The following is a 266,461-nucleotide window of genomic DNA, read 5'->3' on the forward strand; positions in this document are numbered from 1 at the left end:
AGGGAATATTTAGTAAAAACTGTGGAAATCACCCTGTTATGAACTGAGTTGTGTCCCCCTAAAATTCATATGTCAAGGTCCTAATTTCCAGTCCCTTAGAATGTGCCTGTATTTGGAGATAGGAACTTTGAGGGAGTAATTAAGGTTACATGGTGGGGAGTCCTAACCCAACATAACTTGACTGGCATCCTTATTGGAAGAGGAAGAGATACCAGGGATGCAGAGACAAAGCCAGGTGAGAAAGCTGCTGTCTGCAAGCCCAAGAGGGAGGCCGTAGGAGAAACCAAACCAGCGCATATCCTTGTCTTGAACTTCTACCATCCAGAGTCATGAGAGGATAGATTTCTGTTGTTTCAGTCACCCAGTCTGTGATATGTTGTTATGGCAGCTCTTACAGACTAATGCAAACCCAATTGCCCAGTTAATAGAGGAGTGGGGAAGTAAATTATGGTGCGTCTTATCATGGAAAAGATATGCCCATGCAAGTTCAAGATTTTGACTCATGAGGAGCTTCACTGAACATACTTTCTTTGACTTGGAGGAATTCCAGTGCATTTACAAGGACTAATGCAGAGCTTCAGGAGCAGCCACTGGTCCACAGTGGCCTGGTTGGTACAGGCTGCAGTTAAATTTGCTACTTTATTGCAGTGACAATCTCAGGCATCACTCATATTGCTTCCCTTGTTCTCCTTTGTCTGTTTTTTGGGGAGTTTTTTTTTTTTCATGGCTCTGAGAATTAAACATATGTTTTGTTTCTGAACTCTTGCAGTAATTACTGTATACCATCAATTTAAATAGTAATTATCTTTTCCATTTATGAAACTTCACCCTATGAATTTTTTTTAGGAACAATTAGTCTTATAATGAAAGGGAGGACTATTCCATGCAAATATTAAAAAGAATAAGGTAGAAAAAAATGAGCTAAAGCTGTAAATACTGACATGAAAAGCTGTGGGAAAATGTATGCAGGATTGTGAACCTAGTTTTGCTTTTTTAATAGAACCATTTGTTAGTGAATGCTTAGGGAAAAAATTTGGAACTATATGAGGCAAACTTTAAAAGTATTGTAAAAATTCTGCAACTTAAAGATCTGAGTTCTGTCAAGCAAATCCTGTTGGTGACTTCCTATAGCAGGGAAACTGTGGTCCATGGTAATATGCTGATGGCTAGTAAATGACCAAGAGTCTCAGCTCCTCACGCTGGAACTCCCATGCTTACTGTCCGTGATACGTGACTGAGGGTGGCCTCTGGGGTCAATCACATAGTAAATACTAAATAAAGCTTAATGTTCATCTCATTTTAAAATAAGCACAAGTATAAATCCTAATATTCTCTCCCCTTGCCCCAGTGCACCACCTTGTGTAACCTACATATGCTGCTTAAGAGATAAAGTGAAAGTGTTAGTCACTAAGTCATGTTCAACTCTGTGCAATTCCATGGACCATAGCCTGCCAGACTCCTCTGTCCATGGAATTCTCCAGGCAAGAATACTGAGGTGGGTTGCCATTCCCTTCTCCAGGGTATCTTCCCATCCCAGGGATTGAACCCAGGTTTCCTGCTTTGCAGGCAGATTCTTTACCAGCTGAGACTACAGGGAAACTCTCCATGTTTTTCTAACTATACAGATGGTGATTCTTTAGAACACCATGGTGATGCAGTTAGAACGCAATTTTGTGTATATAGCATCCACTATGTATGATTCAGAGAACACAGCTGTTCTTAGAAAAGAGGCAGTTAGTGGGTATTTATTTTCTTCCTTGAAGAAGATGGACTTCAATGCACTCTCAGAAGGCTTCACACTGGCTTTCTGACATCACTGGCCTTCTCTAAGCCACTGATTAGTATGGTTCCTTGAAGGAAATAGTGTCCAGGAAGGCCATTCAACTGAGTGATATGTGGCAGACTTTGAAATAAAGGTCATTTATTTCACAAAAAGTCATTTTGTGTGATTTAGTATGATTCCTTCTTGAAGATCTGTTTTATAAAACTTGAATTTAATACAAGAATTATATAACTATTCCCTCATAATACATTGAAATATTGGTTTTCAGGCTTTTAACTACTTCTGTTGGAGATGGAGAAAGAAGCTTAAGCTAAATGCTAACTGCTGTTACCAAGTGAAGAGATGAAAGTTGCACATTGCCAAATTGATTGTTTGGATTTTTGAGAAATTGTTTATCAAAATGAAATTCACAGAACTTTAAGCAAAAAGTGTACAAGTAATCAAAATGGCAGTGAACTTGGGAAAGTTAACGAATCAATAGAACAATCTTTATTGAAATTTTCTGTGCTAGGATCGGTGGAGGAAGCACAATAATGCTGGCTGCCTTTTATCATGACATTTATTGTGCTGTGTGACAGGCTGAGCCAGATCAAAGAGTGAATTATTTGCACAGGTGCCCAAAGCACTGATGCGTAAGCATCACTAAAACATCAAGGGGACAAATGGGAGCATGGTGTCAGTTACTTGTGAAATTCACGCAGGATTCTTTCAGAGTTTGAAAGTTGTTAAGTGGTCCCACTCCCACTGATACACACAGCATGAGGTGGACGTGAGGGGGCTTTAGACCAAATTGGAAGGGAACTTTCAAGCCAGGATTACTGAAGGTAAAGAAGGAGCCAGCCATGTGGGAACCGAGAGAAGAGTGTTCCAGGCAGAGGGAAAGTGAAGTAAAAGTGTGAGTTGCTCAGTCTTGTCCAACTCTTTGCAGCCCCACGGACTGTAGACTGTCAGTTTCCTCTGTCCATGGAATTCTCCAGGTAAGAATACTGGAATGACTTGCCATTCCTTTCTACAGGGGATCTTTCTGGCCCATGGATTTTAGCTGGGTCTCCTCGACTGTGGGCAGATTCTTTACCATCTGAACCACCAGGCAGGTAGGTCCAAGCAGAGGGACAGTGAGTGAAAACACTCTGGTCCCAGGGTTTCAGGAGGGAGAAAGGAGGCTGCCATGCCTGAAGCACAGAGAGCCTGAGAAGGAGGTGTCAGTGGGGTTGGGAGGTGGTCCGGAACCTTGGGAAAGAATGTTAACATTATTTCAGCTATGATAGAAACACACTGAAATGTTCAACAGGGGTCTGGCATGAGCTGACTTATCTGGAGAAAGGCTCCTGGAAGACAAGAATGGAGAGAAAGTAGATAAGTAGCATTATCCAGTGAAAGATGATGAAGGCAAGAGGTAGGAATGGTGGGATGAAGGGAAATGATGATGTTTCTAGTTAGCACTGATGAGGTTTGCTGAAGAGAAGAGAAAGATTGAATAGGACTCCTAGGATTTGTCCACCTGGGTGACTGCTGGATGAGTGGCCATTTACTGCTCTGTGGCAGAGCTGGGAAGACAGAGCTGTGAGCAGTGTCAAGGGTTCTGTATGGAATGTGTGAAGTATGAGGCATCTATTAAACATCCAGGTGACCAAGTCAAGTAAGCAGTTGGGTATCCAAACCTCCAGGGGCAACTCGGGGAGGAGGCCAGAGCTGAAGACAGGCATCTGTGACTCAGCTTACAGATGCATTAAAAACTACAGGCCAGAACTACCTCCCTGGTGGTGCAGTGGATAAGAATCTGCCTGCCAATGCAGGAGACACAGGTTCTGTCCCTGATCCGGAAAGATTTCACATGCCGTGGATTTCACTAAGCCAGTGTACCACAACCATTGCATCCAAACTCTAGAGCACTCAAGCTGCAACTACTGAGCTCGCATGCCACAAAACTACTTAAGCTTGTGACCGTAGAGCCTGTGCCCCGAAACAAGCGAAGACATCACAATGAGAAGCTTGCCCACTGCAACTAGAGGAAGCCCTCATACAGCAACAAAGACCCAGTTCAGCCAAAAATAAATAAATATTTTTTATAAAGTTAAAAAGCCACAGAGCAGAATGAGATCCTCCAGGGAGAGAGGGAAATGTAGGCAGGGAAAGGGTAGCATATTGGATACCTTCTTACCTGAGGGGCTCATCTTCCAGCATCATGTGTTTTTGCCTTTCCATACTGTTCATGGTGTTCTTTCAGTAAAATGCTGGAGTGGTTTGCCATTCTCTCCTTCAGTGGACCATGTTTTGTCAGAACTCTCCACTATGACCCATCCATCTTGGGTGGCCCTGCATGGCATGACTCATAGCTTCATTGGGTTACACAAGCCCCTTCTCCATGACATGGCTGTGATTCATGAAGGGGCAGTCTCGCCATTCCCCTAATTCCTGGAGCTCAAAGTTGTCCTTGATCCCATTTTATTTACCCCTCATTAAATAGCTCTCCCTAACTGGGCAGTTTCCAGATTGCAGCTTCCACTATCTCTCTTTCTTGAGCCATCCTCCATGCAGCAGGGCTTTGTCTAAAATATAAATCTGAATATTCCTTCCCCTTAAAGCAATCAAGTGAAATATCCTAATGATTATCACTAGGGAACCAGTTAAATAAATACTGGTACACCCACAGAATGGAATACTTGCAGACATACCCAAAAATGATAATGAGAACACTCTATCAGTGCTGATACAAATGATTGCCAGGACGGGAAATGAAGAGAGCACACTGTGGATGTTAAGCCACCATTTGTAAGGGTGAGGGGACAGTATGCATGTATGTGTGTGATTGTACATGCCTGTGATAACTTGCAGAGATATTAAACAAACACAAGAAATCAGCTCCTAAATAGCTTCCATGGAGGTGATCTGGTCAGATGGGGTGTAGGGCTTGGGGAGATAGCTTATCTTTTGGTAACTTCTGCATTTTGAATCAAATGATCATATTACTTGTTTAGCAATAAACCAATTAAGATGTCCACATGAGTTGAATAATTAACTCTCTCATCTCACTTAGAAAATCTAGTCTCACTGAAACCGTTGGATATAATTTTGGGGGTCTCTAAAGAGCTCTGGCACTGCAGTCCTTTATGTCTCAGCACAGAAAGGCTCCAGCAAGAGGCAAATTGATAGTGAGAAGTGATTTATTAGAATAGGACCCTTGTGAGATTTACAAGTTGGACAGGTGAAAGGATGCCACACCCCAAGAACTTTTTGGGTTACAGTGGTATAATCAGAGGAAAAGTGGGGAAGGGAGATGTCACGCTTCCATCATCAACTCCTCCTCCAGGTTGGGCAAGAGAGTTTCCTTCTCCTTACATGGTCAAGCTAGGTCCACAAATTATTGTTTTTTATGTGTAAGGAGAGCATGTTCTAGGGATCATTAACTTACTGAGTCACTAAACAGGATATGGGTCATACCATCATTGTTTTATTATTTGGGGGCATGTCCCATGCTTCTGTTGCATAGTTTTGTTGCTTAGCAAGTCTGCTTGGTTTTGTGGTTAAGCAAACCTCTTTTCTTGAGTAATCATTAACTTACAGGGGTCTGCCATTTCAACTTACAATTCCCTAATGGGATTAACCATTTAATCACCTACTTGGTCGCTTCGCTCTGTCCCTCTCATCCTCATCCTTCTCTGCAAAGCGTCATAATGAGACCTGCTCCAACTCTGCTCTTATCTTCCAGCACTTTCTTACCAAGTTCCAGTCACTCTGCCTCTTCTTGAACCTCAGCAGGACAAGACAGTCCTTCCCTGGGTTTTTGCTGTTACTAATTCTGATACCTGGACCTCCCATATCCTGCTTAGTGAGCTCAGTAAGTTAATGATCCCTAGAACATGCTCTCCTTACACATAAAAAACAATAATTTGTGGACCTAGCTTGACCATGTAGGGAGAAGGAAACTCTCTTGCCCAACCTGGAGGAGGAGTTGATGATGGAAGCGTGACATCTCCCTTCCCCACTTTTCCTCTGATTATACCACTGTAACCCAAAAAGTTCTTTCACCTGGCATCCTTTCACCTGTCCAACTTGTAAATCTCACAAGTGTCCCATATAGTGTCCCAATAGTCCCCCACAGCCCACTTCCTGTGGTCTCTATTCAGAAGTCACTTGCTCAGAGATGTCTTCCCTGACCTCAGCTTAAATTTGCTAACCCTCACCTCACATTACTGAAAATCCACCTTCTACTGTCTTCACAGCAATTAGCACCATCCAAATTAATTTATTTACTTGCTATTGTCCATCTCCCCGGCTGTTTTATTACTGATGTCTGTAACAGCGCCCAGATCATACTAAATAAATATCTGTTAATTAATTAATTAATGCCTTTCTATGTTGGCTACAACCTCCTGACAACCATAACATTTATAATAGCGCTTGTCATGTTTCCTTACAGAGACAGCAGACTAGAGTTCTAATCTCAGCCTCTCTTCTTTGCTCTGAGAACTGGAGCATGTGCCCAGGACACAAGCTCATGAGGTCTGTGAAGATTAAATGACATCTGAGAAGTAAGTCCTAGTTCTGACAGGTATCCCTCAGTGGAGCCTCGGGGCACCCAGGAGCAAATGAAATAGGAGAGACGAAGAGACGCTTACTCCTTGGAAGAAAAGCTATGACCAACCTAGACAGTATATTCAAAAGCAGAGACATTACTTTGCCGACTAAGGTCCATCTAGTCAAGGCTACGGTTTCTCCTGTGGTCATGTATGGATGTGAGAGTTGGACTGTGAAGAAGGCTGAGCGCCGAAGAATTGATGCGTTTGAACTGTGGTGTTGGAGAAGACTCTTGAGGGTCACTTGGACTGCAAGGAGATCCAACCAGTCCATTCTGGAGGAGATCAACCCTGGGATTACTTTGGAGGGAATGATGCTGAAGCTGAAGCTCCAGTACTTTGGACACCTAATGCAAAGAGTTGACTCATTGGAAAAGACTCTGGTGCTGGGAGGGATTGGGGGCAGGAGGAGAAGGGGACGACCCAGGATGAGATGGCTGGATGGCATCACGGACTTGATGGATGTGAGTCTGAGTGAACTCTGGGAGATGGTGATGGACAGGGAGGCCTGGCGTGCTGTGATTCATGGGGTCGCAAAGAGTCAGACATGACTGAGCGACTGAACTGAACTGAACTGAACTGAGACCCCACAGGCTGGGGAGTGACCCGCCCCAGACCAAGTAACCTAGGCAGCAGGAGGTCTCCTGTCCGAGGTCTCTGGATCCAGGCTCAGCTTCTGAGCACCGTCGGCCTTTCTTTGTATTGTTCTGCTGGAGTCCAGGTCCCTCCCCTGGGAATGGAGTCTGTGCTTACAATCAACCACCACCATAATTTCCCTCTTTTCAGGGAATTGGTCGTTTGTCTTTTGGTTTTCTTCTCATGAATGGTTGATATGTTTTGGCCCAGAAAACAGTACATAGAGTTTCTAAACAACATCATCAAATTAAATGCGGTGACACACTGATTTAGGGCAGCCGTTCATCTCATCGTTTTCTTAAAAGCAATGAAACGGTTGATCAGTTTCATCTCCGCATATTTATTTGTTATAACCAAGAGAAACACCAACATTTAAAGCCAGAGAATTGAGCCTGCCTTCTAATCTAAGTGCTGAAATTCAAAGTCATTTTCCAGACATTGCGTTCATATTTTATTTTCTCAATTTAGACCACAGGAACAAGGGCTGGATTTGTAATGACCTAGAGGAAGTAGTGAATCTCTGGAATTTGACAACAGATGTCACCCGTGTCATGTTGCTCACGGAGCCATTGGCGATACCTAATATTTCAGCCCTCATATATTTTCTTTGGCATAATAAAATTTTTTTGTGAGAATGCAGGGGCTTATATACAAAAATCTCTGCCTCCTTGTGCCATCACATCTCACCTTGTTTACCCCTACTATGATCTTAGAAAGTCACAAACGTCTTATCTTATAGGTGGGAACCCGAAGTTCAGAGGAGCATGGTATTGCCCAAGGTCATGCAGAGAGGGACCCATGCCTGTCTGTCTCCAAAACTGTGGTCTTTCTGCATCATCTTTGGTTGAAGTCCCCAAAGTGTAGCAGCCCTGGAAAGTACCTAACTTGCAGCAGTCCTTCTGGGCCAATTAGTACTACTCAGATTAGAAAAGTCAGACTGAAGCCAATCAATAGAGGCAGAGTGGGCTGAAATGCAGAATTTAAATGAGCAAAATGAAGACCCAGAAGCTCCGGAAGCAGAATCCCAGTAGGCTCTTAGTTTGCAGCTCTCTCTGCTAAGTCACTGACACATGAAAAGCCTTAGAGTGTACGTCCTGTTTTCCTTTTCTGCCTCCTCTCTGTGAAGCAGCAATCAGCTTTGTCATTCATTCTTCAGGAAGCCACTCAGGGTGCGCCAGGGAGAAGGCAATTGAGAACTTAAGATGTTTGTTTCTTGCAAAATTTTGGGGACAAAGAAGCTGTTTGGGGCTCTTTGATTCATGTTCTCCCTTCAATACAGAATGATCTTGCCGCCAAAGCAGCAAGGCTGTAGGGGGCAGAGATGGAGGACGGTGAGCACGGGGGCCATCCTTGGTTTGGGAGTAGGGGACAAGGGGCACAAACATTTCTTAGTCCCTGCTGTGGGCTAAAGCCCTGAACATGTGGTCCTACCTAATCCCAACAACCCTGCTAAGCAGCTATAACCCTCCTCCTCCCACTTTACAGATGGAAACTGTGGCTTGACCGTTACAAGTTTTAGCCAGGAGCCAGATCCTGGACTCAGAACAAGTCCCTTGAAATTCTCGTCTCTTCAAATTCCCATTCTTGGTGTTCCTGGTACCAGGCCTCTCCCCCAGACCCTTCACTACGGTGGATCATCAGAGATGTGACTTCCTCACCTGAGTTCTGGTCTGGGCTGTGGCAGGGTTGGCTGGGCAGGATGGACAGGCCACTTCCTTCCTATGTGCCTCAATTTCTTATGATAAAGCTAGGATGACTCGTCATAACAGTCTCAAATCAGATCATTCAGCACTGCTGCTGGAGTTTGGGCTGGGAGTCAGCGCCGGTGCTGGGTTCTAGGGGTATCTTATACCTGGGCATAGGGATGGCTAGTGGAGGCAGGTTTTGATTTTGGGTGGCCTTGGCCTGCAGTGCCTTAAAGCAGTATTTCAGTTGTCCGGGCCAGGGACCGAAGTCAGGCTGCAGTAGTGAGGCTGATGAATCCTAGCCACTAGACTAAAGGGCCAGTAACAAGACCCTGGCCCGTTGTTGTAGTTGTCCAGTTACTCAAGCATGTCTGACTCTCTGCAACCCCATAGACTGCAGCATGCCAGGCTTTGCTGTCCTTCACCATCTCCTAGAGCTTGCTCAAACTCAAGTCCATTGAGTCGGTGATGCCATCCAACCATCTCGACCTCTGTCATACCCTTCTCCTGCCTTCATCTTCCCAGCATCAGAATCTTTTCCAATGAGTCAGTTCTTCATATCAGGTGGCCAAAGTGTTGGAGCTTCAGCTTCAGGATCAGTCCTTCCAATGAATATTCAGGACTAATTTCCTATACGATTGACTGGTTTGATCTCCTTGCAGTCCAAGGGACACCTAAGAGTCTTCTCCAACACCACAGTTCAAAAGCATCAATTCTTCAGCACTCAGCCTTCTTTATGGTCCAACTCTCACATCCATACATGACTAATGTTAAAACCATAGCTCTGACTAGACAGACCTCTGTTGGCAAGTAATGTCTCTGCTTTTTAATATGCTATCTAGGTTGGTCATCGCTTTTCTTCCAAGTAGTAAGTGTCTTTTAATTTTATGGCTGCAGTCACCATCTGCAGTGATTTTGAAACCCAAGAAAATAGTCTCTCACTGTTTCCATTGTTTCCCTATCTATTTGCCATGAAGTAATGGGACCAGGTGCCATGATCTTCATTTTTTGAATATTGAGTTTTAAACCAGTTTTTTCACTCTCCCCTTTCACCTTCACCAAGAGGCTCTCTAGTTCCTTTTCACTTTCTGCTGTAGGGCTGGTGTCATCTGCATATCTGAGATTATTGATATTTCTCCCGGCACTCTTGATGCCAGCTTGTGCTTCATCCAGCCCAACATTTCACATGCTGTACTCTGCACAGAAATTAAATAAGCAGGGTGACAATATACAGCCTTGGCGTACTCCTTTCCCAGTTTGGAACCAGTCCTTTGTTCCATGTAAGGTCCTAACTGTTGCTTCTTGACCTGCATACAGGTTTCTCAGGAGGCAGGTGAGGTGGTCTGGTATTCCCGTCTCTTTAAGTATTTTCCGGTTTGTTACGATCCACACAGTCAAAGGCTTTAGCATAGTCAATGAAGCAGAAGTAGATGCTTTTCTGGAATTTTCTAGCTTTTTCTATGATCCAACAGATGTTGGCAATTTGATCTCTGATTCCTCTGACTGTTCTAAACCCAGCTTGAACATTTGGAAGTCCTCAGTTCACATACTGTTGAAGCCTAGGCTGGAGAATTTTAAGCATTACTTTGCTAGCATGTGAGATGAGTGCAATTGTGCAGTACTTTGAACATTCTTTGACATTACCTTTCTTTGGGATTGGAATGAAAACTGACCTTTTCCAGTCCTGTGGCCCCTGCTGAATTTTCCAAATTTGCTGGCATATTGAGTGTAGCACTTTCACAGCATCATCTTTTAGGATTTGAAATAGGTCAGCTGGAATTCCATCACCTCCACTGGCTTTGTTTGAAGTGATTCTTCCTAAGGCCCACTTGACTTCTCACTCCTTGATGTCTGGCTCTAGGTGAGTGATTACACCACTGTGATCACATTGGTGCATTAGCTTTGTAGAAATGAATTTTCACAAAGAGATGGAAAGTGGTGAAACAAGTAAAGTGTTTATTAGGAGGAGAAAAGATCACAAACAGACTCACATGGACAGGTTCAGAGAGTTGCGCCCTCGTGGTAGTTTCAATCACTAATAAGGTAGTTCTTCTAGGTTTCCTCTGGCCAATCACCTTGCTTTGCCTGGCTCTGAGTCCACATTTGGTTTTTCTCAGGGTCCTCCCCTTAGTCAGACGGATTCCAGCAGTGAGGCCTATGGGGAGGCTGACATCACCTACTATGGGGGTGGCACTCCTCCCTTTTTATGCATGTGTAGTTGGAACGGTCTCTTTGATCTGGAGAATGAGAAATATGTGATCTCTTTGTCTCTTATCTAGGCAGGGCTCCATTCTTCCTCACTCCTGCTACTATCTTCATCTTTGAGTATCTGTCCACAAGGCACAGACCCCAGCTGCTCGGCCTGGGGTCCATCTATTTCTTGCCTCAGTTTAGTGATCTCTAAAGCACCATAGGAGAAAAAGTCAATATTAAGTGACTATTGCTCTTTATTGAAATATGGAGAAGTTTCCTTTTCTTAGAGCAGCCTGAGACTAGGCTGAAAATTTTCAAATAGAGCATCAAGAAAACTAAAGAAACATACACCCTCCAAAAGCATGGGGAAAGAGAGAGATTTCAGGTCTCACTTTCTAAAGCTCTTTGAGACTGGTGGATGACTAGGTAGAGGAAGAGTCAGTGAAGGCAGGAGGAAGAGCGCTTCTCCCCCCAGTCCCACGTGTGGCTTTCAAGCAGAGCTTTGCTGCCGCCCACTCTCTGCGAGACTGCCTTCCCTCCTGCGGTGAGGACTTCCGCCTGTGTATGGTTTCATTCATTCATTCATTCTCTTATATCCAGCACTTGGCATTAATGGTTTACACTCTCAAACAACTTGAAAAGGATAAGTATAGTTCAAACATGAAAAAACATGCTTTTTCTTAAGAAGGCACTTATAATGGGAGTATTATATGTATAAAATTTCTGTGTAGTCCTGTTTCCTCTATGAAATCAGTTTTGCCCTTACCCATCCCAGCTCCCCACCTGGGTCCTTACAGAAGGATACCTGTAACCCTGGGCTGAAAGAAGGAAGAGAAAGAACAGGGCCATGATGACAGATGGGAACCCAGGGAGGAGCAAACTCGTTGGCATCTGGGTGCGTCCGAGGCCAGTTCTGACTGTGCTGACAAGGGGCCTGGTCTGGTGAAAGCTTGGTCAGAAGTCAGTCTTCTGGAGGAGTCAGCAAAGCCAGGAGTCCCCACAGAAAGTCGCAGAGCACTCCTGGCGTGTCAGGCCCAGGCTGAAGGCTCCATGTGTTGGTCACGGCAGTCTGCTGGCAGCAGCCTTTGTACCACTTTGATATACGAGGTTCCTGGGGTCCCAGGGAAGTGCCTTGCTCAAGGCCACTCCACAACAGATGCCTCAGTTGGATTCAGACCCAGGCTTCACTGATTCAAGCTCTTGTTCTCAAGCCGTGCTGTGCATCAGAATTACCCAGCAGAGAAAAAGTCACCCAGAGGTGCTGGTAAAAACTGCAGAATCCAGAGCCTCACTCACCCCCTCAGATTATGATCCAAGAATTATGAGACAAAGAAGGAATGCTCCTTTAACAAGTACCCAGGTGATTCTGTTAAGAACTGTCCAGAGCACCTTGGATACAAATTAGAAGGGTTTAACTGTTTGAACATTCACCAGAATGGCCCCAGAATAGCTAGTCAGTCGGTCGGTTCCGTCGCTTAGTCGTGTCCGACTCTTTGCTACCCCATGAATTGCAGCATGCCAGGCCTCCCTGTCTATCACCAACTCCCGGAGTTCACTCAGACTCATATCCATTGAGTCAGTGATGCCATCCAGCCATCCCATCCTCTGTCATCCCCTTCTCCTGTCCTTAATTCCTCCCAGCATCAGAGTCTTTTCCAATGAGTCAACTCTTCGCATGAGGTGGCCAAAGTACTGGAGTTTCAGCTTTAGCAAAATTCCTTCCAAAGAAATCCCAGGGCTGATCTCCTTCAGAATGGACTGGTTGGCTAGAGCTAAGATTAACTCAAAATTTACTATGCATCAGGCACTGCTCTGAAGGCAGATTAACTCACTGAATCCTCCTAGCAAATCCATGAAGAGGAAGCTATCTTTATCTCCACATCACATTATATTATATTATATTATAATAATATTGTAAATAAATAATATTAAATTATTCTATTATAAGTGAGGCAAAAGAACAATAGAAACTGAGGCTAGGGAGGACCTCTCTGACAAGTTAAAAATGAGGAAATTGAGGTCAATGCCACAGAACTTTTGATAGGCAAGCCTGAGTCTGGCCATCTGGGACCAGGTCTCTGAATTTCCATGCTAAACAGCCTCCTGAAACACGTACTGAAAAGGCCCACAAGGGAGCTACCAGCAATTCCTCGGATGCTGGCTGGGGAGAGGGCAGTCAGGGAGAATTCTGGGCAGACACACAAGGCAGGACTCCCAAGTGCAGAAGCAGACCCACAGAGAAGTCAGGAGAGGGCGCTGTGGACTGAGATAATATAATTTGCAAAAGACCTGGGCAGGCAGAGGGGTGTCCTCCGCGGGTCATGAACACGTGAATGAGTGTAGAAGGGAGCGACCACCAGTGGGGATGGAGGAAAGCCTGCTGATCTGAAACTCTGGGGGTGGGGCCCGGCCCCCTATGCTTCCGCACATGCTCACTTGACCACAAGGTGTTCTGAGCCAGAGCATCTGGAGAGGCTTCTTCCTCGGGGCCTCATAGTTTCTGGGGATTTCTCTTAGTCTCCTGGCTGGCTTCTCCAGTTCACGCCACACACATAATCACGAGGTTGGCACAGGAAGGTGGAGAAGGAGGAAGGCTGGATTCAGAAAGTGCTTCCATTTTGTAAACAATGATTCTGAAGCCAGAAGCACTTCCGCAGCAAGGTACCCTAAGTGAACGTGGCAGCAGGGACCTGCTTGACTCACCCAAGGGTACTGGCGAGTGGGCACAAGTGGCCTCTTTAGCAGACTCATTTCCCGCTCCGTCGTCTACCAGTGGGGGCTTCCAGCAGGTCCTCAAACAGGTTAAGCTCAGTGACAACTGTTTGTAGCTGTCAGCCTCCTCCGCATGATGTACTGGGGTGTGACCCCCAGCACCCTGTGCCATCCTTGCCCAGTCCCCAGACTCACGGCTCCAGCCGTATGGGCCTCCTGCCCCTTGGCGGATGAGGGGAGGCTGCTCCTCACTCAGGATCGTGACCCCTGCCCTTCCCTCTGCCTAGAATGCGTTTCTCTAGGCTCCGTCACTTTCTACAAGTCTCTGTTTTGGTGCCGCCTCATCACAGAGGCCTCCTTAGCCACTCTAGCAAAAGTGGCCATCCATTCCCCACTTGATTCCACTTGCCCTGTTTTGGTTTTCTCCCACTAGACAGTGTTTGACTATTTATTTATTATATACCACGCACCTCAACCAGAATATTAGTTCCATGAAAGCAAAGATTTTTTTGTCTACCACTAAAACCCCAGCTGTTAGAACAATACGAAGTACACAAGGACTAAATAAATCTTTGTTGGATGAACAAAAAAAACTGTATGAGGTCTTTGTGATATCCTTGGCTAAGGTAAGCAGCTGCACTGGGCAGTATAGACACGACTCTGGGATTCTTGCCTTTGAGCCAAGGATGAGCCCTGTGCTACAGTCTAGGTCAGGGGCACCTGTTAATTATTCATTCATTTGTTAATATTTCAGAATACATAAGTAAGGCCTTGCTAAGTACAAAGCTCTAAGGTAGATGCTAGCAATACTGATTACCAAATGCAAGCAGTGCCTTGACATCCTAGAACTTACAATTCAAATACTATGAAATAATCACACAAATAAAATATAAATGTGCTTCAAGGAGCGGTAACCTGGTACCCCAAATCCCTCTAAGGGAAGGACTTGATCTATTCTAGGTTCCTGGGGAGAGCTTCCCTGGGGAAGCATAGGATGAGCAGAAGTTAGGAGGTAGAGAGGAGGAAAGATGATGGGGAGAACATTCTAGACAGTGGGAGTAGCATGGGCAAAGGCCCTGTGGCAAGAAGGGAAGTCTGGTGAGTGTGAGGGAACAGAAGGAGCCCAGGGTTCCTGGAGCAGAGAGAATGATGAAGAGGTGGCCTGGGAGTGCCTGGGGTGGGGTGGGGGTTTAGAGATGCAATAAGGGATTTTGCTTTGATCTTAAGAGTGATGTAGACCCACCAACACATTTTAAACTGGGTAAGAGGGTGTAGATGAGCAGAATAAGCAGATTTCTTGTTTGTTTGGTTTTTTTTTAAAGATCTCTCTGGCAATTCACTTGAATATGTATATTGAACTCAAAATGCTATATGTATATAAGTGGTGGGTAAGAACTGTGGGACTGGGCACTTGGGTTCAGATCCCAGAATTATCACTCATTACTTGTGTATGCTTGGGAAAATTACTCAGTCTCTCTGCCTCAGTTCTGTTATGTGTAAGATGGGGATACTAGTAAGTACTTACTTCATAGGGCTGTTGTGAAGATTAAATTAGCTAAAACATATAACAAGTGTATACTTCACAATATGCATTTATAATACTAGTTATTGGTATCTCCATGGAACAGATTAAAATCTGCTATGTCTCTGTCAGACATCCCAGCAGCCACGGCTTCCCAGGTGGTGCTAGTGGTAAAGAAGCCACCAGCCAATGCAGGAGGCACAGGAGACACTAGTTTGATCCCTGGGTCAGGAAGATCCCCTGGAGTAGGGAAGGGCGACCCACACCAGTATTCTTGCCCAGAAAATTCTACAGACAGAGGAAGCTGGCGGGCTACTGTCCATGGTGTCTGGAACTATAATCCAGGCAACCTCAAAGAGTTGAACAGTACTGAATCACTGAGCACCACACAAAACACAGAAAGAGTGTGTCCTTCATAATATGCATTTATAATACTAGTTATTATTATTGACCCCATCAAACAGATGAAAAACTGCAGCACAAAGAAGTTATACCATATATTCAAGGTTGTTCAGCAAAGTGACAGAAACATAATTCAAATTCTGTCTAACCCCCCACATTATCAGACATCCCAGCAGCCAAGATAAATAGGACTGGCTGGATTTTACTGAAATATTCCGGCAAAGTCACTAACCAAATAAACAAGAAAACAAGTCTGGGGAAAGTTAGGGCAATATATCTAGAGTTGCTATATTATCTAAAATTGTGGTCACTGCCTCCTGTACAATGTCACAAACCTCTGTCCATAGTTCTTCAGGTATTCTGTCTACCCTCTGAATCTATTCATCCCCTCCACTGTATAATCATAAGGGATTTGATTTAGGTCATACCTGAATGGCCTCATGGTTTCCCCTACATTCTTTGATTTAGACCTGAATTTTGCGATAAACAGCTCATGAAATGAGCTCCAGGTCTTATTTTTGCTGACTGTACAGAGCTTCTCCATCTTCAGCGGCAAATGATACCACTCTAATGGCAGAAAGTGAAGAGGAATGAAAGAGCCTCTTGATGTGGGTGCAAGAGGAGAATGAAAAAACTCACTTGAAATTCAACATTCAAAAAACTAAGATCATAGCATCTGGTCCCATCAATTTGTGGCAAATAGAAGGGGAAAAAGTGGAAGCAGTGACAGATTTTGTTTTCTTGGGCTCCAAAATCACTGAGGATGATAACTGCAGTCATGAAATTAAAAGATGCTTGCTCTTTGGAAGGGAAGCTATGACTAACCCATATAGCATATTAAAAAGCTGGCAAAGGTCTGTATAGTCAGAGCTATGATATTTTCCAGTAGTCATGTATGGATGTGAGAAGGGGACCATAAAGAAGGCTGAGCACCAAAGAACTGATGCCTTCAAATTGTGGTGCTGGAGAAGACTCTTGCGAGTCCCTTGGGCTGGAAGGAGATCAAATCAGTCAACCCTAAAGGAAATCAACCCTGAATATTTATTGGAAGGACTGATGCTGAAGCTGAAGCTCCAATACTTTGGCCACCTGATGCAAAGAGCCAACTTATTGGAAAAGACCCGGATGCTGGGAAAGACTAATGGGAAAAGGAGCAACAGAGCATGAGATGGTTAGACAGCAGCACTGACTTAACGGACATGAACTTGAGCAAATTCTGGGAGATAGTGAAGGACAGGGAAGACTGGCGTGCTGCAGTCGATGAGGTCACAAAGAGTCAGACACAACCTAGCAACTGAAAAACAGCAATAAGTATCTAAAATGTCCAGTTTTCAAAAAAATTAAAACTAATGCAAAGAAGCAAAAAGTATGACCAATCAAGAAGAGAAGTAGGAAACAGAAACTGCATTTGAGAGGATCCAAACAAAGAGTTCATAGCAGCTGTAATAAACATGCTCAAAGAACTAAAGGAGACCATGCTTTCAGAAATGAAGGATTAGGTTAAGGCTCATTGGCAGAAGTTAGAGTAAAAGCTGGGAACCTAACAGAGGAAGAGAAATTCTTAAAACCAGACAAAAGAGCATGAAAATTGTGGGCTGCTGAGAGAATAAGCCAACTGCTCTCAACAACTATCTGCCTTCTTCACATTCACTTCAGTTCAGTCACTCAGATGTGTCCGACTCTTTGCCACCCCGTGGACTGCAGCACGCCAGGTTTTCCTGTCCATCACCAACTCCCAAATCTTGCTCAAACTCATGTCCATCGAGTCGGTGATGCCATCCAACCATCTTGACCTCTGTCGTCCCCTTCTCCTCCTGCCTTCGGTCTTTTCCAATGAGTCAGTTCTCTGCATCAGGTGGCCAAAGAATTGAAGCTTCAGCTTCAGCATCAGTCCTTCCAATGAACATTCAAAACTGATTTCCTTTAGGATTGACTGGTTTGATCTCTTTGCAGTTCAAGGGTCTCTCAAGAGTCTTCTCCAATACCACAGTTCAAATGCATTACATGGCTCTTTTCATAAACAGGTATTCTTTCCAACAGTTATCATTTTTTTAAGTCTAAATATGTTTGGTGTTGTCTCAGAAGACAAGAAAACATAATATATTTTAGATGGATTTCATCACTTAATGTGTAAGACTTAACTAGGAAGTTCACATAGGCAATAGATATCTTTTCTAAGTGCTTCTATCTAAATGAGGAATGCTGGTTGTATTTTCCATGCCAGTATTAAAGATGTGTACTATAATAGGAAAATGTGAATTTCCCTAAGTGCATGCCTACTCCTGTTAATCTTACTATTTAATACATTAGATACAATCAACATTAAAAGTACATACATAAATCCATCAAGAACATTTTGCTGTTTCAAATGAAAGCTTTGCTCCCAATTCTCAAGATGTGGAAAGCACTTAATGTGCCCCAATATTTTGATAACCAAGCTCTCTAGGAGTTTCCTCACTTGGCTGCTGGATTTTGAGCAAAAACATCCAAAAAAAAAAAAAAGGGTTGTTTAAAAACAAGACAACTTTCTTTCACCACTGCCTGTTTTTACATGCAACAGTCGTAGGAGAAGGGTCTCCTTATAAACAATAAAAAATGAGATCTGAGATATATTTGATATTAAAAATAAACATTGAAGTTGTAATTTAATAACAGCTCCAGATAAATATGTTTTGGTTTTATTTAAAAAAGAAAAAGGAAGGTATAATGATAATGTCTCTTCAAACAGAGCATATCAATTAAGAGATAAAAATTATTTTAAAAAAAGACAAATGGAAATTCTAGAGTTTAAAATACAATAACTGAATTGAAAAAACCTACTAGCGGGACTCAGCAGTATATCTGTGCTTGCAGAAAAAAAATAATTAGTGAATTTGAATATAGATTGATAGAGACTATACAGTGAAGAACAAACAGAAAACAATAAATAAAAATGAAGAGTTGCTCAGAGATATATGAAACACCACCAAGTCTACGAGTGTACACATAATGGGAGTTCTAGAAGGATAAGAGAGATAAAAAGGGGACACAAAGCCAAAAGAATATCTAAAGAAAGAGTCGCCAGAAACTTTCCAAATTTGTTTTTTTTTTTAATGTGTAAAAATATCAGTAAATTCCAAATAAGGTAAACTCAAAAAGATCTACATTAGACACACCATAATCAAACTGTTGGACGATGAAGACAAGGAATCTTGAAAGCAGCAACAAAAAAGCAATTCATCACTTATATGGAAACTTCAATAACATAAATAGTTGATTTTTCATCAGAAACTGTGAAGTTCAGAAAGCAGTGGGATGACATATTTAAAGTGTTGGGGGTTAAAAAGAGAATTCTGTATCAAGTAAAACTATATTTGTACATGACATAATTTTGTATAAAGAAAATCCTAAGAAACCCATTAAATCAATTACAACGAATGAATGATTTTGGCAACTTTTAAAGATACAAAGTATATAAATCAATTGTATTTCTATATAGGCTAGCAATGAACAATATGAGATAAAATTAATAAAACAATTTCATTTACAATAATATCAAATGGAGAAATACTTAGAAGCAAATTTTACAAGACTTTTGCTTTAAATTCTTAAATAAATGCAAGAATATTTCATGTTGCTGAACTAGAAGACTTAATATTATTAAGAAGGAAACAATCCTCGACTGATCTATAGAATCAGTATGTGTGTGTGCTAAGTAAGCACACACATACAATCCCTATCAAATCCAAGTTATCTGTCTTCCAGAAATTGACAAGGTGATGTTAAAATACATATGGGGTCTCAGAGGATGCCAAAGAGCAAAAAAAAAAAAAAAAAAAAACCTTCAAGAAAAACAAAGCTGAGGATTTGTGCTTCCTAAAATCAAAATTTACTTCAAAGCCACAGTGATCTAGACAGGGCAGTACTGACATAGGATAGACAGGTCAAAATTGAGAAGTCAGAAATAAACTCTGACACTGATTATCAATTGATTTTCAACAGTGGTCCCAAGATAACTTAACAGGGAAAGAAGAGTCTTTTCCACAAATGGTGCTGAGACAAGTGGGTAGCCTCATGCAAAGGAAAGAAATTGGACCTCTACCTTACATCATCTACCAAAATTAATTCGAAAGTAATAATAGACTTAAATGTAAGAGTTAAGAGTATAAAACTCAGAGAAAAAAAACAGGAGTAAATCTTCATGACTTAAAGTTGGGCAACATCTTCTTATACATAACATCAAAAATGTTTGGTAGAGGAAAAAAAGATAAATAGGATTTCACTAAAATTAACAAATTTTGTGCTATATGACATCATCAAGAAAGTGGAAAAGACAATACAAGGAATGAGAGAAAGTATTTGCAAATCGCATATATATAATAAAAAGGACTTGTATCCAGAATATATTATAAAGAACTCTTCCACTCAGAAATAAAAGATAAATAACCCAATTTTAAAATGGGCTAAAGATATGAATGAACAAACATTTCTCTAAAGAAGATAAACAAATAGCCACTATCACATCATTCACATTAGGAAACTAGCAAGGAGGTGGTGAAATTGTTACTCTCATATATTGGCAGTTTGAATGTAAAATGTGCTCTCACACTGCAAAGCAGTCAAGCAGCTCCTCAAAAGATTAAACAAAGTTGCCATATGGCCCATATATATAGTTATATATCCAAGAGAGATTAAAACATGTCCTCACACACACAAAAATTGTGCACAAATGTTCACAGCAGCATTATTCATAGTAGTCAAAAGCCAAATGTCCATCACCTAATAAACGGATTTTTTAAATGTAATACAGCTGTATAATGCGATAAAACTCAGCGATAAAAAGGAGTGAGATATTTATGCAGGTCCTAACATGTATGAGCCTTTAAAACATGCTAACTTAAGCCAGTCACCAAAGACCACATACTCTATGATTCCATTTATACAGTGTCCAGAATAGGCAAATCTATAGAGACAGAAAGTAATTTAATGGTTGGTTAGAGCTGAGGAGGTTGAGAGGAAACGAAGAGTGATATGAAGAAATGAAGAGTGCTAATGGGTAAAGGGTTTATATTTTTGATGGTAAAAGGTCCCAAATTATTTGAGGGGATGGTTGCACAATGCTGTGAATATATTTAAAACCACTGAATTTAAACGAACTAATTGTATGGTACCTGAATTATATCTCAAGCTGTTAAAAAAGAAGTTTCATCTTTGCCATATTTAGAGTCAGCTTGCTTTCAGGTAGCTTCTTAATCATCACAAAATGACTGCCACGGCTCCAGGCATCACATTTTCATGGGACAATATCTAGAAGATAATAAAAATGTGTGTGTATGTCTGTGGGAGTTGGGGGCGGGGGGTGGTATTCTTTCTCATGCTTTCTTTCAAGATCTGGGAAACCATTCCCAGAAACACTCCGGCAGACTTCCTCTCACAATCCATTGGCACAAACTGGATCTCAGGTTCACCATTAAAATAAAGAGACTACCACTTCTCCACTCAAAACTCTTTAAGTGTTTCCCCTCAGAGAGTCAAAGTCCTTATGATGGTCCAAAATATTCTGGAGGATATCCTGCTCCTCTCCCAGTCTTTACTGCTCTACTACTGCCTCTCTAGAAATTATGGAATTTTAGCTCACCCACTCAATGCTCAGGCCTGATGAGCGGCCTGCTTAGACCTCAGCCCAATCTTTGCAAGTCCGTCTGTACCCTCTGCTCTGAAACAGGGGTTTGCCTCTGGCAAGCCATGTTTCCTAAGCAGCTAAGAGTCTTTTAACCCCAAGAAGTTTTAGCATTGTTAATAGAAAGAATGACGTAAACTATACTCATAGTTTGAATATATATTTTTGTGTGTTTGCTTTAGGAAAATTTATGTATATTTGATATTTTTTAAAATACTTATAATGTTTAAAGTTATTTGGCATATTGGAGTATATAAGAGATCACTTTATGATTCCAATTAAAAATGTAATTGAGTAATTGATTTAGATTTATGATATTACATTAAATAGTATGTGATTTTATTAAGTTTGTAAACTGATTTGAAATATATAAGAAGACTTAAAAGTCACCATATTGCAAGTGTTACTTAAATATTTCAAAGTTTTTATTTATTAAACAAGCAATTAAAGTACTCAAAAATAAAATCAACTATATTAAATTTAATAGTGCAGCTTGATATATTTCTTAATTGCAAAGGCCCCCTGAAATTGATTATTCTAGATCTAGATGTAGAATAAAGATTTATGAGATTTATGAACTTTACAGTTTAGAGAACTAGGTTTTTAATTGCTAAGCTCAATGTGTTTAATGTTAAATGTAAAGTTAATGTAATCAAAAATAGTCTTTTCTGTTTATAAAAGTCATCCTCAGGGAGCCCACACTGATATTTTTGGGAGCAGGCACATGACCCACCAGAGCCAATGATGTGTAAGAAAATGCTTGCTAGAATTTCTGGAAAGGTGAAGCTGTTTTCCTCTCCTTTCAACAAGGGGTACCAGGATATATCTTCTCTCTTTCTTCAGTTAATAGTATAGACGATGTGAAATATGGAACAATGGGACCATAGTGTACACAGAAGAATCTATTTTGTGATGGGGCAAATGTGGAGCCAGAGGAAAAAGCTAAGCAACAAAGCACTTTGAGATCAAAAGAAATTAGGCCTTTGGTGAATTCATTTGAACTACTAGATCAACACTTACCTGAATCCACACTAGACTCTTTGGTTACATGGTCCTGTAAATCCCCTTTTCAGTCAAAGACAGATTCAGTTGGATTTCCTGAAGGTGCCCTAACAGTAAAATAAGTCAGTATAATCTTGTGTATTGAGCCTGGATTTGGATTCAAGTATGCATTCTTTGGAAGGACTGATGCTGAAGCTGAAGCTCCCATACTTTAGCCACCTCATGCGAAGAGCTGACTCATTGGAAAAGACTCTGATGTTGGGAGGGATTGGGGACAGGAGGAGAAGGGGATGACAGAGGATGAGATGGCTGGATGGTATCACCGACTCAATGGACGTGAGTTTGAGTGAACTCCGGGAGTTGGTGATGGATAGGGAGGCCTGGTGTGCTGCAATTCATGGGGTCACAAAGAATCTGACACGACTGAGCAACTGAACTGACTGAACTGAACTGATGCGTGCAAGCTAAGGCGCTTCAGTCGTATCCAACTCTTTGCAACCCTATGGACTGTAGCCCACCAGGCTCCTCTGTCCATGAGATTCTCCAGCAAGAATACTGGAATGGATTGCCATGCCTTCCTCCAGGGGATCTTCCCGATCCAGGGATTGAACCTGGGTCTCCTGCATTGGTGCACGGGTTCTTTACCACTAGCACCACCTGGGAAGCTGACTCAAGTAGATCTGGGTTCAAACCCTGACATATCATCCACAGACAATACTTTTCTGAGTTTCAGTCACCTTTTGAAAAGCTGCAGTAACCCCTCTACCTACACACTAAAGGTTTCCAGCATAGTGCCTCTCAAACACTGCAGGTGACTAGGAAGTATGCTCATTTAACACGTTGTATTTGCTGGGGACCAATGCGGAGCCTCTGCATCTTTTCTTCCTTTCCCTTTTGTTTTTGTATGCTCATATCATATGTACCTCCAACAGTAATTGTGCAGTTGGACTGAATCTCTTCCTCCCGCCGGCTGGATACAGTTGCTGCGCTTCCCAGGACTCTAACACATTTCATTCCTTCACCAAAACTCCAGAGATCCCTTTGTTTTATTTTGTAATTATTTGTGTCCTTGCTTTATTAACTCCACTACACTCAAGAGTATCTTGCTGACAAGCAGCCTGGGAGCTGGTATGCAGGAGGTACTTAATAAGTACTTCATGAATAAATCAATTAGTTTATACCCAAACAGAGTCCTTAAAACTCTCATCCTGTCTGCTTTCTCATAAATAAAATAGTGACAATAGCTGCCTATTCTTGGTTGATTTTTCCTGCCCATGAGTGCCTGCTCCTGTTCCTGCAAGCTAAAAGTGACACGCCCTTTCCCAGCTCTTCTGTTTAATCATGTCTTTCTCCAGTGGGATCCTGATGCTGTCGATGATGAAGGGACTAAAACCATAGCAAGTGAACAGCTGATATGGCAGCATCCATCACTGGCTTCATTTTGCTGCCTTGGCTTTGCTTGTGGATGAGTTTGAGATACACTATTAACTTTGATGCTTCACTGGAGGGCTGTTCTGTGCCTTCAGTAATGAGATTTGGCAGTTCTCTTCTGTTCTCACTGGAGCTGGAGCTGTGCCTTTTGGTTCCAGGCATCTGATTAAATTGTCCCCTGAATTTGTCTTTAATTCTCAAACATGAGTAAAAACCAGTCATTTGGGGAACAGTTTCCTTCAGCCACCTCTGTACCTTTAGAAATGTGTTTAGTACAAGAAACAGAAAATCTGACTCCAGAGGCTATAATACAACAGAGGTTTGTTTTTCTAATATAATGAGACCACAGATAGGTGGCTGTCACTTTTGGTTCAGTAGCTCAACTACGTCAGGACACCTGCTTTTGTGATTCTCTTCACCTTCCCCTCATAGTAACAAGATGGCTGCCACTACATCAACCAGCATGTCTATGTTTAAGGCAGAAAAAGAAAGCAAAAGCTTTCAGTTAGTTCAGTTCAGTCACTCAGTCGTGTCCAACTCTTTGCAACCCCATGAATCACAGCACGCCAGGCCTCCCTGTCCATCACCAACTCCCGGAGTTCACTCAGACTCACGTCCATCGAGTCAGTGATGCCATGCAGCCATCTCATCCTCTGTCGTCCCCTTCTCCTCCTGCCCCCAATCCCTCCCAGCATCAGAGTCTTTGCCAATGAGTCAACTCTTCGCATGAGGTGGCCAAAGTACTGGAGTTTCAGCTTTAGCATCATTCCTTCCAAAGAAATCCCAGGGCTGATCTTCAGAATGGACTGGTTGGATCTCCTTGCAGTCCAAGGGGCTCTCAAGAGTCTTATCCAACACCACAGTTCAAAAGCATCAATTCTTCGGTGCTCAGCTTTCTTCACAGTCCAACTCTCACATCCATACATGACCACAGGAAAAACCATAGCCTTGACTAGATGGACCTTAGTCAGCAAAGTAATGTCTCTGCTTTTGAATATACTATGTAGGTTGGTCATAACTTTTCTTCCAAGGAGTAAGCGTCTTTAAATTTCATGGCTGCAGTCACCATCTGCAGTGATTTTGGAGCCCCCCAAAATAAAGTCTGACACTGTTTCCACTGTTTCCCCATCTATTTCCCATGAAGTGATGGGACCGGATGCCATGATCTTTGTTTTCTGAATGTTGAGCTTTAAGCCAACTTTTTCACTCTCCTCTTTCACTTTCATCAAGAGGCTTTTTAGTTCTTCTTCACTTTCTGCCATAAGGGTGGTGTCATCTGCATATCTGAGGTTATTGATATTTCTCCTGGCAATCTTGATTCCAGCTTGTGCTTCTTCCAGCCCAATGTTTCTCATGATGTACTCTGCATAGAAGTTAAATAAGCAGGGTGACAATATACAGCCTTGACGTACTCCTTTTCCTATTTGGAACCAGTCTGTTGTTTCATATCCAGTTCTAACTGTTGCTTTCTGACCTGGATACAGATTTCTCAAGAGGCAGGTCAGATGGTCTGGTAGATTAGTGATCACACCATCATGATTATCTGGGTCGTAAAGATCTTTTTTGTACAGTTCTTCTGTGTATGCTTGCCCCCTCTTCTTAATATCTTCTGCTTCTGTTAGGTCCATACCATTTCTGTCCTTTATCAAGCCCATCTTTGCATGAAATGTTCCCTTGGTATCTCTAATTTTCTTGAAGAGATCTCTAGTCTTTCCCATTCTGTTCTTTTCCTCTATTTCTTTGCATTGATCAATGAAGAAGGCTTTCTTACCTCTTCTTGCTATCCTCTGGAACTCTACATTCAGATGCTTATATCTTTCCTTTTCTCCTTTGCTTTTCACTTCTCTTCTTTTCACAGCTATTTGTAAGGCCTCCCCAGACAGCCATTTTGCTTTTTTGCATTTCTTTTCCATGGGGATGGTCTTGATCCCTGTTTCCTGTACAGTGTCACGAACCTCATTCCATAGTTCATCAGGCACTCAATCTATCAGATCTAGGCCCTTAAATCTATTTCTCACTTCCACTGTATAATCATAAGGGATTTGATTTAGGTCATAAGAACCCTCAAATCCACACTACACTCAAGTCAGCAGAATTTTGCTTAGGTCTCATTCACCAGCGGAGAAGGCAATGGCACCCCACTCCAGTACTCTTGCCTGGAAAATCCCATGGACAGAGGAGCCTGGTCGGCTGCAGTCCATGGGGTCACTAAGAGTGACTGAGCGACTTTACTTTCACTATTCACTTTCATGCATTGGAGAAGGAAATGGCAACCACTCCAGTACTCTTGCTTGGAGAATCCCAGGGACAGGGGAGCCTGTTGGGCTGCCATCTATGGGGTCACACAGAATCAGACACGACTGAAGTGACTTAGCAGCAGCAGCAGCATTCACCAGAATTGGGATGTGAAGCCACCCTTAACTGGGAAAGTGGGGAACAGGACTGTTGCAATTGGCTTAGACCATTTGTGATCCAAGCCATGGGTCTGGATACAGTCTTCCTTGGTGTGGTTACCTCAGCCTTCAGATGCTACTGCTGTTGTATTTGGGGGATGGTGCTGGTGGTTGCAATTTTTAATGCTTTTGTCGAAATCCTGTATTAGCTGGGCCTCCCTCCCTCTTGAGATATTAATAAAATCAGCTGGCAACCTTGGCTCTGAGCCCTGTTTCAGATTTCCTTATGGTATCTGTGAATTTCCAGGGTAAGGCAGGAATATGGTTGACGCCCTCAATGTCAATTTCAGCTTTGGATTCTTGCTTCCCGAAGCATTATCTCTGTTTCACTCTGGGTCCCTTCAAATGTTTCCATAACTTCTCCAACCTGTGTACCACCACCACCATCCCTGGCCAAAGAAAAGAAAACCAATCCACACAAAGCCTCTGTCGAAAATAGCAGACCTTAATAAACAGCAGGGGTCATGAGGAGGTGTGCATGGTGCACGGGACACCATTCCACAAGCAACACCCCATCCGTGGCATCCAACATTGTTCTCCAAAGCTACCTGGCCTCCCATCACCAAGAGTTCCTGCAGGTCCTTTGCCCTCTGCAGTCCAGGCCCAAGTATCTCTGTAGGGAATCCCCTCCCCTCCTCTGCTTTCTTTTCTCTCCTTTCCTGCCCCTTCCTGGGGAAAAGTACACATCTCAAGCTGGGCAGTTTGACTTTTCCTCATTGGTGTCCTGACCCTGACAACACCTAAGCCCTCACTTTCTATCCTTGGTGATTTCCTGAGGTATTTTTCACCTTCCTGCTCCCCACCAGAGAAATTCTAATGCCAAATATGAATACGATTTTATTTTGTTACATGCTCAGTGTTACATGGGGATCAGGAGAGACCAGATCAGAGCACACTGGTTTGAAGCTATTTTGTTCTGACCATCTTAAGAAAGGAGTGGCTTACCCTAATCCACATCACTCACTCCTTTCTTTGCTGATATTTATGGCAAAGCTTAGCTAATCGTAAAGGCTTACCATGCCCCTTTTGTCAAAATGTTCCTTATGAATATACCTATTCAGGATGAGATTATAGAGGGTTTTCATCTTCTTTTTGCTTATATGCAATGAGCTTGAATAAATAAGCACACTAATTTGTGTGTATCTACACCCACACACACACATATATTTCAAAATATAGTTCTCCTCTCTCTGCTAATGTCCTCATGCCATTCTATTCTAACCAGCTGAACTAAGGAAGAGGATGAGGGTGGTTTGGGGGCCCACAGGTCTTTGAGTTCCAACCCTCAATCTTAGAGAGTCCAGTGACAGCAGTTAGGACTCTTGGCTATAAATAACAGCGACCCTGCCCCTCTCCAGCGTAGCTTAAGGGAAAAGAATTGCAGAGATATAGACCTTTCTCCTGGAGCTCCCAAGGCACAGATTTGGGTTCCAGCCCTTCAAGAAACTTTGTCCCCATGTTACTTAACGTGTCTCTGCTATACGTGTTCTCTGCCATGGCCGTCAAGAACCATAATGTTTTTAGAGCTCCTCCATTCAAGACATCGGTCCAAACTAAACTCTCGGTCCCAAATCTCTATTTCCAAAAAAGAGATTGGTTCATCCAGGATCAAGAGTCTACCCTTGGTCCGATCAGTTATGGGGGTTGGCTGGGTCACACTGCTTAAACATGAGAGCCTGGGTCCTATCCTATGGTTTGGGTGACCAGTTTCCAGAGAAAGTTAGTCAAGGTATTCTCTGAAGTGTCCTCTGTACTTGAGAAACACAAAGCCTCTCGTCTTCCCCATCTCCAGCACATCAGATATTTTAACTTCTATAGTTTTGGATGGACAGAGGTGGGACTTTTCATCTCCACCTAAGGAGCCAACCTGGCCACAGAGATGCTTCTGGTGTGTGCCCTTACCCCTCTCCACCTCATCAACATCTAAGCAGCTGACTTAGCTCCAGCCCAAGCTTGTGAAAACCATCCCCACATCTCCCAGTTCTAAGGAGAGCAAAGTTTATTCATCCGTGGTGGGCACAGGGGATTGGCTTGATTATAATCAAAACTTGCTAACAAATTTAACAACTTGGATGGCATGAACAAATTCCAGAATGAACAAAAACAGCAAGACTGACACTAGGCAAAACAGAAGCTATGAGTAGCTCCATAGCTGCTACAGACATTGAGTCTGTCACCGCAGAGCTTCCCACAGAGAGTACGATGCCTCAAGTAGCTTCTCTGGTGAATTCTAAAAATATTCAGCTGAGCCTGCTTCCAGCGTGATTTTCTCTATTGCAGTGAATGGAAAACGAGGAATGCATTTCTCAGACTCCTGTGCAGCTAGGGGCTTGGGTATAATTTCATCTGACCAATCAGATGCATTTTAAATGTAGAACTGAATGAGGTGGGAAGGGGAGAAGGACACAGGCATTTACTTTGCCCATGTGGATCACAGCAAAGGAAATGTGGTTCTGGAGTCAGGAAGCAGAGTTCCTCACTTCTGTGGGCAGCTTCCGCATTGTGGTAGGGACAGTTACTCGCTTGGTGGCCCAGTTCTGCAGTGTGACTCTAGGAGTCATTTCTGGAGGGTAAGCTTAGAGGTCGATTCTTCAGTCCTTACAACGATTCTGTAAGCCACTCACTGCTCTGGGGTAGATTCCTTTCTATACACGTTGTGCGTATATGTTAAGTCACTTCAATCGTGTCTGACTCTTTGCTATCCTATGGACTGTAGTCCACCAGGCTCCTCGGTCCATGGGATTCTCCAGGCGAGAATGCTGGAGTGGGTTGCCATTCCCTTTTCCAGGGGATCTTCCTGACCCAGGGACTGAACCTGTGTCTCTTATATCTCCTGCATTGGCAGGCAGGTTTTTTACCACTAGCACCACCTGGTTTAGTAAGAGCAATTCTATACCCTGAAACTGAACAATACATAATCTTTCAGATTCAGACTCTGGAGTTGCCTCCTCCAGGAAGCTTTCCTGGATTACTCATGGAGCCCCTTCTCATCCGAGCTCCTGCAGCCTTGCCCACCTGGGCTTTTCGTCTGTATTTGCTAGCTGCCTTATACTGTGAGCTTACTTTTCTGAGACTGAGCTCCCTGAGGGTGGGACCTGCTGCCACATGGGTGGCAACATTTATCATGGTGCTTGTGTCCCTTTGCAAATGACGAGTGAAACGAATATAAGACCAAGCTCTAATGAGGTGCCTGGGAACCATGGGGGCTTTTAGTAAGATTTTTGTCCCGGGAAAAAAGAACATGTAGAGAAAATGGTCCTTTTTGGATCCATCCCTTTGCTCCTGCCTTGACTTGGGTTTTACGCAGCTGTTTTGTAACCATGAGAGTAATGACAAACTGAGGACAAAAAACCAACACAGAAACAAAACCAGAAACAAAACCAAAACAAAACCCCTCAAATGTGGCTCGAAACAACGATCATTTGCTTGTGGGTCAAAATGTGGGCTGGGCTCAGCAGGGATGGCTTGTGTGTTGCCTGGGATCATCTTTATGACCAGGGCCTCCACTGGGATTGCTGAGTCTCTCACCATGAAGTGGAGGGTAGTCCAAGCTTGTTCACATGGCAGCAGCATTTTAAGAGGATGAGAAGGAAGGCTCAAGGTCCCCTGGGGCCTAGGCTTAGAACTCTCACACCCTCACTTTCATTGTATTCTATGGATCAAAGACAGGCTGGTCCAGACTTAGGAGCTGCGAAAACCCTCCAACTCTTCACAGGGTCATTTGCAATTGACTGGAACAGACAAGGATGATTGGACAGAAAGACAGAACAGGTCTGGTCAGAGACGATGCCTGTGAGCTGCTCACCAGTGTAGAACTGCCTTCTTCAGACTTGTCTATATGATATAGGGAGATTTCCTTTTTGGGGGGATGGGGGAGGGATTTCCTTTTTTTTTTAAAAAAGGAGTTTTTTCTTGCAGCCAAAGGAACCTGCAGCTTATATATTAGAGGGAAGAAGAATATATACTCATTGGACCGCTGGGAGATGAAATGAGGTCTGTATGCATGTAAGGCACTTGGCAGGTAAGCATGCAGTATGAGTTAGAAGGTATTGCAATTAAAAACCATTCTGTGTACATCCTAAACACAAGCCATTCCCATTATGGGCTTTTATTAGCAGCCACGAAAGGGGAAACACATACACTGAGCCTAGGCCCCATAGGCCAGTTACTAGGAGTCAGTATGGCTATCAGCTGCCAGCTACTTGAGAGCTGGTGTCCCATGCTGCTGCCGCTACTAAGTCACTTCAGTCGTGTCCGACTCTGTGTGACCCCATAGATGGCAGCCCACCAGGCTCCCCCATCCCTGGGATTCTCCAGGCAAGAACATTGGAGTGGGTTGCCATTTCCTTCTCCAATGCATGAAAGTGAAAAGTCAAAGTTAAGTCACTCAGTCGTGTCTGACTCTTAGTGACCCCATGGACTGCAGCCTACCAAGCTCCTCCGTCCATGGGATTTTCCAGGCAAGAGTATTGGAGTGGGGTGCCATTGCCTTCTCCGGGTGTCCCAGGGAGAATCTAAAATCAAGGATACTGATAACTTCAGGCTCACAGAAAGGGGTTAGGGTTGGGGGAAATCATTAAATTTTTCAGATGGGGAATCTGAAGTCCAGGGTAAAGAAGTGACACAGCCAAAGCCACAGAACCCAAACCTCCAGACTCCAGCCCAGGGTTGTCTTCCTGGAAACAGTGCGGTTTTCCCCACCAAGACCGGAAATTTACCCTGAGGGTAAAGTGAAAGTGAAAGTCTCTCAGTTGTGTCCAACTCGTTGTGACCCCATATACTGTAGCCAGCCAGGCTCCTCTGTCCACGGGATTCCCCAGGCAAGAATACTGGAGTGGGTTGCCATTCCCTTCTCCAGGGGATCTTCCCAATCTAGGGACTGAACCCAGGTCTCCCACATTGGGGGTGGATTCTTTACCATCTGAGCCACCAGGGAAGTCCCGAGGGTGAAACAGCCACTAAAGCTCCAGCTGCAAGTGAAAGTGTTCCCCAGGAATTGTGACTGGGCAGTGACCCCAAAGCTTGAAGAGCCGGGGAAATGTTCTGTTTCTTGACCTGAATTAAATCTATGGTAAAATTTTGTGAAATTCACCGAGTTTGAGATGCGCAGGCATGACCCATGTTTATTTGTTTTTAAATCTGTATAAAAATAAAAACCACTTCTCCCAGATCTCATCCTCACCAGAGGCTCACAGAAGGTGGATAAAACCTGGTATGATGGACAAGGCACTGGGTCATGGCTCAGGCACTGAGGCTCCAGACTAGCTTGTCACTTTGTCTTAACCTGCCTCAGGGTCCACTGCCCTCTTTCTGAAAGAGGGAGAGTCATACTTTTGTTGAATCCATAAGATTGCACTGGGGCAAATGAGATCATGGGTGTGAACAAACCTTGAAGACAATGGAATATATGAGTTATGTACTTTCCACGCAAGGCTCACAGCTCTCCTTTCTTGAACTATTGTGAGGAGGGTGGGAGGTGGGGGGACTCCGTGGAGACTGCCCTGCAGGCACACCGGCCTCAGTCTCACTCCCTTGCAGCCTATTAGGACGTTGCAACACCGCCAGGGGGTGGGCGGGTGCCTCCTCCCCGTCCTTTCATTGGCAGTTCCTCTCAGAGGGCGGGAGACAGCCAACCAAAGGGCTCTCCAGGCCAGCGGGCAGTGCGGGGATTGTCAGAAGCCGAATTAAAAGTCTTTAGCAATTTAGGGCCTCATCTCTCATGCCATTGGTGCCTATGAAATTGTAATATATGGTCCAAATTAAGGGCTAAAAAGAAAAGCACCATTGCACTGGGGAAGGGAAAGGGAGGAGAGGTCGCCAGCTGGAGCTGAGGCTGAGGGCGGGCTGATGGTGTGGAGGGTTCAGTTCAAGATACAGTGGGTTCTGTAGCCCCTCTCCAAATGCACACCCCACCCCCTTACTCTGCTCCACTCACCCATGTCTCACCGATGACACGTTTACTTATCTCTGTCACTGCTGATTGCGTGTCCAGCCTGCCCATTTCCCTCACTGCTCTCCCAGCCAGCTCCCTGCCAGTGGCTGTAACACCGGAGACTTAGCCTGAAGAACACCTCCAACAGGAGCAGCTCAGCCTGCGCCCAGTCCAGGCCAGGGGATCCTAGTGATGCTCGAGTATGGGAGGTGAAGGACCAGTCCCCCCATTGTCCTTGCCCCTCGGGTGGGAGACTGCTTCCCAGAGTCCTGTTGGAGGTGAGCCCCTGTGCCGCAGTCACCTGCTGTTTTGCTTCCTTGTGTGGCTTCTCTCCCTTTCCTGTTTCATTTGCCTGGTCCCCTCCAGGTGCTTTCTGTCCCTCACAAACATCCCATTAGGACTCAGCTCCTAGCTCAGGGTCTGCTCTTGCCTGGACCGACCTAAGACAGTATGTATCTTAAATGCTAGAATGCAAACTCTAACAGAGCAAGGGTCTCTTTGACTTAGGAATTCAGTTCCCGTACCTAGAATCATGCCTGACACATCAGAGGCTCTGCCAAAATATTTGTTGAACAGATTGTTTATACATTGAATGACATTCAACAGATCTTTAAGGAGTGCCTACTCTGCCAAGCTCGGCACCAGGCATCTGGGACATTCTGGGAGCAAGATAGATGCAAATCCTGCCCCCTGTGCTCACAGTCTAGTGGGAAGAGAAAAAGAGAGTCACTACGAGTGGTCATTACCAAGACGGGACACGCAGAGGGCTGCGGGGTACAGAGGAGACACCAAGTGGAGACATTGGGGTTCCAGCCTGCAGCAGAATGGGCTTCAGGGATCTGCAGTATGTACAATCACACGGGGCCACAAACATGGTTTAATGCTTTGCTGTTGCATCTTGAAATTCTGAATATATGTTGAACAGGAACCCCCATGTTTTCATTTTGCATCAGGCCCAGGACTCATCAGAAAAGACCCTGATGCTGGGAAAGACTTAGGGCAGGAGGGGAAGATGATGACAGAGGATGAGATGGTTGGATGGCACCACTGACTCAATGGACATGGGTTTGAGCAAGCTCTGGGAGAAGGTGAAGGACAGGGGAACCTGCAGTGCTGCAGTCCATGGGGTCATAGTCAACACAACTGAGCAACTGAACGATAGGAAATGACATATGCAGTACTTGCTAGTGCGGGATCCACCCTGAGACCTGAGAGGGTGCACGGAGAGTGGGGGTGAAGGGGGACTGCAAAGGTCATGTTCCAGGCTCAGAGGTGAGAGGGAGCCCAGAACATTCTGGAAACTTTAGTCCAGCTGGTGTATAGAGGGCACAGGGGTGCCAGAGAAGGTGGTGGGAGCCAGATGAGAAAGGCCATGTGGGTGTTCCATGCTCAGGGGCATAGACTTTATCCAGAGGTGTTCACTGTGGGTCAGGAGGGCTTGGGGGCAGGACCAGAGGCAGAGAGCCCAGCTGGAGCTGCTTCCAAGGATCCGGGCCAGAGAGACAAGGAGAACATGGCAGATTTGATGATGTTAAGGAGGTGGAAGCCAGTTCTCAGTGATGGATTGGATATGGAAGGAGAAACTGTGCCAGTGTGTGTTTACCCAAAACCTTCAAAGTGAGAGTCCCTGGGGAGTGGCTCCCACGGGCCCGGGCAATGCGCCCTTCAGTTGCTGGTTTGTGACACATCACAGCTCAAGCAGGGTAGAGAGCCGGGGGGAGGCCCTGAGTGGGGAGACTTGGCTCTGGCCTCTCCTCCCAGCTCTAACACAGGCTCCAAATGAGCTCTCTGCCTGGAACTTTAATATGTTAAAAATGACTGTGGTGCTGCCTTTGCCTCCCAGCACCTGATGCTGCTGAAGCCACAGACTCCCTGGGGAGAGGAAGAGAGAGGAACTGATGATGTGAGGGGCCTGGCTTGATACCAAGATCAGTGGCTTGAGTCCCTAAGATTAGTGAATTCTGAAACACAGAATATCAAAGCCAGAAGGAAGGTTAGCCATAATCTCATCCAAACTCCTTTCCATTAAATAGATGGGGAAACAGACCCTGCAGAGAAGAAACGAATTGCTCAAGGTCACAAGGGAAGGATGGAGTGTCCCAGGCTCCTGACTGCCCTCTGGTGCTCATACCATCATCTGTGTTGCCTCCCTGACCCATGACCCCTGCCCCACCCAGAGGATCTGAGAGCCACAAAGCTCCAGTCACAGAATGCCTCAAGATACATTTGGTTTCATGGAACAGAAAGCTTAACTCAAAATGCTTTAAAGAGTGGTTCTCAAAGTGTGGTCCTCAGACCAGCTGCCATCAGCATCACTGGGAACTTGTTAGAAATGCAAAGGTTTGGCTTTGCCCACTGAATCAGAAATGCTAGGGGTGGGGTCCAGCCATCTATGATCTAACTGCGATGTTAGTGCTGCTCAAGTGTGAGAACCTAAAGCAGTAAAAATGTTTGTTAACTCAAAGCTGGACACCCAGGGCTGGTTACTTCCGTAGCTTGATGCCCATCACTGCACGGGCCTGTCTTCAGATTTGGCCCCTCCCGGTTGCTTGGTGGCTGCCTCCACTGACAGCTTCATAACGAAAACATCAGGAAGAGCAGAGACCATATTCTCTGGACACACACCCTCCCCGCTTTATTTTTTGCCATGCCATAGGGCTTATGGGATCTCAGTTCCCCAAACAGTGATTGAACTCCAGCCACAGGAATGAAAACTCAGAGTCCTAACCACTACACCACCAGGACACTCCCTGGACATCTGTTTTAATTAATAAGAAAACCTATCCTTACCCCTCCACACATACACACACACACACACACACACACACACACACACACTTGCCCCTGCCAGACGTTCTCTCACATCTCATGGGCCAGAAGTGCAGCACGCTCTTCTCACACCGTCACTGATCAAGAAAACAGAACTCTTATGATTGGTTAGGGGTAATCGCCAGCTACAGAAAAGAAATATAATAAAAAGCACAGATTCTCTGGCTCCTCCACCCTCCAAATCCTGGCTCTGCCGTTTACTCATTTTATGACCTTGGTCAAGTTACTTAACCTGTTTCTCAGTTTCCTCATCTGCAAAATGGGTATAACAATAACCCCATCTCATAGAATTCTTAGGAAGACTAAGTGAATTCATAATTTAAAAAGCACATAAGACAATTGGCTATACAAGAGTTTGTTAAATAAATGTACAGATAGTTCTTTATTCTGATTTTTACTTATCATATTTTTAAATAACTATTAAGGCTTAAGAATCATTCAGTAATAGTACGACTTATTCATTCTCTTTTTTGTTTGTTTGTTGGCAGGCTATTTCATTATATGCGCGTGCATATAAGGTTATTTTAATTTCATTGCTGTTACAAATAGAGCTGCAATAGATGACTTTGTGAATATGTTGTTTTATGTATGGGTGAGGATACACACTGGACAACATCCTAGGAATAAAATTGCTGGGTTGAAGGATTACTGTATTTGTAATTTTGATGGATCCTGTGACATGACCCTCCTCAGCAGTTATGCCAGTTTACTCTCCCAGCAGCAGCATATGAGGGGCTCCTTCCACCCGGTCTCGCTGCCACAGTTAGCACCTCTCAAGTCCTCCCCCTCTTCACAGCAATCCACATGGCTTGCTGCTCTCACTTGCCCAGAAGAGGTGAGCTGACTCGCCTGCAGGTGCTCAGTGAGCGCGGATGAGAGTGAGATGAGGACCGGTGCAGCCCTTCACGGTTTCCAGAGCACTTCCCTCCTGTGGCAGGTGGTCCCTTGGTGCCAACTCCCAGTGTGACTTCACGCCCAGCAGCCAGCACCATGTCTTTCAGAGGACAGCCCTTAGCCAGCACTTATGGAGAGGGAAGTGCCTGGAGAAGTACGTCCTCCGCCGAGGAACTTACTTCCTCCGATCACTGATGAGTACAGGAGAATAAATACTCCAGCTCCCTTGCTCTCCAAATGCACCAGCTCTGAGATGCCACCAGTAGTATCTCCAGATCTTTGTTGCAGGATCGATCCAAAGTGGACTTTGAGATAACATGCCCTTGTTTGGCTGCTGTCCATCCTCTCTCTTGACTTCCCATCCTCTTTCCTAGGAATGCTCCACGGTCATCATCCTATATCATATCACCTTCTTTTATATGGAGTCTTTACTGTCTCTGGAATCCTTGTCTCAGGGTCACCAGCCATAGTTTCCTTCATGCTTCCTTGTCATTGTACCCATTATACACAGGAGAGAACAGATTGGCGAAGGGACCAGCTGGAAGTTACAGAGCTACCAGGGTGTCCAGGCAGGGACGAGTGCCCAGGACTTCTAACTCCTCATCCACATTCCTTCAAAGGAAGGAGGGAAACTCCAGCCCCAGGTGAGAAATGAAATTTGTCCCTTCCTCTTTTCTTACCTCCCGAGAACAGTGGATCTTCTACAAACACCTGACTGTGTGTGGCTCTCCCCACATGGCGTGTCTGGGTCTCTGAGCTCTGCCTCATCTTGTCTCCCACATGATTCTGCTGCCTGATACTAAAATCAGCTCACCATTTCAGGTTGGTCATATCCTGAATGCTGAGTTTGACTATAATTGCAGCAGGCAGACCATAATACATTTATTTAACATACCTTGAATTAGGACCTCTTGCATATATTTGCATGCTATTTGCATCTATTTGATTGGATTGGAAAAAAATCAACAGATGTAGCTCTTGAGTCAGGTAAGCTGGAAAGGGGCTGCGCCTGGAGCTGCACTAATCAGGGGCTGAGCAGACCCTCACCTCTGCTCTCCCCACAAGGCTACCTTGGCAGGAGCTGGAGCTCTATCCTGAGTCTCTTCTCGTCCCAGGACTCACCATGCCTAAGACCAGGGTGATGCCCTTCTGAGCTCAAATCCCCATCCTACACGTCACTCCAGACCATGCTTCATGAAGGCCAACATCACCTCCATCTTGTCGCTGCTGATTCCCACAGACTGTTGGATGAATGCATGAAGGAACAAATGGACACACGTGGTCCGGTCTGTTCTTTAGATCCTGTCCCTTCCTTGCTTGAAATCTTGTGGGGGCTTCATATGAACACAGGATGAAACCCAGTGTTTCATTCTGGCATTCAAAGCCTTTCACAACTGATTCCAAGCGTATGAAGTATAAACACTGCTTACATCCTTACTATGCGAGGCCTGTGACAATGATCCTGGAACTGGGCTTGGAGAGGAGAAGAGGTGAGCTGCCTTGTCTTTTTCCCACTTCTCTCCTCCTTCCTTCTGCACAGCTGGTTAGAACATCTTAAGGTTCAGGCCCAGGGTCAAAAGCTTGAAAGTCCAGAGGGAAAGTCCAGAATGATAGCGAGATCCCATCTGGAAGAAGGCTGGCAGGAGTCCCAGGGATCTGCATGTGAGCCTCTAGTGGGCGCCGTGAACCTGGCTCCACTTCCCAGATTGGGCCAGGAGGGGGCGGCAGTGTCCCTGGTTACAGGTACAAAAACCACCCCTAGCTTCTGAGTATGATGCAGCTGGGAACATCTGAATATGTGAGCCAGGCGTGGATGAGTGCATGTGTTTGCAAGCGTGGAAGATGGTCCAAGCATGTGACTGAGTGCCCTGACTGAGAATATGTTTCATGAGTGCATTTATTCATTCAACTCTGTCGCTCATTCACAAGTGTTTATTAAGTGTCCACTCCTCCCCAAGCCCTGCTCAGATGTCTAGGACACAGCAGTGAGCACAATGAATGTGGTCCCTGCCCTTATGAAGCCAGAGCTGGGCAGAGAGGAGACAAGGAAAGAAGCAGGCCAACAAATCAATGATGTCACAGGGTGGGAAAGATAACCTCAGGCCAAGTGGGCATAGAGCACCTCTCCAAGGAAGTGACATTGGAGCTGAAACTAGAAGGACCAGAAGGAATCAGCCAAGCAAAGAAGTGGGAGATCGTCCCTGGCAGGAGGAGTGAAGAGGGCAAAGGGTTGACAGTGTCTGTAGAAATCTGAGCTTGAAGAGGTTGAACTTTATTCTAAGGAAAGGCCTCGGACTTTTTAAACTGGGGGTGATGTGATGTTGATTTACAGTTTTAAAAACTCTCTGATTCTTGAGTAGAAAATGGTTGAAAACTGGACAGGTAGACAGTGAGGAACCTCCTGCAAGGATTCAGGCATGAGCGGACAGGGGCTGCACCCTCGTGTGACTGTGGAGCTGGGGGGTCTAACGTGGATCCCACATTGTGGAGGCCACCTGACGGTGGGCGAGAAGAGAAAGCAAGGGCATCCCTGGGCTCTGGGCCTGAACGGCTGGGCTTCTAAGTGGGAGCAGCTGTGCCAGGGGCTGCTTTGCATTTTGCACGCGTGCATGCTTAGTCACTCAACTGTGTCCAACCCTTTGCAACCCCATGGACTGTGGCCACCAGACTCCTCAGTCCACAAAATTCTCCAGGCAAGAATACTGGAGTAGGTTTCTATTTCCTTCTCCAGGGACTCTTCTGACCTAGGGATCAAACCCGCATCTCCTGCATAGCAGGCACTGAGCTATCGGGGAAGCCCACTTTGTATTTTAAAGGCCTGTTTCTGCCTGCAGCCTCTGTGTCTGGCTCCCTGGCCTGTCTGACCAGCTCAGACCCCCTGGGGCCAGTCCCTCCTGCCTCCTCTGCTCCACCCATCCCTGCCCTCCAGGCTTACCCAGGCTCCGGGACACAGCATTCCACTTGGATCCTGTGTGGAGGGACCTGCCAGCTCCAGGCAGATCCCTCCCCTCCTTGCTATGCTTTATTACCCACACACTCCATCCACTGGGGGCAGGTCGGGGTGGGGCGTCAGCTCAGAATAGGCTTTGGAAACAGAGAGAGTCTCCCAGGAGTCTTGCTCCAAGGCCCCATGGAGAGCCACTCACCTAGTCTCAGCCCACCCCCAGGAGTGAAGACACCTTTTCCGGGACTGGAGCCCAGCCTCCAAGTTACTCATCGAATGCCTACAGGAGAGAGCTGAGTGGTCTCTGCCAGGCCCTGCCAAACTGCACATTCAGGTACACAAGAAGATTGCTGTTTTAAGTCATTGCTTAAAATGTGTAGTTTGTCACACAGCAAACAGGTATTCAGATACCTGAATAAATAACCTGGAATCCCAGCCCTGCCCACTAGCTGTGTGGGCTTGGGCAAAAGCCTAAACTTTCTTGAGTCTCAGTTTTTGACTGAAAATAAGGACACTCATTATGAGGTAGCCCCAGGAGAAATCCTTATAATACCCAGAGGGATCATAACACCTCACGTGATCCTCATCACATGACAATTCACATGACCCTCAGATACCTCACATGATCCTCATCACATGACACCTCACCTGACCCCCATCACAGGACACCTCACGTGACCCTTGTCACGTGACACCTCACGTGACCCTCAGATACCTCATGTGACCCTCAGATACCTCACATGACCCCCATAGCATGACACCTCACGTGACCCTCATAGCAAGACACCCCATGTGCCCCTCATCACATGACACCCCACGTGACCCTCATAGCATGACACCCCACGTGCCCCTCATCACACAACACTTCACGTGACCCTCATCTGTGGAGGGTCACACAGACAGTAAGCAGAGATGAGGACGCCTGGCCTGAGGCCCGTGCCGCCTGTACTGCTGGGTTTCTGTGCCACACCCTGAAGCAACCCCTAGAGACCCAAGCTGGGCTGGCCACTGAAGGAGTGAGGTGGTGTCTGAAGAAGGGTCAGCACCCAGAGACTCAGCAGCTCTAGGTCTGTGACCTCAGTGTGTCCATGGAGGGGCCTACCTGCTGGGGCCACTGCTCAGGTGCCACATAGGCCCCTCCCACTCCAGGTAGGCTAGGGCCTTGACCCACTTGACCTCAGGAGCCTTCACTTACGCTGCAGTAATGCTGGGCCTTACATCACCAGGGTTTGGGAGGTATGAGGCCCACAGTTCAGTTCAGTTGCTCAGTTGTGTCTGACTCCCTACGACCCCATGGACTGCAGCACGCCAGGCTTTCCTGTCCATCACCAACTCTCAGAACCTATTCAAACTCATGTCCATCGCTTCAGTGATACCATCCAACCATCTCATCCTCTGTCATCCCCTTCTCTTGCCTTCATTCTTTCCCAGCATCAGGGTCTTTTCCAATGAATCTGTTCTTCACATCAGGTGGCCAAAGTATTGTAGTTTCAGCTTCAACATCAGTCCTTCCAATGAATATTCAGGACTGATTTCCTTTAGAATTGACTGGTTGTATCTCCTTGCAATCCAAGGGACTCTCAAGAGTCTTCTGCAACACCACAGTTCAAAAGCATCAATTCTTCGGCGCTCAGCTTTCTTCACAGTCCAAATCCCACATCCATATATGACTACTGGAAAAACCATAGCTTTGACCAGACGGACCTTTGTTGGTAAAGTAATGCCTCTGCTTTTTAATATGCTGTCTAGCTAGGTTGGTCATAGCTTTTCTTCCAAGGAGCAAGCATCTTTTAATTTCATGGCTGTAGTCACCATCTACAGTGATTTTGGAGCCCCCCAAAATAAAGTCTGTCACTGTTTCCATTGTTTCCCCATCTATTTGCCATGAAGTGATGGGACCGGATGACATGATCTTAGTTTTCTGAATGTTGAGTTTTAAGCCAACTTATTCACTCTCCTCTTTCACTTTCATCAGGAGGCTCTTTAGTTCTTCACTTTCTGCCATAAGGGTTGTGTCATCTGTGTATCTGAGGTATTTCTCCCAGCAACCTTGATTCCAGCTTGTTCTTCATCCAGCCCAGCGTTTTGCATGTACTCTGCATATAAGTTAAATAAGCAGGGTAACAATATACAGCCTTGATGTACTCCTTTCCCAATTTGGAACCAGTCTGTTGTTCCATGTCCGGTTCTAACTTGCTTCTTGACCTGCATTAGGCCCACCGTCACTCCCCATCTTCCTCCTCTCCCACGAAACCCAGTCTGAAACCTCCCCATGACCTCTGACCCCTCTGTCCTCTGTCTCCTCAGGTCACAGTCATGACGGGGGGACGGGGAGATGCTGCCTGCCGACCCACCACAAGCTCCCAGGTGGCACCCTCGGCCAGCTGTTTGTTTCCTCACCTGTGCGGAGAGGATGACAATCCCCATTTGCTGGTTCTCATCAGGATTTAGGATGATAATAACAACAGGAGCATCTGTGTGCTTCTATGAGGGCCACACGCAAAGGCCCAGCAGCTAGAAGCTTTGCTGCCAAGCCTCCACAGACACTCCACCTGCCCTCTCCAGCGCCCAGCAGGTCTGGTCTGGGCTGGTGATGTGGACCACCACCGGAACCCGTGGCCACCCACGGTGTGTGAAGGTGCCTGTTGCCAGGCAACAGGCCTCAGCTCAGGTTCTGTGTCGCGGGGTCAGCCACCCCTTGACTGACCTGCTATTTCTGGGCTGTGGGGCTGTCAGTGGACTGCTAGATCTCTCCTCTGTTGAGCTTGGGAGGGAGGAGACGGAAAGCTGTACTCTGGGGACTCCTTAAGTTGCCATGCCTCTTGAGAGGCAAACTCAGGTAGGAGTGCTGGAGAATAAGGAATCTCATCACATTTGGGGCCCACCAAAGAGAAGGAGCTCGCCAAGATACAGAGCAAGTCAGTGGTGGAGCATGGGTTCTAGAACCTAGAGCTATCTCCTAACTTCCATCCCCACTGGAGAGATGATGTAGGTGGTTCAGAGAGGTCAAGTGACCAACCCAAGATCACACAGCAAGTAAGGAGCACAGCAAGGATTCCTGCCGCCCTCATCTGTTCCAAGACATCATTTATGTACCTTGTGGTTTGCGGCTTGGACTTCTTGGCACCTCAGGTGTCTGCAGAAGTGTCTTGGGGCCTCAGGGTGAGGGGGAGGTGACAGAGAAGCTGACTCATGTCGAACTCCTCTCCCACTTTCATCTATTTTTTGGGGTGTTGCAAGCAATGCAGGAAGGCTAAAATTTTTTGAAAAATTGCTGACTGATTCAGCACCTTAATCACATCGATGTGAAGACCAAGGCTTACAGAGGGGAAGGGGACTTCATGGAGCACAGCAGGAGCCAGGGTTACTGAGCCCTCAGCCAGGGGCTTCCTAGGGGCCGGGGACAGGAAATGACACGGATGGAGTACAAAGGGTCTTTGTATACACCAAGCAGCAGCTAATAAGGCACTCAATACTCTCTTTACACCAGTACACAAGTATTTTCTTTCACCCCATCACATTACCTAAGCAGCCTTTGTCCATTTCTTTCCCATTCACCTTGGTATTTGGAGTCCTCAGGAGTCATCCTGTTATCAGTCAACTCACTTATTCAGGTACAACCTCTCCACCACCAGAAGGCGGGCCCTGGGGGCAGGGACAAGGCCCACCTCGCTGTGCAGTGCTTGGTTCAGTTACCAGAAATGGTGAAGTCAAGTCCTTGCAACACCTCAAGCGGGACATTTGTCATTTTTGGTCACCCAGTATCCTTCCCAGCAGAACCTCAATTTCCTTTGGAGGAATTACCTTCCCCTGCCCTGTGTAGAGTCCTAGTGATTTGACAAGTCATGGAAGATCATTGCTGAATTCTCCCCTCCCACTGCAGAATATAATTATAAAAATGGCAACTAGCACTTGCTGAGTGCTTTCTGAATGTCAGGTCCTATTCTAATTGGTTTGCACATATCACTTCATTTCATGTTTGCAGTAAACCCAGTACACAGAGGCAGCTCCCAGCATATTTACACAGGGCCAAAGCGAGCTCAAAGAGTAACTTGCTCGGACACAGCAGACTGGGGAATGAACTGAGACAGGCTTGCTCCAGAGGCTTCTTGCTTTCTCGCTTCCCTGTGTGTGTCTTTCCCTCAGGTCCTGCTTCTTACCTGCTTCACGGTACAGCCAAAGTTGGATACATGACCATGTGCAGGGCCTTTAACTCTTTGCGTCCCGGTATGCAAGCATGACGGCTTTGGTGAAACGGTCCCTTCTATAGGCGGGGCCCTGACAGTCTGGTTCCTGCCTGATTCCAAACCCGGCTCTTCAGCCTTCACTTCAACTCTGTGATCCCCAATAATCTCCCAATATGCTCACTTTTAACCCAAGCACCGAAACACTTAACAGATTCAAGACCAAGAGGAGATCTATCAGTTAGCTGTTGCTGTGGAACAAAACAGTCCCCGAATTGAGTAGATTAAACAAGCATTTATTTCTCACAATCCTGTGGGTCTACTGGAGAGTTCTGATCTGAACCAGCTCCTTGGGGCTCATTGGTCTAGAATGGCCTCCATCACCAGTCCAGCCATTGACAGGCTGGTTGGTCTGGGGCTTCGGCTGGTCTGGCCAGGTTCTGTCTCCTCCAGTGGGCTAGCTCAGGCTCTTCACAGGGTGGTCTCAGAGTCTCAAAGAGAGAGAAGCTTCTGCTTGTGTTGTGTTTGCAATTGTTCTGCTGGCCATAGCAAGTCACATGGTGAGCATGGACAGAGGGAGGGGCACCGTGTTTCCATTCTCAGCGTCCACTGCCGGCGAGGATTGTTAGCAGTGGTGATCACCATTGTCCAGAGGAGGAAACCAAGGCACAGAGCAGCAGAGGGACGCTCAGCCGCCCTGGGAACCAGCAAAGCAAGGATTTCTCAGCCTCCTGGAATCTCTCCCTTAGATCCTCTGGTTAAAGCAGGGCCTGCTTTTTTCTCTCTGATGTGAAATAAGCTGATACAATAATCCTTCTTGCAATAAAGAAAAGCTACAGTGAGACATTTGTTGTGCAAAATTAGTGAGTCCCATTTCCTGTATGGAGAGCTGACCTGGAATAATTGCCTTTATGCACAGAAAAATAAGAAAGGGACCTGAGATCGCTTTCCAGGGCCCAGAAAGGTCACTTTGCTTAAAAAATCAATTACCTATTCCCACTTCAGAGAAAACACTTCACACATGCATTTTACATTCTAAATAGAACCCAGTGCTCCCGGCTGAAATCTACCTGAAAATTCTTTTCAGGGACTGAGTGGTCAGACAGAGGTCCCCAATTACCTTGGCTATTGATGTTTCAGGTGGTGGGATGCAGTGGTCCCCTCGACAATTAACTACTTTTTCTACCCAGATGAAAACCCCAAAGTGTAAAATAAGCCTTTGGATTTGGTTCCCCTCTGTCTGCCTGGTTGGCTGCCCCTTCCCTCTCCCCTCCGCACACACTTACTGGTCCTCTGGGTCTGCATGAGCTCTGCTGTCAGACAGATGCAAGTCTGATCCCTGTTCTGCCTCTAATTGTTTGAAATTGGCTAATGACTTAACAGCTCTTGACCATGGTTTTCTCTCCTGTAAAATGGGCACTGCTGCTGCTGCTGCTGCTGCTGCTAAGTCACATCAGTCGTGTCCGACTCTTAGTGACCCCATGGACCGTGATCCCTGTTCTGCCTCTAATTGTTTGAAATTGGCTAATGACTTAACAGCTCTTGACCATGGTTTTCTCTCCTGTAAAATGGGCACTGCTGCTGCTGCTGCTGCTAAGTCACATCAGTCGTGTCCGACTCTTAGTGACCCCATGGACCGTAGCCCACCAGGCTCCTCCATCCATGGGATTCTCCAGGCAAGATTACTGGAGTGGGTTGCCATTGCCTTCTCCAAAATGGGCACAATAAGAGCAAAACTCAGAGTCAGGGACAACAGCGTCGTAAGGGGTCTTCCAAGTGGCAGTACCCTGTACAGAGGCAAAGAGAAAGGAGCAATATTAGTTAAGCACCCTCTGTTGCCTCAGCCTCCCTGACTGTTGTTGAGGCTAGGTTTAGGCTCTGGAGCAGAACTGCTTGAGTTCAAATCCCTCACCAGCTGGCAGATTTTAGGCAAGTCATTTCAATCTTTGCTTTCATTTTCTTATCTGTACAGTAGTGGTGCCTGCCTTAAACAGCAGATGTGTGGGGCAGCAAGTCAGCTAATACCTGGCAAGTGCTGAGGCAGAGACTGGCTCCTCGCCCTGAGGGTGGGAAGAGGAGGGGCAGGAGAGGGCGTTGGCTCTACTGCAGCACCAGCCTCCCACCTACCCAGACACCCCATTCAGAGCCTGGGCACTTGCTGCTCCCCTCCCCAGCCACTCACCCGGCTCGCCCCTCACTCCAGCCGGGCCTCTGCTCAACGATCACCTCTGCACGGAACCTGTCCTGCTGCCCTGACCCCTCCACCTCATTGTTCTGATTGCTCTCCTTCCCAGCACTCACTCCTGCTGCCTGCTTGTGTTTGTTCATTTATATCTGTCTCCCTGAGCTGGGCTCTAAGAGCCAAGAAGGCAGATGAGGGTGGGATGCACAGATGACTCTGGTCCCCAGCTGCTGACCTTAGCCTGGTTTGGAGTGGCCCCTCCATGATCATGACCCTCACTCGCTGACTCTGAGAGGGAGCCTGGCCCTTGACGTGTGTGCATGGTGCTATGAGGCCAGTCACCACTACCATTCCCTAGTAGCAGAAGAGGATGACAAGGCTAGCCTGGGTCACACTGTGGGCAATAGAAGCCTGTGCTTGGGCTGTGCCTCACCCAGCAGCTCAGGCTGTGAGCCCCAGTGCAGGAAAGGTCAGTGGGCAGACAGGCAGAGTCTCAAGTGAGGCCTGCAGCCCAGAAGTATGTGGGCAGGGGTTATAGGCGACCTCTCAGCATCCCCACTGCCCAGGTTGGGCGAGGCCCTGGACATACCAGTGCCCCAGTTCCTCCCATGCCCCGGGTGTCTGTGCAGCCTCCCTTCAGGGCCAGTGGGCACAGTGAATGGGCGGTGGGGCCTGTCGAGGCGATTAGGGAGCACAAAGCTGAAGGGTTGGCAGCTCGGGATGTGGCTGGGGAAGCTTCTCCAGGCAAATGCATAACAAAGGCCCTGCCTGCCCCTCTCGCTCTGCCTGGTGCCAGATTATGTAATGTGTTGATGCCGCAGTGTTGGCACCCACCCAACCCTCTGAGAATTCTGCCTACACCCAGGAGATGGGTCTCAGGAGGGTACCCAGCTGGCCCAACAGGCATGGACACATTCGCACACACACGCCACTGTCCAAAGGGAAGCAGGGACTGGCTTTGGCATCAGTGACTCCAGAAGTCTTTATTGAGCACATGCTCTGTCGCAGGCACCCTTCTAAGTGCTGAGAATACAGCAGTGACGGGACAGACAAACTGACTGCCCTGGGGACGTGGCATTATGGTGGGAGAGATGGGCAAAAACAGGACAGATGGCAGGTGAGGTGGTGAGAAGTGCTCCGGAGAAAGACAAGACAAAGCCAGATGGGAGGGGAGCGGAGGGAGGGCCCTGGGAGCTGGCCCAGAGTGGAGAGGGGAGACATTTCCAGAGAGAAACCGTGCAAAGCCCTGAGGGGGCGTGGCCCTGCTGTGTGTGCTCAAAACCACCCAGAGGCTGGTGGGACTGGAGCAGTGTGAGTGAGGCCAGGAGGAGAAGAGACTGGCAGTGTGGGGATGGTGGTAGACCCAGGGCCTGTGTGCCACGGTAGGACCTGAGCTGGCATGCAGGGTTTCTGAGGGCGAGCTGGGCTGTAGGCACACGATTTCCCAACTACGAGAACTGGTGGCCTGGCATCTCTTGAGGCCATGGCCGGGGCCGGAGACGACATCCTCAGCCACTGGGCTGCTTCTCCACACCTGCCCCCTTCCTGAGACCTACCCGTGCTTTATTCTGAGCTCCACAGGGGATGAGGGGCTCCAGGAGTACAGGGGCAGCAAGAGGAGCTGAGCAGGAAGTGACAAGTACCCTGCCACCAGTGGCCCAGGCCGGACAGGCCAGGTGGGGCTATGGCTGAGAAGAGAAAGAATCGCCAGGGACTCCTGGTGCTCAGAGGTCTGTGCCCTAAGCTGGCTCGCCCAGCTGGAAAGACCCCTCTGGGCCAGCTACCCCTAACCTGCCCATTCTCCTTCAACTTTTAACTCTAGCTTCAACTTTACACTGACAGAAAAGAAACATGCTACAAACACCCATATGCCCTTCAGCTAAACTCACCAGTTGTTAGTATTTGCCGCAATGCACACACTCTCTCTCCACCTCCCCTCTTTGCTTCCCTTCCTTCTTCCTTCTCTCCTTGAAGGGGGCTGAGGACAACTAGGATGGAGGTACATAGAAGGAGCTATCATACCATTTCACCTCTAAATACTTCGGTGTATACCCATGTATGGCCCAGAAACAAGGGCATTCTTCTGTACAACCAAAACACCAAACACCAAAATAACCAAAATATTTCATGTTCTTACAACACATTGACACCATCCATTGTTAACAATAAAATCAGCATGTATAATAACTTCATACAGCCCAATTCTGAATTCCCCAAATGTCTTGATAATATCCTTTATAGCTGTTTTATTTGGACTTTTTTTCAATCCTAGATTCCATCAAGATTAGGAACATCACTTGCTTGTTTAACTCCTTTAGCGCCTGACCTAGAACGGATCCTGTCCACTTCAACTCCCACGCTGCCTATTTTTTCTTTCATGACGTTGATAGTTTTAAAGAGACAGCCCAGTTGTCACGTTGAATGTCTCTCCATTTGAGTGCATCTGATTGTTTCCTCGTGATTAGATTCGGGTGGAACATTTTGGGCAATAACACTACAGAGGTGAGGTCGTGTCCTCCCCAGCATGTTATGTAAGGATAGAGTCACGCCAGTTGTCCTGTCAACAGTGATGTTAAATGTAGATCTCTGCACTTTAAACTTAATTTTCCACTTTGTAAACAATTAATCTGGGTAATGGATGATGATATTTGATACTGTGAATCTCCTGTGCAAATTTTCCCCAAATTTTCACCCAATGATTTCAGCAGCTATCGATATCTTGCCTGAATAAATTATTGCACTGGTGGCTGCAACATGGGAATTTTCCTATATTGGAGTATAATTGCTTTACAGTGTTAATTTCTGCTGTACAACTAAGTGAATCAGCTAGATATATACATATATCCCCTCTCTCGGACTTCCCTCCACCCTGATCATCCTGTCCATGTAAGTCAGCACAAAGCACTGAGCTGAGCTATTGCTCTTTGTGCATTTTTCTGTAAAGAAAAGTTTTCCTCTCCTTCTTCTCCTCTCCCTCTTTTCAAACAACATTTTGTAGTATTACCCCACATTTATGGATCCTTTTATTATTACTACTGTTCAATGTATTAAAAATCCAATACCATCATTGTTCTTTTCGATGTTCAAATTGTTCCAAGTTTGACCTGCGGGAGTCCCTTCAAGCTGACTCTTATATCCCCCAACTTCTTTAAATAGCAATTTTATTGAGGCATAGTTGACACAGAGTAAATTGTACATATTCAAAATGTGCAATTTAATAATTGCTGATGTATGTACACAGCCATGAAACCATGTTTATAGTCAAGATAGAGAGTGCATACACCACTCCCAAAGCCACCTGCTGCAGCCCCATTTTCATTTCATAGCCGTCCCTCCAGCCCTCCACCATCCCCAGGCAACCACTGATCCTGCTTTCAATTCCTACTGCTGAGTTTGCATTATCTAGAGCTTTATAGATCCTTTGGGTAATAGAAAAAGCAAGAGAGTCCCAGAAAAACATCTACTTCTGCTTTATTGATTACGCCAAAGCCTTTGACTGTGGATCACAACAAACTGCGGAAAATTCTGAAAGAGATGGGAATACCAGACCACCTTATTTGCCTCCTGGGGAAGCTGTACATAGGTCAAGAAGCAACAGTTAGAACTGGACAAGGAACAATGGACTGGTTCCAAACTGGGGAAGGAGTAAGTCAAGGCTGTATATGGTCATTATGTATATTTAACTTATATGCAGAGTACATCATGTGAAATGCAGGTCTGGATGAAGCACAAGCTGGAGTTAAGATTGCCGGGAGAAACATCAATAACCTCAGATAAGCAGATGACACCACCCTTATGGCAGAAAGCGAAGAACTAAAGAGCCTCTTGATGAAGGTGAAAGGGGAGATGAAAAAGCTGGCTGAAAGCTCAACATTCAAAAAATGAAGATCATGGCATCCGATCCCATCACTTCATGGGAAATAGATGGGGAAACAGTGGAAACTGTCAAACTTTATATTTTGGGGCTCCAAAATCACTGCAGATGGTGATTGCAGCCATGAAATTAAAGATGCTTACTCCTTGGAAGGAAAGTTATGACCAACCGAGACAACATTTTAAAAAGCAGAGATAATACTTTGCCAACAAATGTCCATCTAATCAAGGCTATGGTTTTTCCAGTGGTCATGTATGGATGTGAGAGTTGGACTATGAAGAAAGCTGAGCTCCAAAGAATTGATGCTTTTGAACTGTGGTGTTGGAGAAGACTCTTGAGAGTCCCTTGGACTGCAAGGAGATCCCAGTCCATCCTAAAGGAGATCAGTGCTGGGTGTTCATTGGAGGGACTGATGCTGAAGCTGAAACTCTAATACTTTGGCCACTTCATGTGAAGAGTTGACTCATTGGAAAAGACTCTGATGCTGGGAGGGATTGGGGGCAGGAGGAGAAGGGGATGACAGAGGATGAGATGGCTGGATGGCATCACTGACTCGACAGACATGATTTTGAGTGAACTCTGGGAGTTGGTGATGAACAGGGAGGCCTGGCGCGCTGTGATTCATGGGGTCGCAAAGAGTCGGACATGACTGAGTGACTGAACTGAACTGAACTGAAAATCAGTGTAGATGGTGACTGCAGCCATGAAATTAAAAGACTCTTGCTCCTTGGAAGAAAAGCTCTGACAAACCTAGACAGCATATTAAAAAGCAGAGACATTACTTTGCCAACAAATGTCCATCTAGTCAAAGCTTTGGTTTTTCCAGTAGTCATGTACGAATGTGAGACTTGGACCATAAAGAAAGCTGAGGGCTGAAGAACTGATGCTTTTGAACTGTGGTGTTGAGAAGACTGTTGAGAGTCCCTTGGACTGCAAAGAGATCCAACCAGTCCATCCTAAAGGAGATCAGCCCTGGGTGTTCATTGGAAGGACTGATGTTGAAGCTGAAACTCCAAAACTTTGGCCACCTGATGCAAAGAACCGACTCATTGGAAAAGACCCTGATGCTGGGAAAGATTGAAGGCAGGAGGAGAAGGGGACAACAGAGGATGAGATGGTTGGCTGGTATCACTGACTCGATGGACATGAGTTTGAGCAAGCTCCGGGAGAAGGTGAAGGACAGGGAAAACTGGCATGTTGCAGTCCGTGGGGCTGCAAAGAGTCAGCCACGATTGAGAGACTGAACTGAACTGAGAGCTTTATATATGAGAAATAAAATACTGCCTCTGTATCAGAAAACAAAGAATGTTGCAGCCATTGAGACATCACATTACAGCTGCCCAAGTGGTGAGCCCTGAGGGAACTCAGAATGGAGACAAACAGGGGCTGCCCACTGCCACGCCAGTCTGGCAGTCAGCCATAGGGGCCACCCCTAGTGGTGCACCCAGAGGAAACTCAGGATGACAGCCCCAGACAGCTGAGATGAAAGTGAAAGTCGCTCAGTCATGTCCGACTCTTTGCGACCCCATGGACAATACAGTCCATGGAATTCTCCAGGCCAGAATACTGGAGTAAGTAGCCTTTCCCTTCTCCAGGGGATCTTCTCAACCCGGGGGCTGAACCCAGGTCTCCCACTTTGCAGGCAGATTCTTTACCAGCTAAGCCACGAGGGATACTGGAGTGGGTAGCCTAACCCTTCTCCAGGGGATCTTTCTGACCCAGGAATCAACCCAGGGTCTCCTGAATTGCAGGCGGATTCTTTACCAACTGAGGTGTCAGGGAAGAGCTGAGGTGTGTGTCAAAGGAGTGATTTCAGCGAGCCCAGGCTCTTGTATCTACTCATACATAAAAAAGCACTACATCCCTTAACTTGAGATGTCTGTTTTTCTCTTATTAAACAGTAATTCTTTGATGTTCCTGCTACCTGGTCTTTTGTTGAAAAAGCTTCTGTATCTCCCAACTCCTCACCTAGCCTCTCCGGAACAGTTTTCTCACTGTTATCTGAGATGCTGGGTCCTGGGCTTAAGTCTTCAGAAAGTCTGCCAAATAAAATATAACTCTCATCTTTTAGGTTGTGTATTTTTTCAATCCATGTTATATAGAAAATCACTCTTTTGAATGACTTTAAAAAAAAAAGTCTGGTTGTTTTTATGTCTAGTTCCTTTTACTCAGCATGGTACTAGGAGATTCATCCATGTTATTGTGTGTATTGAATTCATTCGTTTTTGTTGCTGAGTAGAACCCCATTGCATGGATATATCAAAATTTGCTTATCTGTAAGTTGATAATGTTGATGGGGATTTGGGTTATTTCCAGTTTGTGGCTATTACAAATAAAACGTTTATGAACATTCACTTATGTCTGTCTTCGTACAGACATGTATTTCTTCTTCTCTTGGGTAAATATCCAGGAGTGGAATAGCTTAATCTTATAGGAGGTTTATGTTTAATTCTTAAGTAACTATCAAAAGCATTTCCAAGGAGGTGATACCATTTTCCCTTCCTTTCAGCAGTGTATACGACTTCCAGTTCCTCCGCATACCCACCGAGATGGCTATGGTCAGGCTTTAATTTTAGCCACTGTGTTAGATGTGTAGTGATTATCTCATTGGACTTTTATTAATGACAAGTGATGTTGTGTATCTTTTCATGTGCTATTTGTCACTTATTTTCTCTTGTTAAATGTCTTTTCAAATCTCTGGCCAATTTTTTATTAGACTGTTCGCTTTCTTATTGTTCAGTTTTGAGAGTTCTTGAAATATTCCAGATACCAGTCCTTTATTAAATATATGCTTTGTAAAAATTTTCTCCCCAGTCTGTTTTGTCTTCTTTCTCTTGTGTCTCTTAAAATGCAGAAGTTTTATCTTTTGATATAGTTCAATTCATCCATTTGGTCTTTTATGAATTGCACTTTTGGAGGCATTTTTTTTTAATTGGAGGATAATTGCTTTACAATATTGTGTTGGCTCTTGCCGTACAATAACCCAAATCAGCCATAAATATACTTATACCCCTCCCTCTTGAGCCTCCCTCCGACCCCTCCATTCCACCCCTCTAGGTCATCGCAGCACGCAGGCTGAGCTCCCTGCATCATACAGCAACTTTCCACTAGCTTTCTATTTTACACATGGCAGTGTGTAGGTTTCAATGCTACTTTCCCAGTTCATCTCACTCTCTACTTTCCCCTCTGGGTCCGTACGTCCATGGACTTGTAGCAGTCGGCCGCAGCAGCCACCCCCAGTCTCTATTCCTGCCCTGCAAATAGGTTCATCAGTACCATTTTTCTAGATTCCGTATATAGTTGGTGGCATGTCTTTTAAGAGATATTTCCCTAGCCTACCGTAGATCACAAAGATATTCCTGTTTTCTACCAGAATTTTTATCATTTCATATTTCACCTTTAAGGTTATGATTTATTTCGAGTTAAATTTTGTGCATAGTGTGAGGAATACATTGAAGTTTTTTTTTAAATTTGTTTTTGGTGTTTATCCAGTTCTTCCAGCACCATTTGTTTAAAAGGCTATCCTTTCTCCATGGCACTGACTGCATAACTTTGTCAGAAATCAGTTGTTCAAATATGTGTGGGTTTATGTTTGGACTCTATTCTGTTAATACTTATCTACATGTCTATTTTTTTGCCAGTACCATACTGTTCTGATTACTGCAGCTTCATAATAATTCGTGAAATCACAGTGTTAGCCTTCTAACTTTGTTTTTTGTCAACTCTCTTTAGACCATTTTATGTCTTTCCATATGAATTTTAAAATCAGCTTGTCAGTTTCTATAGAAAATTCTGCTGGGATTTTTAGTGGAATTGCCTTGAATCTATAAATCAATGTGGGGCAAATTGCCATCTTAATATTGAGTGCGTGACCCATGTACCAACCAATACAGTTGAGTCTCTTTATTCCCAGTAGTTATTGTCTATACAATCTCCATGAACACTAAATTGGTGAATCTGAGCCATTGCTCCCAGGGGAAATACAGGGTTAGGTCCTGTGAGTGTCTAATCACATTTTTGTCAACTGATCAATAAGTAAACTTGCTGTATGTGTGTTTCTGTTAAAAGATGTCTTTTGTCATATCTTCTGATGATTTATTAACAATGAATTCACAGCCAGCATTATAACTCAGGCCTGAATGAAGTTTATCTGACATAACAAGTTTTTGCAAAAAGGCACCTCCCAGACTTCTTGCACAGAAAAGCACCAGACAGCCTTTCCCCACTACGCTTGGGGGATTATTTTAAAATTACCAACAAAAAGTACAAATGGGAAAACATAGCTTCATATAGGCTGTGAAAAGGACAGTTGCTGAGGGTCTGCAACAAGAAGGCAGAGCGTCACCTTGTTGACCTCAGCTGGGAACATGCGTGTCATGCAGTCCTGGGCAGCCTGCAAATCTGCAGCAGCACTGGCCCCACTGACGTGGAGTCACAAATGAACTTACAGAACATGCGAATCCGCAAATGTAGAATCTACACATACAGAAAAGCAGCCTATATCTCTCCACTTGTAGATCTTCTTTCATTTCTTTCGGCAATGTTTTCTAGAGTTCACTGTACAAGTCTTTCTTGTCATTCATATTTTTTGATGATGCTGTAGATGGCATACTTTTCTATTTCAATTTTCAATTATTCATTGCTAGTATACAGAAATGCAATTGATTGTTGTATATTGACCTTGTATCCTGGAACTTTGCTAAACTCAATTTTAGATTCCATTGGATTTTCTATATACATGTCACATGCTAATTAAGAGTTTTACTTCTTTCTAATCTTATGCCTTTTTTTTTTTTTAAGTCTTAAAGAACCTCTTTGCACTGACTAAAAACTCCAGCACAGTGTTGAATGGTAAGAGTGGATATCTTTTCTTGTTCTGGTCTTAGGGGGAAAGCATTCTGTCCTTTACCATTAAGAATGATGTTAGTGGTAGTTTTTTCATAAATTCCCAAGGAAGGACAAACTTGGATGGTGTTTAGACAGTGCTGGAAAAGGTGTAGTTCAGTCACCAGAGAGCAGAGAAGTTTGATGGTTTAGCCAGCTGGAGCTGGTCTGAAATTCCTGGGCAAGTCATAGGCATCGCTCCAGAGTGGATACACGTGGGGGAAGGGAAAAGTCAAGTTGCTGGGTCGTGTCTGACTCTTTGTGACCCCACGGCCTATACAGTCCATGGAATTCTCCAGGCCAGAATACTGGAGTGCGTAGCCTTTCCCTCCTCCAGGGGATCGTCCCAACTCAGGAATCGAACCCCGGTCTCTGTATTGCAGGCAGATTCTTTACCAGCTGAGCCACCAGGGAAGCCCAAGAAGACTGGAGTGGGTAAAAGCCTATCCCTTCTCCCGCAGATCTTCCTGACCCAGGATTTGAATGGGGTGGACATCAGGCCTTTAGCCAACAGTATCATGGGCCACGGGAGACTGGGCACCAGCAGGGCAGATGGCCTTCGGACCACCTGGGCTGTACATAGGCTTGTGGAGGGGCCACTACTGGGTCTGTAAAATCCAGGCCAGAGGCAAATGTGCACAGACCATGAAGGGGCCGTGGTTTCAAGAGGGCTCTGGACAGGTTATCGATGGGCCGAGGCTGCAGTCACATGCGGACCACGTTCTGTGCCCTCGGCTGGAGTTGGAATTCACCTCCTGCCCTGAGCTGGGAATGGCAGGAAGACTTTCCCTCCTGCCATGTCCCTGCAGAGTCTTCTACTGAGAGCTTAAATTCACGGTAACCTTAAAAGAGGAGTACTTAAAGGAATTCTGTTGCTTACCATAGAGCACATACTGAAGGAACATTTAGAACCGAGAGGCAATTGATTAATACCTGACAAAGGTGGTCAGAGCTCACTGTTTTAACCACTCCCCGAAGCTGGCTGGGGAGGGTGTGTGACGGTCTCAAGAATAGGGTTGGGTGGAGAGAAATGGTCATAGAAACTGCCCTGGGAATTGAGTCTGGAGTCCTGAGAAAAGGAAACTGGCAAGGCTCTGAGGTGAAGGCAACTAGCTCTGCTCCACAGCGTCCACCGCTGATCACATTTTGTCCTCAGATTACTGCTTATCTGATAACCTAGGAAAACAGAGGATTACTTTTGTGTTGGAATTGGGTGACCTTGTCCCCTGGGTCCTGTCCACAGGCCTGACTGCCTGCCCAGAACTATGAGACACAGACGTGGACAGGCTGCATCCCACCTGGGTCTGGGGCCAACCCTAAGTCTCTTAGCCCCTTGGATCCATCTTGCCTGGACCAAAGTTCTCAGAATATGTGCTCTGTGCACCCCTCCCCTGACCCCACACCTCTGCCTAGCCACCGTCAGGACGGTCACCGTGGTGCACAGTTGGAGGCACAGGAACATCCCTGTGATGAGGGAATCAGGTTGAGATGGATTTCATCTTTGAATCTGCAGTGCCCAGCAGAGTGGCTGTTCAATGAATGATCTGATCTAGGCAGCAGGAAGAAAGCTAAGCAGGTGTTGAGGCGCTTCACGACCCACTCAAGAGATCCCAGTGCTTCTTATTCAGTGTTCAAAGCGCTTTATTTGTATTAATTCATTGAACTCTCAGAATAATCTTGCGATGGTGTTTATTATATTCTCTAACTTAAAGGTGACGACAATGGAGCTCAGAGAGGTTAAGTAAGTTGCCCAGGATCACACAGGAAGTGGCAGACCTGGGACTCTACCCAGAAAGTGTATTTCAGACCCCATTCTTAATTATCATAAAATACTGCCTCTTCAGCCATTTCTTCTCTATCCTCAGTCCCAGAATAGCAGTGGATACGTAACTATTGACTAAATACCCAGCACTGGGTAGTTCCCCTGATTACACCACACAGGTGGCCACTCTCCCAGCTCTGAATAAGGTGCCCTGTATCTCTTCTGGCTAATTTGTTTTTTCTTTTCTTTTTGAGCCCAGATCTGCAGCACTGTTATTAATAATGATAGTGTGTGTGTGTGTGTTTGTGTGTGTGTTAGTCGCTCAGTCGGTCTGACTCTTTGCAACCCCATGGACTGTAACCCACCAGGCTCCCCTGTCTGTGGAATTCTCCAGGTAAGAATACTGGAGTGGGTTGCCATTTCCTTCTCCAGAAGATCTTCCCCATCCTGGGACTGAACCCATGTCTCTTATGTCTCCTGCACTGCAGGTGAATTCTTTACCATCTGAGCCACCAGGGAAGCCCAATAATGATAATACCTTACCTTTATTAGATGAGCCAGAGGCATCCTCAGTACTTGCCTACCCAGGACCCAGTATTCCCTCAACCTTAGTGACAGGTCCACTGCCTGCCTCTTGTCCCAGCCTCCTTGGCAGCAGATGTGGCCCTGTGCTAAGTTGCCAAGTCAGTGAGATGTAAGTCGTGACGTGGGACTTCAGGGAAGCCTCCAGAGAAGGAAGGGCGAGCTCTTTTCCTCCCTCCCTCTTTGCTATCTCTTGGGATGAGGAGACAATGCCTGAAGCTCCAGCCAGCTTCCTGGACTGGAAAGTGACCTTAAAGATGAACCTGACTGGGAAGCTACTTGTGGAAGGTGTTGCAGCAGGAAGTCAACAGGAGATGGGAACCCTAATGACTTCATATCATCAGCACCATAGCCCTGGACTGCACATCCCCCGTTGTTTGTTTCAGCTGCCTGGGGTCTCCTGTTTAGGCAGCCATACTGAAACCTCTGAGACACAGGTGCAGCTGTCACCTCCAGTTACACATGGGGAAATTGAGTCCTTAAGGAGGCAGAGCCAGCTGGTTTGAACTAGCCGGTCTCATGGCAGGGCCTGTGTGCGGCCCCAAGAACTACAGGTGCCTCCCAGCAGAACGCTAAATGCTCATCAAACTGGGTAAACACTAGCTGGAGGGCGGTGGGACTTTGCCAACATGGGGAGCAGGAATTTGATGGCTTTGGCAGTGGCTTTGGTCTGCTGGCGGGGGGTGGGGGGAACTGTTCTCTGTGTTCTCACCACATTTGAGTTGTCTGAGCTGGGGGCCTGCAGCATTTTGGCAGGGTACCCAGACCATGGTTATTAAATTCCTCATATTCTGATCTGCCCTCAAGGAACCAGTACACCAAGCAGAAGCAATTATTGGAGTCTTTTGCAAGAGGGAAGTGATTCTGGCCCCATGTGAAACAGGATGGGATGGCTAAAGTCCCTGGACACGGAATTAGGATCTAAGAGCTGCAAAGATACTCTTGTTTAGCATCTCTCAAAGTGGGCTTCAAAGCATTTTCCCAGAACACTGGTGTCAGGAGATGTTATCGGCATTCGATGTGGAAGCACTGATGATCTGCGAAGCTTGAGAAACAGGACTTCTCAGAGCCTTTACGGTGCATTAGGACATGGAGGGGAGCATTGCTTACTGGCATTTGAACTTTGAGCCCCCTCCCTTTTTCTTGAGAAGTACCTTAGAGGATGTTTCTCCTCTTTAAAAAATATTATCAATATATATTATTTATGGCTAATTTACTGCATGCCAGGCACTATACTACAGAGTATACATGCACTATCATTAATCCTCAGAAAAATCTATGAAGTGGGTAATGATACTATTGCCATTTTACAGATGAGAAAACAGAGGCTCAGAGAATGATACATCATGGTCACAAGACTGTCAGCGCTAAAGTGATTATCCTAATGTTTCTGTTTGGCCCCAGAATCCACCATACTATTCAACCCAGAGAGGAGAGAATTGGCCACATCCTGCTGCTGGCAAGAGGCCACGCTGGATGTGGGTGCAGGTTTCTGGACTCCTGTTCCAATTGTATTTCATACTTTTCTAGATTCGAGAACATATGTTCATCGCCCTGCACTCTCCTTTTCTCCTCCACACCCAGAGCTGCAGCCAACAGACCAGCTAGCGATGAAGCAGAGCCTCTGGGCCTGGTTCTCCCCCATCACCCTACATGACCTCTCACTCACCCTTGTGGACATAACACGTGACCCAGGGACACAAGTCTGAGCTGGACCCATCAGTTCCAGGCCATGCAGTCTGCCGCATGTCCAGCTGTAGACTGCTCTGGATATGCGGTTTTACATTTTTAAATAGTTGAAGAAAAATAATATTTTGTGACACTGTAGTGGAAATCATGTGAAATCCAAATTTCAGTGTCCATGACCAAAGTCTGACTGATTCAGAGGCACACTCACCTGATTACATACTGTGTGTGGCTGCTTGTGCAGGAAGATGGTGAAGCTGAGTGGCAGTGATAGGGCCCAGGGCCTGCAAAGCCTAAAGTATTTACCTCTTGGCCTTTGACAGAAAAAGCTTAAGATTAAATTAGTATCATCATCCACAACAGGTGATTCCTTCTCAAATAGCCTTTTTTCCCCCTACTTCTCAGGCCCTGGTGGGAATGGGTAGACTGTGACCAAACCTCAGGAGGAGACAGGAGTTGCAGGCCAAGCCACAAGGGTGGCCAGGCTCAGGAGCCTTGGTTCATGTGCCGGGGCCTGCCGTACCCTGCAGGCCCCTGAGCAGGTTCCTCCCATGGGGCCATGTTCCTGCAGGTACAATGTGCCCTCATCCATCTACTTCATAAACATGTGCATGCTAAGTTGCTTCTGTCATGTCCCACTCTTTCTGACCCCATGGACTGTGTAGCCCACCAGGCTCCTCTGTCTATGGGTTCTCCAGGCAAGAATACTGGAGTGGGTTGCCATGCCCTCCTCCAGGGGATCTTCCTGACCCAGGGTTCGAACTTACGTCTCTTATGTCTCTTGCGTTGGGGTTACCACTAGTGCCACTTGGGAAGCCTAATAAACATGTAGTGAACACCAACTATGGGCCGTGTTGGGTCCTGTTTAATGTATTTATATACATTCACACACACGCTTGTAATATTATACATGTGTGTAACACATAAAACTTTCTGCTAGTGGTTAAGTTCTATAAGGAAAAAGCAAGCAGGTTAAAGGGCTTGAGATAGTGATGGGGTTTTTCTTTAGATAAGGGGACCAGGAGAGCTCTCTCAAGGGCATGAGCAGAGACCTAACTAGAGCAATGAAGCGATGCCTTCCAGGCAGCAGGAATAGCAAGTTAAAGGCCTTTAAATGGAAATGTCCTGTGTGTGCTTCTAGGAGAGCAGTGAGGCTGAGATGGCTAGACAGGAGAGCCTGAGGGGTGCTGGTAGCAAAAGGGTCTAGGGAGGATGATGGAGAAGGGCCTGACAGGCCAAGGAGAGGGTCTGGGTGATCTCATGAGTGCAGTGGGAGCTCAGAGGGTTTATGCCATGGCCTATTTTGATGATTTAAAGGGAAATCTGCCGTGCAAAGGCTGGATCAAGCAGTGGGTCTCAATGCCACAATCTCTCCTTTGGGTCCTCAGGGTGGGATATGATGCACAGACCTCCTGGGTAGCAGGAAGATGCTGCAACTCTCCAAGATGAAAGGCTAACAAAGGCTGGGTGCTCTGCCCGCTGCAGCCTGTCAGGGCACTGCGGGCTGGGGACTGCAGTGTGGCCTGGAGAGACCTGTGGGCTTGGGTCAGACCACAGGTTGGACCAAGTGTGGCATCAGGCCTTACCTCGTCCAGCATGTCTCCACCACAGCCACTCCATAGCCCCAGAATGTCCATCTGTCTCAGGCCAGGCATGCCACGACGCACCTGTCTTTTCTGAGTCCTTCCTCCCCTGGATGTGAGGCTCCTGGCCCACAGGCCCCACTTGGTTCACAAGCAACAAGCTGGTGGCTGGAGCATCTATTTACCGAATGACTGAGCCAGAGGCTGGAGCTGGAGGGACATGTGGAAGCAAGGCGGAAGGGGGTGGGTGGCGCGGGCGTGGACGTGCGGCCTCCTTCATGGGTGAAGGGCACCCAGATCCACCCCTCCAGAGACCCCATGTCCTAGCGGTGTGCCCAGGTTCAGCACTCACACCCACACCCGACACAGTGAGCCTCTCAAAGCCCCTCCACTTTGATCCTAGTTCTAATGAACCCACAGTGCCTGGGAGACGGGTGGAGAAAGAAATGCTCTGGAGTGACCACCATGAAAACTTTCAGGCTTGCCAACTCTCACATGAAGGGGATGTTTACTACTTTGCAGATGACAAAGTCAAGTCAGAAAGGTGATCTGCCTCAGGGTCAAGGAGCCAACAAACAGCAGAGCCAGTTAGTGTTCTCTGAACTCTGGCCCCCATGCCTGCTGGAGCAGTGACTGGGTAGGAATCTAAAGTAGCTATTCACTATTCTCCCTTGTCCGCCATTAGCGGTATAGGGGTGTAGACATCTCTGAACACCCAAGATGACTGCAAAACAGACAGTAACAAGTGTGGGAAAGGAAGTGGAGAAAGTGAAACCCTCTGATATCACTGGTGGGAATGTAAAATGGTGCACCTTCTTTTTTAAAAAATTGATTTAGTGTTGTGTTAGCATATCCTTTTGGAGAAGTTAGGCAGATCCTCAAAAACCATGCTGTTACCATTGGATGCAGTCTACCGCCAGATGTGTATGTGCCCGAGTATTAAAAACACAGGTCCATGTAAAAAACTTGTACACGAATCTTCATTGTATCATTATGTGTAATAGCCAAGATACTGGAAACAATCCAAACGTCAACCAATTGGTGAGTGGATAGATAAAATCTAAAATGTGGTATTTCCATATAATGGAATACTATGGAGCAATAAAGAGGAAGGAAACCCCGGTATATGCAAATAACAGGGATGAGCCTTGAAAACATTATAAAGTGAAACAAGCCAGACACAAGAGGCCACCTAATATGTGATCCCATTTATATGGAATATCCAGAGAGGCAAATCCACGGACACAAAGGCAGATTGGTGGTTGCCTAGGGCTGGAGGGTGTGTGTGTGTGTGGTGGTGGTGTGGGGGGTGGGGGTGGGCAGTGTGAGGAGTGTGCTTGTAAAGGATGACAGCAGGTGGGTATGGGTTTCTTCTTATACTAAAAACCACAGCCATGTACCCTTCAAAAGGGTGAATTATCTCAGTTATTTAAAACAAAAACAAAAACAGAACGCTTGAGGGTTCTTCTTCAAGCTCCAGGGTAAGCACAGAAGTGTCCTTTGCTAGAAGCTTCATCCCCAGCAGCTGCTGGACACCAAGGCTTGGGCCTGGAATGCAGCCCACTCACTTTCAGATTAGGCGGGGAGCCTGGGTCTTATCTCTTCCTCTAAACCCACATTCCAGAGTCCTGACTCTGTCCTGCAGCTCTGTGACTCCTGGGCTTACCAGATCTCCTCAGGAAAAGTCTCAGTCGTGGGTCCCATGTCAAACACCAATTCTTTTCAGATTTTTAAGCTTTACAGACACTGCAGTACCAGGAGTCAGGGTCCGGAGTTCAACAGACTCCCAGAGAATCCCAACTCTGTCTCTTTGGGAAAAGGAAACTATAGAACCATTTTTTGAGAGCCTTCTAAATGCCAGGCCCAGGACTATGTTCTTACGGAGCCCTCAGCTGCTCTGAAGGTAGTTTATCCACTGTCACTGAAGAGGAAGGGACACGCAGCCCGGCTGACACCTGTCCCAGCCAACACGTGGCATGTGGCTTTTCCTGTTCACCAAGCATTCAGCCCGCAGCCTGGATTTCTCTGGGCTTTAGTTTTCTCAACAGAGGGGCACACACACCATGCTGGTAACCAAGCACCTGACTTTTAATGCCAGTCCTCACTCTTTGTGGAACGGCTCTTTGCGCCAGGCAGAAGGCGATGGGCTGTATGCTCATTCTTCCCTTCCCCAGAACTGCCAAGGCCAACCAATGCTCTCCACATAGGGGTGCTACCCCCACAGGGCTGTTCTGCCCTGCTCCTCTGAGTGGCCAGCTCCCAGCTGAGCTTTCCAAGAAAGTCCTCGTCCCCTTGCAGCCAGGGTTGGGAGACTCCTCTCATTTCGACACTAAAAGTTCCTAGGGGCAGAACTTGCGGAATCACAGAGCTGGGGCTGCAAGGAAGGGCCTCTTGATGTCTGGGCAACTGGCAAAGCCTCGGACCCCTGGGGAGAGAACAGCAAGCCTGGTGTGGCTTCTGGGCCCAAGTGTGGAGTGGGAGGAGGACCACTCAAGGCCACCAGGCATTTTCTCACCAAGCAGCCGAGCATCCTTTTCTCTTGCCGCTCACCCACCAGGACCCACACAAGCTCCTCTGCACAGGAGATGACAAAACCACAAAGCACGCCTTTTCAAATCACATATGGCTTCTTTGACCCCATCAAATAACTTTATTCACACAAACGTCCCTTAATTTACAAAGCCTCAGTCATTCATACACATTAGGGGGATCCACAGTGTTCAAGGAACTTAAATATAATGTATCATACCAACCCAAGTAAACCAAGTACAAAAAATATTCATATATAAAGTTGTTCACACGTAGGTCCTAGATTACCAGCTTCTGTGCAAAAAAAAAAAAAAAGAAAGAAAACAAAGAAAATAGATTAACTAGTCTTTGAAACTAACCTTGTGCCTGGGTTAAAACCTCCCTTGCACCCAAGCTGGCCCCACATGAATGTAAATCACTCCAACATCCTCCCTGCTCTGATGGAAAGAGGCACCTGGAGAACAAAGGCTTCTTTAAAATGTCCCTAAATGGACTCCCTTCCTCCTGAAGGCTCTCAGGGAAAAAGATGCAGGGGTCTCCTTCCTGTTTACCTCCCAACCTTAGGGACTCCGGGAGCCACTGGCAGTGGACTCAGCCCTCGACTATGCGTGCTGACATTAGCCAACCTCATGACACATCCTGGTGCTCCACTTCCAGTGCCTTCTCTCCAGATGGCTTGGCCATTGAAGCCTGGCAGGGCAGGATCGGAAATGGCCCACACTGTCCCTAAGGCTGCGCCTCAGCCCCAAGCCAGGGGTCTGGAGCCTGGAGCCACACAACTCAGCTCAAGTCACCAGATCTTGGAGACTCCAGCAGCTGGGCCCCCTGCCCAGGCCCAGGATGGGGAAGGGCAAGAACCTAAAAACCCCACTGAGAGGCACAGCCCAGACAGGCAGGGAGAGGTCGGCACAGAGGAGCAAAGGTGGGCGTGCACTTGGTGGGCAGGTCTGGGAGCCTGGGCAGCAGGAGCAGAGAGTTAGGGGGTGGAGGCCTGATCCTACCTCTCCAAGCTTCCTGAGGATAACCTGAGGCTGAAACCCAGATATCCATCCAAGTTAGAGCTGTCTTCTAAAAAGGTAAACAGCAACAGCAGAAACAGAAAGATTCCCACAATGTCTGCTCTTTTCCTTTTTTTAGAAAAGGACTCAAGCGAAAAAAAAAAAAAATCTTATTGCTCCAAACACTGGTTTTCTAGGAGATAACTGATATGTTAGAGATCTTGGAGGAAGGGAATGAGAGGCGGGGAATGAAGGCTGTGAGGAAGGTGGCAAGTGGTCTTAGCACCGCAGGGTCAGGGGCAGAGGGGTTGTGGGGCCTGTGCCCCGGCCCGGCCCCCTGCCTTCATTCGCTCTGGGGTCACCATGGGCAGTGCCACAAAGGAGGCCAGGAGCCGTACAGAGAGTCAAATCTCCACCCAGCAACGGGCACGTTTCTCCTCCAGCTGTAAACAGGTTATTTCTTAAGTAAACATTGAATACACTCCCTCAGAAAAACAACCATGGGGGCACGAATCACAGCGGGTTAGGGGAAAGAATTCCGCTTTTGACCCAGTGCCTCTGGATGAGAAGAGGCTAAGGTCCGTGGCCTTAGTCCCCGTGCCCAGGAGGGGGTCAGATGGAGCTGGCCTTGAAGGCCTAGAAGAAAGAGACACGCATCCTCCTGGCTGGAGGGAAGAGGCGGGGACCTGCTGGGGAGGAGGGCAGAGCGCACACCCATCTGCAGCACAGCTCTGCCCTTGGCGAAGCTGCCAGTGGTGCCCTGTGGTGGGTGGGGGACACATGGCTGGCTACAGCTTTGAAGGGATGGGGAGGTCGCGGGGAAGCCATCCTCCCATGTGGCTATCTGTGTGTGGGAGTGAGTTTAAGGGACAGATGGACACGGATAGGGAGACAGAAGCCATGTACTAAGCCAGACGGCTTGGCGGAGAGGGCAATGGAATAAGGCACTATGATCTGTCTTGTCGATTCCTCTCACTGAGGGAGAATGACGCTCAGATCCTCCCTCCAAAGACTCGCCTTTCCACCAATCCCAGGAGAATAACTGACTGTTATTTTAAGGACTGGAGATTTCTACAACTTGCACAGGACTAATAAATTGGTGGTGCTGAGATGATGTGCCCCAGGGCAGCTGCCAAGCCCGAGACCCAGGTGAAAAGGCAGGAAGAGACAGGTGGCTGACCCCAGTGAAAAGAGATGCAGAGTGGCGGAGGGACGGGCAGCTACCCAGGGAGAGCCAGCCTTGACTTCGGGCTGCCTTCCACTGGCTGCTGGGTGCCCGAGGCAGATGAAGTGGAGAGCGGGGGAGGGGGAAAGACAGGCACTTGGGGCTAACAAGCTGGGCCTCAGGAGCTAGGGAAGGAGGTCCTGCCACCAAGCGAGGATGGGCTGGGAGTCCTGCAAGACAAAGGTACGTGGACGCTGCTACCTGACCGAGGCCACCCACCTCACCCAAAAGGAATGGCCACCTGGGACCTTACTCAGAGCTAAGACACCTGGGGAGGGCAGAAGGGAAAGATAAGCAAAAGGTAAATATCCGGTTAGACTTGAACCCTCACTAGGATTTCAGAGTGCGGGCTATGGCCAGGGAGAGGTGGGGGTGCCGAGTCTAGGGACTGCTTCCCCATGTGCTCGTGGACAGACAGCTGCCCCCAAGGGAGGGCAGGGAGGTGGGGCGGAGAAGGGGCACTGACTGCAACTAGGGGATGCGCTCTTCCAGCTGCAGCTCAGCATATCCCCAGGGCAGTGAGGGGCCTGGTCACCACCTGCCTCCTTGCCGGATCCTGCTAACCACAGCCAGCCAGCCATCTGCCCAGGAGGAGGAAGAAGCCTTGAGAAAAGGCGGAAAGAGTGTGAGCAAACATACTGCTGAGTTTGCAGATCTGGGCTGATGCTGTGCTGGTCTCTTCCAAACGCCCAGGGTGGAAGGACTGTGGCTCTGGGGGGAAGCCCCCCTTGGTCACATACCAACTTAAAATGCCCTCCAACATCTCCACCTATCCATTCTACGCTGGTTTAGAGAAAACAACAACAAAGATAAACACAAAAGAAGAATTCCTTTTCCCTTCCTCGCCTTGCTGTTCTGGGGTGAGAAGCCTGTGGAGCAGCTGAAGGGGCTTCTGGGTACGGGGCAAGAGGAACAGCTCTCCTCCTGGCAAGGGGAGAGGACACGCCTCTTCAAAAGACATGCCTCTTCCAAAGCCTCTTCAAGAGGGAGGCTGCGAGAGCGTCGACGGAGAGCAGAAGATAGGCTAGAGACAGACACTGGAGGTGGGGTCGGAAGTCACGGCCACCAAGCCCACAGACACCTGATGGCTGTGGTCCACCCGCTCAGCCAGGTCCATCCTTTCCCATCAGACACATTTACACGGAGGGCGGGCACCTAACAGGAAGTCTCTGCGGGGAGGGAGACGACGCTTGGTATTGTCACCATATACGACAGCACGGGCCTGGCTCACAGGGCACCCGCTGCACTGTGAGGAGGTAACAGCCAGTTTAGGACACCCTGTTCTTACGGCAATGCTCACAACTGGGTCGCAGGGGGCTCTGACACCCTGGGCATCTGGCGGCCACATCGGGGTAGATGATGATCCTGGAGGCAGGAGGTGGTAGGTGCTGACTTCAGAGGAGTGACAGATGCCCGCTGAAGACCCTGCTGTATCCTAGGCAGAGGTTTGGCACGACATTTTTTCCCAGGGAATCATCGTCTGGGAGGAAGATCACTGACAGAAAGGTAGGCTTGTAGAGCTGGGGTGGGCTGGCAGCTCAGTTACCGGGGAGTAAGCGATGGTCACCTTCTGGCCCTCCCCCGTCAGAACCCCCTGGTTATGAAGGGCAGTAGTAAGTCCTGGTGTGACTCTGGATTTCCAACCGCTTAAAGAAGACAAACTCCAAAGAGGGATCTTCTTTCTTGAGTTCTCCTGGCCAAGCTCGGGTCTTCCCCTCCTAGGTGGTTCTTAGCCTCTGATCATCTCCAAGGCCCAAGGGCCAACCAGGAGCAGCCCACCAGGGGGTCCAGCAGTTCCTGCACCTGGTGGGGAGGCGGCACAGAGGCCTCCTTCTGTCCTTATGCCCCCTGATCCAGGAGAGGTCCCCAAATTCTCCACGGAGGGGTAGGCCTTCTCTGGGGAAGTGAGGTGTTATAAGCAGAACTAAGAGATGGGTAAAAGAAAGAAGACAGGGAAAATAAAGGACAAAAACAAAATACCTCCCTAACCCCTTATAAAAATTAAAAGTGAAATTTATACATATGCTTTGTCCATATTGAGTTTCTTTAAAGAAAGTGGTGCCTGTCCACAGCATAACTTCCTGCTCTTCTGAAGTCTTAATCGTTTAAATAAAAAAAAAAAGGGGGGGGGGGACAAAAAAATAAAGCAAAAGTAAGAGGAGGGGGAAAACCCAAATGAAAGCTTCACATTGCTGGAGACCCGGCTGTCAGGAGATCACCAACCGGCCAAGCCACCACCTGTGCCCTCTGCTGAATTCTGTGCGAGACACGATGAGACTGTGGGTCCCGAGGGTCAACCTGAAAGACAGAAGGCAGGGAAGAGTGGACGTGGGTCAGTAGGTGTGGGTGCCCTCCAAGCTCCAGATGCCTCCCTAGGTGCCAACACCCAACCCAGATGAATTCAGGAGCTGTGCAGGGGCGGGGTGCAGGAGTTGGTTTCACTCTCGGGAGTGAATCCAGCCGCACTACAGCCACCCGGTCCCGGACACACTACCCCCACCTTTCCAGATCAGCTGTGATGCAGGCTAAGCATCACACGTCGGGTCGCCTCACTGCCTGAGGGGCAGGCTCCGGCTGGAAATCCACATGTGAGGCCCTGGCTACAAATTTGAGTCCCTCTCTCCTGGCTTCCCCACCCTGTCCAGAGAAGATGAACAGCATCCTAGTCATCTGTCCCCGAACCGTGGCAGCCAAGATCCCTCATCCCCCCCACCCCCTCCTTCCCTCTGTGACTAATCAGGCTGCCCTGAACGTTCACAGCAACCCTCTCATCCCATTTCAGAGACAAGAAAAGTGAGGCTCAGGGCTCTGAGAACCTGCACTAGGCTACCCGCCCGGGTCATAAGGAAGGCCAGAGTCCCACAGGCAGCGGCAGTGTTCGTCTCCCAGCCACCCGCTAGGCCCTATGCTCAGGACACTGCAGTGCTTAGGAAGGAGGCTGGAGCCAGAACTGCAGCCCAGTCCACAGGCTCTGCCACTTAACTGTGAGCAAATCTGAGTCGTCTGGTTCTTTGGTCTGGTCACTGTACCACATCACAGGTTATTACAAGATCCAAATAAACTAATACATGGAAAGCTTACAACAGTGCCTAGCCGTACTATTACTAGCTAGCTGGGAATGGCAAGACCAGTGGCCTATGCTTCAGGAACCTGTTCTAGGGGAGGCCTAGAATACAACAACCTGCAGAGACTATCTCTGGGCGATCCCCACCCTGCCCAGTGCTACTTTCCCAGTCTGAGCCTGAAAAGAGCTAAGCATAGCCTAAGCCTGGCAGGCGGGCCACCCAGGTCAGTAGTGTTCCGTGGCAACCCATGGTCTCATCAGTTTTAAGTGCCCATTTGAACGACCGAATCAGACCAGCCTTACCCAGGGTGCTTGACTCCTCCACTGGCTTCAAGGCTCCATGAGCTGCTGCAGTCTGACAACACGACGTGCCATCCCAGCCCCACCACCTCCCCCCATTACCTGACATCTGTACACTCAGAGCACACTGTAATCCTCAGGTCCCGGGGAGATGCCTGGCTAGTCCTCACTGGAGGCGGCAGGATATGGTGATATTGGACAATTTACTTCTCCAGGTCGGCCTTCCTTTCCTCTTCTGTGAAATGGGGGCTCTTTTTGAGGTTTGAGTGGAGTAACGACTGTGAAGTACCTGGCCTATGGCAGGACCCGACTCCTTGACGAGCCCATCCTCTCCCGGCCATTTGCCCCCAACCAGAAATTACGAATGTGTCAGGCTTAAGAGGCCATGGCCCTCGGCCACTGAACCATCCTTACTGCCTCCAGCCAGGCGAACCACGTCAAGGACACGCATGCCACTGGAAGAGTATGACAAAGCCTTCTAGAAAGCAATTTGGCAACGTTTTCAGAGCTTCAAATGTATTTAGACCCTATAATTCCACTTCTGGAAATCAAGTTTAACTGAATATACTAAATATGAAAAAGCCTTTATGAATAAAGATGTCCACAGAAGCAGTATTTAAATTGAAGCAATAACCACAAATCCAAAAATGAGAGATTGAAGCAAACGATCCATCTATGCAATGACACATTACAGAGGAAATGAGAAAACTGTGTGGCATTCTAAACAAAGCGTGGCAGAAGCATTTCCATGGGTTAAGTGGGAAGAAAAAGGCTATGAAGTTCTATAATGCACAGTGTGATCACAGCTACGTAAAAGACAAAAACTCCAAGGATAAGAAATCTGGCAAGAAAACACATTAAAATACACCGAAAAGCACTTGTCATGGGTGGATTTTCCTCTTCCTCCTCTCTCCCTCTGTATTTTTGGTACTGAGTACACATCACACTGTCACACTGTACTTTTTAGTGGGAAAAAACCATGTCCTTGGATGAATAAGAAAGATCCCTGGGAAAGGTCCCTAGAGTAGTGAGGGATCCCGGAGCCCAGACCCAGGCTCTTCTCTGAGCTCCTCCACACACCGTGGATGGTGGAGAACCTTCCACACCTGCAGATGAGAGACCAGACTGTGGGACACAGGGGAGGCGTGACCTGGGGTCCCTGTGTGGAGTCAAGTGAGAATGGATGATAAAGGCGCTGGAGAAGTATCTGATCTCGGAAGGAGACGCTGGGACCTCTCCGCCCCAGCCTTCTTTTCTGCTGCTTCTGTTGCTTTGCCTATTAATCCCCCTCAACAAACCTCCACTGGTGGGTCTTGTACGCCAGTTTTTGACTTGGAAAAACACAGTCATCGCGAGCACATCCTGGGATGGTCCTGCAGCCATCCCCAGTTCTAGCTCCACTCAGCAGGCCGAGTGCCTTCTCCCTGCTGCTGCCAGTAGGTGAAGCAGAGCAACCAGAGATGGGGGAGGGAAGGCTTGGGGGGACCTTCACCATCTAAGACATTAAGCCCTTGTGAGATACAAGAAAGGCCTGCGAAGCGGTATGGTCATGCTGACATAATCTTTGGAATCAATGATGTCCTTTTCAACACTGCTTTCCTCCCTCCCCTGGCTGGACCCAAGCTGAGGACAACCTCAAACGGATGACCGTCAGTCACAACAGGAAGGTAGCCTACAGCAGCTGAAAAGCAGTGCCGGCAGGGAAATTCAGAAGCCAGAAGTCTCTTTTACATAAGAAACTAGCAGAACACAGTGTGCCTGAAGAAGGTCAAACCATGTGCCCAGCACTTTGTGAGAGTGCTGGAGACACCGGCATAGTGACTGCTGTAACCACTGGGTCCTTCGCCAGGACACGGCTGACATTTCCACAGGCTCCTCCATGCTCCCTCCAGCTTTGGCACTGGCCCTCCTGGTAGGACATCTCAGGACAATCCACAGGTCTGCCTGCTTCTGCCCAGTGGGCAGGGACAAGAAAAATACGACCCTTTCTTCCAGAGAGAATGCTGGCTTTGCATTCTTCTCCATCTCCCATGAGAGAAGGTGTACCTTCCCCAGGGAGCCCATGGCTGCAACCTCCCTGGAAGAGAGCAGGGGTCGGGTTCCCTACAGCCTGGAGTGGGAAGGGCTCAGACCACATGGGTTGAGGTAAAGCAGCAGCAGGCCCTCCCAGAACAGGAATGGTTTGGCCCCAGCCAGGAGCAGCCCAGAGGTGGGCCCTCGGCATTCCTCCTAGCAGGTGCCACACCTCGGCTCCGAGTGCCTGGTTCTCGGCATCAGTCACGGCTTGCCTTGGCCGTTTCAGCTGGAACACTGACTTCTGACCATAGTAGAGCCCTCCAAGTAGGCGAAGCCATCCCTCTGAGCACAGTGGAAACTGGTGACGTGGCTGGCCTGCAGGTGAGGTGCCAATGGCAGTGCACTCCCGTCTCCCACCTGCCTGATGAGCTCACCTGTGAGGAGTTAACAAGGCTACAGACCCAGAGATGGAGCCACCTGCCCCACAGCAGAGCAGCAGGACCAGCCCTCAGCCCCTCTTCTCCAGCCTCATAGCCCAGAGCCTTTCTGCTACGAGCCTCCTTTTAGCGCTTCCCAAGCTGGCTCCATCAGTGGCTCTAACAGTCTATATTTGAGATGTCTCCTGGGGGTAAGGGGCCCAGGAAGGTGATGGCAAATTCTTCCCTTTTTTATGTTAGCTCTAGAACTAAGTTCCCCCAGCACATCCGACTTCCTTATTTCTCTATAATGATCGTAACAGCAATCACTTGGTCAGCACTGATTATGTACCAGGCATGTTCTATGACATATAAATGTAGGCCACTTTCATAGGTAACAACTTAGTAAGGCTGTCAACCCTCTTACACTGCTTCCCACTCACTGGACACACATGTTTTACATCTATTGCCTCTTCTCACTCAACCACCATACTACGTGGGAGCTGTTGTGGCCCCAGTTTCAGAGACAGGGAAATGAAAGTTCAGAGAGAAGACCTGCATGGCTAATAAGTGGCGGAGAAAAGGGTTGAACCTAGGTCTGTCTCACTCCAAAGCTCCTGCTTTTTATTACATGTGGAATCCCTCCCTAGAGAGACAAGAAGAGCTTAAGTAGAGTTTAAAAGCCATTTAATCCCTTCACCTATAAACAGATTCACTCAGAAAAGGCTTGTGGAAGGCTTGGCTGAAGTACCTCTGCATGGGTCTGAGGTCCAGAGCACAAAGGGGATGTGGTGCCAGCCAGGCAGCGAGCAGCCTTCTGGCAGGTTTCTCTGCCAGCCAAGCAGTTGTCTGGTCTGTCCAAGGAAGCTGAGGAACCAAACTGCTCCCATTAAGGCCATCAGCAGGCTGGAGAACAAAAGCTGGGTAAAGAAGAGATGGGAGCAGGCAGCCATGGGGCTGGGGACAGAACGGGCTCACACAGCCAATGCCCTCCCCCAGTCCTCAGCTCACAGACTGGGAACAGCCGGGTAAACAGACGATTACCCTTTATCCTAAAAGGTATGGCCTTCCTACTTTGGTCAAAATGTCACTTCTTTGATGAAACGATAATGAAAAGTAAGTGGGAGTGGTTAAAAAAGTTGTCTTCCATCTCCTACCTCCACTTCTCAGCTTTTAAACTCTACTCTCCTTCAGAACATCTAAGTCTGGCAATCAGAGGATTGAAAACTATCTGGGAGCCACAGCTACACTTTCACTCGGCACTTTCACCTTAGTCACTTACATTATCCAAATCTTTTTTTCCCTCCTAACAAACGGGGAAGCTATTTGCCCTCTGGGGTCAGCTGTGAGGGGTGAGTGGGGCATGCCCCCAGCAGTGGGGCATGGAGGAAGCTCTCTACCTTATATCTTTCTCTCTATAACTCATCTGGAGTCAAAGCTTAATTTGGGAACTTTCTATGTTTTCAAAACGGAGATTTAAGAATAAGGGCAGGCAGGGTGGTAGTTGAGGGGGTGGGGGCTAGCTTTCCATGGCCACGCCTTTGCCCCAAGGGCAGCCAGATGGTGGCAAAGGTATCCTCAGCACCTTTCAACCTGCTCACGCCTAAAGGTGGATTTTTGAAGTCCAGGGACCTAGAAATCTGAAACACAAAAGTCCTTGCTCTGGGCTGCTAAGGTGAGCAGGGAACACTGAGCCACAGTCCTCACAATACTCTACAGACACATCTATCCATGAAAAAGGCTCTCCCTACAGATTTTAGTCTCAAGAGGTTACATACCAAGTTGTAAAAGGTGAAATGGTTGGTGAAGGGTGGTTGTTGTTCAGTTGCTCAGTTGTGTCCAACTCTTTGCGACCCCATGGACAGCAGCACGCCAGGCTTCCCTGTCCTCCGCCATTCCCAGAGTTTGATCAAACTCATGTCCATCGAGTCGGTGAGGCCACCCAACCATCTCATCCTCTGTCATCCCCTTCTCCTCCTGCCTTTAATCTTCCCCAGCATCAGGGTCTTTTCCAATGTGTTAGCTCTTCCATTAGGTAGCCAAAGTGTTGGAGCTTCAGCTTCAGCATCAGTCCTTGCAATGAATATTGAGTTGATTTCCTCTAGGGTTGACTGGTTTGATCTTCTTTCTGGCTAAGGGACTCTCAAGAGTCTTCTCCAGCACCAAGGTTCGAAGGCATCAATTCTTCGGTGCTCAGTCTTTATTAATGGCCAGCTCTCACACCCGTACATGACTCCTGGAAAACCACAGCTTTGACTATATGGACCTTCGTAGGGAAAATAATGGCTCTGCTTTTTAATATGCTGTCTAGGTTTGTCATTGCATTTCTTTCAAGGAACAAGCATCTTTTAATTTCATGGCTACAGTCACTGTCCACAGTGATTCTGGAGCCCAAGAAAATAAAGTCTGTCACTGCTTCCATTTTCTCCCCATCTATTTGCCATGAAGTGATGGGACCGGATGCCATGATCTTCATTTTTTGAACATTGAGTTTTAAGCCAGCCTTTTCACTCTCCTCTTTCACTTTCATCAAGAGGCTCTTTAAGTTCCTCTTCGCTTTCTGCCAGATGGGTGGTGTCATCTGTGTATCTAAGGTTATTGATATTTCTTCTGGCAATCTTGATTCCAGCTTGTGCTTCATCCAGCCCAGCATTTCGCATGATGTACTCTGCATATAAGTTAATAAGCAGGGTGACAATATACAGCCTTGACATACTCCTTTCCCATTTTTGAACCAGGGTGTTGTTCCATGTCCAGTCCTAATTGTTTTTTCTTGACCTGCACACAGGCTTCGCAGGAGGCAGGTAAGGTGGTCTGGTATTCCCATCTTTTTAAGAATTTTTCACAGTTGGTTGTGGTCTACATAGTCAAAGGCTTTAATGTAGTCAATGAAGCAGAAGTAGATGTTTTTCTGGAATTCTCTAGCTTTTTCTATGATCCAATAGATGCTGGCAATTTGATCTCTGGTTCCTCTGCCTTTTCTAAATCCATCTGCAAGTTCTCAGTTCACGTACTATTGAAGCCTAGCCTGAAGGATTGTGAGCACTTTGCTAGTGTGTGAGGTGAGTGCAACTGTGCCGTAGTTTGAGCATTCTTTGGCATTGCCCTTCTTTGGGACTGGAGAGAAAACTTACCTTTTCCAGCCCTGTGACCAATGCTGAGTTTTCCAAAACTTGCTGGCATATTGAGTGCAGCACTTTAACAGAATCACCTTTTAGGATTTGAAATAAAATCCAAAAAGATGTAAAGGGTTGACTGGGATTCAAACAGAAACTCTGGTTCTCTCTATTCCTCTCTGCCTCTCATGTATTTATCAGAAAATAGTCACCTGACTGGCATACTCAAATCGTGGTGTCACTGGGTGGGAAGCCAAGAATTCACCCTTACCTAAGCTCTCCCAAAGTCCTAGCTGGTGGTCTTAGCACTGCACTTAATGATGTTTGTGAAAAAACTAGACATCGTGCAAGGCCCGATATGCAAAGCTTCCTTTTGTTCAGGCAAAGGACCGTATAGGAATTATCTCCATTTTATGGATAAGCGCATCGAGGCTCAGGTTATTCATTTCCAGCATATCATTCTGGGGAAGCTCAGAGGCAGGGTAATCTCAGGGTCACAGAGGGCTAGCCTCTTGTTCTAAGCAGGATTAGCTTCGAAATGAGTCATTTTCATTTGTTTTACATACTAGACAGCTGGCTTTTCATTAAAGATATCAACATGCCAGCCCTGGCAGGGGTGGGGGGGCAGGTGGGTGGAATGGGGAGGGGGAAGATGGGGGGCTGTCAGCGGCTCTAGGACTACTGTCTAATCTGTCAGAGGGACTGAGGCCAGGGAGCCAAGCTTTCTGGCGTATCACTTCTCTAAGGCTTGGCTAAGCCAACAGTGGTGCTCAGCACAGAGCAAAACCAGGGACGACTGCTGTGGACACCTCACTGCACAGCATATGAGGTCCTATTGTCAGGGTAAAAGAAAAGGAAGCAGACACTACAAATGGGATAACAATGTCTCCACGTACCCAGAAAGGGCACGGTGTCAAGGAAAGGGAGAGTTCAGAGAGCACCGAAGCCTACCCAGCAGGAGCTTCACAGCAGGTTTAGACAACCTGGAAGGCCTTGGTGCTGGGTTCTGTGGTCTCTGAGTCCTGACCAGGGGACCAAAACAAGGCAAAAGCCCAGCAGCGGGTCCCCAGTGTGGCAGGAGCACCGTTCACAGACCACAGGTTACAGAATGGCACAGTTAGCGCTCTGTCAAGGGCCTGGGGTTTAGAGTAGAAAGATCTAAAGTTTACACCGCAGCTCAGTCAAGTCTCAGTTTTCTCAGTTGACAATGTGGAAACATCTATTTTGCAGGCGTGAAGCCCCATGATGGGCTTGGTGAGACACACAAGATACCTAATCAAGCCTCAGAGACATCCCCCAAACCAACACCTCTCATCCACTCAGGCAAAAACTCCAGACAAGACGGACCGGCCTCGTGTCAGTCTTCTCTGGAGGCGACAGCGTCCATCCTGCTGACGGTCCATCTTCCTTTGGGCCTCAAGAACGGCAGGTCTGGTTGCGCTGCTCCCTGCCCTGCCCCTTGCTGTCAGCTCAGATGGCGCCTGCCTCCTCCGGGAAGCAGTCCCAGGGGCCCAGCCACCTCAGGGACTCTTCTCTGTTCCCTGGTGAGCAGGCACAGGATGACCAGAGAGATCCCCCCCCACTAACCACACTCCGCATCTTCTCATCACCGCTAACAACAAGCTTCCTGGGGGACAGGGACAGTCCCGTGCTTCCCTGGAGCCTCTCAGGTTGCCAAGTGCAAAAGGAGCTGGAATACTGCGTGACTGATAGGAACTGGGAGTTAGCACATGGCAATAAAAAATTAATTTACGAGCTTCATGGAACCATTCATTCAACACGACAGGAGTTTAACATAAAAATATGGCTTTGAAACCCCTGCCTTTGGTTGAGTTCTGACTGAACATCCAGCAAGCCAGGTGCAGACAGACGCTCACCCCACCCCAGGAGGCTGGCCACCTCTCCATACTTCAGTGGCTGCAAGGGGACAAGCTGGGGTTTGGCTGGTGCTGTTTTTCTCCCATGCTACACTGTGCTCCCCCAGTCTGGTACCCCCACACCCTCAGAACCAAGTGAGAGAAATGGGCGCACGGGGAGGAAGGGCTTTCCTGACATAACAACAGCCTATCAGTGACAGAACCAGGAGGCTCCTCCGTGACTACCCCTCTTACTGACTTCGCCACAGAACACCGGCTCTCATGGGGAAGAAGACAGCCCAGTCTGCAAACAAGTCTGCTTCAACTGAGAGGGATCCTGAAACCTGGCTGTGGCTAGCTGGAGCAGCCTGGCTTCAGAGAATGTCCCCAGTCTCAGTCAGTCACGGTAAAGGGTTAATGAGAAGGACCAGAAGACTTGGATTTGGCCTCAACTCTGCAGATTTCCCAGATCTTAAAGTTCCACTGTAGCCTTCTTCCAGGTCCAGCCATCTGCCAAAAAATGTCCATAAGTCCCCTTAGCTGACGCGGCTCCAGGGGCTGGAGGTTCATCCCTAGCGCTCCCATTCTCCACACTGGGAGGACATGGACGGTGGACACAGGCGGCGGGACAGGGCAGCCCCGTGAGGAACTAAGCAGCAGCCCCTGTGCAGCCAGAGGTCTTCACTTTGCCTGAGAAACCATCCCTCCCATTTTTACATCCTCCTCACCTACTGACACACATCCAGTGCAAGTGCCCCGCGAGTTCTCGAAAGGCAGACTGTCACCCAGGCTGCGACAGCACAAACGCAACCGGAGGCGTGTACCCCCATGTGGCGGTCTATGGAGACACTGACCCGCCTGGTGGCCAGAGTACAGGGGGAACCTGGCTCCCAGGCTCATCAAACACCCCCTATTCTTTTCTCGGGACACAGTTTCTCCATGTGCTGAGGGGCTTGGGACCAAGGGTCCTTCTAACCTCAAGAATGGGCAGAAATCCTCCTGAAGGCACAGGACACATCTCAATGCATGTGCTGCTGCTAAGTCGCTTCAGTCGTGTCCAACTCTGTGACCCCATAGACGGCAGCCCACCAGGCACCCCCGTCCCTGGGATTCTCCAGGCAAGAACACTGGCGTGGGTTGCCATTTCCTTCTCCAATGCATGAAAGTGAAAAGTGAAAGTGAAGTTGCTCAGTCGTGTCCGACTCTCAGCAACCTCATGGACTGTAGCCTTCTAGGCTGCTCTATCCATGGGATTTTCCAGGCAAGAGTACTGGAGTGGGGTGCCATTGCCTTCTCCACAATGTATGTGAGTCATGTCAATTTTTCTGGGGAAATATCCTCAACATGCAGAGTCTGAGGAATCCAGGACCCAAGGAGTACTGAGCTTTGTAGGCTCCGTCTCCATTGAGGAAACCCTCTAGCTAGAAGGCAGCATGGGGTCATCTCAGGCAAAGGAGGACTGGGCACTGTGCGCTGGCAGTCAGGGTAGGGGGGCCCCCTCCACACAGAGCGGTGGGATGGCGAGGCCCGTCTCCTACAGGCTTTCAAGTGGAACCCAAGATGCCGTTAAAGGGGACAAATGTCACTAAGAGGAGGTGGGCTCTATGCATGCCAGCTGAGCTCAAGCAGTGCCCCACGCAGCACAACAAGGGCCCATGCTCTCATGGCAGCAGTGGCAGGCCCAGTGTACAGAAGGGCATGGCTACAGGGAGACAGGAGTGAGCAGAGCTTAAAGCCAGGATGGTGTGTGGATGCAACACAAGGCGTCTTTATCTCCAGAACATCCCAAATTCAGTCAGGGCAGCCAACGGTACCGTGCAACTGCAGCACGGAGACTCGTTCCTGTTACAGCAGTGTCTGTGGTGTGGCCACTGCTGACCGGCTCAATACTGTCTTAAACCTTCTCATTCCCTGAAGCATGCTGATAGTATTTATAAGTTTGCCAAATGTACGAAAAGAAGAACCATGGGGCAAGACCTAAGAGTCTGCGATTTGGAGGTCTCTAGGGATCTGCATGTAGTCATTCACCTGGGTCTGAGGACGCAGATCCAATTAAACCCAGTCTTTTTGGCCTGGAGAAGTCACTGGGGGTTGGGGATCTCCCTAAACCAGCTGAGGTGGTGAACAGGTCCAGGTGGAACTCATTCCAGACAAACTAAGGGGGAACTTTTTTGTCTCCAGAAACAGGCCTGGTAATTGGCAGTCAGCTAGGGAGATACCCCAATTCCGCCCCCCTCAACTTATTAAATAAGTGAGAGGATGAAATGAAAGCTGCCGACAGCCTCAATTGGCCCCTAAAGAGACTGGGGTTCAGCTGTGGCTGCTGTGATTAGCAGAGAAAGGGCTCAGGGGAGAGGGTGGGCTCCCGGGAGAGTTCTTACCTCTTGGGCCCTTAGCCAGGAGGAAGATGTCTAAAGAGCTGTCAGAGCTACAGGAGAGAGGAGGCTCACCATATGGGGATGGAACAATTTGTGGTTGTGAAAATCACAGCTCAAACAAGGTCGTACCCAGAGTGGTCTGGGCCAAAGGAGACCATATGGACTCTGGTTACAGCAAGAAGTCTGAAGCCCAGTGTGTCGAGAGGAACTCACGAGGGGCACTTGCTAAAGGCTTGGCACTCTCTTAGGGAAAAGAAGGGCACTGCAAATTGTTAGTGAGAAATGAAGCAAAAACGAATGATTAGCCTAAGAGATTTGGCAAAAACAAACAGAACGAGGAACTATACAGAGGCAGCCACCACTTACCGAACTCCTGCTGTGAGCGAGGAACTGCACTGGGCCCTTTGTTTCTTGTGCATTTAGTCCTCCCAACAGTATACAGTAAGCATCAGTGTTAAACGGGCATCATTTAATGGGTAAGGAAATAGGGGCCTAGAGAAGTTAGGTGACTTGCCCAAAGCACTTCACTGGTAAGAGACAGAGCTGTGATTCAAACCTAGGTGTATCAGCATATCAGATTCAAAAGCAAAAACGGGAGCACAGGGTCTCTGCTCGCGGGGCAGGCCTCGTACCTTGTGAAGACAGGCCTTTTGGGTGCAGCATCCCATCGCCCTATCTCTGCGACAGACTCATCTGTCAAAACCCGAGCAGTGCACACCACTGCCACCTTCTCTGCAGGATGAGGTTCACTCTCCTTAGACTGACATTCAAGGCTCCTGGCAAACTGGTGTTACTTCCCTCTCCAACTTGAGCCTCTGCATGGACCAACCCAAAGGTCTGCTCCTTCCGCAGATCCCCAGTGGTCTGTCTTTGCTCACACTCCTGCTCAGAAGACCTTGCCTGCTCTCCTTTCTCCAAGGGCCCCCTGAAGTCACACATCCTGCTGTTGCCACTACTTCAACAAAAAGCCAGCACATGGTCCTCTGAGTTCCTGGGAGCTATGAGACACCACTGTGTTGCCACATCTTTGGAAACCCGATGGAAAAGAGCATGGATGCCCAAGCTGTAGCCTGTAGCCTGGAGCTGGCGGGCACTAGCCATGTGCCCTGTGGGAGCAGGGCGGACACAGCACCTAGGAAGCCACCCATGTGAGGATTTAACAAGACAGTAAAGTTTAGGTGAGAGGAGGCGCTCCCCGGCACCTCCCCCACCATGCCTGACAGATGATAAAGGCTCCAGGCTGCAGCAGGCCTGACGCTATACAGAAACAAACACAGTGCATATAAGAACCACCACCAAGCTGCAAAAGCTCTTCTTAAGCATTTGCTAAACAAGTGCAAAAAAGGACTCAGGCTCTCTTGGGTTCCAGAAAGGAGATCTGTGGAAGGCAGGTGGGGCCATTCTCCACCCCAAGGCCTATAAAGAGTTCAAACCAAGGTGTGACAGGACAGCTGAAGGGCTGAACTTAAGTGCCACCCCTCTGCTTCTGGTATTTGCACTTAGAAGCCTGAAGGCAACAGACTACAGACCTTCTCTCTTCACCTCCTTCCTCAGTATTCCGTTCCTTAACTCCCAATACAAAGCATTGCCCAATTTACAAATCGGGTGGCTCCCAAAATCAACTTCATAGCCAACAATCATGCTTCTGATGTACAACTATCAAAAAAAGGAAAAAAGTGATGCCAGAGCTAAAAGATGCTCTTTGTCAGAACAACCAGCCTACCCATGTGACAGGACACTGCACAAGTTTTCAGCTCTAAAAAGCAAAAGTCAATACAAAAACAAAATGCTGTCTTCTTGAGACATAATTACAGCAGAGTGAAAATGCAAATAAGACCCAGAAGAGCCAGACCCATCAGTCAACTAATCAGAAGCTGATTACAAAGAGGAAGAATGCAATATAGCAAGACTCAGTCATCAAATAAAGGCTGTGAAGGGGGCCCTGGGTCTATGGAGGTCACCTTGAGCCCAAGAAGGTGTTTCATTTTCAGTGTTTTTTTGGGCAGGGGGCGGAGAGGGGGACAAGAACCTGCACACATTCTGAGATACTTCTCTGTTACTGTATTATGCATGCCAAGAGCTGGTATGAAAGAACAGCAGGACTCGACAGCTGTGGAGTACCTACTGCATGCCCAGCACCCCTAGGCTAGTTTTACATGAATTTTTCAATTTACTCCTCCTGAAAAACCTATGGGCAAGTGCTGGCAACCTCACTTTATAAGTGAGGACTTCCAGACTCAGATGTCTCAGGTTTAGATGGACTGAGGCCAGGAGAAGTTTTCATCTCCACGGCCCATGCCAGGCACACAGCAGGTGCTTAATACATGCCTATGGAACAAGCAAGTGCAATTTCCTAGTCTGGTTCAAAGCTATGTCTAAGATTCCACTCAAGAGACAGAAGCCTGTCTCCAACCCCATCACTTCTCCCTGTCCCGCGCCTGCTGGCCCTCAACTTCCCCTTCCTCTCCTAAGAGCAACCTCCTGTCTCACAGTGGCCTCACATGATCTGTTGTTCCCCCGAAGGACTCTCGCTCACTGTTACTACGGCGTAGAAGCCCATTTTCCCAGGGTCTGGGAAGCCTGCGGACAAGTTCAATTGCTTTCCTCCCCGCTCTCTGACAGAAGGCCACAGGGCCTCACCTCAGTCCCAAGACACACGCACAAGAAAGAAACTGTGCCAGAATCTGGAGTCCCCCTCCTAGGACTTCACCCACTGTGGAGCTCTGAACATCCGGGGCTGAGGCAGGAGGGGAAAGGGGGCTGGGCTGAGTGGTCCTTTCATACTACTGGTTTTCTGGATGAGGCATCCAGGACCTACTGTGTGTGACCTGTCCAAAGTCCCACGCTAGGTAAGTATATTAGACAGAGCCCGACTGGAACCCAGCAGCCCCTCCTAGTTCTCAGGCCTCGATCCAAGCTTCCTGTGGGGCCATGGCGGGGGGTGGGGAGGAGGAGCAGGCAGGTGTCACAGGACAGATTCTGGGTCTGTTAAGCAGAAAACTTCTTAGCCCCAACACTCTCAGTTCCTGCCACTGAACTCTACCTGGGCTGCGCAGAATGAGGCTGTGGATTCTGAAGATGCACCTGGGTCTGCCTACGCTGTTACTACTGTAACAGCATTTCATTTCATCTCAGTGAAATTCTAAAGAGTAGGTGGGAAACTGGAGTTCTGGGGACTGCTGTCCTCCTGCTATAGGGCTTCCTAAACATCAGGCTGGAGTGATGTACTTCCGAAGGCTCTGTGGGATACGCCTGGTAGGTGCCCGTGCCCCGAGATGCTCAGGGTGGGGGGACGGAGGATGATCCCTGGATCACCTCAGTGGTGACATCTGGATTTCAGGTTAGGCAACTGGCCTAAACTCCCAAGCAACTTTTTTTTTTTTGCAGGGGGAAGGTAAAAGTCACCCTGTTGTTTGGTCTTGGGTGTGGTATATTCACACTCATTTCTGCTGTCCCATACAAACCAACGATTCCATCCAAACATTCATCACATCCAAGCCTGCAATCTGGTTACTAACAACAAATAAGTCTTTGGCTGTGACTTCCAGCTCTCCTTACGTCTGGTACAAGGCTGGGCTGGGCTGGAAAGGCCATGCATTCTGCCAAGATCTGACAGCCCTCCCCTCTTTCTGTCCATGCCTTAGCTCTGCCCTAGACTGGAACTCTCCGGGAAGACATGTCTTAGACATGTCTGAAAAAAGCAGAAAGGAAAAACACAAAAGGGTGCTGTACACGATATTTAAGAGCTTCCTTTTTGCAAAAGGATGGAAGTAAACACAGACTGAGTCAACTGGCTCACATCATCTGTGACTCTTCCATTGGAATAGAAGTTTAATACCAAAATCCAACATGATATACCATATACCCCACCTGCTTTCCACTACTTCTCCACGGCCAGGTCTCAGAATGACAAAAAGCCAAGGTTATCTACCATTCATAAGATTACCTGCCCAGGCCCCACATCTGGCTCCTCTATGCAGTCTGGGGAAATAGAAGCATTTTCATCTTCCTCATTATGCCCTAAGGGGTGCCTGGGTGGCTCTAATCCATTCCTCCCGAGTCCCCAGACATCACTTTCTTTTACAAAGAAACAAAATACAGAATTCTGACCTGTGTATGATGCAGGCTGAGTTATAGCTTTCCCCTGGCACCTCTAACTGAAAGTGAAATTCCTTTAAAGTTAGGAAATTCATTGCAGTATTTTATGGTATTGATTTATTTTAAACTCAGCTGGCAGTTTTAAGGCCTGCCATGCCTCTGAATCCTAGAAATGCTGGAGGAGGTCTCCATTTCCTTTGATTCTGTAAAATCACAGAAGACTCACTAGCGGAAATGAAGAGAGGGGCTGAGAGCTTAAATGCTACTGCCCTAGTTTATCAAGACAGACCTTGGGCATTCTCTCCAGGCCCTGGTCTCGAATGCCCCTCCAGTTGGGGATTTCACTACAACAGTCCTCTCTCCCCTCACCAGCCAAGTTCCTATACTCAACAAGGCCACCGTGTGCCAGGGCGAGTTTCAGACAAACCCTGAGATGTGATCATCTCACTTACCACCTGGCTTACAAAGTGCCCCTAAACCTGCCTTCAAGAACCAGCCCAAGGCACCACCTTCTCCAGCAAGCTTTCCCTTCACTCTCTGCAGGCTTCCTATATTTCTCCCCAGCCACGCCTACTACAATTAAGTTGTTCTCAAGTCCGTGGAGAACTTGGGAGTCGTAGAGGACAACAGTGGGGTCTATGCTATCAAGACCACTGCTAGGCAAGTGTCTGCCGTAAGAGGGCTCTTGCTCACCAATCTGACTTGGCCTCAGAATCACTCAACACAGGGCTGCAGACAGCTGGATAACAACAGGGACGAAATTCATGAAAGCCCTCCACTCTGGTCAGTAAATGAGCTGGAAGATGGGTCAGGAAGAAACCCAGCAACCCCTGCCATTTTGCTTTAGATCCTCATCAACCTTTACTTAAGCTCACTCAGAATGGGCTTCTTCCAGGCCCCGGGGATCAGAGACAGCAGGATGCCTGTGTCACGTCAGAGCCCTTCCCTGTCCTGGTGTGTGGACTGTCCTGTCCCCGCGGTGCCTGTGCTCTCCTGCTGCCCCACCTGGGGTGTGCTTTGGGCCCCCTGCTTTCCAATTTTAACCTCTGTCTGCTTGTGTGGCTTCTGCCTACCCTTGCCTGGCCCCTGGTTATACGGGCGCCTCACCATCCCAGTCTTGCCTCGCCTACCTATGTTTGAGGCTGTGTCACGGTGACGGAAGAGGAATCAACACACAGGTGACCTCACCTGAAGGAGAAGGTGGCCCTGCTGCAGTGCACTGTGCCAAGACCGTTGGACTATGAAGGATGCCCACGGGCAGCGCTGACACTAATACCTGGGGGCCTCTCGTGTGGAGCTGACAGGACAGGGACCCAGCATCTGCCTCAAAATAGAAACACACCAAAGATGCTTTGAAAGAGACTCTAGGAGGCAGGATGGAACAGTGGAATTTCCAGTCAGGTACCTGGTTTCAAATCCTGACTCTCAGAACTGTAGTGAATTCTCAGCTTCCTCATCTGCAGAATGATGGCAGAGAACAGAATAGTTGCCCAGATGATGTGATAAATAAGATACTGTAGGTGAAGTGCTTAATTCAGGGCTGGCGATAAAAGGACGGGGCCTCTGCCCTGTACAAGTCAGAGGGCCCCTGGAAAAGAAGTTTTTATAACCAGGAGCTGCTATTGCTGGGGGAGTATCTGTGTCCCTGGGCTAAGAGGAAATGGGAGTTGAAAGGACCTCAACCATCAGGAGCTTGGCTCACAGCTGGAGGATTATAAGATTTATTTTGATTTGCCCAAAGGGATGCTGCCTAGCCTAGGAGGAGCCAAGGATGCCGGGGAGGAGGAGAAAGTGAGCAACAACAGCCCTGGGGCAGGCCTGTCCCCTCATGGATGCTTTGATGTCCTGCAGAGCTTCAAGGGACAGATTATCCTTGGGGGCAACCAATCCTGTTACATAACAGACAGCTCAGCTTCCTCATGTTGATACAGCAGGAGCAACAGACAGAGAGGGCAACAGCAGGGGCAAAAGCTGGCACCCAGGGAGCGGCCTGGCCTTACTACCACCAGCCTTCCCCAACTGAAACTCCCAGAAAACACCAGCAGACAGACCCAGAGCAAGGGACAGCCTGCACACTGCATACTGGCAGTACCTGGAGCTACCAGGTCCTTCAGTGAACACCGAGCTTGACGTTCCCGAGAAAAAGAGAAACAAACCACACCCCTCTGCTCTCACAGCTCTGTAAAGGCTAGTGAGACAGGGCAGAACAAGGCTGGGGCCCCCACTGATAGACAGGGACTCAAAAGAGGCTCAGCAACTCCAGCTCTGCTTGGGTTTAAGATTAACAGTCACTGTCTAAATACCCTTGCCTCCATCTCTCTACTTTAAAGCTTCCATTCTTTCCAAGGGCCTAATCATCTACTTCAACTTCCCTGGTGGCTCAGATGGTAAAGCATCTGCCTACAATGTGGGAGAGAGCCGGGTTCGATCCCTGGGTTGGGAAGGTCCCCTGGAGAAGGCAATGGCAACCCACTCCAGTATTCTTGCCTGGAGAAACCCATGGACAGAGGAGCCTGGCGGACTACAGTCCATGGGGTTACAAAGAGTAGGACATGACTGAAGAGACTTAGCACACGCACACATCACTTCAAGAAATTAGGCTCAATTTCTTTCTGATGTGGAGCAGCCACCAAGATAGCATATGGTACAAAGAATATTTTCTATGACCCCTCAGATCTACCAACATCTGAGCTCCTTCTTCAGGCCTGAACTGCCCACTCCACACAACGTCATTCAAGGCCCTGGCTTCAAAAGGCCCTAGTAACTGAGGTCTGTGTACAGACAGCAAACTTGGCCGTGAATGCAGAGTCTCTTATCCCTCAACACCCTCCCTGGTAACATGTGGGCAGTGGCACCTGGAACATTAGTTTGGCTGGCTTCCTGCTTTCGGTAAGGCTTCTGGCTGGCTGGTAGGCACCATTAGGAATTATTAAATATTTTCAAAAAGTGACAAATAAGGGAGTAGTAGGGCCCATCATTGAATAACCTTTAAAAAAACAGATTTTTTTCTGGAACAAGCTGTTAAACCGAGTTGCCTTGATTATAGTTTTGCTTCAAAAAAGGAAGCTATTTATTTGGTAATCCTCAGAAGCAAGGCAACTGAAGGCCACTGTCTTCAGAGAAAAGACAATGCTTCCACCTCAAGCCCAAGTGGGTATCTAAAACTTTACCGTTTAATATTTCATTTAGACAGTTTACACAAGGCACTTTCACAGCCTCTTGCAATTCCCCCAACAGCCTGACTCAGATAAATATGATCTACTCCATTTCACAGATGATAAAACCCAGAGAGGTAAATAACTTGCCTGAGGTCACACAGCCTAAAAAGCACAGATGGGACTCAATTCTAGACAGTCCACAAGGCAACACTCCTTTAAGAGGAATCCCGTGTTTCCAATCCAAAGTGCATTTCCATTCAAAGTTTGCAAAACACCGAAACCATTTAGCCCCAATTTAAACACTACTCTGAAATCTACAGTCCTAGATTGTTGAGGCATGCTTTCATCACGCGGATACTCAGGACAACTGGGTTTCCTTTATGCAGCTAGAATGTGATCCATGACCACAGGTATGGTACGAAAGCTGGCCAGGAATCAGGTCACACAAGTTCTGCCCATTCATTTGGAACTCTGAATAATTTCTTCTAAGTCTCTCCTACTTCTCAGCTCCCCATCATGGTAACAGGAAGAGGCATCAAAATGTGGTCTGCTGCTTGGCAATACATGGAGACAAAACTTTTCAGTTATCTGTCTTTTTCACTTTCATTCTAAGTGTATGGTGAAGTTTTCCCGAAGTTACACGATGAGTGATGTAGCACCAGGGTACACAGCGGAAGCAAATGAGAATTCAGCTGACTATCAAAGCAGATGCTGATTTGCAAAAACATAAAACAATGCCACCCTACTGACTCAACATGGGCTTTCCCCAGTGGCTCAGCGATAAAGAATCTGCCTGCGATACAGGAGATGCAGGTTCTATCCCTGGGTTGGGAAGATCCTCTGAAGAAAAGGCAACCCACTCCAGTATTCTCAACTGGGAAAATCCCATGCACAGAGGAGCCTGGTGGGCTACCGTCCATGGGGTCACCAAAGTTGGACAGAATTTAGCAACTGAACAACTCACTAAATGTTTTTGGAAAGTTGTTTTTCATAAATTATGTGCGATAGCATGGAACTAAATTATTCATTTGAAAGAAACATTTAAAACACCCTTGGCCATCTCCACACTTGTACTTCTAGACCATTCTCTCCCTTGAACTTCAGACTCCTCCACCTGCCTACTCAACTTCTGTACTTGGATTGTGAACAGGCATTCTAAACTTTGATGACCAAGACCTAAATTCCTCCAGCCAAACCTGTTCTTCCCCATCTCATTTGATCCTCTCTATGCTTCCAATGGTTTACAAAGCCAAGAACTTAGAGTCATCCTTAATTCCTTTCTCTCACATCTTATGTTCAATCTAGCATGAAATCCTATCAGTTGACTTCAAAATTCACCCCAAATCCAATCATTATCTTCCCTCCACTGTTCAGAGCCATCTTTATCTCTCACCTGTGTTATCAGAGTAACCTCCCATCCTATCCCCTCACTTGCCCCCTCCAGTTTACTTTTAGCACAGTAGTTACAGTGATCCTTTCAAAAGATCAGATATCACACAGCTGAAAACACATCAATGACCTTTCATCTTACTGAAGATTGAAAGCCAAAATCCTTACAGTGGCCTACAATGTCTCTTCTGTCGTTCAGTCTGAGTCTTTGTGACCCCACTGCTGCTGCTAACTCGCTTCAGTGGTGTCCAACTCTGTGCAACCCCATAGGTGGACTCCCGCCAGGCTCCCCCCGTCCCTGGGATTCTCCAGGTAAGAACACTGTGACCCCACAGACTGCAACAAACCAGGCTTCCCTGTCCTGGAGCGTGCTCAAACTCATGCCCATTGAGTCGGTGATGCCATCCAATCATCTCATCCTCTGTTGTCCCCTTCTCTTCTTGCCTTCAATCTTTTCCAGCATCACGGTCTTTTCTAAAGAGTCGCCACTTCACTTCAGGTGGCCAAGGAGTTGGAGCTTCAGCTTCAATCCTTCCAGTGAATATTCAGGGTTGATTTCTTTAGGATTGACTGGTTTGATCTCCTTGTAGTCCAAGCACTCTCAGTTGACTCCTAATTACCTCTCTAGCTTCTTTTCCTATACTCACCTCCCTGATCACTCTGTCTAGCCTTCAAGCTGTTATAATGGTTACTGCCTCTGAGATTTTCTTCCTCCAGAAATCCTAGTACCTCACTCCCTCAACTTCTTCTAACCTTTGATCAAAAGACACCGTCTTTAAGGAGATCCACCCCGATCTCTTCCACTTAGAAGTACACCCCCATCCCTCACCTCTCTGCATTCTAATTTCACTTATCTTGGTCCACCACCATCCCCCACCCTGCCCTGCCAACCCATAGCTAACAGTTATGTTTGTTCATCTCTCCAGGAAATATAAGTTCTACAGTTGCAAGAATTTGTTGGTTTTGTTTACAAATTATCTTCTGTGTCTGAAATAGTCCCTGGCAAATAGTTTCTCAATAAATATATTGAATGAATATACAGAACTAGTTTCTCCATCTATATATAAAGCTTGATTGGCAGAAAGGGGAGTTTAGACTCCACAGATCCTCCCAGCCCAAGCCTCTGATTCTCTAACCAGCCAGATACTCATTTATACCACAAGTGATTTGAACCTTTGGCACAAGGTTCAGCTCCCGGTCACAAAGACTTGGGCCCTGAATCCGGGCCAAACTCTAAGTGTTCAGCTAGAACAGAGCAGGACAGGCGCCACTGACCAACCCCTGTCCTCATTAGCTGTCAGAGTGTGGGACACTTGGCCATACCAGGTTCCCGATCTTTTCTCAAGGTCACTTATTTCTCCTACCTGAAACAGTACTCCTATTTAGCTTTAACTTTGCCCTGCAACACAGCACAGATCCCAAGGGTGGGTGTCCAAATGGGAGCCACAATTTCAACTAGGTAGGACAACCCCATAACCCTAACCCAAATTCAGGTCCCTTTTCCATATGATGACCTTCTTTGTACCCCAGGGCAAACTTGAATTCTAAGAAGTTTTTTAAAAGTGGAAAAGATGAGATGGGAATTGTCAGCATGAAATACAATTAAAATACTGTCCAGCCAACTCTTTTTAGGCTTGAACATGGTACTACCCCAAACCTAGCTTTAAGAATGCTGTTCTCTTACTGGGCAGTAGGACAAAGTGGCCTGGCACCTGGAAGATAATAAATGTTTGTGGAATGGAAGAATTAAACCTGGAGTGACTCATTTGAGAAGTTCACTGACTCAGCATTAACCAACTCCAACCAGAAATCTAAGGGTGACCAAGGGAAAGCAGAGACTAAGAACCCACCCAGGTAAGGGAGAGTTCTGAGCCCCAGGTGCTGAAGCTCCTTGCTCATGACCACAGGGATCGGCTTCTACTACCTATCACCTCCTCTCAAGGCTTCAGCAAAATCTAAGACTAGCTTATTTTCAGCTTGCCATCTTGATACTAAGAAAAAAAGGGGCTGGGGAGGAGGGGGCATGAGGAAGACATCGCTGTTGCTGTTTAGTTGCTAAATAGTGTCTGACGCTTTTTGCAGCCGCCCATGGACTGTAGCCCGCCAGGCTCTTCTCTGACCATGGGCTTTCCCAGGCAGGAATACTGGAGTGGGCTGCCATTTCCTTCTCCAAGGGGATCTTCCCGACCCAGGGTTCGCACCTGCATCTCCTGCATCGGCAGGTGGGCTCTGTACCACTGAGTCACCAAGGAAGCCCCTATTTTTAAATTAGTAGGATCTTGGGTAAATGACTTAACCTTCTGCAGGGCTGCAAATATGAAACAAAACAGTACATGTGAAAATACCTAGCATTCGAGGTGATCAATGTCCTTTTCTTTTCCCTTTAAGGAAAATAAATCAAATCTGACCAATACACTAGCCAGCAAGTGTATCAATCCCCCAGGATTTATTATTTCCACACTGGCCAGCTGCCTTGCTAATTCTGCCCCAAAGATCCAGAGCATTTCTCTACCCTCAGTGCTATCCATTTAGGTTCAACATCTTCTTACTAGTATGAATCAAACAATTGGTCCAACTGGTCCTCTAAACTCCAGTTCAAACCAGCATGCACAGGCTGAAGTTGTTAATGCACTGTTCTGCTCCAGCTTATAGATGGCTCCCAAATGCCTACTAAATCAAGGTCAGATTCCAGGGTCCCATATTTCACCTTATTTCTAACCTTTTTTTTCCTTTGCTCACATCTCAGACTCTGGTCCAACTGAACTACCACTGCTGTTCCTGGTATACACCTTCGTATGCTTTTACCTCAGCTCTATTCACGCTCTTGCAGGTCCTCCTCAACTACTACCTGTCTTCATCTTTCACTACCCCAAACTGCTAGGCTGCTGCTGGCTTCAGCTCCCTTGCAGAGACTAGGCCTTCTACCCGAACACTCCTCTCTGCTTCCAGTTCCCTACTCTTGTTTCTGGGCACCATTCTCTGGAAGGTCAATTTCCTTACATTGTAAAGCAACTATGATAAATAATGATTTAATGATTCTCTCCTTGACTAAGCTGCAGAAGTCCCAAGGATGGGGCATGTTTCTGATTTTGCTTACTATCATTTTTCCAAAGCCTAGCATAGTACTTGACAAATTAAAGTCCACCACCAATCTGTTAAATAAGCAAAGATTTCTCTATAAGAATTCACTCACCCACTGTTTATAGTATCTAAAATGGAGAAACCATTTGCTATCTGCAGGGGGAGAATAATTAATTATGGCACCTATAATGGAACATCAATTATTTTCCAGTAGTCATGTATGGATGTGAGAGTTGGACTATAAAGAAAGCTGAGTGCTGAAGGATTGATGCTTTCGAACTGTGGTATTGGAGAAGGCTCTTGAGAGTCCCTTGGACTGCAAGGATATCAAACCAGTCAATCCTAAAGGAAATCAGTCCTGAATATTCATTGGAAGGACTGAAGCTGAAGCTCTAATACTCTGGGCACCTGACATGAAGAACTGACTCACTGGAAAAGACCCTGATGCTGGGAAAGATTGACGGCAGGAGGATAAGAGGATGAGATGGTTGGACGGCATAACCAACTAGATGGACATGAGTCTGAGCAAGCTCTGGGATTTGGTGATGGGTAGGGAAGCCTGGTGTGCTGCAGTCCATGGGGCTGCAAAGAGTCGGACACGACTGACTGAACTGAACTGATGCTTTCAAGGAGTGACCTGGGGAAATGTGCAGGTTAGAACTGAATGGAAGAAAGGAAACTAAACCTAAAACAGCATGGTCTAAACTACACAGACCTGGATGTGCACCTAGAAGGATACAAATTGGGGACAGTGCTTATTCTGAAAAAAATTGTCTGTACTTTCGCACATTTTCTACAGTAAGCATTTATTGAGAAAAAGTGTTTCTAAAAATCTTAAGAGACTCAGTTCAAATGCAGTGTCCACTCAAAACTTCTCTAGACTTTCTAATTTGTACCCAAATAATCCCATGCCTCCTCATCGAGACTTGGGAGGAACGTGTGGTAACGAGCACTTCGTTTCTCTTCCACCCTGCATTTCCCCCAACTCCATCCCCATGTCCCCTCCCATCCCGGGGCCAAGTCTGAGGAATCCAGCAGTCCAGGAAGTGCACATGCAGAGCAAACAGAGGGACACTCACCTAGTTGAAAAACACCCAAGATGCTTTGCCCTGAATTTTAAGCAGCACATGTGACCTGGTCCATTCTGGTTTCAAGTTCAAAGGCATCAGGCCGGTCCTGTGGGTTAGCAGCTAACATATCTTTCAAGAGCTGCTTGATCCCCTCAGACATGGAAGTCCTGCGTTTCTGGGGGATGTGCAACTCCATCTTTGGGTTTTCTAGCAGCGCCTCACCAACAGGGACGATCTCAGTCCCCTGTTTGATATAGGTCCCCAGGAGCTCCTTCTTGGTCTCAGAGTCAATGAAAGTGATTCTTTCTATCATTGCCCAGATGATAATGCCCAGGGCAAAGATGTCAGCCTTGGCTGTGTAGTGTCCCTCCCAGACTTCAGGGGCCATGTAGAAGTCTGAGCCACAGGCTGAGGACAGCCAGTATTTATTCACATTCACATTTTTGTTGTCTGGATTGCCCTCTTTACCTCGGGGGGCCAGACCAGCACAGACCTTGCTTAGTCCAAAGTCTGCCACCTTGAGGATGGGCGTGCCAGACCGCTCTGTGATGAGGATGTTGTCTGGCTTTAGGTCCCTGTGCACGATGTGGTTTTTGTGCAGGAAGGCAATGGCGCTTGTGAGCTGCAGCATGAAGCTCTTGTTGGTGGCTGGGTCCGGCCTCCGGGATAGGACATACTGATTCAGGTCTCCACCTTCACAGAACTCCATGACAAACCAGAGATAGCAGGGTTCCTCAGCATAACCCAGGATCCTTTCTCCTAAATCAAGGGAAGACCAGAAAGAGCCTGAGTGAGATGGACGCAGTCACACCACTTACGGACTACAGAGATGCGGCACGTTGAGAGGAGGAATGACGGTGCTGACGACTGCTTCGATCCAGGAGGACCGGCAAAACTGGTGCGGAGCTAACTGCACGAGAAGACCCACCTCCACTCACTCAGGGGAGTCAAGGGACAGCATGAGAAGGGAGCCTGGGCTCACCGCTCTTCAGCCAGGAGGAGCGCGCCCTGCCCAGTTTCCGCTTCTGCTTCTTTACCTGCCAATGGCCGTGTGTGAGACACAGTACCAATGCAGGCACCTGACATTCCATTTAAAATTTACCAGCACCGCAGAAGGAAAACAATAGCCCCATCTAATGAAATGAACCCAAGGCTCACGGAGACTTAAGGGTTCACGGACTCAAATCTATGACTGCAGAGCCATTGTGTTTCATTATACTGTGTCCAGATAGGTAGCACACTTCCCAGGGCTGCTGCTGCGATGAGTGAAAACATGTGAGAAGACCGTCAAATGTCTGTTACCCCGTGAGAGGCCAAAGACCTTGCCTCCATCCCTCCCTGCTTTGTATAGGATTCTCGTTATCGATGTATCTAGAATGGCACTACAATTTTATTTCAGCCATCTTTCACTCAGTGTGTTCTGGTAGCCCCCCCAACACCAGTCAGATACGTGATAGGCCCATCTCTATGAAGTTTAGTTTGCAGAGAACAGATCTTTACAACAGCAAGCATCCTAAGTTGTGCATCGGCATCAAGGTCAAGTTTTATGAACAATGAAGAGTGGGCAGGAGTCACCAGATCTAAAAAAGTCCAAAGTGGCAGGACTTGAGTGACCCTAAGAGACAGGCAGTGAATCAGCAGGGGACAGCCAGATGGGAACTCTAGGCTGAGATGGGATGGATAATGAAGCCCAGGAACAAAAGGACCAGAGAGGTGTATGTAAAGAGGAAGTCTGAAGTGGGTATAAGATACAATCAAGTTGTGTGGGCTTGAAACTCTAGCTCTGCCTTCTCCAGAAAGTCTTTCCTTTTGAAGCACAGAAACTGCAGGAAAGCTGGTGACTGGCACCCAAACAAATCCCAATATCCTTTATAAAGCAATTAACAGTTCACGGAAACCTTAGCAGGAAGCTATCTGATGACTGCAAGAGCCCAAATAGCTTGAGCCTAAGGAGGCAGGTGTCTCATCCTGTTGATGAGGAGGCTGGGCCTGCCCTAGGTGGTCACACGGATCTTTCATGACAAGTCCTCTGACCCCTAGCATGGTGTCTTCATTCTACCAAAAATGAAGGCTGCACCCCATCACACAAGTCTCTGCCAGAAGGTTCCTTTTACCATTTATTTTATTACAAGGAGAACAGGTGATTCAGATGAGACCCCACTAAGCCCCCAAATCACCAAGGCACAGTCAACAAAAAGCCAGTGGTTTGGGAATTTCAGGTTGATGCAAGAAGGTGACTAGATGCACAAGGCAAATGCTTTAGGTTTTTGACCATCCTCTGACAACCACATTGCCCCTGTAATTATATAATTTGTTTATATTGCTCACAATCAAAAGCAATACAGGTAGAACCAGTTTAGGGCAGATGGTTTTTAAAAAAAAAACAAAAAACAAAAAAACCAGTTGTTTCCCGTCTCCTAATCCTCTTTCTAGGTCATCAGCTCTAGCGGGTTGAGGCTCTATCTAAAAAGACTGCAAAATAAAGCAACGATTTGAGCCCCGATCAATCTAGACTTCAGAGTAAAGATCCATAAAAAGGAGACCACGAAATGTTTGCTGATGGTAGAGCCAGAAAGGAAACTATTAAAAAGCCATCAGATTCCTTCTGCAAAGGCCACATCAGAAAACAGTGAGACTTCTGGTGGGGTAACAGAGGGCGGGGATGATTATTTTATATACAAAGTTGGTAACTATGGCAACTGAAGTAAAAAGAAAACAACTCTACAAAAATGACTACATAACTGTTAAGTTCAGGTTATGAGAATCCAGGCAAAGAAAAAAAAAAGGTGAAAAAGTGCCCTCAGTCAGTGAGTGGGTGGGTGGGTGGAGACACCCAAGACTGGGGGACTTGCTCTGGAGAATAAGCTAAGGTCAGGAAACATCTGAGGAGGGGGCTCTGTGCTAAGATGCCAGTGCTGGACAGGAAGCAGACACATCAGTGAGCGTGACGGAATGGAAGGTGGGGGGACATGGCAACATGTCCCAGGGACAAAAAGCACTTCTCTGCATAGGCAAGGGCCTTGGGCTTATTTTATGAGAAGCTGCAGCCTATGTTTTCATGCAGGAATCCTGGCTGCCCACAAAAACTGGGAGAGGCATGTCAGAATTCTGGTCCCTTCCTTCAGGCAGATTGCCTCCCTGGACCTCTTTTCAGTGACCTCGCATCACAGCAAGGTGGAGGGAGGGCACTGGACGCACTGGGTGCATTTCTGTCGAGAAGCCGGCAGCGGAACAGTGAGAGAGGGCCGAAGTCAGGTCCAGGTTTAGGCCCCAATTCTGCTGCGTGGTTTACTGGGTGACTTCGAGACTGAGTATGATGGGAAGTTGGCTAGAATGTGGGGTGAGTCCCTAAACCTCTCAGCCTCCATCTTCTCATCCATTTCACGAGAATGACACGCCACATATTCCTGAGGGAAGCCACAGTCAGCAGAGCTTACGGTGCTTTGGGGGAATCCCATCCTTGCCATCTCCTACACCATCATTCCCAGCGGACCTCAGCCAAGGCCCAGCAAGTCACTGATTTCAGTACTCCCAAGTGTGGCAGGCCAGAGAATTCACCTCTCACACGTTAGGCAAAGATGAAACAGAGACCAGAAAATGAAAGTGGGTGATCACACCACATTTCTCAGGCTGTAACAGCTAAAACTCATATGCTACCTAGAGCAGGCCACTTTCACAGGCATTTTATTACCTTCTCCAAGTCCAGTAGCCAGAAGACCACAAGATAAACTCTGTACTTCAAAACATAACCTGTGCCACCGCTCACAGAGGTATAATTAACAACAACAAAATTAAGCAGGTGTCTCACACCTCATTACTCATGGGCATAAGTAGTGTTGAAACCGTCCGACAAAATGGGCTCTATCGAGAAACTTGAGGCCAGCAGACTCGGCATAGGGATGAATCAATATGAGCTATGGAAAGGCTGGCACTTCCTGGAAAGGGATACAAAATACCCAGAATTTTATAAGCCTGTTTCCAAGCAGCCTCCAGAACTTAGGCTTTTTAAAAAAAATTGAAATATAGTTGATTTACAATGTATGCCAATCTCTGCTATATAGCAAAGTGACTCAGTTATACACATACATTCTTTTAGTATTCTTTTCCATTATAGTTTATCATAGGATACTGAATATAATTCCCTGTTCTATACAGTAGGAACTTGTTTATCCATCCTACATATAATAATTTATTTACATCTGCTATGCTCTAGTATAAGTACATGGTCATACTAGAGTACCTACTGCTTCTCTGACACTAGAGATGTGGTAAGTGGCAGTCTCTGCCCTTATGAAGGCTTCCAGTCCCTAGAAGCAGAATGACTGCAGCTATGTGAATAAAGAACAGGAGGCAGTCCTGCCTGAGGAGTAGGGAAAGGTGGTTAGGATAAGAGAAAGGCAGGCTGACAGTATAAGTGGCTCACGTATTGTGTCTCCCAGGATGAAGAGAGTGAGCGCACACAGCTCAGGGGGCTGCATACTTGCAGCGAGGGACCCACGTTACTGGGGTAATCACAGAAGAAATGTGGTAGGAGACGGGGAGAAATGAGGCTGGAGATGTCCTGGAGTCAGGTCAGAAGAAACGGCGTCTGGCCGACAAAGAATGTGAACTCTAAGAAACGGCAAGTGACTAAAAGTCCTTGAAGTACTTTAGAAAAATAAGCTGCTTACTGAAATTAAGAAGTCACTAATGTTAAGTAAGACGTACCATTTAGGCAAGACATCCAAGCTGACAACACTCTGGCTTGCCACTTAGTGCTGATTTCAGAGATGTCAACACGTGGAAGAACACATCCGAGAACCAGGTTCCCTCTGGAGGCAGGAGTTAGAAATGGAAGACAGACTCGCGGCCAAGAGACGCGTCAGGAGACGCGAGAGCAAGGGAGGAGGCAAGAAGGGGATGGGAAAGGTCTTGGAGATGTAGAATCAACAAAACTTAGCAATGTATCACGTGTCTGTCCCATGTGGCAGGAAGTAAGAAGGCAATCCTCTCCTCACTCCAAACTCACTCTACTCACACGACCCTTCCACAAGTGAGGAAACAGAGGCTACGGCCTCCCTGCAGTCTCACAGAGGCAGACCTGAGAGCCTCCACAGCCCGGGGTTCTAACTGTGATGCTTTCCTGCCACCTCTTGCTGCCAGCAGCAGAAGTTAACACCTGGATGTTCCATTTCCCACTTGGACGCAGCTCCTTAAGTACTCTTACGTATGCCCCCAAGGAGTTTAATATTCATCAAGGCCAATCACACAACATGCGGATGCATTTTTCATAAAGGATTAATTATGATTTTGATAAGTGTGCTGAGATAATTCAGCAATATTCATCACAAGTCTTCAAAATGCTCAGTCAACGTGACATAAAAATCCCATTCCCAGAATTTAAGAGAACCAAAAAGACAAAACAAAAATCTACCAGCATCAAAAAAGCAGCACACCAAGCACTAAAACATGCAGCGCTGATCTCCACCCAGCACAGTAAAGTGGGGAGGCAGAACGGCCATCCACGAGTACGCAACGATTAGTAATGGCATTGCCAGCTTAGCTGAATGCTCACAGGGTCATGCTTTACTCAACAAAATTTACTTAGCCAAAAGAGAAAGGTCACGTAACACATCATAAGCATAGTTAATGTGAAATAGGAAATAAGGTACAAAATTTTTAAGTTACATTCAAAAAACATTATAAAGGAAGCCAGAATTGAGGTTTGAAAATTTGTTATAACCATAGCCATCCCTATTTTGTATTAAATAAAAAATTTAATATATAACTTTTAACTGAAGAAGTGGTTGAGAAGATCAGTCCCAAGAAGATGCCAAAGACGAGGACCACCCAGCACGTTCTCCCAAGATGAGTTCATAGACCAAGCCCTGGTCCCGGCCTCAATGACCTTGACCTGTGTCACTATAAAGAGGCTGGGTCCAGTGTCAACACCACAGGCTGTGTTCAATTCAAAGTACTTCATTAATCAAATGTCACTGTGCACTAGAAAACAGACCCCCTCCGAGTGGCTGCCAGAGCAAGATACAGTGTCCAACAGAGGCCATGAGGCCAACGTTGAAGTCTCTGGCCCGGCCCTCCTGAGGCCAAAATCACCCACTCTGACACTTTCATGGCTATGTCACCCTAGGCCAACTTCTAAAAAAGACCCCACGAATGGTTTATTTCTCATAAACTTGGAAGAGACACGTACCCCAATAGGCTGGAATAAGGCTTAACTGTGACACAGAAGGCATCTTGCAAGGTGCCTGGACACCAGAGCAGATAACTATCCAATGTTAATCATGGTAACGTGTCATAAAGGATAGTCATAAAGCAGCAGGTCAAGAACTGGGAAGAACAGCTGGATATAAACCTAGACCCTGACCCTACACCGCTACAAGTTACTACTAGTATAACAAGTTACTCAAGTAACGCTACAACACTGTAAGTTACTCAGCTTGATGGATCTTGATTTTCTTGTGTGTAAAACTAGGTAACAGAAACTCTAACCTAAAGAGGAAAGGATTAAATGAGAGGATGAACTATGAAAATCTAAGGTTAGTTATTAGGACTTGGAACATTCCAGGGATCTTGTTAAAAATGCAGATCCCACTGGCCAGCCAGATGGGCCAGGGCAGTCCTGGTTGTTTCTCTCTCCATGTGCAACGGGCCTTGCCAGGCCGACTTCTGATTTGCCCTTTAATAACTCATCCTTCCCTCCGCTCAACTTAGTCCACATTCCTGCCAGCTGTCCCCCCTAGAGCGCCTCTCACAGGCTGCAGTCAAGTATCACCAGCTGTGCTGTGCCCGTCTGATTCCTCCCTTAGACTGCGCACCACCATGAAACAAGGCCAAGTCTCTGAGCTCCCATGATGTACCTCACACACACTGAGTAGGTGATCAATAACTGGGTGAAATAAATCAAGATGAGAGCTGTTAGATGAGAAGGCGTAAAACAGAAATAACAAAACGTTCTAGTATAGGGCCTGCAGAACATGTAGATTAAGACAACTAAGCAAGCATCCAGAATTTGTGAGCCCATGAGGAGGGCCACTGGTTAACTACCACTGAAAGCCAAGTTCAAGTTGAAAATAAACTGATGTTCTATTGGGACCCTAAGCTCTCCTTGACAGTTTATTTATGCCATAAAAGGCCCTACCCAACACGATCCCAATTAATCAAAGCTCTCAAGTAAGGGCTGCTTCTATCTCCTGGGGCTGGCATCTAAAACCCCCACTGCACACAGAAGGAAGGCAGTCTGCCAGTAGCAAGAGAAAATAAAAGTCTGTGTGGCTGTCCCAAGACAATCAAGAGAACAGAAAGGAAGTAGAGGGTCCCTGGCAGCTGAGACATAGGGGAGGCACCAGCAGAAATAAGCAGTGCCACGAGTACTGGTTAATACAGAATCTAAAATATATAGTAGTCATTAGTTTTTGAGTAAAATATCATTACACCCATTTACCCACCAAGAGAAATAGGAGAGCTCAGACATAAGCCACCTGTCTCAAAGTGCAGCACAGCTTTGCGAAGGAATCAGGCTTGATCCAAAACGCCAGGGCTTTGAGCCTGACTTGGCTATCTGCTTAGCTGCTTTATATCGGGCAATTTCACTAACCTCAGTGCCTCAACTGTCCTACCTGTAAAATAGGGATAATCACAGTATACACTTCAAAAGGTACTTGTGAGGACTAAATCAGTTAACTGGCAAGCCTTCAGAACAGCTCTGGGCACACAGCAATCAGTGAGGTTTAGCATTTTGTTGAACAGGGTGAAAAACTGGGAATAACAACCTCTGACAATGCCAATGTTCTACTGTATCCCATTTATTTCCAGGGCCCCTAACGCCGCCTTTTTATCTCTGTCAGGGTAGCCAAAGATTACCAGTCAGCTCTCAGCCTCTACCTGGGGGACTCTCTATACTGAGGCCCCAAAGCTGCAGTAGAGAATTCAGAGTTGCTTTCTAGGGGCCTGGAAGGGGGGCAACCCAGCTCTGAATCCAAGGTTTCCCTGGGTTCTCAACGCCTGAGAAGAGTCTGCAGGCCGACAACATATCCACTAAGATCCTGGGCCCTCCCCACACTGGCTCCCCCTCAGCTTACTGAGGTCCACCTCCTTCCCTTGCTTCCTCAGGCCTCTCTGCTCCCAGAGGGAACCTCTACTATTTTCCAGGAAACCCACCACTTGTGACCTTTCACCTTTCACCCTTAAGAGTAAGATCTTATAGGGAAGTCTTCTGCATGCCTCGTGGAGGAAACTGCATAGCTTTCTCTAGAATAATATGTGGCTCATAGTTATCACTAGGCATCAGTGTGCAGACAAGACTACCTCCCAGGGGGCCAAGATTCTCACCCACCTGAAGACCCTCAAGGTATCTCGAAACATCAAATAATCAGTCAAACGGAACAAGTTTTACCAAGCTGGGATAAGCTAGGTTCCTAGCTTTTCCAAACTTCTAATTATTCAGTTTTATGAATCTTGAGGGTTTGTCCTGGATTTTCTTTTTGGTCCTTTTTGTTGTTATTTCTTAGAAGGATCAGTGTGTACCTTAGAGCATCAGAATTTCTGAGTTTGACAGCTCAGGTTTGGTTGACATCTTTTAAGTGGCAGTAACCTTAAATTTAGTTTTAGGTGCAAAAGACAGGGTGCTTTGGCAATGAAAACAAGGGGATAAAAAGCAAACTGTAAACTCCTTTTTAATGAAAAGTTCTTAAAAGCTAAACAAAGCCACCAACCCATCAACCAAATAATTTACGAGACTGTTAATTTGTTTTTTTTTTTTAAAGAAAAAGCCTGACAGACTGGTTTGAATACTACCACTCACTCACTTGGGGTAAGTCCTGTCCCTTTTCTGGGCTTCAGTTTCCTCCCCTGTGAAACAGAAGGCCAGATGAGACATCCAAGATGGCTCACTACTGACTGTCAAACTTCTGTTCTCTATATAATGCTCTGGGTAGGACCTTTTGGTCTATATTCAGAGAGAAAAGAAGGACATAAAACACAGAAGCCTGCCAAAGTTGGATAAGATTAAGAACTGTATTAAGAAGTCCTCTACCCCTTTTCTGACACTGGTTTATTCATACATAACTTTTAAAAACTATAGAAATGTCTTCGGGTAGAGTTGACACTGAAGTAGGGCTCGGGGACAGGGATGAACCAGTCTCTATTCAGCTGAATTATGAAATAAAATTCACTTTCTCTCTACCTATCCATGTGTTCTCAGGCTGGCTCCCTTCTTTCAAAGCCCACCTTCCCTGCTACCTCCTGGTTCTCATTCTTGCTAATTTGCACAACACAGTACAAAGCTGTTGTTAATGAGCCAACCTGCCTTTTCCTCCTGTGACCCTGATTAGCATTTGAGTTTTCTACAGCTTCTCAAACTTTTCAAATTAAGTTCCCTTGGGGCTAAGAGTTGTGCTTTTTTTTTTTTTTTCCCTCTGCAAATACCACTATACGGACCTCAGTAAGTTTGTGGGTTTGGTTCATTGAGACTTTAAGGGAGATTAACACTTTTTAGTCTGTTATTTATTCTAAATTACAGGAGACTGGTCAAGAGGCGACCGCAAAGGACATTCTGTTTACAGACAGAGCTGAACCAGATTATCTGCAAACTGAAGCAATCTGCCCCAGGGTATATCAGGACTGCTAAATTTTGGAAGCTGAAGTCAGGGAGACTTAATTTGGGGTAATCTGGATACTTACTGTTCTCCACTTTAATTCTGACAGTAAAAAACATGCGTATTAACTGCTTGTTAAATTAACACTCTGAGCATCAGCCTATAAGCAGAGGCAATATACACTGCCTTTACTGTTCTTTCCCTGGGCCCAGAACATTAACTGACCCGTAGCAGAGGCTCATATATTTAAGACTTCAAATAACTGAAAGAGATGCATTAAGTGTGTGGCCTAAAGCAAAATATTTCATTTCTTTTAGGTCTCAGTTTTAGTTACAAAGGGAGGAAGAAACTAGCACTGTTTCTGTCAACTTGGCGCCGCAGACAACACAGGAAAGAGAACGTGTTCCACGGTCCAGTTTGGGAAACTTGTACAGAAACTTTGTGAATCTTGAAGGGGATGACACTGGAAGGTTCACAATGTAGCCTGAACTTCCTGAAGCAGCGACTCTGGAGCACTTGTGGACATTGCCAGGCTGCACGGCAACCCTATGACAGAGGAACCCTCACCCTATGAATAAAGGACTGCTCCCCACAGATTCGAAACAACTTGTCCCATGTTTCATACAGTCAGCTTAGACAAGAGATGTCTAAAAGCAAATCTAAACCCCAAAGCCCATGCTAGGCTGCCACTGTTTACTGTGGAGTTGACAAATTCTACAAGTGAGGGAAAAAACAGTACTTGTAGGGAGACAAAGCCAAGACTTCCAACCCATGTTGAAGTTTCAAGACTGACATAGGGAACCCTTTGGCAATGCAAATTGCTACATCCCAAGGAGTGGTGTAAGATGAAGTCCAGACCATTCATTAACCACAGAGAAGACAATTTAAGAGTGAACTGAAGAGCTTGTAGAATACAGGGAAACTGGAAGAATCTCCTGGAAAGTCTTTTCAAAACAAATAGATTCACCATGGAAAGAGGGTGGGCTTTTCAGGACAGATGGGGCAGAGATGGGCATAAAAAGTGGAAGCCTATTTTGAAAAAGGACCCCAGGTGATAATGAGCATGTTCTCAATCCACTATCAAACTGATCTGAAGTGGGCCAAGAAGTTCTCTTGAGACGGGCCTTGCAGAATCTTGAGATCAGGCAAAAGCTCCAAACAAAATGCACTAGCTGACTCCACCCTACCCCAGACCCTATCCATCCTTACTAAGGTCAGATCTAGTGCATCTTCAGGGGAGAAGAGGAAATTGTTACCCCTCTTAAAACGATTTAGACCTTGAAATCAAGACAAATCTGGGATCACATCCCTTAAGCTATGAAAAATTGTAAAGAAAACAGGAGGACAACCCTACATCCCTTACAAGCTGATTAACCTTCATCAACTTACCTTCAAGTTCATCTCTAATCCTTAGTTTCTCTGTTTATAGAAAGAGGAGAGGATTTACTTTTAAAGTTATTACCTCCAGTCACTGTAAGAGATATAGGGCAGAGCTGGGGCTCAGATTAGCAACCTCTCCCCTGAGAACACTCCTCAGGCCTTCCTAGCCCACTGGCTAGGAAGAGACCCCCAGCTACTTGTAGTCTGAACAAGACACGTGACCACTCAGGATGCACACACCCACTGACTGCAGTTAAAACCCCCAAACGAGGATTTGCCCTCCCCAGAACTGCAAAACCCCTTTGCCTCACTAAGCCCTACCTTTTCTAGAAATAAAACCACTTACAAGTCAGCCTCAGAAAGTTAAGAACGTGTAAAACAAGAGGAAAAAGATATTCGATGTTGTTGTGTGACAGTTCTGGCCCACCTGTGGGGTTATTATGCTGCGGGTCCCAAGAGGACCTAGCCTAAAAACTATCAGTCAGCTTGAGTGCCCTGGGAAGAAGAGCTGGGGGGGTCTCAGAGGAAAAAGACGAACCAGAGTCTGCAGGGTGGAGCCCGATGGTTCGGGGATTTTTGGAACCAGACAAGGAGTGGGTGTGGGTGGGTCCGGCTGAGTTTTTTCCTTTCTGTTTGCTTTGGGAGGGAAAGAGAAGGGCCCAAGCCTGTGAGGGGGCTCGGGAGTTCTTCCACTAACTCTGAGCCCAACCCCCTCCACTTCCAAATCCGACCTTCAAAGTGCTAGACGTTTCATACTAATGGCTCACTTAAGGAGCACTAGTATCACAATGGTTAGCACTTAATGAGCCCTTGTTATGAAAAAACCAGCTAACATTAGGGCTGGGAACTGATTCCGGATCGGGAGAGGGGAGGGCGGACTTTTTGCCTGGCGCAGAAAGGAGGGTGTGTCGGGTCCAGGGTTGACAGGACTGGGACCAGATTCTAGGGGTCCAGGGGTCAGTTCGGGTCTGGCCACCAGACTCTTGGGCCCAGGCCCGGCGTGGCCAGGGCGGCCCTCGGCGCTCCTACCTTTAAGCGAGGTCTCCACCAGGCGCAGGTAAAGCTGCGAGCTCTTGTTGCCGTGGCTCATGCGCTGGGCGAGCCCGTTGCGCTGCAGGACGCACTCTTCAAACTGCACGACATTCTGGTGGCGCCGCTTGAGGCTGGTCAGGGCCCAGAATTCGGCCAGCGCCAGCTCCACGTTCTCGGGGGCGTCGCAGCGGATCTTCTTGACCGCCACCCGGGCCCCGCTGCGCCCGGCCACTGCCTCGTACACCACGCCGTAGCTGCCGCGCCCGATCTCCGCCAACAGGCTGTAGCGCGGCCGCGCCGACCCGCCGCCGCCCTCCGGCCGCCGCCGCGCCAGGTAGGCCTCGCCCGGGGCCTGGGCCGCCACCGGATCCATGGCCTGGGCCGCCGCCGCCGGCCTCAGCTTCGCGCTGAGCGCCCGCGGCACTGGGCTTCGCCTTTTCCGCTCGGGGCTTTGTGTACCTCTGCGAGCGCCGTCCTCCTCCCCCGTTTCCATGGCTGCGGGCGGCGGGGGGAGCAGCAACGGCGCTGCCCGGGACCCCCCTGCCTCATCCCTCCGTCCGGCCCCGGGACGCGGAAGAGCGGGACCTTGGATTGTGACCTGCGGGCGAAAAAGTCGGTTAAACGACTAGGCCGAGGCGGGGAGGCCTGGAGCGTAAGCCTCAGGGCGTCCCACCTCCTCCTCCGGCCGTTGCGGCCCCTTTAAGACGGAAGCCACGGCTGCAGAGCGAACGGGGGAGGGGAGGGGAAAGCGGGAAAGACGAAACCACGGGGCACTGGCTTAGAGGGGGGAGCCGGAGAAAAGAGCAAAAAGTCCCCGCCTTTTCAGTTAATTTATCGTGTAGCAGTACGAAAAACAAGGACCCGCTGTTTCCATGACTGATGAAAACCGCCTTCAGAAGCAATTCAGACTGTAGAAATCTTTTTCCGCTGCTTGGCTCCCTCTGGGATGCCCCTCCCCGCGTCCCGCCCTGAGTTCTCCCGGGTGTAAACAGTCCATTGAATTAAGCCCGAGCAGAGCCCTGCGGACCGACCCAAGTCCCGCCGGACTGCGGGTGTAAGGGGTTGGCTTAAAAGTTCGGCGTCCCTGAGCGCGCCCAACCTGGGGCCCAACTGCCCTCACAGACGCCCGAGGCGGCAGCCGTAGTTCCAGCTTCGGTGCTAGCTTTTACGCCGCGGACAGCGCGCTTACCTGGCCGGCGCCCTTCCACTTCCGGGCAGCGCGTTTCCCTCCTAAGGCCCCCGGCTGGGGATGGTCCGCCCCGGGACAGGGCTGCCTCGGGTACGGAGCCGCGCGGGAGGCCGCGGCCCGAGTCGGGCGGGCGACGGCGCCTGCTACTGCACGAGTGACGGCAGCAGTGCTCTCGGGGGACAGCTGGGCGTCCGGGCTCCCGCGGCTCTCCACGTGTTCGCGCCAGCTGAGCCCTTTACGTAACCTTTTTATATAAGCCGCACGTCCGGCCCTCAGTCGGGCCAGCGGAGGCTCCTGGTGGCCCATCCCCCGGAAGGCCGGCTGAGTGCTGCGCCGCCGGCGTCTTGCCAGGGTCGGCCGACGAGCCGCAGCCCGGCGCACCCACGCGGGGCGGGGGCCCAATCACAGGCGAGAACACCCAACCAACAAAAAATAGGCGCCAAATTCCCGCGATTCGGCTATGGCCTCTAGTCTTCGCAGCCGCCTGTGCACCGCAACCTCCTCTCTTCGCCCGCGCTGCGAGAAGAGCTGCACGCAGTAGGCGCTAATAAATACTGATTGGTCGATTGGATTGGTCGGTTTAATTGATTCATAGGTCTTGCCTGGGAACCGCCCGGACTGGGTTGGACTCCATACCCTGTCTCCCTACTAAACCTGTTGATCTTGGGCAAACCATTGCCTCCACTTGGAGCCTCAGTTTCTTCTTCTGCAAAATGGGTAGACTGGCCCTTACCTCCCAGGATTGATAGTCCCAAATTAAATAAGTATATTTTATATAAAATGTTAATATGTAAATATTTAGATGTAAATAGAAAGTGGCTAATTGGGTGCAGGGCTGAGAGCGCTGAATGTAAGCTCCGTTTAGGCAGGAATTTTAAAATATCTTGTTCACTGCTGCTGCTGCTACTGCTGCTAAGTCACTTCGGTCGTGTCCGACCCTGTGTGACCCCATAGACGGCAGCCCACCAGGCTCCCCCGTCCCTAGAATTCTCCAGGCAAGAACACTGGAGTGGTTTGCCATTTCCTTCTCCGATGCATGAAAGTGAAAAGTCAAAGGGAAGTCGCTCAGTCGTGTCCCACTCTGTGCGACCCCATAGATGGCAGCCCACCAGGCTCCCCCGTCCCTGGGATTCTCCAGACAAGAACACTGGAGTGGGTATCAAATCATATGGGTGTCTGCAAATTAGTTAACACACTTTCTTGTGTCTCTCCTCCCTATCTGTAAAATGGGAAGAGCAGTATGTGAGAATTCACTGAGTTTAGAAGGTTAAAGCACTTAGGACAGGGCCTTCACACACATTAAATGTTAGATATTATTAAGTAAATTAATACACAGAATCATTTTTACAATGTAAGTGTGATCGATGAAAAGAATGAGCTAAAGAGTGCCAGGGGGCTGGGGACAGGCCACTTTTGTTGGTATGATCACGAAAATAAATTTTGGGGGTAAAATTTCAAATTTATATATAAATTGCAAGCATGGTAAAGATTCTCATAACTTTTTTAACCAGGAGAATAGTTTGCTATATTTTACTACATTTGCACTGTCGTATTCTCTTGTGTGTTTGTGTATGTATTATATACAGACGTGGGTGTACTTTTCCCCCCACACCACTTTATGTTTCAGACATCATGCCTCTTTAATCCCGAATACGTCTGTGTGTATTTCCTAAGAACATGAATATTGTCTTGCAAAACCTTGGTACAACTATCAAAATCAAGAATTTTGACAATAACACAATTTTTAATACATCTTCCATACTTAAATGTAGCCACTTGTCCCAATAATGTAGCTATTCCCATGATCCAATCAGGATCACATATTTACATTTAGTTGTCATGCCTCTTTGGTGGTGGTGGTTTAGTTGCTAAGTCGTATTAGACTGTTTGTAACCTGCATGGACTGTAGCCTGCTGGGCTCTTCTGACCATGGGGATTCTCCAGGCAAAAACTGGAGTGGGTTCGGATTTCCTCCTCCTGTGGATTTTCCCGACCCAGGGATCGAACCTGAGTCTCCTACATTGTTGGCAGATTACCACTGAGCCACCAGGGATTCCCCATGCCTCTTCAGTTTCTTCAGAAAAGCAGTTAATTACTCAGATTTTCTTTGTCTTTGTGACCTTAACGTTTTTGAAGAGTACTGGTGAGTTATTTTCTAGACGTCCTTTAAATTCAGATATGTCTGATCTTTTCTCATGATCAGAATCAGGTTATGCATTTTTGGTAGGAATGGCACCAAAAGAGGTCGAGTCCTCCGTGGACCACATTAGGAGACACATGACATCGTTTTATCCCAGAACTGATGATGTCCACTTTGATCACTTGGTCAGGTGACGTCGTTTTATCCCAGAACTGGTGATGTCCACTTTGATCACTTGGTCAGGTGACATCGTTTTATCCCAGTACTGGTGACGTCCACTTTGATCCGTTGGTGTCTGCCAAGGTCCTCCACTGGAAAGTTGCTGTTTCCCCTTCTTGGTTATTAAGTGTCTCATGGGAAGATACCCTGAGACTATCCTGCTCTGCCTCAGACCCTCACCCAGCTTTTTACATTCATTGAGGATTCTTGCCCCGGTCAGTTTTTCCAATGATCACAAATTGGTGGTGGGAGAGCCTCTGGTTTAGTTTGCTAGGGCTGCCATAACAAAATACCACTGACTGGGTGGCTTAATAAATTTATTTTCTCACAGTTGTGGATACTGGAAGTCCAAGATCAAAGTGTTGGCATTTTGGCTTCTCCTGAAACCTCTGTCCTTAGTTTGTAGCTGCTGCCTTCTGGCTGTAAGGCCTAAGACCATCCCTCTGTGTTGGTTATCTTTCCCTCCTCTAGAAAGGACACAGTCACACTGCGTTCGGGCCTACCCTAACTAGCTCATTTAGCTTAATCACCCCATTAAAGACTTTATCTCCGAATATTCTAAGGTACTGGGGGATTGTGAATTCCATGGTAAAGTACAGGGAAACCTGGCATGCTGCAGTCCATGGGGTCGCAAAGAGCTGGACACGACTGAATGACTGAACAACGAAGGTACTGGGAGACTGTAAATTCCACACGTGAGTTTGGCAAGGGTGTGGAGGGAGAGTGACACAATTAAGTCTTCGACAGTGACATGAACTGGAACCTCAAGGTAGCTGTGCTGGTGGAAAGGCATTTCAGGAAGAGGGAATAAGTACAGAAGCTGTGAGACAGGAACATGATTGATGTCAAATGTAAGTCAGTGGGTGAGAATGTGAAATGGTACAACCACTTTGGAGATAAAAGTTTAGCGGTTTCTTATATTTACACTATAGCCCAGTAAGAATTCATTATTACACTTACATAAGAGTGTTTATAGCGGCTTTTTCTTTAAGAGTCCCAAATTGGAAAACACTCCAATGTTCAACAATATTTGAATGAATAACCAGATTGTTGTATTCTTGTACCAAGAAATGCTGTTCATTGGGTGCAAAAAAGGAATGAAATATTGATACAACAACATGGCTGAACCAAAATAATTATGCCAAGTGAAAGAAGTCAGGTACAAAAGTGTATATACTGGATACTCTATATATAATTCTTGAAAATGCAAACTAATTTATGGTGACTAAGAAAGCAGATTAGTAGTTGGGGTAGGGAGGAGGAGATGGAATATAAAGGGACCTGATAAACTTTTTGAGGGGGTGGATATGTTCGTGACCATGAAATTATCTTACTATACTTTCAAGAGGGGAATATGTAAAAAAAAAAACAAAAAAAACTGTCCGCTTTAAATAAGTGCAGTTTTTGTACATCAAGTTTACACCTTTACCTAAATAAAGCTACTTTATAAATGGGGGCGGAGGGGAAGAGTACATACTGTGTAATTCCATTAATGTAAACACAAGCCGCACTGACCTATGGTAGCAGAAATCATATCAGTAGTCTTCTTTGGGTGGGAATTGACTGCTTAGGGAGGGGCACAAGGGGATTTTCTGGGTGATGGAGTTTTACTGTATGTAAATTACATTGCAGTAAAGTTGATTTAAAAGATGAGAAAACAAACCATACTGTGCCACCATGAACACCCATATCTTTACTTAGAGCTTCTTTTTCATTAAATAATTTATTATTATTTTAAAAATTATTTTATTTTTGGCTGCACTGGTTCCTTGGCTGCTCCCGGCAGGCTTTCTCTGGCTGCGGCACACAGGCGTCTCACTGCACTGGCTTCTCTTGTTGCGGAGTGTGGGCTCTAGGGCGTGCTGGCTTCAGGAGTTGCAATATGTGGGCTCAGTAGTTGTGTTGCCCAGGCTAGGTTGCCCCGCAGCATGTGGAATCTTCCTGGCCCAGGGACCGAACCTGAGTTCCCTGCATTGGCTGGCAAATTCTTAGCCACTGGACCGCCAGAAAAGTCCTACGTAGAGTTTCTAAGGGCAGACGGCGGCATCGCGCTCAGGCACAGCTCTGGCTCCACTCCTGTCCTCACTGGCCTCGTGTTGAACAAGCCCTGTGGAGTCGCCCTTCCTGTAGTTTTCCTACCTGAGCTTTAGGAGAGATCAGACCTGAAGCTCTGGGAGAACCATAATGAGTGTGTAAACTCTTTTTCATGCTGTGAGAAGGGCCAGGCTACTTGAAAAATTGTTGATGGCTTGATGTTTTTTCCCTGCACTTTGGTTTAAGTTACAGAAATAACCTATTCTTATTATTATGACCAATAGCCAATATGTATTAAAGTTTTCTGTCCAGCACAGAAATTAACAGAGAATTCTCATGCCCATCCTGTGAGGTAGTTACTGTCATTAGCCCCATTTTACAGGTGAAGAGACAGAGAGGAGTTTGATTAACTGGGATTTGAACTGACACCTCAGGCTCTCTACACCACCTTACCCTGCTCGGCCTCCCCACAGTAAGCATTTACTTGAACAATTATGGCAAACCTTCTTTCACGCCTTTCTCTGTCGACAAACAGCCCTACCTCCAGTTCCCTGGAGCCTCGCACAGTGCCAGATATGACTAGAGCTCAATATTTAGTGACAGAAGAGATGAAAGAAAAGGGAGGCGAAGCAGGGAGGCTTTAGGTCCTTCCAGTAGAACCCTGCCTTTGAAGGTTTGACATAGAAAGTAAGACATAGTGGGATTATGTGATTCCAAATAACATTAGCCTTACAAAGGACAATAAAGCCGGTGAAGGAAGAGCAAAGGGTGGTGTAGGTTCCATGTTAGAATGGAGGGTTCAGGAAAGGAGTTGACGATTGAGCAGAGCCTAGTAGAAGCGAAAGAATCAGCCAAATGCATGCTGACTAGAAGAACGTTCTGTGTCAGGGGGAAGAGCAGGTGCAAAGGCCCTGAGACTGTAGCAGGTGAAGAGGCTGGTGTGACTGGAGCACGGGGAATAGAGAAGAGTAGCGGGAAACAGGATGATGGTGCTCCCTTCTCATCACTGGTACTTCGGGGGGTGAGAATACCCAAGGGGCGGCTGACCCTGCGTTGGTGGGGAGTGATTCTGTGAGAAGAGCATGAGGCTCTGGCCTGAGAGGGAAAGGTTGGTGAGTGGAGAAGTGTAGAAGGGATGGAAGCTGACAGAAGGCTGAGGCTGCTCCAGTGGGCTGTGTGAGAGGGTAGTGAGAATGAGGAGAAAGCTTGGGGGTTGAGGGTTGGGGGCAGGAGGTGGCAGGGGGCCATGGTGGAGAATTATCTGAAATAACAATTATAACAGGGCAGCTCAGGGGGGTTCCTAAGGGGGGAGAAGCTGATACAGGGTATGGGAGGGGACCGTGGAGGTGCTGAAGGACAGAAGCTTGAGGTGGATGCCTCAGGTAGACGGTGTACTCTGAGCCAGGGACACTGGGAAGAGCTGGGGGAAGGCTATGCTGTTGGCTTGAATTCCCCTCCCTTGACAGAACTGTATTTCTGAGGCTCCAGGAGCTCTGTCTCCAAGAAAAACTGGAGCCTGTCATGCTTTCTAACTAGTCTCTCGAAACTACAGGGAGAGACGGTTGACTCCGTTTTATGAATGGGAAGACAGAGCCTCAGAAGCTGTCACATCACAAACAAGCTGAATGGCTGAAATCTGATACCCAGCAGCCTTGTGTTTTGGTATCCAAACTCTTAGTTAGTTAGTTAGTTCAGTTGCTCAGTCCTGTCCAACTCTTTGCCACCCCATGGACTGTAGCATACCAGGCTTCCCTGTCCATCACCAACTCCTGGAACTTACTCAAACTCATGTCTATCGAGTTGCTGATGCCATCCAACCATCTCATCCTCTATCATCCCCTTCTCCTCCTGCCTTCAATCTTTCTCAGCATCAGGGTCTTTTCTAATGAGTCGGCTTTTCGCATCAGGTAGCCCAGGTATTGGAGCTTCAGCTTTAGCGTCAGTCCTTCCAATGAATATTCAGGGTTGATTTCCTTTAGGATTGACTGGTTTGATCTGCTTGCAGTCCAGGGGACTCTCAAGAGTCCTTTCTCTAACACCACACTTCAAAAGCATTAATTCTTTGGCACTCAGCTTTCCTTATAGTCCAACTCTCACATCCATATATGAATACTGGAAAAACCATGGCTTTGACTAAACAGACCTTTGTAGGCAGAGTAATGTCTCTGGTTTTTAATATGCTGTCTAGGTTGGTCAAAGCTTTTCTTCTAAAGAGCAAGAGTCTTAATTTCATGGCTGCAGTCACCATCTGCAGTGATTTTGGAGCCTAAGAGAATAAAGGCTGTCACTGTTTCCATCTAAACTCTTAACTCTTATACAAACCAAGGTTCTCCAGCTTGAGTGCACCTCAGTATCACCTAGATTGTTGGGCCCCACCCCCAGAGCCGCTAACCAGTGAGTCCTAGATTGGGCTTGATTATTTACATCTCACTGGTCCCAGGTGATGCTGATGTTGATGTTGCTGGCCCAGGAGCCACACTTTGAAAACTAATGCACACGCTAGACTGCCCCTGGACTGAGCACAACAATGATACAGTTGTAGAGGACCGGAGTTCTGGCAGAGAATCGGGATGGATTGGGGCTATTACATTGAAAACTTAAGCAAATAAGTCACGAGGTGATTGTTGAAGCCAAGAAAATAAAAACAATTTTTAAGGAAAACATTGTAATCATCATAAACTATAACACTCAGCTGGAAATAATATTACATTGTCATTATAGTGTAAAAACAGTACATTGATTTAACCAGAAATTATGATATAATTATTTGGGGAAAATTGGAGTGGGAGCATGTGTATGTGCGAGAGCGTGTGTGTGTGTGTGTGTGTGTGGAGAGAAAGAGAAAAACTGTATCCTTATTCTTTATAGCTGTAAGAAATAGGAAAAGTCTAAAATTTTAAAATCTTAGCGTGACACCATAATCAGGTATAAAGAAGTAAGTGGGCATTTCCCAGGTGGCAGGTGGATACCCTGCAATGCAGGGGACTTGCGTTTGATCCCTGGTCAGGCAACTAAGATTCCACATGCCACGGGGCAACTAAGCCGAGCACCGAAACTATTGAGCCCACGCACCTTGACTCAAGAGTGTGTGCACCTCAACAAAAGATACTACCCCCAAGCACCACAACTAAGACCTAGCGCAGCTCCTCGCCTCCAGAAAGTAACCACAGAATGAGTTGTTGCTTCATAGAATGGATCTCAGTGGCGAGAAAGGGATTTTTGTTTTGAGCCTTGTAGTACTATCTAGGAGAAGGCGATGGCACCCCACTCCAGTACTCTTGCCTGGAAAATCCCATGGATGGAGGAGCCTGGTAGGCTGCAGTCCATGGGGTCGCTAAGAGCCGGACACGACTGAGCGACTTCCCTTTGACTTTTCACTTTCATGCATTGGAGAAGGAAGTGGCAGCCCACTCCAGCGTTCTTGCCTGGAGAATCCCAGGGATGGGGGAGCCTGGTGGGCTGTGGTCTACGGGGTTGCACAGACTCAGATACGACTGAAGCAACTTAGCAGCAGCAGCAGTACTATCTAACTTATAGCGGTAACTGACTCTTAAACATTATATATATATATTTATTACCAAGATTAAAATTGAAATTAAAAATAAAAGAGGATTTAGCCATCACTGAAACAGCCTGTCAGCTTGGTGGCGCTGTTCAGCTTCTGGCCACAATACCCACCTCTTGTCCTTGAATTGCCTAGAAGCATCTGGAGGGCTACAAGCAGTAAGTATCCAAATCACACCCTGGGGACACTACACTGGAGATTTTACATCCAGTGAGACTCAACAGAGGAGGCCTCTTGTCTATTTATTGAGGACCTGAGTCAGAAAACAAAGATGGAAGCAGATACAGCCACTCTGTTTCCCAAACTTAAGGGATTGTTCTCATTTCAAATGTTCTTCCTATCAGCCACTTCAGTGCTCAGATTTTCCACTTCTCTCTTTTGGGAATGGCATAGAAATTCTTTGTTCAGCTCTCATCTGAGTATTTGCTGCAGAAAATTTGCTGTTAATTTCTCAGGAGTTGTTTTTGATTCTTTGAAAGGTAAAGGAATACAATGAGCTAGCAGGGCAAAGTCCTTGATTCTATAACTACTATGGGACATTCAAAATAAACTATTGAGGAGTCTAGTTGAAATGTACATGACTGGAAGGCAGCAAAGTACACAAAATGATCAAAGTGTGAAGCATACATCCTTTTAGGAAGGGAATTTGAAAATTCATTGTTTATTAATATATTTAAAAATTCATACACTTTGAACCAGGGATTTCATTTCTAGGATTTATCCTATAGAAATACATGCCCACGCATGGAAGAGTATGTATGCTACAAGGATTTTTATTCTGGTCATTTGTAATAGCAAAATATTAGAAATATTCAAGGGCCAGAGACAGGGGATTAGTTACATATAGCCACACATTTGAATATAATGTAGCCCAAAATGAAGGAGTTATCTCCTGTATGCTACCACAGAATAAGAATTCACAACAAATAGCTGAACAATTTCAAATCCTAAAAGATGATGCTGTGAAAGTGCTGCACTCAATATGCCAGCAAATTTGGAAAACATAGCAGTGGCCACAGGACTGGAAATGGTCAGTTTTCATTCCAATCCCAAAGAAAGGAGATGCCAAGAAATGTTCAAACTACTGCACAATTGCACTCATCTCATACACTAGCAAAGTAATGCTTAAAATTCTCCAAGCCAGGCTTCAATAGTACATGAACTGAGAACTTCCAGATGTTCAAGCTGGGTTTTGAAAAGGCAGAAGAACCAGAGATCAAATTGCCAACATCCAATGGATCATAGCAAAAGCAAGAGAGTTCCAGAAAACCATCTCAGTTCAGTTCAGTTCAGTCGCTCAGTTGTGTCCGACTCTTTGCGACCCCCATGAATCGCAGCACGCCAGGCCTCCCTGTCCATCACCATCTCCTGGAGTTCACTCAGACTCATGTCCATCGAGTCCATGATGCCATCCAGCCATCTCATCCTTGGTCGTCCCCTTTTCCTCCTGCCCCCAATCCCTCCTAGCATCAGAGTCTTTTCCAATGAGTCAACTCTTCGCATGAGGTGGCCAGAGTACTGGAGCTTCAGCTTTAGCATCATTCCTTCCAAAGAAATCCCAGGGCTGATCTCCTTCAGAATGGCCTGGTTGGATCTCCTTGCAGTCCAAGGGACTCTCAAGAGTCTTCTCCAACACCACAGTTCAAAAGCATCAGTTCTTCGGCACTCAGCCTTCTTCACAGTCCAACTCTCACATCCATACATGACCACAGGAAAAACCATAGCCTTGACTAGACAGACCTTAGTTGGCAAAGTAATGTCTCTGCTTTTGAATATACTATCTAGGTTGGTCATAACTTTTCCTCCAAAGAGTAAGTGTCTTTTAATTTCATGGCTGCATCACCATCTGCAGTGATTTTGGAGCCCCCAAAAATAAAGTCTGACACTGTTTCCACTGTTTCCCCATCTATTTCCCATGGAGTGATGGGACTGGATGCCATGATCTTCATTTTCTGAATGTTGAGCTTTAAGCCAACTTTTTCGCTCTCCTCTTTCACTTTCATCAGGAAGCTTTTTAGCTCCTCTTCACTTTCTGCCATAAGGGTGGTGTCATCTGCATATCTGAGGTTATTGATATTTCTCCCGGCAATCTTGATTCCAGCTTGTGTTTCTTCCAGTCCATCTACTTCTGCTTTTATTGACTATGTCAAAGCCTTTGACTGTGTGGATCACAGCAAACTGTGAAACATTCTTCAAGAGGTGGAAATACCAGACCACCTTCCCTGCCTCCTGAGAAACCTGTATGCAGGTCAAGAAGCAACAGTTAGAACAGGAAGTGAAACAACAGACTGGTTCCAAATTGGGAAAGGAGTATGTCAAGGCTGTGTATTGTCACTCTGCTTATTTAACTTATATGCAGAGTACATCATGCAAAACGCTGGGCTGGGTAAAGCATGAGTTGGAATCAATACTGCTAGGAGAAATATCAATAACCTCAGATATGCAGATGACACCACCCTTATGGTAGAAAGTGAAGAGGAACTAAAGAGCCTCTTGATGAAAGTGAAAGAAGAGTGAAAAAGCTGACTTAAAACTCAACATTCAGAAAACAAAGATCATGGCATCTGGTTCCATCACTTCATGCTAAATAAATGGGGGAATAATGGAAACAGTAAGAGACTGTTTTCTTGGGCTGCAAAATCACTGCAGATGGTGACTGCAGCCATGAAATTAAAAGACACTTGCTCCTTGGGAGAATAGCTATGACCAACCTAGACAATATATTAAAAACCAGGCACATTACTTTGCCTATGAAGGTCCATCTAATCAAAGCTATGGTTTTTCCAGTAGTCATGTATGGATGTTGGACGATAAAGAAAGTTGAGTGCTAAAGAATTGATGCTTTTGAAATGTGGAATTGGAGGAGACTCTTGAGAGTCCCTTGGACTGCAAGGAGATCCAAGCAGTCAATCCTAAAGGAAATCAACCCTGAATATTCACTGGACGGACTGATGCTGAAGCTGAAGTTCCAGTATTTGGGCCACCTGATGTGAAGAACTGACTCACCTAATGATGGGAAAGATTGAAGGTAGGAGGAGAAGGGGGCGACAGAGGATGAGATGGTTAGATGGCATCACCGACTCGATGGACATGAGTTTGAGTAAGCTCTGGGAGTTGGTGATGGACAGGGAGGCCTGGTGTGCTGCAGTCCATGGGGTGGCAAAGAGTTGGACACAACTGAGTGGCTGAACTGAACATAGAAAGAAGAAAAGTCGATCAGTCATGTCTGACTCTTTGCGACCTCTTGCACTATACAGTCCATGGAATTCTCCAGGCCAGAATACTTGAGTGGGTAGACTTTCCCTTCTCCAGAGGATCTTCCCATCCCAGGGATAGAACCCAGGTCTCCCGCATTGCAGGCAGATTCTTTACCAACTGAGCTATCAGGAAACTGAACATATTGTTACATAAAATGCAAATATAAACTGGAGACTAACATAACCTCAAATTTTGTGAAATATATATACATAGCTGCTAGCCTTCACTGAGTTGTTTCTCTGTATTTGGGACTGTCCTAGGTGCTATAAATAAATACTAAATAAATAAATACTAATTTATTCCAATACACCTATAGGTTTTTTCATTATTATCTCCATTTTCCATAGAAACTGAGGCTCAGAGAGGTTAGGTTACTGTCTCAAAGCCATAGCACTAAGAAGTGATGGAGCTTGGTTTCAAACTGAGGTATGTCTGATTCCAAAGCTGGTGGTACTTATATGTACTCATGTTATTTTCTACATACATAAAGGAAACATTTGGATAAATAATACTCTACATGCCAAAAAGAATTCTCTCTAGGTGATTCTTTCAACATTTCTGTATTGTTTGAAGTTTTTATGTATTTAATCTTTGGTATTAGTTTTTAAGTACTTTTTGGTAGATATAAAAAGAAATAAAATTCAGTTTATAAGAATGTGCAATAATGTAGACTGCACTTCCTTGCTCACTTGCTTAGTGAGTATTGATTAAGCTCCTACTGTCTGCTGGATTAGGGACTGAGATGAATGAAACCCAGTTCCTGTCACAGAGGAACATAGGATCTCGGGAGGACCAGGAAGAAGCACTGGGTCCTCAGTCTTTTCCGGCTGTATTGCACTGTGACTTTCCTGGAGACTTTGGTTGGCCAGAGAGAGATGAGGTTGCGGCATTGGTATCAACATTCAAAATGTTGCCTCTTTCAACTTACGGTACCAGGTACTGTGCAGAGACCTGAGCATAATACACTTTCAAGATCTCGTTGTGAATAAGGCACACTTTCTGTTGGCAGAATCTGGTATTGTGAGGAAAACTGCTATTTTTCTAAATAGTTACAGTTCCCCACTGGTGAAAATAATAATAACTAACACTTGAGAAGTACTCACTAGACACTGGTTCATATACATTTTTAGGTGTTTTTTTAAAAAATTGTAGAAGTATAGTTGATTTACAATGTTGTGCTAATTTCTGTTGCATAGCCCAGTGACTCAGTTATATCTGCATTCTATTTTGTAGTCTTTTCCACTATGGTTTGTCCCATGACACTGAATATAGTTCTCTGTAGGACCTATAGTTCCCAGCAGGACCTTGTTGTCCATCCATTTTACATGTAATAACTTGCACCTATACTCCATACTCCCCATACATTTCTTACATATACTAATTTGTTGAATTCTTAACCCTCTGAGATACTGTCTTTATCTCTATTTTACGGATGAGGAAACTAAGGCAGAAAGAGTTTAGGCAACTTGCCCAAGATCACACAACTAAGAAATTCCACTGAAGACCAGGAAATTCCAATTCAGGTAGGTGCTTAGAAGAGTACAACTAAAGAACCCAATGTGTGGGAGAATAATCATGATAAAAAAAAAATTGTATTAACAACCCTAACAGTACCTGTCACAACCACACAGAGCTTTGTGAGTTTTAAGTGCTTGTGAATACATGTCTCCATGATAGGTGATCCCCAATATAAAATGACCCTCCCATTTTTCACAATGAGAAGTTTGCAAAAAAGAAAATATTTGGAGGCCCATCTTGAATGTATAAATTCTTAAGACTGTTGATGAAATTATCAAATGTCTATGTATAATATTTATTATTTTAGGTACATGTTTTAAATATTGTTAATATATTTAAATGTTATTTAAATATATTATATATTAATGACTAATATATTAATTTAGAAATACTGTTTTTTCCCCCTAATCTGACACTTTACAAAACATCTTTATTGCATCTCATCCTGTACATCTTTGACCTCATATCCTTCTTACCCCTGGAATAGGAAATAGCAACCCACTCCAGTATTCTTACCTGGAAAATTTCATGGGCAGATGGTTTCTGAATCACCCAACTCACTTTCTAGATGACATACATTTCACTCCTATATAATTTGTTATCCAGAACTTTCTGAGCTTTACATGATGTTGTCACTGAGATATTTTATACTTAACGTCCCAGTTCACTTAATCTTAGGACAGTATTATTTTTTTGTGTGTCTCATTGGTTTATAATTGTGATCACAACATCCTTTTTAAAGTCCTCTTTATGAGGCTTGCATCTTTGCTAAGTCATTTCAGTCGTGTCCGACTCTGTGCGACCCCATAGATGGCAGCCCACTAGGGTTACCCCCGTCCCTGGGATTCTCCAGGCAAGAACGCTGGAGTGGGTTGCCATTTCCTTCTCCAATGCATGAAAGTGAAAAGTGAAAGTGAAGTCACTCAGTTGTGTCCGACTCTTAGTGACCCCATGGACTGCAGCCCACCAGGCTCCTCCATCCATGGGATTTTCCAGGCAAGAGTACCAGAGTGGGTTGCCATTGCCTTCTCCAGTATAATGACTACATCTGTGTCAAAAACTTTTTTAAACCCCTTTGTCAGGTGACTTCTGTAAATTGGTCTTTTGCAAACAACACTTTGTTGTTTAAAGTAATTGAAGATGCACTTCCTTGATGGTCCAATGGCTGAGACTCGTTGGTCAGGGAAATAGATCCCACCTGCCACAGCTAAGAGTTCGCATGATGCAGCCAAAGATTCTGCATGCCACAACTAAGGCCTGGTGAAGCTGAACAAACAAATACATAGGAAATAACTTAAAAAAAAATAGTAATTGAGATAGTCTAGGTAATACAAAAGGCTCTGTGAGGCTTTGTAAAAACTGAAATACAAAACAATTCACACTTTTGTCTGAAGGATAATTTATGGGGAAAACCACCTGCCTTATATCCAGGTGTAGACCACACATTAACCTTATCTCTTAAACTTGGCACATTTGCCTGTACAAATCTGTACAGTGGGCCCTATCCTCACATAACACATGGGTAATCTGAGACTCAGAGGTGAGGTGACTTGCCCGAGACAGCTCACAAATGGCAGAACTGGAACACAACTCAAACCAGAGTCTGTCTGATCCTCTCACTCACCCTCTCCCATTAAAGCCACTGGGGGGAAAAAAAAATAAAGCCACCGGGAGAGTTTCTAAACCAACTTCCTAATTTAGATGGCTGGCCCTGGTAAGAATGTGGGGCTGTTTTGACAGAATACTAACACTGATTTATTTATTGTTCTCTTATTGCCTTATGTTTGTATAGCTGTGTGCAGTATTTCATAAAGAGAATGGCAAAGCAATTTGCGAATATAAAACCCAGATGCTTAATTTTAATTTCTGGGTTTCTGTTTCAAATTTAGTGCAAGGCAGGTTGTTTATACTGTAAGTAAATGCCCTAGTGTCTATAAAGATCCCTGGAAGCTGCTCTTAGGTCCTGAAATGGTTTATTTGCTTACATTTGTTTTGTTGTTGTAAACTAATCACTTCAGGTATAAAGTGGGAAGAGTCAATGGTGCCTGGTTTGGGGGTGCAAGTTCCCCTACAAGGCTGTGCTGGAGCTGTTTCCTCAAGGCTCATGAGAGCTGTTCGTGCACATCTCTCCCAAGCTCTGCTCAGTGACGTCAGGGTGGCAGCTGGAAATCAGCCAGGGGGAGTATTTACACCGTGGAAATTAGTAAAACTTACAAAGGAAGTCCTTCCATTCCCCCTCTGCCCCTTCCCCAAATGATTTAACCTCCCTGTACATGTGAATAGTAAGAGTACTTTCTTTCCAGGTTTTCTGAAGATTTAGTGAAATAAAACATGGCAATGCTTCTATGTTTATTTATTTAGATAAATAATGCATATGCAGGATTGAAATAATCAAACAAAAAAGGTTACAGTGAAAAGTGAGTTTCCTTCCCAACCTGGACTTCCATTCCAATTCCTATCCTGAGAGGCAGACTGTTTCTTGAAATCCTTTCAGAAATGTACTCTGCAATTATAAGCATATAGTGAAAAAGCAAAGTGAAGTCGCTCAGTTGTGTTCAGCTCTTTGCAACCCCATGGACTGTAGCCTACCAGGTTCCTCCGTCCATGGAATTTTCCAGGCAAGAGTACTGGAGTGGGTTGCCCTTTCCTTCTCCAGGGGATCTTCCCAACCCAGGGATTGAACCCAGGTCTCCTGCATTGCAGGCAGATGCTTTACCATCTGAGCCACCAGGGAAGTCCATAAGCATATAGGTATACAAATGTAGATCTACAAGCCAGTTTAGAAAATCACAGACAGAGACAAAACATATGTCTCAGTGTGTGTGTTCTGCCCCTTGACACTCACACTGAGACATATGTTTTATCTCTGTCTATCTGTGATTATTCTAAACTGGCTTCTAAGATCTGTGTTTTTCTTTAATTATTTTTTTATTTGGGGCTTCATTGCTGCTCCAGCTTTTCTATAGTTTCGTTGAGGAGGGGAGATGACTCTCTAATTGCAGTGCGTGAGCTTCTAGTTGCGGTGGCTTCTCGTTTCAGCTCACGGGCTCTAGACCACAGGATCAGTAGTTATGGCACACAGACTTAGATGCCGCATGGCTTGTGGGGTCTTCCCAGAGCAGGGATTGAACCCATGTCTCCTGCATTGATAGGCGGATTCTTTATCACTGAGCCACCAGGGAAGCCCTAACTTGTTATTTTTAAGGGCTGCCATTATTCCACTTTTAGATGCACCATGGGTTATTTAACCAACCTTCTGTGGGTGATATTTAGATTGTTTCCCATCTCTTGCCAGTACGATGAGCATTAAATAGCCTGTCTTTTGAACATAAACATGAGTGTATCTATATGCTCAATTCCTGGAAATGGAACCACTGGGTCAAAGAATATAGGCGTTTAGAATTCTGGTTTGATTGTCAACTGCCTTTCAAGAGTTATACCAATTTTCTCTCCAACCTATGGGATAGGTGAGTGCGAATCCCTACACCCTCGGGACATTGTTCAACTATTTAATCTGTCTCATCTGGCAACCTGGGTACACAAATGGTCCTCATTATTATTATTGATGAAAAAACTTCGGTGTGGGATTGGCATCTGGGCACTGGAGTTCCATGAACTCTGCTTTGCAGGCTCTTTATCATCTCCATTTTTCTTAAATGAAATTTCTCAGGAACATTAAGGATCAAGAGGGTGAGAAGCTCTAGTGCGCTGGGAAGTTCTGGTACAGTTTGTTCCCTGTCACTGTAACAGAATCAGCTTTCTGAAATACAGAATTGCTCTTCTTGCTCTTCTCTCTAAACTTAGCGTGGCTCCACATTTACCAAAGTTCTTGAACCAGCAGTGCTAGCATCCTCTTGAACTGGTTGGAAATGTACATTTTCAGACACCTCTGCAGACCTACTAAATCAGACACTCTGGAAGAGGGGCTAAGCTCCAACAAGGGTGATGCTGCTGTGAGCTCAAGTTTGAAACCCCTGACTTACAGAATGAAGTGGCCCCTTCCAACTTGTGACTCAAACCTACCTTTTCTACTGTGTTTCCTTCTCTGTCCTACAACTTCTAAGCACACCTAGTTATTGGCTTCTCAAACCTCCCTCCACTTTCTCACCTCTGTGCTTGCGGCAGGAACCTCTAGTTGTCTCCCAATTTCTTATGGAGTAATAGATGCTTGCATTTTAAAATTGCATTTTCCAGCCTCCCTTGCAACTATGCTTTGGCAAATGGGAAGTAAAGTGTGCAACTTTTGAATTGTGCCTTCAGAAGGAAGGAGCATGCCTAGCCTTCGGCTTGTGCACTCCCACTGGCTGACTTGATGGTTCTGAACCACAAAACAGATGAGGGCCAGGCCTCAGGTGTTGGGGGCATCAGGAGGGATAGGCCTGGGTCCCTGATTCTGTGGGGTCACTATTGGGGCCAGAGGACCACGTAAGCCTAGACTGTGATGACAGAAAGAGATAGACTTTCATTTTACTTACAACACTGTTCCCTGAGGTTGGCTTGATCACTGTTGACCATCTTCCCTAATACAATGCTTTCTGGTGTGCCGTTCCTCCACCTGCCTGGCAACAGTCTTCTTTTTCCTTTCAAGGACACAATCCACCTCTCTCCTGGATCCTATGAGAGGTGATTTCTCCTCACCAGGAACTCGTTTCACTTCAGAGTCCCTGTTCCCAGCCAGTGTGGGGTCAAGTCATTTCCCTACTAGAGCAGGGGCTTCTTGAAGTGGGGGCAAGTGTCATCATCCAAAACTATCCCACCATCTAACTGAGTGTCCACAAAGCAGATACCAAAAAACATTTTTTAGAGGCAGTTTTAAGCCAGCCTCTGCCTTTTCTACGTTCCCTGATAAACGGTGCTTTGGTGAATACCTTGGATGAAACTGAGAATAATTGGCAGCCTGGTGACTAGAAGCTGTCTTCCTCTCTCCAGAGCAGCTGTGTGCCGAGTGGACCGAGACGGGTCCCTGAGGATGCTGGGGGGCGGGGGCGGGGATGGTGACCTAGGGAGTCAGGGGCACGAGGGGAAGAAAGAAGTCAAGAGAGAAGTGTTTACTGTGTCTCTGCATGGCCCATTTAGCCATTTCCTCGCCATGCTTGGGCTAAGCGGCGTGGAGAGACCTCAAGTTCAAGACTGTGACAAACTGACACTGCGAGACCTTTCTCAAAAGGCCAATCAGTCATTGCAGACCCAGGTTTCATGCTCCGGGAGCCAACTGATTTCTCGGAGAAATGTTTGTTCCTTGGGGGCAAGCTACACCAGAACATGCTGACCTTTACTCTGACTCAGCTGAACGTCTGAAGTAGTACACCATCAACCAGATTGGTGATATCTGTCCCCTGCCCCCTCCTCTCTCCTTCCCCGCCTGTCTTCCCCACCCCCTCATCCCCCGCCCTGCAGGGTTAACAAATTGTTACCATTCCATTGGTTCATCAAACAGTCATTCAGTGTCAGCCTTGTGCCAGTCGCCATTGGATTCATCAAACAGTCGTTCGGTGTCAGCCTTGTGCCAGTCACCGTGCAAGGCGCTTGGACACAGAGATGAAGATGTTCTCTGACCCTCACTCCGTGCAGGAACACATGTGTCACACAAGGGCAGGGGTTTCTCAGCTGTGGTCCCTGAGACCCTTTTAGTGGATCTGTATTATTTTCATAAGGACACTGACTCTGTTTGCCCCTTTTACTCTCAATTTTCCATGTGTGTACAGTGGAATTTTCCAGAAGCTGCATGATGTGCGATATCACAGCATATAGAAATGGACATGAGAATCCAGTTGTCTCTGAAGTCAGACTTTTAAGTGGTTTGTCAACTTGTAAAATATGGTCATTCTTCTCAATATTTTTGAAAATAGACTTGTTTTTTACAAGAATGTTTTGCTATGTATTTATACATTTTAAATTTATGCATATTATTGTTACAAAGATAAGTCACTAAATAAGTACTGTTAAATATCCCCATTTTAATTTCAAATTTGGTAATATAGCCTAAATAGTGCTTCCCTGGTGGCTCAGACGGTAAAGAATCTGCCTGCAATGTAGGAGACCTAGGTTGGATCCCCGGGTTGGGAAAATCCCCTGGAGGAGGAAATGGCAACCCACTCCAGTATTCTTGCCTGGAGAATCCCCATGGACAGAGAAACCTGGCGGGCTACAGTCCACGGGGTCACACAAAGTCAGACACAATTAAGCACAGCAGAGCAGAGCCTAAATAAACAAAAGTCTCTTATGGCCTTCAGTTCTTTTTTAAACTTTTCACTTTGAGATCATTGTAGGTTCACATGCAATCATAAGGAATAATATGGCGAGATCTGAGTACCCTTCCTCCAGTTTCCCTGAATGGTAATGTCTTGCATAACTTTAGTACAATATCACAAACGGGAAACTGGCCCCTGCACTGATCTTTTCCAGATTTCACCCATTTTCCTTGTATTTGAAAGTGTGTTCAGTATTGTGCGGCTCTATCATGTGTGTAGGTTTGTGTGACCACCCCCAGAGGCAAGATACAGAACAGTTCCGTGACAGGGTGCCTCAGTGCCCTTTTGCAGACACAGCCACCTCCTTCCCTCCCCTCCCTAACCCCTATTCTCCCACTCTATAATTTTGTCAGTTCAAGAATATTATACAAGTGGAATAATTCATTTACATTATGTAACATTTCGAGGTTGGGCTTCTCGGTATAATTCCTTTGCAACCTATTCATGTTGTTGCAAGTGTTAATAGTGTTTCCTGCTACAGCTTAGGACTGTTCCAGGCACAGATGTGCCACTGTTTGTTTAATTGTTCTACATTAGGGTTCTTTCTGATTTCTGGCTAGTATGAATAAAGTTGCTTTGTGAATAAAGTCACTTTATTATGAATAAAGTCACTTTATTATGAATAAAGTACCTGAATGTTCATAATTCATGTACAGACTTTTGTATGAACATAAGTTCTCTTCTCTGCGATAAATGCCCCAGAGTACAGTTACTGGGTGGTATGGTAAGCACATGCTTAATTTTGTAACAAGTCACCATAACTTTTCCTGAGTGGCTGTACCATTTACATTCCTACCAGGAATTTATGAGTGATCTGATTTCTCTGCATCCTTACCAGCATATAGTGTCATCAGTATTTTTTATTTTAGCCATTCTGATAGTCATGTAGGGATATTTCATTGTGGTATCAATTTGTATTTCCTGATGGTAATAATGTTGAAAATACTTTCACATGTTTTTCCTTCCCTAAGTTATATCCAGCTCCTTGCCACCCCATAGATTGCAGCACACCAGGCTTTCCTGTCCTTCACTATCTTCCAAAGTTTGCTTGAATTCATGTCCATTGAGTCAGTGATGCTATCCAAGCATCTCTTTCTCTGCCACCCCCTTCTCCTTTTGCCTTCAGTCTTTCTCAGCATTGATGTAGGAGATAGATGGGCCCCTGGGCCAGGCAGCTGATGTTTGTCAAATGGAGCAAAACTGAAGTTTTTGTCTGCAGCCAGACAAGAACAATGCCTGTTTCCTTTCTTCCATTGATACAGAGGCAATAACTAATGGGGAGAATTTGTTGCAGCCAAACAGAAATGAGTGAACAATCTTTGGCACATACAAGTCAAACAGGCCTACGAGAGTTAAACAATCTTGGGTATTCTTTAACTGTTACTACAAACAAATACTTGTAGTTGGACTTGTCCTTCACAAAGCTAATTACTCTCTGACTCCATATAGATTATACTCTGCCCCTGGCATACTTTCCCCCCTACACTCTCTTGTAGCATTCTGCATTTTGGAAAGGTCATGGGCCAATAACTTCAGGGACACAAGAACCAATTGCTGAGTTGCCTGATGCCAGCTGCAGCCGTTCAGAAATTTTGCAGGAGAGAAAATTAAGCAAGACCTTCAAGAGGATATAAAACCTCTTCCTTTTCCTGAGAAAGGAGGGCACAGTTCTTGAGGTGTTAGCCTGCTATGTTTCCCTTTTGCCTGATAAAAATAATAAAGCTATTCTTTTCTATTTCCTCCAAACTCTGTCTCCATATTTCAATTTGGCTTTGGTGGACAGGGAGCCAAGATTTTGGCAACAGCATCAGGGTCTTTTCCAGTGAGGCTGCTCTTCGCATCAGGTGGCCAAAGTATTGGAGCTTCAGCTTTAGCGTCACTCCTTCCAATGAATATTCAGGATTAATTTCCTTTAGGATTGACTGATTTGATCTCCTTGCTGTCCAAAAGACTCCTAAGAGTCTTCCCCAGGACCACAATTTGAAAACATCAGTTCTTTAGTGCTCAGCCTTTACATTCAGTTCTTACATCCATATGTGACTACTGGAAAAATCATAGCTTTGACTATTAGGGACCTTTGTCAGCAAAGTGATGTCTCTGCTTTTTAATATTCTGTCTAGGTTGGTCATTGCTTTTCTTCCAAGGAGCAAGAGTTGTTTTTCATGCCTGCAATCCCTGTCTGCAGTGATTTTGGAGCCCAATAAAATGTCACTGCTTCCACTTTTTCCCCTTCTATTTGCCATGAAACGATGGGACTGGATGCCATGATCTTAGATTTTTGAATGTTGAGTTTTAAGCCAGCTTTTTCTCTCCTCTTTCACCTTCATCAAGAGGCTCTAGTTACTCTTCACTTTCTGCCATTAGAGTGGTATCATCTGCATATCTGAGGTTGTTGATATTTCTCCTGGCAATCTTGATTCCAGTTTGTGATTCATCCAGTCCATCATTTCAAGTGATGTACTCTACATATGAGTTAAATAATTAGGATGACAATATATACCCTTCTCGTGCTTCTTTTTCAATTTTGAACTAGTCTGTTGTTCCGTATCCGGTTCTAACTGTTGCTTCTTGTCCTGCATATAGGTTTCTCAGGACACAGGTAAGGTGGTCTGGTATTGTCTTGGGTGGCCCTGCATGGCATGGCTCATAGCTTCATTGAGTTATGCAAGCCCCTTTGCCACAAGGCTATGATCCAGGAAGGAGTTTATTTGCCAACTGTATATCCTTTTCATTGCTATATCTGTTCATGTGTTTTGCCCATTTTCTAATTGGTTGGATTATTTGTTTTCACTCTTGAGTTTTGAGAGTTCTTTATGTATTCTAGATACCAGGCCTTTTCAGTTATGTGATCAGCAAATATTTTCTCCTAGTGTTTTTATCCCCTTCACAGTCTCTTTCTCAGAACAAAAGGTTTTCATTTTGAATGATCCAATTTATCTTTTTTTTTCTTTATGGATCATGCTTTTGGTGTTAAATCTAAGAACTCTTTACTCAGCCCTAGGTCTTCAAGATTTTCTCTTTTTTTCTCTAAAAGTTTTGTAGTATAACATTTTACATCCAATCTTTCATACATTTTGAGTTAATTTTTGCATAAGTTGTGGGGTTTTGGTAAAGGTTCATTTGCTATGAATGTCAATAATTCATAAGGGATCCTGGGACCAAAGATTTGAGAACTCCTACAATAAGGTTCATAAGACTCTGAAACAGGTAAGTGCAAAGAGCTATGGGCAGGTTAACTTTGAGCAAGGTAGTATTGGAAGACTTCCCCAAAGAGGTGACATTTGAGTTTTACCTTTAAGGATGGATAGGGTTATTGCTTTTCTCTGTCTCCCATATCCAGAGATATTCTCAGTGTTGGGGTTAATTTTAAAAGAGGGAGATGTGGAAAATAAAGAGAAGGACCTAAAAATCAGGCAGATCTTCATTGAAATCCTTCTTAAGTAGCTGAGTTACCTTCTCTAAGCCTCAGTTTTCTTATCTACAAAATGGAGGAATAATTCTTTTCAAGGAAGCTGAAGATTAAATAAGTGTGTAAATGGGCAAGCATGGTACCTGACACATGGTTGCCACTCTATGAATTACCTGCTACCCCACTTTCATGATTTCCTTTATGTTTTCTCCATGTGATGGAGTTAGATCCTCCCTTTGATGTTCAACCTATGCTTAATTTCATTCTTTCCTCCCATATTGCTCTAAAGGAGTCATTCTCACAATTTAACTATGTATCAGCAGTCACAAATCCGACACTCAATATTTAGTTGTGAAGAGGCTTTTACAACACAGATTGTAGAATTTCTGATTTAGTAGGTCTATGGTAGAACCAGAGAATTTGCATTTCAACAAATTTCTAGGTGATGCTGATATAGCTGGTCTGAAGATCACACTTTGAGAACCACAGCTTTAGATATTCCCTGTAATTATCTCAATAAATTGTATAGAAGGAATAAAAATATCCACACTCTACATGTAAGTAGATGTTCAAGGAAATGGCTTGTTTTTGTTTTTAAAAATTCATAGAAAACTGAACAGGGAGACTTCTGTTTATAAGATGGCTGAGTTTTGTTTTGTTTTTAATTTTGGCAAAAGAACACAGAACATTAAATTTAGCATCTTAACCATTCTTCAGTGTGCAGTTCAGTATTGTTAAGCATATTTAAGAGTAGCTGAGTCTTATGTCTATGCTGTTCTCTTTTTATAAAATATAAAATATAAAATATAAAAGCCACTCCAGACCACAGGGAGAACATGCAAGCACCCTCTCTATCTTTGATGAAACCAGGAGACAGCTCCAACCCTGAGACAGCAAATGGAGACAGTAACTTGGCTGGGGAGTGGCAAACGATTTGGCAAAATGGAGGAGAGTCAACCGTCCCACCTAAGGAGGGGCGTGTATCCAGGAACAGCCCATCACCCCGGAACTCCGGAAAGCTCAGGCGCTGGGAGAACCAGGTTGTGGAGGAAGTGAAGAGGAGGCAGAAGATTGACCCCAAGTCTCTGTGGTATTTTGACCCATTGCAGTCAGGCACTCACCCCTCAGAGGATACCCGGGATTGAATACTCTACAGAAACTGTATCTGCGAGGGCCCAGATTTAGTGGCCACGGTATAGGGGAAAGGTGAGGCATGGTAGAGGCTGGACTGGGACTTAGGGATTGACTGGAAATCTGCACCCTGAATGATGACACCCTGAGTTCATTCCCAGACAAGCTCCAGAATATTTACTCCTAAGCTTATTCAGCAACATGCCCTGCCCACCCCCACCCCCACCCCCTTGCCACAAGGAGGGGATTTGAGCTTCCCTATATGAAGAACACCAACTGCCTCAGAGAAAAGACTGGCTATTGTGGTGTTTGGGGCTTCTCAGAAAAATCTGAATTGGCACTTAATTACCCTGCAGTGAAGCACATCAGTTGTCAAGCTGTCTCCATGCTTGCCAAGCTTGCAGTCAGCTTTCACCTGCTTCGCTTTGAAGTAAAGATCATTAGTCACTTAAGGTGAGTTTCTAGTCTGAATAAGAGAGACCAAAGAAAATACTGCTGCAGAGGCAATGCTTTGCTGAGACTGCCACCTTGACATTCTCTTGGCCTGTTTGGGCATCTGTGAATGAAGAATTGACTTACATAAAGAATTCTTAACTGGAGATCCTTGGACAGTGGATGTCAGTTTCTGTGCGTGTGCATATGAGCTCAAATCTAAGGTAGCACTCTCCAGATCCCCAGGGTGTCTGAGGTGCACTAAGAAGTGATAAGCCACTTATTGACTGTATTTCTGAGCTCTCTCCCAGCACTTATTCCTTGAGTATATTTTTCCCTCTCACACCTGGGAAACTCTGCACACATGGGTACTTTGATTGGCGTTCCTTTTCCTTCACAATGGAGTTAATTCCTCCTCTTTTTTCTAGACTTATCAGAAATATTGGGTTTTCTAGGAAGTCTTCCTTGACCTCAGCCTCCCTTCTGGGTTGGGTGACCTACCCCTTGGGTTTCCTCAGATCTCTGTACACCCTCCTCATCTCCCTTAGAGAGATGTGTCAGCTGCCTCTGGATGCAAAGGCCGCTCTTCTCTCAAGAGCCTGGCTGGAGAGCTGAGTAATAATATCCTAGCAGCACCCGCCTGCCCAGTCCCAGGGCAAAGCACTTGTTAATTGGGTTGAGAGCTGGACAGGATGGATGCTCAGGAGTAAATCAGCTCCGGCCTTTGTGATACACTTCAAAGCTCGGCAGAAGGCAGAGTGAGCTGACTGGAAAAAGGAACAGGGAAAGATAGGGCAATTATTAAAACTCTTTTTGCGTCTGTCCTTAGGTTACCTACTAGGCTGGGCTTACTGAGCCTCTTCTGAATACTGTGAACATGAACTTAAACTTGGTGAAGGAAACTCAAGGTCAAAGCAATACCTCCATCCTCTGATTCAGCCCTTCTAGCATCTGTCAGGAGAAGGGTGAGACGTGTCTGAGTTGGTCCATCCTGAACCCACATGATATGTGGAACAGGCATTTTATTTGGGGGTTGCCCTCTATCTGAACCCTTTTGCTGTATTTGGAGAGTTTCTCATGTTATGAGTCTTCATGGAGGGCAGAGACCACTTCATTTCTGTTACAGACTTTTTAATCTCTAACATTTCTATTTCGTTCGTTCTTAGAATTTCCATCTCTTTGCTTACATTGCCCATCTATTCTTGCGGGTTGTCTACTTTTCCTATTAGAATCCTTAGCATACGAATCAAAGTTATTTTGTGTTTCCAGTCTGGTCATTCCAACATCCCTGCTCTTTCTGAGTCTGGTTCTGATGTTTTGCTGTCTCATCAAACTGTGTTTTTGCCTTTTTAGTATGCCTTGTGTTTTTTTTTGGTTGAAAGCCAAGCTGCATAAAAGGAACTCTGGTAAACAGGTTTTTAGTGAAGTGGTGATAAGGTATAGGGTGAGGGGAAGCATTCCACAGTCTTATGAATGGGTCGCAGTCTTCTAGTGAGCCTGTGTCTCTGGGCCGTGAGCTTCATAAGCATGTCTCAGTTTATCCCTCCCTTAGATGGGGCAGAATGGGTAGAGAGGACTGGAGTTGGGTATTTTCCTTTCCCCAGGCCAATTAGGCTCTGATAAAACCCCAATAGGTTAGGCTCTGGTAAAATAGTTTCTCTTGAAGGCAGATCTTTTTAAGAAGAACAGAATGCTCTAGCATATTTAAAAATACCATATATTTCCTCTTCCCCTCTCAGAGGCATTAAGGGATTTCTCTCTCACATTCACAGAAATTCCAGTATTCACTGTAAGAGCTTGGTCAAGCTCCCAGAGGTGAAGTTTACAAAAGTGAGGGGTCTCCTGATGACTAGATTCCACTGGAGTTTGTATCTCTCAGTCTTACCCCCGTGGAGTCTCCAGCTATCTGTCGATTACAGTTCAGGTTTTCCTACCCAAGGTTTCTGCGGAGGTTTCTGCTCCGGTAAGTCTAAACTCTCTGTATCTGCCTGTCTCTTCAATTCTAGGGGCTGAAAATTTCCCTGTGACCTCATTTCTCTTACAGACCTAAGAAGACATGTTGATTTTTTGGCTTTTTACTTTCTGTTAGGACAGTGACAACTTCTGAGTCTCTTGCGTGCTATACTGGGAACTGGAAGTCAGTGGTTTTTTCTTTTTTTTTACATTATTTTCATTGCGGTAAAAAACACATAGCATAAAACTTATCATTTGAACTGTTCTCAAGTGAACCATTCTGAGGCATTCAGTACATTCACAGGGTTGTGCAACCATCATCACCATTCATCCTCAGAACTTTCTCATCACCCCAAACTGAAACCCTGTTTTCATTAAGCAATAACTCCCTGTTATATAAAGTGCTAGCTTTTATATTACTCTTGATGCTATTGTTGTTATTATGTAGTGTTGTTGTTCAGTTGCTCAGTCGTGTCTGAGCGTGACCTTTGTGACCCCGTGGACTGCAGCTTGCCAGGCTTCCCTGTCCATCACCATCTCCTGGAGCTTGCTCAAACTCATGTTCTTCGAGTCGGTAATGCCACGCAACCATCTCATCCTCTGTTGTCCCCTTCTCCTCCTGCCCTCAATCTTTCCCAGCATCAGGGTCTTTTCCAATGAGTCAGCTCTTTGCATCAGGTGGCCAAAGTATTGGAGCTTCAGCTTCAGCATCAGTGCTTCCAAGAATATTTAGGGTTGATTTCCTTTAGGATCAACTGGTTTGATCTGCTTGCAGTCCAAGGGACTCTCAGGAGTCTTCTCTAACACCACAGTTCAAAAGCATCAATTTTTCAGCGCTCAGCCTTTTTTAGGGTCCAATTCTCACATCCATACATACTGGAAAATCCATAGCTTTAACTATATGGACCTTTGTCAGCAATGTCTCTGCTTTTTAATATGCTGTCTAGGTTTGTCATAGCTTTTCTTCCAAGGAGCGAGTGTCTTCTAATTTCATAGCTGCAGTCACCATCTGCAGTGATTTTGGAGCCCAGAGAATAAAGTCTGTCACTTTACAATGTTTCCATTGTTTCCCCACCTATTTTCCATAAAGCAATGGGACCGGATGCCATGATCTTGGTTTTTTGAAGGTCGAGCTCTAAGCCAGCTTTTTCACTCTCCTCTTTCACCTTCATCAGATTATGTAGTGAAACAGCAATTGTTCTATTAGGTTGCTAGGCATCGTTCTCAAGAACATTTGGAGTGGGGCATCATAACTTAAAGAAATGGGAATACCAAACCACCTTACCTGCCTCCTGAGAAATCTGTATGCAGGTCAAGAAGCAACATTTAGAACCGGACTGTTGGTGGGAATGCAAACTAGTACAGCCACTATGGAGAACAGTGTGGAGATTCCTTAAAAAATTGCAGATAGAACTACCTTATGACCCTTGGGCATACACACCAAGGAAACCAGAATGGAAAGAGACACATGTACCCCAATGTTCATCGCAGCACTGTTTATAATAGCCAGGACATGGAAACAACCTAGATGTCCATCAGCAGATGAATGGATAAGAAAGCTGTGGTACATATACACAATGGAGTATTACTCAGCTGTTAAAAAGAATTCATTTGAATCAGTTCTGATGAGATGGATGAAACTGGAGCCGATTATACAGAGTGAAGTAAGCCAGAAAGAAAAACACCAATACAGTATACTAACACATATATATGGAATTTAGGAAGATGGCAATGACGACCCTGTATGCAAGACAGGAAAAAAGACACAGATGTGTATAACGGACTTTTGGACTCAGAGGGAGAGGGAGAGGGTGGGATGATTTGGGAGAATGGCATTCTAACATGTATACTATCATGTAAGAATTGAATCGCCAGTCTATGTCTGACGCAGGATACAGCATGCTTGGGGCTGGTGCATGGGGATGACCCAGAGAGATGTTATGGGGAGGGAGGTGGGAGGGGGGTTCATGTTTGGGAACGCATGTAAGAATTAAATATTTTAAAATTTAAAAAATAAAAAATAAAAAAAAAATAATTAAATCAAAAAAAAAAAAAAAAAAGAACCTGACATGGAACAACAGACTGGTTCCAAATAGAGAAAGGAGTATGTCAAGGCTGTATATTGTCACCCTGCTTATTTAACTTATATGCAGAGTACATATGCAAAATGCTGGGCTAGATGAAGCACAAGCTGGACTCAAGTTTGCAGAGAGAAATATCAATAATCTCAGATATGCAGATGACACCACTCTTATGGCAGAAAGCAAAGAGGAACTAAAGAGCCTCTTGATGAAGGTGAAAGAGGAGAATGAGAAAGCTGGCTTTTGACTCAACATTCAGAAAACTAAGATCATGGCATCCAGTCCCATCACTTTATGGAAAAGCTTGAAAGAAAAGCTATGACAAAGCTAGACAGCATATTAGAAAGCTGAGACATGACATTACCGACAAAGGTCCATCTAGTATGGATGTGAGAGTTGGACCGTAAAGAAAGCTGAGCACCAAAGAATAGATCACTTTTGAACTATGGTGTTGAAGAAGACTCTTGAGATTTCCTTAGACTGCAAGCAGATCAAACCAGTCAATCCTAAAGGAAATCAACCCTGAATATTCATTGGAAGGACTGATGCTGAAGCTGAAGCTCCGATTCCTTGGCCACCTGATGTGAAGATCTGACTCACTGGAAAAGACTGATGCTGGGGAAGATTGAGGGCAGGAGGAGAAGGGGACGGCAGAGGATGAGATGGTTGGATGGCATCACCAACTCAATGGGCATGAGTTTGAGCAAGCTCCAGGAGATGGTGATGGACAGGGAAGCCTGGCATGCTGCAGTCCATGGGGTCAACAAGAGTGGGACATGACTGAGACTCTGAACTGAACTAAACTGATCATAACATATTTTTTGAAGGGAGCTGTTGGGATCAACATGTTTTAAGAAGGAAGGGTCAGTGATGAAAACCTGGGGACTGTGATGTTGATGCTTCTTCAAGTCAGAGCTGAAGAAGCTGCCCTGAAATTCTGTCCTAAATGGAAACATTTATCAGTGTAAATGTGGTAGGTTCACATTAACTTCATTCCAGCAGTTTTGTTTTATTGTTTCATCTGCCCAGGAATGGAACCTTGAAACTCCAGAGAGATGAGTGGGAAGATTCCATGTACTAATCTCATTTCCAAATGTAATTGACAAGTAACTAGGAAGCTCTCTGCTTCCAAATGCTGTGTTAACAGAGCCATCCCTCCTCTTGCCCATCTAGGTGGGCCAGCCTGCCACTGTGATGCTCGTTCATTGCTCCAGCAGTGGAGATGTAGTGGAGTTGGTACAACCTGTCTGGAGGACAGTTTGGCAATATGGATCAAAAATATTAATTTGCAGAAACTTCAGCCCAGCCACTTCATTTCAAGGATTTAATTTATCTCAAAGAAGTAACTGGATAAATGGGTAAGGATGTTTGCATAAAGATGTTCAAATGAGGTTGTGTTTATAATTGTAAAAAATTGGAAACATTCTAAATGTCCAGCAATAGAGAACAGTTTATATCCATTATGGCATAAACAATGACATATTTACTCTGGAACTGTTGCCAAAGATGAGGAAAGCCTTGACATACTGGAAAGATGTATGTAAGGGGAAACCTCCACAGTATTAAGGCTTATCCTGCAGAACATTTTTCTGGTTAATGTTTGCCCAGTAGAATGACTGTTCATTTATAGCACACAAACTTAGTGTTTATGTGTCTCTTCATAGCAACTTTTTTTGGCAAATGCTTTTATAGGAAAGCATATCTATTGACATCCCTCTAACTCAATAGAGCATTTTAAACCAAATTACTTGGGAGAAAAATGTCTCGTGTTTTATCCCAAATAAAATTGATAGCTCAGAATTACATGTAGAAGTATTGAAAACTTAAACAAGTGACCCAGAACCTCTAGTACTGATAGATTCTGGTTGATGAGTGCAAAGGTCACTGGGTGAGACTCCCAGGAAGGCCTTTGAAGAGGGATAGACCCCACTTTCTTGAGCCCTTTGGCCATTCTTCCTGCCTGGAACACTGACATGATGCCAAGAGGTACAGCAAACATCAAATAATTCTGAGGCTACAATGCTGAAGATGAAAGTCTTTGCACTCTGACAGAGGGGAAAGAAGGAAAGAGGAGGCATGCCCAGGGCTCCCTGTTACATGAGACATACAAGCCTGCAGTCGTTCAGTCCTCTTTTTTTCTTTTTTAAAACTCTTCACCTTTATTTATTTACTTTCTAATATTTATTTATTTGGTTGAGCTGGGTCTTAGCTGTGGCATGTGGGATCTAGTTCCCTGACCAAGGATTGAACTCCAGCCCCCTGCATTGGGAGCCAAGAGTCTTAGCCACTGCACCACCAAGGAAATCCCTGTTCCTCTTTTTCCTTATCTTCTGTCTATACTTCCAAACACAATCCCCAAATGGTTGTTTTCAGTTCCCTCTTTCTCTTTCTAACAACAGATGATAAAAATCATGTACCAATAAACATATCTGGCTAAAGAAATAAAAGAAGATATAATTTAAAACGTCAGTGGAGTCATTTTTTGCACGTTGGCTGTCATTAGCAGAGAGAGAGGCCGTGTTACCGTACCCTTAGCAAATGTCTAACAGCAAGTTTGTTGATGATCTGGAAGTAATGCTAAGCATCTTACAACCTAATGTGTATAGTTTTAAAAAAACATGTGTCACTGTTCACCTGAAACCATCACGTTTGGTTAATCGGCTGTACCCAATATGAAATAAAAGTTTCAAAAAAATGTATGTGTGGTGTCTGCGTGTGTGTGTGTGTATGTGTATACATTTTACTGAGTTTTAGTAAAATTTCATGCAATTGGTTGAGGATTTTAAGCTAATATGTGTACAATTTTTCCTATTCAATATAATGGGAATAGGTTTCCTTTCAGCATTTTCATTAAGAATACCTTTTTTTTTAGGACCTGATTGCTGATACTAAGTGAGACATGCCAGGTCTGGAGGGGACCCTGCTGCCCTGAAGCCAGTTCCTATCTGCATAGGCTCTCTTGTCCCCAGTTCCAGTTTCACCCTTTCCCTCCCTCAGGGCCCTGAATCTGCCTACCTGCTGGCCTTTGCAGGTGCTCTCTAGACCCTGACCTCATCTGGCACTTGCTCCTGCAGCTGTGCAGGGCCTTGCCCTTTCTAGGATCTCTCCCTTCTGCCCTCCAGTGGACGTAATCTGGGGAGAGTAGCTACTTTCCAGATTCCCTGCTGGAGCCCGGCAACTGCCTGACCAGTTTTTTCTTTTTAATTAATTAGTTTATTTGGCTGTGCCAGGCCTTAGTTATACGACGCAGGATCTTTAGTCGCACCATGTGACATCTAGTTCCCTGACCGGGGAAGGAACCGAGGCTCCCTGCATTGGGAGTGTGGAGTTTTAGTCACTGGAAACTAGGGAAGTCCCTACCTGACCAGTTATTAATCCTCCCTTCTAATGGATGATCCCCAGAATGGGGAGCTGGGAGCAAACGAGCAAGAAATGCAAAACTGCAATAACAGTTTTTTAAAAACTAAGTTAAAAAGCAGGTTATAAACAACTTTTATGCTGTACTAGTCAGGAAGCTTTTGGCTGTTCAGTTCAGTTTAGTTCAGCCTCTCAGTCGAGTCTGACTTTGCGACCCCATGAATCACAGCACATGAGGCCTCCCTGTCCATCACCATCTCCTGGAGTTTACCCAAACTCATGTCCATTGAGTCGGTGATGCCATCCAACCATCTCATCCTCTCTCGTCTCCTTCTCCTCCCGCCCTCAATCTTTCCCAGCATCAGGGTCTTTTCAAATGAGTCAGTTTTTCATATCAGGTGGCCAAAATTTTGGAGTTTAAGCTTCAACATCAATCCTTTCAATGAATATTCAGGACCGATTTCCTGTAGGATGCACTGGTTGGATCTCCTTGCAGTCCAAGGAACTCTCAAGAGTCTTCTCCAATACCACAGTTCAAAAGCATCAGTTCTACGGAACTCAGCTTTCTTTATAGTCCAACTCTCACATCCATACATGACTACTGGAAAAACCATAGCCTTGACTAGATGGACCTTTGTTGGCAAAGTAATGTCTCTGCTTTTTAATATGCTATCTAGGTTGGTCATAACTTTCCTTCCAAGGAGTAAGCATCTTTTCATTTCATGGCTGCAATCACCATCTGCAGTGATTTTGGAGTCCCCCAAAACAAGGTCTCCCACTGTTTCCCCATCTATTTGCTGTGAAGTGATGGGACCGGATGCCATGATCTTTGTTTTCTGAATGTTGAGCTTTAAGCCAACTTTTTCACTCTCCTCTTTCACTTTCATCAAGAGGCTGTTTAGTTCCTCTTCACTTTCTGCTATAAGGGTGGTGTCATCTGCACATCTGAGGTTATTGATATTTCTCCCAGCAATCTTGATCCCAGCTTGTGCTTCCTCCAGCCCAGCGTTTCTCATGATGTACTCTGCATATAAGTTAAATAAGGAGGGTGACAATATACAGCCTTGACGTACTCCTTTCCCTATTCGGAACCAGTCTGCTGTTCCATGTCCAGTTCTAACTGTTGCTTCCTGACCTGCATACAGATTTCTCAAGAGGCACATCAGGTGGTCTGGTATTCCCATCTCTTTCAGAATTTTCCACAGTTTATTGTGATCCACACAGTCAAAGGCTTTGGCATAGTGAATAAAGCAGAAATAGATGTTTTTCTGGTATTCTCTTGCTTTTTCAATGATCCAGTGGCTGTATGGCTATATGGACTTTTGGCTGTATGTAATTTAAAATGGTAGGAATATTAATGAAATCTTATTATCTCACTTCATAGCAGAGGCGTGGGTCAGTGGTGACCTGTTGCAGGGTTGGGGCGCTGAGTGTAGCAGTACATGCATAGGATCTTTTGAAGGAGGTTCTCTTCATTACCTCCATCATAGGTTGGCCCCAGGTAGATGGCAGGGAGGGAACACAGTTCCACTGATCAACAGGAAATTGGATTAAAGATTTACTGAGCATGGCTCCACCCATCAGAACAAGACCCAGTTACCCCCTCAGTCAGCCTCACCCATCTGGAAGCTTCCATAAGCCTCTTATCCTTCTCCATCAGAGGGCAGACAGACTGAAAACCACCATCACAGAAAACTAACCAATCTGATCACATGGCCCACAGCCTTGTCTAGCTCAATGAAACTATGAGCCATGCCATGTAGGGCCCCCCAAGGTGGACAGGTCATGGTGGAGAGTTCTAACAAAATGTGGTCCACAGGATAAGGGAATGGCAAACCACTTCAGTATTCTTACCTTGAGAACCCCATGAATAGTATGAAAAGGCAAAAGGATAAGACACTGAAAGATGAACTGCCCAAGTCAGTAGGTGCCCAATATGCTAATGAAGATCAGTGGAGAAATAACTCCAGAAAGAATGAAGAGGCAGAGTCAAAGCAAAAACAACACCCAGCCATGGATGTGACTGGTGATGGAAGTAAATTCTGATGCTGTAAAGAACAATATTGCATAGGAACCTGTTAGGTCCATGAATCAAGGCAAATTGGAAGTGGTCAAACAGGAGATGGCAAGAGTGAACGTCGACATTTTAGGAATCAGCGAACTAAAATGGAGTGGAATGGGTGAATTTAACTCAGATGACCATTATTTCTACTACTGTGGACAAGAATCCCTCAAAAGAAATGGAGTAGCCATAACAAAAGAGTCTGAAGTGCAGTACTGGGATGCAGTCTCAAAAACGACAATGATCTCTGTTCATTTCCAAGGCAAACTGTTCAATATCATGGTAATCCCAGTATATGTCCTGACCAGTAATGCTGAAGAAGCTGAAGTTGAACAGTTCTATGAAGACCTGCAAGACCCTCTAGAACTAACACCCAAAAAATGTCCTTTTCACTATAGGGGACTGGAATGCAAAAGTAGGAAGTCAAGAAACACCTGGAGTAACAGGCAAATTTGGCCTTGGAATGCAGAATGAAGCAGGGCAAAGACTAATAGTGTTTTGCCAAGAGAACACATTGGTCATAGTAAACACCCTCTTCCAACAACATAAGAGAAGACTCTACATATGGACATCACCAGAAGGTCAACACTGAAATCAGATTGATTATATTCTTTGCAGCCAAAGATGGAGAAGCTCTATACAGTCAGCAAAAATAAGACCGGGAGCTGACTGGCTCAGATCATGAACTTATAGTCAAATTCAGACTTAAATTGAAGAAAGTAGGGAAGGCCACTAGACCATTCAGGTTTGACCTAAATCAAATCCCTTACGATTATACCGTGGAAGTGAGAAATAGATTTATGGGATTAGATCTAATAGAGTGCCTGGAGAAGGCAATGGCACTCCACTCCAGTACTCTTGCCTGGAAAATCCCATGGATGGAGGAGCCTGGAAGGATGCAGTCCATGGGGTCGCTGAGGGTCAGACACAACTGAGCGACTTCGCTTTCACTTTTCACTTTCATGCATTGGAGAAGGAAATGGCAACCCACTCCAGTGTTCTTGCCTGGAGAATCCCAGGGCAGGGGAGCCTGGTGGGCTGCCGTCTATGGGGTTGCACAGAGTTGGACATGACTGAAGTGGCTTAGCAACAGCAGCAGCAGCAGCAGACAGATTGCCTGATGAACTATGGAATAAGGTTCGTGACACTGTACAGGAGACAGGGATCAAGATCATCCTCAAGAAAAAGAAATGCAAAAAAGAAAAATGGCTGTCGGAGGAGGCCTTACAAATAGCTGTGAAGAGAAGAGAAGTGAAAAGCAAAGGAGAAAAAGAAAGATATACCCATTTGAATAAAGAGTTCCAAAGAATAGCAAGGAGAGGTAAGCAAGCCTTCCTCAGTGATCAGTGCAAAGAAATAGAGGAAAACAACAGAATGTGAAAGACCAGAGATCTCTTCAAGAAAATTAGAGATACCAAGGGAACATTTCCTGCAAAGATGGGCTCAATAAAGGACAGAAATTGTATGGACCTAAAAAGTGGAGAGTGAAAAAGTTGGCTTAAAGCTCAACATTCAGAAAACGAAGATCACGGCATCCGGTCCCATCACTTCATGGGAAATAGATGGGGAAACAGTGGAAACGGTGTCAGATTTTATTTTTTGGGACTCCAAAATCACTGCAGATGGTGATTGCAGCCATGATATTAAAAGACACTTACTCCTTGGAAGGAAAGTTATGACCAACCTAGATAGCATATTCAAAAGCAGAGACATTACTTTGCCAACTAAGGTCCATCTAGTCAAGGCTATGGTTTTTCCAGTGGTCATGTATGGATGTGAGAGTTGGACTGTGAAGAAGGCTGAGCACCAAAGAATTGATGCTTTTGAACTGTGGTGTTGGAGAAGACTCTTGAGAGTCCCTTGGACTGCCAGGAGATTCAACCAGTCCATTCTGAAGGAGATCAGCCCTGGGATTTCTTTGGAAGGAATGATGCTAAAGCTGAAACTCCAGTACTTTGGCCACCTCATGCAAAGAGTTGACTCATTGGAAAAGACCCTGATGCTGGGAGGGATTGGGGGTAGGAGGAGAAGAGAACGACAGAGGATGAGATGGCTGGATGGTGTCACTGACTCGATGGACGTGAGTCTGAGAGAACTCTGGAAGTTGGTGATGGACAGGGAGGTCCATGGGGTCGCAAAGAGTCAGACACAACTGAGCAACTGAACTGAACTGACTGAACAGAAGGAGAGGATATTAAGATAGCTGGCAAGAATAGACAAAAGAACTATACAAAAAAGATCTTCATGACCCCAATAATCATGATGGTGTGATCACTCACCTAGAGCCAGACATCCTGGAATGTGATCAAGTGGGCCTTAGAAAGCATCACTACGAACAAAGCTGATGGCAGTGATGGAATTCCAGTTGAGCTATTTCAAATCTTAGACGATGATGCTGTGAAAGTGCTGCACTTGATATGCCAGAAAATTTGGAAAATGCAGCAGTGGCCTCAGGACTGGAAAAGGTCAGTTTTCATTCCAATCCCAAAGAAAGGCAATGCCAAAGAATGCTCAAACTACTGCACAATTGCACTCATCTCACACGCTAGTAAAGTAATGCTCAAAATTCTCCAAGCCAGGCTTCAACAGTACAGGAACCATGAACTTCCAGATGTTCAAGCTGGTTTTTGAAAAGGCAAAGGAACCAGAGATCAAATTGCAAATATCTGTTGGATCATCAAAAAAGAAAGAGAGTTCTAGGAAAAACATCTATTTCTGCTTTATTGACTATGCAGAAGCCTTTGACTGTGTTGATCACGACAAACTGGAAAATTCTGAAAGAGATGGGAATACCAGACCACCTAACCTGCCTCTTGAGAAATCTGTATGCAGGTCAGGAAGCAACAGTTAGAATTGGACATGGAACAACAGACTGGTTCCAAATAGGGAAAGGAGTACGTCAAGGCTGTATATTGTCACCCTGCTTATTTAACTTATATGCAGAGTACATTATGAGAAACGCTGGGCTGGAGGAAGCACAAGCTGGAATCAAGATTGCCGGGAGAAATATTAATAACCTCAGATATGCAGATGACACCACCCTTATGGCAGAAAGTGAAGAGGAACTAAAAAGCCTCTTGATGAAAGTGAAAGAGGAGAGTGAAAAAGTTGGCTTAAAGCTCAACGTTCAGAAAACGAAGATCATGGCATCCGGTCCCATAACTTCACAGCAAATAGATGGGGAAACAGTGGAAACAGTGGGAGACCTTGTTTTGGGGGACTCCAAAATCACTGCAGATGGTGATTGCAGCCATGAAATGAAAAGATGCTTACTCCTTGGAAGGAAAGTTATGACCAACCTAGATAGCATATTAAAAAGCAGAGACATTACTTTGCCAACAAAGGTCCGTCTAGTCAAGGCTATGGTTTTTCCAGTAATCATATATGGATGTTAGAGTTGGACTATAAAGAAAGCTGAGTGCCGTAGAACTGATGCTTTTGAACTGTGGTGTTGGAGAAGACTCTTGAGAGTTCCTTGGACTGCAAGGAGATCCAACCAGTCCATCCTACAGGAAATCGGTCCTGAATATTCATTGGAAGGACTGATGTTGAAGCTGAAACTCCAATACTATGGCCACCTGATATGAAAAACTGACTCATTTGAAAAGACCCTGATGCTGGGAAAAATTGAAGGTAGGAGGGGAAGGAGACGAGAGAGGATGAGATGGTTGGATGGCATCACCAACTCAATGGACATGAGTTTGAGTAAGCTCTGGGAGTTGGTGATGGACAGGGACGCCTGGCATGCTGCAGTCCATGGGGTCTCAGGGAGTCTGACATAACTGAGTGTCTGAACTGAACTGAACTGAACTGATGAGAAGTAGAGTATTTCTGCAGTTGGCTGAGCTGGCACCACAAAATGACATCATAAGGAACTAAAATCCTTTCCATAGTCCTGCTCTGCCATCTCCGGGTCATTGCCTCATCCTCTTAGTTTCATTCCCCTCATGATCTCAGGATGACTGTCATTGTACAGGGATTGTCATTCTGCTGTTAGTGTGTAGAGGCAACGAAAACCTTAAGCATGTCCTTCTCTGAGATTGAGGAAAACTTCCCCAGAGCCTCCATCAGCTTTCCTGTCATTGCTCATGGCAAGAACTGGGTCGTGTGTCCCACTCAAGCCAATCAGTGGCAAGGGGAATGAGTCCAGCAGTTCTCAATGCCTGGGGCATATCAGCAGTACCCTGAGCTACTAGCAGCCCAGTTTTGAGTAGTATCTCTGAGGACTGGACCTGGGGCTTTGTATATATTAGTATTTTTAATTCCCTAGGTATTTTTGATGGGCAGCAGGGGTCAGAACTACCCTTTTACACTAAACATAATTCACCTTCTGGAGCTAGGGAAGGGGCTATTTTCCCTAAAGCACGTGCCCATTAGACACCTGGAGAATAGTAAGGTTGTTAGCAAGGAAAATGATGGAAAGTGTTTGTTGTGTAGGTAATTGATAGTGTTTTACATTTAGGGTGTGCTCCTATTTCATGTATAATATGACATATATGCCAAGGAAAAGTTGTGGAAGACCATGGATCAAACTTTTAATAGTTACTATCATGGTGTGATGAAGGACAGAATTAATTATAGCTGATTTCCATTTAGTTGAACTTTTATCATGAACATTAATCACACTCAGAAAAACAATGAAGATACGTGCATTTGGGGGAAAAAATTTTTTTTAAGGAAAAAAAAAAGCCATTGTAAGGAATGAAATGCTGATTTTTCCTCTGTAGGGTAACCGCTATGGAGCAAGCCCTGTTTCTTGTTCAGCAACTTGTTGCTAGGAGCTTAGAATTTATTACTGACCCAGTAAGGATGCTTCTCTTTCCCACCTGACCAGGAGAAAAATAAACTCTCATCTGGACAGTCTAATTTCCCTTGTCAGTGATTGGGTTAAGCCAGGACCAGTGATGCAGTTGTAGCCAGTAAAATGTTAGGAGGCATCAGCTGGGGGTATGGTGTGTGTTTCTAGGAAATATTTCTTTACTTTTCAAAAAGACTCAGGAGAAAAGGATCTCTTTTTCCCCCAAACATATTCTTGACTATATATGATGCCTGGATATTACAGCCATCATCTTATGATTATGTGGGGACAAAGTCCACATGCTAGGGGTGACAGGGTGAAAATCCTTGGTAACGTTTTTAAACCTTAAATATAATTTCATACAATAAATTACAAAAATCTTAAGTGTACAGCTTGGTGAAATTTTATGTTTGTACACATCCATGTAACCACTACAAGATTAAGATTCAGAACATTTCTAGCACTCCAGAGAGCTCTCTCCTGCCCCTTCCCAGACAATAGTAAATAGCCAACACCTACTGTACTGATTGCTATCTTCATACATTATTTAACTGTTCTTGAACTTCACATGAATGGATTCATACAGTGCATATTATTCTGTACAGGGCTTCTTTGCTCAATGTTTTCCTTGAGCTTCATTCATGTTTTTAAAATGTATGTCAATAGCTTATCAAACCACTGTGTGATATTCCATTGGTACCACAATTTATCCAATTCCTGTGGATGGGCATTTATTTCCAGGTTTTGGCTGTTATTTTTTTCTTAAAGGTGCTATGAACATCTATGAGAAGGCAATGGCACCCCAATCCAGTACTCTTGCCTGGAGAATCCCAGGGATGGGGGAGCCTGGTAGGCTGCCGTCTATGGGGTTGCACAGAGTCTGACGCAACTGAAGCGATTTAGCAGCAGCAGCAGCATGAACATCTATGCTCCTGTCTTTGAGTGAATATATGTCCTTGTTTCTCTTGTGCATATACCTAGCAGTGAAATTGCTAGGACTTGGGGTAAACAGCTATTTATTTAGCTTTAGTTAGCCAAATAGTTTTCCAGAGTTGTTTAACCAATTTACGTTTCCACCAGTTGTGTGAGATTTTCCATTGTTCTACTATCTCAGCAACACTTGGTATAGTCAGTCTTTGATTTTGTACGTTCTGGTGGATGAGTAGTAGTATCTGATTGTAGTTTTAGTTTGCATTTCTCTGAAGATCTTTTCAAGTGCCTTTTGGTCATTTCCTCTCCTAAGAGGTGCCTGTTTAAGTCTTTTCCTCTTCTTAAAATTGGGTTGTTTTGTCTTCTGCTATCAATTTGTAGGAGTTTGTTTACATTCTGCATATAAGTCTTTGGTCATATATATGAAATGCAAGTATCTTCTCTCAGTCTGTAGATTGCTTCTTCAGTTGCTTAGTAATGTGTTCTGATGAGTATAAGTTCTTATATTTAATGAAGTTCAAATGATCAGTGTTTTTAGTATGGTATTTTTTGTGCTTTGTTTTGGAGGTATTTGCTTACTCTTAAGATAATCAAGATAGTTTCCTCTTTTCCTCTGCAAGCCTGATACGTTTTAACATTTATATTTAGGTTGGTGATCCATACCACATTAATTTTTAGGTACAGTGTTGGGTAAAGATTAATTTTTCTAATACATATTATTTTCTGTGTGGGTACCCAGTTTCTCTAGCACCACTAATTGCAGTGGCACCCTTGCTGTAAATCAAATGAACATGCATGTTTTGCTCTATTCCTGGACTCCCAATTCTGTTCCATTGGTCTATTTATCTATCCTTGTATCAATACCACCCTGGTTTAATTATAGCTTGATATTAAGCATTCATATCTGGTGACGTATGTTCTTCTTCAAGATTGTATAGGTTGCTCTAGGTCCTTTGTATTCCGAAAAAGTTTTAGAATTGACTTGATAATTTCTAACATAAACTTAGGAAATTTGATTGTGATTGTAATAAATCTGTAAGTCAATGTAAGGAGGATTGATCTAACAATATTGTCTTCCGATCCATTTATTTAGATCTTCTTGATGGCTTTGTTGAACATCTGATTTTATTTACTCAACCATGGAGTTACCTTACCTTTTTCTTGTTATTATAAACAAGATTATATAAATGTAATGTATATACATTTTCATTACTGCTTAAGGCATTTTTTCTGGTTACTTGCAGCTAAAACCATCCCAAGTGATATAACATTCTTGCTCCGTGGTGTGATGGATTGATTAAGTAGAAGGCTTGAATCAGCGCTACTGCCTGTGTGGCCATGGTAAGTCACCTAACCTCTCTAGGCCTATTTCCTTATCCATGGAAATCTCATAGGGTTGGAAAGTTCTTCTTTTTTTCACACACTAGTGAACTCTGACTCATGTTTTTTGTCTCAACTTAAGTATCATTTTCTTTGGGATGTCTCTTTTGATTCTTCCAGTAAAACTTCCTAGATATATTTTTCTATGCATGCCTTTCAAAGCAATCAATCAGTACACTGTAATATCATTGTTTGTATACTTGTCTCCATCAGTACCTTACTAATCAGGGAACAGAGGGTGCGCTTAAAGGGAGCTTAATGAAGGGACAATTATAGAGGAATAGACAGGATTAAGGAAATCCACACGGGATGATGAGGAACCCCAGGGACTAGCCACAGAGGCAAGTCATTACCATTCTTGGGTCTGAAGGATTGAGATAAAGGAAGTATTATTGGAACACAGTGAGACCTGTAGCTATGGGGGAGGGGCTGTCTGACAGATGCTATGAGCTATAGGGGAACATAGCCATTGGGAGAACCATGAGCAGTTAGAGAGGAGAGAATAAATACCCCATTCCCTCTGCTATCCTCCGATTTCCTTCAGCTCTCATTTGGTCAACCCAACCAGAGAGAGAAGGCAAGAGAGTCCAAGTGATAGTTGTAGAGATCAGCCTCCTGGGGCACAAAATAAAGCAGCAAGAGGCAGAGAATGGATATAGGAGAAGAAATAATGATTAGTATACTCATCTTCAGCATAAGCTTCTTGAGAAAGGACTGAAAAATAATGTTGCATAGTTTTTCATACACCTGTTAACAAAAATCTGAACATATAGAAAGTAAAAGGCCCTTATTTCCCACGTAGCTCAGTTGGTAAAGTATCTGCCTGCAATGCTAGAGACCTGGGTTTAATTCCTGGGTCAGGAAGTTCCCCTGGAGAAGGAAATGGCAACCCACTCCAGTGTTCTTGCCTGGAGAATCCCATGGACAGAGGGGCCTGGCAGACTAGAGTCCATAGGGTCACAAAGACTCAGGCACGACTTAGTGCCCTTTCTTGCTTTATAATGCTGAGAAATAACAATAGCTACCTATTTGTTATATACCATTTCAGACTTAATGTACATACACACTTCCCAGGTGGCCCTAGTAAAGAACCTGCCTGCCAGTGCAGGAGACATAAGAGACGTGGGTTCAATCCCTGGGTTGGGAAAATCCCCTGGCGAAGGGAATGGCAATCCATTCCAGTATTCTTGCCTGGAGAATCCCATGGACAGAGAAGACTGGCGGGCTACAGTCCATGGGGTCTCAAAGGGTTGGACTTCACTGAAGTGACTTAGCATGCACACTGAATATGTGGGTCTGTGGAAGATTGTATTTCCAACAATTACCACAGCAATATTTCTGATCTTGTGTGGTCTTTCTGATACTGGCACTCCCCATCACGAAGTCAATGTGTATGCTGTCTCTTTGAGCCTGGGGAGGGCCTTGTGATGGACTTGACAGATGGGATGAGGCAGAAATGATGCTGCATGGCTTCCAAGGCCAGGTCACAGAAGGCAAAATGGATCCGCCTGGAAATCTCTTTCTCTCAGGCTGCTTACCACGTGAACACACCACCACATTGTGAGGAAGCCCAGGGCACATGAAATGCCATGTGCAAGTATTCTGGCTGGTTGCCAGCTGAGGCCCCAGCTGACATTCAGCATTAACTGCTGGATGAGCGAAAGGATAGGCCTCAAGATGACCCCAGCTTCCAGGCTTTGAGCCACTTCAGCTGATGCTGCATGGAGCCAAGGCATGTATCCCCATCAAGCCCAGCTCAGATGGAAGGTTTGTGAGCACAGTAAATGTTGTGTGTGTTTTCTAAGCCACTGAGATTTTGAGTGCGTTGTTACATAGTAATAATAACTAGAATCGAGGCAATATTAGAAAGTTCTGGTCTCAGGCTGTGACACTAGACTTCTCGGTTTCAATGTGACCTCTGTCACTTATTCCCTGGGTAATATTTGGCAAGTTGCTCAAATTCAAATCCTCGGTTTCTTCATCTGTAAAATGGGAATAATATTAAAAGTCTTACAGAGTTGGATTGGTCTACAAAACAATCAGCTTAGTTCTCAGCACATATTAAATTATTATAATTATTGATCACCAATTCCCTCAAAGACCACTGGAAAAACTTGATGATCGAACAAAACTAAGTATATTAAACTTCCCACAGAAAGGGAAATTAACATCTTGAAAACAGTCTCAGTAGTATCTCCAAGTGAATATGTTAAAGAATGATACTTACAGGGTTTTGAAGGCTGCACTGGATGGTTTTAAGGCGGGTCATACAAGGCAAGTACCTGGTTGGGATTGGGCAGAATGTGTGACATAAGAGCTTCAGATTGGTGAACACAGAAGGGCAAGGGCCTTAAAGTGAGTCTAGATGAGCACGTTTTCTGTTTTGATAAGTAAAGCGTTTAATTTTTCTCTGTCTTATCTTCAAAGAATGGGTACTTCTTGGAGCAAACCCCTAACCTATTACTTGGTCTTAGTATTATTTAACAGTGGAACAGAAAAGTGTGTTGCTTTCAGTTCTCATTAATATAATTACTTTTTTTCATGGAAAAGGGCTCATAGTCTTCCCAACTCATTACATTGAAACGTTCCTTTTCATTGAACAACATATCTTGGATATCTTTCCTTGTTGCTGCTGCTGCTGCTAAATCGCTTCCGTCGTGTCTAACTCTGTGCAACCCCATAGACGGCAGCCCACCAGGCACCCCCGTCCCTGGGATTCTCCAGGCAAGAACACTGGAGTGGGTTGCCATTTCCTTCTCCAATGCATGAAAGTGAAAAGTGAAAGTGAAGTCGCTCAGTCGTGTCCGACTCTTAGCGACCCCATGGACTGCAGGCTACCAGGCTCCTCCGCGCATGGGATTTTCCAGGCAAGAGAACTGGAGTGGGTTGCCATTGCCTTCTCCGTATCTTTCCTTAGAACATATCAATCAATTTCGTTCTTTTAAACATCTGCTTGATATTCACTGGTACAGCTGCATTGTGACTTGTTTGCCCTTTCATATATCAACAGATACTTGGTGTGTATGTGTAGTAGGGTGGGGGAGTCCCAGACCCTCAGAACAGTGTCTGGCATAGAGTACGCATCAGAAAGAGTTTGGTATTGAAAGGAGAGTGTACCTGAAGTCTGTAAAACGCCATATAAATGCAAGGTAAGGATGGACGGTTGGACTCCCCCGTTATTGCATCTTATCCCATCCCACTTTTGTCACCGTGTTAAGGATCATCTCAGGTTGCACACAGCATGAAAGAGGTCTGGAAGTCCTTATATGCTCATAGTGAGGAATGAGGGAGATTGCTGAGAGGCATAAGCAACAGTGAGTGTGAAGAGCTACTGTATGGTAGCCAGCCAAGGCAGAGCTGGATGGAGGATGCACCTGAGACTCAGAGGTGCTCAGGTGCCCAGGAGAGAGGCGGTGGCATTGAGTCAAGGTCAGTGAGAACAGATCACGAGTTTTAGTGGCTGTGGGCTTTAACAACTCATGACAAGCAGGCAGGGCAAGGGGTACCTCATGAAACCAGCAAGGACTCAAAAGCAATAGGAGGGCCACCTCTCCCCATTGCCATGAGGACATTTCCCTACATCCAGATGTTGTCTTCAGGAGAAGGAAGCCAAAGAGGAAACAATTTGAAGAAAAAATAGCCCCATAGCAGTTTAAAATTAAAAACCAGACACAACAACATTTATGAAAATGAAGCTGATTCAAAATAAAAATATAGGTTTTCAACCAGAGGTGTTAACACACCAATAAGGGACATTTGGAAATAGGTGGGGCATTCCCACCCCCCACAACTTTTTCTCCTGAAAATTTTCAAACAGAAATGTAAAAAGAATATTTGAGCAAGTACACATACATCCATCACTTAGATCTCTCAATTGTTATGGGGGGTTTGGGGGCCATAATTGTTTTATCTATTTTCTCTGCAGTGGTTTACAGTAAATTACAAACAGTCTGACATTTCACCCCAAATACATCTCTGAAAAATAAGGACATTTTTCTGCATAATGCGGGGGTATTCTTGGATGACGGTGGGGAGTGCTCCTGGAGGCAATATGGGCAAGGGGCAGTGCTGGGCTCACCTCAGCTCAGGGAAGAATTGCCTACCCAAAACTCTGACAGCATCACCTTGTGGAAAGCCTGCTCCACAGAAAGACACACTTGTGTCTCAGTGTGTGTGGGAGGGGGCAGCGCAGGGAGGACAGGTGTTATCCTATATTTATTCATAAAAGTCGCTACAAGCTGATAAAATATCAGGTGTGTGTGTATGTTTGCGTGTGTGTGTGTGTTAGTTGCTCAGTAATGCCTGACTCTTTGTGACCCCATGGACCATAGCGCCATGGACCAGGAGCCCTCCAAGCTCCTCTCTCCATGGAATTCTCCAGGCAAGAACACTGGAGTGGGTTGTCATTCCCTTCTCCAGGGGACCCTCCCAACCCAGGGATCGAACCCAGGTCTCCTGCATTGCAGACAGATTCTTTACCAAGAAGAGCCACCAAGGAAGGTGCTCTAAGATATGAGGACATACATTCAACAAGATTATAAAGAAACAGCAGGAAAAACATCACCTATAATCCTACCCTCCAGGATCAACCACTGCGAACACTTTGCATTATTTCCTTCTAGCCTCTATCTTTTTACATAGTTGAGATCAAACCATGTTTGATGAGATCATACATATTCAGTTTCTATCTTAGACTTTTATCAAAAGTCTCTTGACTCCTGTCCACTCACACCACCTAGTAGGTTGAGGGCCTGGAGAGTAAGAGATCTGTTTCTGAAATGAACAATATGCCACATTTTAAATAATGAGCCTGCCTGATTGTGCTTAGTCGCTCAGTCATGTCCTACTTTTTGTGACCCCAGGGACCATAGCCTGCCAGGCTCTTCTGACCATGGGGATTCTCCAGGCAAAAATACAGGAGTGGGTTGCCATTTCCTCCTCCAGGAGGTCTTTCAAACCCAGGGATCAAACCCAGGTCTTCTGCATTGCAGGCAGATTCTTTACCACCTGAGCTACCAGGCAAGCCCCGATGAGCCTGATTGGTGGCTTGTTAATTTACCCTACTGTAACTGTTTGTGACCTCAGTTAATCCTCAGGGAGACTTTATGATGTAGAGTTTATCATGCTCATTTTCCAGGTGAGACATCTAAGGCTGAGGAAGTGCAGGAAGCTAGCTAGAGGTTCCATAAACTATGAGCTTCTCTACTCTGATGTACAGCCCCTAATACAATGATCAGCTCCCTGACCAGCTCTGAGGAGGGGGAGACAGGGATACTGGGGATGCAGAGCAGACTCCTCACCCAGGGTTCTTAGAAAATGAGAGACTCACAGACTCTCTTCTGGGGAATCCTAAAGAGCAAGTAGGGCTCACCCAGTTTTTTGGGGTGTGTGTGTCTCTCTCTTTTCCCTTTTGGTCACTACATCTCTGTTGGAGCATGGTTTAGGGAAGAAGAGTTCACCCGTTTATGTCTGTGTACGTGTGCCTGGGGCCAGTACTGGAGAGAAAACACAAACTATTTCTAATAAATTAAAGATGGCTGCAAATTCTTTGACATTCTTTCCATTCAAGAGGAGGGATCTATGTGCCTCCCCTTGAGTCTGGCAGGTTCAATGATTGCTTGACTAACAGAATGCAGTAGAAGTGAAATGGTGCCTGTTTGTGGGCCGAGACCACAAGAGACTGGAAGCTCCATATTTGTTTGCACTTGCTCTTAGAACGCAGCTGCCATGCTGTGAGGAAGCCCAAGCAGTTGTGTAGAGAGACCCAGGTAGAGATAATGTGGGCCACTGGTCTGTAGCCCCAGCTGAACTCCTAACCATCAGCCAGCACCAACCTGCTACCCACAGGAGTGAGGCCTCTTGGAAGTCAGTCCTTCAGTTCTATTCTCACCACTCCAACTCATGCTTCATGGAGCAGAGATGAGCCAACTCTGCTAATCCCTGCCCAAATCACAGATTTGCGGGCAAAGTAATTGACTATTGTTATTTTAAGCCACTACATTTGAAATGGTTTATTATGCAGTATTAGATAACCAGAATACCATTGTTTTCTGAGCTGATCTAATAAGCCAAATTATATGTGAAACTTTTACACATGCTGTCTCCTTTAATCCTCACACTTCCCTCCAAGGTAAGAAAGACAATAGCTAACATTTACTGAGTGCATGCTATATGCCTACTGCAATTCAAAATCCTTTTGCAATTCACTTAATTTCATTGTTCTAATAACGCTTTTTTTATAGGTATTCTTATCCTCCTTTTACAGAAACAGGAATAGAGAAATAGAAGAACTTGCCCCAAACTGTGCAGAAGGTGGCAGAGCCAACGACTCAATAACCTGATTTGAAAGCCAGCAATCCAATCACTGTAATCGTTTGCCTCTGACAGAAGGTTGATGAGAAGACCCCTCATAGAGATGAAGTGACTTCCCCAAGGTTGCACAGCTAGTGGTAGATTTTGAACCTCTTATTCTCTGGGTTCCTCCACTGAAGCTACAATGGCCCCGGCAGCACTGCCTGCCCTTTTGGGCTTATGTCTGTGTGAGACACGGCTGTCTCTCAATCTTCGTTGGCATCCCTCAGCTTGATCTGTGTCCTTGCTCTGCAGCTGTGGTCCCCAGTGACCTTTGGCTGTTCCCACACATTTAATTCCATCCTGAAAGCACAGGATTCTTCCAATCAAGAAAATTCTTTAGAAGAATGTGCCTCAGGCTCAGAAGGACTTTCCAGTAGAACTTTCCAACATTCCAAAGATACTCTATGCTTTGAGCACAGCCTGGCTCTAGACCTCTCGCCCTTCCTGCTGGTCCCTTGCCTTTCCTGCACCTTCCTCCGTCTGCTTTGCAAATGAGGAATGGGGGCGGGCTGGGCAGAAAGTCAGGGATAATAGAAAGTGACCATGAGCTCTACTGTCACACAGGCATGTGCCCTAGGGCAACTACTTAACCTCTCCGAACCCCTACTTACTTACCTGTAAAATGGGGTTTTGAATAACCTTTTCTTCGTCTGGTTGCTGTGAGGATTAAATGAGGCAGTGTATGTGTTTCTTGGGACTCCCTTCAGTGTAAGCCTTGTTGCCTGTTTGCCTGTCGCTCCACAACTGCCCATAGCTCCCACACTTGTGAGAGAAAGTCTGGAGGCTGCTGCAGGCCCCTGTGAGGCCATCACTGGGGCCCACGTGTCTGTCCACTAGTGCAGAGGAGCACGTGCCTTCTGCTTCTCTTCCGCCTCCCAGCGCTGCTGTGAGTGCCTGTTGTTGGCACATCCAACCTACAAACCTGCTGGCCAGGGAGTCCTGGGAATGTCCCTTCCACGCGTCTAGTCCCTGCCACAGGGGAGAGCGTGGAAGCGGGGGAGCGGTGCTGAGTTGCCAACAGGAAATCTAGCATATTTTCATTTCTAAAGAACCAACAGGCAAGGGCAGTGCTTAACCCAGATGGGAACCAACAGTCCTCATTGAATGAAGATACACGAGGCACTGTAGAGTGGAAGAGAGAAAAGGGGAGCAGGGCTTACCTTGTGAATAGCCTAGGAAGCCAGAAAGCCTGGTATCTGGGTCTCAGGCACTTTGAAGCTCAGTTTGAGCATGTGCACTGGCTCAGAAATAAGATTTGTGCTACGCTCCGAATCAGGGGCTAGGAACACAGATATGAGGGAGGGGTGGAGGACTTGCTGAGGGGCAGAAGCAGCAATGACTACAGTGCCGTGTTTCTGGGGAAAAGCGGAGCATTCCAAGACTGCAGTGTGTCCTGTGAGCAGTTCCGTCGGGTGCAGTGGAGTGCAGGACAGGGAACCACATGGAAGCAGTGCTCTCATTTGACTGGTTCTATGGCACAATTTTTGGCTGCAGAGTTTCCAAGCCTCATTCTCTAGGCTTCCTCTTCCCACTGACTTCACTGAGTTAATCAGTATCTTTTTAGTAAGTTCATTTTCTGCTTAAATTAGTCAAAGTTGGTTCTTGTGCTTGCCACCAAGTCCTGGACTATAGTGAACTCAGGCCATTGTGAAGATTAAAGGCAAAGACTTAGCACAGGTGGGGTATATCACAAGCACCTAGTGTTAGTCAGATTCTGTTGCAGATAACTCAGACTAGGTTAAGCTGAAAGAGACTTAATACAGGGGATTAGGTGCTTGCAGGATTGTTGGACAAACAAGTTCTAGGAAGAACTTTCAGAAATGTCTCCCAGAATACATCAACAAGATTGGTGCACCAAGGGACCTTCTAAATCTTCTATGATGAGGAGGATGGATTTCAAGAAGTCCCTGTCCCCATTGCTGGCTCTATGACCACGTCACCTCAGCTGAGAGGCACAGATCAGGATATTGTGTTACTGCTGTTGTTTCCAGGGCCACACTGCCTCTGCCTTGGTTGATAGCAAGATAGCATATGTCCATGACCTTCCTCTCAATAATACGAAATATCCACCGCTGGACCTCTGCTATCACCACTACAGGAAAAAACAAATGCTCACAGCATATGCTTCCCAAAGCAGAGAATGGAAATACATTCTCTACTGCACTTCTGGCTTCCAACAGTGCATCCATTTTGGAAGCGAGATGTATCAAGCACCCAGTCTGTAGACTTGAACTTCCCAGGTTTTTGGTCTGCAGTAAAGCATGTACTCTGTCCAAGGAGCGGCGGCTGCAGGGGTGCAGGAGGGCTGAGAGGAGCTACTCCACATTCAAGGTCAGGAGGGGTGACCTCGTCCAAGGTAAGGAGCAGTGGCTGCGCTTTGCTGGAGCAGCTGTGAAGAGATACCCCACGTCCAAGGTAAGAGAAACCCAAGTAAGACAGTAGGTGTTGTGAGAGGGCATCAGAGGGCAGACACACTGAAACCATAATCACAGAAAACTAGCCAATCTGATCACATGGACCACAGCCTTGTCTATCAGAGTGAAACTAAGCCATGCCGTGTGGGGCCACCCAAGATGGACAGGTCATGGTGGAGAGGTCTGACAGAATGTGGTCCACTGGATCAACAAAAGAGTCTGAAATGCAGTACTTGGATGCAATCTCAAAAATGACAGAATGATCTCTGTTAGTTTCCAAGGCAAACCATTCAGTATTACAGTCATCCAAGCCTATGCCCCAACCAGTAACACTGAAGAAGCTGAAGTTGAATGGTTCTATGAAGACCTACAAGACCTTTTAGAACTAACACCCAAAAAAGATGTCCTTTTCATTATAGGGGACTGGAATGCAAAAGTAAGAAGTCAAGAAACACCTGGAGTAACCGGCAAATTTGGCCATGGACTACGGAATGAAGCAGGGCAAAGGCAAATAGACTTCTGCCAAGAGAACACACTCGTCATAGCAAACACCCTCTTCCAACAACACAAGAGAAGACTCTACACATGGACATCACCAGATGGTCAACACCGAAATCAGATTGATTATATTCTTTGCAGCCAGTGATGGAGAAGCTCTATACAGTCAGCAAAAACAAGACTGGAAGTAGATTGTGGCTCAGATCATGAACTCCTTATTGTAAAATTCAGACTTAAATTGAAGAAAGCAGAGAAAACCATTAGACCATTCAGGTTTGACCTAAATCAAATCCCTTATGATTATACAGTGGAAGTGAGAAATAGATTTAAGGGGCTAGATCTGATAGAGTACCTGATGAACTCTGGATGGAGGTTTGTGACATTGTACAGGAGACAGGGATCAAAACCATCCCCATGGAAAAGAAATGCAAAATAGCGAAATGGCTGTCCGAGGAGGCCTTACAAATAGCTGTGAAAAGAAGAGAAGCAAAAAGCAAAGGAGAAAAGGAAAGATATTCCCATTTGAATGCAGAGTTCCAAAGAATAGCAAGGAGAGATAAGAAAGCCTTCCTCAGCTATCAATGCAAAGAAATAGAGGGAAACAACAGAATGGGAAAGACTAGAGATCTCTTCAAGAAAATTAGAGATACCAAGGGAACATATCATGCAAAGATGGGCTCGATAAAGGACAGAAATGGTATGGGCCTAACAGAAGCAGAAGATATTAAGAAGAGGTGGCAAGAATACACAGAAGAACTGTACGAAAAAGATCTTCATGACCCAGATAATCATGATGGTGTGATCACTCACCTAGAGCCAGACATCATGGAATGTGAAGTCAAGTGAGCCTTAGAAAGCATCACTATGAACAAAGCTAGTGGAGGAGATGGAATTCCAGTAGAGCTATTTCAAATCCTGAAAGATGATGCTGTGAAAGTGCTGCACTCAATATGCCAGCAAATTTGGAAAACTCAGCAGTGGCCACAGGACTGGAAAAGGTCAGTTTTCATTCCAATCTCAAAGAAAGGCAATGCCAAAGAATGCTCAAACTACCGCACAATTGCACTCATCTCACACGCTGCTGCTAAGTCACTTCAGTCGTGTCCGACTCTGTGCGACCCCGTAGATTGCAGCCCACCAGGCTCCCCATCCCTGGGATTCTCCAGGCAAGAACACTGGAGTGGGTTGCCATTTCCTTCTGCAATGCATGAAAGTGAAAAGTGAAAGTGAAGTCACTCAGTCATATCCAACTCTTAGTGACCCCATGGACTACAGCCTACCAGGCTCCTCCGTCCATAGGATTTTTCAGGCAAGAGTACTGAAGTGGGGTGCCATTGCCTTCTCCGTCTCACACACTAGTCATGCTCAAAATTCTCCATGCCAGGCTTCAGTAATATGTGAATCATGAACTTCCAGATGTTCAAGCTGGTTTTAGGAAAAGCAGAGGAACCAGAGATCAAATTGCCAACATCTGCTGGATCATCGAAAAAGCAAAAGAGTTCCAGAAAAACATCTATTTCTGCTTTATTCACTATGCCAAAGCCTTTGACTATGTGGATCATAATAAACTGCGGAAAATTCTTGAAAGAGATGAGAATACCAGACGCCTGATCTGCCTCTTGAGAAACCTGTATGCAGGTCAGGAAGCAACAGTTAGAACCGGACATGGAACAACAGACTGGTTCCAAACAGGAAAAGGAGTACGTCAAGGCTGTATATTGTCACCCTGCTTATTTAACTTATATGCAGAGTACATCATGAGAAACGCTGGGCTGGAGGAAGCACAAGTTGGAATCAAGATTGCCGGAAGAAATATCAATAACCTCAGATATGCAGATGACACCACCGTTATGGCAGAAAGTGAAGAGGAACTAAAGAGCCTCTTGATGAAAGTGAAAGAAGAGAGTGAAAAAAATTGGCTTTAAGCTCAACATTCAGAAAACGAAGATCATGGCATCTGGTCCCATCACTTCATGGGAAATAGATGGGGAAACAGTGGAAACAGTGTCAGACGTTTTTTGGGGGGACTCCAAAATCACTGCAGATGGTGATTGCAGCTATGAAATTAAAAGACGCTTACTCCTTGGAAGGAAAGCTATGACCAACCTAGATAGCATATTCAAAAGCAGAGATATTACTTTGCCAACAAAGGTCCATCTAGTCAAGGCTATGGTTTTTCCAATAGTCATGTATGGATGTGAGAGTTGGACTGTGAAGAAAGCTGAGCGCTGAAGAATTGATGCTTTTGAACTGTGGTGTTGGAGAAGACTCTTGAGAGTCCCTTGGACTGCAAGGAGATCCAACCAGTCCATCCTAAAGGAGACCAGTCCTGAGTGTTCATTGGAAGGACTGATGCTGAGGCTGAAACTCCAATACTTTGGCCACCTCATGCAAAGAGTTGACTCATTGGAAAAGACCGTGATACTAGGAGGGATTGGGGGCAGGAGAAGGGGACGACAGAGGATGAGATGGCTGGATGGCATCACTGACTCGATGGACATGAGTTTGAGTGAACTCCGGGAGTTGGTGATGGATAGGGAGGCCTGGTGTGCTGCGATTCATGGGGTCGCAAAGAGTCAGACACAACTGAGCAACTGAACTGAACTGAAAGCATGTACCAGTGGAGATGAGTGAGCCAGACTGTTATGTCAGAAACACACCAAATATAGGAATCACTTTTCCTGCTTAGTGCCCTTGCTTTGCACCTATTTACTGTCTTTTTGGTGCCCTGCTTTGCTGGTACCCTAAGCATGTCTGCTCCTGCTAGACCAAGAACCCAAAGAGGAGAAGATGAGCAGCCACGGGTTGGGTCTTCCAAGGCAGAGAGACAGAAAGTGGGCAGGATGTCCATTCCTTCTGTGTTTGGATGAACTAATTTGACAGAACAAAGAGCCTTGGCATGTCGCTTGTCTCTGCAAGCCTTGAGGCCTAGATTCAAAATTCATTCCCCAAAGGACGTGCTTTGAGATGCCCCTGCCTCTGGGACATGTGTGGGCCAAAGAGGCAAAGCCTGAGGCAGAAGGGGGGAAGACTTTCTCCCAACCACCTGAGCTATCTTGGTGGGACACCAATTAAGAAGGCAGAGCAGCAGCAGACATGCCAGTTTCTGGCAGCCGCTTCTCCCGAAGCTAATCTGGGTCATGTCTGACAAGGGAGGGTGCTGACTGAGACATCTGGCATCCATGTTCTGAAATAAGTGCAACTGAGCAGCGTGTCAGAATCAGCCCTTGGCAGCGTGGGGCAAGGTAGAGCTTAAGAGCAGGGGCCCTGGAGTCAGACAGACACGGTGCTTATGTGCTCAGGGAGGGGACAAAGTGACTTAAGCTCTCTGAGCCTTAGTTTCTCTTCTGTATTCGGTGGTTAATACTGCATCGTGGGTGTGGGTAGCATTGATATAGTGCATGGTACCACGTAAGTCCTCCATAGGGTAAAAGTGAAAGTCATGTCTGATTCTTTGTGGCCCCATGGACTGTAGCCCAAGGCTCCTCTGTCCATGGAATTCTCCAGGCAAGAATACTGGAGTGGGTTGCCATTCCCTTCTTCAGGGGATGTTTCCCACCCAGGGGAACTTTGCAGCAGATTCTTTACCATCTGAGCCACCAGATATGCTGAAACAATTATTCAATGGAGAAGGGGAAGGAGTGGACTCATACTGAGGGCCTACTCTGTGTCAGCTATTTGTTTGTCCTACACCATCTCCTTTATCCTTCACAGCAACTCAGGGCCTCCAAGTCATCAACAGTAACCCCTGGAGTTTGCAGTTCAGCAGCACAGAGGCAACTCTGTGAAGTAGAAATTCTCCTCACCTTTTGTAGAGAGGGAAACTTTGGTGTAGTGGACAATTTCAGGGCCTCACCTGTATCCTTTTGCTCTCACTACCTCACTGACTTCTGATGGTTGGCACCTGCAGTTCTTTGCCCAAGGATTTCCTGTTGCTGTTGGGCTGATTGTCTGGGAGGACGAGGATATTAACAACCCCCTTCCCAGCAGCTTTCAACCACTGACTGATGGGAATTGGTGCAGAAATACCCTGAGGCATGAGGGCTGCACTGTCTCCCAAAAATTCCCAATAGGATTAAGCTTTTCATCTAATCAGATATAGTTATCCTTGTTACAAGTGAAGAAGTTCGCAGCTTCTCCCTAAGGTGAGGAGAAGCACCAGCCTTGTGCTCATGGTATCCATTGTTAGTTTGGTTTTTTAAATTTTTATATTGGAGTGTAGTTGATTAACAGTCTTGTGTTAGTTTCAGGTGTACAGCAAGACAATTCAGTTATACATATACATGTATCAATTCTTTTCCCATTTTCATTATTATAGAATACTGAGCAGAGTTCCACGTCCATTGCTAGTTACATTAATTGTTCTTCACAGTCCCACTGAAAAGTCTGTTACCCAAAGACCAAAGGTAAAATTAAAGTTAAATTTTTGTACATAGAAATAAAAATAAGAAAGCAGCACATAAAAACAAGCACAGGCATGTAATAAGCAAAGAGAATACATGCAGAGTTGCATATATTACAACCTTTCACTCTGTATTTGGCCGGGGGCTCATGGTTGATGTCTGTGGCTTCCTTCTTTGCTACACATTCAGTGTTTTCCTTACTCTCCGACAGAGACTGAGCTAATTAAAGTTCTTTTATTTAATGGAGTGACCCACACCATCCCTCTCAAAGGGTCTGGGTCCCCAATTATACTACTTTTTGTTTGTTCATTTGCTATAGCTTTTTCTTAGCATTGACCATTGGGCATGGACACAGTAAGTGATGATCTAGAAAATCCGCTGCATTGCAGACATAGCTCTTCTTGTCCCCATTTTTTAGCTGCAATCTACTTTCCTCTTGGTAATCGAGATCAATCATTCCATCTTGTAAATAACCTCCTTTCTGTTGACTGCTTCAGTGCCGTAAGGAGCTCAAAACTGCCGAGTTGACAGTCTCATCTTCCAATTCAGTGGAGCTGTTCTTGTGTCCTCTGGTTGAAGTATTCCCACCTGGAGACTGAGACCTCCAACCCAGCAGAGTTCAAGTTTCCTCAGATGGGAAGTGGGTTGTTGGATATAATAGTGAGAGGAGACACTTCTGTGTCTATCCCTTTATTATTATGGTTCTTCATAACCAGGATCAGTGGTCTCTGATTCAAAGCACATACAGTGTCCTGTAAGACAGAACCCAGACCTTTCAGGATGTTGACTCACAATGGGTGCGGTAAGTGAGCCCTCAGCAAGTTATTCCACCTTCTGATTAGTCCAGCCATTTGCAGGAGATAGGATGTGTGGCAAGAACAATTAATTCCATGGGTATGAATCCATTTCTGCACTTTCTTTGCTGTGAAATGAGTTCCTTGATCAGAATTAATATTACAAGGAATGCCAAAATGGTAGCTAAAGCCCTTGGTGAGTCCACAGATGATGATTCTAGCAGATGCAGTATGGCTAGAGAAGGCACACGTGTCTTCAGAAAATGTGCCTTTTCCAGGGAGGCTGGATCTCTGCTCCCTCCGAGATCAAAGAGACTCAATGTAGTCAACCTGCTACCAGCTGTTTGGCTGGTTTCCCCGGGGGTGATGCTTGTTGGGAACGCAGTGTTGATCTCTTCTCTTGATAGATCAGGCACTCAGCAGGAGCTTTAGCCAAGTTGACCTTGTGGGGAAATTCAAGTTGTTGATCCCATGTATAGCCTCTGTTTCTGTTTCCATGGTAATGTTGTTAATGGACTCGTTAAACATGCACAGGATGCTTTGGGAAAGGGAATGACTGACATTCACTGAGTGCATCGTTTGGTCTCCCGGATTATTAAGAACCTCCTCTGCAGTGGATCCTCTTTGTGGAGGGATTCCTATGGGCATGAATATCCTTATAGTGTGTGCCCATTCTGAGGGGGTCTATTCATATGTTCTTCCTCAGACTTCTTTGTCACCAATCTTCCAATCATGTTCCTTCCAAGTTCATGACCATATGGCCAAACCATATGGTCTGCCTTCTCTCACTCTAGACATAATAGACAACCAGATGTACTACTGGAAATTTTGCCCATTGGGAAGATTTTTCTTTATTATTGCTGTTCAGGATCACTCATGAGTAGGGCTGTAGTGCTGTGATTGTCTACATTCAGGTAGTACCGGAATTTTGTTCATACTCTCTGTAAAACAGATTTGGGTTTTTCTTCCTTAGTCAACTGATTATAAAAAAACAAAACACCCAAGAAGCCAAAGGCGTTGATTAAGAGAGGAGAGATGATGCAATAAAAGTTTATGTCAAAGGAGTCTGAGCCGTCTGCTCATCCACCTTACTTGTACCTTCTGGACATGTGTGAGTTTGGCCTCATATATGCCATTTCCATTTTATGATGGATTTATATTGCATATGCACAATTTTATGTTTACATGGGTTAGGCAACACCCAGTTCATGATGAGAAGCTCAGCTTCTCACGTCCTGCAATTAAATGTTGGCAGTCTCTACTAAGGCTCAGTGGCAAGTCAGAAGCTATTTCTAAAAGGAGAATAGTTATCTGTGGAAAAGGTCATAGATTTGCTCCATAATCCTAGGGGTCTGGACTGTGATTCTCCTGTTGGTACTTTCCAGAGGCTCCACAGAGCATCCCTATTTGCGCTTCAGATATTACTGGATATGCTAGATCACAAGGCCAAAGTGGGTGAGTGGCTTGTACTGCAGCCCAGACTTGTGGTAGAGCCTTGTGCTCTGGCTTTCACTTGAAGCTGATTTACAGCCAACTCTTAGGGGGGTCTAATCTCATACTTAAATGTGATATATTCTGTGCTGTGCTTAGTCGCTCAGTCATGTCTGACCCTGAAATATGATATATATCACCTCCAAAATCCAAAAAAGGCCTACTAAGTATTGTATCTATTTTCATTGTAAGTGGTAAGGTAGCGTAACCCGTTTTTCACTTTAGAGGAGATAATCTTCTTGACTCCTTGATAATCTATTGAGTCCTCAACACTTTATCTCCCACTCTTTATTCGTATGTCTTTCTAAGGCATCTAAAGTACCTGCTACTTTCTGCTCGTGAGATCCAGTGAGCAAAATGGAGTAGCCCAGTGTAAAGTTTCATAGAATGTCAAGACAAATAAAGATCTCTATAGTTGGTTATGTGATCATGGCAGAGAACAGGAGAACTGATGCATTTTTGAAGCTTGACTGAGAAGGCAGACTGTTTTCCCTACTAGGTAAAAGCAAGCTGCTTCTGATTGTCCTTGTACTTTGGTATGGGGGGTAAGGAGGCATTAGGCAATTCAGTAGCTGCTTATTGAGTGCCAGGGCCATGTTGGTTTGTTCCAGTAAAGATACTACATCTGAAATAGCAACTTCAATGGGGATCACCACCTGATTAGGTTTATAATAGTTCACACTCATTTTTTTCCAGATCCATATGACTTCTGCATAGGAGAAACTGGAGAGCTAAATGGGAGACAAAATAAGTAACAGTATTCCTACTTTTTCAAAGGCATTCATCTTTGCAGTTTCCTCAGTGATGGGATACTGCTTCAGGTTCACCACAGTAATAAAAGGGAAAGTTGCAAGAACTCCTTTGTAGTCTTCCCTTTCATAATGATCCTCACCCCATTACTCAGAGAGCCAATATGCGGGTTCTGTGAGTTTTCAAGTGTGTCAACTTAAATGATAAATTTAGAAACCGAGAACATAACTCAGGGTGGAGATGTGAACAAGCTGGGTCTCCTGCGAGTCTGACTTGAGCTGAATGGCTATCACTTGACACTACAACCCCCATTTGAGGCCACAGGAACATTTTGGAACCCCAGGAATTAGCATCAGTTCAGAGCTCATGTAATCTCTGAAGATTTCTTTTTCCTCCCAACATAGTCATTCTAGCAAATGGCTGCAGGTCCTTTTGGGGAATGCTTAGAGGAAGATTTACTGTGTGCACTTGAGAGAATGGCGCAGAACAATTCTTCAATAATACCATGCCTCCCTTACAATTAAAGCACCGTTGGTGTGTAAAATGATGTAGGTTTCAAAACTGAGTGAAAGCCATGATTCTTTGTGTTGGAGACTGTCAGATTTTTGGCTACTGGATCTAGAATTTTTCCAGTTACAGAAATCAAATAGTTTTCTAGTAGGGTACCCATCTGTTTCATTCCTAGGACTCTATGATCAATTAAACATTATCAAAGCCCTCTGTGGACCAAGACATTCTAATAACTGGGACAGTCCCTACTTCCCTTTAAGATAGATGTGTCCACCTGGTCCTCATTTAGTCCTACCATTTGTCTTCTTCTACTTTAGGATTCCATCATTTTGACTGAAATCAAGGAGGCTGTATCAATAGTGACATTCCCCATGATTCAACCTATTGAAATCAATTGCAGAGCTTTCAGGGTCTCAGGTGCTCCCATCTCAAGGCCTTAGTCAAGGCAGTGTCTCCTAGGCCTTCTCATGGACACAGCTGGTGGGTGGGTGTGGTAGCTGCACATGGGAAATCCAGTCAAACTTCCCGAGTCCCTATGCCTTTGAATTTCCTCCTCCATGTAATTCAGGCATATGAACCCAGCTCTGGCATCCCAGTCTCATTCAATGACACTCACTGGTGGTTCAAATGTTAGTCATTCACCAAGTAAGCAGAGACATGTCCAGGGGCATGAGACGACACATTATATCTGGAGTCTCTATTAAGATCAACTATGTCAATGAATTTGCTCACTATGGCATTATATTTCACCATTCTTGGGGTCCTTACTCATGGACAGGGGCTGGTTGTCCCTCTCTAGCTATTACTCAGGACCCTGTTCATACCCTAGGTATGTCTCTTAAAAAATAGTTATTTTATTGAGGTATAATTGACAACAACATATATTGTGTATAACTGACATACAACATATAATTGACATGTAACATATATTGTGTACAATATACTCACTATTTATATATATTGTGAAATGATTACCATTCCAATTCCACATACAAGTGAGATCATATGTAAATTTCTGTTCCACTGGGTTCCCAATGATGCCTCTGCCCACTCACCAGACTGGCCCTGTCTCCTTCCCCTTGTGAACCTATCAGGCCTTCAGTTCAGTTCAGTTTAGTCATTCAGTTGTTTCTGACTCTTTGCGACCCAATGAATTGCAGCACGCCAGGCCTCCCTGTCCATCACCAACTCCCGGAGTTCACTCAAACTCAAGTCCATCGAGTCGGTGATGCCATGCAGCCATCTCATCCTCTGTTGTCCCCTTCTCCTCCTGCCCCCAATCCCTCCCAGCATCAGAGTCTTTTCCAATGAGTTAACTCTTTGCATGAGGTGGCCAAAGTACTGGAGTTTCAGCTTCAGCCTCAGTCCTTCCAAAGAACACCCAGGACTGATCTCCTTTAGGATGGACTGGTTGGATCTCCTTGCAGTTCAAGTGACTCTCAAGAGTCTTCTCCAACACCACAATTCAAAAGCATCATTTCTTTGGTGCTCAGCTTTCTTCACAGTCCAGCTCTCACATCCATACATGACCACTGGAAAAACCATAGCCTTGACTAGATGGACCTTTGTTGGCAAGGTAATGTCTCTGCTTTTTAATATGCTGTCTAGGTTGGTCATAACTTTTCTTCCAAGGAGTAAGCATCTTTTAATTTCATGGCTGCAGTCACCATCTGTGGTGATTTTGGAGCCCCCCAAAAATAAAGTCTGACACTGTTTCCACTGTTTCCCCATCTATTTCCCATGAAGTGATGGGACCGGATGCCATGATCTTCGTTTTCTGAATGTTGAGCTTTAACCCAACTTTTTCACTCTCCTCTTTCACTTTCATCAAGAGGCTTTTTAGTTCCTCTTCCCTTTCTGCCATAAGGGTTGTATTATCTGCATATCTGAGGTTATTAATATTTCTCCTGGCAATCTTGATTCCAGCTTGTGCTTCTTCCAGCCCAGCATTTTTCATGATATACTCTGCATATAAGTTAAAAAAGCAGGGTGACAATATACAGCCTTGACATACTCCTTTTCCTATTTGGAACCAGTCTGTTTTTCCATGTCCAGTTCTAACTGTTCCCGACCTGCATACAGATTTCTCAAGAGGCAGGTCAGGTGGTCTGGTATTCCCATCTCTTTCAAGAATTTTCCACAGTTTATTGTGATCCACACAGTCAAAGGCTTTGGCATAGTCAATAAAGCAGAAGTAGATGTTTTTCTGGAACTCTCTTGCTTTTTTGATGATCCAACATATGTTGGCAATTTGATCTCTGGTTCCTCTGCCTTTTCTAAAACCAGCTTGAACATCTGGAAGTTCACAGTTCACGTATTGCTGAAGCCTGGCTTGGAGAATTTTTAGCGTTACTTTACTAGTGTGTGAGATGAGTGCAATTGTGTGGTAGTTTGAGCATTTTTTGGCATTGCCCTTCTTTGGGATTGGAATGAAAACTGACCTTTTCCAGTCTTGTGGCCACTGCTGAGTTTTCCAAGTTTGCTGGCATATTGAGTGCAGCACTTTCACAGCATCATCTTTCAGGATTTGAAATAGCATGAGGCCTTCAGTTCAGTTCAGTTCAGTCGCTCAGTTGTGTCCGACTCTTTGTGACCCCATGAATCGCAGCACGCCAGGCCTCCCTGTCTATCACCAACTCCTGGAGTTCACTCAGATTCACGTCCATTGAGAAGGTGATGCCATCCAGCCATCTCATCCTCGGTCGTCCCCTTCTCCTCCTGCCCGCAATCCCTCCCAGCATCAGAATCTTTTACAATGAGTCAACTCTTTGCATGAGGTGGCCAAAGTACTGGACTTTCAGCTTTAGCATCATTCCTTCCAAAGAAATCCCAGGGTTGATCTCCTTCAGAGTGGCCTGGTTGGATCTCCTTGCAGTCCAAGGGACTCTCAAGAGTCTTCTCCAACACCACAATTCAAAAGCATCAATTCTACAGCACTCAGCCTTCTTCATAGTCCAACTCTCACATCCATACATGACTACTGGAAAAACCATAGCCTTGACTAGCCGGACCTTAGTCGGCAAAGTAATATCTCTGCTTTTGAATATGCTGTCTAGGTTGGTCATAACTTTTCTTCCAAGGAGTATGCGTCTTTTAATTTCATGGCTACAGTCACCATCTGCAGTGATTTTGGAGCCCCCAAAAATAAAGTCTGACACTGTTTTCACTGTTTCCCCATCTATTTCCCATGAAGTGATGGGACCGGATGCCTTAGCATGCTCTAAATTGCAGGAATTGTAAGTATACATTTGGAAGTTGCCTTTGTTTACTTATGGGCTCCCTGGTGGCTCAGTGGTAATGAATTCACCTGCCAAGCAGGAGATGCAGGTTTGATCCCTGGGTCATAAAGATCTGGAGAAGGAAAAGGCAATCCACTCCAGTATTCTTGCCTGGGAAATCCCATGGACAGAGGAGACTGGCAGGGCTAGAGTCTATGGGGTCAAAAAGAGTCAGACGTGACTTAGCAACTAAACAACAACTCTGTATGCATATGGCTCATATAAATGATACAAAGAGGGCAACAAAAATGAGCCTGCAAGATGCCGGCCTTCAGCTGCCTCCCCTTCTCTCTTTTTTTTAATTAACATTAGTATGGTACATCCATTATAGTCAATAAACCAATACTGATATGTTATTATCATCAAGTCAGTTTATTTCTCTCCCTCAGTTCTTGCCTCATTGTAACAAAGATTTGGAATGATGGACTAATTACAGCTCAGGCAGGATTCCTAGGCTCCTGTGTTATCATAGCGAGGATTCAAAACAACAGATAGTCTGTTACAGCTCAGTTACAGCTCAAGCAGACAGACCTTTTATTAAAAAGAGCAGAGTACACTCCTGTGACATGGAAGTGGGCTGACCTGGAAGGAGCGACCTAAACTGGCTCTTAAATCTGCCTAGTTCTCTATCCTCACCACCACATGCCAAAATAGGCACCATCATCTCTTATCTTTTACCTGTAAAGGCCTTCTAATTGTCCTCCAACCCAAACTATTCCTTCTCAGTAGCAAATGTGTTATTTTGAAAAGGTATTATTCATTAAAATATTGGGTTTCCCTTGTGACTAAGCGGTAAAGACTCTGCCTACCAATGCAGGAGACGCAGGTTTGATCCCTGGGTCGGGAAGATCCCCTGGAGAAGGAAATGGCAACCCACTCCAGTATTCTTGCCTGGAGAATCCCATGGACAGAGGAGCCTGGCAGGCTACAGTCCACAGAGTTGCAGGGTCAGACATAACTGAATGACTGAGCACACACACATCCACAGAAAATAAAACTCACTGAACTGTAAATAGTGTGCAGTTCTGTGAATCTTCACAAACACACAGGGTCAGGTAACTGCCACTATAGTCAAGATATAAAACAGTTCTGTCAAGCCGATATGTTCCCCCATGATCCTTTTCAGTCAACCCCACCCTCTTCCCTTACTCCCTGGCAGCCACTGATCCTTTTTCTATCCGATAGTTATGGCTTTTCTGAAGTATCCTATAAATAGGATAATATGGTAGGTATTCTTCTGAGTCTGTTTCATTCAGTATAATTCTTATGAGATTCATCCATGTTGTTGTGTGTATTTTTGCTGCTGAGGAGCATGCCATTGAAAGGCTGGCTGTGGTTAGTTAATCCCTTGATCAGTAAATGGGCATCTGGATTGCGTCCAGTGTTTGGTGATTATGTATATATAAAACCACTGCAAACATTCCTCTCTTTTGTTTTTTTTTTGGTGTGTGTAAACATGTGTTTAATTTCACCTGGTAAATACCTAGAGGGATTTCTGGGCTACATAGTAAGAGTATTTTTATCTTCATATAAAACTTTCAAACTGCTTTTCTTATTTTTTGTTTATTTAATTATATTGAAGTATAATTTACATACACCATTATATTAATTTCAAGTATACAGTTTAATGATTTTCAAAGTATTAATATTTGTGATCATTTGCACAGAGTTGTACGAGAGTTCAGTTGCTCCGTATCTTTATCAGCTCTTGGAATGGTCTATTTTTTCTTTTATTAAGAGGATTCTTTCAAAAATTCTGATTTGATCACTTCACACTCTTGCTGAAATCTTTTATTGCTTATCACTCAAAATTCTCAAAGAGGCCTTAAATATTGGAATACTTTTGCTGTAGAATATTTTTGCTAACTAAAGCCAGGCTTGTTCTCAGACCAAACATTACTTCCTCATCTGCTGTTAACCCCATATATCAGACTGCTGCTGCTAAGTCGCTTCAGTCGTGTCTGACTCTGGTGACCCCATAGACGGCAGCCCACCAGGCTCCTCCGTCCATGGGATTTTCCAGGCAAGAACACTGGAGCGGGTTGCCATTGCCTTCTCCAATATATCAGATTAGGTCCCTTTATGCCATCATTTATGGATCACAATTATAATAAGATAATTAACTTTGTAACTAGACATGGAATATTCATCTTCTTCTTTAAAACATTAGCTCCATGAGGGCAGGTCATGATCACCATCATTATTGTATCTGAAGGGCTAGAACAGAGCCTACACATAGTAGGTTCTTAATAAGAGTCTCTTGGGCAAGAGATCTCAGTTAGTTGTCTCCACAACCTTGAATGGGGAAGATGATGATAATCACTTTACAGAAAAGCTCAGAGAGGTGTGGTAAAGCTCCCAAGTCACTCACCTGGAGCCAAGATTTGAGTTCTGGTTTTGTGGAAGCCATTCCTCTCCCCTCAGTCATCTGGTTTGGAGGTCCTCTGCTCCCAGGTTTATAAATTGCTGGGAGGAACCGGAGCTGAGAGAGGAGGAAGCCACCTGCAGGAGTCACTCAGAGCCTTTCCTCTCTGGTGGAGTTCCCTTTACTATAAAGATATGCATGTTTCCAAAGCCAGTGAACTAAACTGTTAAACTAGCAGGGGACAGCCTTACATCCCCAGGGACGTTTTCCTAAGGACTTCCAGGAAGACAAAGCAGGTAGAATGGGCCAACAAGCTTGTCATTTCCCTAACTTCAGTGGCTCTGCACAACAACCCTGTATTTTCACCCATTTCATCCATTTTACACTTTACAATGGCTCAGGCAAGAGAAAGACCCACCTGAGTCATCGCCACCGCTACTATGTTTATCTGTCCTAGAGGAGTCACCATGAAGGGTGTTTTAGGAGGCATGCTTACAGCTCTCAGATTTTACCGTGTATCAGTGTCACCCAGAGGGTCTGTTAGAGCTCAAATCTGTGCCCCCCACCCCCAGAGCATCTAATTAGTGGGTCTGGGTAGGGCCTGAGAATCTGCATTTCTAACAAGCTGCCTTGTTAGAAACAAGTTTGGTAAAGCTGGGATTGGAACACACTTTGAGGATCACAGTCTTATGGTATACTGATTTCTTTAGGCTAGTGGGGGCTCTCATGGCCCCTGGAACCCCAGTAATAATAATAATCCAACATTTTATTTAGCAGTTACTATGTTGTTCAGTTGCTCAGTTGTGTCTGACTCTTTACAACCGCATGGACTGCAGCACACCAGACTTCCCTGTCTTTCATCATCTCCCAGAGCTTGCCCAAACTCATGTCCACTGAGTTGGTGATGACACCCAACCATCTTATCCTCCTCTTGCCTTCAATCTTTCCCAGCATCAGGGTCTTTTCCAATGAGACAGCTCTTTGCATCAGGTGGCCAAAGTATTGGAGCTTCAGCTTCAGCATCAGTGCTTTAGAGAATATTTAGAGTTGACTTCCTTTAGGATGGACTGGTTTGATCTGCTTGCAGTCCAAGGGACTCTCAAGAGTCTTCTCTAACACCACAGTTCAAAAGCATCAATTTTTCAGTGCTCAGCCTTTTTTATGGTCCAACTCTCACATTTATACATGACTACTGGAAAATCCATAGCTTTTTTTTTTTTTTTTTTTTTACTTTATTTTACTTTACAATACTGTATTAGTTTTGCCATACATTGACATGAATCCACCACGGGTGTACTTGCGTTCCCAAACATAAACCCCCCTCCCACCTCCCTCCCCATAACATCTCTCTGGGTCATCCCCATGCACCAGCCCCAAGCATCCTGTATCCTGCATCGGGCATAGACTGGCGATTCATTTCTTACATGATAGTATACATGTTTCAGTGCCATTCTCCCAAATCATCCCATCCTCTCCCTCTCCCTCCCAGCTTTTATTATATGGACCTTTGTCAGCAACGTCTCTGCTTTTTAATATGCTGTCTAGGTTGGTCATAGCTTTTCTTCCAAGGAGGAAGCATCTTTTAATTTCATAGCTGCAGTCACCATCTGCAGTGATTTTGGAGCCCAAGAGAATAAAATCTGTCATTGCTTCCATTGTTTCCTTATGTATTTGTCATGAAGTGATGGGACCAGATGCCATGATCTTAGGTTTTTGAATGTTGAATTTTAATTACTATATACTGTTACTATTGTACTGTACTATGTACAATACTATGTACTATGTACTAAGTACTGTTCTTATGACCTCACACACAATGACTCACTCAAACACACCACATCCATATGGGGAAACCAAGGCACAGCTATGTTAGGTGACTTGCGCAAGGTTGTATCACCTGTAAGAACTGGAAGCAAGCTTGGGATACAGGCAGTCTGACTCCAAAGTCCACATCCATGAGGCCCACACTCTAGTCCCACACTCATTAGCACCTGTCTTTCCACTAAGACTGAGGGGTTAGTCCTACTCAAATACTCTTCAGGGCACAAGCCAGAGGCCATGTTCATTATTTGGTTTACAGATATCCCCCCACCCTGCTTAGTTCCTGCTGCTGCTGCTAAGTCGCTTCAGTCGTGTCTGACTCTGTGTGACCCCATAGAGCCCACCAGGCTCCCCCGTCCCTGGGATTCTCCAGGCAAGAACACTGAAGTGCGGTGCCATTTCCTTCTCCAATGCATGAAAGTGAAAACTGAAAGTGAAGTCACTCAGTCATGTCCGACCCTTAGCGATCCCGTGGACTGCAGCCTACCAGGCTCCTCTGTCCGTGGGAGTTTCCAGGCAGGAGTACTGGAGTGGGTCGCCAGTGCCTTCTCCAGCTTAGTTCCTAGACTGTGTTTAAATGGAGTATGACTGTTGACACTCTGGGGGCATTTGGGTAGCCAATCTCTGGTCTAATGCTACTTGTTGACAACTCCTCAGCTAGATGCAGTGAGCAATTATACCCTGTCAGAAGTTTATAAATGGCTTCTTCCTTGGAGTTAGCGGGTCTGGAAGGCCAAGGTGTCTTGAAGAGGATTGTGTGGAGACAAGCTGGCAATGACACCAGAGGGCCAGGAGAACAAAGCTTTATATTGAGCAGTGACCAAAAATAACTCTTCTATGCTTTGGGACTTCAAGATAGTGCAGAAAAAAAATTGCAGATGTCAGCTTTCCTGAGGTTGTTATGAGTGGCAAAATGTGGCACATTTAGTCACATAATCCCAGAGCACAGAGGCAAGTGCAATGTCAGAGCTAGAGAGAGCCCTAAGAATCTATGAGCCAGCCACTTCCTATCCTGTGAGAAATCTGAGGCCCAGTGAGGTCAGGTGCTATCTAAGGTCACACAGCAAGTTAGTTGTCTTGGCTTTCCATCCAGTCAGTAAACAGACTCAGGGACCTGGGAGGTAAAATGCAGGTCTAGGCAAAGGCAGGCATGCAGAAAGGGTGGACTTACAGAAGAGACCAGTTTTGTCTTACTCTGTCCAACCTGCATAGTCATCAGAGGGGATATTCCTAATGTATACATTATCCAGGTTGTTTCCTGTTTAAAAGCTTTCAATGGCTTCCCATTGGACAGGATGAAAATCAAATTCTTATGGAATGGATAAAGTTCAAGTTCACACAGGGCAGTATAGCACGGTGGTTAAAAGCATGAACTCTATAGTTAGAGAGACCTGGGTTCAAGTCTTGACTTTGCCATTTTAGCTATGTAACCTTTAGTAAGTTATTAAATCACATGCTCAGCTTTCTCAGCTGCAAATCAGGGTAAAAGTAGCAATTAGTCTCACATATTTGAGAGGTTAAGATGAGAGGATACAAGTAAAAGCAGCTAGCAAAGAGCTTGACTCATAGCATTCATTGCTACTAATAGCACCATTAATCATTCTGGCTATGGCATTCAAAGACCCTCCATGACTTGGTCCTAGCCTACCTTTTCTGTCTTGTCTTTTTTCCTGCTTCCTTCTCACCTGTAGCAAGGAACTGATACACCTCCTCAGCACTAGGCTCTCTGTTCTGTCTTGAAAGCCCTTCATTCTCCTGGCCTTTAAGACTCAGCTCAAGTGTCTCCTTCCCTGGTAGGTATTTCCTGACTCCTAGACAGTGTTATGAGCTTCTTCTATGAAGAAAAAGCCTATCACAGAAACTGACCACACAGGTTAAGAACAGGAGCTTGGAGTTTTTAGCAGCCTGAGTCTGAGTCCTGATTCTGCCAGCTACTTGCTGTGTGTCTTGGAGCAGCTCTGTAAGCTCTAGTTCCTTTTTGAATAAAATTAATGACCTCAGGACGTTTGTGAAATGATCTCTGTAAAGGGCTTAACACTGGCTTTGGGACATAGCAAGTACTGAACTATAGTATTTATCAACTACCATTAAGTAGATGATATTTTAACAAGGAGCAACAGAGCTGTTAAGTACCTGGCTGCACTTTGTTGCACTTCACCCTGGGCTACTGTCATGAGCTTTTAAGTACAAAGCAAGTCTGTGCCTCTGTCCACTTGTCTTCCATCCATCCATCTCCTCACCATCAATGTATCTTTCAACTACCCTTCTATTCATCCACCTACCATTCTCCCAGCCCCTATCCACCCATCCATCTACTCTACATCTATCTAGCCACCATCCATCCATTCATCTACCATCCCTCCGTCTCTCTTCTACATCCTATTCATGTTCCATCCATCTCTTCACAATATACCCACCACACACCATCTATCCATCCTTCCATCATCTCCACCCATATAGGATGGGCAGCTATTATGCTTCAGAACTTGTGAGTTTGTAGAGAGAAACCACTGAAGACAATGGGGTGTCATAGAAAGATTAGGAGCTTTGGCATCAGGTAGATCTGAATTCTAGACCAGGCCAGTTTCATGATCTCTAACATTACTTTCCTGCGAGAGTTCAGCAGGACACATCTCAAAACACGATGTCTGTAACAGATGTCTTTGTGTCCACCTGAGCATCAGCATGAGCTTGCTTCTAGGCTGATTCCCAGTTAGAGATGAACTAGTTTCCATTCTTACTCTGTGGCGCTCACTCCAATGCCTACTATTTGCATGAGCATCAGTGCTACCTCAAAACGTCTTTTATAAGGGACTCCTTTTTAATTGCTTGCATTATTGTTTTGTTTTCCACTGCATTTTGCCCTAATTTGCATTTGCCCTTCCCTTAATCTGAAGGTGAGATCCTTAAGAGCAGGACAGTTTTCTTGCCTCTTTGTGTCTCTCTCCATGTCTAACACCACATGCAGATCACCCCGATTGCTTGTCTACATCTGTCACCCCAGAACTGCCTATAATAACAATAATAGTAATATCTGTTGTTTATTGAGCCCTTGCTGTGTGCCAGGTTTTGCTATTCCATTCATTATTTCATTTGAGTGTAGGACAACACTATGAAGAATGTGCTTTTCACCTGATTTGATACTTCAGGGAACTGAGGCTCAAAGAAAGAGTCCCTGGCCCAAGATTACAAAGCTGCTACCTGTCAGCACCAAGAGTGATTGCAGGCAGCCTGACGCCAGAGCCCACGCTTCCCTCTGTGACACTGCACTATCCTTCCTGCTTTCAGAGGAACGGATATGACTATATTTGTTCCACTTGCGTCAAACGATGACCTGAACACAATAAAATGAAGAGTGCATTAAAAAAAGAAGAAGTAAGGAGTTCAAAAGAAAAGCATTGCCATTAAACCTTGGGAATTTTCAGAAGTTATTTAATAGTGCATGTTCTCTGACATTATCACCTGGTACCATCTCCCCTTTAGTAATGCCTCCCAAGGGAATGGTGTTGATGAGAAACTCATGGTAATTGGGAGGAAATTACCTTCAAGGTCTTCTGGAGGGAACCTTAAATCTCTGCCTTGCCGACAAAGCCCGTTTCTGAGAAGTTCAAAATTCAGGTGCCTCATTTGAAGAAATGACAGAGAAGTGAAAGCCATTGATCTTTTGGGGATTTGGGATTCTGGAGAGCTGGATCTGCAGCTCGTCAGTCTCCACTTCTAGACTCGAGGGGCTCCTGGGGCCAGGGCTGGGATATATCCACTTCAGTATTTCTGGATCACTGTAGGTGTTTTCCAGATCATGGTGGCAAAGGTTTCCCAGGAAGAACCCTGGGTAAGATGTTTCTTATCCTTAAAGTAAGCACTGTGGCTTGGAGGAAGGAGCTTTATGTGAACCTGGGTGGGTGGCTACTCTGGTAGCAGTAGAGGAAGCAGGGTTAACCAACTCAAATCACATTGAGTTGATTCCCAGCTATAAACGGGTTTTTATTAATCAAAGCAGGTGGAGGAAGGGGCCCTAAACCACAGGTGTCCACCAGTCAGGCACCCAGATTCAGCAGTCGGAGTGAGACCTCCTTCTGCTCCACCCCACAGCACAAACTGTGACCACCTTATCTTGTGCTGACAAGAAAGCCGCACTCTTTAGCTGGGTGATGACTTTCCTGCTAAATCAAGAGAAACTCAAGACAATGGAATTATGTATCCATTAAAAAGAAGGAGGCAGATGATAATGACAGTTAACATTTACTATGTCAGGAACTCTGAAAAACACTTTGCAGGCATCATCTCATTTAACTCAACAGGCTCATGAGGTAGGTTTTATTATTATCACCCTGTGACAGAGAAGCTCTTGGAAAAGTTGAGTCACTTTCCCAAATGGATCATGTAGATCAGACTCCAGAGTCAACTCCCTTATCTACCAGCTTTTTATTTTGAAAATTGTCAAGCCTACTAAAGACTTGAAAGAAAAGTATAATGAATGCCCATTCATCTTTTACCTAGTTTCACCGGTTGCTAATGTTTTGCCATGTTTCTGCTACACTCAGAAAATTCGGCATTAATACATTCTATATTCAACTTTACATTCCATATTCAAATTTCTCCAGTTGTCCCTCAGAGTTCCTTTTTAGCTAGTTTCTCCCCAGTCTAAAATTCCCCTACATTTAGTTGTCAAATCTCTTTAGTTGCCTTCAATTGGCAGCAGCTAAAGAGATTTCCAACTCCCCCCCTCCCCCGCCGCGCCCTGCTCCCATAATATTGACTTTTTTGAAGTGTCAAGGAGACTTTCTCACATTCTGGATTTATCTGTTTCCTCTGGGTTAGGTTCAGGATGTGTGTTTTCAGCAGGAAAGACTTGGGAGTAATATTATGTCCTTGGCAGTGCAACACATTAAAAGATACGTGGTATCAGTGATGCCAAAATTGACCCTTTGGTTAAAGCAGTGTTCATCAGATTTCTTATTGGAAAAGATCCCCCCCTCAACTTTGTAAATAAGGAACCTGTGCAGTGAGATTTGGAGACTGCACGACTATCCTGTTGTTCATACATACAAGTCTATCGCACATAAATGCTTATGTGTACATACATAGGCTGTGTCCAAAGTATATAATTAGATTAAGAAAACAAGAGACAGAACAGTGTGGATAATTACAACCTTCCCCACTTTGTAAGTATTATATATGTAAATAAGTGCATAGGAGAAAGGTGATGATTGGGAAAATCCTGATTGGCTGGGCTGTTTATTTAGGGGAAGCCTCAGCTCTGAGTACTTGGAGGCCTTTTCTCTTGGATTGCTCATTTTCACCATATTAGAAACCTTCCAGTTACCTGCTGGGTGGAGTAAATGCCTGATTCTCAGAGAAGAGAGGATAATGAGGCTTCTGCCTTCAGATTATATCTCTCTCTTAACTCAGCCTTTCCCTGATTTCCAGATGGAAATCCCAAGGCCAGAGTCTCTTGCTTCAAGCCAGAAAGACACCATCTGATCTGCTTGACTGCGGGGTCCTCACCCATAGGCCTAATCACTTCTTTTATAGACTTTGAACAAACCTGCCATTTCCTTCCCTATCTGTTCCCTATTTTAAAAGGCACATGACATCTCCAATTCCTTAGCCTTTGGGAGGATCCAGAGCATAAATCTGATGGGTTTTCTGCTTCTCTGCGGCCTTGTACAGGGTTCAACTTTCTTAGACTGGCTGAGTTAGTCACTATTTGCCCACTGCTACATAGCGTCTAAGTTTTATCGCTGTCATCTTCATTCTCATTCTCCCCACCCTGTGGGCCACATCTTTTACCTCTTTAATTGTAGTGGGAATTTAGGAGGGTCAGAGGAAGCCCATGTGCTTCACTGGTTATGTGCATATAACCATAGAGTTGCTTAACCCCAACTCTATACCTTAAATAGTTCTGTATGATTTCAGTTTTTTAAATGAGCAATTTGTAAAACAAGAACTAAAATGTTATATATATAACATTTAGTATATATATATATATATATATATATGTATATATATATATATATATGTATGTTGTTGTTTAGTTGCTCAGTCATGTCTGATTCTTTTCGACCCCATGAATTGTAGCCTGCCAGGCTCCTCTGTCCACGGGATATCCCAGGCAAGAATACTGCAGTGGGTTACAATTTCCTTCTCCAGGGGATCTTCCTGACCCAGGGATCAAACCCGTGTCTCCTGGTTGGCAGGCAAATTCTTTACCACTGAGTCATCTGGGAAGCCTTTTTTCTTCTTTTTAAAGACACCATATACAAGGGGCATAATAATCAGAAGACTTGTGATTTCAAGTGAGAGAAATTCAACTCAAGCTGGTTCAAGTAAAGGGGAGGATTTATTGAGTTACATATCTGAAATGCCCAAGGTGAAGTCCTGGGAACTCTCCAGTCACTGATAATGTCATTAGCCTGCTCTCTTTCCATCTTTGAATTTCTCTTCCATTTTTGGTTTCTTGTTACAGCCTTTCTCTACTGCTCTCCATCTGCATCTTTTCCCACCTGCAAAATGGAGCTGTCAGGAAGCATGAGTGAAGGAAAGGGCTGCAAATTAATGCATTCAGCAAACAGAGAAGGTTTCTGAAATCCTAACCAGTAATAAGCATAATTGCTTTTCAGAAATCTACCCAAAGCCCCCGCCCTCAAGAACAGGCACACAATGAGGTAGCGGAGAATTTTCAGCTCTGCATCAGAAACTGCCTGCCTTGAGAAAATGGGAAAGATCTGGGTGGATGAGTCAGTTATCAGCCTTGGTACAGACTGCTCCTTGGCCCCAGGGAGCTGTGCCCCACTCAAAGGTGCTCAAGCCTCCTTGTTCTCAGGGCTGAGCTCTGGGAGGGCTGGAGAAACAGGTCTCAAGGTCACGTTTTCCTACCTTTCAAGCTGACGTGGGTGTGTGTCTGTGCTGGAGCTCTCCAACCCTTACAGGCTGTGCACTGTTCTGCCGGTTGGAGGGTGTGATAGGGTCTATTTGTGCAGCAGATACTGGGGGAATGAGAGAATGTTGTACATACAGTCAGTGAGAAGCACAGAAAACAGCAGGAGGGAAGGCATGGGGTCAGGAAGATGTGCTGCAAGTTCAGGGTCAGTGGGTAGTTCCCGTTGCTGGGCAGCATCTTTTAGAGTCTCTGAGATGGTGAAAGGGTAGGACTGGAAACAAATTATTGCGGTTCTTCTACCCTCAGTTTTTTTTCACCTATAAAATGAAGCAGCACCAGCCCTCTACGTTATAGACGTTAAAAGCCTGGGAGAAAATTTTATTTTCCATTTCCCCCCTGTTATTTGTATGGAAATAAATACTTTGATAAGTCTATGGAGGATGATGGATACATACTCACCCTCACCAGGGCATATTTGAACCACTAAGGTGCTTCTATGCTGCTGTACAGACAGAGAGAGGAATGTATTCTGCTCCTCAGAGGGACAGAGAAAATAAGAACCAATGAGGTTGCCCAGACAGCATGCAATAAGCCTCTTGACTGCTTCCTGTGGCTCCTGTCTTTATTCATGTTGACAAAACTTAAAAAGTGCTCTGTGTGAGTAGAGATCTTGGACAAATAAGTAAAAAAGCAGAGTAGATAGAGGATGAAACCTAGACTTTTCTGCAGAGGGCACACTAAAGAAAATCCCTTTGCAGAAGTTTTGAGGGAGATTTGATAACCATGAAATTGGGGTCTCTGAGCAAAGCTCTGGGTCTTCAAGACCCTAATGGATGTGGTAATCAACAATCAACATGGAGGCTAACCATGATGGTGCCTGGAGAGTGTTGGGCGCAAAGCTTGATCCTAGTAAATTGTCTCTGACAGTGGTTATGATTATTTCAATTATCATTACAATTAGTGGTCTTGTTACTCCCCACTGCCTCTCAGGGGTTGGGGGCTCTGAGACCGGCCACTGTGACGGGCATTTTGCTTCTCTACCAGGAAATGCAATTTGTACAGGAGGAATTGAAATTCACTGAGCCTCACTAGCAATGAAAGAAATGCAAATTAAAACCACAGAATATCATTTTGTCTGTTTGGCAAAGATTTTGTTGCTAAAGTGTTAGTACCCAGTATTGGTGGGGGAAATCAGCGATCTTAACTCATGTAGGTAGGAGTATAAGTTGTTACATTTTGTGAAGATGATTTGATGAAAAAGCATCAAGAACATTAACAACAGGCATGTCTTTTGACTTAGCAATTCCACATCTAGAAATAATATTTAGTGGATGTTTGCACAGATTTAGTTAAAAGGCATACTGTACTGATGGTTGCAGTGAAAAATTGGAACTATCAGAATGCTCAACAGCAGGGAACTAAATTAAATAATGGTGCATCCCCCTCATAGGGCTACAAAGCAGTTATTCTAAATGATGTTATTGGAAGCATATTCATAGGCATGAATATAAAGTTAATCAGGAAAAAAGCAGAGAACAAAGCTGCCTGTGGTGGACATGAGCTTTTCATCTCAGGATGCTCTTGGACAGGCTACTCATTAAAGGATGCCCTCGGCTCATACCTCAAGCTGGGCCAAATGAAGGTCATCCCTAGAATGATGATAAATCTCTCAGGAGAGAAGCAACTCTATTTCTACAAGCATGAAGACTAAGGACCATGCATGCCAAGAGCTGCAGTGTCCCTTTTGGCACCATGTGGGCAAGTTTGCCTGAGATGAAACCAGCTAAGAGAAAGAAGAACCAGGAGGTGCAGTAAGATAGATCCTGGTGACACTCATCAAGCCTCAGGATCCACCATCTCTTGAAGTCAGCTCTGTGGGATTTTCACCTCTAGGAGCCAATACATTTCTTCTGTTGCTTTGTTGTTCAGTTGCTCAGTCATGTCCAACTCTTTACAACCCCATGGACTGCAGCACACTAGGCTTCCCTGTCCTTCACCATCTCCCAGAGCTTGCTCAAACTCATGTCCATTGAGTCAGTGATGCCATCCAATCATCTCATCCTCTGTCACCCCTTCGCATCCTCTTCAATCTTTCCCAGGATCAGGGTCTTTTCCAGTGAGTAAGGTCTTCGCATCAGGTAGCCAAATTATTGGAGCTTCAGCTTCAGCATCAGTCCTTCCAATGAATTCTCAGGGTTGATTTCCTTTTGGATTGACTGGTTTGATCTTCTTGCAGTCCAAGGGACTCTCAAGAGTCTTCTCCAGCACCATAGTTCAAAAGCATCAATTCTTTATTGCTTACATTAGGTTTAAATTGGATTTCTTCCACCTTTAAGGCAAAGAGTATTGACTTAAAACTAAACCAGTGTTATAAAATCAATAACAGAAAAGTATCCATAAAGGTAGCCACCAAGATGTTGATTGTGATTTTCCCTGAGTGGGCACGGTTGAGTTGCCATGGTCTTTTTACATGAATATTATGGTAGTTTTAAATATGTCTGCAAATTCTCTGATTCCCTTGCTGGCGAAAGATGGGGTCTGTGGCCCCTCCCACTGAATCTGAAGTGACCCTAGTGACTGAATGTCCATTGGAAGGTGGTAGAAGTGATGCTATGTGACTTCCAAAGATGAATCAGAAAAGGCCATAAAGTTTTGGTCTAGTTGTTTTAGGACATAAGCCTTGAGCTTCCATGGAAGAATTCTGAGGCAGCCATGCTACAAAGAAGTCCAGGCCACACAGACAGTCCATATGTATGTATTCCAGCCCCAGCTGAGGTCCCAGCTCACAGCTGCATCAAAGGAAACATGTAAGTCTAGTTACCTCTAGATACACTTCTGCCTAGGGCTTCCCAGGTGGTGCTAGTGGTAAAGAACCTGCCTGCCAATGCAGGAGATGTAAGAGATGCAGGTTCAATCCAGGGTCAGGAATATCCCCTGGAGGAGGGCATGGCAACCCACTCCAGTATTTTTGCCTGGAGAATCCCATAGACCAAGGAGCCTGGTGGGCTACAGTCCATGGGGTCTTGAACAGTCAGACATGACTGAAGTGACTTAGCACACACGCATGCATACTTCTGCCCGAACAATCAAGTCAGTCCCAACATCTGGTCTTTCCAGTTGAATAAATACATGGTGGAGCAAATACATGCCATCCCCACTGTGCCTTTTCCAGATTCTTGACCCACAAAATGTGGTAGCTTAAAAAAATTATTATTTTAAGCTGCTCAGTTTTGGAATGGTTCCTTACAAAGCAGTAGATAGTTGCAATATAGTGTTTTCTGATTTTTCTGTAATGAGCAAGTGTTGTTTTATGTAAAAAAAAAAAACAGAAAAGGTTATTCTTAAAATTTTTAGGCATTAAAAAAAAATTCACAGCATCATCTGGGAACAAAATTTGTCTTTCATCTACTTGTTCCTCCAGGTTAGGGGTGACAGACATCACTTGACTTTATACTCTACTGCTCACTGGGGTGGAGGAAGGGGGTGGCAGTGTGATTGAATCACTCCTAGAGTCTTTGTGACCCCTGATATCCTGAATTATTGAATTCTTAGAAGCAACTGTCTTATCTAATAAGATAAAGACAATTTCAGCCTAGTTGCCAATGTTGACAACTCTTTGAAAAACAGTTTGGCAGTGGTGTAGTACATGAGTTAAGATGCTTTTGAAAGTAAATTTGAAAATAAGTACAAACAACAAAAAATCCATTTTAAAGTGTCTTAGACAAGAAAGGAAATTTATTGACTCACATAACTCAAAACCTGAGATGTAAGTTTCAGGTGAGTCTTAATCCAGCAGCAATGTGATCACAGCAGTTTCTTTTTCTGAATTTTTCTTCTCTGCTTCTTTGTAGGAGGCAGGGATATATGCTAATCCTTAGATTTCCCTTTTAGCCACAGGATTGGAGTCACCAACACCAGGGTTATTATATGCTTTTTGGCTCCTGTCATAAGAGTACATTTTCCTAATAGTGGGGGAAAAATAATTGGATCTGGTGATGATCCCTACATCCATCACTGTGTGTGGCAGTGCATGGGTGTAGGGAGTGGTAGGTTATCCTGATTGGGCTAAACCACAGATTTACTGAGGGATTAGGCTTGGGTCAATCCCATCTAAACTCTATGAGTGACACACTCTGGGTATTGTTGGTGAGACACACATACCTACAGAAATAGACACAAGAATCTTTATGCCCTTATTCCAGCAGCCCTACTTTAAGGGAAATATTCTAAAACACAATAATGAACATATTTATGGATATATTCACTATTATTTTTAAGAGCAGAAAGCCAGAAGCATCCTCACTGTTCCATCACTCATTTATTCCACAGTTACTGCAGCTTTTTTTACAATGGGGTAGACCTTTGTACTAGGCCCGGGAAATGTCTGGGGAGATGCCCACAATAAGATACAATATGGACGTTACCCTCAAGGTTCAGAGTGGAAGAGAAAGTAAGTGCACAGCTTCACCAAGATCATGAGTTTGAACGTGGTAGACACAGAATGTGCTTTGGGAGTTCAGAGGAGATGTACCCAATTAGGAGTTGTGGGATAATAGCAGGGAGGCTTCCTAGAGGAAGTGAGACTGAAAAGGCCAGTGAGAGTGAACCACTCAAGGGGCATGGAGATGGTTACGGGTAGTGGTGGTTGTGGTGGTGGGATTAAGAAAAATGCCAACACCTGGGTCCTACCCCTACAGGTTTGGTTTGTATTGGACTGTGTGGGGCCTGGAGAGCCCTGTAATTGTTTAAAAGACTACGTTGATAAGCTCCTTAGGATAGGTGGATAGAACATGGGACCCTTCAGACCAAGGCCTAAGGTCAGGAGGTGAGTGCTAAGGTGTGGACACTGAGGCTAAGGGGAGAGTACATTCTGGTTCTGAAGTAAATTAGGAAAAGTGATGAGGTTGACCATCAGTGTTGATGGCCCTCTCTCCCTCCCTGCAAGAGTGCCTGCAGGAGCAGGCAGTTCCCAGCTACCATCCAGCCCTCAGGACCCCTCCCTTCCCCATGAACTCAAGTTAGATTGTTCATCTGGTTACTATTGTTACGAATCTTTTCTTCTACATAGGAGAAGAGCATGGATTCAGTCCATAACCACTGTACAGCACTATACCTTCTACATAAAAAAAGCTTGGCACTCAACATAATTGATGATCAAAGAAGCAGTTTCCCTCCATCCTCAAGGTTGGGCCAGGGGGATCATTGCAATTAAGAAAAGGGTACCAGAAGGGTGCTAAAGGAATCCTGGGGGTGGATCCATAACCCTCTGGATCTGGGGTTGTATTCTGAGTTTGAGTCCTGATTCCACCAGTTAGTAGAAGTGTGACCTTGGACAAATCACTTTACCTCTTTATGTCACACATTTTTTCATCTGAAAAATGGGGAGGCGTGTGGGGAGGGGAATAATAATCTCTCTCTTCTAGGGCCTGTGGGAGGATTAAGTGAGTTACTACACATAAATACCTCTTGTCCCTGGCACATACTGAAAACTGAAAAGGTGTTAGTTATGATGCTAACAATGATGATGATGATTCTTGAGTGTTTACTCTGTGCCAGGCTTTACAGTCATTGTCTTGTTCCAGACTCATGCAAACTCCAGAAGACAGGAAAAAAAAAAAAAAAAAAAATATATATATATATATATGAAAGAAAGTGAAAGTGTTAGCCACTCAGTCATGGCCAACTCTTTGTGAGTCCATGGACTAAATATATATATATATACCCATAGAAGTGAGAGCTTGGGCTCAGAAACTTTAAATAACTTGCCAAGGTCATGCAGCAAGTACATGATGAAGCTGGCATTTGAATCTCCATCTATTTGATTTCAGAGTCTAAATTCTTAACCACCTACCATCCTTCCTCCTGTCAGTCAGCAGCCCCACCAGACTTTGAATAACATGGGGGCGAAAAGCACATCGTATTAACTTTCATACCTTCCAACACCCCACTCTCATTCCCAAGTGCTCCTCCCAGAGTCAGAATCAGGAAACATTCGCTGAATGAATCCTTGATCTCTCCTCCCACTCCTGGCACTCCCAGTCCTTCAAGGGCCTTCATCTCCACATCCTTGAACCAGCTTTGTCTAAACACAAAAGGAGGAGTGATGAAAAAAGTCTTTCTCACCAAGGATACAATTAATCAGAACACTTCAGTTGCGCACATACCTCTGTATAGATACATATACTTGTATCTATATAAATAGTAGCGCTCACAAAGGTTGCTGGCTTAGTGATGCAGTTGAATGGGAGACTGACAGCGTGATTCATGGCTCAGGTCAAATTTAACTCTAACCTGTTTGTGCAAGACAGATTTACTTTGAGAGCTCTTTCTGTTGCATAATTGCCTCAGGCCCACCTTCTCCCCAGGGAGAGGATATTTTCACACCAGCCCACAATGTCTTATCAGATCAAGTCAGATCTGGAGTCTCTTGGCTACTTGCCAAGCAGTGTGGGCCCAGGTAAGATCCAACCAGGAAGTTTTTGCCAGCAAAGGAAGGAGGAGTCATCAAAAGCTGTAGCAGGAGGCAGCCTGCCAAGAAACATGGGAATATGAGATGAGAAGCATCAGAAATAGTGGTCTAGAGAAAGCCTCTTGTCTGTCCACCCATCCATCTATCCATCCATCCATAGCATCTGGCTGCTCATCTATAACATCCGTCGGTCTGTTTACTCATCCATCCATCATATTCATCCATTCATTTAATTACCTATCCATCACATTCACTTATCTATCCTTTCAAGCATAAAATATGTCCTGAGCATCTACTATGTGCCAGACACTGTGTTGAAGATTGGGGATTTATAGAGTGAAAGAGTCAGATACTTGCCCTTCATGGAGCTTACATTCTAGCTTGAGTTTAGACAGGTAATCATGCTAATATCCTTTTAGTCATAGGCTCAGAGAAGTGCTATAGAAAGGGATAGGTGGTGTTAAGATACCCTAGGGCATCTGGGGAACTTGATCTAGTCTTACAATTGGGGGAAGCCTCTGAGAGCTGATGGATGAGAAAGAGTCATCCATCCACTTGGGAACCACCGAATGGAGCAAAGTGACCTGAGGGCAGCAAGATGGGGAGAGTGACAGGACACTGGATTGGGAGGTAGAGAGAAACCAGCTCACGCAGTGTGTGGGAGGCTATGGAAGGAGTTGGCCTCCTGGAAAGGTTCCAGTTTTTCCAGTGGTTCCATTTTTTTCTGACGAAATGGGAGTTTCATAGCTTTATTTAACAGAAAGATGATAGACCACGGTAGAAAAGCACAAAGCTGAGCTGAATTCTTGAGTCTACCATTCTACAAATGTATGACTTCAGGTTTTAGGCAAGCCATTTAACTTCTCTGAACCTCAGATTTTTCACCTATAAGATAATAATAATCCTGCTTTTCTTTTTTCTTTTGTTCAATATTTTTAGAGCACCTACTATGTGTCATGTGCTTTTCTGGACACTGGTGAAATTCCAATGATTAAAACATACTAAACTCATTGATTGTTATAAAGATTAAATGAGATAATGCATATAAAACATTTGGTAATATGCCTAGTCCATTGTTTTGCTTATTGATTTTTTTTTACATCAATTAAGGAACACTTTCTTAGTGTTCAATATATTGGGAGCCCCAATTAAATAGCAGGTAGCATTTCCCCCTGCAGTCCCGGCATCCCTATCCTCCTGTTCCACCAGCTCAGAAACCTGAGAGGCTTCCTTCATTCCTGTTTCTTTCTCATACCTGATAGCCAGTCAGTCACCAGGGTCTGACCTTCAGTCACCAGGGTCTGACCTTTCAGTCTTCTATGTAGCTCAGATGTATCTGCTCACTTTCAGTCCCCATTCACTGACATAATTTGGGGCTATTAAACTCATACCTATCTGATAGATATTGTTAATTGCTTACCCAACATATACTTCCCTCCATCTTCCATTCTAAAAACATCATGATTTTGTTTACATCTATAATGTGCTTAATCTCAGATTAAGTACTCACTTTCTGAGCCTCTTTTGCACTTAAAAGTGACAGTTCTGACCAAGGAGAATGAAAGCAAACATCTCCTGGATTAAAAGAAATAGATGTAGAGCCTTATATATATTTTGAATTTTTCTTTTTTTGAATATAGATGTGATGTTTGGAGCTGTGGCAGCCAACTTGGACTACGAAGTGACAACTGTGAAGATGACCTGTCTATGTAATAAAACAAAAAGACAAATAAGAAACAAAAACCACCTGGATCCGTGGTGAAATAGTTAATACCAGTAACTGCTATCCCTTGATTTTCTTGTGAGAAGAATAAACCTCTCTTTTGCATAAGCCACCATTATTTGGATTTTCTGTTACTTAGAGCCAAATGGATTCCTAAATAGTTTACCTATTTTTATTATAACAGCCTCTCAACTTGCTTCCTCCAGACTTAGCCCTCTAATTCATCCTCTATACAGCAGCCACAGGTATATTGTGAATGATACAAATTCAGTAACTCCTCTGCTGAAAACTTTTCAAAGTTTTCCCATCACCTACAATTGTCCCTGGGCACTGTGTGGCTAGTAAAGATTAGATTTTCAGAAAACATCTCATCACCTTGATCAATTTTTTTCCTAATGAATATTGATATATTAATCCTTCAACTCATGTGACACTGGTGTTATTACAATAGAGTTACTTGGTGTTTTAGATGAAAATATAATTTAGCTTTACCTGAATTTAAAGAAAAAAGAAACTGAAATGAAATGGAAGTAATTGCTAATTTTCAAGTAATTTTTCTTCACCTGAGGGTTACTGTTTCTTAATGATTATGAGAATTATTTGGGAGATATAAGAGCAGTTAAATACGAGGTGGGATCCTGGATTGGATTCTGAACTGAAAGTTTTCCCACATTAGTGGGCAAGTTGGTGATATTTTAATAAAGCCTGTAGTTCCATTAGTAGGGTTGTATCAGTGTTGACTTCCTGGTTTTGATCATTGTACTGTGGTCATGTACATTGAAGAGCATTAATGAAGAGCATATCACATTCTCTGTATGATTGTTTTCAACCTTTCTGTAATTCTAAAATCGTTTCAAAATAAAAGACTTTAAAAATCAGTTTAAGGTTAAAAAAATTATAAAATACAAGAGATTAGTTTTTAGTTACTATTTTCCTAGACAGTATGGAATTACTCCCTGTTATGAAATATGATAGCTGTAGCACCCTTAAAACTCTTTTCATTTTCTTTTCTCAAACTTGCAAATTTTTTTAATTTTTATATTGTTAAGATTTAGAATGTTGATATCTTGGCAATCATAATTATTACTGGAGCTGTTCAATTTTAATTACATATTTAAATAATTCTGTGCTCACCACTAGTCCTTTTGTTTCCTGAATTTTTTATTTTGATTTATCTATGTTGGCTGGATTTAATAAATGAATTTTTTTTCAACAACATCTTATTACTCCTACATTACTTGGATTCACACTTGAAAATGTCTGTGTGTTGCCATTTCATTCGTACAAGTTAAAACAGCTGGGTATAAAAGTGTAGGGTTATAGTTCAGAACTTCGTGATATTACTCTACAGTTTTCTGTCATTGAGACTTTAACAAATTTAGATACAATGGCACTGACTTTTTTGATATACTGTTTTTATAACATGTAATGTAATACATGTAATTTTTATATAACCACGACTAAAATCAGGCTAGATGCCAGGCTGGATGAATCAAAGCTGGAATCAAGATTGCTAGGAGAAACATCAACAACCTCAGATATGCAGATGATACTACTCTAATGGCAGAAAGTGAAGAGGAAATAGAGCATCTTGATGCTGAAAGAGGAGAATGCAAATGCTAACCTGAAACTCAACATTAAAAAAACTAAGATCGTGACATCTTGTCCCATCACTTCAAGGTAAATAGAAGGGGGAAAAGTGGAAGCAGTGACAGATTTTATTTTTTTGGGCTCCAAAGTCACTGTGGAAGGTGATTGCAGCCATGAAGTTAAAAGACGCTTGCTCCTTGGAAGAAAAGCTATGTTCAACCTAGACAGCATATTAAAAAGCAGAGACATTACTCTGCCAACAAAGGTCCATCTAGTCAAAGCTATGTTTTTTCCAGTAGTCATGTATGGATGTGAGAGTTGGACTATAAAGAAAGCTGAGAGTTGAAGAATTGATACTTTTGAACTGCAGTGTTGGAGAAGAATCTTGAGAGTCCCTTGGACTGCAAGGAGATCAAACCAGTCAGTCCTAAAGGAAATCAGTCCTGAATATTCATTGGAAGAACTGATGCTGAAGCTGAAACGCCAATACTTTGGCCACCTGATGTGAACAACTAACTCATTGGTAAAGATCCTGATGCTGAGAAAGATTGAAGGCAGGAGGAGAAGGGGATTACAGAGGATGAGATGGTTGGAAGGCATCACTGACTCAATGGACATGAGTTTAAGTAATCTTCAGGCGCTGGTGATGGACAGGGAGGCCTGGCATGCTGCAGTCCATGGGGCTGCAAAGAGACACGACCGAGTGACTGAACTGAGCTGAACAGTTTCTTGGAAAGAAAGCTATGACACACCTAGATAGCACATTAAAAAACAGAGACATCACTTTGCCAACCAGGGTATGTATAGTCAGAGCTATGGTTTTTCCAGTAGTCATGTACAAATGTGAGATTTGGACCATAAAGAAGGCCGAAGGCTGAAAAATTGAAGCTTTTGAATTGTGGTGCTGGAGAAGACTCTTGAGAGTCCCCTGAACTGCAAGTTCAAGTCAGTCAATCCTAAAGGAAATCAACCCTGAAAATTCATTGGAAGGACTGATGCCAAAGCTGAAGTTCCAGTACTTTGCCCACCTGATATGAAGAGCTGACCCGTTGAAAAAGACCCTGATGCTGGGAGAGATTGTAGCCTCACTGACTCAATTGATGTGAATTTGAGTAAACTCTGGGAGATGGTGGAGGACAGAGGAGCCTGGTGTGCTGCAGTCCATGGGGTCACAGAGAGCCAGACGTGACTGAGCAACTAAACAACGATAACAAAAAATCAGAATACAGAACAGTTCCATCATACCCTCAAGTTTCCACAAACCTTCCCTCAACCAGTAACCCCTGAAAACTGTGCATCTCTTGTTTGTTTCTATAATTTTGTCACATAGATGTCATATAAATGAGAGTATAAAGTATGTACCCTTTGGATCCTGACTTTTTTCAGTCAGCATAATTCTTCTGAAGTGCATCTGTATTATGATGTGTATCAACAGTTCATTCTTTTTTATTGTTTAGCAGTAGTATATTTTGTTGATGATCCACTGTTGCTTATCAGTTGTTGAGGAACCGAATGGCTGTACCATTTTGTCCCACCATCAATGTATGAGAGTTCCAGTTCTGAATCCTAATCAGTAGTTGGTATTGTTGGGTGTTTCTTTCCTTCATTGTAGCTATTCTAATAGGTATATAATGGTATCTCTATATAATTTTAATTTGCATTTCCATAAGGGCTAATGATGTTGAGCATCATTTCATATGCTTTATTTACTATTCATAGATCTTTTCTGGTAAAGTAGCTGTTCGATTATTTGGCTTATTTTTTTGTCTTATTGTTGAATTTTGAGGGTTCTTTGTACATTTTGAATACAAGCCCTTTACAAAATACATGTTTTTCCAAATATTTTCTCACCATATGTATCTTGCTTCTTCATTGTCTTGGCACAGCAAACATTTAAAATTGCATGAAGTCCAACTTATCAGTAATTTTTAATAGATCATGATTTTGGGATCATATAAACGAACACTTTACTTAACCAAAGATCATGAAAATTTCGCCTATGGTTTCTTTGAAATGTTTTATATGTTTTGCATTCTTCTGTGGTTATTTTGAGTTAATTTTTGTGTAAGATGTGAGGTACAAGTTGAGGTTTATTATTATTATTTTTTGCAGGTGAATATCTGATTGTTCCAATTCTATTTGTTGAAAAGACTATCTTTTCTCCATTGAATTGCTTTTATGACTTCATTGAAAAGCAGTTGACCATGTTTATTTGGCTCCCTTTTCTGCACCCTCTGTTCTGTTCTATTGATATTGTCTGGGCTTTTGTTGGTACCACAATGTCTTTGTTACTGTAGCTTTATAATAAATGTTAAAACTGGGTAGTGTGAGCCCTCCAACATTTTCTCTATCAAGACAGTTTTGGCTATACTAGTTCTTTTGCATGCTCAAATAAATTTTAGAATCATCTTGTGTCCATCTGCAGAAAAATTCCTACTGCAATTAATTTGGGGATAATTGATATCTTAACCATGTTGTTTTAAAATCAGTAAACATGATATATCTTTTCATTTATTCAAGTCTTCAATGTTTTGGAATTTACATCTTATACATATTTTGCTAGGTTTATACCTAAATAGTTTACCTTTTGAGGACTTGTATACGGTACTATTTTTAAAACTTCAGTTTCTGATTGTTTATTGACAGTATCCAGAAGTATGATTAATAATAATAATAATAATAGTATTGACCTTATACATTGTGACTTTGCAAAGCTCACCCATTAGTTCTAGAGACTTTTCTTTTTGTAGATGCTTTGGAATTTCCTATATAGACAATTCTATTGTCTGTGAACAGTGATAGTTTTATTCCTTCCTTTAAAATTTACATGCCTTTTCTTTCTTTCACTTGCCTTTTTGCAGTGGCTAGGACTTACAGTACAATGTTGAATAGGAATAGTGAAAATGAACCCACTTGTTTTGTTCCCAGTCTTAGGGAAAGCATTTAATCTTTCACCATTAAGTATGACGTTAGCTGTAGGGTTTTGTAGATGCCTTTTATCAGGTTAAGAAAGCTCCCTTCTAATCTTAATTTGTTGAGAGCCTTAAAAAAGTCAAATGGGTGTTGGGTGTGTCTTAACTGTTTTTTCTGCATTTGTTAATATGATCATGCGGTATTCTTCTTTTCTATGTTAATATGGTAGATTATGTTGATTTTCAAATGTTGAAGGAGCATTGCACTCCCAAAATAAATCCCACTTGATGAAAATCAGTTACGTGGTTGTGTGCCTCTGTGTGTGTATGTATATATTATATATAGATGCATATATGTGATTTGCTAATATTTTTTGAAACCGTATGAGCCTGGAGTCATATTGTTCAGGATGTTTTTAACTACTTATTTGATTTCTTAGACATAAGGATATTAAGGTAATCTCTCTCTTCTTGGGTGAGTTTTGATATTTTGTGGCTTTTAAGAAATTGGCCTATTTCAACTAAGTTGTAGAATGTAAGTTATAGAGTTGTTACAGTATTTTCTTATTATTCATTTATGCCTGTGGGGTCTATAGTGATATTCTTGCTTCACTTTGAATTTTGTTAATTTATGTCTCCTCCCTTTTATTCGTTGTTAGTTTGGCTATTTTGGAGATTTGTCAATTTTATTGACATTTTTATAGAAGCAGCTTTTGGCTTGATCAATTTTCTCTATTATTCTTATTTTCAATTTCATTGATTTCTGGCCTTCTTTATTATCTCCATCTTTATTTTTGATTATTCTTTATTTTTATAGATATCTTTATTATTTCCTTCCCTCTTGTTGCTTTGTGTTTATTTTTTGCTCCTTTTCTAGTTCTTAGATTGTTGGTTTGACACCTTTCTTCTTTTCACATATATGCCTTTAATGATTCATATATGCATTGAATTTAGTTCAATTTCCCTCAAACACTGATTTAGCTATATCCCACAAACTTTGAGATACTATTTTCATTTTCCTGCATTTCAAAACTTTCTAATTTTCACTGAGACTGCCTCTTTGACCCATGGCTACTTACAATTTGAGGCTTTGTTTGATTTTGGTTTTGGCCGTGCCACGTGGCTTGTGATTGAACCTGGACCCTCAGCAGTGAGAGAGCAGAGTCCTAACCATTGGATCACCAGGAAATTCCCTATTTACAAATTAAGATTAAAAGTTTTTCTAAGTATTTGGGGGGTTTTCCAGATAACTTTTTGTTACTAATTTTTAATTTAGGTTCATTATGCTCAGAGATATTGTTTGGATGGTTTCAGTTCCTTAAGTTTGTTAAGGTTTATTTCATGATGCAAAATATGGTCTATTCTGGTGAATGTTTCTTGAATATTTGCAATGAATGTATATCCTGCTGTTCTCAGATGGAGTGTACTGCAAATGTCAATTCAATCCAGTTCCTTGGTGGTGGTGTTCATCTCTTCTCTATCCTTGTTGATTCTCTTTTGCTTGTTCTAGACATCACCTAGAGAATAGTGTTTACATCTCCAAATATAATATGGATTTGTTCATTTCTCCCTCCAGGTCTAGCCATTTTTACCTTGTGTAGTTTGAAGCTGTGTTGTTAGATGCATACACATTTAGAAAATTTTTTTTTTTTTTTTTTTTTTTGGTGAATAGCCCCTTTTATCATTATTTAGTTCCCCTCTAAAATTATCTCTGGTAATTTTCTTTTCTCTAAGGTGTACTTTGTCTGAAATTAATAGAACCACTTCAGCTTTCTTTTTATTAGTATTTGCATGCTGTATCATTTTCATCCTTTTGCTTTTAACCTTCTTATGTCATTAATTTAAAATGGGATTCTTGTAGACAGCTTATTATAGTTGAGTCTTTTTTAATCCAAATCTTATAATTTCTGTCTTTTAACTGATATGTGTAGATTATTTTTATTTAATGTAATTATTAATAAGCTTGAATTTAGTTCTCTTATTTAAAATTTTTTCTATCTTTAACTTCTGTTTTTTTGTTTTGTTTTTTTTTTTTTTTGCTCAGTTTTCCTTTTCCTAACTTCTTTTGAAGGTTTTCTTTTGAAGGGCTTCCCTGATAGCTCGGTTGGTAAAGAATCCGCCTGTAATGCAGGAGACCCCAGTTCGATTCCTGGGTCAGGAAGATCCTCTGGAGAAGGGATAGGCTACCCACTCCAGTATTCTTGGGCTTCCCTTGTGACTCAGCTGGTAAAGAGTCCATCTACAATGAGGGAGACCTGGGTTTGATTCCTGAGTTGGGAAGACCTCCTGGAGAAGGGAAAGGCTACCCGCTTCAATATTCTGGCCTAGAGAATTCCATGGACTGTATAGTCCACGGGACCACAAAGAATTGGACACGACTAAATGACTTTCACTTCACTTTCACTTTGAAGGTTTAAATACTTTTTAGTGTTCCATTTTCCTTTTAACTTTACTATATCTCTTTGTATAGAGATTTTAGTGGTTGTTCTAAGGATTACGATATTTATACATGCTTTTTAAAACACAATTTTGTTGATTTTTATTTATGTTCATTGGTTTGCTGTGCTGGGTCTTCATTACCGTTCATGGGATTTTCTCAAGTGTGGCAAGTGGGGGCTCCTCTCTAGCTGTGGTACACAGATTCTCACTGCAGTGGCTTTTCTTGCAGAGCACAGGCTCCAGGGCACTCGGGCTTCAGTGGTTTCAGCACGTGGGCTCAGTAATTTTGGCTCTTGGGCGCTAGAGCACAGCCTCAATAGCTGTGGCATATGGGCTTAGTTGCTCAGAGGCATGTGGGATCTTCCCGGACCAGGGATCGAACCTGTGTCTCCTCCATTGGCAAGCAGGTTCTCTACCACTGAGCCACTAGGGAAGCCCCTGTACATACTTTTAACAGTTTGCTAGAATCAAGATGATGTGGGAGTGGGGAAATAAAGGAGTTAAGAATGACACTGAAGTTTCTGGATCAGGAAGATGGGTATAAGGTGATGTTATTCATTACCAAGGTCTTCCTTGGTGGCTCAGAGGTTAAAGCGTCTGCCTGCAATGCGAGAGACCTGGGTTTGATTCCTGGGTCCAGAAGATATTCTGGAGAAGGAAATGGTAACCCACTCCAGTATTCTTGCCTGGAGAATCCCATGGACAGAGGAGCCTGGTGGGCTGCAGTCCATGGGGTCACAAAGAGTCGGACACAACTGAGCGACTTCACTTCACTTATCTAGGAGAAGAGAGTTTTGTTTGGAACACATAATTTGGGATATTTGTGAAACATTCAAGTGGTGGTGTCAGATGGCAATTTATCACATGGGTCGTAAGTTAACAGAGGTGTTTTGGGCTTAAGGATAGATTTAGATGTTTTCAGTTGTAGTTGGCATCTGTTGGTTTTGCCACTCAATGTTTTGTTTACTTCTGGTAACCTATCCCTGACTCTTGACCACAGGAGAGGCACTAAAACCACTTTTAAGTGGGTTTAACCCACTCTACAAGTGGATCTTAGGTAAACTCAGCTAATTACTATCTCATTCCTCCTGGCCACAGGGATTGGTTCAGGGTTAGATTTCTAATCAAATTTAGCCAATGATAATGAGATCCAGTACTCCTGTCCCCTTATCTTGGAGAGACACACTTTCTTTCTAATTGGAGTTAATCCAATAAGAAGTAAGATCTGAAGATGCTTGCTTCCCTGAAGGAAGAGCCACCTGAAAACGCACCAGCAAGGGAGGTAGCAGAACTGAGGGATGCTGGGAATGAGTAGGTCCAAGGGAAATTGAGCCCCTGGTCAATCTGTGCTCAGCCTCTGGACTTTGCAATCATTGAGCCAGTTATGTTCCATATTTCATAGATTATGTTCAGTCAAATGAGAGTTCTAATCGATATATAAGCATCTAGTGGGTATGGAAGCGATAGTGGTAAGTGAGAGCATGTCGAGAGACAGAGGAAAAGAAGGGGCCCATTTAAGGAAAAGGGGCCCATGAAAGAGCATGAGAGGAGTGCTCAGAGAGACAGAGGAGAGTTCTTTGTCTCGGGAGCTCCAGAAAGTGAGTCAAGAGATAGAGAGTAATTAGCAGTGTAAAATACTTAAAAGGTATCAGTAAAGGTAAGGACTGAAAAGGGCCCTTTGGAACTATCAACGAGGAGGCTGTTGACAAAACATTTGGAGTTACCAAGCTAGAAGGATCCTCTGAAATCATACATTATACCCTCTTCTGAGGATGAGGAAATTGAGGCAATGAGATACTTAGATTTTTTTTTTTTTTTTTTGGTGGCAGATACAAGATTACAAGTAGATAGTAGGGCTTTAAGGGTCCTTGAAGATCACATGATCCAATTACTTATCCAATACTAAACCTCTTATATAACATCTCTCTGAAGCCTGAACTGAAATACAACCACTGAGAAAGAACTCATTACTTCTCAAGTCTAATGAGAACCCTTGATTTCTGAGTTCTTATATCATGATCTCTTTACACCACAGAGTAGGTAGACACATGAAAGGAGAGTATATGCATCCCAAGTTGATCCCTGGAAAAGCTGGTTGTGTTTGAGGAATTCAACAGGTTAAGCCAGATTTTTGTGTTTTTAGGAGGTTTTTGCCTCCACCCCAGTGAATATTCCAGTTTCAGATGAGCCTAGTCTTTGAGCCACCTCAGCCCAGAACTTTGTGAGTGAATGATAACTTCCAGATTATTCCAGCTGCCAGTCTTTTAGATTTCCCCATTTGAGGACCCAGATTTCATGCAGCAGGAACAAGCCATACCCGTTATGTCCTATCTGAATTCTTGACCTAAGAATCTGTGAGCAAAATAAAATGGTTGTTTTGTTATGCCACAATGTGTTAACATGTTATTTTCTTTATACAGGAATAGATAACTGGAAGGGTAAGTATTATTTTCCCATTTTACAGATGAGGCTAACCGAGTTTCATAAAGATCAAACAATCCAGGTAGTATAGGTAACCAATTGCAGGGCCAATATCTGAACCCAGGTGTGGCTAACTGCATAGCTTGCTTTCTTCCAGTTATCCTAGATACCTCCTGCTGAGTTAGACCCCTTAACAAAATCTCCCCAGCCTACCATTTCTGTTCTTCGATCGGAAGACCATCCTTGACCAATCTAGAGTTCAATGACTAAGAAGTGGTTAGAAAAACAGCCTTTTTTAAACAGCTGATTCATATTCTTTTCAAATAATTGAAAGATATTCACTGTGCAATCAGTTCTTTCCTGATTTTATTTTCTCCTCCACACCCCCAGGCGGGAGCCAGATACTTCTGCCAAGCCTGACGAATCTACTCCTTTCCCCACACCACCCAGTGTACAAATACCCATTGGCCTCCATTAAATCCCAATCAGGCTTGGAGTTAGCTGATTCAGCCCCCTCTCCTGCCTCCCGGGAAGAGTTAGGGATGAGCAAATCACTTATTGGAGTAATTCTGGGAGCTGAAGCAGAGCCGTGGCTGGAAGCCACCCACTAACTAGAAACCCAGGACATCAATCAACCAAACTGATTTTTCCGCTGCCGCAGCCATTTAAACAGTTATCTTTGCTTGGGGCTTTGTCCAAAGTTACTCAACCAGTGGGTTCCTGGGTGATAAGTCACCGCAGCCTCATTCCACTGTCTCTGTATCCTGGGGCTGCCTCTTTACTCACTTCTCAAGAGGGGTTGAAGTTCATTTGTTGCACTCTAAAAAGAATAGATCCTGCACGGCTGGCGCACAAGTTCTGGTTATAGCAGGAAGATGAAAAAGGAGCCCGAAGTCTGTGGGGATATCAATACAGTACTTCTCATTTGACGCCCTGCTGAGGCAGGGGGAGGACGTTTCAAATTCATTTTATAACGCCCCCTGCTGGTATCCTTTCCCAACTGCTGCAGGTATCTGATCGAGTTTGGGAGAGGACAGCGGGCAGAGTCGGGGGTTGGTGACAGCCGCTTACAAGCCAGGTACGGGGAGAGGGGAGCCCTTAGCCTGTACCAACCTCCTTTCCTCGTTTTACATATGGGGAAACTGATGACAGGAAGAAAAACGGTTTTTACTCAAGGTTGTGATTTACTCAAAGTCTATATTAAGGCTAGAACTAGTCTCTCTGTGGCTAGAATTTTTTTTTTCTAGAATCCAGTAGTAATTTTCTCTGATTGGCAGCCTTGTGTGAAATCCGGGGACCCTGGTTTCAAATCCAAGCTCTGACACTGAATAGTTGTCATGAGAAGGTAGTTCTCTGAGCCTCAGATTTCTCATCTGCAAAATAAGGGTTAAAAGACAAGCCGTGAAATAGGGTTTTGTAAGAAGTTCTTCATACATTCATTCAAGAACTGTTGGGTATCTGCCACGTGCCAAGCACCGTGCTGGGCACTTGGAATATAACAGTGCATAGGACATTGTGGCACCTGTTCTTTTAAGGATGTAATCTATCATAAAATCAGATGACATATGTGGATGCACGGCAGAAATTCAACAACTGTTGGGAAAGAATTTCCCCTTTGCTTTCCCCACTTTTCAAGTATCAGAAGGCTTGGGGCCTTGCCCCAGCTGTGTCAGTCTAAGAATGCTGAGGACTTGAAGAGATTAAGTTATTTAAAGGTCAGGACCACATAAATTTTCGTATTCTCCAGTATGCCTGGCCCCAGGATGTGCTCCAGTCAATATTTGTTTGGCTTCATGGATGATCCCTCTGCCTTCTGGCTGTCTGCAGATTGCTGTCCGTGGTGCTGAAAAGCAATTCCTGCTTCTCAGTATGAGGCAGCGCAGGTGCTGAGGCAGAAAATGGAGCCCAGGGGAAGTGAGTAGAGAGGGGAAGAATGAGCCAACTTTTCACTGGCTAATAGTGACATCTTCATTTTATCATATCTTGGAATTCAAAGCTGATGCTTCTTTTTCCAGCTATCTTCATTTGGCATTTTTTGCTAGCTGGAAACCCTGCAGAGATAGGTGTTCTTAATAACTACACAGGGTGATAATCTCTACAATGGGAGAGGTATTGGAAGCCCATACCTTATAAGCCCTATTTGCAAGTGTTGTTAGAAATTGGTAGCTCCTTCTTCTAGCTTATTACTGGACTAGGAAAAAGTATCAGTCATAGATGCCTCCCCTAGCTGATTTCCTCTATGTCTACCACCCAAGACGGTGGGCAGCTCTGAGTCAGAACTGACTATAGGGGAACCAGAGAGGTAGGGCCTGAGATTCATAGCCTGGAGTTGGGTGCATATTCAAAGAATTCATTTTGACCAGTATTTCACATAATATGTTTGTTCATTCATTCACTCTATAAATATTTATTGAGTGCCTAGAGTACATCATGAGAAACGCTGGACTGGAAGAAACACAAGCTGGAATCAAGACTGCCAGGAGAGATATCAATAACCTCAGATATGCAGATGACACCACCCTTATGGCAGAAAGTGAAGAGGAACTAAAACGCCTCTTGATGAAAGTGAAAGAGAAGAGTCAAAAAGTTGTCTTAAAGCTCAGCATTCAGAAAATGAAGATCATGGCATCTGGTCCCATCACTTCATGGCAAATAGATGGGGAAACAGTGGAAACAGTGTCAGACTTTATTTTTGGGGGCTCCAAAATCACTGCAGATGGTGACTGCAGCCATGAAAGTAAAAGACACTTACTCCTTGGAAGAAAAGTTATGACCAACCTAGATAGCATATTCAAAAGCAGAGACATTACTTTGCCGACTAAGGTCCATCTAGTCAAGGCTATGGTTTTTCCTGTGGTCATGTATGGATGTGAGAGTTGGACTGTGAAGAAGGCTGAGAGCCGAAGAATTGATGCTTTTGAACTGTGGTGTTGGAGAAGACCCTTGAGAGTCCCTTGGACTGCAAGGAGATCCAACCAGTCCATTCTAAAGGAGATCAGCCCTGGAATTTCTTTGAAAGGAATGATGCTAAAGCTGAAACTCCAGTACTTTGGCCATCTGATGCAAAGAGTTGACTCATTGGAAAAGACTCTGATGCTGGGAGGGATTAGGGGCAGGAGGAGAAGGGGACAACAGAGGATGAGATGGCTGGATGGCATTACTGACTCGATGGATGTCAGTCTGAGTGAACTCTGGGAGTTGGTGATGGACAGGGAGGCCTGGTGTGCTGCAATTCATGGGGTTGCAAAGAGTCGGACATGACTGAGCGACTGAACTGAACTGAACTGAGCCATGGTCTGGAAGAAGCACAAGCTGGAATCAAGATTGCCGGGAGAAATATCAATAACCTCGGATATGCAGATGACACCACCCTTATGGCAGAAAATGAAGAGGAACTAAAAAGCCTCTTGATGAAAGTGAAAGAGAGTGAAAAGTTGGCTTAAAGCTCAACTTTCAGAAAATGAAGATCATGGCATCTGGCCCCATCACTTCATGGGAAATAGATGGGGAAACAGTGGAAACAGTGTCAGACTTTATTTTGAGTGGCTCCAAAACCACTGCAGATGGTGATGCAGCCATGAAATTAAAAGATGCTTACTCCTTGGAAGAAGAGTTATGACCAACCTAGATAGCATATTCAAAAGCACAATTACTTTGCCAACAAAGGTCCGTCTAGTCAAGGCTATGGTTTTTCCTGTGGTCATATATGGATGTGAGAGTTGGACTGTGAAGGAAGCTGAGTGCTGAAGAATTGATGCTTTTGAACTGTGGTGTTGGAGAAGACTCTTGAGAGTCCCTTGGACTGCAAGGAGATCCAACCAGTGCATTCTAAAGGAGATCAGTCCTGGGTGTTCTTTGGAAGGAATGATGCTAAAGCTGAAAGTCCAGTACTTTGGCCACCTCATGCAAAGAGTTGACTCATTGGAAAAGACTCTGATGCTGGGAGGGATTGGGGGTAGGAGGAGAAGGGGACAACAGAGGATGAGATGGCTGGATGGCATAACCGACTTGATGGACGTGAGTTTGAGTGAATTCCGGGAGACGGTGATGGACAGGGAGGCCTGGCGTGCTGCGATTCATGGAGTCACAAAGAGTTGGACACTACTGAGTGACTGACCTGAACTGAACCATGGTCTGGCACTGTTATAGGAGCTCCACATACAGTCAAATACAAGAAAGACAAGGTCTCTGACTCCATAGAACTTACATTCCAGTAGGGGAGACATAAACTAAGCAAATATACAAATGAATGTGTAGCATAATTCCAGGCAAGAAAATAGATAATAGTAGGAAATTCTCTCTTAGATAAGATTATCACAGGAGATCTCTTTGAGGAATGACATTTGGGCATAAATGTAAACTAATTGAGATAATAAGACATATAAATATTGAAGAAAGGAAGTGTTCCAGGCAGAAGGCACAAGAGGACCAAACACAAACAGAGGGAATAAGATAGCATGTCCAAGGAACAAAGTGGCCAGTGCAGATGGAGCAGGCTTATCAAAGAGGACATTAGAAAAGACTGGCTAAATACACAAAGACCAGCGCTGTATCTTGAGAACAAAACAAGATGCTCAGAATAGAAGAGACACTTACAGAATGACAGTTACTGCCACCCCTGCTGTGGATAAACCACAACAGTCTGGATGCCACCAGGGCCACAAGGATAATTAGAGCTCCTGTCTATAGATCTCATTATGTTTAAAGATATAATTAACGAAGGCTAGTGGGAGTTAGTGATGTACTGTTTATTCAGGCAACATTTTCTGAGTACCTACTATGTACCCAAAGATCAGTCTAGGAGCTGTCTAGAAGTACTAGTCTAGGAGCTGAGAGGAGAGAATGAGTCACTTGATGAAACCAGACTGTTTAAAGGCAAGTAGGAAGCTCCAAATGGCACCAACTCAGGCAAAGCCACTTGCCTCTGATTTCTCTTTCTCTCCAATAGGGCCTCTTGAGAGACAAGAACAACACTGGTCTAGAGTAGGCTGCACCTTATAAACAAGTGCTTTGGAAGCATGCCCACCACTGAGGCTCAGTAACCAGAGTAAAGCAGTATGGACTGCTTTCTGCCAGACAGCATAGGTAAAGAAATGTGCATGCTAGGCATCTTTGCTGAGAATTTCATGCAGTCTTCAAATCAGCTCCATAAGGTGATTGGAACTTCCTTATCTTCCCCATAAGGAGACTCCTAAGACCCAACAGAATCCTATCAAACAGGAGGAGTTCCCCCCTCACTGGTCCTAGGTTGCAAAGGAATTTTATACCTTTGGCCTTGTTGCTGCAGGATCATCAATATCTTTGAGATTTGGGCAGAATATTTATCTATCTGACAAATGAGAAACTAAAGCTTGGAAAGTTTAACCAATTTACCCAAGGTCACAGAGTGCTCAAGAGATAAAATAGGACTCAATACAAAGTCTGTCTGATCCCAAGCCATTTGCAGTAATTTTTTCTTGGATCTCAAATGTGGAGTTCATGTTTGACTTTTTTTTTTTTAATGGCCAATCCAGCACAGAGCTATTTTTGATCATAGTAGCACCTGACATCTCTGCTTCTTCCATGGCACAGTCTTGTTCTTAATCTCCCTTAATCCTCCCAACAATGTTGGAAGTAATAAGAATAAGAATATTCTTAATATGAAGTGAAGTGAAGTCGCTCAGCCGTGTCTGACTCTTTGCGACCCCATGGACTGTAGCCTATCAGGTTCCTCTGTCCATGGGATTTTCCAGGCAAGAGTGCTACAGTGGATTGCCATTTCCTTCTCCAGGGGATCTTCCCAACCCAGGAATCGAGCCCAGGTCTTCTGCATTGCAGGCAGATGCTTTACCATATGAGCCACCAGGGAAGATCTTATTAAGTAATAAGAATATTAGCTAGCACTTATTGAACACTGAGTATTTGCATTAATTTATACTTGCAACAACCCTGTGAGATAAGTATCATTCCTATTTCAAAGGTAAGAAAATTAAAGTCCAGAGAGATTAAGTAGTTTGCCAGAGATCACACAGCTAGTCAAGGGCAGAGCCAGGCAGTCTGATTCTGGAGCTCTTACCTTTAATCACTGTACTCTGTTGACAAAGCAGCTGTTACTTAGAGAGGTAAGTTACATAGCCCAGAAATGATGATCAGACTTGAGCCCAAGATCAAACTCCAGAATATTTCCACTGCTCCACACTGCCTTTCTCACTGGTAAGCAGAAGAAAGGAGAGAAGCTGTTTAGAGACACCTCCATAGAGGCACAGAGTGATTTAAAGCTGCCAAGGAGCCCCCAGGGGATTTAATTTAAATGATGATCTGCCCTGCACAGTTGTGTGATATTCCCTCCCACTTACTTTTCTCAAATGTGGAAACTACATTGCTCCATGCACCCTCCCTAGCACGTAAATGCTTCACTAAGGAAGCTGAACTTTTCTGTACTGATCTGTGGTGTTCAGAAAGCTTCTTCCTTAAATGCTCTTATTCCAGGGACTTGTAAGGATGACTCAGAGAGGGAGAGGCTATAATAGAAAATTAATTATTTTATCTGAGATGGATCCTAGACCGAAGATCCAGAATTAGACTGGTAAAGGCCCTTCTACAAGGGCTATGGGGGCCCTTGAGCTGTTGCCAACCGGTTACTTAAAGGGAAGTCAGGAACTGGGCTTCCCAGCTGCCCTTCCTGTGACTTTCAGTATTCCTGGATGTGCCGCAGCACTGGGGGTGTGAGGTGTGCATCGGAGGGCTTATTTGCATGTATGCTGCTGTGGTTACTCTGTATGCGGCGGTGGGGGGAGCTGTGAGTGTGTGTGAAAGAGAGAGAGAAAGAAAGCGGGAGTCTGGGGGATGTGATCATGTTAATTTGTGTGTCACTCCGTCTGTTCCTATCCAAATGTGTGTATATTTGGTGTGACTGTGTGTGTAGGGGCCTGAGGGTACTTGTGGATCTCTGGGTGTGATTTCTGAGTACCGTTAATCGGGAGAGGACTCTAGATGTTTGGTTAGAAAATGATAAATGTCAGTTGGTTAGGATGATGGAAGCTGTTCCAGGGCAGGTGTTTTGATCCCGCTGTGATGTAGGAGAAGAAAAGGAAATGCAGGTTAAATCACTATCAAAACTTAAAATTTTTTCATCTTGAAATGGGGAAGATTATCTACTAGTAATAATAATGATGAAAGCAGTTAAAAAATGAACAATATTGTAGAACTAGTCATACTAGGTCCATTTAGAGAGTGCTTAGCTCTGTGCCCTCTTATATGTTTTAGCTGTGTTCTCAACACAGCTCTGTACTACCCTCACACCCATTTCATAGAAGAGGGAGCTGGGCTCGAGTAACTTGCCCAGGGCCATGCTGTTGGAGGAGCAGAGCCAGGAAGAGAACGCTGGTCTGTCTGACTCCAGAGACTGAACTTTTCCTATCTGCACCAACGGCCACCCCCCAGCTCCAGCCAAGCCTCAGACCTGGCAGGGTGAGCCCCAGAATGTGACATGGAGGTAGGCTGAGCTGGCAGGCAGAACAGAGTGATACAGTGGGAGCAACTGAGTTCTAGGTTCAGCTGACTGTGCAGCCTTAAGACAGCAGCTCTTCCTCCCTGGACCTCTGGATTCCCATCACTAAAATGACAGTTCGGATTCGTTGGTCTGATAGGTTCTTCTACTGTGTATGGGCCACAAGGCAGGGCTTGGGGGCGGCCCCCACCCCACCTGGGGAGTGTTGACCTGGACGAAGGCTCGAGGCAGGGGATGTGGGGCAGGGAAAGTGGGGGTGGGAGGCAGGAGAAGAAAGAAGATGTGTGTCTGCCTGGCCTATGACACTCTTCTTTCTTTCCCATATGCAGTGTGTGTGCCTGCTTGGCCCTCAGCTCCCAATCCCCCTCCTTCTGCTTCTTTGTCATGTACCTTTCTGGACTGCAGAGCTGAAAACTGTTTTCCTCAGAGGTTAAAGCGTCTGCCTGCAATGCAGGAGACCTGGGTTCAATCCCTGGGTCAGGAAGATCCCCTGGAGAAGGAAATGGCAACCCACTCCAGTATTCTTGCCTGGAGAATCCCATGGACGGAGGAGCCTGGTGGGCTATAGTCCATGGGGTCTCAAAGAGTCGGACACGACTGAGCGACCTCACTTTCGCTTTCAGACGCCTGTGAAGCTAGGGTTCCGGTGCAGATTATACTCTGCCAATAGCTAGACTTGTGTGAGGGCAACATGACAGAATGAAACGGAGGCCGTCTTCCCACTGCTCTGGTCGCTTCCTCCAGCCAGAGCAGACATGGAGTATGGGGTCTGCAGCAGCATCTCAGAGCCCAGTGTCCACACCAGGGGTGCTGGGAGGCTGTAGTGGTGGCTCCCTGGCCCCAGCTTCGGGACGCCTGGATCATAAGGTCATGTGGTTCTTCAGCTCACGCAGTGTGGGCACGGCATCCTGTTGGCTTGCTTTCCGTCGTGTGGCTGGAGGCCTTGCAGTGCTCTGGGAGACGCAGTCTACTCTTCCAGCAGTCCCGCTCTACCCATCCCCCACCCCCAGTCCCTGTCAACACCTTTTAAAATTCCCCAGTTCCCTATGTTGAATCTGTTTGTGCTTATAAAAGCCTGGATGCTTCCTTCTTCACGGAACCTGACCAGTCACCATGGTGCACTCCCACTCAGCCTCCAGAATCCGGCTCTTAGTCTCCACCCTAGGATGACTGACCTCCGCTGCCGGATTGACGCGGGCACCTCTCCTCTTGGCCAGAGCCACCCAACTCCTGCACAGTCACCCCTATCTTAGACTTTCCCACATGACAGTGAAATTTCCTGTTTCCTTTCTGTCATCCCCACTGGACTGTGACCCCCAGAGGTGGGGACTGGGTCTTCTCAGCCATGCATCTGAGTGTTTAGCAGAGAACCTGGCCTCTGGCAGGTACCCTGGGAGCATTTTATGGAATGAATGCAGAGAAGGTAGCAACTTGTCAGTTCAAAAGGATTTAGGAGAAACTGTAAGATTCATAGATTGAGAAAAAAAGCAATTTAACCTTCCCCTTTGGCAAATAGAAATTCACTTCTTATTAAGAGCTGTTATTAAGAGCAATGTACCTGGGGGAGCTCATGGCTGATGAGGGGCAGCTCTCAGATCAAGGGTCTCATTTCAGGTCTAATATCTGGGATCCCTTCATGGACCTGTCCTCCTGCTGGTGCCCAGGCTGCTCTGGAAGAAATTCGGAACTGATGGCCAGATTGATGAGGGAAAACAGCTCTGGCTTTTGAGGCAGAAAGTCCTGACTCTGCCACTCACTAGTACTGTGACCTTGGGCAAGTGACTGCACTGCCCGAGCTCAGTCCCCATCTGCAGAGTGGTGCTGATGACATCTACATGATAGGGTTGTTGTGAGGGGAAATGTGGTTTAGAAGAAGCACCTGTGACTGAGCCATCACCTGATACATGGTGGCTGGGATAAGATTTCAATGACTTGAGATTTCAGGCTTTTCCCTTTCTCATTGGGCAAACACGGTTCCCACCACTGACCTCTTGTTGGACTGTGGCTGAGGTCAAGGGGTCCCCGCATGTGGGTATGAGTGTGAGGCCTACAGTTCCGGATTCAGAACACAGGAAAAGGGTGGTCTGTTCATCGTAAGCGCTGACTGGATTCTGGTTCAGGACCTGTTCCCAGGTGGTTGGGAGTGACAGAGGAGCATCATGGGAAATGGCGCAGCAGGGAGGGTCATGCTTTGGAGGGGTGCCAACCTCAGTGTGAGTCCTGGCTCCCCACCTGACCCGCTCCCTGAAGTATTACCTGTGCTACCTCACCTCTCTGGACCTCATTTTCTTTATTTGCAAAGTGGAACTTACAGTGCTTCCCCCATAGTGCTGCTGGGAGCTCATTACAGATAGTTTATACCTGATCCTGGCATCTTGCCTGGCACAGTGAATAATGGCATCTATGCACCTGCTGCTTATGGGCATCAGTGAAGAAGGAGTTCACAGCATGGGCTTTGGCGTCAGATTAACTTGAGCTCAGTTCTCATCCATCTGAGAGCTGTGTGCCCTTAGCTGAGTCACTGCCTCTCTGAGTGCCGCTTCCTCTGACGGAGGAAGACAGTAATGGCACCCACCCTGGGGGTTTGCTATGAGGATAAGATGATGTCACACATGGAGACGACTCACTGGGGTGTTGGGCATCAGCAGATGCATGACAACTCTTAGCTGGAATGATAAACTTCCACGCCCAGCTGAGGCGAGGCAGGAGGGAATGAGAGGTTTGGCCCACTGGGAAAGGGACATTCTCTCCAGTTCCAGTTCATCTCAGCTGCTGGCATCTGTCTGCACTCTTGGCTGAGGGAAGACAACACAGCTTTCCCTCTGCCTTCTCATTGCTACTACAGAGCTTTCCTCCCCAGAAAAGCAGGCACCTGCTTCCCCAGCCCTTTCCTGCTCCCTCCATTTTAAGTGTTTTTAAGTGTGCAACTTATAAGTATATTCATAGGGTAGCCATCATCACTATCCATTTCCAGAACTTTTTCATCCAAACAAAAACTCTGTTGATGTTTAAGCACTATTTACACCTCCTCCCAGCCCTTAGTAACTTCTATTCTATTTTCTGTCATTATGAGTTTGCCTATTCTAAATATAGACATAGAATTATACAGTATTTGTCTTTTTTGTTACAGGCTTATTTTACTTACCATAACATTTCAATGTTCATCCATGTTGCAGCAAGTATCAGAACTTCCATCCTTTTTATGGCTGAAAAATAGTCTACGACACTTAGAGACTACTCCATTCATCTGTTAACTGACGCTGGTTTGGCTCTTGTGAACAATGCTGCTGTGAACATTGGTGTACCAGTATTTGTTCGCATCCCTGTTTTCCGTTCTTTCTGGTATACACCTAGGTGCAGAATTGTGAGGCCATATGGTGGTTCTATATTTCATATTTTGAGGAACCACCAACACTTTTTCCACAGCAGCTGTACTGTTTTACACCCCCCCACCACCACAATATGTCTGCCTTCATAGTCTACACTCCACCAGCATGTGCACAGCTAACAGTCAGACAAACTGACATCGCTTATCAGCCAGGGACAAATGCTACGAAGAGAAATGGAGCTGGGCAAAGGATCAGGATTGATGGGGCAAAGGGTGGGCAAGGGGCCTCTTTGAGGGAGTGAAGTTTAAGCCAAAACCTAGATGAAGTGATTGGAGAAGGAAATGGCAACCCACTCCAGTATTCTTGCCTGGAGAATCCCAGGGATGGGGGAGCCTAGTGGGCTGCCGTCTATGGGGTTGCACAGAGTCGGACACAGCTGAAGCGACTTAGCAGCAGCAGATGAAGTGATGGAGTGAACAGGAAAGCAAGAAGTGTTCCAGATGGAAGGCACAGTACAAGCGAAGTCTCCACAGCAGGAACATGTTCGGTGTGTCTGAGGAGCAGTCAGGAGCCGGGGTGACTGCTAAGCAGTGAGAGGGCAGGAAGCGGGAGGTCGGCAGAGGGAAGGCCCTGCAGGTGAGGAGTGTGGAGTGTATTCCAAGTGAGATGAAAACCACTGGAGTTTTTTAAACAGGAGTATAGCATAATCCCAGGGACAGGGGAGCCTGGTGGGCTTTCGTCTATGGGGTCGCACAGAGTCGGACACGACTGAAGCGACTTAGCAGCAGCAGCAACAGCATAGTATAATCTGAGTTACATTTGTGAAAGTATCTCTCAGGTTGCTGAAGACCCAAGTAATAAGTAGTGGCTAAAGCTGGAAGGAGGGGCCAGTGGTGCTGGGGCTGTCATCCATGACAGAAGTGATGGGGACCAGACCAGGACGACAGACCCACAAACAGTGAAGACATCCAGTGACTTGGATGTGGGGCCAGAGAAAGGGCAGTCAAGGATGGCTTCTCAACTCTCCTTGCTTCCAGGCCTCTGCCCACAATGCCCTTCCCTCCCTTTGCTGGACAATTCCTACTCCCGCATCAGCTCACCTGGCTCTCACCCCCCAGACTCGGCTCCCCTCCCCCCACCAGGCTGGGATGGGAGCCCCTCTTCTGTCTTCCCACAGTGATCCTGGTCTTCCAGCCCTGTACTCATCATACCTCTAAGAATGGCCTGTTCCTACATCCAGCCCCCAGTCTGGATCACGAGCACAGAGAGGGCAGAATTGCACGCTGTGCATTGCACTTCTAGGGCCAAGCACACTGTTCCATTTCAATATGAGAGTGTGAGACAGAGAGCATTGCTCCACCTCAAGCATAGGCCTGGACTTTGTCTGAGCCATGCACAGACATGGCTCCCACAGCCAGCAGCTGGTGTGGGTCCTCCGAGAGCCGTGCCAGGCACACTGTGAAGACTGGAAGCCAAGCAGAGGGCGGGGACTCAATTCCCTGGAATCCTCCCGAGTGACCCATGGTCAGCGGCTCCCAGCTTCCAGGGAAACAGGTGGATGAAGGAAAGACACAGATCTTCGTGAGACGGAACCAGGGTGGGGAACGGCTGGGAAGTAGTTCAGCTTGGGTCAGGGCACAGGCCTGAAGTTCACGGCTTGGCTCGAGGCCATGCAGGCGGTGCTCTGCTATGTTCTATCTGCACGACTTTGAACCTTCACACAGCCTCTGTCCCCTAAAGCAGGGTAGGGATAGCATTCTAATTGTAGAGCTGTTGGGAAAAGTCAAGTGTGTTAATAACTGTGAACAGCTGACAACAGGGTCTGGCATGTAGGGTGGCCTTAAGAAGCTGCCTTTATATTTTCACTTTTCTATCTCCTGCCAAGTTCTTCCTTATTCCTCCCTAACAGAATAGTTTGAGGGCTGGTAGTTACAAATGCCTCCTTCTCTTCCGCCTTTGATTTTGGTTCATGCCAAGATCTGAACCAGAGACGTGTGCCCTGAAGACACGGCAGAGATCGGGGTACTCCTGACCCTGCACAAGGTGAGTGCTGTCCCTGGTCTCCAGAAGGCTTGGGGGCTCAAGGAGACCAGGTATCCACCAGTCACCACCAGAGTAAGCGGGGGCGTCGGGATTCGAGTCCAAGTTAGTTTGTTCCAGTTCTATGGTTTCCCATCCCACGTGCTGCTGCCATGGGGTCTGTGATGTGATGGAGCATCGCTGAGCCCAGAGCGGGGGAGTTTTGTGACAAGCTCTTCTAGGATAGGGGAGAAGGCTGTTCCTGGCCTTGTCCTGTATGTACATAAAGGAAGGAAAAGAAAAGCAAGTGAATGAACTGTTTCCTCTCGAGGCTGACAATAGACTCTGGGGGTGAAGGATATGAAACATTACTGACTTAAAGCAGGACTATTCTCAGCATCTCCGTGCCTGCTGTTCTTACTTCTCTTGATGATGAACAAAAATCAAGAGGGGCCCTATGCCTCTATTCTTCCAGTGCCTGCTGACTTTCAGAAAGGGGTATCCCATGTCTTAGGGCCTTTGTCTATTCAAGGTTGTTACCAAGAGCTTCTAGAGTTAGAGCCAAGGGGGAGGAGGCGATGGTGAGCAGTAAGAGGACAGAGAGCCACTGGGGTGAGGACTTGGCCTTATGGGTAAAGAAGCTACTGCAGGTCCCAGATACTCAGGTGGCAGTGAACAGCTTCTTAGCCAATCCCTCTGGGTTGCCAGGCTGGGAAGCGGCCTGAGGTGCGGTCACTCACTCACTCAACTGGGGTACCCCGGGTCTTTGTGTTTGCTGTCAGCTCCAAGACACTGGGAAAAGGGCCAAAGACAGAAAGGAGGACAAGATCAGATCCCAAAGAGTCCTCTCAGGAAGGGAGGAGGGAAACCTTCTCTCAAGGCTGGAGAGGGATGTGAGGGAGCTGAGCTTGGGGGCCGAGGGACTGGGTTCAATTCCTCCCCACTCCCTCTGTGTCCGGGGCCTCCCTGAACTTCAGCTGCCTAAGGAGTTCAAGGATGCACTGTGGTATCCACACCACCTATTTGCTTGTTGTGAGGATACAATGAGCCATGCAGAAATGTCTGAAACATCGTCGGTGCCCAGAGAACAGCCCCTTGCATCTCCCAGCTTGTAATGAACCAGGTGCCGAGAGAAGATGATACCCTGGAGAACCGTGGGGGTGTCAGAACAGGAATGACGTTATTGATCAACAGGACCCACGGTCATGCGCACTGCGGCACATCCCTTGTTTCAGCCTCACGATATCTAGATGCTGCTATCTCCATTTTATAGATGAGCAAACTGAAGGAGAGGCTGGAAACTTGTCTAGGGTCTCTCCCCTGGGAGTGCAATCCACAACCTAAATAGTATTAGGCGCAGCCCCTGCTACATTGTGCAGATGGAGGGACAGTCCCAGAGAAGGCAGCTCCTGTCCCCAGCCCTCCAGGGCAGGCAGAGTCAAGGCTTCACGTCCAAGGAAGGGGTCAGATGAACCTGAGTTTGGATCCTTGCTTGGTGACTTGCTTACTGTATGTCTCTGAGCAAGTTTCTCAGCGCTTAAGCTTCCTTTTCCTCGCCTGCAAAATGGAAATAATATTCACCACCTGGCCAGGTCATGGAGATTAAACCGAGCAACACGGGCTAACTGCCCAATACAGCATAGGTTCTTGTGAAATGGGCAGCCCCCTCCTGACCTCTGAAACAACTGTGCTGCCCACCATAAACTGCTGATCTGCTGCTGACTGAGGGGAGAAGTGTGTTCTCTTCCAAACTCGGAGACCCCCCTACATGCTGGAAGGTATCTGGAGCCACAAAACTGCAGTCTTCAAACTGCTCCCCGCACAGGCTGAGGGTGCACACCAGGTGGGTTTGCTCCCCACAGTACATGCAAAGGCACATTGTAGCCCAGATTTTGAGGAGGATTTCATGATATTCATTCTGTGTTGCCACCAGAGAGAAATAAACCACGGCTCCTGGCTGCTGGGGAAGGGCTGTGCTTCTGCCAGGGGCTGGCTGTGCCTGGCACCAGCTCAGGCATGTACCAGAGTCGACTGTCAGTCGCAGGCAAATGTACACAAAAAAGCATTCCAGCGCACACAGGCGCCAGCCATGCACGGAGCCGCCACAGCACGCAGCGCAGGGCCACTCACGCCCCTGCTGGCTTCCTCTGCCTCTTCCCTTTCTTCTCGCAGGACTCCCAGAGCCTCTGTCCCTGCATCTGTTTGTCGTGTGGCTTCCGAGTGTGTCTTCTGTCCTGGCTTCTTCAGCTCTCTTCCTCTGACTGTCTCTCTGTTTCGACCTGTCTCTCCGGGTTTCCTCTCTCTGACAGTCGACCCTCTCCTTGCATCTCTGTGTTTGACTCTTTCTTCCCTGCTTTGTCTGTATCGCTCCCTGTCTCCTGACACGGTCTCTCTCTGTTGCTGATTCTCTCTGAATCTTTGTTTTGCTCTCTGTTTCTTTGACTCTCTCTCTCCCTCTGTCTCCTTCTGTCTCTATGTCTGTCTGGATCTCTCTGTCTCTGTCTGTCTGTCTGACTCTGTCCATCCGTCTCTTTATCTCTCTGTCTCTTGTCTCTTTCTGTCTTTATATCCGTTTGTCTGTCTCTCGGTCTCTGTCTGTCTCCCTATCTCTGTCTGACTCTCTCTGTGTCCATCTGTCTCTTTATCTCTCTGTCTCTCTCTGACTCTGGTTCCTGTCTCTTTCTGTCTCCATATCCGTCCATCTGTCTCTCTCTCTTGGTCTCCATCTGTCTCTATGTCTCTGTCTCCCTCTCTCTCTCTGGGTCTCTCTCTGTCTCTAACTCTTCCTGGCTCTGTCCTTCCCCACCTCTCTTTTTTTCTGTGACACTCTCCTGGAAATGCATCAAAGACTGAAGTGGCCGGATTTCAAGTGACAAACAGCACTACACACAGGATCCACCCCCCTCCCAACGCGGCTGCCTTCCTCCCCCACATCCCCCGTCACGAAGAGAAGCCTATTGTGTGGGGCCCAGGGAGTTCGAGTTGAAGGGCCCGGGGGTCTGCGCCTCTGACTGCTCTGAGCTACGTCCCCATTGGCTCTGAGCAGCCTGTGCTGAGCAAGGGCTGAGCGACAGGGGGAGGCTCTAGTCCATAAAAGGGGGGCCGAGGCACCAGAACTGCCATTCTGAGGGGCTTTGGCTGTGCTCTCAGCTGCCTCTTTGACACCTCCTTCTGAGCCGGAGTCAGGACAATCCCTGAGTCTTGGACCAGCCACCTGCTGCCACCACCCTCCGACCTGCTGGGCCTGAAGCTGCCCAGGGACAAAGAGGAACACAGGTAATATCCAGAGGGTGCTGCAACCCTCTCTTGGTTTTATTTATTTTTTTCTGATTCTCTGAACCTGGAGAAGGTGGGAGCTTGGGCTGGGGAATTTCAGATTTGGGTCTGACTGTCTGGCAGAGGTAGTAAGAGTTATGCAGTTAGTTTACAAAAGCCAGATCAGTTCGAGACAGACTGCTCTTCGGAATTTCCTTCTCTGTACAGCCCTGTCTTGAACAGGTGGGTTGCTCCCTCCCAAGAGGACCACCCCTAGGTTTTGTCTGCGGGATGCTTCTTCCTCTGGCAGGCTGCCTCCCCACAGTGCTGTCCATGTGAGAGCAGGATGCCCTGGGTGAGAGAAAAGAAAGGTTTAGCTCATCAGGGTAATTTTAAAGGTCAGTGATTCTCGCTGGACTTACAGAACAAGAGCTTGGGGACATTAATGAGATGTCAGAGCTCTAGCATTTACCATGTATCACGTACATCAATGTACAACCAAGTTCAGCCTTTTCATTCTCTTTGGATCGTGTTTAATTGCTGACAGGGTGCTGGCTTGAGTGGCTTCCTATGATGTGATTTTACACAGAAGTGAAGTTTGGGGTTGTTTTGCTGGGAGGGAACAGGCAGAGAGAAGGACAGCATGCCAGGAGACATAGGCTTAGCAGGATACTTCTTGTCAGTCTTACTTTGAGAGGACTTGTTGCTTTCTTGTAAATTATAGGCAGAGGAGTCAAGGCTAGGTGGGGAGGAAACTCTGATGGGAAAGACATTTGCTCTGGTAAAAAGACATCTGCATTGAAAGAAAGTATTATTGAATCTCAAAGTTTGACTCGCAAAAAAGGCTGGTGAGCTTTGGGGATGGGGCGGGGGTCGGGGGAACCTGCTGATGACTCCCAGATTGAATAGTAAATTCTGTGACCTCAGACTTTTTACTGGGTGTCCTTTTTGTAGAATCCCTCCAAGCTTTACAAACATTCCTTAATTAAACCTCCACGCTTCCCAAGAGAAACAACCTCTTCAGGTTATTGGATCTGATTTCAGTTCCCTTCCCACAGACCAAAAGTCTTCATTACCATTTTTTTTTTCCCAAGGGTTGGGAAAATATACAAGTCTTGTCTTTCTAATTTGACAGGCTTTCCAGTGAAGATCTGTTGCCAAACGTTACAGAATGTCAATGCTCTTCTCTGCATCTTCTCCCCCGGTACCCCTGTGGCGCCGCTGCACCTTCCATCTCTTTTCCCTCACCTTCTCCCCCCCCAGTCCCACCCCACCTTGTCTTTTGTTCTATTTTTACAGGTCATTTATCTTCAGGCTTTGAGATCTGCGTGGGGGAGCTGTTGCAGCAGCCCTAGCCGGGTGAGCTGTGCTGCCTGGGGGAGGTTGCTGAAGGGATCTCAAGCCCACTGCTTTGCCCCAGAGGAGCTAGAGGTGTGATGGGTGGCAGGTGAATCCCATGTTTCCACTACAGCTGGAAGGGGATACCACAGAGACTTCTTAGCAGAATCTAGCACGTTTTTCAGTAGAGCGGGCAAAGGGACCAGCTCTGAGGCTTGTCCCCGTAAGCATATGGAGAGGAATTAGGGTCTTGAGGAGCCAGGAATTTTTCATTTGACATCTAAATGAGCATCTCACAACACCCGAGACAGTGTTGGGTTCAAGTCCCAGATCCACCACTCATGACTGGGCACAGTAGCGCTCCCTACTGAGCAACTGTCCCTCTGAGCAATATGGATAGTAATTCTACCTCCTGAGGTTATTGTGAGATTCTCATGGGATAGAGACAGTAAGATGCCTGGCATTTAGTAGGTACTCAGTAAATAGTGTGACTCCTCAAGCTTTCACTATGCAAAGTGTCAGAAATGGAGCCATCCCCTCCCCCCAGCCTATCATCCCACTTCATCAGGCTGTGCACTGCAGCCAGGAAATACGATGTAGTGTCTAATACTTCTGTCTGTGCGGCTGGCACTCCTCTCCCTGCCCCCTCCCTTCTCTCCACACCAACAGAAGACTTTTTGTCTTCAGCTCCTGCCTCAGGCTTGAAGTGTCTTCTTGATTGATCCTCTCTCCCGCCCCACCCACTGCCTACCTCTTGGGTCATTCTTGCACAATTATTGTATTTATTAGATGTCTTCCATCTTCTAAGCGGGATCAATAGTTGGTGATTTGATTCCATCGCATGTCTGAGAAAGTGCAGTCAGCTAGCTGATATCTTTCACCGTTTTCCCTCATCCCAGCCCATAAATGTTGGCTAATCTCACTGGATCTGACAAAGGGCTAAAACTATTTCACTGCGACAGAGTTGGCCTTTGTGACAGACAGTAAACATCGGTGGAGACACTCAGGTAAGCCCAGGATCAGGCCCTGGAGATGGAGAAGTGTCCCTGGCTACTATGAAGTTAGATGTCATTAATCCCTCCAGCCTGGGTCCAGATGGATGCTCCTGGGGGCAGGGCAATGGCCCAGGGCCATGAAGCACATCTCTTGGCTCAGGAGGCCTCTTCCTGGATCTTTTCAGCCATCCCCCTGGCCGGAGTGGTTACGGCAGGCCACAGGCTTGCTCACCAGCGGCAATGTGTTCATCAGCATTGGGTCCCATGGCCTATTACTGGACAGTTTGATTTAACCTGACAAGAGCTTGCAGAGCAATCATTGTGTGATTGGACCTTTGGTCCACTGGCCACTGGAAATACGGGGCAGAACAGAGGGTTGAGGGAGAAGGGAATTGGTGTTTGTGATTCACATAGGAGGTTAACCTCCTGATCAAGGTCCACTTGCTCTCTACTTTCTCTCCATCCCACCTCTGGTCCCCTCTCCTCCGCCTTTCTCTTCTTTGTACCTTCTCCCTCTCATTCCTGTTCACCCTCTCCCCATCTCTGCGTCTCCTCGGTATTTTCTTTTCCCTCGTGGCCTGTCATCTTACTCTCTGCTTTTCTAGACTCTTCATCTCTTTCTCTCCATATGCAACACTTGGCCACTCGCCTTACTTCTCATCCTCTCTTCCCTCTGTCTGTCTTTTCACCTCCATCTCTCTGTCCACCCTCCACTGCTTTTCTCCCCATCTCTTAATTGCATCCGCTAACAAAGGGTCGGAATTCCATAGGAATCCTGCTCTCAAAAAGCATTCTTTCAAAACTGTACTTAATGATCCAGTCATGACCGTGGTTTTCAGGGTGGTCCCCCTGTCCAGTCTCTAGGTTGATGATCCATTCTTTGTTAATGACTCTAAGGGCCTAACAAAAGTGCTGTTTTCCAGTGTGGGGTGAGGGGTGTGATTCCATTAGCCAGCCCACTGGAGACTCACAAAGGTGAGCTTTATGTATTTTCGAGTGGGGTCAAACTCCTGAAACAGTCTGGTCTTCAGGTCATGATCATGCCTAGAGTTCAGGTAGTTTGTGGAGCAGAGTCTCAGGCTGGTGCTAAGCGAGCCTGCGCCCTGTGGCCTGGCCTCTTGGCCCAGTCATTTTGCTTCTCCAAGCCTCTGTTTTCCCACCGAGTAGATGGGCTAATAGTGCCCAGGCTACCAGATCCTGCTACAGGATGTTGTTGTTGAGATACAGGCCCTTGCTGGGCCTTCAGAAGGGCATGAGGAGGACTCAGAGTCCTATCTCAGCTACACACCTGCTTGGGCCTTGGGGTGGGGGGTGAGGGGACTCTGTCACATGGTCCTCCCTCTTCCACCAGGAACCTGAGCCTATAACACTAGCACCGCCCTGGAGGGTCCATGGGAGTCTGGGGTCTAGCCCACACTGGCAGCACACCGCTTGCTAGAGTCGGGGCCTGGGTGTGGGAGGCTCCAATTCTGTCTCCATTTCCCTGCTGACTCATGATGTGACCTTAAACAAGTGACTTCATTTCTACCTTTTCCCATTTCCTCTTCTATCAAATAGGGATAATCATATGCGATAAAGTGCTCAGAGAGATAATTGTGATGTTAAATCAAGCCATTATTATTCCTTGCTGGCTTTTTAAATGAAAATGCTTGCTGCTCCTCAGAGCCCTCTAACTATAAGGTAGAAATATTGAGAGGGGAGAAGAGGGCAAGCGGTCCCTTCCCTTTGAAGGAACTCTGGACCCTTGGTGAGGAAAGATCTATGGTGCGCTGGCCTTTACTGGGACCGTCCAGGTGTCCGAATGGAGCCATGACGGGCAGCAATACACAACCCACTGACGGATGAGAAGACAGGGGCTTGGAGAAGGGGGTGATTCGTCTCTGATTTCCCCAAGAAAATCAGCTTCAAAACTATTAGAATAATTAGAATTATAAAAGGGCTATAAAATAGTGAAAGCAGGGGCCTGCAAGCTTTTTCTGTCTGGTGCCTGCTTCAGTGCTCAGACGTGCTTTTGTGACAAGACACTAAACAAATGGGATGGTGTATGCTCAGGGTTCTCCAGAGAAATAGAAATGGTGCGATGTGTATATATATAGAGATTCATTAGGAGTGGATCATGCGATTATGGAGGCTGACGAGCCCAAAATGTCCTTTTCCCCTAGGAGAGAGTCTCCCTTCTCCCCCGCCAGCCCCTGCATTCCTGGCTGGGCTGCCACAATATGCCTCGAGCTGGTGGCTGAGGAAATGCTTCCTAAACTAGCCGGTGCAGAGGTTTTCCGTTGGGAAGCCCGTCGGAGGCTCCTTCAGCACAGACTCCGCAAGCCCCCCACCTCGGCCCCCTCCCCGGGGTCTGTGCGCTGACTCGCTGCCCTTCAAGCTCATTCAGCAGACTCACTTCTGCGTCTCACACAGAGTTGAACAGCAAAGTTCCTTTTCTCCTGACTCCTCCCAAGTCAGGGATGAGCCAGCAGGGCTATCTCTGATGTATGACTTCCAAGCTAATCCTCACAGCAAAGGCGAAAAGGCTCCCCGGGGGACTCAACTGACGTTACTCAATAATTTGTTTATCCAACACAAGGAAGGAGGCAGGATTGTTTAGGAAAACCTCAGGGCTGATGTGTTGCTGTTAGACACCAGAGAGATCCATTCGGAGGGCTAACTCTCCCCCTTACAAGCCAAGGAAACCTGGGTAAGGAACTTCTCTCCCAGCCTCAGTCTTGCCCCACATACAGTGGGTATGCCAGCATGAGTGTTGCGGGGGTGAGATTAACACGTGTAAAGTGGTAACACACAGCCTGGCACTGAGCAGGCTCTGTTATTGGATTGATGTGACATGAACACAGAGCTCTCAACCCATCAGTACATAGTAAGGTCTCTACACATGGCAGTTAATGCGTTCAGCACCTTTTTTTGGTTTGTTTCTCCCTTGTTCTAGGTCCTATGGTATTACCCCTTTTTGCCTTTTTCGTTTCCATCTCCTGTAGCCCAGGTGAAGCTGGAATGGATCGTTCATACTCCCCGTTTGCTCTTCTGCCCCCATCCGCTCTTTCTGTGTCTTCCCCTCGACAGCCTCTCTCTCTCTCCTCTGCTTCTCTGTGTCTCTGCTTTAGTTGCTTCCCTCTCTCTCTCCCTGTTCTGTCTTCGACTGGTTTTCACTTCCTCCCTGTCCCCTCCTTCCCTTACTTCACTCCCTTGGTCTGATTCCCCTACTTTCTCTCTCCCCTTTCCTCTCTGCCTCTTCTCTTCCCTGGGCCTGCCCCCACCTCTCCCCATGGTTTCATTAACATCTGCTGAATTTCTTTAGCAGGTATTGGCTTCAGCCGTCCTGTGGACCCAGGGGGTTTCTCTGGGGGCACAGAAGAGTGAGTCAGAAAAATTCAAACTGGGTTTCTGAGAGATCCAGGGTTGCCCGTTATTCATTCTACACATGTGCTCGTGTTCCTATTCTAGCTCTGCATTCGGCGCAGGGGACATCATCCGTTCGTTCATTCATTTAACGATCTAACTTCCTTAGTTTTCCCATCACATTAGAATGAAATGCAAGCTGCACCTTGGCCTGCAAGGGCTGACGCCATGTGGCCTCTGCCCGCATCTCCTCTCTCCTCCCTTATGCTGTTCCTTGTCATCCTCACACACAGCCTCTCTCACCTGAGGGGTTCTGCACTTACAGAGGCCGCCCTGGCAGGGAACTCAGAAGGAGGCAGTTGCGTGATACATGGAGTACTGTGAGCAGTCAGAGAGGCCTCATCTAGACAGACTTCCTGAAGGAGGTAACTAAGATTGAGTTTTAAAGAACAATGAGAGGCAGGCAGGTCAGAGGGAGATGGGAGGGCAGAGGTGGTGATGAAGGTGCTCCATGTGCAAAAGCTTGGGGCACAGGGCACAGAGGGCATTTCTTGTAGAACTGCAGGTGATATGGTCAGGCCCAGGTCAGATGGAGCTCACGCCCAGCCTGCCTGCGTGTCCTTGCTGGGGTTCCTTGCTTAGACGATGTGACCTCTCTGTGCTTCTACTTCCTCACTGTAGAATGGGGAGAATATCAGTCCCAGCCTTAGAGGGTTGTTATGAGCACCCCTTATACTGAGACACATACAGGACTCAGCAGAGGGCCCAGTACATGCTAAGCCGGTCAACGGCAGCTCTCCTGGGCAGGAAAGCCCTGGACAGCCTGGCTAAGGGGCAGGTCCTCTCAAAGGTGATGGAGAAGCCAAACGCAGGGCAGGGTGCAGTCAGACTGGATTCAGAATTGTCCTCTGGTTGCTTGTGCAGGGTTCTTGGGGGGCAAGATTAGAGGCAGTTCTGGAAGCAGGAGGAAGGAGCTGGAGGCTGGGGTGCCTTGAAGGAGCTGGGGCCATAGCTGGTGGTTAGGAAGGTGGGCTCTGGGGCCAAGACTGCCTGGGTGCAAATTCCAGCTTTTCTGCTAACTAGCTCTAAAGTCTTTGCAGGCATCTTAATTCAGTTTTCTCATGTGTGAAGTGGGCATGACAATAGTACCCACCCCGCACAGTTGCTGTGAGTATAAATGAGTTCATTCATGAAAGTTACTCATAACATCATGAGTGCTCACCAACCATCAGATTGGCTAGAATGATCATTGCTACATATAAAGGAAATGGATGAAAGGAAGGGATACTGTCACTGAATTTGCGTGGGATGGTGAGATCTCAAATCCAGTTTCCTACTGTAGCCACTGAGCAGGAAGCTTCCAGCAAGGAGTGAGAGGGTGGTGCTGCTGCCCGTCCCCAGTGGATGAGCAAGACCTTGCTAATCTTGTACCAGGCCAGCCCAGCCATCGCTGATAGGAGGAAAACATGAGCTGCTGCTTTATATCTGCACATAAATAGCACAGCTCACTGACCTGGAACCCAAATCCGCTCAGCAGTTGATAGAGCATGAGAAAAACTCAAGGAAGGAGAGAGAGGCATGGGGTGGACACAGGCCCACCTATGTGAGGTTTATTCTCTGAGCTTCTGTACCTGGGAGAACAGAACTAGCCCAGCCTCAAGAGAGGCAGATGAGCCTGAGTTCTCACCTTTGATCGCTGGTGGCCTCGGGAGATTTGCTAAGCCTCTCTGAGCACCAACTTTCTCATTTACAAAGTGGGGATAAGAAGGCCCACCTCTTACACTTGGCAGGTGGGTTAGTAATAATACACAAGTAAAAGCCTTGTGCATGGGGCCCTCTGGACCTCGTGGAGGGTTCAGCTGTTAATAAATCAAAATGGTTCCAGAAACTGTAGTCATTACAAGCACACATGTGGTGAGTCAAAGAGAATGGGCCTTCACCCCACTTTCACCACTTACTGGAGGGCACGGGGAACTCACAGAACTGGAAGTGTCCTTCTCCCTGGGCATGGACGGATGAGACAACAGACGTAGCGGCTCAGTCAAGGCCTGAAGCACAGGAGGGGCTCCATCGATGGTGGCCCAGCTCCTTGTCAGGCATGCTTTAGAGGGAAACCTCCTATGTGCTCTGAGACCAGCTCTGGGCTATGACATGGAGCCCTGGAGCCACAGGTAGAATCTTATAACTCCCCCTCATCACCTGAGCAAACAGGGCAGTGTGCAGGAGGATCTGGGGGATGGAGCAGGGAGGGAGGAGACAGCTGTCTCTGAGAGCAGTGATGGAGGCAGCAGATTACAGGGACCAGGCTGGAGGGAGTGTTGCAGCCCTGCCCATGTCCAGCTCTGTGCTCCTACTTGGCAGCTTTGCATCTTGATATTTGGTTTATAAGGAGTTAACTATGAAAGGAACAGCCTTTAATAGACTCTTTGTGAAGCATTAATTCATCTGCTTAGGATTTATTGAGGGCCTGCTCTCTGCTGGTCAGAGTTGTGCACGCTGGGTTATAGTGGGGAACATGCCAGTTAAGGTCTGTGCCTGCAGGGAGCTAATATTCTAGGGGAGAGACGTAATAAACAATGACAAGCATCGAACAGTAGGATAGTCTGAGATGGTGAATGTTCCAATGAAAACAAAAGCACAGGAATGCAAGAGAAACCAGGAAGCCATGCTAACCCCTGGGGTCAGCAAACACCTCCCAGGTGGTGTGACACTGAATTCATCTAGTTACAAGGAGTGAGCCAGGTGAAAATCTGAGGCCACAGTACCACAGATGGAGAAACAGGGAGTTCAAAGGCCCTGAGGTAGGGGCAAGCCTGGCATACTTGGGGAACACAGAGAAAGTACTTCGGAGATGAAAACAAGTCACAGCTCGTGCCTTCATGGAACCAAAGTTTAAAGACTCACATGGGTAGTTACTGAGAAGTGGACTAGTTTAAAGGAGGAGGCACAAATCTCTGGAAAAACACAAGGAGGAACATCCCTTCTACCTAAGAGATCAGAGAAAGCTGCCTGGAGGAGGTGACATCTACTCTAGGACCAAAATGACAGAAAACAGAAGAGGAGAGGAGGGTTTTCTAGAAAGAGGATTTTCTAGGAGGATTCTCTGGCCCCAGCATGTGCAAAGGGCCAGAGGTGGGACAGGTGCCACTCCATTCATTAGGGGGTTTACAAGTAGCTGAATGTGGTCAGAATACAGAGTTGAAGAGCTGGCTACAGGGTTAGAATTGAGGGTGTCTCTGAAAATGAGTACTTCCCTGGTGGCTCAGACGGTAAAGCGTCTGCCTACAATGTGGGAGACCTGGGTTCAACCCCTGGGTTGGGAAGATCTCCTGGAGAAGGAAATGGCAATCCATTCCAGTATTCCCTGGAAAATCCCATGGATGGAGGAGACTGGTAGGCTACAGTCCTTGGGGTCACAAAGAGTCAGACACGACTAAATGACTTCACTTTTCTGACATTTAGGAGAAGGGCCCAGCCTGACCCAATCCAATGGTTCTGATCCCAGACCTGATATACCGAGAAGGGCATTTCAAGGTGGGCAGGAGGGACCAGCAAAGGAGTGGAGGCAGGGGAGGCCAGCACGATCGGTGAAGGTGGAGCCATGGCTGGGGCAAGGAGGAGTGCTGGCATGGGGTATGTCCACAGCAGAAAGGACTGGGCTGGGGCCAACCTGGGGAACAGGGGACACAGGCAGGGGGTAGAAGCTTCAGAGAATGCAGAGAAACAGATAACCACGTCTTCTGGCTTGGTGAGTGGTCAGAGTGGGTTTGATTTTTGTCCGCTTCCTAGCTGTGTAAGCAATCACTTGCCCTCTCTGAGCCTCCACTTTCCTATCTAACGGTACAATCCACATTAGGAACTATTGGGCAGATTGAATGTGAGCATATAGGAAAGCTCCCAGTACACTGCTGGCATTCAGCATGTTAGTTCCCTTCCTTGACCGCTGGCCTTGGGCACCCACTGCTCCTCCATAGGCCTGTTTTCTTGGCTGTAGAATGGGAACAAGAACGGTTGCCTTGCAGTGCAGTGCTGCCAACAAGAGTTGGCTTTGCAGGCTAAGGACACACCGCACAGAGTAGGCGATCACAGATTTCCTTTCCTCTTTCTCCCTCTCCAGCAGGAAGAGCCAAGACAGAATGGCGTGGCAAGGGCTGGTCCTGGCTGCTTGTCTGCTCGCGCTCCCCTCCGTCACAGCGGACTGCCTGGCCCAGTGCTCCTTGTGTGCTGTGAAGACCCAGGATGGGCCCCAACCCATCAACCCCCTGGTGAGTTTCAGGCAAGGCTCCTCAATGCCAGAGTGTATGGAAGGGGCAGTCTGTGTGTGGAGCCCAGAGAGGGAAGGTAGCAGGCCTGGGCAGCTGTGAGCCTGTTCTGTAGACTCATCCCAGACTGTGCAGAGCACGTCCTGCCCTGTGGTAAGTCTGGGCAGCTAGGGATGGCTGTTTTCCAGACTCCTGTTCCCTCCCCAGACCTTACCGCCATAGGCTCACTCAGGTCTGGGACGAAAGCTCAGATTTCCAGGGAGCCTGTTGCCTGATAGCAAGGAATGTCGTTTATGAGGTGGTGTTGACTTTGGGTATTGGCAACCCAAGATGAACTTTTCAGGGCTTCTTACAACCAGGCTGATGGGCACTCCCAAATATAGTCAATCTCATGGAAGGAGCTCTTTGCACCACCACTTGGCTGGCCTTGCTGGCTATACTTTGAATCAAGCTCCTCCCTGTGCCTCTCCCACGACAGCAGACAGCTGTAATAAAGGTTCAAGGGTGTGGTGGACAGAACATGGGCTTTGGTTCTGCCAATTTCTAGTTCCGTGACCCTGGAACCCCCTCTCTGATCCTCAGTTTCCTTGCATGCAAAATGGGAGTGATTCCATGAGCTGATGATGCAAAGTATTAACGCTGGCCACTCTTCACTGAGAGGCACACAGCACACCACGTGCTGCTCATGTATTGGTTTGATCTCAGAAGTGCCCAGTGCTTAGGTATGATGACTCATGGCATTAGAATGTGGGTGCAAGTTCTAGTACTGTCTAGTATTGTCATTGTTGTCACTGTCATTATCAACACCATCGTCATCATGTTTGACTCCTCCCTGCTTTTATGAAGTATATACTGTCATCCCAGGGTTAGTGAACCCTTAACTCCTCACGTGTTCTTTCCACCATTCTGCATTGCTTCTTTTCTCTGTATAAAGTGTGTGCAGCATTCTTTATACCCAGGAAAGGTTGGGGGAACCAACTAGTCCCTCTGGAGTCAGAAGCAGAAGATTATGGGTGAGCCCAGGAGAGCACTATGGCAAGATTTTCCTTCCAACTTTGACAGTGTCATCTGTAGCCATGGGCCCTTGGAAAAGCTGTTTCATCTTTCCTCATCCTCCACATGGGCATAAAGTCACTTACCTTTAGGCACCATTGGGAGCATGAAAGTGGGTAGCCTGGGACTTAGTAATGGTTTTTTAATTTTCTCAGACACTGGACTGGGGACTGTCTGGAGCAGGAGGTTGTGGCTTGACAGTTTGATGGAGGTGGCATTACCACTGTGGTCTTCTGGGGTCTCTTGCAGGTTTGCTCCCTGGAATGCCAGGCCGCCCTGCAGCCTGCTCAGGAGTGGGAGAGGTGCCAGGGCCTTCTGTCTTTCCTCACTCCCTTCACCGTTGGGCTCAATGGCAAGGAAGACTTGAAGAGCAAGGCAGTTTTGGAAGAGTCTAGCAGTGAGCCGGCCAAGCACATCAGGCCCTACTTGAAGGAACTAGAGAAAAACAGATTCCTTCTCAGCACCCCAGCAGAGGAGAACACTCTGAGCAGCAGCCTGGCGGAGAAGCTCAGGGGTCTCTCTGGCAGGTTGGGGGAGGATGCAGAGTATGAGTTGATGGGGGATGCTCAGCTGAACGATGGTGCCCTGGAGGCTGAAGCGAGGGATTCCAATGAGGAGGAACCCAAGGAGCAGCTCAAACGTTATGGGGGCTTTTTGCGCAAATACCCCAAGAGGAGCTCAGAGGTGACTGGGAAGGGGGCTGGGGAAGGGGAGGGGGGTGAGATGGGCCATGAGGACCTGTACAAGCGCTACGGGGGATTCTTACGGCGCATCCGTCCCAAGCTCAAGTGGGACAACCAGAAGCGCTATGGTGGCTTCCTCCGGCGTCAGTTCAAGGTGGTCACTCGGTCTCAGGAAGACCCCAGTGCCTATTACGAAGAGCTTTTTGATGTGTAAACACCTCCCCATCATGGAGTTGAGTCAGGAGCTTCCCATAATGCCCTGGAGATTGGAGTGAACTCATTCATCCGCCCTTGTGGTCCCCATCCCCATGCTCAGTTAAGCATTGTCTACAAGACTTCTAAACCTAGTCTGCCTCTCTTCTGCCCAGATACAGTGTTTGTCCAGGTCAGTGAGGAAGGAGGAGAAAGGTTTCCCTCTCCAGTAGGCTTAGTGCTTGGCTTCAGCCCTACGTCTCTAAAGCTACCACCACCAGCAGCTTTGCTATCAATTCCCTTTATATGACTCCCCAGTCCCAGGAATCCAGACTGACCTCTTGATCCCTTTGGATCTATGATCAAGTATTCTGATCAATGCCCTTCAAAAGAAAAATGAACATTCCCCTCCCATGCAGATAAATATATATATCAATATCTATCTATATAGATAGATAGCATAAAACATATAAAAGGTAGAAATTTATAATTTTTTTTAAAAGGTAGAAATTTAAAACAAAATAGGTATATAAAAATCCTAACAGTTTATTCTCAAACCTCAAAAACTCTCCCCACTATGGAGACCACGCTTTAGGCAAAAAGCTCAAACACTGCTTTTTATTGGAGCAGGAATTCCTACGCTACAGAGTTCGGTCTCCCAGTGGGTTAAATGTTCTGTCAGCGTACTCTGAGTTTGCGTTGTTTAGAAACACACCTTTTGAAGAACCTGGTTCCTGGACTCTAGTCCGTGTTGATACCCTGGACAGCACCCAACTTCTCATAGGAGAGGACAGGAGGGAAAAATCTCTTTCCAAAATGGTTAATGAGAGCCGCTCGCCTGCTGAATGCTGAAACAATCAAGCAGGAGTGAGACAAACCAATTTGTTCTGTGCAACAGATTCAAAATGTGGACCAGTTCCCTCAGCCCTCATTAAACTAATTAAACTGATTGGTATCACACTCCAACCCCAGGATGAACTGACGCTGAGTCAAGTTGATGAGGTTAAGCACAGCCATGTTCTTGAGCAGCTGAATCCGCCGCCAAGAGTCCAAGCCATCTGGCCAAACATATGCATTGGGCCTTGGGTAAGGGAATCCAGAGCAACAGCTAGAAAGAGGAAAAGGCCCTCTTTAGCTCCCATGGCGATTCTTTCCTCTTAATGTCTCAAAATAAAACTAGAAAGAGGAATGAAATGATTAAGTGCTTGAGGCCAAATGAGTTGATTCAAATAACCCAGAAGCAGAGGAAGCGACCTTAACCTAAGTCCTCTCCTCTCCTCTCCTCTCTCTCTCCCTGTCTCTCTGCCTTTCTCTGTCTCTGTCTGTCTCTCAGACCTCTCTCTCTCTCTTCACTGTCCTTAGGCATTGTGGTTTGGTTTGTGGATCCAGGAGGCTGGTCTAGATGGGGAGGAAATGAACTTGACTTTGGTTATTTTGTATAAGATGCTACTGAGCACACTTCTTCATGCACAACCCTCAGGCCTCTCATGATGTTCTGAAATGTATAGATTGTTTTAGAATTATTTTGCGTGCTTTTCAACATCCCATTTTTTCAACTTACTTGGAATTTCCTTAGTTCTTAACAGGCTTGTGTTATTTCCAACTCCTCCAGTACAATAAATTAAAAAAAGATGCTGATAACTTGGGCTCCGTGTGTGTGTGTACCTTAGTCCTCAAGAGTGATAAGATCCTTTTCAGAAAAGACTGCTGGGGAAAGGGGGAATATATATATATATATATATATATATATATATATACACACACATATACATATTCAAGTTGAAGAACTAAATGTAGGAGAACAGAAAGAGCACAAACTTCAGACTACCCTAGTCCTAGCTTTGAAATCTGTTTGAACTTAGGTAAGTCACATTACCTCTCTGAGCCTTTGTCCCCTCCTCCGTAGAATAAAGATGAATAATCCCAGTTTTGTAAGGTGGCTGTGAAGGTCAGGTGTGATCAAATATGCAAAGCTACTAGAACATAGTAGGCACTCAGTAAATGAGGGTTTTCTTTCTTATATTGCCTTAAGGAATAGTGACAAAGCTCAAAGATCTGGCAACACAGTGGGCAGAGACGAGAGGGGTGCCGTCTCCTGTGCTGCATGACCAGGCAGGAGGGCAAATGTCCTAGGGATGAAGACTACTCTAGGAAATGTAGGCACAGCATCCTTTACTAAAGATACTAAAATGGTATCTTTCATTAAACAACATAGATGAGATGTCTTTAATTAAGACTGGAAGATTCAGTGGCTACCAACCTATGGGTTCTGCTTGGACACTGGTTTTCTGAGTAAATTCATAGAAAATGCAGAGTCAGGGAGATCCTGACTCATTTCCTCAATTATTCAACAAAGTAGTAACTGAAGGCATTTTGCCAGGTGCTAGAGGTACAAGAGAAGGCAATGGCATCCCACTCCAGTACTCTTGCCTGGAAAATCCCATGGACAGAGGAGCCTGGTGGGCTGCAGTCCATGGGGTCGCTAAGAGTAGGACACGACTGAGCGACTTCACTTTCACTTTTCACTTTCATGCATTGGAGAGGGAAATGGCAACCCACTCCAGTGGTGTTCTTGCCTGGAGAATCCCAGGGACGGGGAAGCATGGTGGGCCTCTGTCTGTGAGGTCGCACAGAGTCGAACACGACTGAAGCGCCTTAGAAGCAGCAGCAGAGGAATAGGAAAACAAGATGGATAAGGTCTCAGCTGTTATGGAATTTATAGCCTAGTGGGGAGACAGAAATAAACAAGTAGGCAATTATTAGTGTAAAGCTAAAATTTAAAATAAATTTAAATATAAATAAAATTTAAAACATTCGTAATTGCTGTGAAGGAGACAACTGGGGCTTGGTGATAATGGAAAACTGTGGTAGGAAAAGAATCTCCCTAAGGAATACAGGAAATCCTTCTCAAGGAATATTCCATTCTTGATAGTCATAGGATTAGCAAATTGGAAAGAACATAAGGTTGGGATTATCTCCTCCAACCACCTACTCTCTGCCCAAATTGACAGACTAAGAAATTTTGATTTGCCTGAACAACTTACATTGACTTAGATTTCACAACATATTGCTACTGCTTAATAATTCCATACTGGAAGTTTCCATTTTTATGTTGGGTTAAAATTTAGATTTCTGTTATTTTTACCCCTTGGGTCCTGATCCTGCTGTCTGCTAGCCTAGGAAGTTCTCTAAAGGAGACTTTTCTGTTACATGCAAACAAACAATGCCTGAAAAGTGAAAGTGTTAGTTGCTCAGTGGTGTCCAACTCTTTGGGATCCCATGGACTGTAGCCCACCAGGCTTCTCTGTCCATGAAATTCTCCAGGCAAGAATACTGGAGTGGATTGCCATTTCCTTCTTCAGGGGATCTTCCCAACCCAGGGATTGAACCCAAGTCTCTTGCATTGCAGGCAGATTCTTTACTGTCTAAACAACCAGGCAAGCCATTCAGACTTTTCTGTTACTTGCAAGCAAATGGTGCCTAACCCTCTCAAATAGATTATAAAAACAAAGAAAAAAAGGGTGATTTGTTGACTCACACAAAAGAAAGAGCCAGGATATTTAGCTTCAGGTGGAGCTTGATCCGAGGGTTCAGTAAGGACACTAGCCCCTCTCTATCACTCGGCTCTTTTCTCCTCTGTCTTGGACTCAGTTCTGGGACTGAACATGCTTCTAAGATGGGTGACAGCAGCTCCAGACTATCCAGGCAAGGTTCAAATCTAGCATGCTGTTTTCACAGAAAATCACAACCAAAGTTTCATTGCACCCATAGGCTGTGAATGGGTCAAATGTCCAATTTTCAGCTAATGCCAGTCATTATGGACATGATGCCTTGATTGGCCAGAACTGAATCACATGATCACCACCAAAGACACAGAGTCGGATTCAACCCAATTCAAAGCAGCTGGACCAGGAGGAAGAAAGGGGTGGTTATTAAGAGGAAAACTGGAGCATGATTTCCAGTAGGACAGTGGATGAATGCCAGCCCACCAAGTAGGATGGTCATCACCCGACTGAGTGAGGGTGGCTGGATGGGGGCTAGACAAACGAGAGTGCATGCCAGGGGGACATGGGCCTGGAGTAGTCAGATTTTATTTTTAAGACTAGAAATACAGGTTGTGGGTTTTTCAATGTAGTCAAGTAACATTTTTTAAAGGTACTGAGCAGAGCAAGCAATAATATGTTCATTACTCTCACCACTATTTTGTAATTCTTTTTTAAAGAATGAGAACATTGCTTTTTTTGGTTTTAAGATTTTCTCCATATGCTATGGATCCTAGAACACTATTGTTCTGAATTCCCTTTTTTGGACGGATTTCTTTTGGTCAAGGAGGGTTTCCCAAATAAGGTGGAAAGAGTGTGGCTAGGAAGGGGTCAGAGACCTGGGCTCAGATCCCTTTTCACTCTGCGAAAGCCACTGTGCTTTACCGAGCCTCAGTTTCCAATCTGTCAAATGGGGAGAAAAATCCCAACTTCTCTGGACAGAGGTGAGGGGTTAGTAACAGCTGGCTTACCCTGCGCCCCAGGGTATGTGACACTGGTTGCTGCCTCCTCTTGAGGAGCAGTGCCTCTGATTATGGTATTTCAGGTCTCACCTGAGCAAGGCACACACCCGTTGAAAGGACAAAATTCTCCTGGTAGTAAGAAAAGAATATTTAAAAAATTTTTTTTTAAAAATCAAGCCTACTTGCTGTAAAGTGCCCTTAATCCTAAGTGTTCGGCTCAGTGGATTCTCACATATGTACACTCCTGTGTGACCACCACTCAGATCACAATGTAGAACATTTCTCACATCCCAGGGGGGTGATCTTTTTTCATGAGCTATTTGCGGCAATGGAGAGCAAGCCAGAGGAAGAACTGGAATAAAGACATCACAGGCCTTGTGGAGTTCTGGTTCTTTGTCCACGTCACCAAGGCCACACTGGGCAGTGATCACAGAGCAGGCATTGGTTAAGGGATGCCAACATCCCAGTGGCCTTTAAAAGAGTGTGTTCGTAATAAGCTTGGGGTTTCCACGACAACGCCATACACCAACGCCAGGGAGGAAAGTCTTGTCATAATGATCACGACAATCCTAATGATCACTTGTGTTTGGATCGCCCCTCCCTCACTCAACTCCAGACCCTTCACAATAAGAGCCCAGCAATGGGGCTTGTCTATTAATTAAAGGCCCCAAAGCTGAAGACAACAAAATCCCCATGACAGTGTCAGGAACAATGGTGCCCTAATAGATGTCATTTCAGCATTTCTGATTCATGTGCTGAGTCCCTGTCGCCTCCCATTATAGAAGTAAGAGATTTATAACGACGACTTATAATTACTCTTCTAATATGTAAATTGACATGAGTTGCACTCCCACCCTATTTGTCTTATCTCTGTCTAACTTAAGCTGAACCCCATTATTCTTTGTCTTCAGGGCTCCCCTCATCCTTAATCACCTTTGAGCTTTGCCATCTGAAAATGCCCTCCTGTCTCACTCTTAACCCCCATTGCACCAGCATAGCTCCTGAGCAGCCTGCCGTGGTGCTGAGTGAGGCAGGAGCAGTTTCCTGTTCCCGGTGAGATCCATGTAGCGACTGGACTTGGAGAAGAAGCCCTGGGCTGAGAGTCTGGGGACCTGGGGTCTGAGAGTGGTCCTGGCTGTGCTAACTTACTGTGGGAGGTGGGTTTTGAATCCTGCAGGACACAGGTTTCTCATCTGTGAAACCACACGGATGATTTCATAAGGACTTCTGCCTTTTTGAGAACTGACACGCAATACCTGCTCTGCTTCAGGCACTAAGTGAGCAACTGACGAACAAAGCAAAGGACCCTCAACTTCCTTGTCTGAAAATGGGGGTCATGAGTCCGACCCTGGCAGGTAGTGCAGAAGTTGTATGAGAAGACTCAGGGACTGTGGCCCAAAGTTGTTGTGTAATTAGTACTAACGCCTTTCCCATTCAAATTCATCCCAGAACCTGATGAATGTTTATTGAGCACCTGTGGTACATCCTGCCCTGGGGTATTGGCCGGGGATTCCATAGTGATTAAGCAGAGTCCCTACTTCATGGGGCTAACTTTCTACCGGGGAAACCAATTGCCTATAAACGAAGGAATGGGTCAATATCTCCAGGGGGCATGAGGGCTGTGCAGGAAAATAAAAGGGGAGGAAGATGCCGGTGATGACTCAGAGGGGTCACAGAGGCCTGTCTGAACTCCTGTGGGGAGAAGTTGATCAGAGATGTGTGGGAGGTTGGGGAGACTTGTGGGTATCAGTGGGTGGGCAGCATTCCAGGCAGGGGAACAGCAAGTGCAAAGACCCAGGGGTGGGTCTGTGGTTGTATAAAGAAGTTAGGAAGCAAAGGGGACTGGTGAAAGCAGAGGGGAGGAAACAGCTTGTAGAGCAGACAGGCACCAATCTTTAAGGGCTTCCCAGATCCCGGCACAGCATCCTGGTTTACACTGTTATCTCGTGGGATTAACAGAGCCCTGTCTGTTCTCAGTGTGCCCTGGTCTGAGCAATCTATTATATTCTTGCCCAACTCATGGGCCATGGAAAGAACCCTGAGTTTTTGCCTTAGATGAGAGGGAAAGCTGAAAGGTTTGAAAATGACCAACAGACATTATCTGATGTGGATTTAGGGGGATCAGGCTGACTTCTGGGTGGACAGCAGGTTGCATGGAGCATGAGGGAATGTCCTGTTGGCAAATGGTACCCTCGAAAGTGAACTCGAGGGACACAGGATACCAGGAATGACTTAGGAGCTTTCCTGTCTTGGGAACAAGGCTCTAGGCACAGCATTCTCTCCTTAACAGACAGTGATGGGCATCAGGCCCATCATCAGTGGAAGTGGTGGTGGGCTGCACTTAGGAAATCAGTCTGCAGAAGTCAGCTTCCATTGAATACTCCCCACCCCCTGACCATCTCAACCATGAAAAATAAAAGCTCAGTGGTTTGAGCTTTGAACTTTGGGGGAGGAAAAGTCCTTGAATTGAGACTTGCTTTATATAAAAGATGGCTCTTGGAAAGTAAATAAATTAAAATTTTGCAATCAAATTTTAATACACTAGGAAGTATTGCCACTTAACTTTCTTATTCACTTTATAGATTACAACAGGGTTCCTTGCCCACTTAGGGACATTTGTAAAACTCAGAAAAGCATCAGGGTTTGGATCTCAAGTGTTTACTCAGCCATGGGGGTCAAGGCCCAGTGGGGACTGAAATGTGAATAATCTTTACCCTCAAGGAGTTTGTGTGTGGGTGGCATAAGCCCTCTTGGAGGAGGTCGTCATTAGCCCCTCCATAGAGCCAATGGGTGTGTGATCCACATACTGGAGAACCACTAAACGAGGGAAGTTCTCCCACTGTTGTGAAAGTTTTAGGGCCCACGTAGACTTCCCAACCTGGGGAATCTAGCATAGGGACTGGGAGTCCCCAGGGAATCTGACCTTGATGTTCAGCAGGATTTGATTACAGAACTTCCACAGGACTGGGGAAACAGAGAATTTTGGACAGCACAAAATCTTGTTTCCAGAAGGACCCAGGAGAAAGGAGCAGTGACCCTACAAGAGACTAAGCCAGACTGCCTGTGAGTGTTTGGGAGTCTCTGGCAGAGGCGTGGGTTGAGAGTGACCTACCGCGGGGTTAGGGGCACTGGCAACAGCAGTCCTGGGAGGTCCAGCATGCTAAAGTAAGTCCTTTTAGAGGAGGTCACCATTACCTCTACCCTAGAGCCTACAGCCCTACCATAGTGACTGCAGACTCTAGATCTGGGCCACCTCAGGCCAGATTCTAGGAAGGGAGCACAGCCTCACCCATCAACAGAAAATTGGATTAAAGATGTACTGAGCAAGCCCCTGCCCACCAGAGCAAGACCCAGTTTTTCCCACTGCCAGTCCTTCCCATCAGGAAGCTTGCACAAGCTGCTTATACTCCTCCATCAGAGGGAAGACAGAATGAAAACCATAATCACAGAAAACTAACCAAAATGATCACATGGATCACAACCTGGTGTAACTCAATGAAACTATGAGCCATGCCTTGTAGGGCCACCCAAGATGGACAGGTCATGGTGGAGAGTTCTGACAAAACATGGTCCATTGGAGAAGGGAATGGCAAACCACTTCAACATTCTTGCCTTGAGAACCCCATGAACAGTATGAAAAGGCAAAAAGATAGGACACTAAAAGATGAACCACCCTCCCCCACTGGTTGAGAGGTATCCAATATGCTACTGGAGAAGAATGGAGAACTAGCTCCAGAAAGAATGAAGAGGCTGAACCAAAGAGGAAACGATGCCCAGTTGTGGATGTAGCTGGTGATGAAAGTAAAGAACTATACTGCATAGGAAACTGGAATGTTAGATCCAGGAATCAAGATACATTGGAATCGGTCAAACAGGAGATGACAAGAGGAACATCGACATCTTAGGAATCAGTGAACTAAAATGGACTGGAATGAGTGAATTTAATTCAGATGACCATTATATCTACTACTGTGGGCAAGTATCCCTTAGAAGAAATGGAGTAGCCTTCACAGTCAACAAAATAGTCTGAAATGTAGTACTTCGGTGCAGTCCCAAAAATGACAGAATGGTCTAGGTTCATTTCCAAGGCAATCCATTGAGATTACATGAGAGTAATCCAAGTCTATGCCCAAATCACTAATGCCGGAAAAGCTGAAGTCAAATGGTGCTATGAAGACCTACAAGACCTTCTAGAACTAACACCAAAAAAAGACGTCCTTTTCATCATAGGGTACTGGAATGCAAAAGTAGGAAGTCAAGAGATACCTGGAGTAACAGACAAGTTTGGCCTTGGAGTACAAAATGAAGCAAGGTAAAGGCTAACAGAGTTTTGCCAAGAGAATGCATTGGTCATAGCAAACATCCTTTTCCAACAACACAAGAGACGACCCTACACATTATCATCAGATGATCAATACCATAATCAGACTGATTATATTCTTTGCAGCTGAAGATGGAGAAGCTCTATACAGTCAGCAAAAACAAGACCTGGAGCTGACTTGGCTCAGATTATGATCTCCTTATTGCAAAATTCAGACTTAAATTGAAAAAAGTAGGGAAAACCACTAGACCATTCGAGTATGACCTAAATCAAATCCCTTATGATTATACAGTGGAAGTGACAAATAGATTCAAGGGATTAGATCTGATAGACAGAGTGCCTGAAGAACTATGGGCAGAGGTTTGTAACATGGTACAGCAGGTGGTGACCAAAACCATCCCCAAGAAAAAGAAATGCACAAAGGCAAAATGGTTGTCTCAGGTGGCCTTACAAATAGCTGAGAAAAGAAGAGAAGTGAAAGGCAAAGAAGAAAAGGAAAGCTATACCCATCTGAATGCAGAGTTCCAAAGAATAACAAGGGGAGATAAGAAAGCCTTCCTAAGTGAACAATGCATAGAAATAGAGGAAAGCAATAGAATGGGAAAGACTAGTGATCTCTTCAAAAAAATTAGAGATACCAAGGAACATTTCATGCAAAGATGGGCACAATAAATGGCAGAACTGGTATGCACCCAACAGAAGCAGAAGATATCAAGAAGAGGTGGCAAGGATATACAGAACTGCATTAAAAAGACCTTAATGACCTTGATAACCATGATGGTATGATTACTCATCCAGAGCCAGACATCCTGGAGTGCAAAGTCAAGTGGGCCTTAGGAAGCATTACTGTGAGCAAAGCTAGTGGAGGTGATGGCATTCCAGCTGAGGTATTTCAAATCCCCAAAGATAATGCTGTGAAAGTGCTGCATTCAATATGCCAGAAATTTGGAAAACTCAGCAGTGGTCACAGGACTGGAAAATGTCAGTGTTCATTCCAATCCCAAAGAAAGGCAATGCCAAACAATATTCAAACTACTGCATAATTGCATTCATTTCACATGCTAGCAAGGTAATGCTCAAAATCCTTCAAGCTAGGCTTCAACAGTATACGAACCGAGAACTTCCAGATTTGCAAGCTGGTTTTAGAAAGGGCAGAGGAACCGAGATCAAATTGCCATTTGGTGGATCATAGGAAAAGGATGAGAATTCCAGAAAAACCTCTATTTCTGCTTCAGGGACTATAGTAAAGCCTTTGACTGTGTGGATCACAACAAATTGGAAATGCTTAAAGAGATGGGAATACTAGACCACCTTACCTGCCTCCTGCAAAACCTGTATGCTGGTCAAGAAGTAACAGAACCAGACATGGAGCAACGGTTAGGTTCAAAATTGGGAAAGGAGTATGTCAAGGCTGTACATTGTCACCCTGTTTATTTAACTTACATGCACAGTACATCATGTGAAATGCCTGGCTAGGTGAATCACAAGCTGGAATCAAGATTGCTGGGAGAAATATCAACAACCTCAGGTATGTAGCTGATACTACCCTAATGACAGAAAGTGAAGAGGAACTTAACAGCCTCTTAACGAAGGTGATCGGGGAGAGTGAATAAGCTGGGTTAAAACGCAAGATTAAAAAAACTAATGTTGGCATCTGGTCCCATCATTTCACAGCAAACAGATGGGGGAAAAGTGGAAACAGAGGCAGATTTTATTTTCTTGGGCTCCAAAATCACTGCAGATGGCAACTGCAGACATGAAATGAAAAGACGCTTGCTCCTTAGAAGAAAAGCTATGACAAAAGCATATTAACGAGCAGAGACATCACTTTGCTGACAAAGGTCTGTCTAGTGAAAGCTGTGGTTTTCCAGTAGTCATGTATGGATGTGAGAGTTGGACCTTAAAGAAGGCTGAGTGCCAAAGAATTGATGGCCTTGAACTGTGGTGTTGGAGAAGACTCTTGAGAGTCTCTTGGACTGCAAGGAAATAAAACCAGTCATTTCTATAGAAAAACAGTCCTGAATATTCATTGGAAGGACTGATGCTGAAGCTTCAATCTTTTGGCCACATAATGTGAAGAGCCAACTCATTGGAAAAGGCCTTGATGCTGGGAAAGATAGAAGGCAGGAGGAGAAGGGGACGACAGGGGATGAGATGGTTGGATGGCGTCACTGGCTCAATGGACACGAGTTTGAGCAAGCTCTGGGAGATAGTGAAGGACAGGGAAGCCTGGTGTGCTGCAGTCCATGGGATTGCAAAGAGTCGGATATGACTGAGCGACTGAACAACAACAAGGAGTGCACATTTCAGCAGGGAAGAACTTGTAAAGCCAGCAATTATGAAAAATAAATGAAGAGTTTCTCCAGGGATGAGTGTATAGTAAAGGAAGCAGCAGGAGTGGAGGACAGGGGCCTGAAGATACCACTTTGAAGCTGAGATCTGAGAGAGGAGCAGAGGTTGGCCAGGTGGGTGTGTGCGTGGGGACTGGGAGGGTTTTCAGTGGAAAGAGTGGCTTGGGCAGAGGTGAACGGAGCACTGTGCACAGGAGAGTCTAGAGGAAAGCCAGGGTGCTGAGCAAGACCACGGAAAGGAAGCTTGATCCTGCCAGATCTGTAGGCCATGCTGTGATGGGCGGGCTTTAGTTTAAGAACAAGGGAGTAAGTAGGGGATTTTAAGCAAAGAAGTGACATGGTTAAATGTGCTCAATCAGAGTTTTCTGGAACAAGATGATCAGGCATACGTATTTCTACATAAACCTCCAACAAAGAAAAAAATACCACCTTTGATCCCGTCTCTTAGTAATAGTTGCAATTGTTTGTAGCATGTCTCCTCCCAGGCTGGGTTCTCTGCTTGTCTCTGAACACCGAATGATACGCTTTTCTCCATTAGCGTTATATGTCTTAAGCATTTTTTACATATTCTTCGTAAGTGTCATTTATAAATCTACATAATCATAATAGTTCACAAATTGGATCCACTATAATTTACTCAAGTATTTCCTGATAATAAAGGGACTGAACATCACGTCTGATCTTCCTGAGATACCTTTGCTCTGTTGTCAGTAATAGCACTTCTTTCATTTTTCAGAGAGCCTTGGATGAACAATTATATGGCCACCCTTCCTATGGGATAAACATTTGAGTTGCTTACATTATTATTAATAGTGATGTTACTGCTGTTGTGAATAACCAAGTGATGGATCTATTTCAGCCAATCAGCTTCAACAAACCATATAATCACAAATGATCCTTGTTAAAAGGATGCTCAGAATTTCTCTGGTTGTGTTTCTCAAACTTCAAACATTCACATGCCATCTGCTCAGCCACCTACTGCCAACACTGGCCTGTACTTAATGTTTTCCTTCAATTCAACTTAGTTTTTAAAAATTTCTGTGAATGAATTGATTAAAGAAGGGAATGTTATGTTACTAGCATGAGTGGAAAGCCAGTATTGTATTCTATTAATAGAAACAAAATGGTATAACAATCGTTCAAAGAACAATATTGTGAAGGACCAGCTCTGGGCCAAGCCTGCAGTGAGAAGGCAGCTTTGCAAACACTGAGGGATGTTAATGATTCTAACATCTGACAGAACCTTTCACTTAAACAGAATCAGAAGGTTTCAAAGAAACCTTTTCCTTCCAGTTTCTGATGGCAAAGCTCGGCCCATCGTAACCTGAAGGAGTGGTTTTCACTGAGGTCTGGGGTGGCCTGAGATGATGGCTTCGTGCACTTGGCAATGAGTTTGGAATTTCCTCCAAGGGTTTTAAGCGTGAAAGCGGCATGGTTAGGCCCTTTCCATGGGATGGATGCTGCCCTGAGCTGTCAATCAGTTCACTTGATCATTGCTCATCCTTCCTGTGGCTCAAGGCCAGCTCTTTGTTCTTCTGGGGTTCATGCTCTAGAGGATGAGACAGTGACAATAAAACCCCATTTTAACTGCACACATTTATGTGCAGTTAAAATATATTTAAAAGTGCAGTTTAAAAATATATTAAAAATTAATTTTTTTTAGTTTTAAGTTTACAGAGAAAAATGAACAAAAGTATAGAGTTCCCATCACCTCTCCAAATACACACAGTTTCCCATTATTAATGTCTTACAGTAGTGTGATGCATTTGTTACAATTAATGAGCTAATACTGATACATTATTGTTTGGGCTCACTGTGCTGTATTTGGGTTTTTACAAATGTGTAATAATGTGTGTCCACCACTACAGTATTGTATGGAATGATAGTTTCACTCCCCCAGATCTCCTGTTCACCTTTCCATCTCTCTCTTTTCTAGCTTGTACAACCATTGATCTTTCATTGTCTCCATAGTTTTCCATTTTCCAGAATGTTATGTAGTTGGACTTACACAGTGGGTAGTCTCTTCAGACTGGCTTTTTTCACTTAGTCATAGGCATTTAAGAGCCCTTCATGTCTTTTCATGGCTTAATAGTTCATTTCCTTTTAGTGCTGGGTAATATTCCATTGTCAGATGTACCACAGTTTATTCATTCATTCACCTACCAAAGCACATCCTAGTTTTATCAATTATGAATAAAGCTGTAAATATCTGTGTGCAGGTTTTTGTGTGGACATGTTTTCAACTAAGAGCTTTACTTTTTATTAAAGTTATAATTTAATTGTTAAGGTTATTTTCTTAGGTTGGGGTAAGATGGGACAGGCTGGACCCTTTGACAATATGATCAGGGAAGGCCTCTCTGGGGAAACGACTCTCAAAATAAGGCCTGAAGGGTGGGGAAGGAGCCAGGCACAGAAGAGCCAAGGGGAGAGCATCCCTGGCAGAAGGGACAGCAAGGGCCAAGGCCCGGAGGTGGGAACACACAGGGGCTTGAGGAAGTGCATGAGGCCAGTGCAGGGGTGGGGTGGGGGGTGGGTGGGGGTGAGAGCCACCCAGGCCTCCAGGCCTTGGCGAGCCCTGAGATGTGCCAGTGCCCTGGGGTGTCATTCAGGGACACAGAGAGAGGGACTGAGGGCTGCAAGCTGTTTGTAGATGTTTTCTCAGGGATCTCCCAGCAACTGCATAAGGTCTGATCCAGTCTCTGCCTACAGATCAGGACACCGAGGCTCAGTGCAGGAGAAGGTGCACTGTCCCTGTCTAACTCAGCTTCAGGGATGATGTAGCAGAGAGCACAGGAAGAGATACAGAATCCAAGAGGGAGCCTCTGAGTATCTATCAGAGTTAAGCCTGGGCAGACAGTAAGGGTAAGAATTCAATTAGGTTGTAAAGAGATTAGCAGAGGAAGTCAGCTTTGACCTCCAGGGCAAGGCGCTGAGTGTGAGGGGGGTTTGTAGTTTCAGATCAGTCAGAAGAATTAGGTAATGGGTATGACCAGAATCGAATTGTCTACGAGACCAACCTCTTTAGAGGAAATGGAGTCCCTTGTTGTCATGGCAACCAATTCAAAAAGGGCTCAGCCTGTCATTCAGCGGCCACAGAGCATCACCCTGGCCTCTGTAGTGTTGCATCCCAGCCTACACCTCTGGTCCACGGGTGCATCAGGACCTGGCTCACCTGAGACCAGCAACGAGAACAAGGTTTCTTTCTCATGAAAAGGTCAGAGGTGGGCGGCCTAGGGCTCTTTTATCCAGCCTTTTCTGCATAAACAAATTGTCTTAAAATTTAGTGGCTGAAAACAATGACAGTTTATTTCTCCCATTCTGGGTGGTGTTGGAACTCCTCCCCCATGGGCTTCTCCAGGGCTCAGCTGGAGGGCAGCCTCACTCTCGTCCCTGCAGCTGGAGCTCCCGGCTGAGACCCTCATATCCTCTCTTGGGGTCTCGGGTCAGCCCTTTAAGATGACAAATGTGGAAGCTGTGCAGCCCCTGTAATCACTCAGTGCCAATTCTGCAACATGTTACTGATCAAATCACAGGACCAGTCCAGATTCAGGGCAGGGAAATGACTTTGTTTCTTGACAGAAAGAAGGCAAAGTCACATGGCCCAGAGGTATTGGGACAGCAGGGGTCTTCCTAACAATCTACCACAGGCTGAAATGGACCTTCTGCTCCATGAAGTCCTCCAGTCCCAGGAGATCCTTCCAGCTAACCCCTCCACCATTCCCAGGGGCCCCTGGTCCTCTGGGTCCAAAAGTAGCTAGATTCTAACCATCACACCCACAGTCCAGGTGGCAAGATGGAGGAATGGACAAAAGAGAGAAAGGACACACACACCATTTGTCCTTTCAGAAAGGGGTCATAAAGTTGCCACTTCACATTTCTGCTTCTCTCTCACCAGCCAGATCTTTGTTGCATGGTCACACTGAGCTACAGGGGAGGCTGGGAAATACTTTCTTTATTTCAGGTGGCCAAATGCCAGTTCAGAAACTGAAGTTCTATTTCTAAAGAGGAAGGAGAGTATGGATATGGGGGCCCAGCAGTTTCTGCCACAACATGAAACTTTTCCCCTGAGATGGCCTAGCACACTGAAGGAAGTCACCTGCAATTCATTGAGGAAGGAGGCTGTCCCTTCACTATGCAAGTACCTGCAACCCAGCAAAGGTTATAAGTCAAACCCATATCATTATGTATTTGGTATTTAAAGTATTCATAACATATTAGAGTATGAACAAATTAGCCTTGTGACTCCAATTTTAAAATGTGTAATTGATTTTAGACTCATGATTCTTCTGCAGAAAAGCATACAAATCTTCTTATACTAAATTTATAAATGATACCAGAATGTATACACGATCTTGAGATTAACTGTATGTATAAGTTTTTAAATTAGATTCTCCAAAGTAGTTTAAGTACTTTGGAAAGTTACGCTTGTCAGGTCAGGCAACGAAAGTATTTAAAAAAGGAAATTGAATGTGTTAAATTAGTAAGTCCTATGAAAAATGTTGAAGATAATTTAATTAACCAAGTTTGCAAATGGGATGGATCATTTAACTGACTATGAGTGGATTGGTCATTAATCAAAAGCCCCTTAAAAGTGACTGCATAAAAATAGAATAATGGTTTGTAAATTGAACTTCAAACTTAAGAATGACTAGTTTTTTATTTAAGCTATTGTAATACAATGAATATTAATTAAATAATAAGCACTCATAGGCAAACTTTTCTATATACAAAAAAAGAATCTGACACTGAAATTCCCAGGCTTACTTAGGAGCTAAGCCGAGGTTTTTGTGGGTGATCTCAAAGTCCCTGTTGGCTACCTGATGCCAGCTGGCTGGGGAGCATGAAAAGGATGGAATGGGCAGGACATGTCAACTGACTGGATGAGGGGAGGCAAGAGAAAAGGCATCAAGAATGAATTGCTTTCAGGTCAGCACAGGTGTGTGAGCTCAGGGAGCCCACGCAGGTCCCCACTGCCCCATCTCACTGATCTCAACTTCCCGAGGTCGCACACTGATCTTCCTGGAAAGCTTTCCTTTGGAGCAAGGAAAAAGGTCATGGGAGACGCTTGTGCAAGTGTTGGGCTGCCAGCGAGGTCCTCAGAGGAGCTCTGAAAGAGAGGCTTCTCTGAGAGCCATCTCCGCACTCTGTGGCTGAGAAGGGATGAATCCAGGAAGTGATAATAACCTGAGAGCGATCACGCTGACTTCGTAAGTCAGTGCTGTGTGCGCCACACCCAACCCCCCGCTTCAGGCTGCCGCACCTCTCTTTCAGTGCTTCGCGTCCACTGCTCACCACTGCGCCCTCTTCTCCATAAAACTGCCCTCTCCCCGGCAAGTCTACCCTTCCTTTCTCTGGCCTGGGGTGCAAAAGCCCAGCCCCTCACCTTGTGTGGTGCACTTCGCGCTCCAGAGCTCACCTGGAACTAGGCTGAGGCTAGTCGGCAGCCGAGACCGCTTTCTTGCTTAGTAACTTACGTGGAGAGTGGTACTGGCTGCCAATGAAACTCAACCGAGGGTCAAGTTTCCGCCTCGACCCTCAGCTTCCTCCTATACGCCCTCAGTGTTTGTGGAGTGAATAACTTGAGGTATGTAAAGCCCTGGCACATAGTAGGGCCTCAGTTTAGTTCCCATCGCCTCCTCTTGAGGCCCGGTATGTTTCACAGTGATCCAGAGAAGCCTCAAGGAACATCTGGTTTCTCTATAGTGACTTCCAGTCTTCAAAGCTGCATCTGGTCTTCACGGTCATCTTCAGAAGGCAGTTCTCCGGTCCACCTCTTCTGGGTAAGTCTGCAAAAATGCTACATCCACAGAAGGTGGCAGCAGAGAGGCAGGTGGCCAGCATCCACCTGTGTCTGATCTGGGAGCGCCCCCTGGTGGTGAGACTCAGCAATACATGTTGAGGCAGTTGGGTTTTTTTCCCCACCATCCTGGTGGTCTTGTGGTTCAAACTCCAGGAGACAAGAAGAAAATGAGGATTTAAGATCAGAACTCAGAGGCCTATTTAATATAAATGGGCAGTCATTAGCATTAAGATGAGAGGTCTCTGTGCTTCCTATTAAAATAGGCTGTTCTTCAGTGCCGTCTTTTCTCTTTGGCTCTAAATGATTAAGCAATTTCCTTACTGCAAAGTAAAGGATATAAGGCTTGCCAGAGCTCCCATCTGCAAGGATAAAGAGTGAGCTTGGGCAACTGGCTTCAGAAATTTAAGCCTCACTCGAGAACAAAGCATTTTTCTTTCTCCACCTGTTCCATTTTTTCCTCCACTCAAAGTTTAAAATAAGATGAAAACAGACCCAATTAATTTTGTCCATCTATCCTTACCTAAAGCTCTGGGGGAAATTTTTAGATAATAACGATGATGATAAAAGCAACAATAATAAACTGTAAATGCTGAGGACTCTCAACTGAGATTTAAATGCTTGAGTGGATGAGCATTCATGAGTATGGGTTGGTATCCTGGAAGGTGCTAGGGGTTAAATTCAGCTGCTCAGATGTATAAATTAGAAAGTGTGTTTCTGTGAGAGAGGAGACATGTTGGGGCCTTTGTAATATTAAAAGAATCCAGTAGATATTTAAAGCAGTACAAAAAGAGTCCGGGTACTGGAGTAGCTTTTGTTAAACCCTTATCATTGCCAGATGGCTTTTATTATGACATGTTTATAACAGCCTTGACAAATAAAATGATCACCCCATTCTACAGATGGGGAAACAGAAGCTTAGAGAAGGAATATGATAAATTCAAAATAACATAATTGAAGAGTAAAAAATTGGAATTAGAGTCCAAATCTTTTAAGTTAACTTTAGTGTTTGCCACGGCACTTAGTCAACTGGTCTACCAACATTCTTTTGTTCATTCAACAGATGCTTAATTAAGTTCGTGCTATGCACCTGACACAGAACTAAGGTGCATTGCTTGGGGGGCCCAGATACCCAGGGCATTTCCTCATTCACCACTTTCGTTCATCAACTCATTCACCCACTTCCTTGTTTTTTTATTTTATTCAGGCAAAGAGTTTATTCATTCATTCATTTTTTTACTTATTTCCCCATTTACTTATTCATTCACCCACCCATCAACTTATCCACTCATTTATTTTTATGATTATCCACTTACTTACTTACTCGTTATTTGCTCTTTCTCTAACTCTATTGTTCACTCACTCATTGACTAATCTTTTAGCTGATTCATACATTCACTTAATTATATAGCTCTCCGTCTATCCATTCATTGCTTTGCCTTTCCCATAGGTATCCATTCACCCCTTCCTCCATCTGTTATCTCCATTTATCCATCCACTCATCCGTCCAGCTACTTTTTTAATCTACTGATTCCTCCAACCATTCTCCCATCACTTCCTCCTTCTGTTCATCCATGCCTCCATTAACCTCCATCCTTTCAGGCCTCATGTTGACTCTGAAAATTGAGAAATAGACAAAATCCAGTTTCATCCAGTGAATAAAAGAAAGGCCACCACTTCACTGTGATTAGAACTATGACAAGGGGATGGTAGAGCATAGAAGGAATCCTGTCATCTGGAGTGGGGTTTAAGAAATCCAAGAGGCAGTAGAAACTTCAGGCAGAGGGAATAGCATGTACGCAGGCTTGGAGGCAGAGCAGGCATTGTGAAAGGGGACCTGTAGGTGTGGCTGGGAATTAGAAATAAACCTAGAGAAAGATAGGGAGGCAGTGAAGAGTGGGTCCCACCGCCCGGCATCACTCCCGTCTCTCCCAGGTGACTTTTGGCCTTTAAGATTGTGAGGATGGCCGCTTTTGGAGCTCTGTCCACTCCCAGCAGCCCCTGGTCTCCATCAGCTCTTATCAACCCTGCAGGACTGTGAGAAACTCAGGCTCCTGCAGTGTCCTCAGTGACAGAGCCCACCTCTCCCGATCAGTGTCAGAGTCAGTGGTTAAGAGTCGTGTTTAGCTGTTCTGTCTGCCTGTGGTCACACTCTGGGCAGTGTTGCCTCTGCAGAAATATCTTTTGCATCAACCGCAGAACAGACTTCCACCCCTGCCAGCTTCCGCTTTTCTCCCTGAGTCTGATAAGCCTCTAGGGCCTGCCTGTTCCACCCCTTCACTCCATTCACACCCTCCTTAGCTGGACTGACATTTACTGGATTCAGGCCCGTGTTGTCTCTTGCGAACATCTCCTTACCAGCCTCCTCTCCTCTCTCTGCCTCCAGTGCCTTCCCTCAGCCCCTGCATGGCCATTCCTCTGCCTCCAGAGTGGCCTCTCTGAACTGCCAGAAGCCTCATGTCACTCATTTGCTGAAACCCTTCAAGGCATCTTGTTCCAGACCAGGAGGGCAAGTCCAAACTCCCTGGCCAGGCTTTCAGAGTCCTTTCTCACCTGGCGCCTTCCATTTCTCCGGCTTGCCTGGCTGCACCTCCTCACTTGCACCCTCCATGCCCACAGAAGCCTCAGAAGCTCCCCACCTTGTCCCACTCCTATGCCTCTGCTTCTTCACCTGCCAGCCCTCTGCCTATGACAGCTTTCCCTGCCCTGAATCCCCAAAAGACTCCTGCTCACAGCTTCAAACGGTGACTGGGTGTGTTCATTGTACCTTGTCATGATGGCTGTTTCATCAGTCATCATGCTTTATTGCCAATATTTGTTTTCTATCTGTCTTTCTCCCTCCACTAGACTGTGAGGCCCTGGCAGGCAAGGCCTTTTCATAGTTCTCACTGTGTCCTTGAGCCAAGAACAGTGCCTGGAACATAGAAGGTCCTCAATAAATTATTCACCAAACAAAGAATGAACAAAATAACCTTATATTATCCCTGGGTCCTTTGAGGACCGTCTCTTCTGCCACTGGAGCAGTTCTGCAGACCTTTGATAAAGACCCACTCTGAATACCCTAGGGTTGCTAGGACAATCTGGTTGCTTGTAGCATTTGGAAATGGTTTCCAAGGGCTTGTCTTCCCAGAGAGATCCTGTCTCTAGTACTGACTGGCAGAATAACCACCTGAGGGTGGGACAAGCCACCGAGAGATTACCCAAGTATTGGGTGGTCAGTCAGTTGAACTCTGGAATCAGAACCAAGGCCTTGTGGGAAGAAGATGGAGGCAATGAAGATTCATTCGGGTGTGCCGCAGCTGCTTCTCAAGGCTAACTCATTGCTATTCTACACTGACATTCCTGTAGCACATGCTGGGAAGTCTTCTCCCTTCCCAGCCTTGCACAGATGGTCCTGCCTTCTGCTTTGGCCCCACAGGGAAGGGCCCATACATCCAACAGGTGGCACAGTGTGGTGTTAGAACAGCTGCTGGGGCTGCCTGGGTCCACCTCGGATTAGGATTCACTTCTTTAAGCCTCAGTTTATAACCTCAGCCATAATGCAGGGATGACATTAGTACCTGCCTCGTGGGGCTCTTGTGAGGCTTAGATGAGATAATACATCTCAAGTCCTTAAAAGCTACAAGGCACACACTAGAGATGTTCAGGAAGGGTTAGCTTTTATCATTTCCTGAGTCTCTGCTACAAGGAGAGAAAAACTCAGTGCCCTAAGGGGCCAAGCATATTATGGGGTCTTGATTTTTAATCTAACGATTTCTTTCCTTATTTGGGGCATTTAGACCATTTACATTTAATGTGATAAGTAATATGATTGGATTTAAATACACCATCTTGCTATTTGTTTTCTACTTGCCATATTTGTTGTTTGTTTCCTTTCTCCTTTTTTCGCTGTTTTCTTTTGGATGGGATGTTTCTTATTATTCCATTTTTATCTATTTTGTTGTCTTTTTAGCTACAACTTTATTTTTTCATATTTAAAATCTTAATTTTTTAGAGCCGTTTTAGATTGACAACAAAATTGAGAGGAAAGTAGAGATTTCCCACAGACCTCCGCTCTCACACATACATAGCCTCCCCCGCTACTAACGTGTCCCACTAGAGCAATGCATCTGTTTAAACTGATGAACCTACACTGACATATTATTATCGCCCCCAATCCATAGCATGTAGTAACCCGGAATCCGTTTAATCTTTGTTTTCAAGCTTTGGAAAATAGGACCAGAGCGATGTTTAGTTTAGAGCTAATTTTATCCCACTACTGAGACATAGGTCTTCCCTGCTGGCTCAGTTGGTAGAGTCAGCCTGCAATGCGGGAGACTAGGATTCAGTCCCTGGGTGGGGAAGATCCCCTGGAGAAGGAAATGGCAACCCACTCCAGTATTCTTCCCTGGAGAATTCCATGGACAGAGGAGCCTGGCGGGCTGCAGTCCCTGGGGTCACAAAGAGTTGGACACAACTGAGTGGCAAACACTTTCTTTCACTGGACATAAGCCTTGTAAGCACTCTGCTTATTGCCCTGTGAATTATGAGATTTTTCACCCAGCCTCCTGGGAACAGAAATCAGTCCCAGGCCCGTGTGGGCCCCTGAGATCACTGTCTCTAACATTTTAAAGCAGATTTTCGGTCGCTTCAGGTAGTCTCCATACATGTGTGTTGCGCTGGTTAATCTTATGCGTCAACTTGACTGGCTAAGGGATGCCCGGAAAACTGGTAAAACATTTCTGCGTGTGCCTGTGAGGGTGGTTTTGGAAGAAATTAGCATTTGATCAGTAGGTAGATTGAGTAAAGAAGAACACTCTCTCCAAGGTGGGTGGACATCACCCGACTTCTCAAGGGGCAGAATAGAACAAAAAGCAGAGAAGGGCGAATTTGCTCTTTGCTTGAGCTGAGAGCATCTTCTCTGGCTCTCAGAAATCGGTGCTCCTGGTTCTCCGACCTTTGAACTCAGACTGAATTAGATCACCAGCTTTCCTAGTTCTCTGGCTTGACAACAGGAATGGAACTTCTTGGCCTCCATAATTGCATGAGCCAATTCTTACACTTTTGAGTTGGCCCAAAAAGTTTGTTTGGGAAAATTCAAACTTTTTGTCCAACCCAATAAATCATATATATATTCTATTGATTCTATTTCTCTGGAGAACCCTAATACAGATTTTGATACCAAGAGTGGGTCTATAGGAACAGAGTTTTAGGTTTTGTGAATTGGTTCTGAGGTTTCTGGAATTGATTCTCTAATATGATTAGATTTATATTTACTAATGACTGTATCTCATAGTAAATGGCAACCCACTCCAGTATTCTTGCCTGAAAAATCTCAGGGACATAGGAGCCTGGTGGGCTATAGTCCATGGGGTTGCAAAGAGTCAGACACAACTGGAGTGATTACATCAGTATGGCAATACACATGTATTGCTCATGTACTGCTCTCTTTATAGCAGTAGTAGTTTTGATGTGAATAGCTTATAGAGATATACAAAATATCTGTATTGGATACTTCTAAGCAACCATTTCTAAGGATCAAAAAGCTAGGTGACTCTGATTATGATATTTTCAAACATTTTTGTAAAACTAAGAATATAATAATGCTGGTTGGTTGCTTCTAATGCTGTTGGTCAAGGTGGTGAAGGAAAAGGATGAGCTCAGGGATTCAAATTCCCAGCTTAAGCATTGCATAAATGGCCTAAGAGCATCTATGTGTGACTTGAAGGCGAGCCTTATCTCTTGTAGCCAGTGGTCTGAAATTGCTGAAAATCAAATGCAGAACATCATCCTATGGTTGGATGAATTGCAACGCAAGTTGAACTCAGCCTCACCCAGTAAGTGCTATTAATGTGAGGGCATTGATTGGGAAAGAACAGGATCCTGTACATTGGTTTGGGGATGCATGGGAAGACCCTGATAAAGGGAGGGGGAACATTAAACCCCTACATTTTAATGAGTCTTCTTTGCCAGTGGATGAGATCTCCCCACTTCTGGTGGAGGAAGGCCTCTCCACCCCCTTGGTATAGGCTTTTTCACCTCCAACTGAGGGGATTAACCCTGTGAAAGTGAAAGTGTTAGTCGCTCAGTCATGTCCAACTCTTTGCAACCCCATGGACTGTAGCCTGCCAGCCTCCTCTGTCCACGGGATTCTCCAGGCAAGAATACTGGAGCGGGTTGCCATTTCTTTCTCCAGGGGATCTCAATCAAGGGATCCAACCCAGGTCTCCCACATTGCAGGCAGATTCTTTACCGTTTGAGCCACCAGCTGAGGGGATAACTCCATTGTCTGAGAAAACTATAATGGCCTTCCTGGAGGCAGTCTTCATGCCCATCAATGCTGATTCTCCTCAGGACCCACCCCCATGACCCCTCTTTGCTTCTAGACCTGTAACCAGACTAAAGTTCCGCCAGGCCTCAAAAAGTGAGGTACGAAGTGTGGATCCACTGAGGAGGTGAGCCAGACTTCAAAAGAACTAGTTGAATTCTCTGATTTATACAGACAAAAATCCTGGGAATATGTATAGAAATGGTTGCTTAACGAGTGGGATAATGGTGGAAGGAATGTAAAGCTGGGCCAGGTGGAATTTACTGACATGGGCTCACTAAGTGGAGATTCTACATTTAATGTTGCAGTTTCTCCAAAGTGCTGGAGAAGACTCTTGAGAGTTCCTGGGATGATAAGGAGATCAGTCAATCCTAAAGGAAATCAACCTTGAATATTCACTGGAAGGACGGATGCTGAAGCTGAAGCTCTAATACTTTGGCCACTTAATGTGAAGAACCAACCCATTAGAAAAGACCCTGATGCTGGGAAAGACTGAAGGCAGGAGGAGAAGGGGACGACAGAATGAGATGGTTGAAAGGCATCACCGACTCAATAGACATGAGTTTGAGTAAGCTGCGGGAAATGGTGAAGGACAGGAAAACCTGGTGTGCTGTAGTCTGTGGGGTTGCAAAGAGTCAGACATGACTGAGCAACTGAACAACAACAAGCAGAGATTCTGCATTTAATGTTGTAGTCTGAGGAGGCAGAAAGACCTCAAAGAATTGGTTTGGTTGATCAGCTGAAACATGGACCAAAAAGTGGTGGGTGAATCGACTTAATGTAGAGGAAGGGGTTCAGAGGCACGGGCTTCCCTGGTGGCTGAGATGGTAAAGAAGCCTCCCGCAATGCGGGAGACCTGAGTTTGATTCCTGGACTGGGAAGATCCTCTAGAGTAGAGCATGGCAACCTACTCCAGGATTCTTGCCTGGAGAATCCCCATGGACAGAGGAGCCTGCGGGCTGCAGTCCATGGGGTTCCAAAGAGTTGACATGACTGACCAACTATAGCACAGCACAGCACAGAGGAAGGGGTTCAGAGGCCTAGGGATATTGGAATGTTAGAGTGGATTTGTCAGTTAATAGCCACTCACTCCCACTGGGAGGGTCCAGAAGACATATCTTTCATCAATACTTTGAGAAAGAAATTTGTAAGAGGAGTCCCAGCATCCTTGAAGAGCTCCATGATCACTCTTCTCTGTAGGCTGGACCTTATGGTGGGAACTGAAGCCAACCAATTGGAAAACCTGGATATAATAAGAACAACTGAATCCTGGAGTGGCTAGAGCCAAATGGTGACATTCAAGCACCAAAGTCAAGGCGGGCGTGGTTACCCACCTTACCCTAAGCAGAATCAAAGCAATCAAAATAGGGTGACTTTTGTTGTTATTAGTCTCTAAATTGTGTCCAACTCCTTTGTGATCCCGTGGACTGTAACCTGCCAGGCTCCCCTGTTCATGGGATTTCCCAGGCAAGAATCCTGGAGTGGGTTGCCGTTTCCTTCTCCAGGGGGTCTTCCTGACCCAGAGATTGAATCCATGTCTTTTGCATTGCAGGCAGATTTTTTACCGCTGAGCCACCCCAGAAGCCCAGTGACTCAAGTACACCTAGCCAATACCAGGCTAGTTAATAATGGTGTTCCTAGAAGTGAAATAGAAAGGGAACCTACTAAATTCTTGGTGTATCCGTATAAGCAAAAGAGTTCTAAGTCAAGTGAACCAAATTCAAACTTGAATCAAAGAAATGGAGTCATGACCTCTCAGGATGAGTCAATGAACAGACTCAGAACTCCTTGAATGAAAAGAAGGCCAGGTCCCCTTGAGGAAGGATCCCAGTACACTACTGAAATTTTATACTGTTAATCTTTCTCCCTGCCTTCTCCAAAGAGACCTACAGCCTTTTACCAGGCTAACTGTTCATTAGGGAAAAGGAAATAATCAGACCTTTTGGGGACAACTGGATGCCAGTTCCAAACTGGACACCAGTTCTAAACAGTAATTCCAAGAGATCCAAAATATCATGGTGGTTTACCAGTCAGGGTAGGGATTTACGGAGGTCAGGCGATCAATGGAGTTTTAGATTAGATCCATCTCTCATTGGGTCCTCAAAGCCATCCTGTGGTTATCTCCGTACTGGGGTAGAGATACTTAGCAGCTTGTAGAATCCCCACATTGGTTCCCTGGCCTGTGGAGTGAGGGCTATTATGGTGGGAAAGGCCAAGTGGAAGCCATTAGAACTGCCTCTACTTAGGAAAACAGTCAATCAAAAGCCGTACCACATTCCTGGAGGGATTGCAGAGATTAGTGCCACCATCACAGAACTGAAAGATGCAGGGGTGGCGATTCCCACCGTGTCTTCCTTCACCTCTCCTGTTTGGCTTGTGCAGAAGACAGATGGTTCTTGGAGAGTGACAGTGGATTATCATCAGTTTAACCAAGGGGTGACTCCAGTTGCAGCTGCTGTACCAGATGTGGTTTCATTCCTTGAGCAAATTAACACATCCCCTGGTACCTGGCATGCAGCTATTGGTTTTGCAAAGGCCTTTTTGTTTGTACAAAAAGTACAAGTGTTCCCAGAAGAGTTTGCTTTCAGCTGGCAAGGCTAGCAATACACCTTTCCTGTCCTAACTCAGGGGTATATTACCTCTCCAGCCCAGTGTCATAGTTTAGCCTGCAGGGATCTTGATTGCCTGTCCCCTCCACAAGATATCACACTGGTCCATTACATTGATCACATTATACTAACAGGACCTAGTGAGTAGGAAGTAGCAGTTACTCTAGATTTACTGGTAAGGCATTTGTGTATCAGAGGGTGGGAAGTCACTCTGACAAAAATTTAGGGTCTTTGACCTCAGTGAAATTTCTAGGGGTCTAGTAGTATGTCATGGAGAAGGCAATGGCACCCCACTCCAGTACTCTTGCCTGGAAAATCCCATGGATGGAGGAGCCTGGTAGGCTGCAGTCCATGGGGTCGCTAGGAGTTGGACATGACTGAGAGACTTCACTTTCACTTTTCATTTTCATGCATTGGAGAAGGAAATGGCAACCCACTCCAGTGTTCTTGCCTGGAGAATCCCAGGGACGGGGGAGCCTGGTGGGCTGCCATCTATGGGGTTGCACAGAGTCGGACACGACCGAAGCAACTTAGCAGCAGCAGCAGTAGTATGTCAGGATATCCTTTCTAAGGAAAAGGATTAAGTTGTTGCATTTTGCCCCTCCTACAGCCAAGAAAGGGGCACATGCCTACCTCATCTCTTTAAATTTTGGAGGAAACGTATTTCTCTTTGGGGGCTGTTGCTCCAGCTCATTTACTAGGTGATCTGAAAGGCTATTAGTTTTGAGTGAGGCCCTGAACAGAACACTCTGCTGTGGGTTGCTGTGCAAGCTGCCAGGATACTCAGGCCATGTGGTCCAGCAGATCCAGTTACAGAAATGAGGACTTCAGTTGTTGTATTTCCTCCTTCTTTTATTATAAATGTGTTTGTAAGTACATGCACATGTATTAAGTAAATACCTTTGTTTTTTTCTTTTCATATTACCTTATCATGTAACATAAGGTGTATTGACTTTATACAGTATTTAAATATTGCTATTTTGTATCAAAGTATTTAAGTTATGGGATACCAGGAGAAGAGTAAAACTCATTCAAAAACATTATTTCCTCTTCTGGAGAAGAGATGAATGCATTTTTGGTTCTATACAGGGTAATTTTATGTTACAGAGAATTTTGATCTTTTATTGTCTTTACCTGAGGATTAACTGTATGTGTGCCAAATTAACAAGGGGTAGACTTACAACCTCAGATAATTTCCACACATGCATGTTGTGATGGTTAGTTTTTAGTCAACCTGACTTGCTGAGAGATGTCCAGAGAGCTGGGAAAACATTCCTTAGTGTGTCTGTGAGGCTGTTTCTGGAAGAGGTTAGCATTTGAGTTGTTGAACTAAGTGAAGAAGATGGCCTCACAATGCAGGTGTGCCTCATTCAATCCACTGAGGACTTGACCAGGACAAAAGGGTGAATTGCTCTTTGCTTGAACTGAGACTTCCATCTTCTTCTTCCCTAGTACACTAGGCTTCAGTGCTCCTGGTTTTCTTCTTGGCATTTTTTCCCCCCAAACTTTTGGACTTGGGTTACGTTTTACACAGTTGGCTCCCCAGCTTCTCAGGGCTTCAGACTCTGACTGAATTCCTCCTTGGCTGTCCTGGTTCCACAGCTCACACGTGGCAGACTGTGAGACTTCTTGGCCTCCATAACCATGTGAATCAATTACTATACAAATCTCCTCTCATCTTTACATGTTGTTGTTCTTGTTGTTGTTGTTGTTCAGTTGCTCAGTCGTGTCCAACTCTTTGTGACCCCATGGACTGCAGGACGCCAGGCTTCTCTGTCCTTCACCATCTCCCAGAGCTTGCTCAAACGCATGTCCATCAAGCCAGTGATGCCATCCAACCAACTCATCCTCTGTTGTCCCCATCTCCTCCTGCCTTCAATCTTTTCTAGCATTAGGGTCTTTTGTAATGAGTCGGCTCTTTGCATCAGGTGGCCAAAGTATTGGAGCTTCAGCTTCAGCATCAGTCTTTCCAATGAATATTCAGGATTGATTTCCTTCAGGATTGACTGGTTTGATCTCCTTGCAGTCCAAGGGACTCTGAAAAGTCTTCTCCAACACCACAGTTCAAAAGCATCAATTCTTCAGTGCTCAACTCTCTTTATTGTCCAACTCTCACATCCATACGTGACTACTGGAAAAACCATAGCTTTGACTAGATGCTGGCAGAATAATGTCTCTGCTTCTTAATATGCTGTCTAGGTTGGTCATAACGTTTCTTCCAAGGAACAAATGTCTTTTAATTTCATGGCTGCAGTCACTGTCCGTAGTGATTTTGGAGCCCAAGAAAATAAAGTCTGACACTCTTTCCATTGTTTCCCCATGTATTTGCCATGAAGTGATGGGACCGGATGCCATAATCTTTATTTTTTGAATGTTGAGTTTTAAGCCAGCTTTTTCTCTCTCCTCTTTCACCTTCATCAAGAGGCTTTTTAGTTCCTCTTTGCTTTCTGCCATAAGGATGGTGTCATTTGCATTTCTGTGGTTTTTAATATTTTTCCAGGCAATCTTGATTTTGGTGTGTGCTTCATCCAGCCCTGCATTTTGCATGATGTACTCCGCATAGAAGTTAAATCTTACATGCACATCTTTATGTGTATGGTTGACCTTTGCAAAGTCCCTGCACAGTCAAAAATCTGTGTGTAAGTAGACCCAGGAAGTTCAACCCCTGGTGGAAGGTATGGCAACCCACGGCAGCATTCTTGCCTAGAGAATCCCATGGACAGAGGAGCCCAGCAGGCTATGGTCCATATGGTCATAAAGAGTCAAACATGACTGAAACAACTTGGCATGCAGGCAGTTCAAACCTGCGTTGTTCAAGGGTCAATTGTATATCTCTCTCTATGTATCCTATTGTTTCTGATTCTCTGGAAAACCCTGGCTAATGCAGATGTGTTCCTTGGTACTCAGAAGGCTTGAGGGCTCATCTGTAGGTATCCAAGGCCGGCTCTTCTCTTGCTTTCCTCTCAGTCCTCCTCCCTTTCTGTACTGCTCTCTCCTCAGTGACACTCTGCCCTGTGAGCTGCAGCCACCTGGGCCTCCCAGCTGCATCCTCAAGGAGACCACGGGGCTCCACCTAGATTCCCACTCCTGCATGGTGGTCTGAAAGCCCCCTCCAGAAATGAGGCTGGGGGCTCCTCTCTTTTGTTTTCTCTTTCTCTAGGGTACTGCCTTCTTTGTCTGATGTCTGAGGTATCGAAAACTATTGTTTCATATATTTTGCCCAGTTTTTGGTTTCAAGTGAGAGGACAAACTCCACTTATAACTCCTTCTTAGCCAGAAAGAAAGTCAATGAATGAGCTCAGATCTCTTCTCAAGGAATCAATATAGATCCAGATGTTTCCACTGGGCAACTAGGATGGAGAACCTCTGTAATTTTTTTTTTTAAAACACTGGATGAATGAAACAGGACATTTCACAGGCTATATTTTGCCCTTGGGTAGCCATTTTGAGACTCATAACCTACATATTTCTAGATTTTTTTTTTTACTTGTTATTCTAACTAGTTTAAGCCTCAAAATAGTCTTCACATTTTACAGGTGCAGAAATTGAGACTCAGAGAGGTTAGACAACCTACCCAAAGTGAGGCGTTGGACAAAACAGCATTTGAACCCAGTTCCTCTCTGACTTCAAAGCCAGTGCCGTTTCTTGCCATTTTGTCCCTATTTGCACTGTTGTGTTTTGGGGCGTTTTCTGCGTCTTTCCTGCGCGCTTCTTCCCTTCCCCCTCTGTCTTCGAAACGCCTGTCTTTTCATCCGCATCTCTTCATATGTAGCAGAGAACCTAACCAACCTATGGTCAAAGAGGAGAAAATTTTTGTGGAGCGAATGACTTTTCTCCTTTTGTTTGCATTCTTCATGTTTCATGCCTTCTCTAGTCCTCACCTGTCTATTAAGTGGGAGGTGTGTTACCAGCAGCTCAGGTGGGATTTAAATCAGGCAGCTGTTAACAGTGAGATGAGGCCTCTGCTACCAGAGGAGCATGGAGTCATACCAAGATGGAGTCGGTTCATTAGAGAGGAAAAGACATGGTTGACGTCATGTAAACAAGATCTTTGAGGGATTAAAAATTTATTTTTAAGTCCTAGGATATTGCAAAGGGGCTATTCAACTTCAGTAGTCATCAAAAAATTCAAATTAACAAACAAAGTATTAGCATAATTAAGAAAACAACACAGGCATTGATGAAAGTACAAGAAGAAGGTGCTCTCATATGCTGCTGATGACATTATAAATCAGTACTATTCTTCTGGAAAGCCATTTAGCAAAGCTTATCAAAAGCCTTAAATATGTTCATCCCATTGACTCAGCAATTTCACAACTAGAATATTCTATCCTAAGGTGATAATCGGACAGGTGCACCATGATTTATCCAGGAGAATGCTCATTGCAGCTCTGTTTATATTAGTTGAAAACTGGGGACTTGATAAATGTATCCATTCAAAAGACAACGCCACAGCCTTTAAACACAAATATGCAGAAGAAGAATGACTTGAAAAATGTTTACGAACAATTCCCGAGTTAAGAAAACTCAATTATGAGAGTATATGCATATCCATCATAATTAATTCTTCCCACATGCTTTACCTAATTAATTAACCCATTTGGCTCTTACAATAATCTTCTGAGGCAGGTGCTGTCCTTGTGGCTTGTAGAAGCTGAAGCATGGGGAGACCGATTGACTTCCCTGCAGGCAGGAGGCTGGTGAAGGAATTCAACCCCTGACACCAGATCCCACAGTCAATTCTCAAAATGTGGGCCTTGGGCCAGGAGCTCAGTATCGCTTGGAACTTGTTAGAAATGCTAATTCCCAGGCCATCCGATCAGAAGTTCTAGGGGTGAGGCCCAGTGATGCATGTTTGAACAAGCCTACCAGGATCTACTCTATTCCACTTTTTCTTGCAGTTTGGATTTAAACAATGTATGTGGGTGGATAAAAAGTGTTCAATGAATTAGTCACTAAAGTATCAACAACATCATCTCTGGGTGATGGCATTCTGGGTGATTTTTATTTTTTTGGAGTTTTTTAATGTTGTTAGTTTGTTGCTTTCAAAAGTTTCACAATGAACATTTATGAACAGGGGGAAAAAAGCGTTCTTAAAAAAAAAGAAGAAATGTCCCCAGGGAGAAGGAACCCTCCTTTAAAGCTCAGCGAGTGGGTACATATTTGCAGGGTAGGGGATGTACAGAAGGAAATAGTTTTCCTAAATCATGTAGAAACTTAAACAGTGCTTTTTGATCATGTATGAATCAGCAAGGCTTCTTGTTAAAACACAGAATCTGATTCAGCAGGTCTAGGTGGCTGAGGTTCTGGATTTCCATTCAGCTCCCAGATGATGCAGGTCCAGGGACCAACCACACTTTGAGAAACTTTGAAATGTAAGCCCTCAACTCCCAGAATGCAAGCTCCATGAGGGGAAGCCTTTTCTGGGTCAATGATGTATTCCCAGTGCTGAGAACAGACAAAGAATAAATACATGGAGGAATAGCAAGACCAAGGGTCCTACTGGGGATCCAGGAAACTGGGTTTTGACCATGGTTCTGTGCCTTCTTGGAGAAGGAAATGGCAACCCACTCCAGTATTCTTGCCCGGAGAATCCCGTGGACAGAGGAGCCTGGTGGGCTGCCATCTATGGGGTCTCACAGAGTCGGACACGACTGAAGTGACTTAGCAGCAGCAGCAGCAGCTGTGCCTGCTGCTGGCACCCTCCTGGGCAAGCTGTGGCCTCCCCATGTTCACTGGGCAGAGAGACAGCCCTGGGCCTCCTTCTCTAGACCTGATGTGTTAGTTCCACTCAGGCTGGCCCAGTGAGATTTCAGCCTGACTCAAGACAGAGAGTTCAGGATCTTGGCAACTCATGGCCAGGAGCAGTTCTAAGAAGCCAAGGAAAGCAGTTAGAAATGAAGAAATCTCCAAGTTGAGGTTTCCGTAGAAACATTAACTCATCCACAGAGGCTGCGTGCTGCATTTGGATTACAGGTTAGGCTCATAAGCCTGAAATAAATTATATACTCTCCGTATTATTCAGCACTGTACTGTATAATAATAAATTATACAGTTATAGGCCTCAGCCCAAGTTATAACAAATTATGCCACAGCGTATAATTACCCTGCACTGCACCATATAATAATAAATTAGACAGCTACGAACCTAAGTTGTGATTCCAGAAAGTGATATGAGAATGAACAAGGGCTGTTGATCCATTCGTCTGATCAGAGCCTTGTCAGACAAGCCTGGGGCTGAAGGAGAAAGGAGTCGATCCTTCTTCCTTCCTTCCCTCTTTCCTTCCACGTATGTAGATGCTTCCTTGATTCTGAGTGCAGACTTGACCTTGGCAAGGTGGGCTGACTGGAGCTAACGCTTGTCCCTAAGGCTTCCCAGTTGGTCAGGAAGGGTGGTGGGGGAAAGGTAAGAAACCATATGTAACCTGATAATGCAGCCCTGGGTGGCAACAGCCATTTACTGCTCATAGTAAAATAGCAAAGCGGCCAAGCACTTAATGCATTAGCCCAGGTGTTGACTCCTCATGGCTCTGCAAAGTGGGCGTCAGCATTTATTTATTTTTCTTTCTTTCTTTTTTTTAATTGGAGGATAATTGCCTTACAGTGTTGCTTTGGCCTCTGCCATCCATCAACACGAATCAGCCACAGGCATGCATATGTCCCCTCCTCTCCGAATCCCCCTCCTATCTCCCACCCTATCTCCTCCTCTAGGCTGTCAAAGAGCACTGGATTGAGCTCCCTGGGTCACAGAGAAAATTCCCACTGGCTATCTATTTTACAGATGGTAATGTATATGTTTCTATGCTTTCCCCTCAGTTCATCCCACCCTCTCCTTCCCATCCCTGTGTCTGCAAGTCTGTTTTCTTTGTCTACAGGTCTTCAGCATTTATTGACAGGTGAAATGAGCAAGGCTGACATGGCTTGCTCAAGGTCACACACTTAGAAACGGTAGAATGGGGATTCTAGCCCAGGACTATCTGCTGGTCATACTCCTCTTGAGGGTGCTAGAAAGTGGAGTCAGTTTGGAAAGTAAGATCAAGCATCATCAACATGACACTTGACACGTCCTTAGGAGACACCAGCTTGGAGTCGACACGTCATCCCCCTGTGGGTCCATCATCTTCCAATGGGTCCCAGTGCGGTTAGGTTTTCCCGCAGCCCCAGAGAAGTTGCTTTTCCTTCCCCAGAGCTCACGGGCCAGAGGTAAGATAAAGTGGTGATGCTGTGAGCATGTCACGTATTGTAAGCTCAGTTCATTCTCTCAACAACGTTATGAAGTTGGTGCTCTTCTTACACCCTATTATAAATGAGGAGCCTGAGGCTCAGAGGGGTCAGCAACTTGCTCAACGTTAGTAAACGGTGGAGTTGGAGTCTACATTTGGGCAAGTCTGGTCTGCCTGTTTCTCATTATACACTGCACAGAACACACTTATCTTTAAAGTCTAAGCCAATCCTCAGATGGTGGTAGGATGAGAGGCCTGGGGCACTGAACCCCAGAGAGCAGCTACCCACCTGCCTCTCCCATCCACGCAAGACATATGCACGTCCACTGGGCCACCAGTGCCTTATTTAATGATTAGTCTTTCTCTCTGCTTTTGTCTTATGAACTTATTAAATATATCACGCACACGTGGTGGCCGCAGTGTAATCAAGGTATGAAAGAAGCTGGAAGGAACAGAGAAGTGAAGGCCAGCACCTCTGCCTGTAGTCAGGAGAGCTTCCGGGAGGAGACGGCAGAGGCCAATAGGAGTTTAAATGGCATTCAAGGGAGGGAGAGGCGTTTCAGGCAAGGAGAGCAGACGTAAAACCCGGTGAGCAGAGATCATCTTTGGCGAATATCAGGTCCTAGGTGGTTGCATGAATTGGACAGGAGTGAGATGGGGGGACAGGCCAGGCCCTTGGATGTACAGTTAAGGAACCAGGACTTTATTCTGTAGGTGGTGATTATCAGTGTGTACACTTGAGGTTCCATGGGATCTTCCCAGCTTCACACTGTAGCCTAAGACGGGGAACCTGAGCCCTGCCAGGACCAGCCTCAGCCTGCCCTCGACCTACTCCATCCTCCAGGGCTCTCGCATGCTGATCGAGTGCTGATGGATTTCTTCACAGATGAAGCATATGCTGCGTGTTCTTCCTGTCGTGTCTGGCAAGTGAAAGAGGCTCGGTTATGCGGGTCTCCCTGGAGGGGCATCTATTATTGAATGAAGACACAGGATACCCATGCCCAGTTAAATTCAAATTTCAGATAAACAACAAATATGAGTTTCATAAAAACATACTCCCAGGATTGCAAGAGCTATAAATACTTACACACTAAAAAAGGTATTCAAATTTAATTGGGCATCCTATATTTTTATTTGCTAAATTTGTCAAATTAAAGGGGTAGGGGGAGCAAGCCACTTTCCAAATAAAATTCAGCCCCCTGTGCCTCAGTCAGGATCTCATCAGAGAAGAAGAGCCTTTACAAGTGATCAGGGGAGTGAGCCATCATAGGACTGTGCCCTCATATAGGAAGGGAGATGGCATGGCATCTCTGCAGGCTGCCACCTCTGCATCTAGCGTGAACTGAGGTTTGTACGGACCAGCAGTCAGAAAGGAGTGCAGTGGAGAAGAGAGCAAGGACAGACAGGAGCCTGTTTGCCCCCATCCCCAACCTTGATGCCACAGTGATCTGTAGGGGAACCCAGTGCTCTTGCCCTCAGGGCTACCCAAGCACCATGCCCGGCCTCCAGCTACTCAGGGAGGTCTGGTGGGAGCTGCAGGGTCTGCCCCCGACCCCCCTATGCCTAAAGATGAGCAGCAGGTCAGCAAGAACACACGGGGCGGCCACTCTGCACGGCGCTGTGCGCCCACTGCAGAGCATCATATGATGGTGGCCTCTTCACCTGTACCTTGGAAACCTTGAACAGAATGTGGAATGTGGCCAGTGTCAAACCAGAACCACACAGGAGGTGAATTCTGGGACACGAAGGTTCAGCCTTGCTAGCATTCCACAGTTCAAGGCCCCAGGGCCAGCGGAAATCAAGGTTACAAAGGAAGGGAGTCCTGGATTTGCATCCAGTTCTGCCCTTGACTAGCTCTGTAATCTTGGGTAAGTTAACTTCTTGATGCCTCAGTTTCCTCACCTGTAAAATGTATACAAAACTCTTACATCCCTTATAGAGCTGCTGAAAAGATAAAGTGAGACAAGGGTCCAGTCTCACAGCTGACACCTTCTAATTAGTTCAGTTCAGTTCAGTTGCTCAGTCATGTCTGACTCTTTGCGACCCCATGAATCGCAGCACACCAGGCCTCCCTGTCCATCACCAACACCTGGAGTTCACTCAAACTCACGTCCATTGAGTCCGTGATGCCATACACCCATCTCATCCTTGGTCGTCCCCTTATCTTCTGACCCCAATCCCTCCCAGCATCAGAGTCTTTTCCAATGAGTCGACTCGTCGCATGAGGTGGCCAAAGTACTGGAGTTTCAGCTTTAGCATCATTCCTTCCAAAGAATACCCAGGACTGATCTCCTTTAGAATGCACTGGTTGGATCTCCTTGCAGTCCAAGGGACTCTCAAGAGTCTTCTCCAACACCACAGCTCAAAAGCATCAATTCTTCGGCGCTCAGCCTTCTTCACAGTCCAACTCTCGCATCCATACATAACCACAGGAAAAACCATAGCCTTGACTAGATGGACCTTTGTTGGCAAAGTAATGTCTCTGCTTTTGAATATGCTATCTAGGTTGGTCATAACTTTCCTTCTAATTAGTTAGTGAATAATAATGACCTTTTGTGTCAAAGAGTTTGCTATCCATCTATTTCACTATGGAAAAAAGCAATCACGTGTCTTAAAATATTAAGAAACATTCTGCTGCCAAAATCCTCTCTTAATTAACTCACTAGATCAGCCTTGGAAACATAACATAAACCACCTTCAAAAGCATCTCCAAATGTCAAGGGTAAAATCAGACACTGCATGCGTACTAGTTATGAATCTTTGAGATCCTAGCAGCCCTTCCCCGTCCCCCGAATAAACCACGCAGATAAGCCCTAAGTGATGAGAAGAGAGTAAAATTACGCTTCAACACTGTTGAGCATGCTGTGACTGCTTGTAAGAAGAAGGCACTTTCTTTATAAAGGCCGCTTATGAGAAGGAGAAGTTTGGCAGCAGAGCCGGCATGGAACAGAAGCCAGGAGTCCGGCCGGCAGGTGGTGTGTCCAGGGGACGCAATGAGGTGTGAGCCAGGGAAGCAGGGTGGGGCCGGGGAGGGTGAGGGGCAGAGGGCTCTGAGAACAGCAGCTGTTTCCATTCTCGGTGCCCAGAGAGTGGTGGGGAGAATGGTTTTCCAACTGGCCCTTCATCATGTGTAACTCAGGGCCTGCTTCTACAGCCATCTTGGTGCTGGGCCTCATTTTCACAGCTGAGCAGAAAAAAAAAAAAAGCTGGGAAATTCTCTGTGGTTGAAAAAATAGAGGTAAATTGGTCCTCTTTGGGGTGTAAAGACCTCTCTCTGCCCCCTGGGCAGTCTTTTTAGCCACTTAGCCTGATTCTGAGGTTTTCTTCTTAGCAACTTGTAATTCCAGATCGCAACAAGAAATATAACTGCGCCTGAGACTGGTGGGTTTGTGCCAGGGCTGGAGAGGTTGGGGGATGTGTTTCCAGAAGCAAAGCAGGTAGAGAAAGTTAGCTCCATTGGAACCTGGGGCTCCTGGGTCCAAAAGGAGTGAAATGGAGGGAGACATGGCAATCTGGATATGATAACAAGTGTCCATGTGTTAAACCCAGACATCCCGCTTCTAGGAGTTTCTGTACAATGACGTTCTGTGCAAAATTGATTGGAAGTAGGGAAAGAAAAGAGACTACCCAAGCCTCCATCATCAGGAAATCTGTGACCTTCCTCCTTCCTTTATTAGTGCCTCTCCGACTCATTCCTTCCCAGCAGCCAGAGTGGTCTGTATAAATGCACATTACAGCAGGCTGCTCCTCTGCTCCACTGGCTTCCTATTTCCCTCAGGATAAAATCCTGGCTCCCCACCAGGCCTACAGGGCCCACGTCCTGGGGCCCAGCCTCCCTTTCCACCATCATTTCAAAATGCTCACTTTCTCCAGCCAAACCACACTGAGTTCAGTCCAGTCTCACTGTCTTGGCTCTTGCTGTTCCTCTGCTTGGGATATTTGAGCCTAGGTTCTTATCTTACCTTTCTCTTTCTTCTGCTGCTGGTGGCATTATAAATGCCATATCCTTTAGGGAGTTAGAGCACCAGTAGTCCACACCACCCCCCCAGTCCAAGGTCTCTCCATCACTTTGTCCCATCTTGCTTTCTTCATAGCACTCAGCATAAGATGGAATAATCTGTTATTTGTGTGCTTGTTAACTGTCTCTTCTACCAGAACTGAGAGCAAGGGCTTAATGTGTTGTGTGCTCTCACCTGGTGCCTAGACACTGCCACTATATGCATGTTTGGCAAGTGGGTGAATAAATGAACAAATGTACAAATAGAGAAGGCCATCCTGGTGGTTCAGACAGTAAAGAATCTGCTTGCAATGCAGGAGATGTGGGTTCAGCCCCTGGGTCGGCAAGTCTATTGCACAGACTTTTTTTTTTTTTTTAAACATATTTTATATAGTAAGAGTAGCTCCCAGGTTTTGAAGGCTTAATGATCATTCAGGCCCAGTTGTAACCAGTTTTATATTGATTGTCTTATCTCACTTGATCTTCATAGAAGCTTTGGGGGTAGTAACAGTTTTAGGCACCTTTCTAAAAGAGGGGGAAACTGGCACAGAGAGGTTAAGAAACCTGCCCAAAGTCACACAGCTGGAAAGTTGAGAGCCACAGAATGGATCCAGAGCCTGACTTCCAAAAATATATTCACTAAATTGGTGTAGAGTGATCACTGTGTGATCTCAGGCAAGTTGGCTCCCTTCTCTATGCTTGCCGGGGAACCCAGGCTGGCAGTCCAGAGCCACTGAAAATAATGAGTTGGTCAACGTAGGCAGAGTGCGCAGCACAGGCCCTCGACGCGTGGTGGCCACCCGCAAAGACTGAATGTTTGGGGAAGCAGGCTGGACCTTGGCCGCCTGGAAGTCTTGTTCCATTTTTAGGAGCCAGCGCCACACGGGGTCTCCCCAGGGCTTGGGTGTTTGGTTCAAGGTCATTGTCCTGTGGGCTCCCAGGGCTTCCATCTGTTGCCGCTGTGCTGGAATGCGACTCCCTGGGAGGCCCAGCCGGGGGACCATGCACAGCGATCATTCTTGACATAGCTGAGCTCTGGGCACAAGGTGCTAAGAGCAGGGCAGGCGATTTCAAAGGGCCTTTGCTGCATCCTTCTTGAAAGATGAGACTCTAAAACTTGTCCTGCTTCAGCAGAACACACAGCTTGGAAAGGAAGTCAGATCAGGAGCGGGCAGCCCAGGCCTTTGGTGCCTGCCGGGCAGCACGGCCTCCGCCCAAGTGGGTGAGGGAGTGTTCTGGGCAGCTCCCAGTGTGGATTGCGCATTTGGGTTCCTGCACCTCCCCTCTAAAGCCTCAAATTCACATCTATTTTTGGGATATTTGCTGATACCCCGTTGTCTCCTCCCCTTCCCCCAAAGGTCTGGGATCTTGTCGGTTGCTCTCTGTGTGTCCACAGTAAATGCTGAGTAAATACTCCTCAAATGAATGGATTGCCCCTTCTGCCAGTTTCATCATGTTAGAAGGCCTTGGAATTTAATCCTGCTTCTGGGACTAGTTGGGTAACTTTGAACTTTGCTTTCAAGGCTGAAAGTCTCTGGAGTCCGTCTGCCTAGGTTTGAACCCAGGCTCTGCTTCTTACTAGCCATGTCAACTGAGCAAAGTTTCTGAACTACTCCATGCCCCAGTTTCCTCCTCTGGAAAATAGGGCCGTTGCAGTGCCTTCGTCACAGATTGGCCTGAAGGATAAATGGCTCAGCACATGGCAAGTGCTTACAAGGTGGCCAGGCACAGAGTAAGGTCTAGATAAATATTAACTCGTATTCTTTTATTATTATTATTAAATCAACTTTATTAAGGGGTCACTTACAAACAATAAAATGCACTCATCTTAAGAATATGGTGAGATGAGTTCTGACTGATAGATATATACACCCATGGAAGCACCGCCTAAATCAAAGGACAGTCCCACCTCCACAGATGTTCTCTCTGCCCTGCTATCAAGCCCCTTCTCTCCCCTGGCCCACTGGTCTGCTCTCTGTCTCCATAGCTCAGTTTGATGGTTCTGGAACTTTATGTAAATGGAACCTTATACCGCTTGCGGTAGCCCTGGGTTCCTTTTTCTCAATGTATTTTTGTCCCTGTTGTGTGTATCGGTAGTTCGTTCCTCTTACTGTTGTAACTCATGCTATTGCCAGTGATTTCCTCAGTCTCAGCTTCCTCTTCTGGGAAATGAGGTTAATAATTTCCATCTCATAGAATGTGGTGAAGGAGAAACAAGACCCTGAGTGGTGCAGCCACATCGCCGATCCCCAGATGGAGGACCCTGCATCCTGGGCCCAACCAAGCTCTCCCATCGCCGCCCCCTGGTCCCCAGAAAGGGGCCCTTCCCACGTCACAGGAAGCCTGGAGCCTGAAGGGTTGACGGGGGAGGCCCTTCTGAATAGATGCACAGCTGCGGGATGATGGCCATGTTTATAAAGCAGATTGTTATTTTTTAATTCTTTGCCTTGTGTCCTTTCCCCTACTTCTCTTTTCTAAGGATAATTAAAATGCAAGCTGGCATTCCCTGCGAGGAGACAGCTGAAGATTTAATTGCCCCAAGAAAAATTTTCCAGTGAAAGGTCTTGCGGTAATGGCAGCTCCCGGCCTGGCCGCCTGAGCGCTTTCGCATTGCGCACATAATGTTAGCGGTAATGCCTTCATCTGCATGTGCACAGGGTCCATTTACTGGCACCGAAGAGCTGGGGCAGAACGGAGCCGCCGGCCTCAGTCAGGCCACCGCCTTCTCACCATTAAACTCTCACCCGGCCTCACTCCGGAGACAGGTCTGTGTCCCAGATCCACGCAGCCGGCTGGCGCACCAGCTGACCCTGCCCCGAGCGGGCCTGCGGGGGCAGGGGGCCCGGGCGCCTGGGAACGGCCCCTTCCACCACGAGGGTTTGCCCTGTTGTCCTTGAAGTGCGGCCAGGAGGACACGTCTGCTGAGTGGCTGAGCCCTGCCAGCTCTCCAAGCAGGGCCATTTGCCAGCTGTGCCTGGGTCGTGCGATTTTGGGGGAGAGAAAGATCTGCAATCTCTCATTCTGTTTTCTAAGTGTGGTCCCAGTTTCCCCAGATGAGGCATCAAAGGCTCAGAGAAGGGTCACTGGCTCCTTGTCTGTTGGGAAGCGTGCATCGATTTTTTAAAAAGTGATTACTTTGAACCCAGGATCACAATGAAAGGCAGAGACTCAGTAGGGAAAGTCAGACGGACTGGGGTTTGAGTCCTAGTTCCAAACTCACCAGCTGGTGCAGGCTTCATTTCTCTTATGATGCTGTGATGGTCCCAAGCTTCTGGGTCTTTGTGTACTCTCTTCCTTCCCTAACCTTCTTCCCCACTCTGTCTCTTCCTTCCTCCTTTCCTTCCTGTCCAGGCCTCCATCCCCCCATCCTTCTACTCACTCATCTAATAAATATGTCTTGGATGCACCCTGTGGACTGAGTGCAGGAGTTACATTAGTAAGCAAAGGCGACAGCACCTTGCCCTGAGGCGGCCCCCAGGGCAGTGGAGGAGAAGGGTGTTAAGCCATCATGAGGTCAGTGTATACTACAAACTGTGACCAGGGCTGCAAAGGAAAAGCTGTGGACAGGATTGTTACTGTGGTGTCAGCAAAGGAACCCAAGCCATCTTTGATTTAGAGCACTAGCAGGAAAGATCCCGCAAGTGTTCCTGGCAGGGGAACAGCATGTGCAAAGGCCCCATGGTTCCTGCCAGGAACCATCAGGTGACTGGTGTTGCCAGAGCAGGGTGAGATGGGGAGAGTAACACTGGGCCAGCCCACACAGGGAAGGCAGAGCCTTACCCAGAGCCTCCGCACCCTCTTCCTCTGGCTCATTCTTACTCATCCTTGAGGGCTCAGCTCGGAATTTCCCCTCCAGGAAGCCCCTCAGCCCTGTGAGAGGCCTATGACTTTCTGCTATAGGAAAAAGTGTCCAAAACTTAGAAAAACGGCGAAGAAGGTGGCGTTTCCTTTCATTGCCGTTGTTTAAAAGGCCCACTGAAGGATTAGTTAATTCTGTGGGAATACCCCCGAGTTTAACTTTGTCATTCTGTATTTGCATCATGTTTTATCATTTCCTGAAATTGCGAGTTGACACCTCTTGTTCTAGTGGTTCTCTAGCAGTGTAGGGATTGCTGCCCGTGCTCTGGCCCCCCCAGGAGCTCACAAGGGTGTGGCTATCTTCTGTCAACATTTTATCCTCAGAATTTTGCACAGGGCCAGCTTCACAGCAGGAGCCTGAGAAATAATTACTGGCTGAATGAGCAATCTTGACCTTATCTCTTCACATCTCTGAGCCTCAATTTTCTTATCTGTTAAATGGACACCATAACATCCATCTTCAGAAGAAGTAAAAGTTCAGTGAAATACAGACTTCAGTTCCCTGTGAGCCTGTGGGTTTCAGTGCCCCTTGTCCCAGGGCTGGATTCCAGAGATAGGGAATGAAGATCTGGTGTGGGGAGCTCATGGCTGGGGGGACACTTAGTCACCGGAGGAAGGAAGGGTGACTCTCTGTGGGGTCAGGGCAGCCAAAGGCAGTTCCACCTGGTATTTGGTGGGAAAGGGACACCAGCTTGGCTGGAGAGTCAGGTCTGGGCTGGGGAAGAGCAGAAAGTGTCCTTAAATAGACGAGGTGGGGTATAAGGAAGAGATGCTGGAAACCAGGCTGGCGTGTTGGATTCCCCAAAGTTGGTAAGAGGGGGACATCCTAGGCTGAGGGAGGGAGGGACTTGATAAAATCATTTCAGCCAGGAGAGGAGAGCCACCATCATTGAGTTCCTCTGAGAATCTGACCTTGGTGTGTGCATGTGTGTGTGTGTTAGTGTGTGTGAGATTGTGTGTATGAATCTGTATATGTGGTGTGTGAGAGTAGAGGTGTGACTGTGTGTGTGGGTATGAATCTGTGTGAAGGTATATGTAAATACCTGGCTGTGAGAGAGTGTGAATGTGTGTGTGTGTGTGTGTGTAGACTGCTGTCTGTGCCACAGGGTTGCAAAGGGCTGATCTATTCTCTATTTAACCTTCACAAGAGCCCCCTGGGCTTTCCAGGTGGCTCAGTGGGTAAAGAACCTGCCTGCAATGCAGGAGACATCAGAGATATGGGTTCAATTCCTGGGTCAGGAATATCCCCTGGAAGAGGGCATGGCAACCCACTCCAGTATTCTTGCCTGGAGAATCCCATGGACAGAGGAGTCTGGAGGGCTACAATCCATAGGTTGCAAAAAGTCAGACATGACTGAAGCAACTGAGCAGAGCACATCACAGAACCCCCTGAAGTGAAGACTACCACCCCCTGCCCCATTTCACAGGTGACCAAATGGAGGCTCAGAGGTGAAGCCCTTTGTCTAGGGTCAGGGTGAGGGCTCTGAGCAACTGTCTCGACACCCCTGGGTGGAGAGAGGAGGGGTGTGGGCACAGGGTGATAGGGGGGTAATTAAGGGAGTCTCACTAGACCAAGGGATGATAAATGGTTTATCACTGTTTCATGCGCTATTTCGGTTGTGTCTGCTCAGGTGATCAGTGGTGTCCGACTCTGTGACTCCGCGGCCTGGAGCCTGCCAGGCTCCTCTCATCATGAGATTTCCCAGCCAAGAATACTGGAGTGGGTTACTATTTCCTTCTCCAGAGGATCTTCTGACCCAGGGATCGAACCTGCGTTTCCTGTGTCTCCTGCATCGGTAGGCGGATTCTTCACCACTGAGCCACCTGGGAAGCCCTGCTCTTTTGGTCTCCTGGATGTTATTTTTCAAAGAAATCTAGCAAGGCTCTCTAAGCTCTCACCTGGGCAAGGCCCAGGGCTGGGCTCCTGGACCAGAGATAAAGAACTGATGCCATCTTAAGAAAGTGTCAGGTTGGGGCAGGCATCAACTTGGGGGTGGGGTTGAATCCCCAGGGCACTAGTCTCTTTCAGACTCCAAAGTGTGACTTGTATGTAGAGAAATGCAGACCTTGAGTATGTACTTGATGGATTTTCACATTTGCAAGCCCCCATGTAACCACCATTTGGGTGGGGAAACAGCTTCCTGTCACCCCAGAGGGGCTTCAGGCTCCTCCCCTCCACTGCTTCCTCCAAGGGTGGCCCCCCACTGACCTCTATTACCAAGCTTTTGCCTGTTTCTGAACATCTGGGGCCCATATCTTTTTGGAAAACACTTTAAATTTCATAATCCTGTATTCAGAAAACAAATCCAGCCCCTAATCAAACACAGTGTAATGATTAAGGGGGCCACAGCAGGGACCCCAGTGGTGACAGGCTGAACCCTGGGGAGGCCCAAAGTTGCCTGGGCTGGCTGTTGACCAGGCAGGAGAGCGAGACCACCCTGGTACTTTGGGGGTGAGACCACATGGTGTTTCCTGGCTCCCAGTAGAGCCCAGTGCACCCCATCGTTGTCTGTGGCTCCCACTGTCTCACCAGCACTCCCCAGCCCCCAACATGCCTGTCTGGTGCCCACCCATACCCACAGCAGCACCACTGCCCAGGCAGATGTTGGCCCTTGAATAAGACTCGTAATCTCTCTGCTAAATGGGGGATAAATCATAGGACCTACCTTAAAGCTTTGTTAAGAGGACAGATGAACTGATATTAAATAAGTTAATATTTGGACAGAGTTTAGGAGACTTTCTAATATGCAGTAAGGGCTTATGTTAAAACTAAATAAAGAAATCTGGATCGAATCTTGGCTGGTGGGAACATGCTGTAAGACGCAGGGTTTTTTTACTGTTGAGCATTAGAATCTTGAGAGTGAAGTGAAAGTTGCTCAGTCATGTCGGACTCTTTGCGACCCCATGGACTATACAGTCCATGGAATTCTCCAGGCCAGAATACTGGAGTGGGTAGCCAGTCCTTCTCCAGGGGATCTTCCCAACCCAGGGATTGAACCCAGGTCTCCTGCATTGCAGGCAGATTCTTTACCAGCTGAGTCACCAGGGAAGCCCAGAATCTTGAGAAGGAGCAGAGATTTTCCTGATTATAATGTAGAGTGGGCAGGGACTGCAGAAGGCAAGGCCAGTGGGTCCTCATGGGTGGGGCAGGGTGGGGGGGTTATCACTCTCCTTTGCTCAAGGAATGCAGAGGAGATGCCTGACAAATGCCAAATGCTGGCAGGAGGGAGACGGTCACTTGGCTCCCATCAACTAGAGGTTGCCCACCAACCTAAGCCCCAGAGATCTGGGCTGTGGAGAAGCAAGGCCCAGGTGCTGTATGAATTCTATCCCCACCTCTCCTTGCCTGGACGTGCAGTCCTCCACCCCCACCTTCCCAGAGAACAAAGGCATTTCCCCACCCACTGGGCCTGGATTCCTGCCTGGAACACCTCATCCCAGGAACGGCACACATATTTCACAGGTTGGGGCTGAGGAAGGGGAGCTGAATTCTCTGTCACCTGCCAAGGTCCTGGCCTGTGAGGAAAGCAACCTCTCCGAGCCCCGCAGGAAGTTCGTTGCCTCCTGTGTGATCACATGGACCAGGCCAAGTTCTCAGGACTGATCCTCGGTGGGGTTGTGGATCCAAGTACAAGTCCGAACTCCACTAAAGATTCATTGTGTGAGATTGGCCAGGTCATGGGTACTTCTGAGCCTCAACATTCTGTCTCTGCAAAATGGGCACACAGCTGCCACTGCTATTGGACAATTAGGAGAATTAAATGTGATGGGGAAGAGCCAGACTCCTAGTGCTCTGCTGTGGGGCATTAGGAAAAGGACTTCACTTTTCTGTGCCTTGGTTTACTCATCTGTAACAGAGGGATAAAAAGAGGTCCTACCTCACATGATGGTTGGGGGATTAAATGAGTTAATAATTACAAAGTACTGGCATACTACTTACCATAGCAGGTATTGGCTTTTATAATTGCTAATGATTTTGCATAGTCAGTGCTAATATGTAATGTGATGCTATTAACTCAGTGGCTAGAAGTTGGTCTCTGAAGCTGGCAGCTGGAGTTTGAGTCTCAGCAATGTCACTTATTAGCTGTGTGACCCTATATCAGTTACATCACCTCTCTGTGCCTTTTCTATAAAATGAGGTCAGTATTATTTACCTGGACTTGTGAGGCATGAAAGGGTTAATCAATGTACAGGGCCAACGCACAGTAAGCACTGACTATCAATGCTATGTTGACATCATTATATAACTGTCATTCATATTGTTAATATTCTTATGGAGGGTACATCAGCATTTATTGAGCATCTGCTAGCACCAGACATGAATTATCCGGCAGGGACAGTCTAGGACAAGCAGTGGCTCCTCATTTGGTAGAGGAGGAAAGTGGGGCCCCAAGAGGGTGACCCGTTTGTCCAAAATCCTACAGGTAGTGAGGGGCAACCAGTCCCCTCTGTGCAGTGTTTAGGGCAGAAAGGAAAGGGCCTATGCTCAGCGAAGGCCTGCCATGTGCCAACCCTTTAATGCCCACACTAACCCTGGAAGGGTATTACTGTCCCCATTGTGCTGATGACTGCCCTTAGTCTCAGCGAGATGAGTGGTTTGTTCTCAAAGCTACAAAGTGGCA

The 266,461-nt window shown here is 45.6% G+C and overlaps 2 protein-coding genes and 1 long non-coding RNA gene across 3 annotated transcripts; 2 read left to right on the top strand and 1 right to left on the bottom strand.

The window, feature by feature from the left end:
* Nucleotides 1–61,999: 61,999 nt before the first annotated feature.
* STK35 (serine/threonine kinase 35) lies at nt 62,000–103,620 on the bottom strand. The gene is made up of 4 exons (XM_069548187.1): nt 103,280–103,620; nt 102,088–102,688; nt 90,095–90,844; nt 62,000–66,441 (listed from the first exon to the last, which is right to left on the bottom strand). Exons 1-3 carry the CDS (start codon nt 103,583–103,585, stop codon nt 90,132–90,134), a joined length of 1,620 nt encoding a protein of 539 aa, XP_069404288.1. The 5' UTR covers nt 103,586–103,620; the 3' UTR covers nt 62,000–66,441; nt 90,095–90,131.
* Nucleotides 101,874–184,768, top strand: LOC138417589 (uncharacterized). Its single transcript, XR_011248213.1, has 3 exons — nt 101,874–102,424; nt 143,662–143,758; nt 183,468–184,768. It is a non-coding gene; the product is annotated as an uncharacterized lncRNA (long non-coding RNA).
* Nucleotides 184,769–207,873: 23,105 nt separating this feature from the next.
* On the top strand, nt 207,874–222,513 carry PDYN (prodynorphin). The gene is made up of 3 exons (XM_069548193.1): nt 207,874–209,025; nt 218,800–218,947; nt 220,247–222,513. The coding sequence occupies exons 2-3, from the start codon at nt 218,819–218,821 to the stop codon at nt 220,892–220,894; spliced, it is 777 nt and encodes a 258-aa protein (XP_069404294.1). The 5' UTR covers nt 207,874–209,025; nt 218,800–218,818; the 3' UTR covers nt 220,895–222,513.
* Nucleotides 222,514–266,461: the final 43,948 nt, after the last annotated feature.

Source organism: Ovis canadensis, chromosome 13 (genome assembly GCF_042477335.2).
Source record: "Ovis canadensis isolate MfBH-ARS-UI-01 breed Bighorn chromosome 13, ARS-UI_OviCan_v2, whole genome shotgun sequence".
In the NCBI taxonomy this organism is placed as follows: Eukaryota; Metazoa; Chordata; class Mammalia; order Artiodactyla; family Bovidae; genus Ovis; species Ovis canadensis.

Coding starts and splice junctions, on each gene's coding strand:
- STK35 (XM_069548187.1), bottom strand. CDS start 103,585: ATGGGCCACCAGGAGCCTCCGCTGGCCCGACTGAGGGCCGGACGTGCG. Junction 102,689..103,279: donor AGTGGAAGGGCGCCGGCCAG/GTAAGCGCGCTG, acceptor TTTCGCCCGCAG/GTCACAATCCAAGGTCCCGC. Junction 90,845..102,087: donor GGTGGAGACCTCGCTTAAAG/GTAGGAGCGCCG, acceptor CCCTTGATTTAG/GAGAAAGGATCCTGGGTTAT.
- PDYN (XM_069548193.1), top strand. CDS start 218,819: ATGGCGTGGCAAGGGCTGGTCCTGGCTGCTTGTCTGCTCGCGCTCCCC. Junction 218,948..220,246: donor CCCAACCCATCAACCCCCTG/GTGAGTTTCAGG, acceptor GGTCTCTTGCAG/GTTTGCTCCCTGGAATGCCA.